At 37.8% G+C, this 288,358-nt stretch overlaps 4 protein-coding genes across 13 annotated transcripts; 2 read left to right on the forward strand and 2 right to left on the reverse strand.

The window, feature by feature from the left end:
• Positions 1-66,840: 66,840 nt before the first annotated feature.
• TMTC3 (transmembrane O-mannosyltransferase targeting cadherins 3) lies at positions 66,841-101,933 on the reverse strand. Of its 3 annotated transcripts, none has more exons than XM_032221192.1 (15): positions 101,756-101,933; positions 91,310-91,432; positions 89,253-89,466; positions 88,246-88,464; positions 87,088-87,187; positions 86,358-86,473; positions 84,957-85,129; positions 82,287-82,539; positions 75,785-75,933; positions 73,636-73,756; positions 71,719-71,830; positions 70,221-70,324; positions 69,642-69,811; positions 69,278-69,504; positions 66,841-68,049 (listed from the first exon to the last, which is right to left on the reverse strand). In XM_032221192.1, the coding sequence occupies exons 3-15, from the start codon at positions 89,439-89,441 to the stop codon at positions 67,232-67,234; spliced, it is 2,751 nt and encodes a 916-aa protein (XP_032077083.1). In that variant the 5' UTR covers positions 89,442-89,466; positions 91,310-91,432; positions 101,756-101,933; the 3' UTR covers positions 66,841-67,231. The 3 variants fall into 3 exon arrangements, with proteins under 3 accessions (XP_032077083.1, XP_032077082.1, XP_032077084.1); XM_032221191.1 differs by having other exon boundaries at positions 91,310-91,437; XM_032221193.1 differs by lacking the exon at positions 91,310-91,432.
• Positions 101,934-102,023: 90 nt separating this feature from the next.
• Positions 102,024-170,204, forward strand: CEP290 (centrosomal protein 290). 4 transcript variants are annotated; one of them, XM_032220590.1, is made up of 54 exons: positions 102,024-102,129; positions 107,338-107,458; positions 107,545-107,622; positions 109,635-109,704; positions 110,370-110,416; positions 111,087-111,230; positions 112,370-112,423; positions 113,188-113,340; positions 116,197-116,379; positions 116,614-116,703; positions 116,794-116,916; positions 117,682-117,702; positions 117,795-117,918; positions 119,825-119,997; positions 120,579-120,741; positions 123,165-123,265; positions 123,344-123,431; positions 124,047-124,159; positions 129,276-129,360; positions 130,500-130,642; positions 131,856-132,020; positions 132,413-132,562; positions 132,979-133,094; positions 133,989-134,091; positions 134,476-134,706; positions 135,678-135,851; positions 136,118-136,229; positions 136,764-136,966; positions 138,039-138,190; positions 138,678-138,789; positions 138,883-139,338; positions 141,309-141,473; positions 141,651-141,758; positions 141,849-141,983; positions 142,852-143,115; positions 143,649-143,756; positions 145,827-146,026; positions 146,371-146,584; positions 147,572-147,709; positions 150,304-150,525; positions 151,395-151,520; positions 151,749-151,894; positions 153,459-153,614; positions 155,486-155,609; positions 156,364-156,498; positions 157,347-157,433; positions 159,349-159,513; positions 159,954-160,076; positions 160,526-160,698; positions 161,602-161,746; positions 168,168-168,241; positions 168,338-168,438; positions 169,176-169,264; positions 169,737-170,204. In XM_032220590.1, the coding sequence occupies exons 2-54, from the start codon at positions 107,357-107,359 to the stop codon at positions 169,923-169,925; spliced, it is 7,416 nt and encodes a 2,471-aa protein (XP_032076481.1). In that variant the 5' UTR covers positions 102,024-102,129; positions 107,338-107,356; the 3' UTR covers positions 169,926-170,204. The 4 variants fall into 4 exon arrangements, with proteins under 4 accessions (XP_032076481.1, XP_032076484.1, XP_032076483.1 ...); XM_032220591.1 differs by lacking the exon at positions 102,024-102,129 and adding an exon at positions 102,158-102,606; XM_032220593.1 differs by lacking the exon at positions 157,347-157,433.
• A 523-nt stretch (positions 170,205-170,727) lies between these two features.
• On the reverse strand, positions 170,728-183,198 carry C7H12orf29 (chromosome 7 C12orf29 homolog). Of its 2 annotated transcripts, XM_032220599.1 has the most exons (7): positions 183,014-183,198; positions 182,066-182,183; positions 179,792-179,887; positions 179,208-179,324; positions 177,067-177,264; positions 173,039-173,208; positions 170,728-171,456 (listed from the first exon to the last, which is right to left on the reverse strand). In XM_032220599.1, exons 1-7 carry the CDS (start codon positions 183,101-183,103, stop codon positions 171,274-171,276), a joined length of 972 nt encoding a protein of 323 aa, XP_032076490.1. In that variant the 5' UTR covers positions 183,104-183,198; the 3' UTR covers positions 170,728-171,273. The 2 variants fall into 2 exon arrangements, with proteins under 2 accessions (XP_032076490.1, XP_032076491.1); XM_032220600.1 differs by lacking the exon at positions 179,792-179,887.
• Positions 183,135-222,176, forward strand: C7H12orf50 (chromosome 7 C12orf50 homolog). Of its 4 annotated transcripts, XM_032220596.1 has the most exons (13): positions 183,135-183,222; positions 187,143-187,226; positions 191,859-191,978; positions 193,366-193,489; positions 200,017-200,175; positions 209,460-209,537; positions 209,647-209,757; positions 211,647-211,757; positions 213,360-213,467; positions 216,559-216,666; positions 217,504-217,707; positions 220,836-220,925; positions 221,340-222,176. In XM_032220596.1, exons 2-13 carry the CDS (start codon positions 187,155-187,157, stop codon positions 221,363-221,365), a joined length of 1,311 nt encoding a protein of 436 aa, XP_032076487.1. In that variant the 5' UTR covers positions 183,135-183,222; positions 187,143-187,154; the 3' UTR covers positions 221,366-222,176. The 4 variants fall into 4 exon arrangements, with proteins under 4 accessions (XP_032076487.1, XP_032076486.1, XP_032076488.1 ...); XM_032220595.1 differs by having other exon boundaries at positions 220,836-222,176; XM_032220597.1 differs by lacking the exons at positions 220,836-220,925; positions 221,340-222,176 and adding an exon at positions 217,806-218,272.
• The last annotated feature ends 66,182 nt before the right edge of the window (positions 222,177-288,358 follow it).

The raw sequence follows: 288,358 nt of genomic DNA on the forward strand, positions 1-288,358 counted from the left end.
AATCTACAATGGAGACACAAGTTTCCATCCAGGTCAATTTCCTATCTTTCATGTTATCCAATGAAAGAAAAAATAATGATTACATTATCCAATTAATTACAGCAATTACTTAATATGATTATTTCTGGCTCATCTAAATGTATGTGGGAGATAAAGAGTTAATTTGTGAATCTGCAAATCCTCAGCTGTCCCTTTTATAAACAAACATATTTCATGTTTTTGAAACTACTTCATTACCAGTGGAGCACATTTGGAACCAAACCATTTACCACCTTCTCACAGGAGCCAACTTAATCTTTCAGGAAACCAAACAATATCAGAGTAATATATTTGCATACTTGTGCTCTCCAGCGGCTCATATTTAGAGAACTAGCAGTAAAGAAGTTAGCCAGTGATTATACATTGTTCTAACCCACCCACCCCCCAAATCCCCATTCTGACTTTTTTAGTGGATCAGAAGCTGAGCATAAAACAATAGTCCAAAAACAACCAATGGACTCCTAGGCTACATCAACAAAAAGGTAATATCAAGATCAAGAGAAATAACTGCTCTTCTGTGTTGAACAACCGCACCTAGACCATTACAACCAGTTCTGACTATATTTTAAGAAAGATATTGATAATAAGAGCATGTCTAGGGAAAGTAACCATATGGTAAATGGTCTGGAAGGGAGAAAAAACTTAGGAAGAATGATTGAGATGGTGAGTACATTTGGTTTGGCAAAGAGAAAACTGTCCAAGTGCCAGAAAATCTATCATATGGACAAATGGATCAAATTTGTTCAGAATTGTCCCAGAAGACAAGGAAAGAATGGTTTAAGTAACAAAAAAGTTAATTTTGGTTGAACATCAGGAAAATAACTCTAATGGTAAAACCTTTATGGAACAGACTGTTTTGAGAAAAGTTGCCTTGGGCAAGGGATTGAAATAAATAAGGTATCTTCCAACACATACATTTTATGAGATTTTTTTCCCCACTTTAATGAGATGCTACTTTTATTGTTTTTAAAAAGAAGTTTTTGAAACTTTTAGCTTTATTCAAAATAAATGTAACAGTAACAAATACCAAAAATAATAAACCAAAGCAAGAAGAAAGGATGGGAAATGGCTCCATTCCACTTCATCATTTAATTCAATTATCCTTATTATTTCAAAACGGTCTTCAAGTAGATCCTATAGCTATTTAAGACAATTTAATGAAATAAAGTAATAAAGAGATTATTACATGTTTGTATTCCTTGAGGAACACCGTTCATTAAAAATAAATATTTATATTGTTTGTTTTTATATTTGTTGTTTGATTGTGATACGTAACTGAGAGTTACATTTTGTAACATAGGTGGCTATACAAATATAATAAATAAATAAGTTGAAAGTAGCCTTAGTCCCTGCCCCATCTATGCTCTATTTCTGCTCAAACATCAGATTCTGCTTTCTATCAGATCATGATAATGTTATGCAATTATTTGATAACTGCACACATCTGGACACAAGAATCTAAATAACTACATAGGGATAAGAAAGGGATTCCTGTATCTCTTTGCTATCATCTAATGGTCATCCAGAATATTGCAGATCAATTATAATATGTTAGTTCAACTATTTGAATGTAGTTAGATGGATGGATTTATATATGCATTCCAAATTTATTTTTTTGTATACGAACACACCCATATTGCACAATTACATGCTTACATATGTAAGCAAGCAGTAATGTCTTCCAATTTATCCATAAATTATAATATCTTCCCATTACAACTTTACATAATCAAATTCATAACAATGATCCAATATAGGACAGGAATATTTGTATTACTACTCGCCTCTCTGTCCTCCAAAAATTAGTCAATGAATGGTGAAATTCCAAAATAGATTTTTTTTCTTTTATTATTATCTGTAACCTATGGACTAAAATTCTCCTCTTTCATTACTGTGGGTGTTCTCCTAACTCATTCAAGAATCGGACTTTTTTAAAAAAAACTTGAAATATAAAAAAGATACAAAAAGAAACAAGGAAAATTGCAACAATAACACTGCTACTTGGAGGCTGGAAGGTTTGTGTATTGGAAATAAAACACTCTTATTTTTCTCACTGATTATTCTGGCTTAGCACTCCAAGGTCTTACTGCTTGTTTATAGAGAATGATAAGAAGGAAAGCATACAGATGTCCCTTTGAAGTATATTTTTAATAAGAGAAAAGTGAAAATAAAACGTTATTGTGAATCTATGCTTAATCTTATTAACCTTCCAAGTTAGAGCAGCTGTGTTTGTTAGCTGGAGATAATGACACAATTTCAACTGCAGAAAGAAACCTTAAGTCTGCAAAAGATATTCTCAGAAATACAGAAATTATCAAATAAATATGAGAGGATAGAGAAGAAGCTAGAAGACTTAGAGCATCTAACAGCAAAATATGATAAAGAAATTGAGGATGTTTATTAAGTGGAAATGTGGTGGTTAAAACCCTAAAAAATTGAAGTGGAAAATGAATACAAAGAAATTAAATTTGCTGATATTTATGGTGATTGGTTTGTCTCTGAAAATGGAAAGAGGGGAATACTGAAAGAGGAACTAATGGAGGGGAAATCTACCCCAGATGGCAAAATACAGAAGAAGAAAAAAACAACAAAAGAATTTATGGATTTAAAGAGAGAAATTTTATTAGCAATATCATTGATAACATTACTGACAATTAAAGATAAGCTGATTAAGGAAACAGAAGAAGGGCATTGAAATTACATGAGAGATCTTATAAGCAAGGAGTTGCTAAAAGGAGTCCATACAAAGTTTATCAAGAAGATGATTAGAGGACTGACACCACAAATGGCAGAAGATATGAGACTGTTTTGCTACTGGAAAGATACAGGTTGATATATGGAAGAGTATAACTTAAAACTAGTTAAACTTAGTGGAATTTAGTGACAATAGATATAGTTAAATAAATAATTGATAATGTTACTAATGTATACAATGTGTAGTGTCATGATGATAATAATTGGATATGAATATTGAATGGTACCCATGAAAGGAAGATTAGAAATCCCTTTGGTTTACATATTAAATGTTAATAAAAAAAGAACTAAGTTGATACCGTTAAAGTCTTGATTATTAGGGGAAAATGTTATGATACAGGATATAGTTAAATAAAGGAGGGATAAGGATAACAACATATATATATATAGATATGGGTAAAACATAAGGAAAGTGGCTGTAAATTGTAAACAGTGATCTGGAAAGGAGGATTAGAAAATTTTGTTATTAAATATTATGGATGCTTAACTAGAATAGGACATAAAGATTCAATGTTAATGGAGGATTTTAGAAATAGTAAATGAAAGGCCAGTATGTGGTTATGTATTAAATCTTGGTATATTTTATGATGAAGGATGTTTAAACAATTTTAGTCAAATGAAAATGGAGATATGATGATGGTAACATTTGAGTTAAAATACTTGAGTTAATATGAATTATGTTTGTTTACTGTGGAAGAGATGCACAAAGGTTTTTTGTAACCAACTGATACACTTTCTACAGCATGTAAAAAAAGGATGTATTGTGTTTGTTTTGAAAATTAAAAATAAAAAAAATATTTAAAAAAATGTTTCTTTATCTGCTGTTTAGATGGTCTGCAGTACTTTGCATATGCCAAAGAAGGTGAAGCAGTACACCAGGTCAGTTTTAAATTCAGCCTTAGTAATACAGAATTCATAATGTAAATAAACTTCAGTGGAATGAGGATGAATACTTCCACTTGAGAAGAAACAGAGAGCAAAACTGCTAAGGGAGAAAAGCCAAAACAGCCCCTATATATTAAGGGATACCTTTGACTAGCTTTGTTGACTGAGCCCTTGCTCAGATTTATAATGTCAGACCCACTAAACATGCCTCTGCCAAGGAAGTGTCATAGCGCCTGAGAACTAAGGACATTTTACAGTAGAACTAAAGGGGCAGTGAAAGCATACTTGTGAAAGGAATGATTATTCATCAATTATAAAAAAAAACATGTCCATGGAGATCAGATGAACTTTGCCTCTTTGGAAGAAGTTTGCAAGCATTGGTCACTTTTTGAAGAAACAAAGAGTGTAGGAAATGTATTATCTTGATTAGTTGAATTCTGGCACACTATTCTCAACCCAATTAAAAGACAGCTTCAGAAACAATGAATTGTGAGAAACAATTATTGTGTAATACTGCCAGCAACAAACAGGCCAGATTGTTTATTCCCATTGTGATCTACCCGTCTACTCAGTGGATTGAAGACAAGTATAATAAAATATGGGACTCATTTATGCAAAATGTAGTATGTTAAAAAAAAGTGTGAGAGTTATATAAATATATTAGAAATAATGTACATACAATCTTGTATGTTTGCATTAATTGTATATAGAATTGTAAATATTTACTTTTGTAATGACATATTAGACTCTACATTTTAATTTTTATGGCATTTTTGCACTTATATTAAGCACTTGCTATGCATTTTTCATTATGTGTCTTTGCACTTTGTTCCTTTTGTTTTTTATTTTTTCTGTAATTATTTTAAAAGGAACATTTATATTTTTAAAAAATCCTATTTTACCTTCCCTGATCTAAATACATTTTGATTCACCATTGTAGAAAATGTTTGACATTAGCAATAAAACAAATACATTGAAAATATATGAGAGACATGGGTATAGTAAAAGCTTTTTCCCCTATGTATAAATACTTTCTCATTATTTTCTACTCAAATAGTATTTATTCTGAAGTAATTCACATGGCAGTCTATTTTAACCCTATTAAAATCTTGGACATAAAGTCTGTCCCCACCATTTTTGTGGCTATAGTATTACTAGACTCACTGGCTATAGTATTACTAGACTCACGACAGATATGACCAGACTCAAACTATCCTACCTCTGGTAATTATATGAAGACCCAACTGAGTCTGGGACAATGACGTGCGGTGAGCTTTATGGCTGGTGAGACAGCATTTTTTTTAGACATGTGGACTTCAACTCCCAGAATTCAACATCCAGGCATGCTCAGTTCTGATTTAAAGGGACAGCATTTTTCCCCCTTGCAAAATCAGTTTTACTTCATCCTTTTTCTTCTCCCTCCCCCTCCTTCCCCCCTCCCTCCCTCCCTCCCCCCTCTCTCAAAGAGACACGCACACAGAGAAGTTGGATCCCTCTCTCACTCACTCACTCTCAAACAAACACAAACACAGAAGTTGGATCTGCTCTTGCCTGCCCTCATAAAAAGAAAAAAAATGTGAAAGGAGAAAGGCAAGAACTCTGAGGTCAGACTGAGCTAGTTGCTCCCAGAGAACTCTTAAAAATGCCCTCTACAGGAGGCGAGAGAACCACGTGCCTCCTTTGCATAAGGAATGTTTCGCCTTTTAACCCTTGCTTAACTCTGTTCAAGTGATCATAAAGTTATAGTAAAGGAGGCATGTGATTCTCTCGCCTCCTCCTGCGGTTAAGCACTACGCAGAGTCATCCACTGTGACTCTGTCAGCAACTACCTTAGCCTTTTTCCTTTTACATTTGTTTTTCTTTTCATGATGACAGTGGTGAGGCCCTGCCTCCCCTGACTGCACGTCCCTGATCTGGGAAAAGGCTCTAATGCTGGGAAAGGTGGAAGTAAAGAGAAGACAAGTATGCCTAACATCAAGATGAATGAAGTCCATGATAATAGCAATGGGTATACAATTGGAAGATCTAAAGGGCAGAATTAGAACAGATTGTCATGCAAAAAAAAAATATCTATGTGATTGCTAAGAGTCAACAATGACATGGCACATTAGCCATTGTTCTACCAATATTAGGGAGAAAAAAGCCAAATCTAAAGTAGCAGGCACATTGTTATGCCAGTTTCAGATGGAAAAGGTAGTACTTTGTAGTTTGAAAGGTAAATCCAAAATCTTTTATGTTGTCAGTGAGTATAGGAACATTACCCAGAAGACCATTCCACTCATATGTTCTTGATATCATACCAGTATGTGTTTATTGGTTTTTATGGAGAAATATCCTAAAGTATGCTGGAATAACAATCCCTAAACATCCCAAACCACTGTGTTTAGAATTTAGTCTTGAACTCTTATATAATCTTCCTATTTTAATGTACTGTTTGTGTTTTATAATTCAAATGCAGTTCTCTTGCTTACAATGCTCTGAAATCCTGGGTAGCAGACTTCATGGTGAAAGAGAAAACTAACTGGATCCCAATAGATATGTCAATGAGCTGGTCTTTTCTGAGAAAAAGGTGGTGCATTTGAGCTCTAGACTCCAAGACAGATGTGAATTTGAGTTAAGCAACAATGTTTTTATATGATATACAGATCAATATATGATCTATCTAGGAAGACAGAGTACATGATGTTCAGTAAAAGCAGCTAAGCATAAATCAGATGATCAATTATACCTCTGATCTTTAGAAACAGGACCTATTAACTGTACTTAAATACTTCCAGATTCAGTTAGACTTCATTTAAAACTACTCTACAGCAGTTTACTCTGGGGACCATTAGCTATAAAATGGCTTTCTAATTCATATTATTCTGACTTCCAAGCATCTTAAAGATATAACCTTCAATCTTTTTTGCCTTAAAACATATCAGAATATAATAACTATATAGAAAGGAAGGGAGGAGATGATTTAAGGGTAAAATTATACTAGATGAAGAAATACAGGGGGTAGGGATAGACAGTTCAATCTTATTCTGAAATAAAATTCCAAAACTTAATTAAGATTGAATATATTATTATTGCCTTAATATTATTTGCCTCTCAGAAAATAATATTTTAAGGAATACAAAGTCCCACTTTTTCCTGTGCATGTACTTCATTTGTTTTCAGTTTTATACTATATTTAAAAATATTTTTTAAACCAAATAAAACAATTAAATGAGTGCTATAAATCTAGATGTACTTGTAACAGATAACCTTAATAATGAATATTAAATAACAAACATTTCCAGAATAATTTAGCATGTGCCACAGCCAGAAAATATAGAATTTTTAAAAGGTATAACATTAGTACATTAAAAACTGCTTCTGGTCTATTTTACCACATACAACCATACACAGATAGCTACATTTGAATAGACGCTACTGAGAGTACCATTGTGTTTTCCCTATCCAGACTATAAGTACCATTTCACCTCACTTTACACCACTTACTGGTGGCCAGGATTCTGCATTGAATATATTTTCTAATTCTCTCATTGACTAGAATTATTAGGACAAAAGATGCTACATGACTCATACCAGGGGTGGGTTTCAACCGGTTCGCGGCGGTCCCTGCGAACTGGTTGGTCGGCGAACCCGGAAGTAAGTAACTTCCGGGAACAGCGAAGGGCCCACCCGCGCGCCCACACTCCTTACCCGGTTTTGACGAGTTGTGCGCTTCCACACATGCGCAGGACGCATACAGCGCCTGCGCGATCCTCCAGGAGCAGCTGGAGCATCGCACAGACGCTAGTATGCATGCATGCGCTGCACGCATGCACGATGACGCCGCACGCGTGCACGAGGACGCCGCCGGCCCCGTTCCAACCGAACTGGTTGGAATGGGGCGAGAAACCCACCCTGACTCATACCAACTATTAAATTCATGCTTTCATATTGTATACCATCTTGCCTTTTTGATGCCAGAAACAAGTACTCTTCCTTATCTGTCAGCTTACCTCAATAGATATGTCATCAGGCTGGTAAAGTCTGCCAGATGGTAGGCCCCACATTACTGCAAAAAGTTAGGAAAATGACCATGAAGGAGATATATGTGCTCTGTTATCTAAAGAAAAGGGAATAAAGTATTTTTTTAAATCCAGAATAAACAGATAAAATTTAGAAGACCATCCCAGATTCATCGAAGTATAAGAAGAAGGTGGAAGTATACCACAATCAGACCTGTAAGAGTCTGTATTATAGCCAATCTAAAAAATAGATCTATGGAGTCCTATGGAGTTAATTTCATAATTTAGTCTATTAGTGGGGCTGACAGTCACAGTCCAAGCACTGTCCCTTTGAGACTACATTTAACATCAAATACGCATAGAACAAGGAGGATTGTATCATATTCCTATTTACACCATCTTGCTGATTTGGCCCCATCTTCCCAAGGGGCTCATGCAAGTACATTATTTTTTTCTTAACTGAAACACCTCTTTTAAAAGATTGATTGCCATGAAATATTTTCTGTCTATTCATGAAGCAACTGAAGTTTTATTTTAAAATTTATATTTATCTTTCCTTAACAATAATAAAAGAAAAAAATTAAAACCAGTAATATTGATCAAATTCATTATACAATAAAACTAATACATCTAAAGAACAAATTTAGTAACAATAATATTTACAAACTTCATAACATTTTTGAAATGAAAATCTGGTCATTGGTGTAGAGTAAACATTCCAAAGTTTGGCTAGAGAAGTTTATAAAACTTGAATTTTAAATGAATGAACATTTGGTGAATGAAGGCAAATATACATGTCCCAGGATAATGATGCAGGAGCCAGTCCAAGTGTAGAATAACTTCTCAGAGAAGTTCCCTGAGGATGGGCTCCAGCATGAGTCCAAAAGCTCAGAAGACTAAACACCTCTGGTCCCAGTGACTGACCCAGATTGGATCCAGAATATTTGAAGTTCTATTAATTCTTTTCAATGCACATTCATTTCTTTTCCTTTTTGTTTTTAAAAAAAATATTTTTCATGGTATTTCATTCCTTGGTATCTAAAATTATAACATGTGATAGACATTTCAAATAATGTACTAGTGAAGTCTATAGCCCATCTGAAAATAATTTACATAATTTACATCCTTTTTTCAGATACTATCTGAATCAGTGGTGAGTTTCAAAAAAATGTAGAACCTCTTTTGTAGGTGTGGCCTGCTTTGTGGGAGCGGCTTGCTGGCCATGTGACCGGGTGGGAATGGCTTGATGGCCATGTGACCGAGTGGGAGTGGCTTGGCAGTCATGTGACTGGGTCCACGTGGCCAACTTGTAAAATATGGTGAAACTCACTTAACAACGCTCTTGCTTAGCAACCAAGATGTTGGCTCAGAAACTCTGGCATTTGAAGCACGCAAGTCTTAAAGCGGTCAAGTTACAAGACCCTTGCACCCCTAACCCTTTAGAAAAAAAACCTAGGGGTGTTCAAACTTGACAGCTTTAAGACTTGTGGACTTCAACTCCCAGAATTCCTCCTCCAGTCATGTTGGTTCAGGAACTCTGGCATTGAAACACACAAGTCTTAAAGCTGTCAAGTTACAAGACCCTTGCACCCCTAACCCTTTAGAAAAAAAAACCCACGGTGTTCAAACTTAACAGCTTTAAGACTTGTGGACTTCAACTCCCAGAATTCCTCCCCTCTCTCTTCATCTTGATGATGTGCAGACGGGCGGGGGGGGAGGGAGCTGAAACCAGTTCTAAACAGTTCTGTAGATTTGTGGAACCTCTTCTATAGAAGAAGTTAGAACTGGCAGGAACCCACCCCTGATCTGAATGTATATTTCTTAAATACTAATGATTTTATTAAGTAGCTGAAACAGATATTTTTAGATCAAAAGCTACACCATTTTATCACTGTCTTTGTAAAAGAATACTGCTAAAGCAGTTGTTTTATTACTGCATATGCAAAATAAATGACACAATATTAGTTAAAATTACAAGAGAAACTTGATATATTATGCATATCTTAAACAATAAGCACTGTTAAATATAAGCTTAACAAATTACTGCATACAGTATATATTACATTTTACAAAACCGTGATATTTGGAAAACAGAGAAAAATCTAGTGGCATTTACTCTTAGATAAATTAAGCAACATATTCTTGTGATTGTGATGTACAGTGCATAGAATAGTGCGTACAGATTAAGGTTGTGTATATCTTCAAAGGAGTGCTTTGCTTCAATAATTATGCATCGAGCCAAGCTTTCTTCCAAGCTGTTACAGGAAGCAAAGTGGTTTCTTGCTTTTAAAAGCAAAGCAAAACGGACACATGGCTTGGCTTTACCTCAATCCTGAAACCTTACCAAGAGCTCTGATTTCTGGAAGAGACAGTCAGAAGTGTCTTCTAATGATTGGAACTACTACTTAAAGCTTTATATGGTTTCCAAGACATCTGAATAATTGTGTGAAAGAAAGAGATGGAAGATTTTGCATAAGAAAAGAAGGCACACATTTTTTTCTAGCAAGGAAACAGTTCATATTTGTTTATTTATTTGTTTATTTGTTTATTTGTTTATTTGTTTATTTGTTTATTTGTTTATTTGTTTATTTGTTTATTTGTTTATTTGTTTATTTGTTTATTTGTTTATTTGTTTATTTGTTTATTTGTTTATTTGTTTATTTGTTTATTTGTTTATTTATTTATGCACATTCATTTGACTGCCTATTTAACCAGTGAAATTCTGGATGGTGAAGAATGATAAAAAATATAGTATCAATTGAATTGTATCAATTGAAAAAAAAACATAACCAACATGCTACTCGACGTGTAGTCCTCACTGGAACTGCATCTACATGGAGGGAAGTATGCAGTGGAGTACCCCAAGGCTCTGTTTTAGGCCCAGTACTCTTCAATATCTTCTTCAATGATTTGATGAGGGAATAAATGGGGAACTCATCAAATTTGCAGATGACACCAAGCTGGCAGGAATACCCAACACTTTAGAAGACAGGCTTAAGATACAGAAGGATCGTGACAAACGTGAACATTGGGCACTATCTAATAAAATGAAATTCAATGGTGAAAAGAGTAAGGTTCTCCATTTAGGCAAGAAAAACGAAATGCACAGGTACAGTATAGGTGGTACCTTGCTCAATAGTAGTAACTGTGAGAGGGATCTTGGGGTCCTAGTGGACAACCATTTAAATATGAGCCAGCAGTGTGTAGCATTTACCAAAATGCCAACACAGTTTTAGGCTACACAAACAGAGGGATAGAATCAAGATCACGTGAAGTGTTAATACCACTTTATAAGGCCTTGGTAAGGCCACACCTGGAATATTGCATTCAGTTTTAGTCGCTATGGTATAGAAAAGATGTGGAGACTCTAGAAAGAATGCAAAGAAAAGCAACAAAGATGATTAGGGGACTGGAGACTAAAACATAGGAAGTTGCAGGAACTGGGTATGTCTAGGTTAATGAAAAGAAGGACTAGGGGACACATACAGTGTTCCAATATGTCAGGGGTTGCCACAAAGAAGAGGGAGTCAAACTATTTTTCAAGGCATCTGAGGGTAGAACAAAAAGCAATGGGTGGAAACTAATCAAGGAGAGAAGCAACTTAGAACTGAGGAGAAATTTCCTGACAGTTAGAACAATTAATCAGTGGAACAGCTTGCCTCCAGAAATTGTGAATGCCCCAACACTGGAAGTCTTTAAGAAAATGTTAGATAGCCATTTGTCTGAAATGGTATAGGGTTTCCTGCCTAGGCAGGGGTTGGAGTAGAAGACCTCCAAGGTCCCTTCCAACTCTGCTATTGTATTGTATTGTATTGTATTGTATTGCATTGCATTGCATTGCATTGCATTGCATGCTACATGTAAATATTCAGAAATGCCAGCGCTTCATTCTTCCCAACCTTGGGGGGGGGAGGGAATGGGTCTTCACAACCTTCTGGAAGGTCAACAGGCTTGTGGTCACCCATATTTATGCGGCATCATGGTTGTCCCAACTGTGCTTTTTCAGGAGGCAACTAGACTTTCCTCTTTTTCTTTGAAGACATTTCGCTTCTCATCTAAGAAGCTTCTTCAGCTCTGATAAGATAGTGGGAAATGGAAGGATATGTACTCCTTGCATACAGCTGGCCATTTGCATTCTTTTAGAGAGTCTTTGAAGCACTTGGAGGTTTATCTGTTTTTATCTTGCACTATGCCTTCACTACAGCGGAACCTAGAGGGAAATCACTCCCTTAGATTCTATAAATGGGTCTCTATACATGTAGGAAAGGATTGCCCAACCTGGGGCAGCAGATTGTTATTAGAGAAGGCCAGCTTTCTCCCCTCCCCTCCGGTTATTAGATCTCTCCGCTTATCTATGTAGAAGAAAAGTCAGCTTCTTTCTTCATGAACAGAGAAAAGAACTGTTTGATAAAAGAAGAAATTGAATCTTCTCTTTGAAGGTCTGATCTATTAATGATGGAATGAGAGGTCTTCAGATGATTCAGAACTTCCTTCCAGGTATAATATATACTGCTGCCCATGGGAAGTATCTCAGAGGCACTCCAGCTGATAGTAAAAGTAGTTCCCGGTAGTTCCCAGCCTGCTATGAAGAATCAGAGCTGCCTTGATGTTGTAATAATGGTTCCTCAAGGATCACAGCAGAATTCATTTCCGGAATCAAAGTTGAGTTTTGGCATAACTTTGAATATGTTATTTTTGGAGCAAGAAACGAAGAATGAGCAAGAAAACTCTTCAACCCCTGTCCTCCTATTGCTGTAATTTACAATACTAAAAGAATTATGATGAACCAGGGAATCATTAGCAGACAGGGTGGGGGGAGAATTCACCTGAACTAACACTGATGAAAGCATGACATTAATTGCTTCCTCTGGGATTGCAATAATATAGTACACCTAATAATCTAGAGGCATCTTGACAGCTTTCCTCTCCATTATCTCACTTCAGATTATTGCCAAGGAAATGCATAGCATCATCCTTGCTTCCTAAGCAATATTTTATTACCTCCTACATTCTTGCAAACAATGAAACTGTGAAAGATAGTTGTAGGATTTATGCAAGTTCATTTTGCTAATGGTTTGTGAATGGTGAAATGTAATTATTCACTCAAAAGAGATGTTATTGGCCATGAGCATTAAGCATGGGAGGAAAAACCTGCAAAAAATTACTGATACACAGTGTGATAACTTGGCATAATATAAAGGCTGACAGCAAGGAGCTTGAAGTAGAAGCTAGTCTTTATTCAGTGGCAGCCATCTTAGAAAACTATCTTCTGCCCTAGATGACGTTATTTAAAAAGTTAACTGTTTCCTAACCTTCTTAAAGAGCTAGGCATAACAATTGAACTTGAAATATAACATAAAACATACACATCATTACACACAGAAGGGAGTGTACAGTATTATTGGGTTGCCCCCCCCCCTCACCTTGGAACCACAACAGGTATGGCCAATTACAACACAATCAGTGGAGTGGACAAAGTCAACATTTTTCACCCTTTTAAATGTAAACCATAACCTTAATCACATGTCTTTGACATAAGCACTCAAAAAAACAAGAGAAATATTAAAAAATTACTTAAGTGCATGTGGTGATGGTAGGTAAGGTATTCATGTTTCAAAAATGAAATGACTCACTGGCACAGGTGGGAACTTTTAATTTTAAGTAGCAATTATCCAACTCCTTTATTCAGTAGGTCACACAAAAAGTCTAAACTAACATAGAGCATGACCCCTTCAAACAAATTGTAAAAGGTTATCACAAATAGTTAAGAAGTGTTACTTGCTGTTATCTAACAAAATAACTTTCGCTCCCCTGCCCTGTGTGAGTCAATATTGTTACTTATCTAGCACTACCAAGTCCTTTTGGGAGAAGTTGATGGTTGTGCACCATTTTGCTCCATGTTGCCTATGAACAGGGATGGGATTCTACCAGTTTGGGCTGGTTCAGGCAAACCGGTAGCTCCGAAGATCAGTTGAGAGTGAACCAGTTCACTCCGATCTTCAGGTGGGCCCACCCACCTGCCCGCTCGCCCGTCCCTGGGATATACCTATATTTCCTTGTGTTTTAGCCCAGCTGATAGGTGCAGCAGAGCACCTCAGCTGTTTTGCTGCACCTCAGCTGCAGTAGAAGGTAAGTTTTTTAGCTTTGTTTTAACCCACTGGTTGTTAGACCAATTGAATCACACCATGCCTATGAATTGGAACAACCTCTCTCTAGAAATTAGAATGATCTTTTTGGCAATAGTCTCTGGAACCTAGAGAAGCCTATATTCTTCTGAAGGGCTTTAAAGATGTGATTGTGTGACATTATTATTGCTGAAAGAACCTGTGCTATGAAGCCTCAGTTGAAGACAGATGTCAATACAATCTGAAAGAAGACCATGAACAGTGCCATAGAATAACACCCACAGTTATTACAACAATGGACTTCCAGTGGTCCCATTGTGCTAGACACTACACTCCCAGTTTGGGACTGCATAACAGCATGTCTTCGTTGAACCTGACAGACTACTATATATTATGGTTTTTACCCCTTAATGTTATTGTTACTGTGGGGTTTTGATTGTGGGTTTTGATTCAATGATTCATTTTGGGATATTTATATTATTAGGGTTATTGATTACATTTATTTATTTTTCTTGGCATGACTGTTTCATTGTAATCATAATTTTATCAGTGAAATAATAGAAATAATAGAAAACAAGAAGAATGATCATCAGGAATCACCAGAAATTGTAAGCCTATGTGACTCAGTCATGTCTGGATTTCAACTGAAGTGTCAAAGAGGGCTTGATTTGAGTCCTGATTCAAAATTCAAATCCTCAGTTTCAACTATTTTGAGATTTGATTTAAAAATGATTTGTCTGTGAACTATGATGATTTATCTGTGAGCATATAATGGAAAACCTAGCTTCAGTTGCTTTATTTTAGGTCTGTATGACATGAGAATAGCAAGATGGTAGACCTTTAGAGGAGATTAAACCTATTCCTACAAAAGACTATCATTGTGTGCTGGGAGACTCAACTAACTCTGTAGTTAATTACTTAGTAGAATATTGGTTATTTATCAGAGGCAGCAAAAGAAGCCTGGCACAGGAATATGGAATACAGAAGAGCAAGTGACAGAGAAAAAAGACTGACACAGAGGAAACAGAATTTACAGACATAACAGTATCCCATGTAGTTAGGTGGTCATGATATTGAACTATGCCCGATGCTACAAAGTACAAACCCAATATCGGCCACAGAAATTGCCTGGGCATGTTTGAGCTAGCTATATTTTCTTAGAAAACATATAGTGCAGGAAGTATGTACTATCCTGAACTCACACTCTCTACCTCCCTCTCCCCCACTCTCTCTCTGTGCTGTATACACACACATACAAAAATACTGTTCAAGGTTTCTTACTCGAAGATTTTCTCCTCCAAGATTTTTATTTCTAGAACAGTGTTTCTCAACCTTGGCAACTTGAAGCGAATGCTGGCTGGGGAATTCTGGGAGTTGAAGTCCGGACATCTTCAAGTTGCCAAGGTTGAGAAACACTGTTCTAGAACATGCCATCTCAGAAGCAAGCTCTTCTGAATGTAATGCTACAGTATATGTATGGAATGATGGAATGAGCCAAGGTGGAATGAGCCAAGGTGGCGCAGTGGTTAAATGCAGCACTGCAGACTACTGCTAGATCAGCAGTTCAGCGGTTCAAATCTCACCGGCTCAGGGTTGACTCAGCCTTCCATCCTTCCGAGGTGGGTAAAATGAGGACCCAGATTGTTGGGGGCAATATGCTGACTCTCTGTAAACCGCTTAGAGAGGGCTGAAAGCCCTATGAAGCGGTATATAAGTCTACTGCTATTGCTATTGCTATTGATACAGGTGGAGAGCCTCAAACCCCTCTATTTACGATTCTGTTCCCTGTTTATTTATTTTGAGATAACTATTCTGGGAAGCAGGACAGAAAAGTTCACCTTAAAATTGTACTGAGGAAGGAGACCATATGCCTAAAGCCTATTAGTCACTGACATAGTGGAGGAATAGGCATAGTGGAACAGCAATAAATCATTTCATTTTCTATTATTCATAACTAAAGTATCCCTCTTGTCTCTGCATAAATAGGCAAGATCATTTCAGCTTAAGACTGTCCAACAGTAAGCCAGAAGTCTGGGAGAACCTCTTTATATTCTGAGCCTCCAAGCAGGCCCTGTCTTAATTGCAACATACATTCTTATTTGTATTAGAAAAATGGAAACAGCTTTAGTATGCTCAAAATTTTAGCATCTATAACCTTTCCATTATGCCACAGACAACAAAAATAAGATGCGCCAACTTAAATGTCATCTATTTCATTTCAATAAAAGCATGCTAAGATCAGGAATATAAAGAGTCCATATGTGAGTATCGTTATTATAGCTTCTGTTCTAGATAGCTGGTATTCCACTATTGTTAGTTTATACACTGCAGTGGTGGGATTCACCTATTCGGGAGAACTGGTTGTTAACTTTCTAAGCAGTTCGGAGAACCGATTGTGGGAAGAAATCTCATTTTGTTTTTTTCCATTTCACAGGGCTAATCCTGTAAGGAAGGCAGGAAGGGAACATTCTGGTGTTGTTTCTAGCCTAATCTTGATTGCCCTGCTTACAGAAACTGCCTCTCTGGTTAACCCTTAGTACATTGTAACAGCTAAGGTGAAACACCCATCGACACGAGTGATGTTGAGTTGGCCATGCCCACCCAATCACATGATCACCGAGCCCCACCTACCCAGCTGGTCATTAGGGCAGAGAACCGGTTGTTAAATTATTTGAATCCCACCACTGATATACTGCCAACTTCTAAGAAAGAATATTACAGTGGCTACAAAAGTAATACAGTGTGAGATTCCAAGAGAAGAAACTGTTGAAGGGAGAGTTCAGTGAGAGCAAGAAGAAGTAGCCTGGGTCCAGATTAAGGCTGGGAGTTCACTGGGAGTCTATAATACCTAGGAATTTAGTCTTATAATTTTCAAAATTATGTTTTCATTACTGATATACATTAAGCTTTCCAGGTATCTATGTGGTGTCTTGCTTCTTTATTTTACCAATTACATAGGGCTTGACGTATATATCATCAGTATAATCTGATAATTCTTAACCAAAGTGGACAATAGCAAGGCTTTACAATATATATGGCCTAAGCCAATTCTTTTTCTCTTTCGCAGAAATCAGAAAATGAAGGCTCCAGGGTCAAATATTTAACTTTAACCTTTTATTATGAACTTTTTGATGATCCTCAGAAAATCAAAATCTTCTATCCTAATTTAGTTCACCAGTCAAAATAATTAAATCAGTTTGTAAACCAGTTTTCTTGAACAGCTCATACAGTATCAATGCTAAATAAATAAGTACTGATCAGTCCAGTGATTGAAACGACCATAGACAACTATATGATTAAAATTTTACAGAAGTATTTTGCTGCCCACTAAGCAGTGAATGGCTCATAGAGAGGCACAAAATTCAACAATTTACTGATGGGAACAACTATACCTGCCAAAAAATTGTGAAGTTTGGTTTGGAAGAGGATTGCACACTTATCACATAAACTAAAACGAACAGCTAAAATATCATCTTCTTGTGTCACTTATCTAAATAAGCTATCTATTTTGAATATTATTAAGTTCATTATCCAAATAAGGAAATCAGCATGAATCCAATTTGATAGTCAAAACTCTTGATTTTAATTCCTTTGTTTCAATGTAACAACTGTTACTGATACATTTTTAAGAAGCAGAATTTGTGCTAAAAGAAGTTTTATTTAGAAATTAAATGTATTTCATTTTATTGTGCTAATGAAAATTTGAACTTAGTTCACATATTGTTGCATTCATTAAAATGTACTAAAAGTGTTGAAATTAATATTTTAATATTTTGCTCTTGTTGCATAAAGTTGAGATTTTTTTAAAAAAAACAAAAGAACCCTGGAAATCTATCAAAGAAACTATAAAGATGTGTTTGCAGTGTTCTTCAAAAAGAGCAGCAAGAACCAAATATCCTTTTTTGTGGTCTAGTCTGGATTCATGTTCGGAGCGCAAATGTGTTGTCAATTTCTACTGTCCTAGATCTCAGGCCAATGCCAGCCTACAACAAGTGCTGCTTGAAGCTAACAAAGGATTAATTCTCTCCCACACTACCAATAAATTCCATATGCAAAAGCTGACCAGAGAGACAAATACAGAGATTTTATCTGAACACTGTCAGTGTTTAGATTGAAGCATGTGGCACACTTTATCTTTCAATGCCTCATCCTAACTTTGGTCATCCTTGAACCTACCAGCCACAGATTTTGAAATTTATTCATTATATTCTTATAACTAGTCTTCAGTGGTATGGTTGGAATGGATCTGGCAGCGTCCTCATGGATGTGTGCAGCATGCGCGCACACAGGTGCACCGCATGCATGCACACAGCACACGCATGCATCTTAGCGTCTCTGTGATGCTCCAGCTGCTCTGCAGAGTGTCGCACATGCATTGTACACGCCATGCGCCTGCATAGGAGCACAAGCCTTTAAACACTGTTAAGGAGCTTGGGTGGGAGGGCCCTCCAGAGCACTGTACCGGAACAGCATCTGGTGCTCTGGGCTAGCTCCGGTACATGCATACCGGGGAGTACCGCATGCAACCCACCACTGCTAGTCTTCATTTATAAGAGAATTACATGAGCAACATTTATGAGAAAAGTCAACTATTATTATTTTATCCATTCTGTCAGAAAATGTATCAATATGCAATTAAATATTTAACATTTTCCATGTCCATCATGCATGGTTCTACCAATACTTTAACATCAAAAGTTCAGTCAAGAGATATGCTCTCAATGTTCTCAAAATTTATCACATAAGGTCATTAATTCTGAAATAAAGCATAGATAAGTACCAGAGATCATCCTAAATAGCCTAAGACACAATTCAGTATGAATCCTGAGCTTCTGTTAAGTTCTTAGTAGTACATTTACATATTATGTTAGTGATTTTGGGTTTCCTGTATTTTTGGATTCTCTGAGAACATTGTTCTTAATGTATTAATCCAGCATGTTAATCCATCTTTCAAAGGGTTAACAACAGATGTTAAATGTTTTTCACTGGAAACATTCAAGAAGTGGGAGGGTGATCAACTAACAGACAAAAATAGCGCTAATAAAACTCATCACTTATTTCTGGAACAAAAGAAATGCAAAATATTGTTTATTTATGCTTCCCAAAGATTTGATAGTTTTAACAACAGGAATATCTGTTTGCAATTAACTACAGTTTTAAAGTGTTGTTTGTACAACTTTGTAAAATTTAATTCAAATTTGTCATCAGCTAAAACAATTGCTAAATCCCAGAATATAGCCATATTGTCTGCTAGCACCAACTGTTTTACAGTGAGGGCAAGAACATCCTGCACAAATCTGAAGTTTGTTATTCCCAGGATGGTCCAAATTTTCCAAGATTCTTGGAGTTCATCAACATCACAAGATAATTGTCTCCAGCTGGCTGAGTGCCTTCCTGTCCATGGCTGCTCTTCTTTGACCAGCTGCAAAATGTCACAAATTCTCCCCTCAAACTCTGGCAGAAAACAGTGTATGTATGAACTCTTCCAAGGATATGATTCAGTAGTCACTTCATCTGGTCAAGTAATGACTATCACTGTCACTTGAGAATGCCACAATTGCTTCTAATATGCAACCATCCATCTACCATCGAAGTAAATCAGATTTGGACACCAAAGTTATGAATACTAAACCTACTTTTATTATAGGGTTGCTATAACAGAATTTTATGTCTGAAAGCAACTCCCTGCACCCTCTATTTATCCTAGAGAGCAATAGGAAATTTTTTCCTATCCTTATAATTACTCTCTCTAGGGTTAAACAGGTGGGGAGAGAAGGTTGGCAGACAAATTTTTAAAGTATAATATGATGTTCAGGTCTGCTTATTTAAAGCAGTACTTTATAATGAAAAACAATGCCATCTCACTACATAACTCTGGTCTTTGCATGTCTGTTTATTTAGGAAATAAAGATGGTAAATCGCCCAAACAAGAAATAAATGATCCCATTGTCATTGCCCAAGGAGAAGAAAGGTGAAATTTAGAGGGGACAGCAGGGATTAATGGTATTAGGAGAATGAAGAATTGAAGATAATAAAGTGGTATGGTTTGTGACATGAATAATAGGTGATAAAAGGAAATAGAAGGCTTCAAAACAGATGAAAACAACATGGAGAGAAAATGGGGATATGCACTAGACAAGTATATGTCTTGGGTATTAAGTGATAGAAAGGAAAAGGAAAAATGAAAAAAATAACATTACAAGCTTGTTATTGTGGGGAAGAAAGTGTTTTATGATTATGTCGACTATGGCAAACATTTTGTGAATGGACATTAGCTATATAATATCTTTTGAGTATTTGAGAAGTTTGAGAAATTCCAGATATGTCCACTAGAATGTAAACATTGTAATAACATTGCAAAAGCTAGCTTGAAATGTCTGTTTGACTTTATCCAGTGTATCCAAAAGCATACATGTTGTTATGATACTTCAATAGAATAAGAAGCAAACATATTCTTGGTTCTACTTACGTTTTCTAAACAATTTCTAGGCTTGTTTGTGATGTTATAATTTAATTAAACTGTCCAAGGCAATTTATACAGAATAAACTATTAAACTCGCTTGCCTGTCTATGCAGGGGTGTCAATAAACAAAGGAAAAAATTGATGGAAATTTTTTTTTAAATGTTCAGAGAAAAATCCAAGTAAATTAATAGTTAAAGTATGAATAACATAATCAAGAAAAAAAATTAACAGAGGCAGGTGAAAAAGTTTTAAAAAATGAAAATATAATGAAAATACAAATTGGGTTCTCAAATAACAAAAATATTTCTAGAGACAGAATATGGTGAGGAACATAATTTATTAATACATGAAAATGTGTCTGAAAATAATGACCAAGTTTGTATGGTTAGAGACGAGAAAGAAATTGGTGTTTATTTGTATGCTAAAGGAAAATACAAGAGAGTATGCAAAACTTTGAAGCCCTGCATTAATTCTTTATGCAAGCTGTTATCTTTTTTTAATCTTACAAAGAAAAATAAAGCCAAAGTTGGAGAGAGAAATAGAAAATTAACAGAGTCAAAGAGGCAAAGGACTTGAGGTTAGGTAATTCACATTACATAGATAACAGAGACAGCAAGATAATATAAAACGGAAGCTTGTTTTATTGATTACAGCAATATTTCTGTAAATCATTCCAAATTGTGGAATGTATCTAGACTAGAGGGTGGAATATTGGTTTATTCTTCTGAGGAACTTTTCGATGAACAAAAAGCTAGTGTAAAAACTGAACTTGGAGATACATAGTAGTTCAAAGTAGGAATGCGGGTGATACACAATTTAGCTTGTATGCATACTTATTTAATTTATACATTTATATTACATCAAGGTTGGAAAGGATTAAGGGATCAAAACTGGAGGTAATAGTCATATATTAACTTATAATTTATATTATACCAAGATTGGAACAGATGAAGGTCGGGATCAAAATTGGAGGTCACAACACTATCAAATTATGTTATGTTTACTAACAGTTATTTGTTATTAAAAGTAAAGGAGACTTAGAAAAGGTTATATTAAATGAAATTAATTAATTGTGGTTATCTTTGTGTGTGTGTGTGTGTGCATAAAGAGAGAGTCAGGGAAATATTGGTCTTGGACGATCAGAAGCTAGGTTTCTTCAGGGTAAAAGTCTCTATTGTTATTAGTAAATATGTTCCCTTTCCTTACTTCAGTTTCCTTAGCTGCATTGGCCATTGTGCCCAGGTTTGCTGAAGAGTACTTCTGCTACCTTCATCAGAAACAACAATGCCCCCCCCCCCGCACCCACCCCCTGTGTGAAGCAATAACTCTGCCAATCCCATTCTGGAGACATTGTAAGAGGAATACTGAAGGCAACAAATGTTTAGTGTAGCCTATTTCCACTGTTAAAGCTATTTGCATGAATGTTAAAAATCAGATTCATTTAAATATTATACTAGATAAAAAAAGAAATATGTTGTTTTCATATGTCCTTTGATTGAAACCATTTCCAGCTAAATGCAAAAACAAATTAGAATCTGAAAGAAACAAGTGCAATAGAGTTTAAATAATCAGATATTATTGACATTGAAGGAGGCTGAATCTATAAAGAAAAAGAGAAAATTATAAAAACATTATATACAGAAACTGATCAGATAATCAGCAGATGTTGCTTGTCTTTAAGAAGCTGACAGATTCTGGAAAGACAGCAAAATGGGATGTCTGTGTTTTCTGGTCCCTGACCAGAAAGATGACTTCAAACAGAAGCTTTCCAACCTTTGTCTCAAAAAACAACACCAGAATAATATTTTTTAGGAATTATCCATGGGAACCTGTCAAGGCATTCTAGTCAAACTTATTCATACCGTGCTTGAGAATAGTGGTGGTTCCAACAATATATAAGAACAGAAGTAATGGTCTCATGGAATACAAGATTCTTCTGGTCTTACCGTAATATGCAGCTGGGGAGTTTCAGTACTATCTGTGGGAATGGATTGATTAAAAAAACACCTTATACCAGGTATATAATAACAGACTTAAATATAGTCAGCTCCTATGACTCTTTCTTTTAAAGATTTTTTTTTAAATTACTCAGCCTTATTTAGCCTTAGCACATGATCTAAAATATAAGAATACACCATGGAATAAATTGCCTTGATCTCATCTATTTAACACCATAACTCTATAATCCTTGCATTAGAGGTGCGGTATACTAATTAAGCTCATTAACAGGGGTATGCTTCATAGAGATATTTTTTTCTGTCTGTATTGATGTGCAATCATATAGTAATGCTCTATTTTATTTTTTAAAAATGGAGACCTGTTTTTAGAAACTCCTAATATACAGTCCCTTCATTTATTTGAGCCCCAGAGAATACAGTTTATCCAGCCAACTTTTTACTTCCTGCAAGTCCCTTTAATGGTATTGTGGACATATGTTCTTACTTCTGAATATATAGCAATAGCAATAGCAGTAGACTTATATACCGCTTCATAGGCCTTTCAGGCCTCTCTAAGCGGTTTACAGAGAGTCAGCATATTGCCCCCAACAATCTGGGTCCTCATTTTACCCACCTCGGAAGGATGGAAGGCTGAGTCAACCCTGAGCCGGTGAGATTTGAACCGCTGACCTGCTGATCTAGCAGTAGCCTGCAGTGCTGCATTTTAACCACTGCGCCACCTTGGCTCTTATGTAGTATGTTCTGAGGCTCAGCTTCAGTGTTCCTTTTCAGCTCCCTTTTGAAGATAGTCCAAAACCTCAGATGGCACAGCATGTATTAGCAGAAAGTTTAAATAGGACCAGACATCTAGAACACATTATATTCTTTTCCATCTTCTTCTTCAGCATCCTCTGATTCAAATCCAAGACTAATCCAAATTGTTTGCAACTGCAAAGTCCACTTAGGGCTCATGTTATTTTTAATGGTAAACATTTTTTTTATGTTCTAAAATAATAAGACACAAAATGTTTGTACCATAGTTTCATTTTTTTTGCCTAATGTTAGGCAGCATATATGTTTTACCTTACTGATGTTTTTAATCATATAAAGAAAGAGCTGAAACTAATGCTGATTTGAACTAGTTTTAATTTTGGGAAGTAGCATTAGATTTTTAACAAGTATTCTTATTGTATTATTTCAATGTTTAATAATATCATTGCATATCACCTTCCTTTTCTTAAAAAAATCAGTAGCAGCACCAGAATGACCCTCTCTGGGTTTCAAAGCTAAAGTAGAGACAACCTATGTAATATCTGAATGTAAACTGTCATATAATTCGAGATCTATAAACTGGACAGGAAGGGAAATGGAAAGGGGAAAGGGAATGGAAGGGAAAAGGGGAAGGGGGAGGAAATACATCCTTGAAGAAAGCAATGACAAACTATTTCATTTTTCCCAAGAAAATTGCATGGATGTATCCATATAATCAATGGGAGTTTGACCCTCAATAATTATATTTTTAGATTTATTTTCTTCTGGGTGGGGGAAGATTTACATAAATAGAATAGAATAGAATAACAGAGTTGGAAGAGACCTTGGAGGTCTTCTAGTCCAACCCCCTGCTAAAGCAGGAAACCCTACACTACTTCAGACAGATAGTTACTTAATCCCTTCTTAAAAACTTCCAGTGTTGGAGTATTTACAACTTCTAGAGACAAGTTGTTTCACTGATTAATTGTTCTAATTAATTGTTGTCAGCAAATTTCTCCTTAGTTCTAAGTTGCTTCTATCCTTTATTAGTTTCTACCCTATCTCAGGTACTTTGGAGAATAGTTTGATTTCCTCTTCTTTGTGGCAACCCCTGAGATATCGGAACACTGCTATCATGTCACCCCTCCTTCTTTTCATAAGACTAGACATATCCAGTTCCAATAACTGTTCTTTATATGTTTTATCCTCAAATCCCCTAATCATCTTTGTTGCTCTTCTCTGCACTCTTTTTAGAGTCTCAATATTTTTACATCATGGTGACCAAATTCAGATGCAGTATTCCAAGTGTGGCCTTACCAAGGCATTATAAAGTGGTATTAATACTTCACACGATCTTGATTCTATTCCTCTGTTTATGCAACATAGAATTGTGTTGACTTTTTTGGCAGCTGCAGCACACTGCTGGCTCATATTTAAGTAATTGTCCACTAGGACTTCAATATCTCTCTCACAGTCACCACTCTTGAGCAAAGTACCACATAAACTGTACCTGTGCATTTGTCTTTTTTGCCTAAATGTAGAACCTCACTTTTTTCACCATTGAATTTCATTTTGTTAGATAGTGCCCAATGTTCAAGTCTATCAAGATCTTTCTGTATCTTAAGTCTATCTTCTGGAGTGTTAGCTTGGTCTGCAAATTTGATGAGATTCCCCATCTATCCACTGATCCAAATCATTGATGAAGATGTTAAAAAGTACTGGGCCTAAAACAGAGCCTTGGGGTATCCCACTACATACTTCCCTCCATGTAGATGCAGTTCCATTGAGGACTACACATTGAGTGCAGTTGGTCAGCCAGTTACAAATCCATCTGGTAGTGATGCTGTCTAACCCACATTTTTCCATTTTATCAAGTACTAGGTTATGGTCTACTTTGTCAAATGCCTTACTGTCCAAGTAAATTATATTGACAGCATTCCTCTGGTCCACTAGTTTTCTCACTTTGTCAAAGAATGCAATAAGATTAGCCTGGCATGATCTGTTTTTGACAAACCCATGTTGGCTTTTGGTTATTACTTTGTTTGCTTCTACGTGTTCACTGATTCATTGCTTCATTATCTTTTCCAGAATCTTCCCTGGTATTGAGGTCAGACTGATGGGTCTGTAGTTTCCTGGATCTATTTTTTCCCTTTTGAAGATATCTATCTATCTATCTATCTATCTATCTATCTATCTATCTATCTATCTATCTATCTATCTATCTATCATCTATCTATCTATCTACACACACAGACACACACACAAACACATTCATGAATAGATATTTATAAGATATTGTATATTCTGCTCTTTATTTTCATTCATAACTTAGAACTTCACTTTTCTGCATGTTTATCTATTTCATAAGATCCTACTCTTCACATCTATTACTTCATTCATTTTTCTCTTAGTTTCACAGACACATTAACTTGTTTATTTTTCTTTCTTTCATTTCTTAGTTCATACTATTTATCATTCCTCTTTGTTGCATTTCAAGTTATACATTTTATGTACAAGTATAATTTCTAAACTGACATTAATGAAAAAATATGTGATGGAATCAGTGTTTCTTCCCTTTGAATGTTTCCATTTGTCTGAACTATCACAACTCTACTTCTACACTTTTACTACAAGACTACAAACCTGATATCTGATGTTCATCTTTGTTCATCTTTAAGAGATGTTGGCATCCTAAGGTGTCATTCTATGTATACTTCTCAATCTTGTAATGCTTGAGACCAAGTATGAATACATTCTTGGAATTATTTCCAGTATGTGAAAATCTATGCACAAGACTTTGTTTGAATTGGAACAATTACTACCGGAAGAGCTCATTTAATACATATTATTTTGGAAACACGGTTTATAAAATATAAAAACTCATTGAAGTTCAGTGCTCCTTAAATAATCCTTTATTTCCTAAACTTTGACTTTTGAGCTGTGGTGATGGGATGGAAATAGATAGAAATAGCTGGGAACTTCACAAAAATGAACTCTCTGGAGATTTCATTTAGTTTTTGTTCATGATTGAATAAGCAGTGTTGTAAGTACAGACTAAGAACATTGCACTGTCATAATTTTTTCCAGTTCTTACCAAATAATATGGGGAGAGGGGTAGGGAAGAAAGAAATAGTATTATACAAAAATAACCTATTTAGTTAGCAGTATATATTGATTCCAATGTAAGGAAACAGGTATTAATTCTAAATACAAGGTATAATTCTTACATTTTGCATATGAAACCAACCTTGTTGCATTATTCCTCTTCACTGCCTCAGCAGTGATACCATTTGAGCTTGGCCACCTATCTGGGATCTCATGGACAAGGGACAACTAAATATTTAGATGAATCATGCTAGAAGGATGTTCTCTTCTTTATCTATCAGGAAGGGAATCAAATGTGTCACAATTGCCAGCATGCACTCAAAAGATGAACAGATTGGTTTTTAAAAGCCCCATTTATACAGCTGAGGTTTCAACTGTCTGGTCAGCAACATATGTCTTTTGATGGCTGAAGCAATGATGGAGACATATTTTTGCAATGAGATTTGCAATAGTAGAAAAACAGTGATGAAAAGGGAGAACAGGAAGGAAAGAATAAAAAGGAAGCAGTAACTGGAAGAGGACAATGAGACTGCAGAAAGAAACGTGATGGGAGAAGAGAGTAAAGGCAGCAGCAATGACAAGGGGAAGAAAGTGATGGGGGGAAAGCACAGAAAGAAAAGAGGAGAATGATAGGAGGAAAATGAAATCTTTGCAGAGTGGACAGTGCATTCCCTTTCACCATAACCCTATATTAGTTTATTACTTGGACTTTATATACCACTGACTACTGAAAAGTTGTGTTTTCAAGTGAAAAAGAAGGCTAAGTCTTTCAGTTTATCAGGGAGCACTTTCTGAAAGTTCAGATGGTCAATGCCCAAGCCTAGAAGAGAAACAGCAAAATCTGATCATCTTCAATCCTTCATTTGTTTATAGTTGATAGACAGAATCTTGCCAAAGTAAAGCTATAACTTTCTAATCAGCTAGATCAGGGGTGTCAAATCCAAAGTGTCACATTGCTGTCATGTGACATCATAACTCCCCCCCTTCACTAAACTGGGGGTGGATGTGGGCACAGGTTTGACATTATTGAGCTAAACATATCCTGAAAGATTATAGAATGTTATTATCCTGTCCCATTTCCCCTTCCCTCTCTGGCTTGGGATTGTCCAGCCTCCTATTCCAGGTCTATCTCTGGGAAAGATCCATGTTCCCAAAACTCTTTCCCTCTGCTCTTGCAGGTGCACATTCCATTACAATTTGACAGTTGATTATGAAATGAACTTGCCTTAGTGGGGAGAGGTGGCGGGTATGTTTGAAGATGATATTCCTTCAGATGACCAAAATCCAAATTCATTAATGAGTTCATGATGTATCTTTTCTGGAAACAGTCACCCCTTTTAATGAAATTGAAATTGAAACAACATTATTTACTTATTTAAAACATGTATATAGTTGCCCAACTTACAACCATCTTTGGGTGGATCTCAATCAGAAGTTAAAATAACCTACATAACCATATTAAAATTATAAAAGTTAACACAGTCAAACATTAAACAGAACAAAAATCTGGCACCAAATAAAACTTCTAAAATATGTCTCTATATGAAACAAAAAGTGTTGACAATATTATCAATCTGGCTTTTGAATTCTCTAGTTCGGGGGTCTCCAAACTTGGCAACTTTAAGACTTGTGGGCTTCAAATCCCAGAATACTCCAGCCAGCATGGATTTTCAATTCCTGGATGTCAGAAATTGAAACTGATCCTGTCAAACCATACAAGGGAATTTACTGGAAATCTTTTTACAATACAATACAATACAAAAGTTGGAAGGGACCTTGGAGGTCTTCTAGTCCAACTCCCTGCCCTATACCATTTCAGACAAATGGCTATCCAACATCTTCTTAAAGTCTTCCAGTGTTGGGGCATTCACAACTTCTGGAGGCAAGCTGTTCCACTGATTAATTGTTCTAACTGTCAGGAAAAATTCTCCTCAGTTCTAAGTTGCTTCTTTCCTTGATTAGTTTCCATCCATTGCTTCTTGTTCTACTCTCAGGTGCCTTGGAAAATAGTTTGACTCCCTCTTCTTTGTGGCAACCCCTAAGATATTGGAACACTGCTATCATGTCTCCCTAGTCCTTCTTTCTATTAAACTAGACATACCCAGTTCCTGCAACCGTTCTTCATATGTTTTAGTCTCCAGTCCCCTAATCATCTTTGTTGCTCTTCTCTGCACTCTTTCTAGAATCTCCACATCTTTTCTACATCACGGTGACCAAAACTGAATGCAGTATTCCAAGTGTGGCCTTACCACACTTATAAAGTGATATTAACACTTCACATGATCTTGATTCTATCCTTCTGTTTATGCAGCCTAGAACTGTGATGGCTTTTTTTGCTGACTCATATTTAAATGGTTGTCCATAGGATTCCAAGATCCCTTTCACAGTTACCACTGTTGAGCAAGGTCTATACTATACCTGTGCATTTCGTTTTTGTTGCCTAAATGTAGAACCTTACTCTTTTCACCATTGAATTTCATTTTATTAGATAGTGCCCAATGTTCAAGTTTGTCAAGATCCTTCTGTATCTTTAGCCTATCTTCTGGAGTGTTGGCTATTCCTGCCAGCTTGGTGTCATCTGCAAATATGATGAGTTCCCCATTTATTCCCTCATCCAAATCATCGATGAAGATGTTGAAGAGTACTGGGCCCAAAACAGAGCCTTGGGGTACTCCACTGCATACTTCCCTCCATGAAGATGCAGTTCCATTGAGGACTACACATTGAGTGTGGTTGGTCAGCCAGTTACAAATCCATCTGGTGGTGATGGTGTCTAACCCACATTCTTCTTCTTTATCTAATAGTAGGTTATGGCCTACCTTATCAAATGCCTTACTGAAGTCCAAGTAAACTATATCGACAGCATTCCTCTGGTCCACTAATTTTGTCACATTATCAAAGAATGCAATAAGATTAGTCTGGCATGATCTGTTTTTGATAAACCCATGTTGGCTTTTGGCTATTACTTTGTTTGCTTCTAGGTAATCGCTAATTCGTTGCTTGATTATCTTTTCCAGAATCTTTCCTGGTATTGAGGTCAGGCTGATAGGTCTGTAGTTGTAGTTTTAATTGTCTTTGCATCAGTGCAATCAATGAATTTAGCTTTGCTCATCTGTTGTTACCTAGTATAGCTCCAATTAAATCTACCTTTGTTAATATAAAAACTGCTATATAAATCAACTATAAAAAGTTGATTTCTCTTTTGATTTCCACTAGCCAGGTAATTTGTGGATCTTACACAAATGGAAAAAATTCAATTATAACAGCTGGAATATAAACTCATACACATACAATATGAGTTTTGAAAAGCATATGTTTTCTTGCTTTGTGTCAGCAAGTTTTGGGAGAGACCTCATGTGTTTAATCCTACTTTGTACCTGGTAAACCAAATTTAATATCTGAAGACTCCTCATTATGCCATTCAACAATTTAACTTGTACAGTTATGGTTGTAAAATGAACTACATGTTTCTTTCCTCCCTCTTATCTTCTAACTAAATTGCCAGGTGAAGAATTTTCAACACCTGAAAGTGTGGACTTTTCTTTGCTAATACTGTATTGCCTCTGTAGATGTAACAAACGTCTTTCTTGTAACCATAACAGAAAATTAAGGCTAGAGTGAAATTTTTAATAATATTTGTACAATTGTCATTATTGATAGATCTGCTAAATTTGAAGTTATGGGCTCATTAAAAAAAACAGTTCCATAGCTATGTCTCAAAAAATCGGCCTATTGTTCAACATTTTCAGAGATATTGTTTCATCATGGAATTTGATTTTCCCCCCTTCATTATGGTAAAGTCATGTACTAATGTCAATCCTAAAGGAAATCAACCCTGATTGTCCTTTGTGAGGACAGATGCTGAAGCTGAAGCTCAAATACTTCGGGTATCAAATGAGAAGAGATGAGTCATTGGAAAAGATTCGAAAGTTGGGAAAGATTGAAGACAAAAGAAGAAGGGGACAGCAGAGGATAAGATGGTTAGATAGTGTCATCATTGCCATGGGCATGAGTTTGGGGAGACTCAGGGAAACAGTGAAAGATGGGCGGGGGGACTGATGTGCTGTGATCCAGGGGCTTGCACAGTGTTGGATAAGACTTAGTGACTGAACAACAAAATGTAATAAGGACTAGTTGATTATTGCTTTCCCGCTAAACAAAAGCTTAGCACGATGTAGAAGAAAATCCTACAGAATAAGAATGATACAATAAAAGTAGCAAAAGCAATAATAACACCAGACATTTATCAGTACAATGGTTGAAACTGAAAGCTGTAATTGAATAGCAAAGTTTCCATAGCCTTCCTCAAAAAAAAAAAAAAAATCAAGAACCAAGACTCAAGGAACCATTCAGATTTTTAGTGGAATGATTTTCACAAAAAGTATACGTGTTATACACATATGTATACCACTATATATAATGAAGCTTGAACTAGCAGTGACATCTTATCACCTTGGTATCATATTGTCTTCTATTTACTTTTAAAGCCTTCACTCTGTCTGCTGATTCTTCTGTTGGTTTTAATCCTTTTGTTTTAATATGGTTATTATATTAATTCTGAATTGAGAGGCATAGAATCCATAGAAAGAAATTAAATGCCTATATGAAATATTATATATATATATATATATATATATATATATATATATATATATATATATATATATATGTTATATTTATGCTGATAAATAAATAAAGGGAGACTAGTATAGATCTATTTCAAGCTATTTAGCTCTCATCAGCTAGCCATACCCAAGTTTGGGAATCGAAATTATATTATATATATAATTTTTATATTTAAAACAATGCAGTACCTCAGAGTCGAAGTGACCATACATTCACATTATACACAATTAGTCTCAACCATTAACTATTAGCCTACTAAGTGCATTATCTATCCTTCTGTCCAATCACAATATATACAGTTTGTTCCAGTCTTGTCATCTTGTCTTATACTAATCTCTATATTCTGAGCTTGTATAAAGGGCTATAATTTTTTTATGACAGCTAGGCTGTAGTATTTTATGCAAGGATTTCCTAGGAAACAGAAATAAACATATCAGTGATTCTGAGTGTGATATGAGACATCTGCAACAAGGGCTTGGGTTTTTTTTTTGTTTTTTTTAGTTTCCTTCATGTGCCAGGCATTTTCATTGCTCTCCAACTTCCAGTTTTGCAGAACTCAAAAGCAACAAGAAAATGAATCATTTCTTAAATGTGTGCTTTTCATAAAATTCCTGAGAAGTAGAGAAACCTGGATTCCTTTTGAGTTTACAATAAATGGGAACAACCTTTACCTTTCTCACTCTGCACTATCCTTTGGAATATGTGTCTTTCACTATTTTACGTAAATGCTTAATTGAGGCACAATTATGAATGCTTCAGTTTTCATTAATCATAATGAACTTGACACTCGACAAGCCTGATGAAATAAACTTGCCTTGTTGGCACAATGAGGAACTACATCTCAAATACTTCCTGAAGAGACCTCCTGAGTCTTTGTTGAAACAGTGTCAAAAAATATAGCATGCCACTGATCCATTAAATATTTTCTTGGATTTAAGTTTCATTTCAGTCAATGTCAGTTTAGTCTTGCAGTCTTACAACATAGTATTATCAATGACTAGATTCATAGCAGGTACAAGCCCATTGTTTATCATGATTTGTTAAATAAATCTTAGGTAACACTGAGCTCATAAATAAAACCTAGACTCCTATATCACACTAAGCTAAAAGCATACATTGGAACTTAGCATATTTAATTAACCCATCCTGTCACACAAAATCTGAAATTAATCTCATACTAAAGTAGGTATAGGACTCAACTGTTTGTTAGGACAATTTTTTTTAAAAAAAAAACTTTAAATATAGCCCTCACAATTTTATTCCCTTCTGCCCATTAATAACATAGCATAAAGAAGACTGAGTTCAAAAAAATCATATTACTATGTCTTTCAATTAAGTGAATCCAATTTGCTACAATAAAAAAAACAATGTTTAGTTCTCCTAAAAAGAAAAGAAAAATGCAAATTCTAAAATAATTGAGAAAACAAATCCAATAGAGCCACCCCATCACTGCCAAACTATTTTAGGATATCAAGGATCCCCATTCCCTGTGTGCTCTTTAGATACAAAAAAAATTACCTGGTCTGGCCGTAATCAGGCTAGGGTTGGTTGCAGGATTTTTCCATTGATTGTATATGCTGAACCCGGAACATATTCTTGGCACACCTTAGTTTACATTGCAACTTGGTATATGAACTTCAACAATTAAATTACTGTATGCCTTTTTAAGAAGTATAAAATTCAAATGGCTTTTTGGTTCTCTCACTTATTGTTTATTAGGTCATTTTGGATTGTTTCATCTCAGTATGTATGAAAAAAGTTGCTGCTGATTCCAGGCCAAGAAATCTACCATTTATTTCTAGTGTCTTTTCTACAATTTCATAATGCATCAAATTCTATCCAAGCAAATGCTTAACCAACATATTTTTCCCTTATTATGTTATCTATTATTGTTGTAGGTGGCTCAGTGGCTAAGATGCTGAGCTTGTTGATCAGAAAAGTTGGCAGTTCAAATCTCTAGCACTGCGTAATGGAGTTATCTCACTTACTTGTCACAGCTTCTGCCAACCTAGCAGTTCAAAAGCATGTAAAAATGCAAGTAGAAAAATATGAACCACCTTTGGTGGGAAGGTAACAACGTTCTATGCAGCTTGGGCATTTGGTCATGACTAGGCAGACATCTTCGGACAGCGCTGGCTCTCCAGCTTTAAAACGGAGATGAGCACTGCCCCAGACTTGGGAATGACTAGCACATATGTGCAAGCGAAACCTTTACCTTTTTTACTATTGTTGTTATTTTTATTAATTTATATATTGCCCTTTCTCCTTAAAAAAATACACAGTAGCATACAAAAACTATACATTAAAATAGTAAACATAGAAGCAAATCAATATCTAATTGCACAAACAAGTTTATCAATGCTAAAACATACATGTGCAGTACCTTCTTTTTTAAAAGTATGAAATGCATTTTTGAAAGATTTGAAAAACTCAACTTCATTATTTTTATATGAAGACAGAATCCATACAAGACAAATAAATAAATAAATAAATTAATATGAAAATGACAAAAAGTTTTAAATGTCACTTGTTAAAAATCAAGCTAAGTAGCAACATTTATTTCTGTAAATGAGGCAACTGTATTGATGCCAGTATTGTATATTCAGAGTGTCCAAAAAGAACATAGGGGTTCTCCTGATTCTCCTGAATCCTATCATATCTAAATTGCTGCTGTAAATGTTGTGGAGGCCATTGCTAAATATTCTAAGATAGAGAAGCACTTTATTGATTTTTTAAAAAATTTATAATAGAACACACTTTTGCATATCCAAAGGGAATCTCTAGTTTGCAGTGATTCTCCTTTACAATAAAAAACATTTTCCTCATCAGGATACTTATATTATACAATTATAGATAATTATAATCATCTATGTAATGATTTTAAAAGATGGAACCCAGATCATCAACTTAGCCTTAAATTGCTGTGTCAGAGGTAGGTCTGCAACTGATATTCTGTCCTACAAAGAGCCCTGCAAGGTCAGGGTTAGGGTTTGGGTTAGATTTCCAAAGGTGTGATAAAAACAGAACTGTCACGAAATCCAATTGCATTCTATGGACTCAGTAACCAAAAGAAAGTACCGTATTTTCACGACCATAAGACGCACCGGATTATAAGCCGCAGTATCAGTTAACGTTAATTTTTCAAACTTTTTCCATATATAAAGCGCACCGGGTTATAAGCCGCACGTTTTTTTTTGCAATTACTAACGAAATTGCAACCTGCCACTCCTCGCACTCCGCACTACATGATACACCCCCCCCCGCACCGTTCGTCCAGTAAGGTCGGGGAGGCGTTGGGCAGAATTGGGAGGGAGATTTTCAAAGAAGCGCACCAAATATCTCCCGCGAACTGAATCGGCTTTAATAAAGCAATTACCTGCTCAGCTTTAGTTCCCTTTGTGAAAGTTAGAATCCGCAGCTTGAACCTGAGAAACTATTAATCCTTCTCCCATTAAGCGCTATTCCATCGGACCTCCCCATTAAAACCAATCGGAGGAGAAAGCCTGTGCGCTGGGGAGGGAAACTGCTCAGATGGTAGAAGGGACGGGAGGCAGGAACGGAGGAGAAAGCCTGTGCGCTGGGGAGGGAAACTGCTCAGATGGTAGAAGGGACGGGAGGCAGGAACGGAGGAGAAAGCCTGTGCGCTGGGGAGGGAAACTGCTCAGATGGTAGAAGGGACGGGAGGCAGGAATGGAGGAGAAAGCCTGTGCGCTGGGGAGGGAAACTGCTCCATATATAAAGCGCACCGGGTTATAAGCCACACTGCCGGTTTTTGATCAAATTTTAGGATTTTCAATGTGGCTTATAGTCGTGAAAATACGGTAATCATTTTCACTAGTTGACTGTAACAAAAGTTTAAGCAGTCCTTGATATATAAGATATATTAACTCTAAATTCCCATTGTTATGTAACAATAGGATTTATGTTTGAAATGTACAGTCTGCTATCATTTCATTAAGCAGAATGACTAGGTGTATACTTCATCCAGTGATATCAAGCTGTAGCTCTTGTGATTTAGAAACCATAGTTTTATGGCTCAAGTTATGCCAAAGCAACCCATTTTGGTTTTCTTCAACAAATTCTGATTAAACAAATATAATGTGGCTAAATGTGATATGTTAACTCAGCCCATTTCTCTTATCCTTTTGTTATTCAGCTTTTTGCTGATATCTAAGGAGCTGTTTTCAAAAGCTCCTAAATGCTGTAAGGTTAATCAGGAAACCTGCAGTTAACCCAGAGACTTTTTTTTTATCATGATAACAATAAAATGGCTTCATTCTCAACATGCTTTGGATGAAACTAATATGATTTAAATAATTACTATTGAAGTAACTCCATCTTAATTACTCTAGGTATAAGTTTATTTGGAAGCCTTCTTTGGCAGGCTTCTGCTCCATTGCCCCACAAGCAATAAAGATCTTTTGAGATATCAGAATGGTTCTTATTTCCTGTCTTTGCCAGTGTCCAAGGATATAATACTAATCTTGAAATTCTGCCAAAACAATACTCCAACTTATACCTAGCATAATTAAGGCAGAATCCTTCTGAAGCTCTTGCATTGCAAGATTGTTGAATTAATGGAAGGAATGGGAAGGGAGGGACATTTAAATATGCTCCCCACCAGCTTTCCACAAGAAAACCCATAGCAAGAAGTTGAAAGTCAAAAGAGAAAATCAAAGAACAAAAATGGGAACAAAAAGGCATTCCCCCCCCCCCACCAGCAAGCAGCACCCAGATGAGGATAGATTAACTCCATGATTAATATCAGGCCAACAACCAAATAAATAATACCCAATCAAGGAACTGCTTTGTTGCTTTGATGCCTACTAGTGCTCACTCTTTTTCTCTGTTTAAGGAAATATCTTTGAAGTTATGACTCAAATGGACACAGTTGTCTAGTTCCACCATAAAACAAAGATCCATCTACTATGATATTAAGATATGGGAACCTTCCAAAATTTCACTGAAATAAAGCTGTTGCAGCTCCATTAGCTGGCATAGCCAATAATGTGACATGACAGTAATAGTAATTCAGAAACAACTGCAGGCCGATAAATCTTTGATTTTCATTGGCTGAAGCTAAACATCTATTCAGATTTCAGAGACTTTAACACCCATACAAGAGATATCAAGAATGTTAGCTTGAACGGCTTGCATTCAACCATTAAATAAATATATAATTGTTAGAGGCCCAACTGTCCCTTGAATTCAAGATAAAGCTTGAATCACGCTCTACAAAAACGTTAGAGCTAATCAAGGAAAATCTTTTAATCTGCAAATTTAGCACTATGATACAAAGTGATTACAGAGGAGAAACACTACATCCAAGTAATGCTAAGTTGTATTTTGTTGTATGGAACCCAGCAGAATGTAGCCAAAGTAATTTCAAAATGAACGTTATATTAAAATGCTAAAATAAAACTCAATATAAATTAATATCTGTCTCTCTGAAACTTAATGGTCAATAAAATTGTTGGCAAATTTCAGTAAAATGCTCTTTATTTAATGAATCAAGTCCACCAAAAAAGATATGGATATTTAAGAATTCTTTGTTTATGGATGTGAAAGGAGACTAGCAGAAGAAAATGAAGGCATATTTACCTTTCAAAGTGAGACTGAATAATATCTATTCTAGGAAGCACAATGATTTATGAAAATCTTCAACTGGATCCCTCCCTCACCTAATAACAATAGATGATTGTGCTACAACATTTTAAGACAAATGTAAAATCTGTAAGTTTGGAAGATTTACAGAGTCCCTAAAAAATGAAATTATATCACAACTTGAAAGAGAAATTGTTAGGAAATCAAAGCTTCATTTTAATGAAGAGTACAGAAAGAACACAGTCTCAGTGCCAACAAAAGGATTAGATGACATAACAAAAGATCACAAGAGCCCTGGTGGATCAGTCAGGGATCCATCTTGTTTTGTATCTGGCTTCCCTCATCAACTAAGCAGCTACATCCAAGAGAAATCAACAAAAAGGCATCTCAGCAATTCACCCTATTGCATTATAGTTGCCAAAAAGAGAAATTCAGCAACCTTCTGCTTCTGAGTGGGAGATTCCATATCAATGTTAGGACTATTAGCCATTGATAGATCTATGAAATATTAGCCTGATCCACTTTTGCAATCACATAAACCAGATTAGGCAAATTTAAGCACAGTGGGAATTCTGGGTGGACGAAGTTGTCAGGAATCAAGATTTGTAATAAAATATTACAAATAGGATGCAAATGATGCCATTTTCCTGAACTTTGTAAAAAGGTCAAGCTTCTTTAATATATACAGTAGTAGAATGTCAAGATGTTTGCATTTGTACAGTCAAGAGTATTACTTGCAAATTCTTTTCAAAGGATGCATGCCCTGTTAACAAGCTGATTCAGCTATCTTATTTTATAAATATCCAGATGAACTAACAAACTTTTGACAATCTCCTTACTAAATAATTAGTTACACATTTCTAAAACTTAAGAGAATATAATAATATAGATGTTTTTGATGTGTTTGCCCAGAATGAACACTGCTTTAGAAAATGCTTGATATCATTACTATTTTTTTACATTTCTATTACTATATACATTACTGTCATTACATCTATCTGCTTGTCATTACTATTGTAATATTGTAACAAGAGAAATGCATGAGTTCAAAAGATGGTGTGAAAAGAAAGCCAGAGGATCTCATTTGTGCATTTCTAAAGTAGGCTGGATTGCAAGATTTCTCATATAACAATTAGTAATGAAAGCATGCAAATACGTCTATCTGTTGGCACAAAATATTTTAATTGGCTCAAGGAATGAAAAGAAAATTGATGAGAAAGGGAGAGATTACGGTGGGGAACAAGAAGTGATAGAAAAAAAACTTGAGGGAAAGTGGAGGAGCCAAAATTGGAATTGCGATGATTGTACAGGTTTGCCTGAGGCCCAGGTCAAGGAGTTTATGTATGCTAAGAGTCAAATGAAAATGTGTCAAAGAAACCAGGAAGTTCTTTAGTTACCTCCTTGACAAGGAAATTTCCAACACACTTGGGTACTTTACACAATAAAGTTTTTATTGGCAATTCTGAAATATTGTGAAGCAATAAAAATAAATACTATTGTTATCAGCAAGCATGTTGGTCCTTTTTGTTCTTGCTGGTTGGAAGGTGAGATGTCTCCCAAATAGGGATCAATTAAGAGTTTAAGAAAAAAGATTTTTAAAAAACAAATACATACAATTCTAAACCAGACAATATTTTCTGAATACTGTATTGAGTACACCGTCATTAATATCTAGCTTTTATGATGGACACTTAAGATGGAAAAATGCTGCCTCAGACTAATGATACAAAACCCAAAAGTGTGGAAATTGATGGATAACTTTCACAAGGTTCCATGTGATTATCATCATCCCTTTTATTGTAAGCTGCCCTGAGTCTCTTTGAGAGTGGGCGGCATACAAAATTTAATAAATAAATAAATAAATAAACAAACAAATCTTGATTTTTTTAAAAAAACCAAGGAAGCCAACTCTATCTAAGTTAGAATATTTCCTTGTTACTAAGTTCCAGGGTAAAGTAATTCCATCTGATGCAGAGGTGGTATTCAGCAGGTTCTGACCAGTTCTGGAGAACCGGTAGCGGATATTTTGAGCAGTTTGAAGAACCAGTAAATATCATCTCTGACTGGCCCCACCCCCATCTATTCTCTGCCTCCCGAATCCCAGCTCATCAGGAGGGAATGGGGATTTTGCAGTAACCTTCCCCTGGAGTGTGGTAGGAATTGAGATTTTACAGTATCCTTCCCGTGCCATACCCACCAAGCCACACCCACAGAACCAGTGTTAAAATTTTTTGAATCCCGCCACTGATCTGTTGTATAGATCATGAGATTTTACCAGTTACCTCTGCCTTTATCTTTGCAGCAGAGAGTGTGTTGCTTCCTTTCCAAGAACATCCACAATATTCATCCCATTTTGAGGGCAGAGGTTATGTAGAGCAGATAATTAAGTAACTCAAGATTCCACAGAAACATAGCTTCTGCTTTAAGTATCTTTTCCACTTTTGGCAATGTTTAAGCAGAGAGTAGATGGCTATCTTTCAAGAAAGTGTTATAAATCTACACTGTTATTTAATCACCAAACTCCTGCCAGTTCTGAAAACCTATAGCATGAAGTTTCTGAATGGAAAATTCAACAATTAACACCAGTCTTAACTTATATTGCATGGATTATGCGAAAGGCATAAAATATTTAAAAATGTCAAAAGGGAAATAATTTTGCCATTAAAGCTTGGATTATTTGAAATGAAATGTTAAATCTTTCAAATCCAGGTTTTATTTAATATATATTTCCAAATGTAGAACAACAGAATTATAAAATTTACAAATCTTATCAAAACTTCATATGCAGTCTAATAAAAAGTGACATTAATTTGAAAGTTATTATGATAGTGCCAGGTAGGGAACAACATCTTAGAAAATATATGGATTTTGGAACTTCTACTAACTTACTGGAGTAATAATGAGTATTAACTTAAAACTAGGATTTAGGATTTAGGATTTTATTGGAAATTTATATGCCGCCCTTTTCCCTGAGGGGACTCAGGGCGGCTTACAACAGTGAAGGGAAGGGAGTGCAAGACAAGACTTAAAAAGAAAAGAATCGTGATTAAAAGAAAATTGATCATAAAAACACAACATTCACTCAACATTCGGGCGGGGTGAGAGTAACCTATCCCCAGGCCTGACGGGATAGCCAGTTCTTAAGGGCTGTGCGGAAGGCCTGGACTGTGGTGAGGGTACGGATCTCCACGGGGAGGTTGTTCCATAATGTCGGAGCAGCAACTGAGAAGGCTCTCCTCCGCGTAGTCGCCAGTCGGCACTGACTGGCGGATGGAATTCGGAGGAGGCCTACTCTGTGCGATCTGATGGGACGCAGGGAGGTAATTGGCAGGAGGCGGTCTCTCAAATAGTCAGATCCACTACCATGGAGCGCTTTATAGGTGGTAAGTAAGACCTTGAAGTGCACCCGACGATCAACAGGTAGCCAGCGCAGCTCACGGAGGATTGGTGTTATATGGGCGAACCGTGGTGCGCCCATGATCACTCGCGCGGCCGCGTTCTGGACTAACTGAAGTCGCCGGATGCTCTTCAAGGGCAGCCCCATGTAGAGCACATTGCAGTATTCCAGCCTAGAGATCACAAGGGCTCGAGTGACTGTTGTGAGAGCCTCCCGGTTCAGGTAGGGCCGCAACTGGCGCACCAGGCGAACCTGGGCAAATGCCCCCCTGGTCACAGCCGACAAGTGGTGGTCAAAACTCAGCTGTGGATCCAGGAGGACTCCCAAGTTGCGGACCCTATCTGAGGGGAATAAATTTTGCCCCCCCAGCCTGATAGGTGGAACGTTAGCCAAATTTTTGGGAGGAAAACACAACAGCCACTCGGTCTTGTCTGGGTTGAGTACCAGTTTGTTAGCTCTCATCCAGTCTTTAACAGCCTCAAGGCCCCGGTTCATCACGTCCACCGCTTCATTGAGTTGGCACGGGGCGGACAGATACAACTGAGTATCGTCCGCATACTGGTGGTATTTTATCCCGTGCCTTCGAATGATCTCGCCCAGCGGTTTCATGTATATGTTAAATAGCAGGGGGGACAGAACCGAACCCTGCGGCACCCCATAGGTTAGGGGCCTCGGGGACGATCTCTCCCTCCCCACCAACACCGACTGCGACCTGTCCGAGAGGTAGGAGGAGAACCACTGTAAAACAGTGCCGCCCACCCCCACCTCCCGCAGTCGTCGCAGAAGGATACCATGGTCGATGGTATCGAAAGCCGCTGAGAGGTCGAGGAGAACCAGGATGGACGCATAGCCTCCATCTCTGGCTCTCCAGAGATCATCGGTCAATGCGACCAAAGCGGTTTCAGTGCTGTAACCGGGCCTGAAGCCAGACTGGAAGGGGTCAAGGTAGTTAGCTTCCTCCAAGGTACGCTGAAGCTGTAAGGCCACCACCTTCTCAACAACCTTCCCCAGAAAGGGGAGGTTGGAGACTGGACGATAGTTGTTAAGAACTGCTGGATCCAAGGACGGTTTCTTCAGGAGGGGCCTCACCACCGCCGCCTTAAGCGCGGTGGGGAGGTGTCCCTCCCGAAGAGAGGCGGTAACAACCGCCTGGATCCAGCCTCGTGTCACCTCTCTGCTGTTGGCAGTCAGCCAAGAGGGACACGGGTCCAGTATGCAGGTGGAGGAACTCACAGCTCGCATAGCCTTGTCCACATCCCCGGAGGCAACATCCTGAAACTCAACCCAGAGATGGTCTACCAAGTTATTCCCCTGTGTCCCGGCTGGATCTGCAGGGGTGGAGTCCAGTTCCGATCGAAACCGAGCAATTTTGTCCGCCAAGAACTGACTATATTCCTCAGCCTTACCCTGCAGGGGGTTCCCCGTCTCCCTCCTATTTAGGAGGGAGCGGGTTATCCTGAACAGGGCGGCTGGGCGAGACTCGGCGGACGCTACCAAGGAGGCAATGTGTGATCTTTTGGCGGTTCTCAATGCCCAAATATACTCCTTGGTGCAAGCTGTCAACAGTGCTCGGTTCGATACGGACCTGTCGGATCTCCACCGGTGCTCTAGGCGTCTCCTCCGGCGCTTTATCTCGCGGAGCTCCTCGGTGAACCAAGGGGGTCTCCGCGAGCCGCTGACCCGGAGGGGCCGTAGTGGCGCAATTCGGTCTAGAGACTCTGATGCCGCCGAGTGCCAGGCCGCAGCAATAGTCTCCGCCGAACTGTGGGCGAGAGCATCTGGAATAACCCCAAGCTCCGTCTGGAACCTAACAGGGTCCATCAGTCGCCTGGGGCGGAACCACCTGGTCGGTTCCTCCTCCCTACGGTGGGGGTTTGGCCTCCGGAAGTCTAACCTCAGTAGGTAGTGGTCTGACCACGACAGGGGAATGATCTCATTTCCCCTCAGACCAAGATCATAACTCCACTGCTCCGAGAGGAATACGAGGTCGAGTGTATGTCCTGCCAAGTGGGTAGGGCCTCGAATTACCTGGGTCAGGCCCATGGCTGTCATGGAGGCCATGAACTCCTGCGCTCCATCAGAGTGTTCACCGAGCGAAGGCAAATTGAAGTCCCCCAGAACCATTAGTCTAGGGAACTCAACTGCTAGCTCGGCTATTGACTCGAGGAGCGCAGGGAGGGCCGCTGCAACGCAGTTGGGAGGCAGGTACGTTAGCAGCAGACCCGCTTGACCCTTGAGGTCCAACTTCACTAGCAGGGACTCACACCCGACAAGCTCCGGAGCAGGGATCCTACGAGGAGCTAAAGACTCCCGGGCTACAATAGCCACACCGCCACCCCTTCCCTGGGCTCTCGGCTGATGAAGCACCTGAAACCCGTCTGGGCACAGCTCTACGAGGGGGACTCCTCCCTCCGTGCCCAGCCATGTTTCAGTAATACATGCCAGGTCTGCCCCCTCGTCTACAATCAAGTCCCGGACGAGGGGAGCCTTATGGATAACAGACCTGGCATTTAGCGACAGCAGCCTGAGACCAGGGTCCTGATCGCTCACGCCATCTGACCTTGGAGTGGGACTCGTAGGGCCGGAAGGAGGGATCTCTGCAATATAGCGAACCCTCCTTCCCCTATGATGGCCAGCCCTAAAGTCCCCGCCATATCTGCCCCTCCCTGTTATGACCGCAATGCTCCGACTCTCTCCCGTGGGCATAATTCCCCCAACCACCCCAATGGCCCCCGCTTGCCCCGCCAGGTCCTCCGAATCATTCATACTCAAACTCTCACACAAGCAGGCCTCACTGATAGAATTAAAACACAAATACAGCTAAATAAAAATAAAAGTGAGATCATTCATACAACCAGACAATCCCATGCACTCAACATACCAGTTAAAATTAGAAAATGATAAGGTTGCGCAGGTTCAAGATAGTATTAAGTTCGTAATAGTCCAACGTAATAATCCACCCTCTCCTGAGGGGGGGGGTCACACCCTAATGGGGGGCTCCACTCTTCTCCTTCTGCTATGCCCCAAAGAAAAGTCCACAGCCGGAAGGTCAAAGTTCGATAATATACAAGGCAGTCGTGTGTAATAAAGGGGAGGCAAAAATGCCTGATGTTTATAAGCAAGAATTGTTCAGTCTTATTCCCCTTAAAGTCCCAGAGAGAATCAGCGGACCACATAGGAGAAAGTCTCTTTCCTAGGGTTATATAATGTCCATAGTCTGGTGGGCCAAGATCTAAAGCTGGCCCCAGCTGCTCAAGGCAAAGGCAAAGGGGGGGAAAGCGATGGTTTTCTTGATACCCAAACCTTGTACCTACTGCTGCCATCATCTGTTGTTCCCAATTATACTATTTTATATTGTATGCATGTTTTGCCATAAATAAAAAACAGAAACTGGAATTTTGTAATTAAAAATAAACTGGATTCTATAAATTCAGAAGTCTCATCATTCCTTATCATTATGAAGATTATCTTAAATTAGGAAGATATATTTATTTATTATCGGATCAGTTTACATGGCCACTCAACCCATGTTCAACTCAGGATGGAGTAAAAAAAATAAAAGTAGTAAACAATAAAAAGACACTGACACAGTAAACCAGATTGCATTAGAGGTAATTTTAAACAACTAAAACAACCAAAAATAATTTTAAAAAACCAATCAAGAAGGGCATAACATCTCCTGACTCAGGGGAAAAAAGAGGTTTTTAAAACTTCCAAAGGCAGGTGGGCTCAGGACTTGGCATTCTGGTCCATAGGCCAGCCCAATATGTTCTGTTATTATCATAGGGATATATTTCAAAAGGCAACTGGACATTCTTGTTCAGTTATCAAGAAAGTCCATGTCCTTTTGAAAACCATCTTTGGGGCTATCATGACCTGTTTGACAGAGAATTTCCATAGACTCTAGGATACATATAAAAATTCAGAAAATCCTTTTGTCTAGCTATTAGAAGTTTTGTTATCATAAAATTCTCTTTAATGTCATTTTAGCCAACATTTATTGACACACAACTTATCACAGCTATTTTTGGATGTTGTTGATTTGAATGTTTAGTGAAATCATTGAAAGTTGACTTGCCCAATGAAGAAAAAAAATATGCCTAGAATAAACCATCTTCTTGCTTTTTTCCTCTTTGTTTTTTTCTAAGCCTAGTATTTTGTAACTACTCTCTGAAATGTGAGGTGTTAGAAATGCTTCACTTCGTTCAGTCCAATCTTTGTTAAACTAGATTTGATCAAAATGCCTTTTATCTCCAGTTGGTATGTAACTTGATCATAGATATACACTTGTTATGGGACATAGTGGCTCAGTGGCTAAGACACTGAGCTTGTCGATCAGAAATGTTGGCAGTTCGAATCCTTAGTGCTACATAATGGAGTGAACTCCCATTATGTGTCCCAGCTTTTGCCAACCTAGCAATCTGAAAGCATGTAAAAATGCAAATAGAAAAATAGGGAAGGATCACTTTGGTGGGAAGGTAACAGTGTTCTGTGCACCTTCCTTATTTAGTCATACCGGCCACATGACCACGGAGACGTCTTCAGACAGCGCTGGTTCTTCGACTTTGAAATGGAGATGAGCATCGCTCCCTAGAGTCGGGAACGACTAGCACATATGTGTGAGGAGAACCTTTACCTTTATCTTTATACGTTTGTTAAAGAGAGATGAGACAAATTCCAGATAATTATTTTAAATATTTTTCCACTGGGGAAGAAAACTGCTGTATTTTGTACAGTTGTGTGTATATAATTAATAATGGTTTTTCTCAGCATAAACTGGCATGCAGTAGGAAGTGATTTGTGTGAGAATCCTTCCACATATGGAATAGGGATTTTTATGAAGAAGGGGGGGAAAGTGGAATCAGGGAACTACAGACCAATCAATTCCACATCAATATTTGGAAAAATTCTGAAAAAGATAAACAGCAGATTTGTGACCACCTAGAAATGAACAAAACAATTAATAGAAGTCAGCCTGAGCTTGTTAAGGTTGTTTGCCAAGCAAACTTATTACCTTCTTTGATAATATGACTAAATTAGTGGAGAAAGGAAATGCTGTGGATATAGCATAGTTAGACTTCCATAAGCATGGCCTATTATTTTGTAAGATAGAACAATGTGCAATACTGTAGGTCAGGGGTGTCAAACTCAAGGCCCATGGGCTGGCTGCTTAGATTTGGCCCATGGGGCTGGCTTGGAAATATTAAAAGACTGGCCTGTGTTGCCTCTGCTGGTGAAAATGGGCCATAGTGGAGGGGGTGCAAAACACGACCCATTTTTGGCCTTCATGATCTCCTGCAGCACTCTCCCAGCCAAAAATGAGTTGTGAGAAGGCAGGCATACACTCAAAACCCTCAAGAAAGGCTGAGTTAGAAGGATTAAGTGAAGCCATAAGGAGGTTTAAAAAAAATTAATTTACTAAAGTAATGCTTTACCACTCTCACCCATGAAGTTTTATTACTTCTCCTAAGAAAAGCTATTTGAGGGTAGTTTACAGTTGAACAATATTTGAGCATGAAATACAGCAGTTACTTTCTCAAACACAAAATACTCTTTGGAATTTTTAAAAAATTAGTTAGAAAATCCAGGTAAGCATTTCCTTCATTTTCACCTGAAAATATATCCAAACAGCTCTGTGAGTCAAAGAGTACGAGTGTATGCTACAATTCCAAAATAATGGGAGTCCCTGGCTTACAACCATTCATTTAGTGTCTGTTCACGCCCACATGGCCACGCCTACCCACAGCCATGACCCACCATTACCCCTGGGCTTCTGAGGTCAAAAACAACCCTTCTTGCAGCCCTCAAGGAAATCAAGTTTGACACCCCTGTTGTAGATGGCATCACCACCAGATGGGTTTGCAATTGGCTGACTAACCATACTTAGCATGTAGTCCTCAATTGATCTATATCTACATGGAGGAAAGCATGCAGTGGGGTACCTCAAGGTTCCGTCTTGGCCTCAGTGCTTTTCAACAGCTTCATAAATGATCTAGACAAGGGGATAAAAGAAGAGTTAATTTAATTTTAAGATTTTAAAGATTTTTTTATGCTTTATTTTTTAAAACTTTGCTTCAGTATTTCATTTTTCTATATCTATACTACTTTTTATTATCATCTTGAATGTAACAATGTGAAGTTGTTTTTGTGTAACATGAAATTTAACTATATGTTTATAGTAAGCATAGTAAAGTTTTGTTTTAAAACAAAAACAATAAAGGAAAACTAGTTCAATTTCATCAGCTATTGTGGTTTTCTCCAATTGCTGCTTGAATTGGGAGAAAAGTATTCTGGGAATATTTAATCTGACAAAAATGAACAGAGATTACAATATTTTACAATAGATTAGAAAACTGGTTTTTATGGGCTTCCATTGTCTTGTTACAATGTTTACTCACTGAAACTTTTGCCAAGCCTTAAACTTCAAAATAAAAGCCTCTTTACTTAAAGCTGCATATTTTGGCAATAGAGTTTTATTAACTGCAGGCAGACAAATTTTGAAATGGCCTCAAAACCAAATATTAACTTGAAGTCGTCACCCTCTACTTCCAGGGGCACATCCTCAGTGCCTGGTACAAAGCTGCAGCCTCCGCTTCCTACGCCCCCTGCTGGGGATGTGTTAACGAAAGAATTTTTTCTGAGTAATCTAAGCGAGGCTCTTAATGCACAGACAATTAAAATGGAAGATAAATTTAGAGATAATAGAGAGGAGAGAAAAGAGGAAATAAAAGAAATGAAAGAAGAAATTAAAAGTGAAATTAAAAGTGAAATAAAAGGACTTAAACAGGAGTTGTATGAGAAATTTGAGGCTAAGGTTGATAAAATTAGAGACGACATGCTGAGTCTTGTAACTGTATTAACAGAACATATTTCTGGAGTGGAAGATACTCTAGAGGTTCTTAATGATGCCAATGCTAACTTGACATTGAAAACAGAGGTGGTGGAACAAAAAGTGGAAAATGCTGAAAAAGAAATTATTATGATACAGTACCGACAAATGGAGTTCGCATTAAGAGTAAGGGGGCTGCGTGAGGAGAAACAGGAGAACCTGAAACAGATCCTATCGGAAGCTTTTGACCGCCTGATGGGAAGACCAGGGACCAACCAAGGCTGGCAAATTGACAAAGCTTACCGCGTTAACTCCTGGCTGGCAAAGCAGAAGCAGCTTCCTCGAGACATCGTTATATATTTTACTACAAGAGAGTTCAGAAATATGGTACTGCAAGCGTCTTATAACACTAAGCTTCAAATTGGCGGTCAAGACCTGGCTGTTTTGAAAGAGATACCACCTCAAATGTTAAGAGCCAGAAGAGACTACGCTTTTTTGGTTGAAGAACTCAGAAATCGTCAGATACAGTATAGATGGGATGCACCATTTGGCATCATATTTACATTTGATAAGCAAAGGTACCGCCTCAACTCTGTATGGAAAGCCCGAGATTTTTATTATAATATATTGAAGGCCGGACACCCTGCACCATCTGGACCTAGAGAAAGACCACAAGAAGGACAGGATAGACAGCAAACTACACAACCACCAGACAAGATGGAGCATCTCTCTTCTCTAGAAGTGCAAGGTGCTATGGAACCAAGACCTAGCCGCATGACTACTAGACGTATGGAGAAACAAGCTAAGAGGCAACAGCATCAACAATCATCGGCCATCGATCAAGGAACTACAACAACAAATCTGGAAGCAGTGGGAGGAGCTAGACCTAAGGTTAAACAGGCCATGCAGGAAGCTCTAAAAATGCTTCAACCAACCAAAGATGACAACTAAGATTTTAACATGGAATGTCAACGGACTGAACTCTCCACAGAAGAGGAAGAAAATATTTCATTATCTTAAACAGTTTAAGAACGATGTAATTTGTTTGCAAGAAACTCATATCAAGTCAACTGATCAAAAATATTTGATCAACTCAAAACTTGGTCAACATTTTGCAGCTTCTGCTATGGAAAAGAAGAATGGTATAGTTGTATACTTAAGAAAAGATATGAAAGCTGAATTAATAGAAGCAGATCCCTTCGGAAGATATATTGCTTTAGACTTAATCTTAGAAGGGAAAAAGACATTACTTTTGGGAATTTATGCTCCCAATCAACAGCAAGATAGATTCTATAGAAATCTTCATGCTAAATTAGTACAGTGGGACCATAGTTCCTGTATACTATTGGGTGACTGGAATGGAGTGATAGACACTAAGAGAGATAAGAAGATTTCCCGCCTAAATACCAAGATGCGAGCAAAGTTACCCAAATCTTTCTTTGACATTATGGATGATTTTGAATTGAGAGATATCTGGCGAGAAAGAAATGCAGAGGAATATGACTTCACTTTCTTCTCGGACAGGCATCAATCCCTTTCAAGGATTGATTTTATTCTAACCACTAATGATTTGCTTTCTAGGGTCAAGAAAACAAAGATTGCAGCTAGAGTCCTTTCGGACCATAACCCAGTTTGGATGGAGTTGGGAAGGGTAGTGCAGGCAAGAAGGTTTTGGAGACTGAATGAAAATTTATTTAGATATGAAAACTATATTAATGACTGTAAAAAATTACTATCTGAATATTTTGTTTTGAATATGAATAAGGGTACATCTATGGAATTTGTATGGGATGCAAGCAAAGCGTATATGAGAGGAGTTTTGATGAATATAAATAAAACACATAGAAATAAGCAAGGGCTAAAACGAACAGAACTGGAAGAGGAAATTAAGAGAAAAGAGCTGGAGTTAACAAGGAAACCAGACGATACAAAGGTTAAGGAAGCTATTAACATATTAAAATCTCAATTTGACATGTTGATCTCTGACCAGGTAGCTACTAATTTATTATATGCAAAACACAATACTTTTTGTAATGCAAACAAACCTGGCAGATGGTTAGCTTATCAGATTAGGAAAAAAAGGAAAACTCGAAATATATCTAAACTGATTTACAGAGGGAAGGAGGTGTTCCAACAGGAAGAGATTCAAAAGGCTTTCTGGGAATTTTTTACAGAACTGTATAAAGGGGATAAAATTAATGGTTTAGACATAGACAAATATTTAGACAAGGAGAAAATACCTTCAGTTAGAGAAGAACACAGGCAAAAATTGAATCAACCAATAACCTCGGGGGAAATCCTGCAGGTAATTAAGCAATTAAAGCCAGGGAAAGCACCAGGTACAGATGGCTTGACAGCGGTTTACTACAAAAACTTACAGTTAGAAATGGTAGAACCTCTTAGAGAATTATTTAATATGATTCAAACGGAAGGTAAAGTCCCTCCATCTTGGAAGACAGCGTTTATATCTTTGATACCCAAAGAAGATCAAGATACTACTCAACTCAAAAATTATAGACCCATTTCATTACTGAATGTAGATTATAAAATTTTTACTAAAATATTAGCAAATAGGTTAATGTTGGTCATTCAACAATTGATACATACGGACCAAACAGGTTTTATACAAGGGAGACAGATGAAAAGTAATGTCAGATTAATTATTAATGCATTAGAATATTTGGGAAAGAACAACCAGATCCCTGCTGCGTTTATATTTTTGGATGCTGAGAAGGCCTTTGATCGAGTTAACTGGCAATTTCTGCTGAAGATATTGCAAAAAATGCAGATAGGAGATAATTTTTTACAGTCAATTAAAGCAATATACCAACAGCAAACAGCACAAATCATAGTCAATGGAAGTTTGACAGACTCTTTTCAAATTGGAAAAGGTACAAGACAGGGTTGTCCTTTGTCCCCATTATTGTTTATTATAACTTTGGAAGTATTGTTGAATAAAATACGGGGCTTGGATGGTTTAAAAGGGATCAAGATTAGGCAGCAAGAATATAGAGTCCGCGCTTTTGCGGATGATTTGGTCATAATATTGGAACAACCGCAGGAATCCAGTATGGTTTTAATGAATACGATTAATCAATATGGTCAAGTGTCTGGCTTTAAAATAAACTTAGGAAAAACCAAAATATTAGCTATAAATATGAATATTAAACAAAAGGAAGAATTAGGAGTGATGCTAGGATGTGAGGTAGTTAAAAAAGTCAAATATCTTGGAGTTAACATTTTAACTTCAAATGGGAAATTATATAAGCATAATTATGAACCACTTTGGCATAGCATACAGACAGAGATGAAAAAATGGGAGAAATTGCACTTATCTTTGCTGGGCAGGATAGCGGCAGTGAAAATGAACATTTTACCAAAATTTTTATTTCTTTTCCAAATGTTACCTATACTTAAAAAAGATGCGAACCTTTTAGAATGGCAGAAGGGTATCAATAAATTTGTGTGGGCAGGAAAGAAGCCGAGGGTAAAGATGAAAATAATGCAAGATGTACGCGAGAGAGGAGGATTGAAACTACCTAATTTAAAACTATATTATGATGCAGTGGCATTATCTGTAATTAGTGATTGGATTCATTTAACCAATGATAGAATATTGAACATTGAGGGACACGATCTGGTATTTGGTTGGCATGCTTACCTGTTATTCAACAAAAAATTGGATAAGAACTTTAAAAGTCATATTTTGAGAAATGCTTTATTGCGGGTTTGGAAGAAATACCAATATAAATTAAATGACAAGATACCCATGTGGGCAATTCCTAGACATGCAATTGAAAATATGAATACAGCACAAAAACAGGACAGATTTACTTACAGACAGCTTCTTACCTCGGAAAGGGGGGTATTACAATTAAAATCTTTAGAGGTATTAAAAGAGGAGAAGGTAGTTCAAACATGGTTCCAGTATGGGCAATTACAGGCTAGGTGGAAAATAGATCAAAAATTGGCTTTATTCAAGTTGAGGATAATCTGTTTAAACAAATAAGAGATCAAAGCTTAATGCATATAAAGAGGATATATAATGTATTAATACAGATGGATTCGGAAACAGAATTAGTTAAAGATTGTATGATAAAATGGGCTCAAAATATTGAGGAACCAATAATGTTGGATACATGGGAAAGAATTTGGGTAAGAAATGTGAAATTTACACAAGCTCAAAATCTGAGAGAAAATTTTTACAAGATGTTTTATAGATGGCATTTAGATCCTAAAAAGTTGGCTTCTATGTATCCGAATGTACAGCCTAAATGTTGGAGGTGTGGTTCTCTCGATGCTACATATTATCATATATGGTGGACCTGCCAAAAGGTTAAGGCATTTTGGATAAAAATATGGTGGGTCATGCAAAATGTTTTTAAAAAAAGGATAAAGTTTATTCCTCAGTTATTTTTACTAGGTATATGTACTGATTTTACAGTGGTAGAGACCAATTTGATTCTGCACCTGATAACTGCAGCAAGACTGTTGGTGGCGCAATATTGGAAGAAGGAAGACTTGCCTACAATCCAAGAATGGACATTGAAAGTAACAAACTTAGCTGAAATGGCTAAAATATCGGCATATCTCAAAGATCATTCAAATGAGAGATATAAACGAGACTGGAAAAAATGGATTGACTATATACAAAATAAATACGGGACTAAGAAATTCCAGTTAGCCTATGCTTAAGATCAGAAATGATTTAAACTGTTAAAAGTTAGTTCAGTAAGAAGAAGCTAAGTTCAATCTAGAATGTCATTAATTTCTTTATTTCTTTTTTTCTCAATAGATTTTAGACTGTGTTAGTTAAAAATCCATACCGTGTACGGGTTCTGGGAAGTCGGGGGGGGGAAGGAGGAGGGGGGATGGGGGGGTGGAGGGAGGGAGGGGTACACACAACAAAAAAAATTGTATTTCAATGTCTTAATGATTGACAAATGATGACATATTTGTGTTTGTTTTTTTTTAAAGAAAAAAATAAAAAGTTCTCTGCAAAGAAAACTGGTTTTTATTTTTTTTAGATTTGTCTATTGACAAGAAGGCCACTAACTTAGGAGTCAAGCTTTGGACATTACTGTATAAATAATTGTCGAGAAACAAATTGCCTCTTGAATTGAAGCAGCTCCCACAGGCAAAAATTTGAATCAATGATAGCCAAACAATAGATTTGATTCTCCAGCACTGGGACATCTTATCTAACAGAGCTTTAGTAAATAATAAAGAATACATCAAAGTATACTAATGAATTATGGATCCCAAGAGACATATATAAACAGATACTCAGGTCAAAAGGTATAGCAGTATTCTTGTTCAGCTGAATTAAATAAATCTGAATCAACATCACCTGAAACTGTATGCATTCTGTATATTGTATAGTGGAGATTTCAAGCCTTCTAGATAGCTTTTTATAAATCAACATGATTTAGAAATCCACTTTTGGGTATCTTAAAATTGGAAGTGAGTTGTTTCTTCTAGATTAAAGGATACCATAATTTATACCTTGCAAAAATTACTTCTTTTCTGATATACTGTAAATAAGTATAGGCAGGACTATGATTAGATCCCTTTCAACCTGCATAACTGAATGTGAAATTTAGAATAACTTCAACTTCTTTTGGAGAAGAAAGATTTCTGGAATTCATACAAATTTGATTCAATCAGATCAAGGAGTTTATATAACATTCTGATTTTAATCCCTTTACAATCTTGTTCTTATTTATTTTTCAATTATTTAATTATTTTAAATAATTGGTTTTATAATGTTTTAATTGCTTGTTTTATTATATACTGTCAAAAGTCATCTCATGTAAAGGAGAGAACATGAACTCTTGGTAAATCTTGTAAGCAGTTTTACTTTATATGATATCATAACATTAACTACTTTTAGCTGATTATTTAGACTTTGGTTTCCTTATTCTTTTTTCTGATTTTATTTTAGCATTCCAATTTGTAGCTGTTCACACTTCAAATATTCATAGTAGCACAGAACAAAATCAGTTACTTCTAAAGTACAGAACATTTGAAATGTATGTTTAGTTTTGCTAAACTGCAAAAATTTAGCAGTATTTGCTAAATTAAAAAATATAGGGAGAAAAGATAGTCAAAGTATTAAACTAGAATCAAACCATTTGTTTAAGAAGCCCATAGCTATAAGATATTGCTCTACCTCAAAAAATCAGTAAAAAGTAGAAGTGAAGGAACATGTAATTAACCCTGAAGTATTATGAAGTAGAATGAAATAGCAAATAACTATTTGTTTAATGAACTAGAGAAAAAAATCATCAGGCATGTAATTATTTTCAACTTTATTTCCTCCCTGTACAACAATTGTAGACCTTCTCTGTATGAAAATATTGTTCTTCAGCTTTTTCCTGATGAAATGTCATGAAATTAGAGTATAGTAAATAAATGATTTCCACACACTTCTTAAACAGAAGCGTCCTTCACTACTCTTTTGTTCTTTTTTAGAAAAGGAATGAATTGCTGACTATGTTTACTTATTTTAATATGACATGCAATAAGAGCCTGCCAAAAATGTGACCTTTAAGAATGCGTCATGGTCTGTTAAAAACTATAGAACTGTCTCTATAGTTTTTCCTCAGAACAGAGTTCTATTCTAATGAGGTTTTAATGTCTTCATTAAAGACCAGAATGAGTATAAATGCTCACATTAAGATTATTTAATTTAGCACAACCCATATTGCTTCTGTGGCTCTTACTTTCTTCAATGTCTTGCTATTCTAATATATAGTACATTATATCACATTGTAGAATTGCCAGGTAAAAGAAAAAGTAGGCGCACCTTTTATTAAGTATCTGAGGGTGCTGATAACTAGTAATCTGGTCTCTCTACACATCATCCTTAATGAAGTGTGCAAACCAGCATCTAAATTTCCTGCAGATGAGGAGACCACATCTTCTCCTTCTGTCCTGGCCACTTTTTACAGAGGCACAATTGAGAGCGTTTTAACAAACTGCATCAATGTTTGGTTTGGTGGTAGGCAGTACCTCAGATAGAAAGTCCATACAGAGAGTGGTAAGGACGGCCGAGAAGATTATAGAAAGCTTGTTTCCTGTTATTCAGGATACTTCTTATAAGTGCTATGTGCTTAGAGCTCAAAGAATTGTTAGAGACCCCACACAGCCAGTTTATGGTCTGTTTCTGTTGCTCTCCTCTGGGAGGAGGTTTCAAAGTATTTGTAGCAGGACTATTAGAATCTGTAACAGCTTTGTTCCCTATGCCATCAATCTGGTAAACTGACAAGATTTGTTTTTCTTGCCATGTACATGTATACATCCGAACTAGACTGTTGTTTCTCTGTGTCATATATGTGGGTATATGCATAATTTTGTATTGATTGATTGATTGAGTCATGTTTATGTAGTGTATATTGGAGCTGGTGACCCTTTGAAAGCTATATGCAATGAAATTTCATTTTAATGTATGCCGATTATTGTACATTCAAAGTCACAATAAAGTTATTCTATGTTCTAAGTCTAAGTTTGAATCTTACTAAGCCAATTGAGGAAATTAGTATATTACAGTATATTTTGGAACCGTGTTATCCCACTGCCAGAATCTGGCAAAAAAATAATTTTATCAATAAGATGGTTTTCACATATAAACGTATATGTTTAAGGGTAGGACTAGAAGTGCAAAGTTCCCATTACAACTTTTAATAAAGTCCAAAGCTCTAATAACTATGGGGGGGGGGGAATTGGGCTTTCCCCCCCCCCCATTCTCACGTTTGTTTTCTTGTTTATTCATGTCTGGAGCATCACAATTTAAAGAAGATATACCATATGACATAAAATTTAAGATACTGTAAGGTTTGAGAATATGTTGAGACCCATAGAAGTTTGAGAATACATCCAAGTCACAACAAGCCAAATATGAGACTTAAAGGGAGGCTTGAATAACAATCAGCATTTAATCTTTGATCAAAGTTTAAAGACATGATAGTCAGTTGTTCCCAACATACCCCAAGGACATGCAGGGAAGAACTACCCTTCAGAGAAGGTGTAGCTCCTTTTTATACAGTTAGAGACATCATAGAATAACATCCTGGCTTTACAATACTCCTCACTAGCCTTATCAGCATTATCTCTTTCCTCTGTTCCCATTGGCCATTTGGCCCCTTGTTGTGATTGGCCATTTGGCCCCTTGTTGTGAAGGGCACAGATCAAAGGTGAGATACGTTCTCAGGCAGAAGGGGGACATATCAAAGGTATCAGTTTTACAGCTCTTTACAGCTCCATTCCGGGAGTTGTAAAGTGATATTTTAGAAGTTCTTATCCAAAGAGATATCCGTTCCTCTAAAAGTAATTATTATTCTTAGGCATATGCATTCTAATGGGAAAGAGCATCTTTTGATTCATATATTTTGTAAAATGTTTCCAGAAAATATTTTGTTGTTTATTTGGGATGAAGAGTATTCTGGTGATGAACAATTCTGAGTGACATATGTTCCAACCTCTGTGAACTGGGTTAAAAGCAATAAAATACAAAGAAATAGTTCAGTAATATCCAGAATTGAAATCTGTCAAACCTTAGTTTTTGATTGTATTTGAAGTATTGAACTGGAACACTTTTAAAATTGCCCTTCTTTAAAATGTAGAAGCCAATGTTTTTTAAAAAAAATTAATGGTGAAAATACCATATCTCATAGGATAACTACCAATTCCAATAGTGATATGATCCAGACACTGTATAAAATACTTTTTCTATTATGAAGGAAGGGCATGTATATAAATACTTTTTTTGAAACTACAATCCAGAAAAAGTTTGACCCAAAACTGCTTCCCAAAAATTGTTTTACCCAAAATAAAGTTCAGAGGATGACATCCAATGGTATCCAGTGCTCTGGGCAGGCGTACCACCTGCAACCCATCACTGCACACCTGTCAGGATTCCAAATAGCATCCAAAAGTAAATCAGAGTCCAAAGCAAAGTATTGCTCAAAGTTTCAATTTATTAAGAGAGCCATGTTGGCACATTTGGGAAAACCTGACTCTGAAAGCTTCCCGGTTTTCTCTACCTAGTTGAAAGTTCAAGATCTTGCCCCCACACCCACAAGTTCATCACATGGTCCAATATTCCATGCTAGCAGTTCCACCCATCCAGTTCCAGTCAGGTGCAGAGGTGCAAAAACAAAGGACGACCTTGGGTTTCTAGAAAGAATTTTGATATGGCTACATCTCATCTCACTCCTATAATCCCCTCTCCAATTTTCTCACAATAGAAAATGCATAGTAGAATAATAGAAAGTGTGGCAGGCCAAAGATCCAAAAGAAAAGATGGCTGCAGGCCTGACAATGCCATGCCCACCAAGCCACGCCCACAGAACCGGTGGTAAATTTTTTTTTGAATCCCACCACTGAAGTATATGGATAGAAGCAAAGGATGCACCTATGTGTATTTTCCTATAAATACTTTGGTATCGGGACAGAAATTTGGTAGGAGGAAAAGACAATTATATTTCACAAATAATTGCAAGATTAGTTCCAACATAAAACAACACTGGGTTCTGCTACTGAATATTTGAGTTCTCTTCCAAATAATCTCTCAGAATGCCTCTGAAGATTGTAGTCATACTGTATGATAATTTTGAAAATTTAGGTTTTTAAAATATATAAGAATATGCAAATATGTTGAATAAATTTGAAATATAAAAACAGATAATGGTCACGAGATGTCACAGCCAACTTTTTAATAATATGTTAAGTTTCAGAAATACTAAGCTAAGAAAAGAGTAAGAGTTGAAAATATTTGCATTTTTACAAAAAAGTATTTTTAAGCCACACTGGAAAATAATTGAAGCTTACAGTTCAAACGCAGATACCATAAACCCTAATTTGTTATGCTTTAGTCTAGCCAGTTTGGTCTGGAGGCTAAGACGCTGAGCTAGAAAGCTGGACACTGTGAGTTCTAGTCCCATTTTAGCCATGAAAGCCAGCTGGATGATGTTGGGCCAATCACTGCTAATACTGTAAAGCTCACAGAAACATGAGTGGATTTATAAATGGAAGACCAATTCACTTGATCCGCCTGTAAAATGTCATAAACAAGGCAGAGTACAAAATGCAAAATAGTAGACATGTCCAGAAGCACTCCTGAAGATGTTAACATGCCTTCTGCCTGGTCTGTCTACCACTGTCTCCTGTCATCAGTTGAGATCTATTTTGAGTATATTATAGATCAGGATATCAAAGAGAAAAATAACTAGAGGTTTTTAAGAAGTGATTGAACAACAATTTTTCTGAAATGATACAGGGTTTCCTGCTTGAGACAGGCAGTTGGACTAGAACACCTCCAAGGTCCCTTCCAACTGTCATTGTGTTGTAGTATCTCTTCATTATGCTTCAGTTGGAATGCTTCTCATGTAGAACATTTCACTACATATCTGCTTTGATGTTTTTATTTGGAGGGCATTCAAGTAATAGATTCCCTTTTTTAATGCTTTCCTTAATTTGGAGTCTTATATACGGGTTGCAGTATTTTTCCTAGAAATGATGCACCCAGTTTTTGGGAATGTAGTTTGTATATCTGGAAAGCCCCAAGCTGAGATGGGTTGCCGTAATTTCCTTATCAGTCAGTTATATTTTTATAACGTCATGCCTGGTTTGGGAGTTTCTTCCTCACAGATTTTATAAATAACATGGACCAGTCTTTATTTTAGGATAAGCAATTCAGTTTTTGTTAATATTTCTATTGTAGAGTTTTGGAAAGCAAAAATTTATTTTATTTTGTTTATTTATTTCATCAAGCATGTATTAGATAACATATATAAGTATAAACATGATTTTGGATACACAAAATGGATATGAATTTTAAAAATCCTTAGGACAGGAACTGTAGGCATGTTGGTGCACTTATGTACGCCCTTTACAGACCTTTTAGGAATGGGATGAGGTCAATAGTAGACAGTCTAAGGTTGAAGTTTTGGGGATTTGGTAAAGAAACCATAGTGTCAGGTAGTCCACTCCAGACATCAATAACTTTGTTGCTGAAATCATATTTTCTGCAGTCGAGTTTGGAACAGTTTACCTTAAGTTTGTATCTATTGTGTGCTCATGTATTGTTGTGGTTGAAGCTGAAGTAGCCACTGACCGGTAGGATGTTGTGGCATATAATTTTATGTACTATGCTTAGGTCAGACTGAAGGCGGCGTAGTTCTAAGTTGTCTGAGCCCAAAATTTCATGTCTGGTGGCATAAGGTATTTTCTTGTGAGCAGAGGAGAGGACTCTTCTCGTGAAGTATCTCTGAACTTATAATCAGTTCTTTTGTTGTTGTTTCTGAAGTCACACTATACTTTTCACTTTAAAATGGAAAATACTAAATTTATTAACTCTCTTGACTTCATTTGACCATTGCTATCCCATATAATAGACAACTGAATTACATCATGTCTATGTCTGCTAGGGTAATAAATCGAGAAACAATTGGCTCTTAAACCAAGGAGCTCAATTTCCATTAAAATATGCTACAAGTATTTAATAAAAATTGTCTTTTCCTTAAAAAATGCATTTTACATTAATATTGCTTAGTATAGTATTCCATATATACCTGTTTCCATAATTTTATGGTGGCCTAGAATAATTCATATAACAAATCTGCAGCTCCTTGAACAAATGGATGAAATCTTAATTGTCCCATAAATAAAACTGTGATATCTATTACTCATTGAATGTTTTCAGACACTCAATTCCTATCTGAAATTTTATGAACTCAGGATGATTTCACAATGTTCCCTTGTGTTTGGATGGATAATGTTTGTCTGAAATCATCCTTACAGGGTTAATATCCTGGTAATATAACAACTGTATGATCTGCTGGTTTTAAAAGATAATTACTCATAACAAAGGTAGTACCCATATATTTTCCTAGATTAATTGGCTTATACTGAGCATTAGGTTTGCAGTAATTGTACTTTAGGAACAAAAATTAATCCCAAATTGGTTTATGACAATATTTATGGCCTATAAATAATATGCTTTATTATCATTGCTATTTTCTCTCATAACAAGAATAAATGTTTGGAAAAGCTTACCCTCTCGTATGTTAGAGGCAAGAATCTCATCTAGAAAAATCATGCAACTATCTTTCATGACTAAGCTTCCAAATATCTATAATTTAGATAATTTGTTCAATAAAAATATAGTTTATTGAAAAAATGTCATTTACAATTTAAAAAAGGAATAATTAGGAATAATGTTTTATCTATAGCTCCAAAAAGGCAGGGAAAGAGAGGTTTATTTCCTTTATAAGTTATAAAATTGAAGCACCTGAATGCTATTTTTGAACCCAGATATTGCTAAGTGAAAACTATATCTGCAATTTTAGCCACTTCCCCCAGACCCCAGAAAAGAAGGAATATTATAAGGTGGTCAAAGGCATTTCTGCAGACTTTCAAGAAACTCTAAATCAGGATTAATTCTCATATAACAACAAATGGTGGAAATAATGCCCAAGTAGGCACTGGGAAATGTTTTTATGGTCAACAATGGACTACAGTCATTAAAAATAAGTTTCAACATGTCTACCTATTCAGTTTTTCTTTTAAAATAACTGATTTTCTCCATTACCTCAGTGGAAATGCATAGATCCTTCTTTCTTTGATGTGATGTTGATCCTGATGTTGTATGATCTCAATATATAGAACATTCTGTTTAAAATGTAGAAATAATAATTGGAGTTGAACTATTGATTCAAAATGATGTTGTATGTATGAATTCAATACATAGAATAACTCATTTAAAATTAAGGGATAATTATAGTTGAATAATTGATATATAATGATAATAATGTACATGTTTACTTAATGAATAATTTGTGATTCGATACATAATTGTAAGTGGTGACCATTGAAAGGACCCACAAAATCTTGTAACCAAATGACACATTATATGAAATGGAAGATGGTTGTATGTGTTTTATGTCGTTCTTTGTTTTTGTTTGTTAGTGCTTCTCCAGTATCATGAAAATGGCCAGTTGAATCACACTTTATTCATTATTTACATGTATATCCTATCTTGTAGATACAAGCTCAAGGTAATGAGCTTGTATCTACAAGCTCATTACCTTGTATCTACCTCATTACCTCCTATTTTTCCCCACAACCACCAAATGAGGTAGATTAGGCTGAAATAAATTAACTGACCCCAAATCAGTTTTCCCAGCTGAAGCTGGACTAGCCATTGCATCAAACTAACTCTGTCTTACTGTTCCTGAGAGAAGCACACTAGAGATAAGTAATAGATCATACGACACACATAATTTCCCCCCAGCATATCATCGCCATTCTTGCATATTCCAACTAAGACCTCCTTGTTCTATGTAATAAAATGTAGTTTCTTTGAATGAAGATATTAAACCATTTAATGTATTTGATGTTTTATACCCGTGATGGCAAACCTACAGCACACATGCCACAGGTGATACGTGGAGACCTCTCTGATGGCACGTGAGCTGTTGCCACAGCTGAGCTTCACTGTGTATGTGCATGTGGCCAGCTGATTTTTGTGCATGTGGCTAGCTGATTTTTGGGTCTCTGCAGCCCGTGTTGTTTAATCAAAATGCAGTTAAAACACTATACAAGCCATTGAGAATATAGCTATATACATCCAACAGGAAGTGAGGAGCAGATAAAGGTAAATCCTAGAGAGGCAGGAAATGTATCACTGAACAATGGAGATGAATGCTAGAATGGAATAAAACTGCATACTTTTGAAGATCGAGGGCTGGAGAAAAGACGCGAGAGCCAGGACTTCCAAACAGCAAGGTTTATTCTACAACAGAACAGATGACAGCGATTCGAAGAGGCGAAATCCGCGCCAAGGTATTTATATGACATTTGTATAGCAGGGAACCAATGGGAGGCCGGGTACCGTCCAGCAACTGCTGACGCAGTACCTCGGCCAATCAGAATGCGTTGGCTGGCTAGCAACAGGCTATGCTGCGCCCTAGCCAATCAGGGCTCAGCATAGGCTGTTGCTGGCCTCCTAGAAGATTTATTAATACATAACACATACAATGCAGACATAACACCTGTAACAGCGCACAAATGAATGGGGGCATGGGCGGGCATGGGGCGCCACCTTGTGCCCCCTCCAGTGCCCTGTTTTTGGTCCCAGGAGGCATCAGGGAGACCTGCTAAGCCCAAAATGGTGTGTGTGTGTGTGTGTGTGTGTGTGTCACACAAATGCACAGGGGCAGCACAAGCATGGGGCGCACACGGAGGGGACATGGCACGCAGGTGGTGTTGTGCACGCAATGTATTATAGGTGTGGGCACATGCATGCGCTGTGCACTGCATCCACTTTCAGCACACGAGAACAAAAAGGTTAGCCATCACTGTTTTATATCCTTGAATGGCCTCCACAAGCACTGTGCTGCTGACTTGATGTGATCCTCAAAAATTTTCGATATTTTATAATCATTATATAATTCTTGTTGTTATTGTTTACTCAATTACTTGAAAAATACGAGATGATACAGAGAATTTATTAGTCTCATCTTGGACACTGAACTGATTAAAAACCTCTTTTATTTTCAAAGAAATTGAGTGGTATTTCATAAAATATAGTTCATCACACTTACTGTTGAAATGTATTTTACTAACCCGCTATGGATATAATAAATAAATGAAATCTTGCTAAGGCAAGATTGGAAACATAGACTTATAAACTTAACCCTAAATAATTTTATTATTTTTGTCTTGAGTTTAAATGGTACTAGTGTACGCTGATAATGCAAGCTTTTGCACCTTTCTTTCCCCGACTCCCACTTGCCCACCCAGATTTCTGTTAATTCTGTGCATCTTAGTATGGAGTATTACCTAGCGGTTGAGTTTGTCTGTGGCTGCTTCCTCTAGTCACTCTCACCCCTGCAGTTATGCACATATTATATCCAAGACCTCTGCTGACTACTAATGAAAGGGTGCACACTTTTAACAATAGTGGAGAAGTCATTAAATGCTTCTAGATTTGGCAGAATTGGTATTTTTTAGCTGATTCACAGCAATACACCCACACACCAGAAGCTGCTACGCAGCAGTTGGCAAAGAGAAATTAGCTTCAAAGATTCTGAATTAAATAATTTTTAGAAATAAGAACATGCAAAAAAAGAAACCGCTAGGTTTTCAGTTTTGCTGTCTTCTCTTCTATCTAGACTTTAGGGGACATTAATTTCCAGCTTGACAAAAATTTGTTTGTACATGCTAAGTTTCAAAATTACAAAATAGATACTAACAATTCTAATCAAACAAAGGTGAGAATACTTTTAAAATATTTGGAACCCCAAAGTTCCATACACAATATGCTGCTTCCTAGAATTGTGATCCTTTCCTGATCTCCCCTATTGTGCGCATGAATAAGCACAAAAATAGCTGTACTTTGCTAAATACAGCTTAAAATACTTCATCTCACAAGACGCCAATGAACATAAAAACAGCATGCTGGGTAGATGCAAAGTACAATGTGTATTATTATGACTCAATTCTCCCAGCTCCCTTTTATCCGTCAGTGAAGCATCTACTTTGGGAAGAAAGTAGAGGCACACAGCTGCCTGGGAAGATATGTCCCTTAATCCTCTACAAGTCTGCAAAATGTATGGCTAGTAAAAGGTATTCACTTAACACTGTCCAGTTGGACTAGTGTTATAATGAAGCTATTTTGTCAGGGAGACAAAGTGCCTGGACTTAAAAATTGCATTAGCAGGGATAATAGCACCATCTACTATCCTGCTCAGCCTTCCCTATTTCTTAAACTTGGCTGCATTCCTCACGGTAGCTGGAAATGAAATAGACAGTACTTATGTGTAAATACTTACAACAGTTATTCTTGCTGCAATTCACAGGATGGGGCATAGTTTTATATTGAATAGGAATAAAAGTTACTAGAAATTAAATGAAATAAAAAATAATTTATTTAAAAACCCATTTTTTGCAATGTCTCAAATGTGTTTTTATCCTAAGGAAAGTGCCTTATTTTTTTTTCTTAGTGTTTCCTTTTTCTCATGGTGACTAATAATTTCTTTCAAAGTTCTCTAAGTGGTGTTATTGAGTTTATCTTGTTGATGGAAGAGATTGAAGATGTTAGAACTGGCATTGTTTTTTTTAAAGATCTCTCCATCATTCTTCCCAGCCAGGAAAAAAAATGTGACAAGAATTTCCTTGAATATCTTTCTTTAGATATAACTAAAGCACAGAAGCCAGGAAGGAGACAAGACTGTTAGAAAGAAAACTGGATAATAAAAACCAGGACATTCACACATACAGTTATCCACTATGAACTTAACACATATGAAGGACCATATTGTCACAAGAGAATTGCACACATATTTATTTCACTGAAATAAAATAACTTTATTGCAGTCATTAAATAGCACAAGGTCACTGAAATAAATTTTGAAACCAAAACTGCTGTCATTAATTTACTATCAGGAAGCTGGTAAAAAAGTGCAGGAAAGAATGGTATTTAACAACTCCAATTAAATCAATTAAACCTACACAATTGGTGGGAGTCAGGTGGCATATAAATTTAATAAATTATAAATTACTATTATTAAAATACTGGGAACTTACAGTGGTCAATCTAAGATTAATGCATGGGAAAATTCTGCAGCAGATTATAAAGAGGTGGATTAAAAAATATTTTGAAAAAAAAAACTTTTAAATTAGAATTCACAATGGGTTTATCAGGAACAAGACTTGCCAGACTAATTTTATCTTTTTTTTTAAAATAGTAACTTCTATGATATATTGTGAGCATTCTGTGATAAAGGTGGACGGTTAATACATTAGAAGATAGCTATAAAATTTTCATACTTAGGAAACAAAGATCACATACAAGGTATTGTGGGAGAATCTTGTGACCAAGACTTCTGAACAGTTGATTCCATACTGATGAGTATTTTGAAGTGGCTGGGGGGGGGGGGAAGCAAATGTATTCATAGAAATGTAAATTTTCAGACCCAAGGTAAGTATTCACCTCATTTTATTCTAAATTGGTAGATCCCATCACACATTTTATGTCCAATTTTGGGCATCACATTTTAAAGAAAATTCAAACTTCTAAAGATTGCATTGGTAAAGAGGACCTTACAAGCCTATGAAAACTTTAATGATTTTCAACTAGAAGGACACGTGGCAGTCACAAATTCAATTGCAGTGTTTCTAGAAGCACAGGGATGTGCACTAACTCCAGCATAACATTTCAACAGCAACACATTTTTTTCATATTAATTTACTGCCAACTGAAATAATGTAATGAACTGTGATCCAAAATACCTTTTATGTTATAATAAATGGGTTACCTATGAAGTAATTTTTTTAAATCTACTGTTCATTTTAAATTGACATTAAAATTTTGTCATCTATTAAGATCAACTTGCAAGATGAATTTGCTACTAATTTGCAGGATACAAATATTGGAAAGCCATTGCATGTTTTGATAGTTTGGAGGATTTTGCAGGATTTCTGTGAAATACATCTGTTTTCAAACTGTTAATGTACCTTTCATTTTGAATAAAGCTTAGATGACTATTATTATTTCACTAGCAACAAACTGAGAAGTGTGATAGCAAAGCTTTCGTGTTACATAATTTGTTAACTGACAAATATGAAATACTGACAAAAGTTTCTGATAGACCAATGCCTCACACAGCTCTTTCATTAGGTAATTTACCTACATTTCCTAGTATTTCCTTTTACTTGAGGGTACTGCTTAATTTTACTATCATTCATCATGTCATTATTTTATATCCCCCCCTTTAAAAAAAAAGTCTGTGCTAGTAAGTTGTCAACTAGAAAACAGCATCCCCACACAGAAATTATGCACATACCAAGCCACTGTTTATTATTTCACAGACATTCAATTTATGTTTAAACATATACAATTATCTCAAGACTGGGTAGCAATCCACATGCACAGTAAGATTTTCCTTCCCCACTATGGTCTCTTCTGCACATCCCTCCCCCCAGAACAAAATCTGTGGAATAACATGGGATGAAGCCAACCGGCGGCAATCAGGCAGAGAAACTGGACGATGTTCAGTGTTGCTTATGGGTAATGTCAGGTTTTCTATGGATGAAACCAAGACAACAGTTAAGATGACAGTGCTATATATGTCAACATCTGACTGGCATATATTTCACAATTCACCTCAGTGAGATGCTTTGCCATCAGAGTAACTGCTGATACTCTCGCTTTGTATTTAAGCACCTACCAGTATGTGCATAAAAGTGCTTTACTGTACTAGAACACAAAGGCGTATTTTGGTTAGCCTGTGTGGCTCCTTTCATTCAATATTTTAATAAAAAACTGAAAACTTTGTCTTGTAGAAACTACTAGGATTTCCTGAGCTTGTGACACATTTTTTATTTTAAAGTAACAATTCTGATTGTTTTGGAGTTCATACTAACCACAACCTATGCTAAGACATGTTATGAAGTAAGGGACAAAATAATAAAGAATTCAGTAAGTTTGCTCATGTAAACATTTCTTCAACATCCATGGAGTTAACATATTTGAAAAAAAAGATTAAAAAAACTAAAAACTAATACTGTCTTGGATAATCCAGAGACAAACTGAGGAAGAATATATAACCACAGATATAAAAATGATGAGTTCAAGTTTCACATAAGAGATTTAGTTATCTTATCCTAACAAAGCTGTTAATGAAAATCATAGGAAATTTAGCAAAGCAAGCATTTAATTGTAATGCCCAAATTTCCTCAATAAAAACAGAAAATCATTTTTGGAATTATACCAGAAACGTTCAAGCTGAAAACAAATTCTGAACGAAGGTTTAATGCAATAAGTAATCTTTGTGTAAGTTACAAGTATGATTGTCACATGACAATCTATCATGTATAACATGATGATGGGGGAGGGGAAGTACACCTCCAGCTAGTAGCTTGCTGAGACATCTAAAGACTTATTTACCTCAAGGCTTTCTTTGGAGTTGCCATATGTTATTGACTCAGTCCCTACAATTCTAATTGTAAGAAATTCCTTATTAGCCAAGAGACATTTTTTTCACCCTATCTTATTTTCATTTTGTTTGTATACCTGTTTTGTTTCTCCAAGCAGGAACATAAGAAGTTGTCTTATACCATGTCAGATCAGTTCTTTAGCTTTCTCATACCATGAATAAAACTTTTTCCCCAGGAGTCTTTTGCAGGTGTACCTTAAGATCCTGGGACTTTTAAAATGTCAAACATGGTTTTTTGTTGCAAAGGATTTTATTAATTTAAGATACATCCTGAATTTTGCCAAGGAGCTGAAACATTCTGTTCTTTCTTTTCAACCTCAGTCTCCATAGAAGTCACCTAAGCAGTTGGTGATTGATATTATGTAGTACAGGTCTACATTTTCCATATTAAACATAATTACTGTGTTTCCCCGAAAATAAAACAGCGTCTTATTTTCTTTTGACCCCCGAAATAAGCCCTTGGTCTTATTTTCAGGGAGGTCTTATTATTTTTGAGGTGCAGGAGGCCCCTTAACCTCATCCCACAGACCAGCTGATCAAGAGAGGGGCGGAAGTTCGCATGCACTCAAAGCCTGATTGGGTTATTATCTGGGGAGGTCTTATTTTCAGGGAAACACGATACTATGATTGCAAATAAAACTCAATGGTTTGCCATTCCTTATAATGCATTATCACAGGAAGGTAATTTAATCATTGAAGAGCTTAAAAAGTTACCTGGTTTATATTGTGAGATGTTGTATTCAACCTTAAAAGAGGTAAAAAAAAAATCCACCGCCTTAGAAATGATTCCATAAGTTTTGCATTGATTTCTTAAAAACTAGATGACAGTTCAGAAACAGTTACATTTTCCCTATATTAGAAGCATCACAGGATGGTGATGATAACAAAAACAAAACAAAACAAAACACCAAAAAACCCAACAACAACAGGAGAAAGCTTTTTGATAGGGATATCTTTTGAGTATGACTATTCCTGCTTGTCCCCATGATAGAGAAAATCACTGTACTTATAGAGTGATTTATTAAAGTTTTTAAAAAAAACATCAAATGCATGCATGCACATACAAAAACACAAGTGGTATTTGCTAATTAATTCCCAATGCATTCTGGAACATTAATACTTATAGGAAAGCAGGAAGACAAAATGGGAATGCGCCACATACATTTACATAGAAAAAAAATTGACGTGTGAAGTAAAATCATAGTCATACAAATTAATTTGTAATGCTTAAATACTCAGATCAATGGATTTCTCTAGTAAAATTAGTCTGGTGACCAACATACCTGAGGCTCTCTTTAATATTTATCTATCTATCTATCAGTATTTTAACCGTTCTTTGAGAACAGAAAGAACTGAGCATAGTTGGTTGCAAGTATTTTGCAGCCAAGCTCTAACATGCTTGCTTTCAAATAAGGAGTTTAGTGAGATTTGTTTCTGGAGTAATAAGCTATTCTTCTAATCAGCAATATTAGAACATAGCTTCCATTGCTGGAAAAGTCCTTGTATGTTAGTTATGTGCAACTCCTTAACCAAGCATCCTTGATTAAAAGTCATGGCTTTTCCTATTCATTTTGCAGCTTCTTCAATTTTAGTTAACATTTCAATATACTTTCCAAATTCAAAAGCACCCTGTGATCACTTTGAAAACACATGCAACGCACATGTAAAATCTGCAAAATAGATGCCAGTTTCCCTTACAGTGGTGCTCCAAGTAATTAGTCACCATTTAATATACGTTCAATCTCTTCCAGTCTTTTCAGTGCAGCAACTCTTTTTTTCTCTATCTCTTTTATTTCCTTTGTCGATTTCTTTTTTGTCTCTTTGTCTGTAGAGTTCTTATTTCCATGTTTTTTGGATTTCCTCTGCTCCTTGCTGCCATTAGAGTTTGTAGTCTGAGGGTTTTTTTGCTCATTTTTTACCTCTTTCAAGTGTTCAGACGGAGTTTTTTTTTCTTCCATAGATGCTACTTTTTCAGTATGAGTCACACTTGCCTCCCCTGGTCTGAGGGAACCAATTTTACTTCGAACAATGCTTAAATGGCGTTGAATGTATTCCTCATGTGGGGCTAAGGCCAGTGTTTCCACTAAGCATTTTTCTGCCTTTAGTAAGTCTCGTTCTTCAAAGTAAACCACACAGAGGTTGTGTTTTCCTTGTACATTGTTTGGGTCCATTTTCAGAATTTTCTCAAAACATTGTTTTGCTCCCTGTATATCTTTCTTCTGGTTCATCAAAATGTCTCCCTTCAAAATCAAACCTTTGGTATGATCTGGGTAGTACCTCAGCAATTCCTCCAGCACAGGTAAAGCTTTCAGCTCTTTTGCAGTCTGAGAGTAAAGCAAGGCCAAGTTGAACAAAGCACTGCGGAAGCCTGGAAGTAGTTTTATGGCTTTTTTCATCCACATCTCAGCTTCATCATCTTTTTTATCATCCATTGCAAGCATGCCTAAGTTAAAATAACCATTAGCATCTTGCGATTCTTCTTTTATATAACTTAGAAGTCTCTTTTTAGCTTCAGGCCTAAGGCTGGCCTCACCTAAAGCAACAAATGAACATTAATATGGACTATCCAAGGCTGTATAAATAGGACAATATCGACAGTCTTTATTACTTATGCTTGTTGATTTAGATTCATGATACTATAATTTTACAATTTGATATTTCTTATAGTCTGAAGGATCCATGGGAAGCGTATTATATACCCACTTTTTTCTCCCAACATTACATGTAAAAAATTACAGTAATTTTTTTGTCCAACTGAGGTAAAGGATTTGGAATGCCTATATAATTTTTGGGATTTCAATTGATTAATTTCATTGATTTGAATGGAAAAGAACAACTGATCCTTTCAAATATTGAAAAATAATTGGGTGGGGCCCAGGGAAATTACTACACTGATTCCATCCCAAGGCTTTTAAAATTATTACAATTTCTTGCTTCAAATCTTGTTTGTATTCCCCTGTTGGAATGTAACATTAAAAAAAAACCTATTAGGGTTAAATCTCACCTTTCCTCCAGAACTCAAAGTGAAATATATACTACTTCCTCCTTCCTACTTTTTCCTGTAACAGCAACCCTATAGGGTAAATTGAGCTGGAAGACAGTGATTTTCCATGACAAGATGTGGCCTTGAAGCTGCATCTCGTAGGTATCTATTCAGTACCTTAACCACTGCACCAAAAATCATATTCAATCATTGTAGAAAAAGCACTGAAGACACAATTCACAATGCAAGGACACAGTCTTTTGTTTAATTGTAAGAACTACTTATAAGCTAGAATCTGACTTAAGAGGGAAAATTGTAAATAAAATTGAACTCAGTTCTGCAAATCTATTCTTCAAAGCTAAAACTTTAGACAATCCATCCTGAAAGGGAAATATTTAACTTGCTTATGGTTTGTACTCTGAGAGAGGATTGTATTCTAGAATTATGTAACTTACCCTTTTTTTTTTTTGAAAAAGCAATCCTGACAATTCATTAAAAAATAACTGTTTTTCTATGGCATAGATTTATTGATATTTCATGTCATTTTGTGATTTGATCATGCTAGAGAGTCATTGATTATTACTAACTTTGGTTTGAAATTTTGTTATTATGTGACATATATCATTCATGTTGTTTTGTTTTTGGAGTTCGTCATGCATTTTTTTTCCTGGTCCCCCCCCCCCCCCCGGTATTTCTTCCCCATAGAGCATGTTAATAAACGATAATAAAACATAATACAATTTTTAAAATGTTGCTTTAAAGTTCTAGGTATACATACCAGATTCTTGCATCAATAGTGCAGAATTGAACAAGGCTAGTTTGTGATTAGGATTCAGTTCTAATGCTTGATTGAAGTTTTTCAGAGCTTCAGAGGGATCTTTCAGTTCAATATAAACAATTGCCAAGTTGTACCATAGGTCTGCATTGCTTCGATCCAATTCAAGAGCCCTTAGGTAAGCTTCTTTAGCTTGCAGGGGTTTATTCATCTTCAGAAGTAGTTCACCCCTGTTGAGAATCAGAACTTTAAATTATGTGATTTCCACTCATTCCATTATCTTGCTACTAAAACAGCAGTTGTTTCAGACAGTAAAGCTGCCTACTCACATTTGGCATTTCGTTATGAATATAAGGTTATAAAGTACCTGCTAATGTAGGCCTGTTTGAAATCTGGCCTCATGCTAATGGCTTGACGATACAATTGGTCTGCTTCTTCAAGACGAGACTCATTTGTCCGAATCAGGTTTGCAAGGTTTATGTAAACATTCAGATGGTTAGGAGCGACACGTGCAGCATATTTTTTACCTGGAATAATCTGACAGCAGAAGAAATTATATTAGGCTTGGAGGAGCATTAACCATAAATTTATCAGAACTATAACACAATGAAAGTTGTAACAGTGTCAAAGACTGTAGTTTTAAAATGAAAGGCCTAAATTGTAATTACTTTAAACTAAGTACAATTTTTATTTGAATTGAGAATACACTGTTCTACTACAGAGGCAGGCTGAGATACAACTGCAGACAATTAATAACCTACAATATTTTTATTTAAAAAAATATTAAATATTATAATTATTACAAAAATACAGACAAGAAAAAGGCTGAACTAGACTGATTGCTAAAATTTCCAGCAAAGTAAAAAAGAAGACTCCCTGTGTCCCAACACCTTTTGCTAAAAAAACATTAATGAAACTTCTCAAATAAACAGTGTACTCCACTTACCTGTGGCATCAATGATTTTGCAACTAAATAGGATTCTTCTGCTTCTCTGGTTCTGTTTAAATTTTTGTAAGTTCTTCCTACATTCATATGGGCGCCAATATCATCTTCAAAATTGCAAGATAAAGAAGACCTTCAGTACTTCCTTTCCCTCTAAAATTCCAGCCTCAGTCACAACAATTTTAAACTAGAAATCAAATAAATATTGAATCCTCCCTGCCTCCACTTCTTTCTATCTAAAGCGTGACTGATATGACATATGTTGTACGATTTTGTTAAGCTAGTCTCAAGAAATTCATTTGATAATTAATTCAAAACCAGAAGCATTTTGTAATGTTCCAAGCGGAGAACACACACACATTGTACCCATTTAAAAATATATATATGATTGCTCTATCTTTGCTTAGGCCACTTGGCTGTTTAATTCAGAGGCGGGGAAAGGATGCTTTTAAGATACCTCTGGATTCTGTCAGGCTAGGCCAGTATCGCAATGTTGAGGGATTACAATCTGGCATAAATTGGAGGGATGTACATTGCCTCCTAAGCACAGGCTACTTTGATAAATACAATGTTCCTAGAATCTCATGCAGAGGTCTTTTCTGTAAAGCCTTGTTAAGGACTGAGCATGAAACTTTTTGCACGTAAAACATGTGCTCTGTCCCTGAATTACAGAGCTTTCCTTTAGGAAATTCAGCCATGGAAGATTAATATGCAACTTAACAATAGCTAGATGGAGCAGGAAATTTATTTAAACAGTTTTTTAAAACATTACACTTAAGGAATCAGGACACCAGCAAATTTTCCATACTTATATAAATTATAAAATTATATACATTTTTAAGATTTCACACTAACGGTTATTTCACTTACACAATTTATGTATTACTCCAATAAATCACCCTGAGTAGTTGAAAAACATAAACTAACATTTCATGGTAAAATTCAATATTTTCAGACCAAAATAACCTTCCTAAGAGGAGCCAATTGTCATATTAGCTCAGAACAAATTCCTGCTTAAAAAGAGGAATTTCCAGGACTTTCTGGAGTGCCAAGAATGGGAACAGCTTTATCTCTGCAGGCAACAAGTTCTACAATGCTGGAGCAACCAAAGAGATTGCTTGTCCTTTCACCTCTTGCATTGGCAAGAAGAAGAAAAAACCCCTCTCCCAATGGTCTTGCAGATAGGACAGAACACATGGTTAAAGTGATCCCCAATGCAGCCTAGTGTATGAAACATAAAATAATTATCCTGTAAAGATATCCTGTAAACCTCCTATATCTGTGTTGATTACGGAGTTGTCTTCAAAGGCAGAACCTCAGAGGGAGCACTGCAATAGTAAAATGCATGGGGCATGAGCCATTAAAGCTTTCTGGTCCAAGATGCAGTAGCTAATTATGCCAACTCATGCTAGGCAAAGACTTTCCTGGTCATGGGGAAAATATTATGCAAAGAGTTTTCTCATATTATTGCCTTTCATGCTAGCTCTTTTTTACAACTCACCTGGCTGCACTTGGGTGGCCTGTATGAAGAAATTCAATGCTCTTTCAAAGTTCTTTTCATTTTCTAAAGCATGACCCACATTATTCCAGAGTTTGGCATTGTTCTTATTTACCTGATCACAGAAAACATGTACATGACATATCAGAAACAAACAAGTACTCTGCAAATTGAATAATTCATTTGTGAAAGCATAATCTATTGATGTGGAATGTTTAAGAGAGTGTGTATAAAGACCTTGCCTATGCATAGACTAAGGGAATGTATAAAAGCTTTATGAGCATACCAGTAAGGTTAGGGACATTGGGAGCTGAACTCATTTATTTAAAATCTAAAATACAAAAGACTTATGATAGATGATAGTAAATTGCCTAATTGTTCGGGACAGATTCCCCCAGCTTTGGTGCCTTCCAGGTGCATGAATGTCAACTCTCAGAATTCTCTACCTGTCATGGCCATACTGAGAATTCTGGCAGTTACAGTTTGCATCTCCCGGGACATGTGATTTGGAGACGGCTGTAAAAGATTGAAATGGTAAAACAGTGGATACAGTAAGAAAAGTTGTGGGAGGAAACAGGACAAAAAGTAAATGTGATTTTCAGTACGTTGATACTAGTGGCACATTAAACAATGCCTCACTTCTAGCACGCTATAAATTAGTATAAGTATAATCTTTATTGCCATTGTACTTAAATACAACGAAATTGGTTAACGAAATGACCAGCCATCAGAAATTTCTCAGTATTACATGCACTGTTTTAGCTAGACACGTCTTAGGACTTCTATTTCAATAGTAGAGTGTTGTGGCCCGGCAGGAGCCATTGGAGCTGCCGCCAGACTCTGACAGCGAGGGGTCTTATGAGTCGGCCTTGGAGGACCCTGGACAAGGTGTCGACTCCGAGCAGGGCGAGGAGAGACTGGTGGGCCACCAGGCGGCAGCAGAGCATTGGATCAAAGGGAATGTTCAGAAAAACATTTGGGAGTTGTTTCAGGATGCATGCAGGCGAAGGGCTACTCGATGGAAGGAACAACTGCGTAATTGTAGGAGATGATTGTGCTTAGCTGATGCTGATTAAGATCCTCTCCTGAATATAAGACTGTTTGTGCCACGCCCTGGTTGCAGGAGTCAACGTTCTCATTCACATTCATGATTCAGAGAAACCAACTTGGATAAGTGGTTTGCTGTGAGAAGCTTGTTTGATTGCTGCCAGAGAGCTTATCTCTTTGTTTATTTTGGGCTTGCAGCCAACAAGAGTCTGGACTGATTAAAACATTCTTTCGTACGTCTATTCTGGCTTTTGTTCCTGGACGGAGAAGAGGGGTGGGTCAGAACAGTAGAGTAACCCTGACTTTTCATCTACAGACAGTCCTCACTTAATGACCACAACTAGGACTGATAATTTTGTTGTTAAACAATCTGGTTATTAAGTGACAGCACCCAACCTATATCAGTTTGGCTGCAGTTGTTTAGCAGATAATCTGAAGTCATTAATCATGATGTCATGACCATGAGTGGCTTTTTCCAGGTTCCCCCACTGAATTTACTTGTCAGAAGCCAACGAAGAAGGTAATAAATGACCACAGGTTGTGGGATGCAGCTGTCAGAAATGCATGCTGGTTGCAAGGTGACTAAATAGTCCTCACATGACCACAGAAGCACTGTGACAGTAATAGATTCAGGGACAGGGTTTTAAATCTACTTTTTCAGCACTGTTGTGAATTCAGTGTCTGCTGAATGAAGCAGTTGTTAACCAAGGACAAGCTACATTTATCAATTCCAGTATCCTTCCTAGAGAGGAGGGGAAAGCTCTGAAAACTAAGGAATCAGAGGCTGTGAATCCAGGAGTACTTTTTTCTGACATAAATTCTTCAAGAATGCATTATTATCAGAAATAAGAGTTTAGAATAATAATACTATACCTTTAAAGCAGACATAAATAATGTATATTCCGATTCCCAATCCCAGTTCCTCTGCAATGTTTTTAAAGCATGACTGAACAAAACCAAAGACAAACAAATCCATGATAGCTTTCTCAGAGTACTAGAAAGTAAAAATGAAGAAAGATGTGGTTAATGTAATTCTTGATTTCCCAGGCTAACAACACATTTCCCCCAATAAGGGCATTTAACTCATAGAAGCTCAGTTTACAATTCTGGATCCAATTTAACATTAACCATATTTTCACAATTAGCTGCTACAGGAAGCAGAACAGATGCTGACAGGAGAAAAAGTGCTAAGGCAGTTTTGCTAAATGCAATGACAGTTTGCATTTAGCATTTTATTATAAACAAACAGCAATAAGATACAAAGAGATAATGAAACCTATTTAGACAGAAGTTGCAACTGACTATATTTGTCATTCAATCCATTGAGCTGTTCTTAGCATGTTTGAACCACTAGGAGCTTGTTGAATCCCACGAGTAACTAAATATCGCTACTTTGCAAAATGAGATTATTTGGAATAATTGGAATCTAGACGTCATTGCCAAAATGAAAAAATACAACTGCCTATATGGGGTCATTTGAAACTGTGGAACAGTCAGTCAGTCAGTCTGTCAGTCTGTCTGTCTGTCTGTCTGTCTATCATCCATCCATCCATCCATCCATCCATCCATCCATCCATCCATCCATCCATCTATCTATCTATCTATCTATCTATCTATCTACCATCCATCCATCCATCCATCCATCTATCTATCTATATCTGAAAGCAATTATAGTTTCAACATTCATTTCTGGTTTGTTACTATGATGGCATAAAAGGTAATGGAGAACAAAACTATCTATCTATCTATCTATCTATCTATCTATCTATCTATCTATCTATCTATCTACCTACCTACCTACCTACCTACCTACCTACCTACCTACCTACCTACCTACCTACCTACCTACCAACCAACCAACCAACCAAAAAAAAAAAAACAATTCTACTTTCAACATTCATTTCTGGTTTGCTGCTGATGGCATAAAAGGTAATGGAGAACAAAACAATGAAAGCAACCTAAATTATTTTATTGTATGAAACAATATTTATTCTCATTCTTAAGAGGAAAGCAATGCAAAATAAAATATTCATTTCTTTGACAAAAAAAAGTCAAACAACTGAAAGTCACTTCCCCTACCAAAGAAGAATCAAGACTCTACTTTAAGCTTCGTCTGTGAATTTAGTTTTGATGTTTAATATAACAACAATTGGCCCAGCCACAACTATGGTTTATATTATACAGGAAACTGAGGGGACAGAAAGAGCCAATATTTTATTTTAGAAACACATCTGAGTTGACAGAGCTTATGTGTTAACAAGAAAAAACAGTAAAAATGATTAGAAAGGAAGGGATCTACATTTTTAAAGAAGAAGCTAAAGCAAACCATTTCTAAAAACCCTTCATTTCTTTCTCAGGTGCTATGAATCTTCGAAACAAGCAGAGAGAGTAATAACAGGAACTACAGAAAAGAGAAAATAATGCAAGGACATTTAGAAAATCCTTTTCACTTACTCTCAAGTTAAGAGTTGCCCACAGGTTATTTTAAAATATTTACAGCATTACATAAAGGCACTGATACCATGACTGAATTGATGAAACATAAAATAAGAGGATAACCATTTGAAAAGTCTTGCAAATTACTGTTTTCAAGAAACGTTTACCGTAAAAGAGTACTGTAGAGTGTTCCGTTTAAGATCCTGAATACTTGGAAAAATTTCAATTCTAATTTGATTAGTTGTTTTATTTTATCTAATTCAGCGTTTCTCAACCTTGGCGATTTTCAGTCCTTTGGACTTCAACTCCCAGAATCTCCCAGCCAGCATAGCATAAATTAGTTTATTTAATTGTTAAAACATTAATGACAACTTTAAAAAATGTAGTGGTTTTTGAGATATATTTTCCTCCCTTCCCCCAGAATGAAGTTCCTACATTTTGATGATTATGATGTGGAAAAGATGGTAAAAGCAAGTAAAGATATTAAGCCACTCAGACAACTATTCCATGCAAGTTATTTCATCTTTAGTTCCCATTCATGCCCCCACCCTCACTCGTTTCCCCCAAACAATACTTTTCAACCTACCTGTTACTTGACAGCTTTTTCCACCCATGAGCAACTAGCATGCAGAATCCCATGCTGGGAACATATAACACTCGTTCTGCTACTACGAAGCCAACAGGGAAAAAAAGGTTTGACGCTGGGATGAATGGCAGAACTATTAAACAAAGTGCCTAAAACAGCAAAAGAAAAACACACACAAACACTAGCTAGTAACCCAAAACAGAAAAGTACTTAAGCATTATACAGACCTACAGCATACATGTCTGTGAAAGAGGCATTGATTTAATTTTACATTTAGAATCCCTATTTTTTCCCTCTAGAGTTCTGATGGAATCAGAAACTTGCTATTCTATGCTGTTAGCAAATCTAGATTTATCTTGTGTCCCTTCAAAGTATGTCTACAAAGCTTGTCTTCAAAGCTACTTCTTAAAAAGGGACTTATGACCATTTTTCACACTTTATGACCATTGCAGCATCTCCATGGTTGCATAATCAAAATTCAGGTGCTTGGCAACTAGTTCGTATTTATGATGGTTGAAGTGTCCTGAGATCACATGATCCAGCTCTTGCACTCTTCTGAGGAACAAAGTCAATGGAAAATACAGATTCACATAACAGCCATGTTATTAACTTAATAAATGCAATAATTCATTTAACAACTGTGGCAAGCGAAGTTGTAAAATGGGGCAAAACTCACTTAACAAATGTTTAATTTAACAACAGAAAGTTTGGGCTCAATTGTGGTCGAGGATTACCTGTATTCATCTATGTGTATAATCAATTTGTTATGTACAATCACCAAATCTAATGAAACAGAGCAAACCTTTAGTGAACTGGATAACTGTAGTTAAAGAGCAATAGCACTTAAGACTTATATATTACTTCATAGTGCTTTACAGCTCTCTCTAAGCAGTTTATAGAGTCAGCATATTGACTACAACAATCTGGGCCCTCATTTTACTGACCTTGGAAAGATAGAAGTCTGAGCCAGTCAGGATCAAACTGCTGGCAATTGGCAGAATTAGCCTGCAATATTGCATTCTAACCATTGCGCCACCACAGCTCTGTTCAAAGATTTAAATTGGCTTATTTAAAGGTTTTAAACAAGCCAATCAAAAACATTGATTTAACTGCAAGTTATGAAAGGAGCAATGGATTGAATAGATTTGTTAATAACAGACTCATAGAAATCAGAGGGGCTTATATCAGTTCAGACTTATCCATTGTCTTCACTGGATATGATCTTAAGTCTAGAGAAGACCTACATGTTTAGGGGAAAGATGCATGGGCCTATATCAGAATCGTGTTATAAACAAGCATATTATAGTTACTTCAAAAAGAGACAAGAGTCCAAATGAAGCAGTGTAATGTTCGTATATATCTAACTCTACAGAACAGCTTTTGCCAGCATACACATCATCCAGACTGATGTATTTCAAATCCCAGAATTCTTCAATTGGCATAGAGAGAATTCTATGAGTTGAATTTTTTTTTTATTTTTTTTTTTTATTTTATTAAGCATTTATAGGCTGCCCTTTTCCCTGAGGGGACTCAGGGCGGCTTACAATAATAGGGGAGGGGAGTGCAGGACAAAACACAAAAAGAAAATGTGAATAAAAATAATTAGCAATAAAAAACCCAACATTCATTCAACATTCGGGAGGGGCGAGAGTAAGTCTTATCCCCAGGCCTGACGGGATAGCCAGATCTTGAGGGCTGTGCGGAAGGCCTGGACGGTGGTGAGGGTGCGGATCTCCACGGGGAGATTGTTCCATAGCGTCGGAGCTGCAACTGAGAAGGCTCTCCTCCGCGTAGTCGCCAGTCGGCACTGACTGGCGGATGGAATTCGGAGGAGGCCTACTCTATGAGATCTGATGGGACGGAGGGAGGTAATCGGCAGAAGGCGGTCTCTCAAATAGCCAGATCCACTACCATGGAGCGCTTTATAGATGGTAAGAAGGACCTTGAAGTGCACCCGGAGACCAACAGGTAGCCAGCGCAGCTCACGGAGGATCGGTGTTATGTGGGCGAACCGTGGTGCGCCCACAATCACTCGCGCGGCTGCATTTTGGACTAGCTGAAGTCGCCGGATGCTCTTCAAGGGCAGCCCCATGTAGAGCACATTGCAGTATTCCAGCCTAGAGATCACAAGGGCTCGAGTGACTGTTGTGAGGGCCTCCCGGTTCAGGTAGGGCCGCAACTGGCGCACCAGGCGAACCTGGGCAAATGCCCCCCTGGTCACAGCTGATAAGTGGTGGTCAAAACTCAGCTGTGGGTCCAGGAGGACTCCCAAGTTGCGGACCCTGTCTGAGGGGTATAAATTTTGACCCCCCAGCCTGAGCGATGGAACGTCAGCCAAATTGTTGGGAGGAAAACACAACAGCCACTCGGTCTTGTCCGGGTTGAGTACCAGTTTGTTAGCTCTCATCCAGTCTTTAACAGCCTCAAGACCCCGGTTCATCACGTCCACCGCTTCATTGAGTTGGCACGGGGCGGACAGATACAACTGTGTATCGTCCGCGTATTGATGGTATTTTATCCCGTGCCTCCAAATGATCTCGCCCAGCGGTTTCATGTATATGTTAAACAGCAGGGGGGATAAGACCGAACCCTGCGGCACCCCACAAGTTAGGGGCCTCAGGGACGATCTCTGCCCCCCCACCGACACCGACTGCGACCTGTCCGAGAGGTAGGAGGAGAACCACTGCAGAACAGTGCCGCCCACCCCCACCTCCCGCAGTCGTCGCAGAAGGATACCATGGTCGATGGTATCGAAAGCCGCTGAGAGGTCAAGGAGAACCAGGATGGACGCGTGGCCTCCATCTCTGGCTCTCCAGAGATCATCGGTCAATGCGACCAAAGCGGTTTCTGTGCTGTAACCGGGCCTGAAGCCTGACTGGAAGGGGTCAAGATAGTTAGCTTCCTCCAAGGTACGCTGAAGCTGGAAGGCCACCACCTTCTCAACAACCTTCCCCACAAAGGGGAGGTTGGAGACTGGACGGTAGTTATTAAGAACAGCTGGATCCAAGGACGGTTTCTTCAGGAATTCCTCATATTTGGAAGCCACTCAGGTTGGAGTTAAACTGCTGTAGGAGATCCAAACCAAAGGCCAATATTGGAACAGTTTATTCACAACCTTTCTAATTCCTTGAAGTTTACACTGCTAGATCTGCTTAGCTTTAGCAAAACCTTACCAAAGATTTAATTGCAAACAATAGATCTGCATTTGTCACTGCACATGCAAGCAATTGGGTTAGTTACCTCTGATGCACTCCTAGTTCTTTGTAAGGTTATCTGCCTAAATCTGCTTAAAGGCAGGGCAGCCATCCTTTTGCTTCCACCACTGAACATTTTACATAAGTTATATACTGCTCTGAGAAAGCTATGTTATAGCAGCATAGAGTATATGCAAGTTTAATAGACTCTGATGCCCAGATATGACATACACAGTATGTCCAGTACATTACATACATACATTACACTGGGTAATATGGAGTGGTGAGGTGATCTAGAGATGGAGCTTTACCTCACAATCAGGAGGCTGTGAGTTTGAACCTAGGTAGAGGCAATATTTATCTCTGGGCACAATGAGAATATATCTGTTGAACAAAACTCTGCATTGGCAACAGGATGGACAGTGCCAATTAAAACATTCTGCTAGCTCCATTCAGTTTCCCAGACTTCACCCTGCAAGGGATTATGGGGTTGTTAATTGAAGGTGATGATTACACTGGGTAATATCTCCCAATGATCATCAGTTGTGATGTCCAAGGCACTATAACCTATGACTCAGACTGATTTTAAATTCTGCCTCCTGAAGTATCTCAGGTTCTCAGATGATGTATTTAATTTAGATCAATAAGAATTCATAAGCTTCTTCCTGGACCACAAACTACAAAAGCAAGCTTTCCTGGAAAAGGAATGAACTACTTGTTTTTTCTTCATAGTAAAAATACACAGCCAAATGTCTTTGGAAGCATCTCTGCCATTTTTTTTTTCTTTTTTTGGTTCTGCTTTTTTTTTTTGCTGCTGAGCCACATCTAAATCACTCCCTCAGCAGAGAGTGAAGGCAATTTATTCATAATCCTACTGAGTCATTATTAATTCAACAATCAACATAGAATGCTGATAAGCATTTAGGAAATGAAATTAAAAAGTATGCAAGTGTCTAGATTTCATAATCATAAGGACACAACAGAAACATTGGCTAAACTTATAATTTATTTATTTAAAAGATTTATGTGGCCGCTCTCATCCTAAGCAACTCTGAATAACTCACACAACAAGCGGAAGGCTTACAGAAATCCATTCTTAATGCAGGGAATACTAAATGTCTAACTTTTGGTGGTATATTCCAAATCAAAATGCTACTTTTGGTGCAGTTTCTAAAAAAATCCTTAAAGCATTCATATGAAATGAAATGAAATCTGCTGAAAAACCCGATGGAAAAATAGGATTTTCTAATGACATCCTAATATTTTTGTGATGCCGACTGTATGTAGCCCATAACATCTTTTTACATAACAAATAACATTACTTGGGCTCCACTACAACCGTGATCAACATAAAGCACAAAATTACCCCATGGACTCCCCTTTTTACTTAATTGTGTTTGTTTTCCTAGATTATTGCTAGAACAGCAATGGTTATTAGGAAGTACTCAAGTGACTTCCAGCATTTTTGCTCAGGGCAGATTTCATTTCATTCATAGATCAAGCATTGGATGGGGGTGGGGGGAGGGGAGAGTCATTTAATCCAGAATCTATCTATGGTGCTGTTACTGTGTTGTTTTAACATGGCAAAAAAAAAACCTGCTGTCAATAAAGCTCACATTGTATGTGTATATTACAAGAACCTCATAAGCACAGAAGAGCAAAATCTGCAGATACAAAGTTACACTGTGAAATAGATGCTCCAAGAAATACTTTTTAAAAAATTCAGCAAAGAAATAGAATATGCATTATGCATCCCATTCTTGATACATCCAACATTCCTCACAATTTTGATTACAGATAATATACAATGTACCAGCTTGGTAAAATCTGACCTTTCCCTGAGTGCCGAACTAACGCAACTCAAAGTGTAACAACATTCAAGGACAAAAGGCAATGTAGAGATACAATGAGAACAATAATTAACTCCATACCTACAAAAAACAATCACTGAAATGTATTGATGTAAGTATAGCACAATAGACCATGCAACAGAAATTAGCTAATTCAATAAAATGTGGTGATAAATAGGATCTCTATTTTCATATATGCAGCAAAATCGACTTGGGAATATTTCCATCACTTACACTGAATTGGGACTGAATTGTAGCGGCTGAAAGAAAAAAAATCAAATCTAAAGAAAATGTGCTGAATATAGAATAATCTAATTCAGTATACATTTAAATCTCTCTGCACAGTTGCAAGTAATACAAGAGGGGCTCCCCTTGTGATGAAAGTGAGAATCAGTGCTGAAGGTACTACAGGTCTCACTATTACCACTATTCACTGTATCTGGGTTGTGTGTTTGGGATGGGGGATCCCCCAGGTAAGGGAACTGAGAGGCCAGGGTTAGGGAATGCTGCCTCTCTTGGCCCATTTTTCCTGCTGCTCCCTGTGATTTACAGAGGAATTCAGGGAGTTGAAAGAGGATCAGGAGACACCGAAAGGAACACTGGAAGAAAACAAAGAATGAGCTTGACCAAACATAAGTTAAGGCCACTATTAAGGTTTATCTCATGATGGCATGAACAGAGAAGTGCCAATACTTATCTGCTCTGCCACCCAGCACCCTGTTTAGGGTTACCTGGATTCTCCTCAGAAAAGGAAACCTGAAGGCCCATTTACAAAGCCGTGCAGAGGAATTTGTGCACCTATAGGATAAAATCGCTTGGATTCATTCCCAATTGCATACCAAGCATGATGTAAATCCTGTGGAGAGGCCCAGAGAATGGACTTACCCAGTTATTTGGGAATGATTTGATTCTATTGGACTTGAGGAAATGGACAGGATCCTCTGGAATGTAAATGCCATCACCTGTGCATTAGATCCATGCCCTTCCTGGCTGGTTAAAGACTGCCCAGGAGATAGGTGGTGAATTTATCCTTGTTGGCGGGCGTGTCCTGGGTCTTTTTAAAGAGGCACCGGTGTGCCCCTCCTTAAGAAGTCATGGTAACATACCATTCTGGACAACTTTTGTCCCCTTTTGAGGGAAGATGGTTGAGAAAGCGGTGGTGTTACAGAGGAAATGGATTATCTGGATTCTCTTCAGTTAAATATCAGGCCCAGTTTTGGGACTAAAATAGTAGTGGTCACACTCGTAGATGATCTCGGGTGATAGCAGAATGGAGGCGATGCATCCATCCTTGCTCCTTTTGACCTCTTGGTGACTTTTGATACCATTTGAGCATTCTATCTTTTTGAGCTGACTTAGTGAGTTGGGGGTGGGTGGCGTAGTTACATGCTGGCTCACCTCCATCCTCCAAGGTCAGTCTCAATCAGTCTTGATAAGTAGCCCTATAATGTCACTTACCATTAATACAGTCTTGGAGGAATCCCCAGGATACCGGAGACTGAAGACCACCAAAGTGCCCAAAAAGCAGAAGAAGGTGACAGTGGCAACATTTCTTACATCTAGCACGGATTCTATCAATGGGATGGTGCCCATTGTCCAGTCACAACACAATTCAGAAGGATTTAGAAGCAGCCAAGCATTTACTGGAAGAAGGTAATTGAAAGTCAACTGCCTCACAGGAGATGGACTCACAGCAGCTGGGTTATCAAACCTAGAAAGAAAAAGTTGAGTTGAGGTGCAACCATATGACATGCAATATAACAGGAGACTTACGTTAAATCTTTGGATTAGATCCAGGATTGAATGAAAAAGTATTTTGTGAAATGGATGACCTAAAGAGAAAGGTTGAAGGGAAAATGATGATTCCCTCCCTCAAAAAAACCGCTTCCTCTTCCTACAACAATGCTGAAGGCGGAAGGCTTATTCAAAACAGTGTGAAAAATGGGACAGTAGCAATGGTGAAAATTATGGCCCAATCTAGCTGGATTCTTGTGCTCTTTACTAAGGGAAGGAGTTCTTCCATTCATGAAGGGTCAAACCCTAGTTAGAATTCTTGCAAAGCTGCCTTGACCTTTTATTGAACCAAGGAAAACAACAATTTATGCATTTCTATAGTTTAGCAGATACAAGCTGAGATCCAAAGCAAGCAAATCAAGTGACCGGTTAATCTGTTTAAACTGAGTTAGGCAACTTCTTAAAAGTCTGGTGTAAGCAGAACCTTACTGGGTCCATGATTCATGTATCATGTACAAGGTCAGGATGCCCAGCAGGTTGCTTTGCTAATGCAGACATGATTAACTGCTGAGATCACCAAGGGACTTCTATTGCATGTGCCTAGGACTGCAAAGTGCTATGCTGTAGTCATCATGCCTGTAATATTTTACGAGAAATATGTTAAAATGCTCTCTCTTCTGCCAAGCCTTCTTTACATAAATGTTGGACAAATGCTTTTTGTTTCTGCTTTTTCTCCCGCTCCTTCTTACTATAATTGGTTTTTACATTTATTGTTTTACTCTACAGTTTATATGTTGTAAACTGCTTTGAGATGCTTTTATGTAGCAAACAGTATATATATATGGTAAGCCCCAATTATGGGAGGAAGCTAACTGCTTCCATCATCTGTCCTTCGGCTCGTCACAAGAGTCCATCACGACAGAAACCCAATATTTTTTACTGTTGCCTTTGTTATATTTGTGTTTTTTTATTTGTGCTGATAAATACATAAAGGGAGACTAGTATAGATCTATTTCAAGCTATTTAGCTCTCATCAGCTAGCCATACCCTTACTGGGATTTGAACCTGGGCTATATGGCATACTAGGCACACTAGGCAAAGATCTTAGCCATTAGGCCACAGGCTCTTATCCGTTTATCAACGAAGCCAGGGTGAAAGGTATCTATTAGATTTTTACAACCCCTGGTAAGCCCCAATTATGGGAGGAAGCTAACTGCTTCCATCATCTGTCCTTCGGCTCATCACAAGAGTCCATCACGACAGAAACCCAATATTTTTTACTGTTGCCTTTGTTATATTTGTGTTTTTTTATTTGTGCTGATAAATAAATAAAGGGAGACTAGTATAGATCTATTTCAAGCTATTTAGCTCTCATCAGCTAGCCATACCCTTACTGGGATTTGAACCTGGGCTATATGGCATACTAGGCACACTAGGCAGAGATCTTAGCCATTAGGCCACAGGCTCTTATCCGTTTATCAGCGTAAAAATCTAATAGATACCTTTCACCCTGGCTTCGCTGATAAACGGAGTGTGCCTAGTATGCCATATAGCCCAGGTTCAAATCCCAGTAAGGGTATGGCTAGCTGATGAGAGCTAAATAGCTTGAAATAGATCTATACTAGTCTCCCTTTATTTATTTATCAGCACAAATAAAAAAACACACACACACACACACACACACACACACACACACACACACACACATATATATATATATATATATATATATATATATATAATGCAAATACTCAGGACAGGGATAGCAATTAACTCAAAAGCCAGCAATTGCTTGGCTTCGAGCCAGCAAGTGCAGAGAGAAGACTCCACTGAAATATGGAAAAGGGACCAAGGTATAAACTGTTATGAGTATAAGAAAGAAGAATAGTTATGTTGACAGAGAAGTCCCAATTGTTTAACACAGTTTCAGCCTATTCACAGTAGACATTCTTATCTAACTATAGCATGTCAAGGGTCGGAGAACTCCTGCTAAGTTCAAACCTGCCATCTAAATTAAGCTGTGAATAGTTGACTACTGGAGATCTACGACTGAATCCTGGATAAGGAAACATGACAGAAGAGGGTTGCATGCATGCAGCTTTTTTTTTTTTTTTTTGCTTTCTGCAGATGAGCACACCTGAGACCAGCAATACATCCTTTATCTTTATCCAATTTCAATCCCTATATTTACAGGGGAGACCCTGAATAGGCTTATGAGTTTGTTGAAACAGTAAACATAACAAAAGATCACAAAATATTTAATGCATAAGTGAGATATTATAATAAATATATTATATATTATATAAAAGCCAAGTAGCAGAAATACTTCTTCAAACAGAAATATTTATCCACTTTTCCCCAAGTTCCTTCACTATTACAAATAGTGGAATTTACCTTGTAAACACCGGTAACTGGGATTGAATAACTTGAACTCTGATCACAACAAGTAGTAGGGTACTGAACATCAGAACAATTAGTTTCAATAACATTTGAAGCATACAGTAGGGAATGCTGCCTTTGCCTCGAAGAATGTGTAACGCTGTATACCAAAGAATTGGCACAGTATACTGGACAAGGAAATAAAAACATAAACAAAATTCAAATGAATTTTCTGACACCATGTATCACACAAGCAAACTTCTTCAACATAATTCAATCCAAGTGTGCAGGTCTACAACTCCCCAAATTCCCAAACAAGGTAGCAGTAATTCTGGGGATTTCATTCAACTGAAATCCACCCCCCCAAAAAAAAAATTTTTTTGGGGGGGGGGGGAGAAGAGCCTTCAAACAGGATTCAAAACCCTTTCTGCCCCCTTTATTTGAAGCTTGTCTCATGATTAATGTAACCAAACACTTTTAAGTTTTATTCACCAATCATACTGAGTTCTGTCATACATCAAAATCTTTTTCAATTCAATAAGCTATTCATGTTATATTCACTGACAATACATTTAACACAAATCCAATGTTTAGTGCATTTAAAGTACCCATTAACACAACAATGCCAGTATTCTATGCATGCTAGGATGCTTAGGTCCTCAAGCCATACACTTCACACATCTGTCTTGTACAAAATAGTTCATGTTATCTCCTAGATTTAGAACAGTCTTAAAAAGCGAGTTGTTGTCTTATGGCAATTTAATTGTACTATCGTCCATTCTGAAGTTTGCTTGTTCGCTACTGACACATTTCTTTTTCACTGGCTTTGTTATCATGGAAAAAAAAATATTTTTAGGGTTGATGTAGTTGTACCAGAAGTAACGGGGTACAGGGGAAATAACTTTAAGAGATAAGAAATGGGAGGTCTGTGGATTCATTTGCCAGTAATTCAATAATAGGAGCAAAGTTTTCATTTGGTATTTTTAGCTTTGGACAACACCTATTGCACGTGAGATGTCATTGGTATCTTGCATTTGCATGGGCCTTGGAACTCAAGTGAGATATGATCTAGTTCAGTGTTTCAAATGTGGCAACTTTAAGCTGTGTAGACTTCAACTCCCAGAATTCCCCACTCAGCATGTGACTCGGAACTCTGGGAGTTGAAGTCCACACATCTTGAAGATGACAAGTTTGAAAACATTGATCTAGTCAGTCTGGAATTCATTTGAGTGTCCTCCTTTAGCACAAAGAGATCCCAAATAATCTTTATGGTACTTTCAGTCCTATTCTGCAATAAAACTTGTGGGGACTAAATTATTCATCTAGATATATTCATTAAATCTAATACATGCTCCTGTGAATAGAAGTGACATATTTTAATTTCAGATCTGAAATTGAATCAGATAAATTCCTTACCCCTTGAGCAATAAATACTTCATAGACACAACATATCCCCACCACCGTTACTCCTTGTTCCTTACATAATGTAGCAATAGCCACTAAAAAAACTGTTGCTGCAATAGGAGTCCACACTGCAATGTAAGATACAAAAACAGTTAGTCTTCGTGAATTTGGGAAAAGTAACATTGCATTTCAAATGTCAGCCTGGAAATATTTCCTTACGCTCTGAACACTGAATGTACATTGTCTTGCCAGATGGTTTTATTGAAAGTGACATTTTATAGCTATTTAAGAATAGAAGTACCATCTTATGCCATTTGTAGATGCCATGCCAAGGCATAGTCCTCCAATCTGGTATTATCCAGAGGCCATGCCACAACTTCCAAAATCATAGGGCCTTTGCTCTTGTTTCCTTAAATTAGGATTGGGTGACCTTATATAGATGTGGTCTTTTCTTAAAAATATTTTTTGTGGTGAGACACATGGTGGCAGAATTGCAGCAAAGAATGATTGATTCAAGTGCTAAGAGTATGATTGGGATGTATCTCTCTCTGGCACCTCATATGCTTTCATTTTAAAATATACTTCACTTTTAGCCATAGAACAGGAGAAAATGAACTGACTTGTTACACAGTGATTTGAAATCACACAAACCACTGCAGATTCCTTATCTGGGCTTTAAATAACTACATTGAAGGTATTGGGGGTGGGGGATGAATTATTGACCACTCATTGTTTGCTTTACCTATAGTGTTTTCAGGCCCTCTGGATCTGGTATAGGACAGAAAAGCAGCTAGAAAAAAAATTGAGGAGAGAAGTTCTGCTCTGCCCACCACACCAGTTACCTAAATAAAAGATACAGCAATATAAATCATTTAAGCAAAATGAGATAAAATATTAAAGTAAGGGACAAAAAAATCTTACATATTTATATTCAAGTTCTGATTTTCCATTGTGGAAGTATGCAAGGATAGAACTAGACTGCCATCATGTGGATAAACAAGGAAATGCCCTTATTGTAAATTAATATTATAAGTAAACTGAAGATGCTCTGAGCTCAAGCCCAACTGCTATAACACATCCATGGACTTTTCCTGAGGATAGGACAGTATATATAGTATATGTAGTCTAGCCCTTGCCTTTTTCAAGGGTGCTTTTCAAACTCCCAGCCTACATCCCCAGATCAATCATTGCTGAGTTGCTCGGCTATAACTTGCAGAACATAGGAAGAAAGCAAGTTGCCACATCAGAGATGTTTTATTTTTACTCGGGAATGAATTTTGGAGAAAAATGTGCATTATCCCAAACAAATATGACCTAGAATAAACTTTCCTTACTTTTTTGGTTGCGTGTTATAAATGGACGGGAGGGAAAGAAAAAATAGAGTAAGAAGTGACTGACTCATTCAGAGACCAAGAATGAAGGAACATGTTGATTGCTCTGTGAATATGTGCTTAGAAAAAGCTCTTTGGATTCAAAAGACATGATGTAATCTGAGTACTGTGTATGTACATAAACAGTCATTTTGCCAAGCAGAAGCACTGCCAAACACATGACTTTGGAACGTTCTTGACACAATTGCATAGAGCCTTCAAGAGGACAAGCTGCCTCACAGCTTTAACAAGGGAGCACATTCACGGAGCACAATAACTGCTTATGCCAGTTCACTTCCTAAAGCACACTTCAAATGCATTAACACAATCATGCGGTAGCTGGAAAGGTGATGTCTGTAAGTAAATGATAGGTTTAAATGTAGATGCATTTGAGAATAGCCCCCTTATTTTAATATCCCACCCCCAATTTCCCTAAATTGTTTTCTTACTATCATCACCCTGCATTGTTTCCCTATGCTGTTTAAGAACTCCCCACAGTTCGAACTAGCAAAAAATTTAAATTTACTTACTGCTTCAGTATGTATGGGATGCACTGCAAATAGTAAAGATGCAACCAAACTGCTTTTATTGTCTAAGAAAAGCTTACAGACTTTGAGGAAGATAATACAAACAATTGCATGGAAGATGACGTTCAGGAAGTGGTAAGAAATAGCATTTAATTCACTGAAAAGATAGTTCAAACGAAATGTGAAGACAGTGAAGGGTCGATATGACTTATGACTTCTCTCCTAAAAAGACAAAACAAAGAAGTAAACAATATCACATAGAAAGGAATAAAAGAAAGGAGTAAAAGCTATTGCTAAAATGGAAAATTCTAAAAAAAAGTTTTAGAAGCCTAAACAAATAGTATATGTGTCTTCCCCCTTAAAGATCATGCTAAACAAACAGCCAGATAGCCAAACTAGGCAAATCTGTTCAAATCAATCTCTTCCTCTCATCATATACACACTGCACAAATTCAGTCCTTTGTGCATTGCTAAGAATGCAAGATTACATTATATTTTCTCTTCAAACATTCAAAATAACACAAGTAGGAGTTTTGGAAAATTGCCAATGTCCCTCTGAGCCTTGGGGGCATTCATGACAATTTTGTTTGCTTTGTTTGCTCAAAAACATATCAAATCTTCTCCCTTAGGTTCTCTGTATATGACAGTCTATTTGCTCATTCCAATTTTTTTACAATGAGAGTTTATAAGAGGAGTATGAATTTCAGATAATCTAGTTTGAATAATATTGATTTTTCCTATAGTCTTTATTTATTTATTTATTTGTTTGTTTATTTATTTATTTAATTTGTATGCCGCCCACTCTCAAAGAGACTCTTTAATATCTTGATGATCAAGATTTCTATCCTGGTTATCATATGTTATAAATTAAAAATGAATGGAAAATAAAATATCAGTATTTTGTAAAATATCATTGAAGGCTGCAGTGACATTTTTGAAGTGCAAGGTAGGTCTTGCACATTGGTTCAATGCTTTATAAAAATGCTTTAAGTGTCCTGTAGAGGTATTACCTCAGACATGGGTGTTCCCCAGAAGTCATTCAAAAAAAGATTCTTAATTGGAGTTGAAGGATGCAAATCTTTATTGTCCAAAATGGCGGAAACATCATCAAAAACAAAGCCACAAAATAGACTGTTCCAGTAGCAAGCAGCCACTACTCCACATATTAGTACAAATTCCTTTGAGCTAACATAAGCCATCTTCTCCGGAACTCATACAAACTATCTGTAAAACAAATTTCAGCTTGTTTTAAACATCTGCTTTCATCAACATAAATATACACAGTGAAGATCAACTGAAAGCTAAAAGATTGCTGCTTATCTCCATAAGTAAACAACACTTTTCACAAAAAATGGACCCATTTTAGCATAAAGGCTGCAGCTTTATATCCTAGCAATACTGCTTTGCTGGTTTCACTCATTTGCTTCCACATAGACTTCAAACAGTGATAACATCTGGTATTTTGCTAATTACGGTTTTGAAAAAAAAAACAGTTCAAAAAGATGGACTGCTTCATAAATGCTTAGAAGAGAATCATCTATTCCAACAATACTTTCAGTAATGCTTTGGGGTGGGTGGGGAGTGCGGTGAGAGGAAAGCTACTACCTTATACACTGAGCTTCACTTCTAAAGAGATATTCCTGGGTTTGTATTGTTAGTCTCAGGAATTGTAATATCCCAATTCCTTTTCTTTCAATGACAAGAAAAGCTAGCTTTGAATTCAAAAGAAATAGCATGTCATCCTTAGGGACCAAATCACAGATTCCAAACTGTGTTACCTTTCTTTTAAATGAGATATGTTTCCTTCAAATATTATTTTCTGCTTTAAGAGTTAATCTTCTTAAAATTAACTGTCTCCTTACCAGGCTGCTGGCCATAGGGATGCATTAAAAACTGATCAGGAAATTAAGCCATGTTCTCTAGTTTAAAATAGCACACAAATACATACAACATATTTCCTATATATTGGAATAAATAGGTAGGAGGAAAAGAGTAACAGGTGATTATAGATAAATTAAAATCATATATATTACTTATTGATCAGAAAGTAATATATAATTTGCAATGAAAATGTATCTCCTTTAAAATACATTTTATTCTGAACGATACTGTATTAATCTACCAATATAATGATAACACTTTAGCTTCTTAGATTGCTATAAGTCTTTCAGTACTTTTCAGCTAAGTACCATGCCATACGTTATTTTATAAAGTTTACAGGTCCTATTAAACAGATTAAAAACTTTAAATTGCCTAACTAAAACATAGGATTGTATACTATGGATGGACCTTTTCAGACCATATAAATCTTAACCTGCTACCAAGTGCTGATATCTTGCTATCCACTGAATTGTAGCAACTATTGATGTAATATTGCATTGTAATATTATTGAATATTACAATATTGAATATGTAATAATATTGAATTGTAGCAACTGTTGATGAAATATTGATGTAATATTTCTGGATGTAATATTGCAATCAAAATCCATAGACTCTTCAGTTAATCAGCAATTGCTGAAAATATATGGGCACTTGGAACTAGTGGTACTGAATAAAATAAAATAGCTCCTTGTGAAAAAGAAATTGGTAGGCAAATATATCCTGCCAGAGAATTCCTTACTTAAAAGTGGAAAATTATCACATTAGTCTGGATATGGTTCTTATGACAGAGCCTTACCTAGGAGGTAATGACTTACGTAAAATTATATAAATTCAGTCTCTGAAGAAAGGTGAGAATTATGGTCTCTTAAATTTATTACCAGATTATTCTATCTTGCAATAACAGTATATCAAAATGTACATAGAGAGAAAAAGGCATTTTCTTTTACTGAATGAAATCAACCACCATTATAAAAATAGTTTTCAAAGGAATTGTACAAACATTTGATTTCATCAGTAATCTTGAATTGACATATTCAATCAGCTCACCAAGATTTTTATGCCCAGATTAAAATAACAATGCACAATGCAAAAAAAAAATAGTCATGCATTTTATCTTACAATGAAGCAATGATTAAAGAATTTGGGATGAGTGTCCAAAAATCAACATTTTTAGAACATTTACCTTATCAATCAAGCATAAAATGTTTTTTCATTTATGCAAATTCTTCAAAGAGAAGCCATTTCTAAAATCTTTTTTCCAATCTGTATTACTTACTACTATCAGTAAGTGACCTGTTACATGGATCTTTACTAGGACAAAGGGAAAGAAAAATAAGACAGTCTTAGAAAACATATTTAGGTCAATTTCATTTAAGCCACCTTAGTTATCTTAAACTGTTGAAATTGCAGAATAGACACACTCAAACTGGACAAAATATTGCATGACAATATTAAGATTATCCAAAAATATAAACTGAGAAAACACTTGTAATTAAGCCAGTTCTAATATTAATATAGTATCATTTAATGACTTCAATTGATTCTGGCAAAATGGTCACAGAGCAACACCGTTACCAAGTAAACCATGTGACATTGTGTGTAGAGATAAGATAGTAGAGATGCTGAGAAAGCCGCTGGTTGCTACAATTTCATTCAGATAAAGTTCTCCCACACAGTATCCTATGCCTGACACCCCCCCCTTTCCCATTTTTTTGCCTCGCACAGCACAGAGACTTCTCTTCTCGTGTTGTCTTCCCAGCTTAGCCCTTCCTAACCATAAGTTAACAAGCTCAACTGTGACCTTAATTAGTTGATTAGAACCCTCCTTCTGGATGGCTCCCTGAAACTGATTAGACCTTAAGCCAATTGCTAACTGGAAGAGACTGGTCCAGTTCAAATATAAGAGTATCAGATTTTCATTAGAAGTTCAGTATGAAGCAATCTTGGACATATGCTAAGAATGGCTTCCTTACTGTTTCTGCTATCTACAAAGCTTATTGTTAAGTCTAGGAGATGATTTTCTGCCTAACTCTGCATAAAGTGATGGCATAATCTTCCTTGCAATTTCCTGCTACTTTGATAGGGAAAACTGGAGATAGCAGTATTGTATTTCACCATGAAAAAAAAATCTTACATGCACACCCAAATATCACATTTATCACCATCAACTAATACTTTACTACCTCGGTTCCTCATATTCCTCTCCTTTGCTGCACCCATTGTTTAAAAATGACAAAATAATGACATGATTTCGAAGAGTGTTGCTTATAAAGAAAGAATGCTTAGTGAAAGGGTTGTGGTTCATGACAGAGTATAAGCTTTGTATGCGAAAGTCTCTCAAACTTTTCAGTGTCTGCTTTTTCCAAGTAGTAGATGATGTGGAAAAACTCTCTTGGAGCCATAAGAACATTGCCAGGTATAGTAGACAATAATGGATTAGCAGAAGTCATGTACCTTTATAACCAGTGAACTATCAGATATATTCTAAGTGATTCAGTGATGACCAGCTGAAAAAAGTTAGCATATAATATGAACAAATCTAAATGTCTTTTCTAAAGGCTCCAAATCGCCTTACATAACACAAAAACACAAAAAATAAAGTTAAAAATACAGTTGCTTTCATTTTGAGTGGGAAAAGTAAGAATTTTGTAAGAGTCAACAGAAGTAACTTGGTTCAATTTACACATATACTTTGACTTAAAACAATGAGCTTTTCTTGGTGCACACTTTTTCCCCAAATAATTATGTAAGACTCTTCACTATTATCTTTGCATAGTTCGTCACTGAAAGTAACTCTGCAGGTGAATAAGGGATCTCTGGGCAATGGAAAGGCAAAATGTAGGCAGATATACCTGGAAGGTATCTCTGTCTGTCTATCCTTATCTTCTACCTTTCCAGGTGTGTGTATGTGTGTGTGTGTGTGTAAATACTAGAAGTTAATAAATTACTAAAGTGTCAAAAATTTCAAGGAAAACAGAAAAAAATTCCTCAGCTCAATTTCTTTTCTTTATTTAATTGTTCAAGAAAGAAGCAGAAAAGATCCATTTTCCATTATGCATGCAGAACTTTTTTTCAAGAAACAAAGCAGTTTTTAGAATTCAGAAAATACAAAATGAAATCATGCATTATTATTGCAGAGTAACATGAATATTCAAAAGTCAAAATCTAATGTTTATTAAATGGGACAGGATACAAGCCCATAACAAATACAACCCTCTTCTATTTTTATATAGTTTTTTATTCATTTATAAGATGACATACAAAGAGAATACAAAAGTAAATATTAGGGAAATTAGGGAAGGAAAAAGGGAAGTGGATAGTGGGGGGAAACAAGGGAAAAAGAAAAAAAAAGGCATTGACTTCCGACTCCTTTGGTGCAGTAAAATATGGCATTAACATCTACCCTAAACTTTTTTTATTTTTTCATAGTAATATAAACTAGTCATTTTTATAACAACAAATCTATCTAATCAGTAAAACCCAAAATCAAAGCTTCATTTTTCCCCATCTCAAGGACAAAGTCCAGAAGTGGTTTCCAAGTAGAAATAAAGGTATTTAAAAACCCTCTTCTAAATCAGGGGGTTCAAACTCAATTTCATTGAGGGCCGCATCAGGGCTGTGGTTGACTCCAAGGGCCGGGCGTGATTAGTTGACTGGGCAGGTGTGGCCGACTGGGTGGATGTGGCCAGCTCGACGCCAGTCCCAAAATTGCTGGCATGTTTCCTCTTTGCATTGGACAGGGATGAAGCCACACTGGTCTGATCTTTCCTCTTTGCACTGAGTAGAGCAGGACGGCCCCACAGGCTGGATCCAACCACATTGTAGTCCGGATCCGGCAGAAGGGCCTTGAGTTTGACACCCCTAATCTAAATCATCTTCCTTACAGTGAGTGTAGGGTAATATGATTATTCTTACCCTATTTTATATATTTTTCAAAAGGTTTTATCTTTCCTCCTGCCAACAAATCTTATCAATACAGTAACATGGAAGAATACACATTAATTTCATCCCATGTAATGGGACTGTGTTGTGGCCCAGCAGGAGCCGTTGGAGCTGCCACCAGACTCCGACAGCGAGGGGCTCTATGAGTCGGCTCTGGAGGATGTGTAGGACCCTGGACAGGATTCCAACTCCGAGCAGGGCACAGAGAGGCTGGTTAGCCACCAGGAGGCGCCTGAGCCTTGGACCAGTGGGGAGGAGATAAGGGAGAGTGATCCGGATGCCAACAGTGAGTTGTTCCTGGATGCCCGGCACCGAAGAGCTAATAGGCGTCAGGAACAGTTGCGCAGTTACAGGAGGTAACTGCACTCAGCTGGTGGTCATTAGGCTCCTCTCCAGACTATAAAAGGACGGCTTGTGCACACGCCCTTTTTGCAGAAGTCAATGCATTAACTAATGTTTGATGAACAGTATTGTGAGCTTGGCAGGCTGGATTGCTGCCAGGGTTTGTCTGTGCTGGATTGCTGCCCCGGCTTATCTGTGTTGGTTTGCTGCCAAGGACCTGTCTGTCTGTGAATAAATTCCGTAAAGTATCTTTGGCTTAGAGTGTTTTGGTGTGGGACGAGGGGGGTCAGAACAGGACTGTAATACCCCATTTGGGTACATAGGGCTATCACACTGCAAATATCTAGATATTCATAATATGACATCAAAGAGAAAGGGAAAACACTAGTGCTCAACTGAATTTCCCATTCCCGGGTAGTCAGAGCTCAGGAATTGAATAGGCTAGTCAACTTCTCACTGCTTCATAATGAACCAGAAAGACAATCATATATACAGTACAAGATTAAATAAACATACTTATATTTTTTCTGTATATTACTATAACTTGTTTGATTGCCTGAATATTAAACTATCCATGAATTTCCTCCCAAAAATAACATTTATGTATAAATGTTCTAACTTATCTGAATTAATCATGTTTTTTTTCTTTAGATTAATTCTGAAATACACAAGTAGAGACAGTCCAGTCCAGCTCAGATGACTGTTGTGGTGGGGGAAACAGGAGGAAGATGGCGTCTTTCCTGCGAGCAGCAGAAACTGCACTTGGTTTCGGGGACTGAGGTTTACTTTCCCTTTCTGCCTTTGCCTGCCTCCTAGCCAAGGAATGCTGCTTCTTCTGCTGCCTCCCCCTCAAAAAAAATCTTCACTGTCTCTGGCATGACTTCCATCCTTCCCTGCCTCTCTTTCTCATTCCCATATCGTTCCTTCCTCCGCACTCAGGAAGCGACAAGGGGAAGGGAAGAGATTGGCAGTGTTGCTGATAGCTGTGGTTACCGCGGCTGTGGCTTTCCCAAATGGGGAGGCACTGTGCCAGTGAAAGGGAAGCCATGTGGGCTGCAAGACCGGGCTGGTGAGCAGGCCATGGAGGCACTGGTAGTGTGTGTGTGTTGCTGATCTATAACTGAATGGTGGCCCTCTGTCCAGGAACATAGTAAGCCTTAGATCTGTGGGGCTGCCCTGGAGTCAGCTAGGGATCAGCCTGCCATCTCAACCCTGGTCCCTGGGTGTGCACACAGGATGCAGTGAGTGTCCAGGCAGCAGGGCGGTTCTCCACTGGCTCCAGGGTGATCCCGTGGATCTAAGGCTGTCCATGTTCCTAGCCAGATGGCTGCCATCCAGTAATAGATCAGTGCCAGCCCGGCCTGGGCCAGGGCTGAGGTACTGGGGGCTGGTCCTTCGCTGTCTGCCCTGGAAGCTCCATGGGCTGGATCTAGCCACATCACAGGCTACGTCTAGCCCACAGGCCACGGGTTTGCATCCCTATTCTACATGATCCTGTCCATTTTTCAGGCATTCCTGGTCTGAATCTCTCTACGGAAATGTAACTTTAATTTATGAAATGAGTGACATATAAATTTAATAATAAAATAATAAAATTTGTGATGAGAAGAAAAGGGGTCAGGAAGATCTGTTTTTATAAGCCCAGTTGCAAACTAAATATTCAGTGGCAGAGATCTTAAATTGCAGCTTAACTGGTATATTAAGCCAACCATGCCTTTCTATTTCTCTTAAGTAATCCAATATTTCTGAATGCTCAAATAGGATATTAGACCTAAGTGGGCATATGGTACCATCACCTAGCAGATAGTGTCACTAAAATCCAGATGAGCATACTATAATTGCTGGCAGATACACAAGGGATGAATGAAGATTGACTCCAAATTTATAAATCACCCATAGATCATAGCACTGACAAAATAGAAACTCTAATGTGCTTTTCAGCTTCATTTTTTTTTCCTTTACAGTTATGAGAAAAAATTGTGCTGTCATTGAAACTAAACCTGCAGTGAGTACTGGTCAGTGTGCTTTAGGCAATGCATTGTGATTGAATTTTTGACAGCTAATTAAAATTTACTGCATAATGCAGAGTTATGACAATGACTGTTAATGTGAGTACTGTGCATAGCTGGGCCCCCAAAAGTGTAAAGATGGTGAACTATGAAGAGCTGATATGCGTGATCAAGAACAAATGGGCAACCTGTAACAGCAACACACAGGTTTTATATGAGCAATGTTGATGAACTGATTTGCGGACAATCAATAGATCATGGGAAGGAAAATTTCTGTCAAGTTTGGCATTTCACAGAATATGTGTTGCTTCATATTAGAAAGTTTACAAACTTTTACAAGTTTTACACAACTGCTAGATGGGTTCCTTGTATGCTGATGACAAAGATGAACACTTCCAGAAATGAAATTTGTCAAGAATTGCGTTCAAACTACAAGACTGAAAGTGAGGAATATTTACAACACATTGTGACAGCCAACAAAACATGGGCACTTTGTTATGACACAGACATGAAGCATCAGTCCATGGAACACTGTCATAATGAGTAAAGTATGCAGTTCTTTGTGATGACTATTCCACCATTGCCAGAAGTATGTAGCAAATGGAGCTATGCAGAAAAGTGAATCAAGTAATGAAAGAGCTCAGGAAAATAGTAATTTTAAAATATCCCCAATTTAAATTAAAGTTACGGAAGGACACATTGCTTCCAATTAAATTTTTATATTTTTAAAAAATAGTGCTCTTACAATATGACTCTTTTGGTGAGACCCAAAAGAATGATCTTTCTGAAAGCAAACTGGAAGGTAATAATCTTCTAAAGTAGTATCTCACTATCCTCTGGCCTCTCCCTGATGCTTATCATACTAGTTTTAACTCTATTTTTCTGGGTAGCTGTACAGATTTCTGAGTAAAACATTGGCCAACTATCATCTATATTATTATTTTTAGAATTTCTATGGGTCAAGAATAATTTGGTCAGGAGAGGAGGAGCCAACATTGCGACGATACGGACATGCGGTCTCGATGCTCCGATACAGCAGCTGATACTTTTGCCGCTGGGTGGTCTAATCGGACCTAAACCATCCCGCAGAGACAGGGAACAGGAAGAATATGCCTTGCTGATCTCAGGGACATTGCAAAGTCCCTGATCGTTGCAAGAGAAGTTCTTCAAGCCGGTAACAAAAAATCTAGCCAAGGCTGACGAAGTTGGGGCGGCTCCAAAACAGAAGGATACAGAAAGAGAAAGTATTTCCAGCTGGTGAGGAATTTTTACCGTTTTAAAAAGAGACTGCCTATAAAATATTTAAAATTAATTTAAATTGGAGAACAGAAGAAATAAGCAGCGTAATTACATTTGGAATGGTTTTGGACAGTGGGTTATCTTACTTTTTAAATGCTATCTTCATGGATGAATTTATGCAAGCCTTTTAAAATGAATGGATTAAGTTTTCTTCTATTTTTTATTTTATTATTCTCTGTAACCTATGGACTAAAAATCTCCTCTTTCATTACTGTGGGTGTTCTCCTAACTCATTCAAGAATCAGACTTTTTTAAAAACTTGAAATACAAAAAAGATACAAGAAGAAACAAAGAAAATTGCAACAATAACACTGATACTTGGAGGCTGGAAGGTTTGGAAACAAAACACTCTTATTTTTCTCACTGATTATTCTGGCTTGGCACTCCAAGGTCTCACTGCTTGTTTATAGAGAGTGATAAGAAGAAAAACATACAGATGTCCCTTTGAAGTATATCTTTAACCAGAGAAAAGTGAAAATAAAACGTTATTGTGAATCTATATTTAATCTTATTAACCTTCCAAGCTAGAGCAGATGTGTTTGTTAGCTGGAGATAATGGCACAATTTCAACAGCAGAAAGAAACTTTAAGTCTGCCAAAGATATTCTCAGAAATACAGAAATTATCAAATACATATGAGAGGATAGAGAAGAAGCTAGAAGACTTAAGAGCATCTAACAGCAAAATATGAGGAAGAAGTTGAGGATGTTTATCAAGTGGAAAAAGTGGTGGTTAAAACCCTAAAAATTGAAGAGGAAAATGAATATAAAGAAATTAAATTTGGTGATATTTATGGTGATTGGTTTTTCTCTGAAAATGGAAAGAGTGGAATACTGAAAGAGGAACTAAATGGAGGGGAAATCTACCCCAGATGGCAAGATACAGAAGAAGAAAAAACAAAAGAATTTATGGATTTAAAGAGAGAAATTTTATTAGCAACATCATTGATAACACTACTGACAATCAAAGATAAGCTGATTAAGGAAACAGAAGAAGGGCATCAAAATTACATGAGAGATTTTATAAGCAAGGAGTTGCTAAGAGGAGTCCATGCAAAGTTGATCAAGGAGATGATTAGAGGACTGACACCACAAATGGCAGAAGATATGAGACTGTTTTGCTACTGGAAAGATACAGGTTGATATATGGAAGAGTATAACTTAAAACTAGTTAAACTTAGTGGAATTTAGTGACAATAGATATAGTTAAATAAATAATTGATAATGTCACTAATGTATACAATGTGTAGTGTCATGATGAGTAATAATTGGATATGAATATTGAATGGTACCCATGAAAGGAAGATTAGAAATCCCTTTGGATTATATATAAAGGTTAATAAAAAGAACTAAGTTAGGTACAGTTGAAGTCTTGTTTATTAGGGGGAAAATGTTATGATAAAGAATATAGTTAAATAAAGGAGGGATAAGGATAACGTATATAAAGGTATGGATACAACATAAGGAAATTGGATGTAAATTGTAAACAGTGATTTGAAAAGGAGGATTAGAAAATTTTGTTATTAAATATTATGGATGTTTAGCTAGAATAGGACATAAGGATTCAGTGTTAATGGAGGATTTTAGAAATAGTAAATGAGAGGCCAGTATGTGGTTATGTATTAAATCTTGATATATTTTATGATGGACGTTTAAACAATTATAGTCAAATGAAAATGGAGGTATGATGATGGTAACATGTATAAATATCTGAGTTAAAATATTTGAGTTAATATGAATTATGTTTGTTGACTGTGGAAGAGATGCACAAAAGTCTTTTTGTAACCAACTGATACACTTTCTACAATATGTAAAGAAGGATGTGTTGTGTTTGTTTTAAAAATTAAAAATAAAATATATAAAAAAAGAATAATTTGGTCAGATTATGCTGATAAGCTTTTGGACTGCAAACAGCTTTTGGATTTACAAATTCTGTTTAGAGTAAAGAATAAAATCAGACAGGGCAGGGAGTCTGGCAGAATGAAATAAGTTATCCACAAGGACAGTGATGTGTATTCATGCCAGATTACAGTAATTGTTCCAAGAAGATACCCATATATCTGAGCCGCCTTTTCAAATGGCATTTCTCCTTTAAAAAATTCTGATAAACTTCAAAACAATCTTTAATGTGGCATGTAAAGCTACCCCCACCCCCCAATATTCCACTGGGGATATGAAAGCCTTTGGGTATATGTAGAAGAGACCAAAAGTAATTGAACCGTATTCTGAATATTCTACACAGCTATAAAGTACCCCTGCCCCCAAGGCAACCAACTCCATATAACTGGAATTGAGAAATACTGTGTGCTATTTTTGTACTGACTGCTAGGTATTCTAAATTGCATTAATTGCTTCAACATTTACATATGCACACAATTAGCTATGTAACCATCTGCCTGATTGTTAGGAAAAAATGTACTGATGGGGCAGCTGTAATTTGTTTATTGGCATTTAGGACAGAAAATGAATGGCTGATATATCCAGAATATTTATATAAAGCACTGATACTGTTCTATATGAAATCAAGTGTTTGGTTCAATTAATATTGTTGACAATGGCAGCAATACAATTTCATAGGCAACCTATGTCTTACCCTGACTATATAATGAATCATTTTTTGGTTTTCTGCCTTCAAATCAGTGTTGACTCCTGGTGATTGCCTGTACAAGTCCCTACAATTTTCTGGGCAATATTTTTAGAAGAGGTTTACCTTCTTCCTGGAGCTGAGAGAGAATGACTGGTTGAAAGTCACCCAATTGGCTTCATACCTAAAGTGGCATTGGAGTCGATAATGGTTTCTAGCCTGGTACCTTAACCATTACACCAAACTGGCTCTCTACCAAATTCTTCTTTCTGCTGAACTTTATCTCTGATTATTTCCCAGTAGCTCACTGGGCATCAATTAAAAAATTGGTTAGTCATTAATTTCTTTGAGGGTTTCCCCCTCCAATTTCCCAGTTTAGCCTACATTCCTGAATCTCTCACTTAGATATAAATCAGACCTTAACCTCTTTATATAAGAGGTTCTTTGAGTTAAGAGCAAAATCAGCCAGGTGCAATAATTTTCTGAGGCCTTAATAACTACAGCTTTGATATTTTCCAGGCTTATAAAGAAGCAAAGAACTGAATAAATATGAATAGAGAACGTTACAAAAATGTTAAACACTGTTTAAAATGTAGCAAGATAGAACAATGAAGTCCAATATATTCAGAATGAAATAAGGAGCCCAATGTAGACAAAATATGGGGAGCGGGAGGAGAAGAAACCCAGTGGCCAGAATAACTTTCATGTAAACATATCAGATTCATGCCAATATGAATACTGTAAAATATATATGCCATTGAAATCTAAATTGTATCCAAGAGTTAAATTTTGCTTATAAACTACTTCAGGATACTCAACTACCTGTCATTAAGAAATTAATGCATGTAGAACTATTTCCCCCATTTCCAAATTACCCAGAAGGTGAAATTAATAACTATGCATCTCACTAGCAAACTTCATACTCTTTTAAACTGGGTAAATAATTCTGATTAATATTCAATGACAAATGCACACAATATAAAATATAAGCGATACACAAAGTTTGCAAAGACAGCATGCTCCAAACCTAACAAGTCATACTTTTGCCAAAGAGGTAAGCTATAAATGAAGCAGACAGGTCCATTTTCAGAAGAGTTTTAATTAACAGTATCCAGCGTTGGCCCTTCAAAGTGAACACTAACAGCATTGCATTATACAGTATATGATGTTGGGCCCATATGAATTATGCAGCTTGGTAACAACACTTAACTAGGATGCATTTATAGATTCTGCCAAGATACCATTACAGTACCTAATTCAAGGCTTTATAAACGTCACGTGTGAAGCCTACTAGCCTTTTTGGAAATTAATAACAGGCAAGCGAGGGGACATGTCCACCTTAAAGAGAACCCGAACGCAAAAGATCAAATAAAATCGTCCCTTGGGCTTAAACTTCACATTTGACGGATAAGTTTTCCTCCTCCGCCCTCCCCGTCTTTTTTCTTTTCCCATTACCTTTGCACGGAAAATCGCCACGCGCGTTAAGTTACCCAGCTTCCCCAAAGATCCTGATAAGATTCTGTCCCCGCGTGTTTTCACTTCGCAGGTTCCTCTGCTTGGGAGTGCCGTGGATGAAGCCCTTTCCCCGCCATGACTTACTCGGCAGCAGCTCTCGACTTAACTCGACATAAGACACCCCCCCCCCCACCGCCCCTCCCCACAAATCAGAACGAATGAACCAGCCGGAGACTCCCACCCCGATTACGCATGCGCAGACACTCATCCTCCTTTCCCAGTAGAGCGCTCGCCGAGGCGATTTTCGGCCGCTCCCCCCACCTCCCTCTTCCCAGCATTCCAAGCGGCGGATATCGAAAAGAGATTGTCTCCAGGTCGGTGTTGGGCTGACTGGGGCGTGTAGTTTTTTTTTCTTTCCTACGACGCTTTCCCTAGGAAGGGAAATACTTCGCTCTTTAATGTCGAGCTGTCCGTGCTTTTTTCCTGCCCAGTCTGCGCGAGGGTCCCGTCAGCTCCGTTCCGCTCTCTTTGTTGCCGGAAATTCGTTTTTCACCCGCGCTATAGGTAGCGCTTTGACCAACTCGGGGCGTTTGTCAACGGTTCGTCGAGCAAAGCATTTCGGGACTCGGAGTTTTCTCCGCCGAACTGCTCTCTAGGCATTGTAGTCCCGCGGGAGTTTTTGAGCGGGCGCTCGGTGCAAGTCCGGAAGCATATCCGGGCTCTTCTGAATGTGGGCGAGGGTTGTTGAATCGCGTTGCTTAGCAGCGGCCGTCCCCACCTTAAACGACTGCGGAAGTCAGCGAGGGAAGACAAAGGAAAGAGGCTGAAGGTGGGAGGAGAGGCGGTGGAAAGTAAGCGAGCCAGCGAGGGACGGCGCGGGCACCGGGGAGAGACGGGGACCGGTTCCCGCTTCTAATCGGGGTTAAGGGAAGGAGGACTGAGTGGATGCTGGGGTTATGCCTGGCATCCTCCGCTTTCTGACTGAACCTTTGGGATACTAAACCTTTGGGAAACAGTCCTTCGCAGTCGAGATTAGGATGGTTCTTTATGCGCCTAACCTGCGGTTTAGGTCGTCCACCGATAAAATAAAGCTTTGCAGGATTACAGACAGGCCTGTATCCCCCCACCACTCCAGGAGAAGGGGGTGCAGCCGGTACATTGTTCCGGGGTCCATGAAGGGGAAAATGTTGTAAAATTTTTTAAAAGAAAAACAATATTGGATATGTTAAAACTTCACAGGCAGCAGGGATGGCATCTGGATCTTACCATCCCAAATAGACAGTAAACAAAGAAGAATAAAAGAGGGGAGGAAAATTCAGCATATTAGTTGAGTGTAATTAAGGTTTGAAGGAAGAGTTTAAAGTCAACGGCACTGTGGAATAGGTAGATCTTTAGGAAGGATGTCAAACAAAAATGGAGAAAAAAAGAGTGCTATTGATGTTTAGGGCAGGGCTTCCCTTCACTGACAAAGCAGGGGGATATATTTAAACATATTTTTAAATATATATTTAATATATTTGCAAGTATGTTTGTAATTAATAAATGCACAGTTATGACATTATTGATTTATGTGTCCATGTGTAGGTGAGGGGACCCATATTAGTCTTGTTACAGCACTTAATTTCTCAGCGACCCTGACTACAGATACACGAAATGTTCCCTGTGGTCCAAATGCAGGTGGTCCTCCACTTACCACAGTTTATTTAGTGACCATTCAAAGTTACAATGGCACTGGGGAAAATGACATTTTTCACACTTAATCTTTGCAGCATCCCCGTGATCGTGTGGGATCAAAATTCAGATGCTTGGTTGGCAAATGGTTCATACTTATTATGACCATTGCTGTGTCCCAAGATCATGTGATTCCCCCTTTGCAACCTTGTAACAAGCAAAACCAATGGGGAAGCCAGATTCATTTAACCATCATGTTAGCAAATTATCAACTTCAGTGATTCACTTAACAACTCTGGCAAGAAAGTTAGAAAAATGGTGAAATGGTCACTAATGCACACTGTTTTTGGCATAATCGGCTCTCTTTCCTAGCATAGATTATCCTAAAGCAGCAAAAGGTTTTCCCCCCCTCCCCTTTTAATGCCCAGCGAGGTTCTTGGGCGAGAGAGAAGCATTGGATGCACAGCATCTCCAAAAGAAGAATACCAGATCTTGCTAATATGATCTCATGTTTTCCTGCTTGTCGTCTTGCACATGTGTTGGGGTTACATGATTTGATGAAAAAGAAGGGGAAAATTGTGTTTTGAAGAAAGTGGACCATTCACTTAAAGATTTCAATTTGTGAAGAAAAGGTGTGATGGAAGCCATATGGAGCAACAGCAAATAAAATAATATGGAAAAATATTCTTTTAGCTTCTCCATTGTTTATAAAAATACCTGAAAAGAAACAGGTTTTGAAATTTTGAAACTCATAATCCTATGGAAGTGGAAAATATTGATCCATTTTATTTATTTATTTATTAGACTTATATACTGCTTCATAGGGCTTTCAGCCCTCTCTAAGCGATTTACAAATTTTTTAGCAAATTGAGTCAGCAACTTGCCCCCACAGTCCAGGTCCTCATTTCACCCACCTTGGAAGGACGGAAGGTTGAGTCGACCTTGAGCCGGTGAGATTTGAACCGCTGAACTGCAGATCACAGTCAGCTAAAGTGGCCTGCAGTACTGCACCCTAATCACTGCGCCACCTCAGCTCACGTCTTTGCTGTCATCTCAAATAATGGTCTTAAAACTTTTATAGAAAGGTAGTTTTTTAAAAAAATGTTAGGAAACATCTTTCATTGAATATGCTAAGGTAGAGACTGGAGGACAGATCTCTTGTTGGAAATGCTTTAAACTAGATCCCTATACTAAATGGTAGATTGGATTCAGTAACTGAAATGATCTATGATTGAGCATAAAAGTATGAAATTGCTTTGGTACTTGTTATTCATAATATGAGAACCCAGATGCTGTGATTCAGAGACCAATTTACATTATTAGCATGTTAATTGTGATTTATTCAGTAAACCATGGTTAAAATGATACTTGGCATAATCTATTGGATATTTACAAAATATGTTTTTTTTTAAAAATAAACAGTCTATGCCATGTAGATAGAAAAGAATGAATGTTATATGGCAGAAGATTGCACTATTTAAATTTAGTTTTTTCATTTTTTACATTTTAATTGCCATGAAGGCAACACGGTATGAGTGCTGTATCTTTCTCACATATCAGCATTGTCAAGTGAGATGCCCCTTGGTAGCTAGTTATATCAGCAAGTACAATCAAACTTATACCTCACAGCAGGAGAGAGGATCACAATGTGAATGCTTACAGAGCCTCTGGGATAGGGGTTTGAGATCTTCAGCTTTCCACTCAATGTACTTGGCTACCTGCTACACTAACCATGTTTTAGTTCAGTGTATGAACCCTATCTCCAATCTTTAACTCGGAATGAAGAATTATAAGATAAGGTGAAGAAAAAAAAGAAAAAAATTCCCTTCAACAAAAACTTGGATCTTACTTCCCAGGATCAAAAAACTGATATTTGAATCCCAGAGAATAGTATTTGAAAAGGCCAAAGTATTTTTTCTTATATAGTATATAGCCTTGATGGCGAACCTATGGCATGCGTGCTGGAAGTGGCACACAGAGTCATCTCTCAGGGCATGCCAGCCATCGCTCGTTGCTCTTCTTGGTTCCAGCGTGTGCATGTGCGCCGGCCAGCTGGTGTTTGTGTGTGCATTTACACCAGAAATGAAATACCTGTTGACAGGCGCTACTGAACCTGCGTACCAGAAAGATACTCTTCTGGTTTCTGGTGTTTCCCCGCCTGCGTGCACACCATTTTCGGCACTCGGTTCTGAAAAGGTTTGCCAACACTGGTATATAGTATTAAAACAATGCTATTGGTTTTATTCCATAAATTATATGGAATTGAAATTTATCTTACACCTTATGTAATCTATGTGAAATTAACCGTGTAGTGGTTTTCCGTTAAGACACAATATATACCAGGAATAATGAGCTCATACTGACATATCACTTCTGGGATCTAGGAGGTATGCATTTTCCATAGTGGTCCTGCTCTCTCTCTTCCCCTTGAGATCTGGCAGACTTCCATCCTCTTAACCTTCTGAAAAACCATTAAAACCTGTTTTTCTTCCAAGTGTTGTGATACCCAGTTGGAGCTAAATGAAACAAAAAAGAGCACTACTAGTGTGTTAATTTTAGCCATGGTGAAAAAGAAAAAACAGTAAACCAAAATAAAATACCATTTTTATCATTGATATGCTTGAGAAATCTATCAACAGATTCCACACATTGTAAAACTTTGTAGAAAATCAAAGCTGCTTAGTAAGAGGAGTCTATTTATTCACTGATTCACTCATTTATTCAGACATGCATTCAATTATGGAATGCTTACCGATATGAAGAAAAAATAAATAAAAACCGAAGAAAGTGCAGGGGGGAAGTTGAGTGGAATATTCCAACAGAAATTATAGTTCGATGATTTAGAGCTATAGAACATTTCCTGTACCGACGGTTACAATTGTTTGTTGATCAGTGCACTGTTGCCTATACCCCAAAAAGTAGTAGAGCACTTAAGATGTGAACTAAAAAATTGATTTATATTTAAATTTAACATGTTACGTAACACATATTTGTCTCGAAATGACACTAACTTCAGAGCCTTATTGTGCAAGGTTAACAGGTTTAAGCGTGTACAAAACTCTGTGTAAATAATTATATAGTTATAATTTTATGCACAGTTTCTTAGAAATTAAATTGATTTTAATAATATTAGTTTACATAGAAACAAGATTGGCATCTGTTTTCATAGGTACAGACATAGAACCAATTTGTGCAATGAAATTGTGCAATGAATTCCAAAATATTAAGGACATTTGTTCTGAAATGGTTTTTCAGACATTGTAGTTATCACTTGCATTCCTTTACAATCTGCTCCAAACTTATGGTAATCAAATATTTTATTAATATAAACATTAAAAACAGAATTAAAAAAGGAAATGGTAAAGGAACCCCTTAACATAATATCAAATTTAAGGAGTAGTATGCATACAAAACCTGAAATTGGATTATTTTCAAATGTAAAAGCTGTTTTACAGGTTTTCTTATTGATTTTTACAGTAGCTCCCATATCATCTTATGGAATTCCTAAGTGAGTACATTGAGGAACCTACATGGAAATAAAGAGAAATGTTTTGGGGGCATAAATAAAAAAAGGCTTTTAGTCTTAAAACATTTGTTTGACTCCTTGTATCTAGTAACATTTCATTTGAGATCCAGTGTGGTAGTTAAGGGTTTGGATTAGGAAGGGCGAGGTGCGGTTCTATTCCACCCTTGATTAATACAAGCTTAGTGAATGCCTGTGGACCAATAACCACTCAGTCTAAACTTGCCTCGCATAATTTCTGTTAATGGGGAAAGTAAGTCATCCACTGTTCTTAGATATAATAGCTTACTAAATAAAAATACTACAAATGCTATACTAAATATTTCAAGAGGAACACTGGTATTTCTGGTAAATGTAACCTTTTCAATGTGACTACTTTTTTTTCCAGAAGTAAATGAATATTCAGGATGGCACCTATTTTGGAGTGGAAGAAAATTATGAGAGTAGATCCTGATGCTTTGCCTCGTCAGGAGGACCTAGCAGATAGTTTGCTTGAGACTGTGGCCAAGGTATTTTGCATGATGTTTTCAATATGTCTGTAATTAAAGGTATTTTAACACATATTTTTCAAATATTTATATTTTATATATTTTAGGTTGATGGTAATGCTTTGAAAGATGAGACTTCTGCACATTTAATTCAACTTTTTAAAATTTCTCAATCACTAATGAAGGTCAGTACTGATATATGGTTAAGATTTGTAAAAAGCATCTTTATAAACATTTATTATACTTTAATTATTTATATACAATATAGTCCTAAGTGTATAGCAATCATCAAACCACTATGAATAGAGGGAAAATGCTAACCTCCCCCAAAAATACATCACATGCCACCAAGATATCACAGTAATCCTGTACTAAAGTACACATATTCTGGGCTCAACTCCTATCCTGATCCAGCTTTTGAGGGAAGAGCTAGATCTTCACGGCCCTCCAGAAAGTTAATAGTGTAGGGGCCTTCCAGACCTCAGGGGAAAGGCTGTTCTATAAGATAGATGGTTGTTGTAGAGAAGGCACACCAGATGATATTGTTTAGTAAAGAGGAATGGAATGCACCCACCTTATCTGATCTGGTGGTATGGACATATCCACAGGAAGAAATAGTCCTATAGATAATTTGGCTCTGTGCCATTCAGGGCTTTAAATATGATAACTATGCTTTGAATTGCACCCAGAAAGAGACTGGCCATCAATATAAACTCATTTCCCAGTAATCTAACACCAACAGTCCTCAGAGTGCCCAGAACTATATGTACCACTGTATCTTGGAGTAATTGAAGTTTACAAGTGGAGGTCAACACTATGTCTATATTATAACCTCGTCTACATCCAGACTGAAAAGGGTCCTGATGATCTGCTTTTCTTCAAGAATCCTTTGAAGCTGAGTGCCTAGCCTTTCCACAACTTTCCCTAATAATTTTAAAGTTGGAGACTGAATGAAATTTGGTCAACCCTGTCAGATCCAAGGATGACTTTTTGAGAAATGGGTAACCTATTGCTTTAAGACAGGCAAACTCCATCCCCTCTTATAAACAGGTGTTAACCTCTGTTTATATCCAACTATACACCATCTCCCGAAAACCTTAACTAGCCAGGAGGAACATGATTCATAGCTTACAACTGCAAGGACCTTGTGCATTTCTTCAGGACCTGAAAGTCATCCCACATAATGAAGCAAGATTTGCCTCACTTTCTTCCATAGGACCTGCCTAACAGGAGTCCAACTTAGAACAAATCCAAATAACGTTATCCAACAGATTCTTTGAATAGCCCTCAGTGGCCATTCAGGGGCACTCCAGACTCTTATTAACCCTGAAAATACTGGTTATCTGAAACAAGACCACTGGTGGGCTCTTAGAGCTTCTCTATAAATTGGGGTGTGGAGATTGTGGAATCCATAGTCCACATTGGCATGATCCAGTCTGAGTCCTTCAAAATACATTCATTCCAAGCTGTGACTAAGGGCTCAGTTGAATTATGTACCAGAACTTTGGGAATAACTCATGGTTCCCTCTGAAAGCTTAAGGAATCCATCTGTTGCCTGGACAGGCTAATTGAATAGGCTCTTCTTCCCTTGCATTATAATCCCATAAGAAAGATTGGAACAGGTTATGTTTGTGTTTAGAATATTCCTGGAACCTCTAAAATATTTACAGATGTATATCAATAGTTTTGCAGCACTTTAAAAAGTTAATCCACAGATATTAATAAAAATGAGCATGGTTTGTTAAATATTTAAATACTCTAATATAAAAACATTTATGAGGCTAGAAGTAGTGAAGAAGATAAGTGACCTAAGATTTCCTGAGAAGGGAGGAGATGAGAATTTTTTTTTGCTTTTTGCCCATTCATGTATAGTCATTTTCAATGGTAAATGTAGTACTTGGATGAAAATGGGACAAACACACTTTTCCATAATAAACATAGAGTTGTAGTTGTTTTGGATTAATAAAAACAGCTCTGAAGGTTTTGGTTTTTTTACTTGTATACCCTTGTTATGGAAGGAAGAGTATAATTACATAAAGTTTATTCTTGGATTTTTGGCATGTTTATAACTTATATTGTAAATAACTTAATATTAGGGATTTATCTATAATAAACTGTATCTTATTTTAAACATGTTTTAATCCTTATGATTTTATTTTGTTGGCAGCAGTTACAAAATTTGCATTTTTTCTAATAGATGAAAAACCAAGAAGTAGAACTGGCTCTGGAAGAGGTTGAGAAAGCTGGAGAAGAGCAAGCTAAATTTGGTAACATTTCTGTAGATACATAACTTGTAAACGTCTGGACACTTTTGGGGGAAAATACAGAAGTATCAGTAAAATTGAATTTTCAGTTCCATAGAGAAAAACCCTATTTAGAGTTCAGAATTCAATATTATAGGCTTCATTGTTTTGCTTTTACTTTGCTGCTGGTTTTGAACTGTTACCTTTTACTCAGTTGGAATAGTGAGATTCTTCATTATAGTTAGTTTTAGTAGAAATATGTTTCATTTATTCTGTTATTCTAAGTTAAATATGGAAATATTGAAAACATACATACGATGATGACTAATGAGGTCCAACTTCTAAAACTGGGCCCAAAGCGTCACACAATTTCAACTTAAAATGAAGAAAAAAGTTTCTTTAAAATAAATTGAAAGATGTTAATGATCAATTGAGTTCACTCATTTTTAATTCTCTGAAAGAATAGGTAAGTATTAAAAATGGGAAATGCAAGGTTCAATTATGAAACATGGTATTCCTCTATATAATATAATTTATACTATAAACAGATATAATTTACAATTAATTTTTTTTCAAAGAAGGAGCTGTTTTTGATACTAGTAAAGAATGTGATCAGTTTTATTCTAGGTCTCATTTCAGTGTTTTGGTCATTATAATTTGATAACTTTGTCCTTTTTTTATGAAAACAGAAAATCAATTAAAAACTAAGGTGATGAAACTAGAAAAAGAATTAGAGGTATGTTTAAATTTCACCTAAAGTAAATATTGAACATTATTATTTTTGAGATAAAATATTTAAATAGCTTTATGAATCTTAATAATCTGTCTAATTTGTATGGCACTGAATCTTCTAAGCTTCAGCATGTTGTGAGGCTTGGTTTTCACATTTTACGATTGGTAATTTTAAATCCTGCAATTGTTCAATTTGCCTAATATTTTAAATATGGGCAATATAAAAAAGTAGGATCCTACTACATGTTTTAGAAAACTTCCTTGCATTAATTATTAATTGAGAAATCAGATTTTGGAGCATTTTTAAATATAATAAAAAGTATAATTGCAGATAATATGTTGACTCATAAAGTATAACCCTATTTTAAAAGTTGGGAATTTGATTTGTGCTGCTATACTGGTGGAAATAATGAATTAATTCAATATTTGTTAATTTAGTAGTTATTTTTCATTGCAGAGTCTAAATTTAATTTAGATTCCAAGACATTTAATCCAAGACAGATGGTCCCCTAGAGTAAATAGCTAAATCTGATTTTACATTGTTTAGTTGCATATTTACTATATTTCAAAACCTTTCCATGAGTTTTATATTGTTTAGAATATGCACCTTTAATTTACCCTAATATAATTATATATATATATATATAACTAGTTTTATTATAATATTTGTTAAGATAGCACAGCGATCCACTGGAAGCCGTGATACTCGATTTCTGCGTGATGAAATTCGCCAATTGGAAAAACAGTTGTCACAAAAAGACAGAGAATTAGCAGACATGGAAAAGGACCTAGACAAAGAGAAGAAAGTTAATGAACAGGTAAATTACATTAATCTCTATAAAGAGTAAAAGCTTGTTCTGAACAAACTAATGTTAGAATAATAATAGAAATTGAAAAAGAAGACCTAACTATGGAAGACTTTTAAAAAGAAAATAATGTAAATTTATATCAACATAATAGTGGTGATAGATACTATAAACTTAGGAAAACTAAAATTGTGTAATGAAATTGTAAACATATCTACACAGAAGAAGAGCCAATTGAATCAAAAAAATTTACTCAGAGATAAATGAATGTAAGTTTTCTATCTGAAATTCTTAGTGTTATTGGTAATATTGAATATTATCTATAAATTTGATTTGAAAAATACATCTGATCATAAATAATGTGTGTTTTTTAAATGAAGCACTAGAACTGTTTCAAAATTGTAAAATTATAAGAAACAATCTAATATGTATAGTGAACTGAAAGAGATGCTTTCAGATTTACTGATTTCAATAGTTCCTATGTCTAGTTTAACAAATTAATCTTGTTTTTAGTGCATTATGTATATATAAAAAGCAGTAATTTATATGTATGTATGTATATGTATATGTATATGTATATGTATATGTATATGTATATGTATATGTATATGTATATGTATATGTATATGTATATGTATATGTATATGTATATGTATATGTATATGTATATGTATATGTATATGTATATATGGAACCAAATGGAGTTTATTCCCTACATTGCAGATTGACTGAACTAAATTTGGAATTGGTAAATTATGAAGACATAATCCCTTCTGCTACTGGGTACTTGTGAGAAAATGTAGCATTATATACTTTTAGTAGAAAACTCTTTAAACAAACTTTTGGATTGAATAGAGGTGTTTTTTTATTTTCAGTTAATTTTCAGTTAATGATTTATATATATATAAATCATTCCCAGTAAGGGTATGGCTAGCTGATGAGAGCTAAATAGCTTGAAATAGATCTATACTAGTCTCCCTTTATTTATTTATCAGCACAAATAAAACACACACACACACACACAAACATATATATATATATATATATATATGTTTTGCAAATATGAATAATGACGATATTTCTAGAAAGAGACTTATGTCTTATATTAGGATCATACTATATAGTTTCAGCTAACCAATTTGTCATTCTAGCTTACTCTTCAAAATGAAGAAACAGAAAATGAAAACAGCAAATTAAGAAGAGAGGTTGGTATGCCAATATAACAATTTGACACACAATAATTGTTTGCACCCGGTGCCTACTTATTTGTTACACCTTGTGTATTTTGGATTTACCATTGTTATTGTGCTTCCTTATTTCCATCTTTCCTCATCTGTACCATGTACACTAGAACTAAGGATTTCCAATTTCTTAGAAGAAAGGCCATTTAATTTAGTTTAATTCAGTCATAACAAATGTTTAAAATCTTCTGCGATGACAGGATTATTCTTTCAATCTAGGTAATTTCTGCTTCAGTTTATGTATTTTCTTCATCATAAAGATATATAATGTTAAATTCTTAATGTGCTTGCTTGGTACGATAATGCTGTATTACTTCTTTATGTTTTTCTCTTTTCTGTTTTGCTTCCTAAGTTTGGTCTCTTAAATTTTCCTCTTTTTTCTTCTGCTCTTATTTTTTTTAAGAAAACAAGAATGAAGAAAAAGGTGAGGATTAGTGTTAGTTTCTGTGTTCAGTGTATTAGTTTGTTTAATAACTTAATTAAAATTAGATTCTTTAAAGGTGAATGGGCCAATTATGAGATCAAGTCCCTGGCCATACTTGATGCATGAATAAAAATTAAAGTATTTTGGGTGACAATCTAGCCTCCACTTGAATATATCCAATGAAATGAAGTCTCTCTGGTTTATTACTTCTAATTCCTTAGATCTACTAGCATATTTCTCAGTTTCAGAAAGCATTAATATCTTTTCTTCAGCAGTTTCATATTTTAATTATCTTTTTCTGCAGAATGAGCAGCTTCATCAGGATGTTATTGACTATCAGAGACAATTAGAAACACAAAAGGAAACACTTCTATCAAGAAGAGGAGAAGACTCAGATTACAGATCACAGTTATCAAAAAAGAATTTTGAGCTTGTTCAATACCTAGACGAAATTCAGGTAAATTTCAAAGAGTTACACAGTAGAACAAAATACGGCATATATGAATTATTAATATATTTTTTAAATAAAGAGTAGTGAAATATCTGTAAGGGGAATAAAGGGGTGTAAATATCTTCAGGGAAGTCAGTAGCATAAATCATGACCAAATCTAGTAACAAAAGTCCTGCCAATTTAGTACAATCAAAATTAAACTAGTGATTGGGCAACTAAGAAGAAAGTTTAATATAAAATAAAAGGCTTGGTTGTTAGAGCATAGAGCATAAGTCCATCATGCTAATGAAAATATATGTTTTCAGGTACCCCCACTGTAGGGAGGAGGAACCGACCAGGTGGTTCCGCCCCAGGCGACTTATGGAACCGCTAAGGTTCCAGACGGAGCTTGGGGTCATTTCTGATACTTTCGCCCACAGTCCGGTAGAGACTCTGGTTGCTGCTTGGCATTCGGCAGCATCAGAGGCCCTCGACCGGATTGCGACACTACGGCCCCTCCGAGGCGGCGGATCCCGGAGACCCCCTTGGTTCACCGAGGAACTCCGGGAGATGAAGCGCCGGAGGAGATGCCTAGAGCACCGATGGAGGTCCGATAAGTCCGAATCGAACCGAGCAATGGTAACCACCTGCACCAAGGAATACACCAGGGCACTTAGGGCAGCGAAAAGATCTCATATAGCCACCTTGGTTGCGTCCGCTGAGTCCCGCCCAGCCGCCCTGTTTAAGATAACCCGCTCCCTATTAAATAAAAGGGAAGCGGGGGAACCCTTGCAGGGCAGAGCTGAGGATTATGCCCAATTCTTAGCGGACAAAATTGCTCGGTTTCGGTCGGACTTGGACTCCATCCCCGCAGTTCCAGCCGAGGCACAAGAAGATCAGGTGGAACATCTCTGGGTTGAGTTTCAGGATGTTACCCCCGGGGATGTGGACAAGGCCATGAGGGCTGTAAGTGCCTCCACCTGCGTACTGGACCCGTGTCCCTCATGGCTGGTTACTAACAGCAGTGAGGTGACACGAGGCTGGATCCAGGCGGTTGTGACCGCCTCTCTTCGGGAGGGGAACTTCCCCGCCGCACTGAAAGCGGCGGTGGTGAGACCCCTCCTAAAGAAGCCATCTTTGGATCCAGCTGTTCTTAGTAACTATCGCCCAGTCTCCAACCTTCCCTTCCTTGGGAAGGTTGTTGAGAAGGTGGTGGCCTTTCAGCTCCAACGGTCCTTGGAGGAAGCAAACTATCTCGACCCCTTCCAGTCAGGCTTCAGACCCGGTTACAGCACAGAAACCGCTTTGGTCGCATTGACCGATGATCTCTGGAGAGCCAGAGATGGAGGACATTCCTCCATCCTGGTCCTCCTTGACCTCTCAGCGGCTTTCGATACCATCGACCATGGTATCCTTTTGCGACGACTGCGGGAGGTGGGAGTGGGAGGCACCGTGTTGCGGTGGTTCTCTTCCTACCTCTCGGACAGGTCGCAGTCGGTGTTAGTGGGGGGGCAGAGATCGTCCCCTAGGCCCCTAACATATGGGGTGCCTCAGGGCTCGGTCTTATCCCCCCTACTATTCAACATCTACATGAAACCGCTGGGAGAGATCATCCGTAGGCACGGGATCAGATACCATCAATATGCGGACGATACCCAGTTGTATCTGTCCGCCCCGTGCCAACTCAATGAAGCGGCAGACGTGATGAACCGAGGCCTTGAGGCCGTTATGGACTGGATGAGGGTTAACAAGCTTGTGCTCAACCCAGAAAAGACCGAGTGGCTGTTGTGTTTTCCTCCCAAAGATTCGACCAATATTCCATCACTCAGGTTGGGGGGTCAAATTTTATACCCCTCAGAGAGGGTTCGCAACTTGGGAGTCCTCCTGGATCCACAGCTATCGTTTGACCACCACCTGACGGCTGTGACCAGGGGGGCATTCGCCCAGGTTCGCCTGGTGCGCCAGTTGCGACCCTACCTGAATCGGGAGGCACTCACAACAGTCACTCGGGCCCTTGTGACCTCTAGGCTGGAATACTGCAATGTGCTCTACATGGGGCTGCCCTTGAAGAGCATCCGGCGACTTCAGCTGGTACAGAACGCGGCCGCGTGAGTGATTGTGGGTGCACCGCGGTTCACCCACATAACACCTATCCTCCGCGAGCTGCGCTGGCTACCTGTCGATCTCCGGATGCGCTTCAAGGTGCTATTAGTCACTCATAAAGCCCTGCATGGTAGTGGATCTGGATACTTGAGAGACCGCCTCCTGCCAATCACCTCCCTGCGACCAATTAGATCTCACAGATTGGGCCTCCTCCGTATTCCATCGGCCAGCCAGTGCCGGCTGGCAACCACAAGGAGGAGGGCCTTCTCAGTAGTAGCCCCGACCCTTTGGAACGAACTCCCCGTGGAGATTCGTACCCTCACCACCGTCCAGGCCTTCCGCACAGCCCTCAAGAACTGGCTAGCCCGTCAGGCCTGGGGACATGGATAATTGCCCCTCCCGAATGATGAATGTATGTTGCTTATTACTTTTATTATATGTGTCTATGTCACTGTTTGTACTTCCCCTCCCTGATTTTATGTGAGCCGCCCTGAGTCCCCTCAGGGAAAAGGGCGGCCTACAAATGTTAATAAAATCTCTAAAAATCTCACCCTCAAACATGCCAAAACCCATATGTTGTTCCATGAACTAATTGTAACAACTTGTTTTATTGTTGGATGTCCCTGCATTTAAGAACTTTGCTGATTATCAAACTTATTATAGTATTGTTATCTTCTAGACTTTCTTAGGGGTCAATTTAATGTAGCTTGATCAATTTAAGAATTGCTTCTTACATCAAAACATACATTTCATGGAAATATGTCTGTTTTACATTTGTAGAATTTGACAGAAGCTAATGAAAAGTTAGAAGGACAAAACAAGGAAATGAGGAAGAATTTAGAAGAATCTGTGCAAGAAATGGAGAATATGACTGATGAATACAATAAAATGAAATTTATGGTGCAACAGTCTGATATTGCCATGGACCAGCTAAGAAAGGAAAAAGAGCAATATAGACTACAGGTATGAGGCACCTCGCATACGAGGAAGCAGATACACAAATTTGATTTTAGGAGTGCTAAATAGTACCAAATTTGAAGTTCATTTGCAATACATGTGCCATGGCCTTATCCATTGATATCCGTATCTTTTACATGTAAATCTTAAGAAAGCAACTAGTTTTCAATTATGTATACTGCAAAATTCCCATTGGTAATTAGTCTGTCAATAGCTTATATTATGAATTATATTATGCAGGTGCATGAGCTGACAGACCAACTTAAAGCAAAGAATGAAGAGGATGATCCACTTATGATAGCTGTAAATGAAAAAGTGGAGGAGTGGAAGGTATTTCACAACAAACATTAATGGCGTTTTAGCTATTTGTTTTCTGTTTTGTTATAATTAAGATTCTTTTTGTCTCCTTTTATTTTACAGAGAATTTTGGCTTCCAAAGATGATGAAATAATTGAATATCAGGAAATGTTGTTGACTCTGAAAGAGAAGCTGAAAATGGCCCAGTTGGATTCTGACAAGAGCAATGTTCTTGCCCTCCAGCAGGTATCCACACGTTTGTATCCACACATTTGTGAAATAAATATGTACATTACTGGAAAATATAATGCAGTAATTATCTTCACAACCCACTTTTGTATGGCCATATCTAGAAACCTATTTTAGAGAGCTGTATTTATCTATGCAACATTTTGAATATTTTACCATTAAATTCATTATTTTTAATCATTTTCTCCCATAAAATGTAATATATGAATTTTAAAATCTCTTAACATAGTTGATTTGAAGGTGAAGCTGAAGGAACAGAAATGTTTGATGAGGAGGTTATTATATGTTTGGGAAGTTAATTGCTTCCTTAATGCAGTATATTTTAAAATTTTGAGATGGAGTGGGGTGGGAGAATGGAGAATTGCATAATTCCTTTTTGAGTAAGGAGGAGCAGTTTAATTGCATGACCTCAACAAAGATTATTTGGTTGTTCCCCTTTGACTCTTCTAATGATATGTTTCTAATTCTTGCCCACTCCAAGCTCGTGCCAGGTCTTCTTCCTGTAGCAATCTACTTGCCTATAGGGGAGCTCATGGTAGACATCATGTACAAATAATTAATGCATTAGTTTATCCTGAATTTATGATAATCTGAAATATCGGTATATGTACCTCATGTCTATTTAGAAGAAAATGAAATCATTTGAGAGATAGCATTTAGCTGTGATTAATTTAGCTGACGTCGTAAACTTATAAGCTGTTTATTTTATTTTTATTTCTCTGTTTTATTTTTATTTTTTGCTCCCTATGCTTATCCTTCTAGATAATATCTGAACTCTGTGTTGTAAGTACTTTTTTTTCTTTCTGTTGATCATTTTGGTGTACTTTAAGAGCATGTTCCAAGTATTATTTATTAAGTAAAAAAACTCTTTTTAGGGTGTGCAAGAAAGAGACAGTCAGATCAAATTGCTCACTGAACAGATTGAACAATATACAAAGGAGATGGAGAAAAATGTATTGATCATTGAGGATATGAAAAGAGAACTCCAGAAAGATAAAAGTAAATATTTGAAAGTGTTTCTGTACTAATGTCAATAGGTAAACAATAAAGTATTGCTTGAATTTACAATGTCTGATTATAGCCATAAATGTAAGTTAAAAAGGAAAGCAGCACATTGATAATCAGTTCATATGCTGACACTTAACAATGAGTAATATTAGGTGGGGTTTGAAATTATTTGTTCAGAAGAAAGGATGATTTCTTTCAGAGTATATACCCTAATAATGCATTTAGGGACGTATTTCAAGATAATTTACTCATTCTCTTGTTTCACAAGCAAATATATATACCGTGTTTCCCTGAAAATAAGACAGGGTCTTATTTTTCAACCACAAAATATGGCTTGGGCCTTATTATCGGGGAGGGCTTATTCTTTTGGGATTGCCAGGTGGCTGCTCTCTTGCGAGCGGGCTCCCAAAGAGCCGGGCACAACCTCAGAGGCGAACGGCTGTGTTGCGCTGTCTCAGCAGCACAGCACAGCAGCCATGAAGCGACCACGCTCACAAGCAGCCACCTGGCAATCTCCCTTTCAAGCCGGGCACAGTGCCATTCACTGGCCTAGGGGTATCACCAAGCAGTGTGAGCACCTGTTCGCCACCGCCCAACCCTCGCGGCTTGGCACCTTTGAAATGCCAGTGAATGGCGCTCTGCACAGCTGGAGAGGGGGGTTGCGTGAGCAGCTGTTCTGCTCCCGCTCGCGCGCCTTCCAGCCTCATGGTGCTCTGGCCCAGCTCTCCCTGCAGAACCAGGGCGCCTCCACTGCTGCCGCCACCGCAGCCACCATCCCAGCATGGCTTTTTTGGCGGCTTCCAAACCAAGTCTTCTGGCATTGGCCGCTCTTGGCATACACTCTATGGTTGTACGCTTTGGGAGTACGCTCTGCCAGCAGTTGGCCCCCAACCATAGAGCATACATTCAGAGTGGCCACTGCCAGAAAACTCAGTTTGGAAGCTGCCGAAAAGAGCCATGCTGGGATGGCAGTGGCAGTGGCAGCAGCGGAGGTGCTCTGGCTCTGCAGGGAGAGCTGGGCTAGGGCATCATGAGGCTGGGAGGCGTGGGAGTGGAAGAGCTGCTCACGCAACCCCCCTGTCCAGCTGCACAGAGCGCCATTCACTGGCATTTTGAAGGCACCAAGCCGCAAGAGTCAGGCAGTGGCGAACAGGCGGTCATGCAGCTTGATGATACCCCTAGGTCAGTGAATGGCACTGTGCCCAGCTTGAAAGGGGGTTTGCCGGGTGGCTGCTCATAAGCGTGGTTGCTTCAAGGCTGCTGTGCTGCGCTGTTGCGACAGGGCAACACAGCTGTTCGCCCCTGAGGCTGTGCCCGGCTCTTTGGGAGCCGGCTCGCAAGAGAGCAGCCGCCCGGAACCCCCCCCTCTTCAGCTGGGTAGAGCCATTCACCAACCTAGGGTATCCCAAAGGCTCCAAGCAACGCGATCACCTTCACTCCCCTTCGGCTTGGCACCTTCGGGATACCGCTAGGTTGGTGAGCGGCGCTCTGACTGGACAGAGGTAGGGGGTTGTCCAGGGGGCTTATTTGTGGGGGAGGACTTATATTTTTCCCACCAGAAAAATGTGGCAAGGCCTTAGTTTCAGGACAGGTCGTATTTTCGAGGAAACACGATAATAAGATATTTTCAACTTTCCATTGAAATACTTTACTGGCCACTTATCAAAGTTTTTCAGGAGTTGTTGCTACTTTATTTAATTTGTAAGCCTGGATTTTATGTCTCTGACTCCCTTGGATTAAATTTTTATAGTGAAAGGGAAGCTGATTTTTTTTTAAAAAGAATTTAGTGGTTGTTCATTTTCCTCTATATTTTTACTTTTAATATCACATATTGAATATAGGTTTCCTTTCCTTTCTATAGGAATATTAACTAATTAAACATTTATTTTTATTTCAGGCGGGCTATCGATTAGTCAACAGGATCGTTTTGGGGAAATGCAAGGAAAGTTACAGATGCTGGAAGAGAAAGTCAAGGATAGTGAAAGGACAGCAGAACTTGCAGAAGCAGATGCAAGAGAAAAAGACAAAGAACTTATTGAAACTCTGAAGCGAGTGAAAGATTATGAAACTGTATGTCTATTGATTGGAGAAAACATCTTCCAGGCAGAAACAGTCAATTTTCTTAAAGCTGAGAGAGGGGTTCCCTCACCAGTATGGGGAAATGTATACCAGCATCTGATGGGACAGGAGCTGGGGAAGTATTGGGCCAGAATCAAAAGTTGAGGAACATAATTTTCTTATGCTATTCTCTCTCTTTGTTTTCTGTACCCATTGTTTATCTATTATTCTTGCACATGCTAATTAATTCACTAATTTCATTTTACTATTCATGCAGTTACAACTTGCAAACCATCACTTCTCTTACAGTCATGCACATACACAATCTACATTCATCTATTTTTAGTTTGTTACTTTTGCATTTAATGAATGTGCAAATAAGCAGGCAAAGGAAGACTCTTTGTCCTGGAAGTTTTCTCTTTATATCTCCTTCCATATTTTAGTTGCTGGCTGAAAAATATACTAAAACTGAGTTTGAAAGATAATTAATGGATTTAAGGTCATAATTCCAGTTTCCCACTTATTTTATTATATGTTTTATATGTATTTTTGATATTAGATTGATAATATTTTCTAATCTTTTCTTTTCCAAGGGAATATATGGCCTGGAAGATGCTGTTGCTGAAATAAAAGGTTTAAAAAAGCAACTCAAAATAAGAAATAGTGAAATTGAAACATTAATTAAAGAAGTTAATAAACTTGCATTTAAAATCAATGATCTTCTTGATGAAAATGAAGATCTTCGGGAACAACTAGGTATGATCATATCAGATTTTTTAGATAATGTATTTAAATAATATATTTAGCATGTCTTCATTACTTTGTTTTTTCAGGGACTTTTTTAGTTGTTTTGTGGATTAGAGGTGATAGTTTCTTTGTATATAAATTTGAGAAAGAAGTCTTACGTAGAGAGAATGGCTGATTAAAACAATTTTAAATTTTGGTCTAAATCTTAAGGGATTGAGAAGGTGCTTAGCAGAATGACACTTTTACTAACATTGGCAGTGTTATTGTATAAAACATTGTGGATACATATGCATCATAGAATTGTGAGTAGAATGAAAAGTGAGGAATTCTTTAACCATATAGACGGATGTTTTTTTAGATTTTGGTCTTTATTTTCATTTTATTAAGTTTACATATTAAGTTGTTAATATTAAGGAGGTCAGTTGGATTTGTCCAAATCTACTCCACTGATCTCCCACTGATTTTTTGCCATCCATGGTCACATTGTTTCTTTGTTAGGGGTAAGGAAATATTTCTGAAAAATACCCAACCAGTCATGGATGCTTTAGTTTATGACTGTCTGAATATGTGACACTCAAAACCAAGAAAAACAGTATGGAGTTACTTCTAAGCAGTTTCCTTTATTGTTCCTCACCTATGGATAGAAATCTTGCCAAACTAAACAATTACATGCATCATTAAAGATATATTCAGAATCCTCCTTTTATGGAGAAGCTATCCTGATTCTTTTTCTCTCAACCAAACTGTCTAAACCTTGCTGTCACTTGCTATTTTGGGAATCCAGGTTATATTCCACCGCAGTATATGTTTGTCTGTGTGAGAATATACATGTATACATACACATACTTATTTATGTACACACATATAAACATACATATTAAGAATTGAAATGGTTTTCCTTTTTAGCATAGAGAACAAATACACAGAAATACTGAGAGAATATTTATAGCTCAAGGTTTAACTGCAGGGTCTTTGGTGCTATCCGAGTTTGGTGATTTTCTTGCAGACGTTTTGTTACCAAACTACAGTAAGTAACATGTTCTGACCCCATCCTCCATCCAGTAACGAAAGCCGAGACAAGCGTAAAATGGAATGCCCTTTAATAACAAGACCAGAATCAAGTAAACAAACAGATAAGGACCTTGGCAGCAAGGCCGACAAACCTTGGCAGCAATTCAGACTAACTGGCAGCAGTCCAGCCTGCCAAGTTAGTTTCTCTTTAGTCAAAGCGTTGACTTCTGCAAGAAGGGTGTGGCACCAGCAGTCTTTTTTATAGTCTGGAGAGGAGCCTAATGACCATCAGCTGAGCGTAATTACCTCCTGTAATTACGTAGTTGTTCTTGACGCCGAGTAGCCCTTCGATGGCGTGCATCCCGGAACAACTCACTGTTGGTTTCTGAATCACTCCTCTTGTCTCCTCCCCACTGATCTAAGGCTCAGGAGCCACCTGGTGGCCAACCAGTCTCTCTGCACCCTGCTTAGTCAGAACCCTGTCCAGGGTTCTCCACATCCTCCAGGGCCGACTCATAGGGCTCCTCGCTGTCGGAGTCTGGTGGCAGCTCCAACGGCTCCTGCCGGGCCACAACACTACATTATTAGTATACTACCAAGCTCTGACAAAACCAAGAACCTAATAGTAAATACCCTGTTTCCCCGAAAATAAGACCTGCCTAGGCAATAAGCCCAGTCAGCGCGCGTGCTAAAATAAGCCGTTCCCCAAAAATAAGCCCTCCCTGAAAATATTTAAACACGCAGCTGGTCCCCACCATTTCCTCTGGTTGCTTGCCGTACAAACCACACGAGATAAGGAGATGAGACTGGAGTGGGGGGAAGGAGGGGGAACATGCCCCATGCACCCCACACACCCCTATCTAATGGCTGCTCCTATAACCCTAGCCACTGCACCTCTTCTGTCACGCTAATGGCCACTTCAAAAAGAGCAGCAGGCCCAGCAACGTGCCTCGCTGCCACAGCAGTGCAACACAGCAGCAGCCATGTGGTGACCATACTTGCCGCCTCCTGCACCTCAAAAATGATAAGATCTCCCTGAAAATAAGGCCATTCGTTTATTACAGGGGTCAAAAGAAAATAAGACCCTGTCTTATTTTCAGGAAAACACGGTAGTTAAGTCTAAAAAAATTAGTTCAATGCAGCTACTATTATAAAAACGTGGTCTGTTTTTGCTAGGTTTAGTAAGAAACTGCATTTTTAAAAAAACTGAATTTAGAAATGAATATTGGAGGACAAAGAAAATGAATACAATGGCTGAGGTTTATGCTGAGTATAGACTTTAACTAAGAAATATGAAAAGTGTCAACAAGTTTCTATGAGGGAACAGATACTCTCTCTCAATGCACCTTTCTATATCATCCAGTCCAGCAATTACATAATCAAATCTACAGATATCTCATGTATGATCTGTTTCATTTTAGGGCTTGATCCAAAAACAATGATTGATTTAACTGAGCTGAAAAATAGCAAAGCATTAAAGCAACAACAATACAAGGCTGAAAATCAAGTCCTGCTGAAAGAGGCAAGTAATAATTTTCACTTAACATTTTTTTCTAAAAATTAAGGCACAAAGTAATAATGCCGTTTAAATTCAATGCAGATTGAAACATTAGAAGAAGAAAGAGTTACTCTGAAACAACAGATCCGTAAATTAGCTCAGGAGAAAGGAAGAAAAGCTGCAACTTTAGGTAAGCTGGTACTTATTTTTTTAAAAAATAATTTAGCAATGAGATAAACAATTAATTGGTTATTCTATCATTCCTGGATCAATCTAAAAATATTTTCCAATATTTTAGAATCAGACTGAATAATTCTATTATTTAATAATAATAAAGTCGCCCAGAATCACTTTGAATAGTGAGATAAGCATCGTACAAATTTAATGGAAAAAAAATAATTACTTAGTTTTATTACACACATTACAAATATGATGTAGTATTTCATTGTGAACACAGTATTTTCCATTAAACTACATGGAAAAGAATTTGCTAAATCTTAGTACTGTGTCTGATCTGTTGCTATATGTCTTTTTATTCAAGTAGTTTTAGTTCTATAATCTACATCAGGTTAATCAGTGTTAATAGTTCCCGCCTCTACTTTATGTGACTCTTCACTTACTTTGCACAATGGGATAAAAGTTTGAGCTGTTATTTTTTTATATGATGTTGACATCTCCTGTCAATCTAAGAGAGCCAAACATTGAGGATTTTTTTATATTTTCTTTGGTAAACTTTGTATTTCTTAACTTTTACTTCTCAGATCCGCCCGAAGTTAATTTTGTCTGAAAATTTTGTTCCAAATAGGACTGGATACAGATGATCTACAGCTGATTGATAATTTCACTGAAGATTTAAAGATGAAAAGAGAGAGATCTGAATTAATGAGTACATCTAACTTTGATAAACTTAAAACCAAGGTAGCCATTCTTTTGAATTTCCAATTTGACTGAATTTATGAAAGCATACAGTTTAACACTGTTAAACACTGTTTCATAATGTGTAATACTTTGTTATTTCCTTAGGTGGATGAGTAGAATATTAAGCATTGTTCATTTTGAGAATTACAGTATATATAAAAGAGAAAAGAAAGCATACTTTAGGGTAAAATAATTTCTTTTTCTTTTTTTATTAAAGTTTTTTTTATTTTTTATTTTCAAAACAAACACAACACATAAAATCTTCCTTTTTTACATACTGTAGAAAGTGTAGCAGTTGGTTACAAAAGACTTTCATGCATCGCTTCCTCAGTCATCAAGCATAAGTCATATTAACTCAAGAATTTTAACTCAGATATTTATACATGTTACCGTCATCATACCTCCATTTTCATTTGACTATAATTGTTTAAACGTCCTTCATCATAGAATATACCAATATTTAATACATAACTACATACTGGCATTTCATTTACTATTTCTAAAATCCTCCAATGACACTAAATCCTTATATCCTATTCTAGCTAAACATCCATAATATTTAATAACAAAGTTTTCTATCCTTCTTTCCAAATCATTGTTTGCATCTCATTTCCTTATATTGTACCCATACATACAGTTGCAAGAAAAAGTATGTGAACCCCTTGGGATTACGTGGAGTTTTGCATGAATTGGTCATAAAATGTCCTCTGAACTTCATTTAAGTCACAACAATAGAAAAACACAGTCTGCTGAAAATAATACTACACAAACATTAGATGTTGCCATGGTTTAATTGAACATAACATATAAACATTCACAGTGCAGGGAGGAAAAAGTATGTGAACTGTAATAACTGGTTGACCCTCCTTTGGCAGCAATAACCTCAACCAAACGTTTCCTGTAATTGCACATCAGACCTGCACAACGATCTGGAGTAATTATGGACCACTCCTCTTCACAAAACTGTTTCAGTGTAGCAATATTCTTGGGATGTCTGGTGTGAATCGCTCTCTTAAGATCATGCCACAGCATTTCAATCAGGTTTAAGTCAGGACTCTGACTGGGTCACTCCAGAAGGTGTATTCTGTGCTGTTGAAGCCATTTTTTTTATTGAATTACTTGTACGCTTTGGGTGCATCACCCATCTTCTGCGGAGCTTCAGTTGGTGGACAGATGGTCGTATGTTTTCCTTCAAAATGTCTTGATAAACCCTGGAATTCATTGTCCCATCAATGACAACAATCCGTCCAGGCCCTGAGGCAGCAAAGCAGCCCCAAACCATGATGCTCCCTCCGCCATGTTTTACGGTGGGGATGAGGTTTTGATATTGGTGTGCTGTGCCTTTTTTCTCCACACATAGTGTTGTGTGTTTTTCCCAAACAACTCAATTTTGGTTTCATCTGTCCACAGTATCCAGGTGTTCTTTTGCAAACTTCAAACGTGCTGCAATATTTTTTTGGGGGGACAGCAATGGCTTCCTCCATGGTGTCCTCCCATGTACTCCATTCTTGTTTAATGTTTTCCTTACTGTAGGTGTGTCAACAAAAATGTTAGCATGTGCCAGAGATTTCTGTAGGTCTTTAGCTCACATGGATTCTTCTTTACCTCATGAAGCATTCTGCGCTGTGCTCTTGCAGTCATTTTTACAGGACAACCACGCCTAGGGAGAGTAGCATTTGTAGACAGTCTGTCTTACCGTGGACACATGCACATCAAGGCTTTTGGAGATACTTTTGTAACCCTTTCCAGCTTCATGCAAGTCAACAATTCTTGATGGTAGGTCTTCTGAGAGGTCTTTTCTGCGAGGCATGGTTCACATCAGACAGTGCTTCTTGAAACCAGTAAACCCAAAACAGGTGTGTGTTTTTAAAGGGCAGGACAACTGTCAGCAACACATCCAATATCATCACACTGATTGGAGTCAAGGTTGGCTCATTCCTGGCTCCAATTAGCTTTTGGAGAAGTCATTAGGCTAGGGGTTCACATACTTTTTCCTCCCTGCACTGTGAATGTTTACATGTTATATTCAATTAAACCATGGCAACATCTAATGTTTGTGTAGTATTATGTTCAGCAGACTGTGTTTTTCTATTGTTGTGACTTAGATGAAGTTCAGAGCACATTTTATAACCAATTCATGCAAAACTCCACATAATCCCAAGGGGTTTACATACTTTTTGTTGCAACTGTATATATACGTTATCATTATCCCTCCTTTATTTGACTATATCCTGCATCATATCATTTTCCCCCTAGTAATCAAGATTTAACTGAATCTAACTTAATTCTTTTTATATTATTATTATTATTATTATTATTATTATTATTAACCTTTATATATAATCCAAAAGGGTTTCTAATCTTCCTTTCATGGGTGCCGTTCAATATGAATATTACTTCAGTTATTACTTATCATAACACTACACATTGTATACATTATTATCATTATCAATTATTTATTTAACTATATCTATTATCACTAAATTTAGCTAAGGTTAGCTAGTTTTAAATTATACTCTTTCATCTATCAACCAGTATCTTTCCAATAACAAAACCGTGTCATATCTTTTGCCATTTGTGGCATCAGTCCTCTAATCATCTCCTTAATCAGCTGTGTATGGACTCTTCTTAGCAACTCTTTGCTTATAAGATCTCATGTAATTTCGATGCCCTTCTTCTGTTTCCTTAACCTGCTTATCTTTGATTGTCGGTGGTGTTATCAAAACTATTGCTAATAAGGTTTCTCTCTTTAAGTTCATAAATTCTTTTATTTTTTCCTCTTCTGTATCTTCCCATCTGGGGTAAGTTTCCCCTCCATTTAATTCCTCTTTCAGTATTCCATTCTTTCCATTTTCAGAGACAAACCAATCACCATAAGTATCAGCAATTTTAATTTCTTTATATTTATTTTCCTCTTTGATTTTTTGGATTTTAATCGCCACTTTTTCCATTTGATGAACATCTTCAACTTCTCTGTCATATTTTACTATTAGATGCACTAAGTAATCCAACTTCTTCTCTATCCTCTCATATGTATTTTATAATTTCTGTATTTCTGAGAATATCTTTTGCAGATTTAAAACGTCTTTCTGGTGTTGAAATTGTTCCATGATTTCCAGCTGACAAACACTGCTACTCTAGCTTAGAAGGTTTTACCAAAATTAAGCATCACAGTAACATTTCACCTTTCTCTGGTTAAGAATCTACTTCAAAGGAACAGTCTGTGTGTTTTCCTTCTTCTTATCACTCTATATAAACAAGCTGTGAGTCCTTGAAGTGCCAAGCCAGGATAATCAGTCAAAGAAGTATTTCGTTTCCAATATACAAACACCTAGCTTCCAAGTAGCAGCATTACAATGTTACCACTTCTTTGTTTCTTTTTGTATCTTTTTGTATTTCAAATTTTAAAAAATGGTCCGATTCTTAAATGAGTTAAAAAAACACCCACAGTAATGAAAGAGGAAAGTTTTAGTCCATAGATTACGGAAAATACTCAAAGAAACAAAAATAGAAGAAGGAAATTTAATTTGTTTTTCTAAAAGATTTGTGGAATTAAATTGAGTTTTTCTAAGTTTGTCTGAAAAAGTGAAAAAGGTTTCTTTCTTGTTCTCAACTTGCTCCACAGGTACAAGTGGAAGATAACAGTGATAGTTCTAAGGCTTTTACAGTAGATGAGTTTTACAGTTCACTAGAGCAAACATCCACAGAAATTCTAGGGACAGCTTTATGTTCAGTCAGCAATAAGAATCCGAACAGCGCAGATTGTCCAGTTTCATTTTCTGTGCTGGAAAGAACTGAAAGGGCTGATAAAAAGCATATACGAAGAGAGGAAAGGGAGATGAAGAAAACAGAAGCTTCTTGTCACGCCCAAATGCCATTGTGCTCTGTACAGAAACAACCTTTGGATTTTCAGGAAGGGCTGCCATCTTCTCTGCTCAGGAAGCCTATATCATCCTATATAGTGCAGGAAATCCTATTAAAAAATGAGGAAGATAATTCTGAAATAAAATTGATGGATTTGAGAACAGATTTGCAAGACACCGGCAAAGACCTGTATTTTTCAGAATCATGGCCAGTAGAGCTCTTGGAAGGAGAATATGGTCAGTCATTGAAGGCATATCAGGTAGATCGAGTTGAAAATCTCATAAGACAGCTGAGGAGTGAAATAATGTTCCTTAGGTCAGAGGTGAGACACCCTCCACATATATTTTTAGATTACTATCTACAGTTACTATTTGTCATAATAATGGCTAGATCATAATATGTATTTGAATGAATTGTCATTGCCTGACTGGTCTTAACTGGACAAATGGGCATTTCCCTATTTTCACAGCAGAATTTTAATGCTGCTGTATAAGAATCTGCTGAAACTAAGAAAGAAAGGGGAATACACAACAATCCATCTATAGATGGGAGAATCTGTGTTAGACTTATCCAGCAAACGTTATCTTAGACTATCGTGTAAATGTTTTGAGAAAAAGAGACTCAAATAGGCCCTGCCTTCATAACCTCATTAATAAAGAAAGGCTAAGGAGTTTCTATCTGGATTTTTAATAGTTTGTAGCCAAATCTCTAATCTTTGTTCTTTGCATGTGCCTTACAATTAAGGAGCTTGACAAATGTTGATCATCTAGAAATTCTTTAGTAATCACTTGATAGTAAACACATGTTAACAAGACATAGGTAATATTAAAGCTTATTGATGTTAAGACATAGATAAATTATGCACTAATTATTACTTATTCTTCAGAATGAGCAGATATTAAGAGACTTGTTCGCCAAGAACACACTGAATAAAAATGCAGAGCTAGAGCTTGAAAGATGCAGGAGCCAGAAATTTGAGGTAGTTCAAGGTTCCAAATATAATATTAAAAAACTTGGTGTTTGTAGCATGATAAGAATTAAATTATTTCATATTTTGTGACTGTAATTACTTCCTGGCCTATAGCATTTGACTATCCATATATTCAAATATACTGTATCATATACATGGTTAAAAATGTATGACATGTAGGTTTTAATTGATTCTTCGAACTCTTAGTTAATGATTTATTAACTAATTCCATTTTTAAAACTGAAATTCTGTTTTTTATGCTCATGTCATTTTTGTTAACAGAATGATTACCTTGCCAAAGAATTAAATGAACGAGAAAAAGATTTGGAACAAAACAGGACTGTAATAATGAAATTGAAATCCAATTGTAAGCTGAATTTTTATTTTTTAAAAATTGCTTTAGTCTAAAGTAGAAAAAGAAAATGGTATTAACATAATAAATGAAAAAATACATATAAAAATGCTCAATTTTCTGAATAATATTGATATTCATTATATCAATAAAGTCACCACAAGCAAAAAGTGAATATTAGCAATCCAGAAGTGTTAATTTATAACCCATTTTCCTTTTTTCAATAATAGTATGCTGGGTTATCCCAAAATGTAAGTTTATTGAATGAATAAGGGTCAGAATTCTATTTCCTTCTCAATGTTTTCAAAATATGTCTTGCAACTTTTAATGTTGAAAGTATAATGGAATTATGACTAAAGAGGAGTCAAGCTTCTGCCTTGATATTAGATGAATATAGCTTTCTAATTCTATCTGAATCTAAATCTTTCTAATTGTAGGTCAGGTTCAATCACTTAAAGTCAATAGATAATTAAACATCAAAATAATTATTGATTGATAAAACTGAAAGCTAGGAAAATTGAAGAGGTAAATTGATAATAAATATCTTATGGGTTTATAGTTCCCATAAGAAATGTAACTATATCTAAACTCTGCAATAATTAGTGGATCAACCAAAATGAAACTTGGTCTCTGTTTTAAATCTTGCAAACCTTTGAATGAACTACTAGAGGATGGCAAGCTCTGCCATGAGGGACTTGTTGCCATGAGGAATATCCACAATACATAACAATAAGTAGTAAACAACCCTAAAATTAAATCACAGATAAAATCAGAAAACAACCAACCAAAATAGAATTAAATTCTGTCATCTGTAAGCCAACTGTGTTTTTAGCAATTTTCTAAAGCCTTATTAAAACTAATCAGATTTCAGGAGGCAGGGAGTTCCATTGCATTTGCATCACCACAGAGAAACATTTGTGAGCCTCCAGACTCTTGTTGCAACAAAATTGCCCTCACAACTGCCAACTATCTGTTGTTTTCTGGATTAAGTGAAGCTTCTCTATTTATTTCAAATCTCAATATCGAATAGTACAACTAAGTGGCGATAAAGAGTCAAGCTGATTTTGCAAGCCTGTCTATTAAAAATACATATGAATGTGAACTTATTCTATTCCATGGTGTCCAGATGTGAGCAATATGCATTGTAATTGTAGTGAAAGAGTTGGTACAAGAAAACAAGCACCTTCAACAAGGCATGAAAGAAATTTTACAAGCAATAAAAGATTTGCAAAAGGATCCAGGTGTGAAAGATGGAGAAAGTGCTCTTATGATTCCTAGTCTGGAGCGGTTAGTAAATGTGAGTCTCTTGTTTTTTTATTATTATTATTTAGCTTAGTCTAATATCTCTCATTCAATGGATTTCATGTTGATGAGTTTTTTAAAAATAGCTCACAAAATAGAAAAATATATCAGTTATGCCTCTAGCTAAATATAGCTGAAAATTTTACAGAATTTGAAACAAACTATAGCAACAATAATCCCTGTGTTTACAACCTCCTGATAGAATTCCTAAGAATGGAATTCTCCTATAATGTCACCTAGAAGGCATATACCATCTTTTTCTGTCTACAATGAATGGTTTGTGATTAGAATCTATCTGGAGGAGCCAAGCATTTTTACCCTTATCAGAAGAGACTTAAATAAGAGATAATAGGCAATTGCTGAGACTGTTGCAGTCCATTCTGCAACATTATATACTGATCATACTTTGCATTGTAATTTACCTATTATAATGGTTTTGGAAGTGAGCTGTGCAGTCTTTCATGAATGTTTCCATAACCCTAATCAGCACTATTAATATCATAGTGCTCTCTACCTCTGTATTCATAGAACTATACAAAATGTTTCATATGCTCTAAAGGCAGAGATGGCTGGAAGGAATCTTACTAAACTGTTTGTAGCTGTTTTGTTAGTGAAAATAAGTACAAAATAATGGCTTGGGGTGAGATAGTGACAAAGACGAATCAAAAAGGCTCACATAAGGGACCAAAATCAATTACCTGCCAGATCCCCATATCTTATCTTGGAGAAAGAAGAAACATCTCTAGTGAATATTTTTCCCTTTTAATTTTCTTGGTAATATTTTGGAAATGGTAATGCCTGGTATTGCAGCTTGCACACAAATTGATTCCTTTTGTTTTCCTCATTCTTTAGAATTTTTTCCAAGAGAATTATAGAATAAAGTTGGTGTCTGATTTCATTTGTGATGTGTTTTTTATTCATTGCAATTCAGTGATATGTTTAATTTCATCATATAAATCATTCTTTATGATTTTAAATTAAGCTGTATTAAGCTATAGAACATCAAATGAACTTATTTTCATCTATAAATCCAGTAAGATCACTTGTTATAGTTACAGATACTAGGAAGCACGGTTCCAAACTTTTGGAGAGCACTATCTTGTGGAGTACTTGGACTACTAATAGAGTTCTGTTATTTGGAAGGAACTGAAAATTTTCCATAATTTAATTGAAAATACTTACTTTTGTGATGAATTAATTGTTGACAGGCAATTGAATTAAAGAATGCAGAAGGAGCTTTTGATGCCAGCTTGCATTTTAAGGCCCAAGTGGACCAACTGACAGGCCGAAATGAAGAATTGCGCAAAGAATTGAGAGAATCTCGGAAAGAAGCAGTAAACTTTTCTAACCAGCTAGCTAAAGCAAGTACAAAAGTATGTAGATTACCTTGGCTTTCAAAATTATCTCTGCTACTACTGGAAAAAAAGTTAAGAGGAGTCCCATTCAGAGCTATTTGTGTTGCAAATTGTTTTTAATGGAATTTCTTGTTTGTCTCTGGACTGGATTAGTGAATTATATCTGTTGTGAGTGACAGAGTGATGTTCCAAGTGCTCTTCTGCTGTACTTGTTTTAAAGCTGTTAAAATATATGAAGCTTTACATACAGTATAGTATGATTTGGTACTATGGACTTCCAGAGAAGGTTTTCTAATTTATAACCGTGGAATTTTCCAGTCATTTTTAGTGAGATGGGCTAGATAAAACTTCAGAGATTTTAGAGATTTTTTTCTTCCCTCCATTGTTATTTTCTAATGTTTATTTTTCAGATTGCAAATCTAGAAAATGAAATTGAGATGCTGAAAAAATCAGAAAGTGGCAACATAATATTTAAATCACCAAGTCTTCCAGAAGGGATGTCTCCTTCTAGTGTGAACATCATTAATTCCCAGAATGAATATTTAATACATCTTTTGCAGGTAAATAACATTAAACTAAATAGTATATGTATTTCTATATGTCCAATCTGTCAGATTTTTTTCCATATACAGAAACAGAACAAAGGTTCAGGGAGAACATGCACATATAGTTTCTTCATTCATGAGTTAAACTTAAGCTGTTCAATTAATATTTTTTCCTAAAAACTAGTTTTTAGGAAGTATGAATGCTTATTATATAAGTATGAATGCTTATTATATATTATACACACATATAATAGCATGCCTACATAAAATGAGCATAGGATTTTTTGTTAACATATGCTTATAGAATTAAATCCATTGCTGTTAAGTATTAATTCACTAACTTCATTAACTTCAAGACGACAGTGTTCCAAGCAGTAACATTGGAATTGAAGTAGAGAGGTATCATATTTTCAATTTATGTGCATTATTAGGAATTTGAAAACAAAGAACTGCTCTTTAAAAAATTAGAAGAGGCAATAGAAGAATATAAGAGAAAATTTGCAGTTATCCGCCATCAACAAGGCTTGTTGTATAAAGAATATCAAAGGTATAGTGATTTTTCCTTCTGATTCTTTTGATTAGAAAGTCAAAATATCTTTGTTAATCGAAGAAATGAGAATTTTATCATAGTTTTTTTGAGCTGCCCTATCACCATAATAAATTCAATTCAGCTTATTAGTAATTTTTACTCCTTTATGGGTTCATATTACCAAATTACAGATTTTTAAATTGATACTCGTGTCAAAAATTAACATTTTCAAATCATGATAATATTAGCTTTTTCTGCCTAAGACTTGAAGTAGTTATTCTGGTTGAATATGAAAGAAGAGGCAAATGAGCAGGACAATAGATATCTTTCTATATTTAGCATCAGATAAAATACCAAATTCTGTCTAGATTAAGTAGTTTCTGAACACATCTGTTACAATTATTACGGTACATAATAAGAATTCCTGTCTCTTCTTTTCAGATCCAAGATCTAACCCTGAACATTAAAAAATTAATTAAACAATGTATTAACATTCCTTAATGAAATAAAACATTGTTTTTCATGTGATTTATGACATTTGGATTTTTTTTGCTAAATTTACACAATCTGTTGAGTTATGGATCTCTAAAATTAGACCATCTGCATTGTATGGTGTTCTGATATTCTAATTTTGATTATTTAGAAAATAACAGTTTAAACTTATTTGGACTAAACATGAGAGGCAAAACAAAACAATTTGTAATACCAAAACATTCAATTAATACTATAATGTTCTTTCTTACAAGTTCTGTTTTGTTAATCAGTTCTTTTTGAGAAATTGTTTACAACTTTTTAATCTAAACTTTCAAACCTAGGCATCCACCTAACTTGTTAAAACTATATTTTACAGGCTGATAAAAAGGAATGGCCTTAAGTATGTATGCATTTATTGAAAACTTCTCTCTTTTTTAGTGAAAGGGAACACTGGAAAGTTGTTAATGAGAAAATACTACAGGAAAAGAAAAGATTGGAGTATCAAAAGGAGGAAGATGATACAAAAATAAAGGAATATACTGTAAGGAGATTATTTTCATTTGAATGTAGTAAATTTTAATTTACATGAAAACAGAAAATGTTCATTAACCATAATCCTAAGAATATCATTTAATATTTTCCCCTACAGTATTAGCAAGTGGTCTTTGATTTGCTAAGGTTTTCACTTTCCCCATATTTATCACTACATACAAAGAGGAATAGGGAGGAAAAGCCGTTTTCCTAGCTGTTAATATACTTATTCTCTGAATAGATTTTTTGGGGGGAAACACTTGGGTCTGCAGAAAGGTGGAGTAGATTAATGATATGAATGAAGCTTTATAATCCAGAATCTGTTAATTATGCATGAGTAAAATGCTTACCAAATGTTGACTACACTGTCTATAATACTGGAAACTTTCCACAGGATTTATTGGATGCGCTTGAAAAGGATACTGATGATACTAAACAACTATTTGCAGATTATAGTAGAAAAATAACTGTTCTGAAAGTAAAAGAAAGATCAATAACAAGACAATACACAACATTACTTGAAATGGAAAGGCATCTTCGCAAAGAAAATGATAAAATGAAGACTGACATGATATCAATGGAAGTGACAGTTCGAGAAAAGATTGGATCTTTGCAAAGATTCAAAGTATGTGTTATTTTATCCAAGTTTGTTCATCATACTGTATCGTTCAGTTGTACATAATTTGATTATGTGTTATCAAGTTCATGAATCCTGTATATTGCTGTAATCTCTCTTATCAGATTCCTGAACTGGTCCCTGAAGTTTTCCATGTAGTTCTGATAGTTATCAATAATAGGGTCATTGTGTTCAATGAAGGGCAGGGCCCTTTGAGATGCTGAGGCTATGAGGAAAGTCTGTACAAAGGAAACTTGCAACCAGTCAGTTGAAAATTCCACTGCCCGAGTGTCCATAACTCATATTGTGCTATGAAAGCTCTCATCTTTTCTGACTTCCAAACTGGAATTTCTAAAGAAGATACTGGATAACCATTTGTCTGAAGTGGTGTAGGGCAGTGGTTCCCAAACTTGGCAACTTTAAGACTTGTGGACTTCAACTCCCAGAATTCTCCAGCCAGCGGAGCAGAAGTCCACAAGTCTTAAAGTTGCCAAGTTTGGGAACCACTGGTGTAGGGTGTAGAGTTTCCTGCCTAAGCAGGGGATTGGACTAGAATATCTCCAAGGTCTCTTCCAACTCTGTTGTTCTGTTCTGCTCTGCTCTGCCGTGCCCTGTCCTATTTATATCCCACCTTTATTATTTTTACAAATAGTTCAGGGTGGTAAATATATCCAGCACACCTTGCTCCTTCTATGTTCCCCACAATAATAACCCTGTAAGGTGAGTTGGACTGAGAGAGTTTCTGGCCCAAAGTCACCCAGCTGGTTTTCATGAAGGTTTGGGCTTAGTCTGCTTGTGGCAACATAGAAACTCTAGGCTGATTCTTCTTTTGACTCCACCCCCAAGCTGTACCACTCCTACAGATATATTTCTAGTAACTCTTGGAATAATAATTTCCTTGGGACCATTGACAACATTTTCCTGAAATCAGTATTTAAGCTTTTATATTCTAAAAAAACATTTCCTCTTTTTCAATTTAGGAAATGGCAACTTTCAAGATAGCAGCATTGCAAAAAGCATTGGATGATAGTGTACCTCTAAATGACCTTGAAATGGCTAATAAACAATATAATGACTTAACTGCTAAATACAGGGATATGCTTCAAAAAGATAACTTGCTTATTCAAAGAACAAACAATATGGAGCACCTAGAGGTGATATTATTTATATTATATTACTTTGAACAAACGCTATTGTTCCCTTCATCCCTTCATTTACTTTTTGAGCTATTAGAAAATTCAATTGGATGCTTCATTATCATCAAAAATTAGAAAGGGAACTTTATGGAGTAGCCCCATGAAACTGCTGTTAAAGTCAAAGTATATTTCATTCAGACCAACTTTTAAAAATCAGTACTGTTATTCCATTCAAATTATATGTACAGTAGAAAAATAATTTACCTTTACATGTTCCTTCATAGCATGAGAACACATCTCTGAAAAATCAGATAGAATCTTTAAATAAGGAATTAGAAATTACAAAAGAGAAACTTCATACAATTGAACAAGCCTGGGAACAAACAGTGAAACTTGGTAAGCACATAGTTATGGTAAAAAAAACCCTTTTTTTCTGTAAAACTAGCAAGTTGACAAGTTTGTATATTTTTTCTTTTTACTTGGGAAGTGATGGAATACCAATTTCACATTCTAAGTTTGGGAAGAGTAAGATTCTTAATTACACCCATGTATTGAGTTGAACAAAGAACATAATATTTAGATATATCTCTGTTTCTTTTCTCGTATTAGAACGTTAACATACGTTAAATCCTTTGTTCTAGTTGGAAAAGTTTTTTTTTCCTGCCTTCAGTGAAAAAGTGAGGTATTTCAGACTCACAAATGGGATTAGATCATCAACAAATTATAAATCTGCTATAATTAAACAATGGTTAGATTTCTGGGTCATATTCCTGCTTTCTTTTATATTAAAATAATAAACATTTTGGAAAATTTAACATATTGTTCCTCTGTAACACTAGTATTATATTTTATTTCTTTTTAAAAGGTATCTAGTGCATCTGAATTACATTTTATTGTACATGATGATGATGATGTTGTTGTTGTTATTAGGAGACAATGCTACAGACAAAGCTACAAAAGCAATAACCAACAGTGAGATTGTTTCTATTTCTAAGAAAATTACTATGCTTGAAATGAAGGAATTAAATGAACGACAGAGAGCGGAGCATTGTCAGAGAATGTATGAACACCTACGAAATACATTAAAACAAGCAGAAGAACGTAACATTGAACTGGAAGCAAAATTTGCTGAGGTGGTTAAACTTTATTTACATAGCTTGCATAAAGTGTTTGATACAATTATAGATTGCTGTTGTATTTGTAATTGTCTGTCATTGAGTTAACGTTGGTTTTTTAAAAAATCATGGTGATAGAGGCTTTTAGGGGCTATTGATTAAAACAGGGAGCATGTACATGCTCAAGATCTATACTCACATCAAAGGTACAATAATATACATATTTATCTCTGAGTAGCTTCCATTGATTCAGCCAGCTGTATTTCAGGTAAATAGGCAAAGGATTGTACTGTAAGTGAGTTTTGGTTTTGGAATCTAAGTGGATCTCATTGCTGCTTCAGGTTTCTGCCGTTCATTCCTGCCTTTTGGATAATGGATTGGATGGAAAGAATTACAAACTTTGTATCAGCAGCTGTGATTGCAATGGCTTATAACTCTTGTAAAACAAACACCAACATCAAACATTATATTTAGTATATTATACATTATTTTTATGATGCTGCTTGCTACATTTGACATAAAAAAATCAAACTCATGCATGTATTTCAAAGAGAAATGTCTTTTGCTGCAATGTTACATCCCACGCTATAACAGTATACAACTATCAGATTAAATACATAAAATACATGTCTTTTCACCTCTTGTCAGAAGCATTAGATTTAGCCTAGGTACTATACACGTTACTAGATCTTTATTTCAGTATTTGTAGAGAGTATTTGATGATTTCATACATAACTCATTAATTAGATAGGCAGTTGTAAAAGAGTATGCTTTGAAATCTGATGTAATTGTATGAAAACACATTACCTAGACTTTTTGGCAAGAATGTCATACACATGCAATAGATATAGAGTGATTGTGTTTTGAAGTGAGTTTCCTTCTAGTTTAGTAAGTCAAAGTTACAGATGCAACTGGAAAACAAAGCTATTTGTTTAAATCCTAAGCCCTAGCCAGATGTCTGCATTTTAAATCTTATTCTTCATGTTTAAGAATATCATAAAAATGTACATGATATAAATTATCCAGCTGTATGTGTAAGCATTGTTACATATTATCTCAGTATAATTCATTTCAATTTGATCTTTCTTAGCTTACAAAAATCAACCTTGAAGCACAGAAGGTAGAACAATCTTTGCGAGATGAACTGTCAAACAGTGTGAGTAAAGGAATAAGTGAGGTGGATAAACGTCGAATAATGGAGCTAGAGAAAAGTGAAACTGAACTCAAGATTGAGATATCAAAGTAAGTATGAAAATTCTATCCCTTTGCTGAAAAAAGAGGAAGTGTATTGATATTTACCCAGCAGTTCATCTTTTTTCTATATATGTATGTTACAAGATCTTTTTAATGGAAAAATATTGTCAGGGATTGTTGGTTTTTTTTGTTAAATTAACTTCCTTTTATTCCAAAATTGTTTTACAAATTTATGAAGCTGGGGATTATTATAAAGGAAGCTTTCATGTGACTTTAGAAAGCATTCTCATTTTATTAAGTTTTCATTTAATATAAAAGAAAATCAGTTACTTCAATTTGAAAGAATCAAACCATTTACATAATACATTCAAGATTGAACTCTTACAACTTTTTCCATTCTTTATGTTACAGTGGAATGAGAGCCATTTGTTTATGAGTAGGTTGATACTGGTATATTGTTATTTTAATAATCCAATTTTAGGCCTGCCTTTCTGATCTTGCCAACTCTTACAGTATCTTTTACTTCTGCTTTAAGGTTAAAGGAGCTTTCTGATATTGCTAAGACACAAGTTACTGCACTAGAGAATCGGCAACAATCCAGAGATAAAGAAGTGGAATCACTCAGAATGCAGATTTTGGACTATCAGGTGTGATTTCTGATACACAGGTAGTTTTTAGTGTTCTTTGTAGTATTATTCTTTTAAACACATTTAATTTATTTTTATTTTATTGGATTTTAGGTACAATCAGATGAAAAAACACTTATTGCAAAATTACATCAGCATATTGTGGCTCTTCAGGTTAGTGAGGCTACAGCTATAACTAAGTTGGCAGCTGCAACATCAAAACTTCAGAACACAGAGATCACTAACATGCGCTTAGAGCAAAAATTGGATGACAAAGAGCAAGCATTATATTATGCAAGACTTGAAGGGAAGAATAGAGTCAAACATTTACGCCAAACCATTCAGTCATTACGGAGGCAATTTAGTGGTGCTTTGCCCCTAGCTCAACAGGAGAAGTTCTCCAAGACTATGATTCAACTGCAGAATGACAAACTTAAAACTATGGAAGATATCCAGCAAGCTCAGCAGGAACGTCGAAATGCAGAGAACAGGGCAGTGGAGTTGGAGATGAAATTAAAAGGAATAGAAGAACTAGTAGCCACTTTAAAAGACGCAAGAGGAGCACAAAAGGTTTGAGACATTCTGTCTTAAATTGAAAGATTTTATATGTAATCCTGAATGTGCCAAATCAGGCTTTGACTATTATTCCCATCACCTTATCTATTTAAGCATCTTTCTAGCCTTCTTAGTGGTGCACAGTGATTTATATTTTTTAAATAAAGTCATCTTGTTAGTTTGGACCAAAATTTAAAGAGATTATTAGATGTGCACTAAACTTTGTATACAGGTGAAACTCGAAAAATTAGAATATCGTACAAAAGTTCATTTATTTCAGTAATGCAACTTAAATAGATGAAGCTAATATATGAGATAGACTCATTACATGCAAAGCAAGATAGTTCAAGCTGTGATTTGTCATAATTATGATGATTATGGCTTACAGCTCATGAAAACCCCAAATCCACAATCTCAGAAAATTAGAATATTACATGCAATCAATAAAAAAGGATTGTACATAGAACAATATCAGACCTCTGAAAAGTATAAGCATGCATATGTACTCAATACTTGGTTTGGGCCCCTTTTGCAGCAATTACTGCCTCAATGTGGCGTGGCATGGAAGCTATCAGCCTGTGGTACTGCTGAGGTGTTATGGAAGACTAGGATGCTTCAATAGCGGCCTTCAGCTCTTCTGTATTGTTCGGTGTCATGTCTCTCATCTTTCTCTTGGCAATGCCTCATAGATTCTCTATGGGGTTCAGGTCAGGCGAGTTTGCTGGCCAATCAAGCACAGTAATCCCACGGTCATTGAACCAGGTTTTGGTGCTTTTGGCAATGTGGGCAGGTGCCAAGTCTTGCTGGAAAATGAAGTCAGCATCCCCATAAAGCTCGTCTGCGGAAGGAAGCATGAAGTGCTACAAAATCTCCTGGTAGATGGCTGCATTGACCCTGGACTTAATGAAGCACAGTGGACCAACACCAGCAGATGACATGGCTCCCCAAATCAACACAGACTATGGAAACCTCACACTGGACCTCAAGCATCTTGCAGTGTGGGCCTCTCCATTCTTCCTCCATACTCTGGGTCCTTGGTTTCCAAATGAGATGCAAAAGTTGCTCTCATCAAAAAAAGAGAACTTTGGACCACTGAGCATCAGACCAGGTCTGTTTTTCTTTAGCCCAGGTAAGACGCTTCTGATGTTGTTTGTTGTTTAGGAGCGGCTTGACAAGAGGAATACAACATTTGAAGCCCATGCCAAGGATCCGTTTGTGTGTGGTGGCTCTTGATGCACTGACTCCAGCCTCAGTCCACTCCTTGTGAAAGTCCCCAACACTTTTGAATGGCCTTTTCCTGACAATCCTCTCCAAGCTGTGGTCATCCCTGCTGCTTGTGCACCTTTTTCTTCCACACTTTTCCCTTCCACATAACTTTCTATTAATGTGATTTGATACAGAACTTTGGGAACATCCAACTTCCTACCTTTTGAGGCTTTCACTCCTTATGGAGGGTGTCAATGATGATTTTCTGCACAACTGTCAGGTCAGCAGTCTTTCCCATGATTGTGATTCCTACTGAACCAGACTGAGAGACCATTTAAAGGCTCAGGAACCCTTTGCAGGTGTTATGGCTTAATTCACTGATTAGAGTGGGACACTTTTGAGCCTAGAATATTGCACCTTTTCACAATATTCTAATTTTCTGAGATTGTGGGTTTGGGGTTTTCATGAGCTGTAAGCCATAATCATCACAATTATGACAAATCACGGCTTGAACTATCTTGCTTTGCATGTAATGAGTCTATCTCATATATTAGTTTCACCTTTTAAGTTGCATTATTGAAATAAATGAACTTTTGCACGATATTCTAATTTTTCGAGTTTCACCTATTTGGTAGATCAAGAATTGCTTGTTTCAAAGCTTTTTATTCCTTTCTAAAAAGCTATAACGTTTGTTCTATTCCTAACTATTATGCTACTTTACTGGAATTAATTGTGTTGTTTAAATTACTGTTGAGATTTGACTTGTTATAAATTATTAGGTAATTGAGTGGCATGTAAAAATTGAAGAACTTCGCCTCCAAGAACTTAAACTAAATCGTGAATTATCCAGGAAAAATGAGGAGATTAAATATTTAAAAAATATCCTCTCTGAATATGAACAGACAATCAATCATTTGGAAGAAGAAATTGTTCAGCAGGGCCAGGTACAGAAAAAATACCACCATCATTTTTTTTCTTCAAAAAATTTATGTACTCTTAAGAATATTACTGTTGTTAATCTTTCATAAAAACATTTTTTTGCATTTAAGTTTATATCAGTGTGCTATAGTGCTGTCATTCCTAGATACCATTCTTCATATAAAATTCTTATCTAATTGTAGTTCCATGAGGAGCGACAGATGGCCTGGGATAAAAGAGAAGTAGAATTAGAACGTCAGCTGGATATATATGACAGTCAGAAACAGGACATATTAAGTACAGCTCAGAAGGTAATTACATTGATTTAAGGCTATATAACAGAGCCATATTTTTTGGTGGAGAGCTGCTCTTTATCTTCCATCTATTTCTCTCTTTTACAGTTTAATGAAGCTGCAGGTACAGTTCCAGATCCTACCTTGTCTCTTCCACATCAACTTGAGCAAGCTCTTAAAACAGTTAGAGAACAAAGTCGAACAATTCTGGAAATGCAAGCCACCTGCAAATCTGTAGAAGAGGTAATAGAACTATTCACCTAATTGAATCCTCTGTTTTTAATGATGTTATCAGACCAGGAGAGGGAGAAAATTATCACAATTCAAGAGACCTTAGGAGAGTTTTTTAGTTACTTTTCACAAATAATTAACAATAATTATCATTTAAATAGTATATAAGCTGGAAACCTAGGAGTGTTAGCTGAGACCAAAATTTCTTAGGTTTACCTAAGTAAAAATGGAAAAATAGAAAATATTGTTAATGAAATGTCAACAAAACAAATATCAATTTAATGTGTGTGATTAGCTTTAACTAGTAGGATGATCAAATTCTGACCATTTAAATCTTAATCTATGGGTTTAAACTATTTTGTGATAGTTTAACTTGTCAACTTACTAGTTGATAAATTAAAGTTCCTTTTTAGCTATGATGACAAAAAAAGAAATGTACTACTATAGGCATTTTAAATGTTGTAACTGGCTCTGACTGTATAGTATCTAAGCTGGGAAAGATAAAACTAAGTGTCCTTAGCAAAAACTTTACCAGCTAGCTCTCCCCAAATTATGTCCTGTAATTATTTTTTAATATTTTCTCTTTCCAGAGCGACTAGCTAGAAAATCCTGAGTTCATTTTTTTGCCGTTGCCTCCACTATCATTATCAACCCACTTTTACTCGCACCACCCCAAATCTTCCTCTCTGATCTTCTAGTATTTTTAATTTGGAGAAAGTTACAAAGCTGTAGGTTTTTTTTTTAATCTGCACATGTTTTATATTTAGGGATGATCATATCACAATAGAAGCATAATTGATTGAAATGTCATATACAATATATGTATTGCTGAAACTGATTCTAATTAATTTTTCAATAATATGGATTTCCTTGGTTTCAGAAGCTAAAAGAAAAAGAAGCCACTTTGTGGAAAGCAGAGCAAAACATCCTGTTACGAGATAAAGTCATAAATGAACTAAGATTGCAATTGCCAGCATCATCCGAGAGAGAGAAATTGGTAGCGCAGCTAGATCAAATTGATGATAATACAAACCCCCATGCTCTGAAAATTGCACACCAGACCATTGCAAATATGCAAGCAAGATTAAATCAGAAAGAAGAAATTCTGAAAAAGTACCAAAATCTTTTGGCCAAAGCACGAGAGGTATTATAATTTAGAACACTTAAATAAAAATGAAGGTGGAATATTTAGGTTTCATAATGGGATTTGTGGTTAGGCTTAGGGAAAAAACTTGTATACCAATACTTTCTGTTACCATCTTCCTATTATTTCAGTTATTTTTCTTGAATATTTTTGTGCATCATTCATGAAAAACTCCTAGATAGGCATACAAAAGAATGAAAGTAACAGGTTAATAGTGATGAAGAAAAAAAAAGATGTAAGTAGGTCACATATTAAAGTTATAAGTAGTCTTATTTTGAAAATGGAAAATGTGGAGAGTTAGTTTGGGTTTCTTTGTATTTCATAATAAATCTGATTTAGTATTTGAATAGATTTGGGAGGAATAAGCCTGCAGGAAAAAATGAGCTTAAATCAATTAATGAATTAATTAATTAACAAATTAACAAATATATGTATATGTGTGTATATTCCCATTATCTGTTTTTATTAATTAGATGAAATAGCGCAAATTATCAATTAAGTATTGTAACAAGAAATATAAATGTATTATTTAGGAACAAGAAGAAATTGCAAAGAAGCATGAAGAGGACCTCAGAGTTCTGCATCAGAAATTAGATGTACATGTTGACAGTTCCTTTAATAAATTCAAGCAAACAGCTTTAGTAAGTATAATATGCTTTATTTGTTTCCAAACTAAATGCTTATAACAGAAAGATAAAATGGAAAAATTGTTATGATTAATTGTGCAGTAAACCAGAGGTTTAGACTGGATTTGCATTTTTGTCGATCTATGGAGCCCTTGCCACTACCTGGGATAAGATGGTATTGTTTTATGGTGTTAAAGATATCGGTGCAGGACATCAGGTACTCAAATGAAACTGCCCTTTGCAATTGACTGATAGTAATTTTATCAATGCCAGTGGTGTTCAAGTGGTGCTCCAAATGTATTGGAATTGCGTCCAAGACACCTATCACTATTGATACTATCTGCTTTTTTTTGTCATACTTGTTCATTGTTATTGTTATTATTATTAGGCTGTTGATGGACCTAACAGTTTGAATGGACACTATTAACTTTTGATTTGGAGCAATTTATGTGAGGAAATACAAAGAAATGGATAATATTTGCTATTTCATTCTGCAGATAAACAATAGCTTGTACATCTAATCCTCCACTAACAACAGTTCACTTAGTGAACAAAGTTACAAAGGCACTGAAAAAAGTTATTATGACCATTTTTCACACTTATGACCATTGCAACATCCACATGGTCACATGTTTTAAATTCAGATGCTTGACAACTGACGTTTATGATAGTAGCAGTCTCCTGGGGTCATGTTGCAACCTTCTGACAAGCAAACTCAATTAGGAAACCAGAGTCACTTAACTGTGTACTAATTTAACAACTACTCACTCAACAAATATGGCAAGAAAAGTCATAAAATGGGGTAAAACTCACTTTACAAATTTCTCACTTAATTTCTCACATAAATATTGGGTCCAATTGCGGTCATAAGTTGTGGACTACCGTGTTTCCCCGAAAATACAACATGTCCTGAAACTAAAGCCTTGCCACATTTTATGGGTGGGCAAAAATATAAGCCCCCCCTGAAAATAAGCCCCTGGACAACCCCCCCCCCTCTGGCCAGGCAGAGCACCGCTCACCGACCTAGTGGTATCCCAAAGGTGCCAAGCCGTGGGAGCCGGAGGGGTGGAAGAAAGGCACTCACGTTGCTTGGCACCTTCGGGATATCACTAGGTTGGGGAGTGGCGTTCTGCCTGGCTGGAGAGTGGAGTTGCCGGGCGGCTGCTCCCTTGCAAACGGGCTCCCGAAGAGCCGGGCACAGCCTCAGGGACGAAGCAGTCATGACGTGACCATGATCACAAGCAGCCACATGGCAAACCCCCTCTCCAGCCGGGCAGAGCACCATTCACTGATGTAGGGAGTATCCCTAAGACGCCAAGCCATGTGGTGCTCTGCCCACCACCCAGCTGCTGCGGCTTGGCACATTCAGGATACCCCCTAGGTCAGTGCATGGAGCACTGCCTGGCTGCAGAGGGGGGTTGCGCGAGCGCCTGCTCCACCCCCAGCTCGCATGCCTCCCAGCCCCACCATGCTCTGGGCTCTTGCAGCTGCTGCCGAGCTCCGAGCAAAATTTCTTCTGCAGCTTCCAAACTCCGGAACTTGGCTTCCAATTCTTCCAGCAGCGGCCGCTCTAGGAGTGTTTTCTATGGTTATGGGCAGGCTGCCAGACAAAGTCTTCTGGCAGCCTGCCCATAACCATAGAGCAACACCAAAACAATAAGCCCGCCCCCTCTAATAAGCCCAAGGCCATATTTTGTGGGTCAAAAAAATATAAGACCCTGTCGTATTTTCGGGGAAACATGGTACCAGTATTTTTCCTTAATGTCTCTTACCTAGCAAAAAGCTTAAAAATACAATTTCTTTGCGTTTTGCGTTTGTTTCTTTAGCATAGGAGTAAAATCTGTGATCTGGGGAAAAATATATCATCCTACTGATGACTACAAGGAGAATATTTAAATCAAATATTGAAATTCTTGTGACTTTGAAAATTCCTAATTTTGACAGATGTATATGTTCTGAATTGAGAATCATACAGGCTAAATTAACCTTTTTTTACAAATGTATTGGCAAGAAACTTTGATTTTTGATGTTAAAGTGTAATAAATGAGTACAGAAAGATTTATTTCAATCTTCGTTGTTCTACAGGAGTTGATTCAAAAGCCTTCTTTAGCTGTTCCGGCAAGTAAACATTTAATTCGGGTGGCAGAACTGGAACAAACTATAGCAGAACAGGACAGCTCCCTTAATTCTCTTCTCAGCAAATTAAAGAAAACATCATCTGATTTGCAGAAGCAAAAGCAGATAACTGCAGTAAAAATCAATGAATTTGATAACATCAGGGCCCAGTAAGTTTAGAATGAAGTTGTGATATTAGAAATTCTTGATCTGTTTTCTTGACTTATAACTGAGTCTTGTGTTGCATAAATAATTAAATTTTGAATTATCACTGTATAAATTTAAAATTAGTTGAACATTATTTTTAGAGCTATTATCATTGTCTCACTACTCACCTTTTAATAACATGACTGAGTTTAGTTACCAGTAAATTAGTTTAGTTTACTAAATTCTGATATAAATTTAGGACAGTGTGAGAAATATTTATGAATAATATTTGAATATTTCTTAGTCTACCTGGCTGTGCTCAGTTTAATAGTGGAATTCAGTTTTATATATTATTTTGTTGCGCTAGGCTTGAGGAGAAGCATCAGTGTAGAGTTAAAAAACTGCAAGATGAAATAGAAGACTTAAGGAGTTTATTGTCAAAAATGGGAAAAGAACTACTGAATATAAAAAGTGAATTGGAGATACAAAGACAAGCAAATAACAGGTCTCCAACAACTACAATGAAGAATCTAGTGGAACGACTAAAGAATCAGCTAGCTTTAAAAGAGAAGCAACAAAAAGTAAGTATGATTATTTCACAATTTTTTGAGACTAGATCTAGGGAGGAGATAGGTGCAATCATTGACAAGCTTCTTGGTGATGTATATTATGCAAAGACAGCCAAAGTCATTTTATAAGCCATATTAAACGCTCCCTATCTGCCAACATTTTTACGGAGCTGGCAGACTTTCAATACTGCGTTTTTTTCTTTTGTTCTCTTACTTAGTTTGCATGGTGCATGATGGTTGCAAAATAGAGATAGTCCTTTCATTTCTTTCTATCCCAAACTGTCCAGTACCTGAGATGCTTTACTGACTGTCTCACACACACACACACAGACAGACACACACACACACACACACCTCAATTTACAATAGTTCATTTAAGTGACCGTTCAAAGTTACAACAGCATTGAAAAAAGTGACTTATGACCGTTTTTCACAGTTATGACCTTTGCAGCAGTCCCATAATCATGTGATCAAAATTCAGATGCATGGCAACTGATTCATATTAATGACCATTGCTATATACCAAGGTCATGTGACCTTCTGTGACCATATGACTAAGGTTTTGCAAACTTCTGACAAGCAAAATCAATGGAGAAGCCAGATTCACTTAACAACTGAGTTACTAACTTATTAACTGCAGTGATTCACTTAACAACTGAAGCAGGAAAGGGCATAATATGGGACAAAACTCAGTTAACGTTTCACTTAACAGCAAATTTTGAGTTCAATTATAGTTGTAAGTTGAGGACACACACACACAGAAAGTTATACATAGACTTATATAAATAATGTTACTTATAAATTAAATAAAATTTTCTGTAGCCTTATTTATTGATTTTTGCAGTTTATTCCAAAAATACCACTCAAAAACCTCAGCCAGAAACTGCAACTTCAGTTCTACAGAAAGTTAAATTCTGGGTTTATTTACATATAAAAATAATGATAGTTATTTTTTTTAATTTACAGAGCTTATTTGTATCTTTTTAATGATATTTTTAGGCTTTGAGCAAGGCACTTCTGGAACTTCGAGCAGAAATGACAGCAGCTGCAGAACAACAGATCATTTCTGTAGCATCACAAAAGGAGGCACATATGAATGTTCAGCAAATTGTTGACAAGCACACAAAGGAATTGAGGGTAAAAAGGAACCAGCATTTTGGTTTGGTTTGGTTTCATACCAAAACAGTGTCTAGCAGCAATTTATCTCACTTTGAAAATTGCATTTTTTTGTCCAAAAAAAGTTCACAATTGGAATGGATGCAAATGCTCTTCATTTAGCAACTACATCAGTTAGCGACCATTCACAAATATGGTAATTAAAAATTTATTTTCTGACCAATGCATACATTTACATCCAAATTTTGTTCATCTGTCAACAATACATGCCAAGGTGAAAACAATATTGGTATACCTATATGAGACCTTTCTCTGAATGACATAGCAGCAACCAGCAATTTTCACAGTGGCTTTCAGTTACATGTTTTAAATTTATTGTTAACTTTTCTGTACTGCCCATCTCCCTCAAAGAGAGACTCTACATGGTATACAATAATTAGCAACTATTTTGCTTTACAACCAAGTCACTGGAACATAACTTTTTCATTAAATGAGGAGTGGATATATTTTCTTTATAAGGTGGGATCTGTCTGTCTGTCTGTCTGTCTGTCTGTCTGTCTGTCTGTCTATCTATCTATCTATCTATCTATCTATCTATCTATCTATCTATCTATCTATCTATATTAAACCAAATAATGGGAAATAGAAATGCTATTCATTTCTCCCTTCTGTCCTGGTGGCCAAGGACGTCAGTCAGTTTTGGACTTTCCAACATCTTTGATATTGGATATTCCAATCTGCTGAGACACAATTGTTCTGTTTTGTTTTGTTTTTTAAATAATTGAGGGAAAGCTAGGAAAATTATTTGTCTCCCAAAAGTATTTCTAGCCAAAAATTACAAACTTAATGGCAGTTATTAATAAAAGGCAATCAATAATAGAAGAGGCAAAATAAAAGAATGGGCAATTATTTGGATAATTTCTGAAACTTTGAATTGCAAAAGCAAGATATGAGTGATTACTATTTATTCAAAAGTTTCAGCTTAAGTTATTAACAGTTATCTGATAGAGTTTTTGAAGGACATCTCGTCAAGTTTTCCAGAGGGCATTCATCTTTCTGGGTTTTAGATGAACAGTATTTATTGTGAAATGGTTATTTGAGGCATATGTATAATTTTCTTTTATCAAAGCATATCTATAACAGATTAAACAGGAAAAACAGTATCAAAAGATTATATGTCAGTATGATATAACAATCACAGGCACACACATTTCTACTATATCAGGACATCTGAAATAACTGCTTAAATAAGTCTACCTGGATTATACAAAAATAGGAAGATGTATGTATGATGCTTTCTATAACAAAAAACACTTTCCCAGAATGGAGCTGGATATAGAATAATAAATTATTTTTATAGTCAGAAAGAAATATAACAGCTGAAATACTACCAGTATTTCTATTAGTTTGCTGCCGCATAGTCAAAAGAATACCATTTCAAGTGCAATACAAGTATTACAAATTGAGATTTCACAAGAAGATATTTATTAACACAATGTATCAGAAAAGAATATGGTTCTGAATATTTTCCTAGAAAAATAATAATAAATTAGAACCTCGTAATATTTTGCAATAATTAATAATATCTAGAGTATTACAATTCTTCCAATGGGCTAGCAGTTCAATTCAATTGCATTACAACTTTAGCCCAAAAAATAAAACAAAATGGGAAAAAAGTAAATTTAAAAAATTCAAATACAGTGGTTCTTAAAAGTTTGTGAACATTTTGAATTTTTCAGTATAATATTTTTAACTGGTTTGTTTAGATGGGGTCTCTTTATTTAGTTTTAGGATTTAGGAAAAAAATCATGTTTTAAATCATATTTACACAGAAATATTGAAAATTCAAAAGGTTTCAAAAACTTTTAAGCACCACTGTAAGAATTCTTCACCTCAGTCACTGATCTTGGATGGCCTACAATATGGGTGTCAAACTCGATCGCGTCACGTGATGTTGTGACGTATTGTGATATTTTTTGCCTTTGCAGAGCCGGGGTGGGTGTGGCCTGTGCATGATGTATCTGGCTCGCAGGGTGCTAGTTTGACACCCCTGGCCTGCAACAATAAAATATAAAGCCATAAGAAAAACATATAACCAAAACAGAAACTCATAAAATCAATATTAGTCCATAAAATATTATTATCAGACACTTGTATATCGTAGCCTTGACTGCCCTCAATGTTGTTCTCTAGGCCTTGTGGCAGATGTTTTTACTGTTTCTTCCTGCTGTAGGAATGGCTGCATTTGATACACAAACAAAATCTGAGCAGAGGCTTTCCTGGCCATGGTGTCCCATTTTCTATTCAAGCAGGAACCATGAAACTAGGAAACCCTCTTAGAGATCCTCCTCTTCTCAGATAAAGCGAATTGTAAAGTCACAGTCAGCAAAAGTAGATAATATTGAGAAAATGGATGCAGTGGTAAAAAACAATTTGTGGCTTTGAATTGGGAGCCATTAAATACAACTGATTTTTCCTGTGTTTTGCAACTAAGATAAGACCCTATCTTCTATTGCCAGAAATTAATGCTTTCAACCTTTTCCCTCCTATGAATTTAATGCTATCATTCATTCTTTGGTTGTCCTAAATAATATTAATATATATTAATTTCTTAGAGTCAGATTGAAGATTTGAATGACCAATTGTTGAAACTTAAAGATGCTCTTAAATTAAGCAAAAATAAAGAGAATTCTCTATTAGATGATATGGATGATTTAAATCAAGAACTTCAGAAAAAAACGAAAGCCTACACTAAAGTTCTAAGGGAGAAAGATGATATGGAAAAAGATAATGAAGAACTGAAAAATCAGAATAAAAGATTAACCAGTTCAATTCAGGTAAATAGTCCTTTTTGTCATAGGACATTTTTTGTTGGTTTGTTGGCTGTTTTATTTTTTTAGCACTGCAATTGATCATCCAGTCATGAAACAAATCACACTGCATTCATGCAGAACTCTGCTTAGAGCACATTTGTTCCATCATCTAGGTTTCTTTTTTAAGCTTGAAGAATTATGTCAGGGTTCCAAGTAATACATCCCATTCAATAAGAACTTCGAGGCAGGCAATTTCCTCGAACGTTTAATTGGGACATATCAAATTGGCATGTTCCTGGTAAAAAAAAACAGCTGTAAGTTCCCATCGGTTTTTCACTCAAAGTAAAACTTTGTCACTTCTCAGAGTCTCCAATCACATGGTTGAATCAGCATACTCTCCAGTTGCTAGGTGACCCCAGTCTCTACCTTTTGAACATCTGCACCATCCTGGATTCCTAGGGGAAAGAATTTTATTTAGGCTACAATACTCTTAACTATCTCGACACCCCACTCCATGGCCCCTTCGCTCCAGGCTGTGTCAGCCCTGAAGCAATGAAAAGAGAAACCTCCCTAGAGAAAATGGCCAAAGTTTGGCCAATTTCAGGGTTGACAAATGCTTTCACATGTTTCTTGCATCTTGTTCTATGTCATTTCAGCAAGTGAAATTCCAGTTACATATATAACAACATTTATAATCACAAACTATTATCTATGCGGTATCCACTTTTTTCAAATGAACCTGTGAAATTGCTAATTTTGAAATACTCATACTTGTCAGTCTTTATGCCATTATAAAGTATTATATTAATATTAATGCCTTTATACTAATGTTGTAGTACTTTGTCACTTGTGATGTACAGGAACTATGATTTAAGCAATTCTTTATTTTTCAGGGCAAGGCTGATGAGCAAAGTCTAATAGATGAACTTCAAAGAAAAATAAAAAGAATGGAAACGGAGCTTGGAAAGAAGAGTGATGAATCAGAAAAAAAGAATCCAAGAGAAGACAGGATGTTGAAAGTATGATATAAAATGTCCTTAGCCAATATGACTTATTTCTGACTTGCTATGCCCCTCCCATATTTTGTAATTATATATGGTATTTTTATTAAATGGTATGTTACATATAGTATTTGTTTATACATGCAAAGGCACATATTTTCAAGAAACATATGCTTCATTAGAGACTGATAAATTGCAAACCTTTAAAGGGGAAGATTGTTCATTTTGTTTTTCTTCACTTTATAGAGCCCAAGGGAAGAATTAATTAAATGGGAGGAATGTAAAAAATGGCAGACCAAAGCTGATGGGATGAGAAACAAGCTGAAAGAAAAAGAAAAGGAGATAGAATCCCTAAGCAAACAGCTTAACACAATGAAGGAACTTTTTTCCAAGTTAGTTTGATTTTTTCCATTTTTTATTACCTATGATATCAAAACTTATTGCTGTTTAAATGTATTTGATAAGAATTGATCTCCTCTGAAAAAATATATTCTGAGCCATAATACGTTTTTCACATTAATAAATGCATTTTACAATCTTACTACTTCATCAGAAATCACCACAAGCAACTACTAAAAGTAATCATTAGCAAAAATGGAAATCAAATATGGTACAGAACATTTATATATATCATTCAACAGTAATATATTAACTTAAATAGCAATATATCTTTTTTAGAAATTGCTTCTAGAGCACACATTTCAAAATGCTTTTGTAAAAGGTGTTTTTCACTGAAAAAAATTGAAAATGAATAAAGCTGCAAGAGGAAGTAAAAGGTTTGTTTTAATGAATATATCGTATTTTTCAGAGTAAAAGACACACCGGAGTATAAGACGCACCAAGATTTTGAAGAGGCAAATTTTTTTAAAAAAAGGTTTTGCACTTTGCAAACCTCCCAAAAACAGTCCATTTTTTGCAAAAACGGGCCTGGTTTTTTTTTTAAAGGGCATGAATAGCCCTTAGGAGGCTTGTAGAGTGTTCATGGAGAGCGGCGGGGGGGGGGGAATAACGAGCAAAATAAAGGCCCGTTTTTGTCAAAAAAAGGACATTAGGAAGCTTATAGAGCAGCGATAGCGAACCTTTTTTGGCTCGCGTGCCATAAGTGGGGGGGGGGGGCGTAGGAGGCGCATGCGTGGGCGTTCTGCATCCATAATACAATGCGCGACCCCCCAGTGCGCATAGGCACATGACAGACATGACCCCCCATTTTTTGCATGCTTTTTGTGCCCTCCCCAGGCTCCAGAGGCTTTATAGAAACCCGGAAGGGCGAAAACAGCCTCCCCCCCCCAAGGCCCTCTGGAGGCTTCAGGGACCTTCAGGGGTGGGGTGACTTCTGGTTTGCTCGTAGGGTTATTTTTAGTCCTCCAGAGCCTTCAGGGAAGCCTGAAGGTCCCTGAAGAGAGGACTTAAACTGACCCTATGAGCAAATCGGAAGTGTGTTCCCAAACTTCTAGTTTGCCCATAGGGCTACTTTTTTTGCGCTCTGGAGGCTTCAGGGAGGCTCCTGAAGCCTCCGGAGGGCCTCTGGGGGATGTGGGGGAGGCTCTTTTCGCCCTCCCAGGCTCCTATAAAGCCATGTGCCATAGGTTCACCATCCCAGTTATAGAGTGTTCCTGGGGGCTGTGGGGGGCAAAATTTAGCAAAAAATGATCCATTTTTTGCTCATTTCTTTCCTCCTCAGCCTCCAAGAGCTCTCTGAAAACCTTCTACAAGCTATGCACGGCTATTTTGGTAAAGGAGTGGGGTTTCAGGAGGCAAAAAAATGCTGTATTCAGTGTATAAGATGCACCCAGATTTTCAGCCTCTTTTTTGTGGGAAAAAGGTGTGTCTTATACTCTGAAAAATACGGTATATCATATTATATATATTATTTTAATAAATATTTAGCACACATTTAATTTTGCATACTTCATCCACATGAAAACAAGTTGCATTCATAAAAATTACATATTTCAGGGCTGAAAAAGAAAAAAATACTTTGCAGAAGAAACTCAAAAGCTGCAGTGTCACTGTTGATCATGTTATGGGAGTCAGAGCATCCGAATCAGAGCGAGAATTAGAAGAGCTTCGTAAACAAAATATGGATCTGGAGAATGAAGTTGTTCACCTGAAGTAAGAAAAAAATCAATTTTATTATCTTAGGCATTGAATGAAGTTGTTGTTAAGCAAGATGTCATGTGACTGCTCATGTAATTGCTTTGCTCAATGACCACAATCCTGGCACTTCTGTTGCCGATGTTAAGTGATCATGCATGTTGTTAAGCAGATAAAGTCCCTGGTAAGGAGTGTGGGATGCCTCAGGAATGTGGGGTAGAGGTTCTGTTTAATAGCTGAAAATCTTCCCTGCCCAAATCCAAATAGGATTTTCAGCCTCTGAGAAACACTCATGCACAGTCTGCATCAAGCCAGCTAAAGGTACCCTACCTGAGGTACCTCATGTGCCTTACTTACTGTATGGTGCTGGCTCTCTGCTTTCTGCTTGTCTCTAGGGGCTGGCTGAAAGAAGTGGCTGTCAAAGGATATCAGCCTCTTTCCCTGGGTGGAAGGGATCAGCTTTAGCAGGATGCAGGAACCAAGCTCAGATCTTCAGGATCTGAGTCCTGTTTCTCTACCCCACTGAAGGAGTTAAGACCCTCTCAATGCATAGAAGGGAACTCGTTTGGTAGGGTGCAGAAATGGAGCTTAAATGATCAGGATCTGAATTCATTTCACCACCTGCCCACAAAAAAGGAAGCTGACATTCTTTGGCAGGCAGCTCTTTCAGACAATCTCAGCTCATGAAAATTGAGTTTTCATTTAGCAACCAATATTGGGACAGATGACTTGGTCATTAAGCAAAGCAATTAGTGTGAAAATCATGTGACTGCAACTATGCTTACTATTTTACATGAGTTTTCCTTTGACTTACAGTGTCAGGATATGATCCCAAACAGCAGAGAAATTTTCCAGAACTTGCGTCAAATCATATACTCTTTTTTCTTCACTCCTCTGTTCTTTGGAATGCTCAGCCTGATGCTGGGATAATTAGAATGAAGGAAATTAATCTTTTTATATTCATTGGAGAAAAAGGGATTACTAGAGAGTAAGCAGGCAAACAGTGGAGAATGCACAACCCTAAGTTTAACTCCTACTGTTTGCCTAGTGAAGTCTTAGGAGGCAAACAAAAGTCTTTAATGTAAAATTTAATTTTTAGGCAACTGAAGGGCTCTAATCAACTAAGTCCACAAAACTGAGCATGTTAAGTTGCAGTTAATACTTTTAGAGAAGCACTGCAGAGACAAGCAGTATAGGAAGAGATAACTTGTTTACAAAAACTCTTCTGTAAGGAGAGGGGAAAACATGGATCAGGTACAGAACAATGTGTACTGACTGAGTGTAATGGTGAACAAGAGAGACAGACAGACAGACAGACAGACACTGTGAAGGTTATAAATATGGGCACTGGTCTCAAAGTTACTTTTTCATCACTGAGTGATCGCTGTCCGATGCAGTCACTGAGATTTACCTGTACACATTTCTGTACTAACTTTCGCTCCTTCATTTAGGGAGGTCAGTATAAGGAGAACAGTTCTGAAATTCATTTTATATACTGACATATTTCTTTCTTCCAAAGAATTCATTGATTTTTAAGCTAGCTTACAATGCAATGTGATAATACTCCTGTCGATGATTGATGTTTAAAAATTGAATAAGTCTCTTTTTAATATCTGGGTGGAGAACTTTTTATGAAATCTCAGGATTATGGATTAGTGACAGTTGAAAGGAATGGCAATTTTGTATTTTTGCCAATAATTATTCATTAAAATATATGTAAATCAGAAGTCCAATTCAACCCAAAGAAGACTTTTTTCTTTTAACTAATGTTTATGATTAAACCAACCTTATCACATAGTCACACAAATATAAGCCATTTCTTTATATGAAATATGAATCACGTGTCAAATTGTGCAGTTATTAAGTAATCTTTTCATTTGTATATCAAGAACACAATATGCTGTCCCTCGGGATGCTGTTGTAGAAGATTTGCACTTAAAAAACAGATATCTACAAGAAAAACTACTAGTACTAGAGAAACAGCTTCCCCGAGACACATGTTCAAGGCCATCAGTAAGTTAAGCTTATAAATACTTTTTCAAGATAAAATTCATTGCTATAGTAGATTATAAGTTCCAGTGATTTTGTCAATATTTTTATGATTATTTTAGTACAATGTTTTTGACCATAGCACCAACAATTATAATAGTATATTTTATGCTATTTATTATTTATAGAGGTAGCTTGTGGATCAGATCAGATCAGGCATTAGGCTGGAAACCAGGAGTTCTAACCCAGTTTAGGCACAAAGCATCTGGGTGAGCTTGGGCTATTCACTTCTCCTAGAAAAAAGGCAACGGCCATCCACTTTTGAAAAGCTTTGTCAAGAAAAGTGCAGGAAATTGTTCTGCAATTGGATATGATTGAATGGAAGGAAAATATTATTATATTTATGTTGTTTCTGTAAACTATTCAGGTTGCTGAAGTCTTTTAAAATAATAGACTGTAGATTTACTTTTTAGACATCTTGGGTTTTATATGCTGCGTTGGCAAGATCATGTTTTGAATAAAAAGTGCAAATAAGTTTGAAGGGATTGTATACACATTTTCTTTATAGTAGCAGTTGCTTTTTTGCTTCCTGTCATCAGAATTATGGGAAATATAATTAAGGTTCCATTAAGTATTCTTTAATACTTAATTAAAGTATTAATTTAATTAATAATTAAAGATTTAAGTATTCTTAAATAGCATTGCTATTTGTTAAATATCTTAAAATGCCAACTATTAAGCTTTTAAACATTGATTATAACTTAACTTTCTTCTGAAGACATCAGGGATAGGATCAGATGATCAACATCAAAAAGAACAAGAGCTTCAAAAGGAGAATCTAATATTGTCATCTGAAAATATGGAGTTACGATTCCAGTTAGAACAAGCCAATAAGGACTTGCCAAGATTAAAGGTATATTTTTATTTTATGAATCTGATGGTCTGCAGAAAATTACTGTTTCTTTTTAAAAAAATGAATTTGTAACAACTGCTCAGATATATCAGTGGATCAATTTCTGTATATACCCCTGTACCTTAGATTATTGGAAATAAATTATTTCACAATGAAATTGTTTATGAGATATGACTATGATTGTAGATTATACAATAGCCTTTGTTTTAAAGACATTCATATGTGCATCTCATTAAAATTAATTTTGATCAGGCAATACATTTTAATATCAAATATTTATGCAATTTTTGTTTAGATTCTGAATTTACATATCAAAATCTGCTGAGTACATGGTTCCTTTTCTCCCATTTATCTTTATACTATTTTACTGTGGTTATAATAAACTGATTTTATCACTGATTCCTCCTTTTTTCAAAAGCTTTGGAATATTGAAATTTCTAGTGATTAGTTAGAACACAATCATCCTTATGCATTATTACCCTGAATAACATTGTATTCACATTCTTCTTTTCTAATGTAAATTGTCTGATTTAAAAATTAACAGATTCTTGTGACAGTGATACAGTGATACAGTGGTTTGGTATTATAAATGTAAATAATCACAGTAGTTAAATACATACTGTAAATCATTAGAATTATTATTAGTATGTATTTATTAGATAACTAGAAAGAAGTTCGTTGTAAACATATAATCCTTTCTTGCATGTATCCAGGTATCTTTGTAATAGGATGAATATTGCAGAGAAGCCTAACTTCTTTATGCATATTTTGAATTTTCCATTTTACTGTACATTTTTATTTTTAGAAGTGTTCCGTAGAATGAGTTTAGCATTTTATTTTTTCAATAGAATCAAGTAGCTGATTTAAAAGAAATGTGTGAGCTCCTGAAACGAGAAAAGGGAGAAGCTGAGCGGAAATTAGGCAATGTCAGAGGGGTAAGATAACATGATAGAATTTGTAAAAGGGTACAGGAATGAATCTTATAAATGCTAAGAATTTGTATTAACTGCATTAAAAAATAGAAAATCTTTGGCTTTCAGCAATGAAGAGTTTCTTATCCCAAAGTAGAGATATATGATTTGTTTTACCTATAATAATAAGCATAAGATTTACTAAAAACTGAGACAAAAATTAAATAGGAATAAAAATAATGTATTAATTACTATATCAATTGTATTTGGTGATATGTTACAAAAAATATTTTTTTACAATTCTATCTTAGTACATAAGAAGAACTGTATCATGTCAAAAAATCCAGAAGATTCCATTCACACCAAATTCACCAGTATTCATTTAGCTAAATGTAACAATCCAGATCTAAAAACCCTTGGATTCTATGTAGTGGATCACTATCTCACACCAAGCAGAGTTGGTGTAGTAGCAATAGCAATAGCATTTAGACTTATATACCGCTTCACATTGCTTTACAGCCCTCTCTAAACAGTTAATCTAGGATCTCATTTTACCGACCTTGGAAGGATAGAAGGTTGAGTCAACCTTGAGCCAGTGAGAATCAAATTGCTGGCACTCAGCAGAATTAGCTTGCAATACTGCATTCTAAGCACTGTGCCACCATGGTTCTTAGTAACTAGTCCCATCCAGGTTTTTAGAGGAAATAAACCTGTAAGATTTAGACAAGTTTTCATTATTACAATATAATGTGTCCACAAAATGTACAAAATGAGTTATAGAACATGGAATCTGATTATAACCACAGTTAATTGTAACCTTTAGCTTCTGTTTGTTCAAGCAAACAGAATTTAATCCACTTCTGATTCCAGAATAAGCATCTATTATCACATGAGGAGATAAATTGTCTTCCCACAGATATCCAGGCTGAAATATCTCCTAGCTGTAATCATGAAAAATATTTTTCCCATAGTTGCATTTAACTGTAAATTTTAATAAGAACACCGAATTCTTATTAAACTATATTAGAAATATGGGAATGAAGCAAAATCTGCACATTCAATTTTCTCTGATGATTAGTATGGACATTAATGCACAAGTAGGTGTAAATGACTTCTCATAAGTTATGCTTTATAGATTTTCTTTGACACAATATGAACCCAAAATAGGTTTGCTTCATCTGTGTATTTCACTGCAAAAGAATTTGTTTACGTTGCTTCTATAAGTACTTCACATCTTGCAATATTACAAAAAACAAAATAGAAAAAAATGCTGCTAAATAATTGGTTTGCATTTATTATTTTACCTCATATTTTTCTATTATGTAACTGTAGATTTAGATTTAGATTTTATTTGGTTTGTATGCCGCCCTATTCCCGAGAGACTCAGGGCGGCTCACAATAAAAAGGGAAGGGGATACAAAAAATAAAATAAAAACAACAATTTAAAATTCACAACAGTCGTAACCTCGAATGGGGCTGGATAGTTCAACAGCCCCAGGCCTGCTGGAACAGCCAGGTCTTAGTTGCTTTGCGGAAGGCCGGAAGGGTAGTAAGGGTCCGGATCTCAACGGGGAGATCGACCCTCACCCGAGGAGTCACCAGCCGACATTGGCTGGCAAATGGAATTCGGAGGAGGCCTAGTCTGTGGGATCTAATAGGTCTTTGTGAGGTGACTGGCAGGAGGTGGTCTCTCAAGTAGAGTGATAGAACTATGTATTCTAAACAATACTATCTAATATTGAACTAAATATCTATAGCAAGCAGATATCACAAATAAGAAAATTAATATAGTTAGAAATAATTTATTGGAGACTTTTAATATAATGAAAATGGTATTTCTAGATTAATAGATATGATATAACCACATAGATATCAGCCTTACATATAAGTCTATGAATGTATGTGTATGTATATATTCATCTCTTATTTCTTCATGTAGGCTGGAAGGAGTGGGAAAACAATTCCAGAATTAGAAAAAACAATTGGCTTGATGAAAAAAGTTGTAGAGAGAGTCCAAAGAGAAAATGAAGAGCTAAAAAGGGCCCCTGGAGTAGTCTCTAATGAAAAAGTTGCCAGACTTGAGCAAGAAAATGAGGACTTAAGGGTAACTAACATATGCTATTTTAAAGGCTTTTTTGTTTTAATATTTAATCTGAAAAATATATAGTGATTTATGAAGGTGGTCTCATTACTCCTGAGTTTACAAAGGTCCCTTGAGGTCCTTGGGATCCCAGAACTCATGAAGTAGCTGTCTTATTAATAACCCTTCATCTATTGTTTTCCTGTTTTAGTTCTACTTTTAGAACTTCTAATTATAAATTATATAAATTTAGATCATCCTAATTGTTCTAGAACTTGGATAATACAGTGTATGTGAAAACATTTTTTTTTAAAAAACTATATTTTAAGTGAATACAATACGGCTCTGTAAAAATTGATAAAGCTCTACGATATACAAATAGATACTATGCTTTTTCAGATTTTAATAATATGAACAATTTGTGACATAATCCTCCTTTTTTCATTTGTTTACAAAATACTAAGTCTGAAATGGAAAAACTGAAACTTCACTTTGGAAGTGAACTAAGTGCACGATATGAATTGAAGACTAAAGGCACAGAAAAAATCATTGCTGAAAATGACAGAATACGTAAAGAGCTGAAAAAGGTAAATATATTATAAATATTGTATGACAAATTTTCAATATAGTTTGATTCTATCTAGGGTTGGGTGACAACATTGGTTGAATTTTTGAGGAAGCTCATTTATTTTTTAAAAAATATTGCAATAGATTATTAACTATATTATTTATTAATCTGTATATTATTATTTATAATGAAATTATAGATAAACAGGGCTCAGTCTTTCCCATTTTGGAAACAGAATCCTTAATCTTGATATACAAGCAAATCATAGCTTCCTGATTAATAAAGATTAGTAAATTAGAATAATTAAACCACATTCTTTCAGATTTAATAGAAATTTGGTTTCAAGAAATATGATTTGCTGTGGCACATGCATCAGTGGTAAGAAAGGAACTCACAGGCATAGTGTTTATTCGAAGCTTAATTTGGAAACATGTTTCAATATGATTAATATATTTTTTGTGACAATAGGAAGTAGAAAATGCAGAAAAACTGCGAATGGCAAAGAATAACCTTGAAATAATAAATGAGAAACTGAATGTGGAATTGGAAGAGACAACAAAGAAATTAAACTTCGCAGAAAGCAGAATCCCAAAACTTGAAGATGCTGACACCAAGAATTGGAAATCCATAGTTATAACAAGGTACAGGTTGTTGTCTGTTAACAACCGCTCATTCAACAACCTAAACTGTGACAGCGTTAAATGAGTGGTACTTAATAACTAATCCTTGGAGTTTCAGTTTTTACAGTACCTCCGTAGTCATGTGGATGTGATCTGGGTACTTGACAACCAGCTCACATAATAGTTGTGGCATCCCACAGTCACATGTTCACCATTTCTCTGCTGGATTGCAAATTCTGCTGCTGTTTTTTCTCCTCAGGAAGCTGGCAGGAAGTCACAAGATTCTCACTGAATGGCCCGTGATTTTCACTTAGCAATGGCAGTTTTATCAGTATTGCTATCGCTGAATGACATTGTCATATGATGTCTTGCTTTATGATCACAAGCTAGCAATAGAAATTCTCATCCCAATTATCATTATAAAGTAAAGGATAACTCTAGAAATAAATAATGGAAAATAAATATATATCTATTTCCCCCTATATTTCAAAAACTGTTAATTTATTTCTCAAGTTTATTGGCACTTTTGAATAAGTTTCAAAATTTAGAAACTTATCGTTAATGAAAAACATACCAATTAATAGCAGCTTTATGCATCTTTGGAACACATATTTCTAGGGGACAAGGTCCTTTTTGTTATTTTGTATATTTAAAAAGTTGAAAGCTATACAAAATGTTCTTCAGAATAATCATGTTGAACTGTTAATTTGTGTTATTTATTATAGATGTATGTATTTCTGTCCACACTGCATCTTTTCAATATGAACAATTCAGTATGTATTGTGTATCATATATGATTTTAAAAATTGTAAACCAATTGATAAACCAATGCATCATATACAATCTTATTCTCTTGAATAATATTATTTTCTTTTAATGAGATCAGTTGGAATCAGTACTGTCCATTTTTATTTTTACTTTCAGGATGTTTGAAAATAAACTCAAAGAAATGGAATCTGAAATTGCAAGAAAAAACCAAATTATTAGGGATCTTAAACAGAAATTACAAAAGCCAACTGATAGTGCAGATAAAAATGAAAACTGTATTGAAGACTATCTTACAGAACAAGTAAGATTTTATTTTTATTTATTTGGTGCCTTTAGGTCAGCTCCTGGCAGCTGCTTGGCAAGTCCCTGCTGTTTTCTTGGCATATTTTTTTCAGAAGTGGTTTGCCCGAGGTCACCCAGCTAACTTTGTGGCTGAGGTAGGACTGGCACTCACTGCTTAACTACTATGCCAAACTAAAGTAAAATTTAGTGTGTGCATAATGGGAAAATGTGGTGTTTATATTTTACTGGTAAGAAGTTTTAATGCAGTTTCTTCCTTTGTAAGTGCATTCTTTTTTTATTTTCTGATTAATCTCTAGAGAACAGGTTATTCTCCAAAGTTGGTAGAGACAGCAGTCATGAATGGGTTAACTCAGTCAGTAACCAATAGAACTGAGTCTACCAAAGTGATGTCATCGCCTCTGAGGAGTGTCCTCCCACTTTTTTTTAGACTCAGTTCTATTTGAACTGATAGTGCTAATTGCTCTCTCCTCAACTTTCTACTTAAAAACTTCAATTGGCTTCTCTAATCAAAATTAATTGTCTTGAATTCATCTCCAAATTGCAAGGAAGAAAAAAGGGTTTTCTGGGATTGCTCCCTTTGGAGCCAGGACTTTCAGTTAGCCCTTGGGCTTACTGAGGAGAATTGCCAGGGATTCTTTGAGGCTTTTGCCTCCCAAACTTGCCAGCAGCCTCAGAAGTTTCTTCGGGCGCAGCGCTCCTCAGCACTGGCCATTGGAGGCCCCACTCAATGCTGCTGCTGCCGCTGGATCTCCCTGGCTCTCCCTCGCTTGCCACCAAGCTGCCAACCGGGCCAGAAGCCGCCGCCACTGCACGCCGCCACCAGTCCTCAGCGCTCCCGCCGCTGGACTATCGCTGCTGCCTCCTCAGCCTCCGCAGCCACTCCACAGGGCTTTCGAAGCCTTCCCTCGTTCCACAGCCTCGACTACCTCGTGGCGCCCAACCCATAGGCTTTTTTGTTTTGGCGTGAAGAGCTCTGGTGGCCATTTTGTCTACTCAGCGAGCCGTGAGTACAGGCCATGGCCTCTCCTGGCCCTGAGTGGCCTCCACCCACCAACTTTCATCTGGGGCACACAAGCACAGATTTGCCCTGGAGGCCTCCCCTACTGAGCCTGCTTCCAAGACCCCAAGGTCTAGTCACATGGGTACAGCCGATCCACCCCTCCAGGAAAGGGACACTGCCACTCAGGCCCCTCTCAGCAATGCCAGAACCAAGACCAAAAACACAGAATCCAGTCTATTTCAGGCCCAGAGCCTGTTCAGCCTAGTCCTCCTGACCTTTCTTCCGATTCAAAGGATGATCTCTCCCCTGCTGCATCCATGATCCAACCTGAGGATGCCCGGGGCACCGGCGATCTGGTCAAAAGTGGGGATGAATCTGAGGGCAGCAGGAGCATCACTCCTGATGAGGATGCCCTCTACCAGGAGGACATTTCTTCCCCCACCCCTCTTCCATCGTTCTTACTCACCTGGCATGGCTGATATCATATCTGAGACTATTGAACGAGGCATAGCAGCAGGAATTAAACACAGGTCTTCTAACCATTGTCCTCCACGCAGGTCTGTTTCTTCTTCTGGTTCCAGACGCAGGAATGGTGATCTCTCAGCTTCTTCATCGCATGAGTTACCTGGCACATCCAGTCAGCCATCAGTTTTCAGAGAGGAGGAACGTCCGGCAAGAGATTCAGATCTCTCGGAAGATGAAGGTCTCCCTCCCAACCCACCTACCGTTGTCAGTTTATTATTCAATGTCTTTTTTTTAAGGCCAAGAAGATTGCGGGCGAATATTCCTTCTCCCAAGGCACAGCAGGGAACGGAAGCGGACAGAGTTAACACTACTGACCCCCTCTTCATCCAGCCTAAGGTAGAAAAGGAGATGATTCCGTCACCCAGACTCTTCATAGATGTGGTCCAGAACGAATGGGCATCACCAGGTACATGTCCCCTCCCCAATACCTTGGACAAGCGCCTGTATAATGTGGGACCAGAACTCACCAAGGCTCTAGAGGTACTTTCTATTGACTTGCCTATAATTGGCCTTTCTTCTCCTAATGCAGCCTCAGCAGCTCCTGAGGAGGCTCTTCGCCCTGAAGACGAGAGGATAAAACAAACTCTGGTCAAAGGACACCAGGCCTCGGTTTGGGCTGTCAGGGCGGGTACCTCTGCTTCTTTCTTCAGTCGCTCAGCTCTCTTATGGCTAAGGCAACTTCACGCGAGGCTTCTGGCCCGGGATTCTAGGGCTTGCAGGGACATTAACAAATTAAAGATGGCCCTAGAATAAACTGCAGATGCCTCCTTGGACGCGGCCCGTTTTGCGTCCAAGGCTATTGCATCCTCCATCTCCACCCAATGCCTGCTTTAGCTAAAGCAGTGGCTAGCCTCCTCTCCCTATTCTTCCTCTCTTCTCTTTGGTCCCCCATTAGACCCTCTGTTGGTAGAGTCCAAGGATAAGCGAAAGGTCTTGCAGCCGGCCACTAAGAAACAAGAGGGCCGCAATCAATCCTTTTATCGTAGGCAGCCCTTTCGTGGTCAGAACGGGGGTGTCTCCATCTCCCATCCACAACGTCCCACCTCTCGTCTCATGCACTTGGGAGCCCTTATCGACTCTTCTCAGGGGAAGGTCTTCCTGTCTCGGGAACGCCAGATCCGCCTCAGGGACTTAACCTATGAGGTACGGAGGAGACAGCGGGTCCCTCTTCTCCAGCTGTCTCAACTGCTGGGGAAGATGGTCTCCTGCTTCTCCATCGTCCCTTGGGTGCGGCTTCATAGCCGCTGCCTCCAGTGATTGCTACTGCCATTCCAGAAAACCAACAGCAGCTGTTCCCTAGTGAAGGTCAGGTTGACTCCAGAGGTCCTCCACTCTCTGGTAGGTCTCCCCAACCATCTCTCAGGGGTTCCTCTTTAGGGAACCTCCTCGTCTGGTAGCGCTCACCTGGAAGACCAAGTAGCTCAGGGTGTCTGGTCCGATTCCGACTTTTCCCACAATATGAATTGGCTGGAGTTGAAGGCCATCCATCTGGCCCTCCTTCACTTCCAATCCTCACTCCACAGCACCCATGTGCTGATTCGGACAGATAACACGACGGCCAAGGCGCATGTCAACCACCATGGGGGGATGAGAGGGGTATCTCTCATGGAGTCTGCCTTTCGCCTAGGGATCTGGGCGGAAGCCAACCTTCTCTGTCTCCACGCCAAACACATCTCGGGCTCCGACAACACCAGGGCAGACTGATTAAGCCACACGACACTCAACCCTGCAGAGTGGAGCCTGAATCATCACATCTTCAACCAGCTGTCCTCCAGGTACGGGACTCCGGTGCTACACCTCTTTGCAACGGCATCCAACAAGCAGCTGCCCAGATACCTGTCTCGTTACACGAAGTAAGGAGGTTACTTCCCTTGAGGCTTCGGTCCCCCAGGTTTTGGAGTTCCTGCAACAAGGGCTTGATAAAGGACTCTCACCGAACACTTTATGGAGGCAAGTGTCGGCTCTCTTTGGTTCTCTCCCTGCACCAGGAGGAGCCCCTCTCCTTGCATCCTCATGTACACCGCTTCATTAAGGGCGTGTCTAATCTGCCCTCCTGTCATACACCGCTTCCCCTCATGGATTCTAACCAAGGTCCTTGACTTTCTCACTGGACCACCCTTCAAGCCTCTCAGGTTGGCCTCATTGCATCACCTTACCCTGAAAACAGCCTTTCAGGTGGCTATCACGTCTGCACGGCGGGCCTCAGAATTGGCAGCCCTTTCCATCTGTTCTGACTTGTGTGTATTTCATTCACACCGTATGGTCCTTTGCCTTGATCCCACCTTTGTTCCAAAGGTAAATTTGGTCTTTCATCAGTCTCTAGACCTCACCATCCAAATTTCTGCTCTAATCCTTCTCACAGTCTTGAACGCAAATGGCACAGGTTAGACGTCAGATGTGCTCTTAATATCTATGTTGCCAAGACAGCAATCTTCAGGCGCACTGAAGCGCTCTTCATGTCTTTTCATCCCACAAATAAGGGGCTAAAAGCTTCTCCATCTATGGTCGGGTGCTGGATCCGGTCAGCCATCTCTAGAGCTTACCTGGCACATCATCTCATGCCTCCATCCAACATCACGGCACATTCCACATGCAGCGTGGCCATGTCAGCAGCATGGACAAGACAGGCCTCGGTGGAAGAGAACTGCAAAGCAGCCACCTGGGCTACTCCTACTTTCTTTATCCGCCATTATAAGGTGGATAGATACGTGTCAGCAGATGCGGCATTTGGACAGCAGGTCTTTCAACAGGTTCTTCCTTCTTCAAGCTCTTAGCCCAGTCTCATTCCCACCCGGGGACAAATTCAGCTTTGGTACGTCCCATACATGACCGCTGTCTCCACCAACTTTGGAGAATGGGGTGTTGGTTCTTACCTAATACGCCCCTTCTCGAGGCAGGTGGAGACGGGGGTTATCCCCACCCTTCAGGTTCTGGCCTAGTTTGCAGAGGGAGACCTGGGACCAATCGCAGTGGGAGATCTGGGAGAAACACTGGAACATCAGAGGATGGAGAGCAATTTCATAATGCACAGCAGTCTACTTATCTCCGTCATCAAAGCGGGAGGACACTTCTCAGAGGCGATGACATCACTTTGGTAGACTCAGTTCTATTGGTTACTGAGTTAACCCATGCATGACCGCTGTCTTCACCTGCCTCAAGAAGGGGTGTATCAGGTAAGAACCAACGCCTCATTCCATTCCACTCCTGGTTCTTTGATTATGGGGGAAAAACTTTCTAGAATGGGCATTTCTGCTCAGGAGATTAAAGCTTTATAAATCTTTTTAGAATCATATCAGTGGTGAGTTGCCAATTTTTTTACTACCGGTTTGGGCTCACTCACTCGCACATGTGCAGAAGCTTCTGCAAATGGGCAAAAGCGTCCGGGCGAGTGGGAGGAGTGTTCCACCACTGCTAGTATCGATTTGCCCAATCTGGGCCGAACTGGGAGCAACCCACCTCTGAATCATATCCTTTTAATTGTTCCTGATTGACATGGACTATTAGTTTTAAACTCTTAGTATTGTTTAATATGGAATTAGGATCAGGCACACTTATAAAAGTCAGAGGACATCTGAAAGGCTCATTCCTTCACAATTGCTCATTTGCTTCACTTTGCAAAGCAATTGTCACTGAGTTCTTTTATATACTTTTTAAATCAGTTTGACAATGAGATTAAAAGTAAGGATCTCTATCTCATAACAGGACAAGCTCCTCTTCTGCAGTAAGCGTTTCTTTTTATCAATTTACAAGTTAAAGAATGGCAGAAAAGAGAAATGACACATTCTCCAGTGCACTGCTCGGAGAGTCCAATGCTGGGTTAACACAGCCTATCTGCCCTTGGACTGAGTGATGTTTTTCTGTTGACCATGCCTCCCTTTGCCTCTGCATGCTCAGTTTGAAAACTCAGTCCGCCCGTTGGGACTGTTTTGGGAGAGCTCCAGTCTAAGGTCAGATAGGCTGGAAAGTTCCCACTTTGGACCACATTTGACTTCTTAATTCAGAAAATTACCTATCCCTTACAAAGAACTGTCAGATTGCTTCAATAGAGGTTTGTGTCGCTTTAAGAGGGCACCTGGGCTTCCCCTGCAGCTGCTGGTCGCAAGGGCTTCAGGGGATGGTAAGCCCTCGTCCAGCGGCTGCTGGCGAGTGGCAGGGGTGGTGGGAGATCTTCCCAACTTGAGCCCAGAGACCTTCAAAGGAAGAAAAACCCCAAACGGAGGTTTGGGAGCCTGCAGGCTTCCTAGATGCTGGCTATTCAGCCGCTCAATTCTGCCCGGCAACAGCAGCGACGGTTGGAGCCTTCGCGCGCTTTTCAGAGCTGTGAGGCAAAAAGACCGGGAGGCGGCTGCGCGTGCACCCGCCGCCATTTTGGATCATCCCAGAGCGAGGCGAAGAGAGAGACCGCGCTGCTCATGTGGAGAGCGAGATTCTTCCAGCCTTGACTTTGGAGCAAGCAGGAAAAGCAGAGAGCCCAGGCAGCCCAAGCAGGAACCATAGCCAGCCCTCAGCGACTGCAGAATGCCGCAGCAAGACTGGAGATTAGTCTGGGGAGCCAGCTAAGCGTTTCTTTTTATCAATTTACAAGTTAAAGAATGGCAGAAAAGAGAAATGACACATTTCTTCTGCAAAAGATACCTTGTAGCTTATTTACATTATTTTACTTTTGTAAGCTGAAAGTGGCACACATGAAAATTGAATTGACTTGTGTTAAATTGACAGAGTATCAAAATCATCTTGTAAATTTCATTATCAATATGGACATTAGATGTACTTTTCTCCACCTCAGTTCAATACCTGAATTATTGCACTGAAGTCTATTCCATTGTTTAACTTAGAATTTTGTTATACGGAGAAATTCCTAATATTAAAATGAAGCTTTTCTTTTCATGTAAAGGCTGATGTCCTCAAGAGTGTTCCTGGGGGTACCAAAACAGAGCAAGAATATGTCAGAGAAAATCAACTTCTCCGGTAAAGCACACAAAATGTTTCTTTTGTAAAACAGAACAAAAACATTGGTAAAAGCTGCATCGATCGACTTCTGCTCTTTATTTTGTTTTCTTATAGATTACCTAATGATCATTTGGAAAAGGAAAACGGAGAACTAATTTACTTGATGGAATCTTCTCAAAATCAAAGAAAACTTAAAGGAGATGACCTTGCAGCTGGTAATATATTCTTACTTATATATTTTAACTAAATAAACCTTTCAAAGAACCATTAGCAGAATTTCATCCATAGAGAAAGGCTGCCAGCATACTCACCAATCACAGTTCCCAATAAATTACTCCTGATAATCAAGAAACTTTGCTGCATGTGATAAGATCTGCTACTTACATTTGGAGGTGGGAGACAAAATCTTTATGTATTATGAGACTATTAAGTAAAATGTCTTTCATGAGAATAAAATGGAATAAATAACATGAACAGAATTTTTACTCTTTGGAACATAAAAGTTAAATTTGATGATTTTGCAAATCTATTCTACCAGATTGCTTTAAAACCTATCTGTGTGGGCATTTAGATCTAATGTACTCAAATCTCTTACTGCTGGGATCGAGAGACATGGGGTTGTGTGATTCTCCCATAACATGTAAAAAGCCCCTCACCTCCTGTGCAAACATTAAGTAGAACCAATGTTAACTGATTAAATATTACCTATATGATCAGTGTTGCCATGAGTTGTTAATTATGATTAACATAGTCATGGGAGTTCATGTAAGGTTATGCCAATAACTCTTTTGCATAACTATTTCTAATCGATTATCAATTACAGAGGTAGTACAGATTATACTGAATACAAAAATTAATACCACACATCTGTTCTCAAACATACTTCTTAGATATATGAAAATATGTGTATTCATTTGCATTTATATCTGTAAACTTCTATTTGAATACTTAGAGAAGACTGTAAACTACAAACTAGTGGCAGAAGTAACAGACCTCAAGACACAGCTTAAATCTTCAGATTTGGAACAGCAGCGACTTCATGTTAGTATGGTAATTTTTCATTTCATTGGTCATTTGCAAAATATCCTTATGGTTTATAGGCTTAGAAAATATTGTTGCATTGAAATCAATCATTATACAGCATTTCATTGCTAACAGTCACTTTTCAAGTTAAGCAAAATAAAATTTTCAAGACAATTTTCCCTTATATTGTAACTGTAAAAAGTAGAGGCACAATGAAGTTGATGTGAGGAATGTATTAAATACAAACTGTTTAATTCTTGGTTAAATTGATCTTTTGTACTAAACCATTTTTCAAAATATCAGATTGGAACTGTATGCATGTTTTTATTCATAGGGCATGAAGAAACCAAGAATACATTTTGAATATAGGAAAAATGTTAACATGATATAATAGATTGTTATATCTGTTGAAATTAATGGATTGTGCTGAACATAGTTATGTTTCTGTGTGTATTAGGATTAATCTATAAAGTTTTTTTTTTCTTATTAGGAAGAAATCAGAAAACTTAAAAACGAATTGGACCACTTTGATCCAGCCTTTTTTGAGGAAATCGAAGATTTAAAATATAACTATAATGAAGAAGTTAAAAAGAACATTGTTTTAGAAGAGAAATTGAAAACACTTTCTGAAAAATTTGGAGTTCAAATAGACATTCCAGGTAGAATTTCTATTGATTAAATAATACTTGAAGAAACATTTCCAAGAAACTTGCCAATACTGTGTATTTAGATATAAATGAAATATTTGACATGGAAAATGAAGACAAGCATGCTGAGTGAGGTATTTTCCCCACTTATTTTAAAGTCAATAAAATGCAAGTTATTTCTGCTGTATGTAACTCTTACACAGTTTCTTTCAAGTCTTAACAAAGTGCCTGCCTCATTAATCTGGTTTATTACTTCCACTAGTTTAAAGACAAAAGTAAAAAAAGATTAAAGGAATTATAATAATGTAAAATTGCTAGTTTTTAAATTATGCTAATTTATTAAAATATTTATTTTTCTATGTTTGAATATATGAATTGTGACTAAAGCAATATACAACATTCCTAATTTAAAATGTTTAAGACAAGTTATATTAAATAAAAGTGTTACAAACTTCAAGATCATTTTTCATTAGTTAGATGATCTTGAATAAGATAAAATGCTACTTTGTTTTGACAGGATTGGAGTTGTGCTTCATTATATGTGTTCCAGAAAATTAGATGTTCTACGTCAGATTTTAGGAGCCCCAAAGGGGCCATAGCAGAATAAGTCACTGCATTAGCAGATATCCGTTCATGATCCTAATGTAAATAAAGTTCTACTACAAATATTAGTTATTTAAGATAATTAAAATCTCTTTATAAATGAAGAATCTTATCTAAACATTTTAAAAGAGATGCCAGAATGGGGAGTTGTTCCTTAACTGTTCATAATTACTGCAGGTGTTCCTTTCTAAAAAAAAATGCATGGAAGCAGAGAATCAGACTGATTCTATATATTTTAAGTAAAATGTTCTACTTACACTATTCATGACTGATTAATATTGAAATATTATGTTCTCCAATGATGCTAGCAGCATGTAAAAACTACCACAATATCTTACTATAAGGTTGTATAGTTTCTAATAGTTTCCTACTTTTTTATGCCTTCACTGCATAAAATTTACTAAAGTAAAATATTACAGTGCCAGCAAAAATGGATACACTATTAGGTTTTTTTTAATGAGGTATCTGTACGTTTAAAATTAAAAGAACCTGTGAGACTAATACTTAACTTTCACTGCTTGAATAAAAAATTGTTGCATATTTCATCTTTAGAGATTAAAACAGTAAGTGCTGAAAAATTAAGGTTTTCTTCATAGCTTTTCTACTAGAGTTTGTTCAGCTACGTACATACATGTGTGTATAATTTTATAGTCAAGGATATGTAGACATAATACAATTTATATTACAGTTCAACAAAAAAATTAAATCTCTTTAGATTATTATAAATGAAGAAGCAGACATACAAGATGATTCAATGTATTTTCTGAAGAGACCCGGTCATAAGTCACTTATTATATCTCTAAGACTACTAAATCTTTGTCCATCCAACTTTGAAAAATAATGAAAGAGAGTCTTTGGTTCAAAGTTGTACTTGGCTCTACTGAAAGTGACAGTAACTGGTTTTGATGCCAAAGAAGGATCCGCAATTGGCCAGGACAAGCCAAGATGATGTCTATGAAGCTATTTGAAAAAGGAAAGAAAAGCAGTTAAAATACTGTTTTTAACAGAGTATAATCTATTAATGACAATATTTGCAGAAAGGTATATGAAAAAACAAGCAAAAAATAAGACTATGAAAAGTATTTGAAAGAGATAACTTTACAAACCATGTTACCACAAGCATTAAAGCAGCTATGTCCTTTGAAAGATTGATATATACTGTCTATTTTGAAGGCTTTTCTCAGCACTTTCTTTTGTAATCTTTGTACATGTGCACAGAAATTTTCCTTTCCTGGCAGTCTTGACAAATATCTGTATTTGGAGGTAAGAGTAACCCAAGCTCCAGGACATTAGGCTTTCTGAACATTAAAAAGGGGGGGGGGATCACAATTTTTTTTAGCCATTTTTTTTTTATTTTTTCCCTTCTACACCTTACAGTCATTATATCAACACTGTTATGTCATCATACCTGTACATGTATATAATATTTTGTTTCTATATTTACACACCTTTATACACAGTTCTATATATATTTATATATATTGTTTTACGGCTTAATTAATTTTATTCTTGTTTTGTAGCCATTTGTACCAATTGTTCCAAATTTTATAATATTCCGACTCTTCTTTATCTTTTAATTTCAGTGTTAATTTGTCCATCTCTGCACAATTCAAAGTTTTTTTTTATCTCTGATTCGTCCGAGGGGGTATTATTTTGTTTCCAGCATTGGGCAAATGCTATTCTAGCTGTAGTTAGCAGATGTGTTAATATGTACTTAATTTTCTTTGTATATTTCCCTTTGATTATTCCCAGCAGAAAGATTTTGGGTTTATATTTTATCTGTTCTCCTGTAATTTCTTGCACTCATTTCCAAAATTTTGTCCAATATTTTTGTGTTTCCGGGCAAGTCCACCATATGTGATAAAAAGTCCCTTATACTTTTAGCCAATCTTGTTGGTGGTAAATGCCAACGATAAAGCATTTTGTACATATTTTCTTTAAGTGCTTCTGATGGGGTTAGTTTATAATTTGTGTTCCAAATTCTTTCCCAATCCACTAGATCTATGTTGTAACCACGCTATCGTGCAACCTTTAACGTTTTCTTCTTCTAATGTTACTTCTAATAAATATTTGTAAATTTTCATTATGAATTTATTTTCTGGGCCAATTAAAATTTTATCTATTTGTTGTAATTCTGTGTATATTCCATATTCTTTTACATCTTTTTTGTATCTCGATTGTAGTTGGAGATATGGCCACCAATCTATATTTATATTTTGCTCCTTTAATTCTTGATTTGTTTTCAAATTCCCTTGGCTGTCTAAAATTTCACTATATCTAACCATTTTCGATAGATCTAGTGTATTGGGATGTGTCATGGCTTTCATGGAAAGTGGAAAGCCATGTCGGTATTTTCATGTAATGTTTTTCTCTAATTTTATTCCAGACCTGTATCAGTGCATCTCTAATATAGTCTCTGTGAAAGTATTTTTGTTTCTTTTTACCCTCTTCCCATAGGAAAAAATGCCATCCCGTTTGCAAATCGTGGCCCTCTAATGTTTGGATAAAAATCACAATTTCTTAAAGAAACTTGCAGGATTACCTTGATTAAATTTCCATCAGGACAATGCCACACAATTCCTTCAATCTTCCCTTCTTTGCATCCATCAAGCCAAGCCAATATGTCATTGTGATTTATTGATGGTGCATTTTTAATCTTAAATGTTCCATGTGGCACAAGAAGGTGTATAGGATGTTTCTTATTTCCTAAGCCTGTTAAAACATTCAGAAATTATTATTAGCATATTTTATTTTATTTTGGAAACTCCTCACAATCTGAATTGTTCCTTTTCTAAAATCCCATTGTATTATGATACTTGCTTCCATAATATATTTACTTCCACCACTATATTTATCTAAGTTTTTCATTTATTTTGTCTAAGAGGTCACTTGGATTGAATTGTATAATAGTTTATTACAATCCTTTACTTCATCAAAGTTATAGGGCAACATATGTTATTTCTACAATTGACCATTGACTTACCTGAACGGTCCTTCTATGTGTGCTGCGAGGGGAATCCAAGCATGGGTTAACTTTGTCCATTAGCCTAGGGACTGAGTATGTAAATGTTGACCACGCCTCCTCTGACTGGATGGGCCAGTTTTGTATGAAGTCAGCCGTTAAAAGATGCATGTCAGTGTCACATATGGCCGTAGCCAAAGCAGGTATTAAGAGTCACGTCCAGAGTAGTCCAGTCAGGAAAATAGCAAGGTTAGTCATTGAGTCAGAGCCAAGGTATAGCCCTGGCCAGCCGAAACTGCGGGCGGGTTTGGATTCCCCTTGCAGCACACATAGAAGGACCGTTCAGGTAAGTCAACGGTCGTTCTCCTGTGTGCTGCTTGGGACATGTCGCCTTGGCAGATGGAGGCCAATATGCTTTGAGAGATTGCATTTTGAATTTTTGGTACTTGATGTGCCGATTGAGCCTTTTCAAATCTAGGATGGCCCGCCATCCCCCCCGAGTTCTTGGGCACAAGGAACAAGATGGAGTAAAATCCTAGCCCCTCTATAGCCTTTTTGTCAGGCAACTGGGTATGGGACATGTGATGAACCGCCTCGGGGGAATGGAGAGAAATTTTAGAGTGAGGCCCAGCCTCACGACCTGAAGGGCCCAGGCGTCGGATGTGGTCTCCGCCCACTGATGAGCAAAGGCCAGGAGATGCCCTCTAATGGGTTCCTCCCCCTGTGAGTCACCGGTACCTCCAAAAGGACCGGTTGCCAGCTCCAAGAAATGGCCTTCTAGCCTGGGATTGCGCCTGGGTCTGCTGGCGACCCCTATACCTGGCCCCCTTGCGATCCTGGCCGCGGTCCTGTGACTGGGAAAAACCCGTTATAGTGGGGAACATAGGGAGCAATAGCGAATCCCAAATCCCCGGCCCGAAAGGGCTGTCACCTATTATAAGGCTGTTGTCTCCTATTGATGCAACCACTGGTGGAAGGGAGAACCTTACGCTTATCTCTTGTCTCAATGAGGATGGGATCTAGGACAGATCCGAAGAAGGTCCCACCCTTGAAGGGCATGGACTCAAGGCGCCACTTGGACTTGACGTCAGCCTGCCAATGGCAAAGCCACAGCAAACGCCGGGATGCCACATTAGAGACCACAGCTTGAGAGGCAACTTTTGCTGCACTAAGAGTGGCATCCACAGAAAATTCCAAGGCTGCCATCAATTTGGTGATATCTTGGTGAAGGCGCATGTCCTCTGGGGCAAGCCTAACCTGCAACTGTTTAAGCTAGACCAAGGATGTCCTATTAAAGAAGGACGCCGCAGCAGCTGCGCGTAGGGCCCAGGCCGCAACCTGATGGGTCTTACGAATGACTGTCTCGGCCTTTTGGTCCTCAGCCTTCAAACCCTCAGAGATCTCTGATGGAATTAAAGCTGGAGAAGCAAGGGCAGCAATAGGAATGTCTACGGTGGGGAACTGTAGAATACCTTCCAATTCTGGAGTAGAAGTGTACAATTTCCTATCTCCATTGCTGGGTGGGGTAACCACAGTCGGTTGATCCCACTGCTTTTGAATCAGAACTAGAAATAGCTTGGGCGAGGGAATAACCTCCTGCAAGGCCACCTGTTCAGCAAAGAGGCGTTCAGTTGCATCCAGGCCCGCTGCTGTGCTATCCTTAGAGGCTGCCTCCCCCATGTGGGTGGTGGTTTTAGCCTTATACAATAAGGACTTAAATTGAGAATGTCGAAACAATCCAGGGGCAGTAGGCTGATCCAGGGGCAAACCCTCATCATCAGAAAAATCCCTGTCTATAACCTCACCTTCCTCCACCAAGGCTGACTCTTCACTATAGACTGAGGGCAGAGGTGAAGGTGGGTCTGTCTGAGGAATATATGAATCCCCCTGCACTGCCTGGGGACCAGGCCCAGTCTGGGCCCCAGTGGCTCTAGGAACCTGGGCTCTATGATGCAGCTCCGCATCCACACCCCTAGAAATAGCTGCAGAGATCATCTGGTAAAGATCAGGAGGAAGGCCCAACTCTTGGCCTTCCACCGGCCTGAGGCTTGCAGCAGTAAAAGTGAAAGTAGCAGAAAGCCCTACACGTGGGGGCGAGCGGGCTGAAGCCACACTAGCTTCCGATATGATTGGGGGGGATTGGGGCCCCAATACCCCCTCCGCAAAAAGGGTGCCCAGGGCAATTGTATATCAGGAGACCAACCCTGTTCTGTAGGGCATACTGGTGAAACTCGTTGCGGAATCAGGACCAGGGGTGAGCAGCAAGGTGCCCCAGAGGCTTTAGACACTGCCTTGGTCTTATCCTTGTGTTTATGGGATTTATCCCGAACGGCGGATGAGGCCCTAGTAGCGGCCCTGCCGGGCCTTGGGCTAGCTCCTCCCTCACCGGGGGAATGGGGCTCACACACGGGCTCTACAGTACCTCCGCAAGCGGACTGGTCAGCCATTGCAAACAGGGAGATTTGAAAGGGCTCAATCTCACTTAATATTGCAAGCGCCACGAATTCGCACCACCACACAAGGCACCACGTGAGACAGTAGCTGTGCTGAGACGACCTCCTCACTAAGCCAGCAAGCTGCAAGTGAGGGAAAGAGGAGGGCCGTCGGAACAGTGCTGATGCCTGGGCGCGAAATTACACCTCCTCCGGCTGTTTCCGGTGCGCAAACAGAGCCTCAATCCAAAATGGCGACCGCCACAGAAGGCGCGAAATTCAAACTGGCAAGCCTCTGAATAAGTGCCAGGGAGTTGTGCAAGCTCGCAAGCACTGTGGCAAGACCGCTGCAGCTCCATTCAAAGGTAACTACCACGGTGGCACGGAACACCTGGAAATTAACTACGCCACACAGGTGGGTCGCTCCCGGCGCAGGGTGGCGAACCAGCCCAGGATGTGCGTAAACAGTAAACGAGGGAAACGGCACCCCAAGTCCACTCTTGGAAGCGTTGCCGCTGCATCCACGCACAATGAGCCTGTGGACCTCGCAGCCCCCAATCCCAGGCGATAAATCCGACGACAAAAGGTTTTGGGCTGGCAGTGAACTGCCGCATCCACCTCCGATAGCAATAAATCAGTTTAACACCTCATTAGCGATCGTTGAATCCAAGAAAAGATGAGAATTTTGTCAATTAATCTAGAGAAAATTGAGATACGTCTCTTTAGGCTGGACTGAGTAAAAAAACTGACCCATCCAGTCAGAGGAAGCGTGGTCAACATTTACATACTCAGTCTCTATGCTAATGGACAAAGTTAACCCATGCTTGGATTCCCCAAGCAGCACACAGGAGAATGAACACTTTCACAAAATAACCTAAATACTAGAATTGGAAAAATAATTCCTGTTGCTTAATTCATTAGTGCATGTACACAGCAACTGTCTGTGACTCTTTAAATTTTGTCATATATGGCTCACCCTTACAAACAGAGTCCATGCTGTTTTAAACAATTCCAGACAAATGCTATGTTCACTATTTGAAACACTGGATTACCTTTCTAATTAACTTCATTACACTTTTACTGTGCATTTTCATTTCTACATTATTTGTAATTTTAGTATAATGGTTTTGCTATATTACCTGATTTTTTAAAAAAAAAATGAGTTGAAGCGCTTACCATATGGATTTGCATTAATATTTGTTCCAATAAGTTCTAGTGTCTGCTCTGTAAATTCACTTAAAGGTACTGAACAGATTTCTAGAAGATCAGGTTCCTCAGCATGATGCTTCAGAATGAGACCAAGTTCATATTCATAATCAACAGCAGAAGAATGCCAACAATATAGTTTGCTGTTTTTTTCTACTGGCACCCAACCTGATTATTATGAAACACAATGTTAGTATCATTTGATTTGATATATGAATAAAAATATTAATGAGGTAAATATAAGTTTTATTGTACAGAAAATGAGTGATTTAAAAATAAGCACTAATCAACAGTGGGATTCTACTAAGATCCAACTTTATTTCAATTCAAAAAGGAAAAACTCCATAGCTTATTCTTGTGTTTTCAAATAACAAAAAAAAATCGGGAAACGTGTTTTTTTTAACTTGGAGCACAGAGGTATTCAAGATTAAATACTCCTACTAACTCAGAAGTCAAGGAACTACATGACTCACAAAAACTTTCAACATTTAAAAACCACCGTCATCAATAATTTAAGAACAAACAGCAACCTGTCTACTATAATGCACTTTTTAGGAACCAACCCTCTGACTATCAGAGTGACTCTGGCTAGTGTACAGTTAAAAACATTTTGAATAATGAATGTGAGTATAAAAACAAGATTTTCATGGTAAGGATTAATATTCTACTCTCAATTTAACTAGGAAATATTTAAAGCATGATTTGTTAACCTGCAATTTTCTTTCAAACAGTATCACAACAGAATATCAAACTTGTAAGAATTAGTGCAATTGTTGAAACTTGAATGATTTACAGATATGTGAATTTCATTTTTCAGAATGCTCAACCAGCAGAGTCAGTGCTGGGAATTCTGGGACTTGAAGAGTGCCCAGACTGGGAAAGGTTAATCTTATGGTTATGGTAAATAACCATAGCATTGCCTCTTACCAATTTTTGGTAATTGGTATATTTGTTGACAGCATTAGTAAGTTAGTTGGAAAGAATTCTATTTTTAGTATAGTGCAGACCTCAGTCCATTAACAATTTTCGCTCTGAAATTGTGGTGAGCAATTCTCAGGAAGGGAATGTATATTTTCCAGGTAGCTGCTTACATATTAATGTTTCTTTTGCTTGTATTATTTCCAAATGGAAAGATGTTAAATGAAAATCTTCCGTGACACGTCAAAAGTGCGTTCCACAAAAGCGCGGTCGACGAAATCGCGTATGTGACATCATCACAACGCGACGAAAAAGATCGAAAAATTGAAATAAAAATTAAATTACAGCAAGCCGATTCACATAAAGGTAAGGGTTAGGTTAAGGGTTTGGGTTAGGTTAAGGGTTAGGGTTAGAGCGTTAGCGTTACGTTTAGCATTAGGTTAAGGGTTAGCGTTAGGTTTTTCGTTACGTTAAGGGTTAGGTTTAGGGTTAGGTTAAGGGTTAGGTTTAGGGTTAGGTTTGGGGGGGTTAGGGGAAGGTTTTACCTTTATTTTTACATTTTTCGATCTTTTTCGTCGCGCTGTGATGACGTCACATACGCGCTTTCGTCGACCGCAATTTTGTCGTCCGCGGTTTTGTGGTAGAACCAAATCTTCAGGATAAGATGTTTTCCTCAATTCACCTGAATTCATCTAGTTTCTCCTCCCCACAACATAATTTATCTTTAAAATAGAAGGGAGGACTTAAGATCATTGATAAAATGATAAAGGAAACAAAAGGTTTGTTTACCTAAGATTTTCTTTTTGGAGAGGGAAAAATAAACTTGAAAGTTCATGAAAGAAAAGTTCAAAATGAGAGAAAGGAGTATTTTTCATGACATATTTTGAAGATCAGGAAGAAATAGGATTTTCCTAAGAAAGATAAAAAGAAGAGCACACAGTTCCTTTTCTTCTGATCAAGTAGGCAGAATTAATTTTGTACTTTCCAATCTGATGTTGTACAAATCACCACATATAGATATCCTTTACGTGATACAGTACCATTATATCTCTAACTTCATCTAATGTATAGATTTTTCTAAAATGTTTCTCAGAGTAATTTCTAACTAACACTAAAAATGAAATCTTTTTTAAATGAAAGAGGACTTTAGATGTTTAGAATAGAATTTCTCATATTAAATGATATTTTTATACCTGGAATGTGTCCATTTTCATCAGGAAAAGGCTTTCCATTGTAGTACTCTATTTCCTTGGCTGGAATCCAGCATTCAGGGACAGACCTGAAATCATCTTCAATATTCCATGTAAATCCTGTAGGCAAAAAGTATGAACACTTTTGTAAAAGTTACCATCTAACTATCCCCTGCCTTTCAACAGGTTTACAATTGAAGGTAAGTAACAAGTAGCAATTTGGCAATGGCAAGTCTTTCTTTTGTGTCAATTTTTCATTGCTATTAGGTTGCAAATATGACAAATACTGATCTGCATCTACTTTTGCTGTCCCATTTAAAGTTTCTGAGGTTATTTTCATTACTGTCACTGACAAAATAACAATCAAAGGATATTCAAACTACTTTATTTATTTAGCATATAGCATATTATACAAACTACTAATTCATTGTAGCTATAATCAGAACTTGATCAAAACATTTCAACTTACTGCTAATCAAGAATTGACATTCTCTACATAATTCTTCAAGGACAGAGGGAAACCTAAGATGAAATGCCTTCATGATCACTTTTTTCTGTTACAATGTATATCAGAAAAATGCCCCTACCTTTTGAGCGTTCTGCTGAGTACATAAACTGCTTAAACTTCTTCTCAGCTTGCTTGTTTGGTTTTCTATCAAGTCGGGCCCAAAGGTATGGATGACCTACAATGAGATTGAAAGTTTGATTTTTTTTTCAATTATTCCATAAACAAGATAATGTGAGAAGTTGTTGAAGCAGCATGTATCTCCAGAAATAAGTCAATGTGATATGGGCGTATAAAAATAATTCATACTTGGATTCTATAAGTGGATGCACCATTTTGAATTGAAATAATATTAAGATTAATCAAGCATAATCCAGATTTTTCACTCTACATATTTGCTTTCCTGAGTCTTCTAAGTGTGCTTCAGTTCTGTATTGTAATCTACACATTTCCAATTGTTAGTGTTTTGACTTATAACTATCATGCCTTCCAGTCGTCTCATCTCTATATTTAGTGACAAGATAAAGAAAATGGAAACAAGAATCATCCTTATCGCATATCCTCTTATTCTCAACCACTATAATTCCAAATTCAGTAATTTATAGTAGCTCATTTGTTCACTGTAAAGTGTCCTAAGAATGATCACATGTTCTGTTGGTTTTAATATATTCCATATTCAATCATGATTCACAAAATCAAAGGTCTTGCTATATCCAGTGAAACAAAGGCAAACCTATTTCATGTACTCCTGTTGCTTTCTACATTATTTTAAGTTAGCTATATTCTATGCAGGATTATTTTTCTTAGTAATGCCTTGACAAAGTTTGCTTACATCAGTGCAATGGATGAGCATCTGTACATTTTCTTCTGTCAGTATTCCTTCCTTCTTATTTTTCTGTCTTTCATCAGAATCACTTAATGCTGATGTTCACTGAACATCCAATGTTCACTGAACAGCCACACCATCACTAATGGGTTTTTTCAGTTTTGATCTTGTTATATATCTTCACATAATTATCTCCAGATCTATTATTGAAGTTTGACACTTTCAGATCTTTTTCTTAAAATCACTGGAGCTACTGAACCCTTCTATTACATCAAAGCAACAGTTTCCCAAAAAAGGACAATATGTTTTACAAGACAATCCTGCTGAAATGAAACGTTTCTTCATAAACATTGTTTATTAATTTCATATTAATATTAATTTATTAATATTAGAGTCTGTCCTCAAAATCCTTATAATAGATCAGAATAGTATTATAATTATCACTAAATGAAATTTTACACAGAAGTGAACATGCATATTAGAAATCTAGAGTTAATGTCTAAAAAGATGACTGGCCTACACATGCTTGGATATTTCTGTCCTTGTTTACGATTAGTTGTCATATTCTAACCTAAGAAATTATCCAATAATACAGTCTCATACTGGTGTTTAGCAACAAATTGCATCTAGTTGATCTAAAAAAACCAGATCCTGCAGTTGTGGGAAAATGCCAGGAAGAAAAAACAATGGTTGTAAGATGTGCTGTTTGAGTATAATGGTCTTCCGCTAAAAGGCTGCAAGATAAAAATTCTCAGATATGGCTACATTTGGAATTTCTTGGGACAAGGTAACCATCTAATACTAACATTCAGGACCTTCATAGACACACTTCTATGCCTTAGACAGCAGATACTTCCACATGACTAGATTGACAACTACGTTATATATACTATTCAAATTGAAGTGTACTAGGAAACTACCGTATTTTCCATAATATAAGACGTACTGGAGTATAAAACCAAGGTTTTGAAAAGGCAAATTAAAAAAAAAAGTTTTTGCTCTGCAAACTTCCCTTTTTTGTTTTCAAAAAAAGGGCATGAATAGCCCTTAGGAGGCTTGTAGAATGTTCACGGGGGGGGGGGGGGGGGGGCACTAACAAGCAAAAAATGGATGGATGAAGCAATGGGTGGAAACTAATCAAGAAAGGAAGCAATGGATAGCCTTTAGAGTGCTGCGGCGGGGGGGGGGATTTCTGCTCACCCCAGCCCCCAGGAGCTCTCTGAAAGCCTCCTAAAAGCTATGCAGGGCTATTTTGGTGAAGGGGACAGGGTTTCGGGAGGCAAAAAATGTTGTATTCAGTATATAAGACGCACCCAGATTTTCAGCCTCTTTTTTGAGGGAAAAAAATACATCTTATACTCCCAAAAAATACAGTAACCCGGGCATTTGTTTGGCATTTTTCTGTACATGTAAGAGGAACATCCTAACATTCTGAATTAATCATTAACAAAATTGTGTGGGCTACCTGTACGCACATGCATACATAATACCAAGTACAATAACATTTTTAATTTGATTTTTCTATATTACCTTTGTATGCAGTTATATAACAGCAAGTTCCATCCACCTTTTCTGTTGGGATTGCACTGTATATATCTGCAGCTAAAGCCTTTTTATTAATTGAGTTGGTGGCCAACACTTTAAAAGTCTGAAAAGAAAATGATCATTGTCAACTTTTTGGCAAATGTAGTCTTCTTTTAATATTTTAAAAAATTAATATCAAAGTTTTTTTTAAAGGATGACCGCAGTAAATAATAAAGTAACTGAGTCTACATTTGAAATTAGAAACATAACCAGCAGAAAATTAAAAACTGATGGAGGTGGAATGTTTGTAATAATCTAATGGGATAAAGTTGTTTAAATCTTCTGAAAAATCTACTTGTCCAAATAGCTTTCATGAAGTAAATGTATTCAATTAACTGATGGTAGCTGCAAAGTTTTGTACCAGCAGAAATGTTTGGTGGAGCAATATTTTGCCAGCTACATTATTCTCCCTGAAAAACCTAATCCCACAAGGAAGTAAAAATCTGAGGAGGCGAGTTCCAATTTGCCAGCTTCCTTTTGAAGGCATTTCGCTATTTGTAAAGTATTTGCACCTTTAAAAAAAAGGCCTATCAGTACCTAGGTATTTCCCAAGGACGCCGTCTTGCGTATAAAGCAGCTTCTGATACCTCCGCGAAGCAAACGTGGCAGAGATTTTGGAAGAGGTGAAGCGACTCTACCTCTCAATCCAAAGTCCTTTCTTGCCGCACATCCACGGCAGTTTCACGTGGGCGTGCTGCAAAACTGGGCGAGAGAAACCGGCGCGAATAAATTCTCCCTGCAGACGCTGCAGGTTGTTTTTCGCGGATCCAGCCTCGTGTCTGGTTCTACTTAGACCCGCGACTGGTCCGGAAAAGTCAATATCCGCTTGAGGTTTTTTTTTCTGACAGGCCCGCGGTTCCCCTTCACCCCGGCGGGTCACTCCGACCCCAGTACCTGGCGCTCCCGCTTGGCCGAGGGCTCCTCCTTCACTTGAGTCACGAAGAGGCAGGGCACCTTCTGCTGCACCGAGCCCAGGCGGCTCATGGCCCCAGGGACGCGGCCCTTCGCCACCCTGCAAGCGGGAAGCCTCCAATTTTCAAGCGCTGCGAGCCGCTTCCGAGCCCGGAGGTCGCCCTCCTTGAGCGACAACAGACGCGGCGGGGGTAAGTCTCACTGAAAAGATTTCTGGGAAATGTAGTCCAAGGCCGGGTCGAGATAGGCTCCTCCACACCTTCGCGGGTGATTTACTCGCTGAAATAGAGGAGGCGAGTTCTTTTGATCGCAGTTTTCATCAATTTTTCTTCCATCAGCCTTTACCAAACAGGTGCCCAATCAGATGTATTAAACTACAACTCCCAGTCAGCATGACTAGGATGTTAATCTGAAAGGGGAAAATATTACGTAATACAAATAACCACTTCTTTGTTACAGCTTTAAATTTTAGAAGTTGAGTTAGCGTTAAGAACTGACCTCGATCTTAGTGGTTTAACCCTTAAAACATTTCACAGATTTTTTTTTAAAAAATGGTTCATATGAAGAATTCATAAAGATGCATTTCGCGCAATCTAGATTAATATTTAATAAGAGGATTTTTTTAAAAAAAAAGTCATGTACCTTGCAATAAACTCAAGAACGTTTATTGGTTTGTATCCTAAAAAAAAGTACGATAACTTTTAATGCTTCAACAAGACATTGTGCCATTTAGAATCATTTTCCATTTGCCTTAAATATTTGGAAATAGTTATTATTTATCAGTGAAGAATATACATTATTTTTTTAGAATTCACCTGCTTGCATTTACATTGTGTCGTTCTTTGATACAATAAAATTTAGGGTGGAAACTTGTATAGGACTAAATAAAAAATCCAAATCCAAGGGTAAATGGTGGTCCTTAAAATGTTTTCAGGCCAAAGGTGGCATGTCTACAGTGATTCACGAACAGCAGTGTGAATTTTTGCACTTCTTCCTTACATTGTCAGAATGGCCAATATTGATTTTGCAATACCACCCAATGTCAGGTTTTATTGCTTTATACAAATGACTGAGTTACATACAAGGGTTAAAACAGAAAAAAAAATCACATATAATCCCAGGTACCCAAAGATAAATAGCTCCATGCACAGAAAAATGGCACATTGAGTTTATTTGTTTACCTGATCCAAATGCCTGGGGAAATAGCCAAGTCTTCAAAGCCTTACAAAAGTGTAAATGTAACAGAATTGGGGCCATCCACATCTTCAGGGTGACACTGTTCCACAGAATCTTTATCTGAAGAGCCATTCAGAAATGCTGCATTCATTATACAGAGGCCACCCTTGATAAATTCTGCATGGCTTCTATAAGATATAAAAACAGTCTTTTGATTCATAAACATTCCTTGTAAAGTTTTTGCCTGTGCAACTAATACCATGCTTCCAAAACTGCTTTGAAATAATGTAAATAATTATATTCAATTAAATCATTATTTTTTACCACTCCCATACAGTAGAAAGATATTTACACTATTTTACCTTTGTTACCATTTCTAACATTTATTTCTGGCATAGCTCTTGTACACTTAGCTACTTAGCTACATTTAGATCAGCAATTGTTATTATTTATTTATTTTTATCATGAGTTATTTTTATAAATAGCTCAAGGAACAAAGATACCTAATCCTCTTTCTATTTTCCCTACAACCTTCTGAAGTGGGTTGAGCTCAGAAAGTGACTGGCCCAAGATTACCTATCCACCTTTCGTGGTTAAGGCAGGTCTAGAACTCACATTCTCCTGGTTTTTGGCCTGGTGCCTTAAGCTAGTGGACAAACTGGCTCTCACATTCATGATTATTTTCAGGTTCCTTGAAAAAATATATGCTTTTTTTAAAAAAAATAATTTAATTTTTTTATTATTTTTTTCCTTCTTGGAAAAAAGCCAGTTCTTGAACTCTAAATATAAAATTTCTAAAGAAATATGAATTTACAAATTAATAACATAAATATTGTGATGGGACCTGCACCTACTCAGCAGAAATAATGTACTGCTATGTTATTCTATTCATGTCTCATATATTGTAACCAATCTTTTCTTTATGGTATCTAAAACCTTATGGTTAATTCTTGATTGTTACCACTGAGAACTGATTGATTCCACTGGTTTATAAACAAATGCAAGAATTTTTAAGTAAATAGATGCTTTGTTATTAGACATAGGTAGAACTAATGCAAACTGCAAATATTAATGTATTATAAAATGAAACCAATTGGTTTACTATCACATGGTATCTTTATGGTCTTTTTATGACATCTCATACATTGCATTGCATGAATCCTTAGGGTGAATCTACTTTATGAGTTCCAGTAACTATTGCAAATGTTTTTGCCATTGTTCAGTAAGTCCTTCTTTCTCCCACAAGAAAACTCAAAGCTAACATTTTTGATTGGTCTTCTTAGGATATTTTTTCCAATATTTCTGTGCTTTTCTTTCTAACAGAATATTTTTCTCAGCCAACCCAAACAATGATCCAGACAATGAGCTTTTCAGGACCTGCATTTAAACTATGCCAAAGAAACAACAAGCAAAGAACTATTATTTTCATGCAATTAAGCATCTATGCCAGTGATGGGCAACCTTTTTGGCGTGGTGTGTCAAAAATCGGCAAAAAATCGAGCATAACTCGCGTTGTGTGTCACTTTGACAAAAACATAATTTTGCGCAATTTATAGTTTAAACTACAAAAATGTATAATTGCAATATATAATTGTATTTAATAAACCAAAAACAAATTATTTAACATACCTGCTTAGTAACTTCTTTGTTCATCAGTCGATTTCGTATGTTGCCCTTGATATTATTGAACTTGTTTGGGGTGCCGTGAACCAGGGCTGTGGAGTCGGCTGCTTCCAGCTCCACGTCCTCATCAACATGCTGCTCCAGCCCGCCCCTGCTATGAATATTCCTAGTGATGCGAGGGCAAAGAATATGAATATTCATAGCGGGGGCGGGCCGGAGCGGCATGTTGATGAGGACGTGGAGCTGGAAGCAGCAGACTCCACAGCCCTGCCATGAACTGAGATAAGTGAGGGGGAGGGCGAATTCTTTAACTAACCTGCCTATTAGTGACTACCACTCCCTTTACTTAACCTTTGTTTTTTATTTTTTGGGTGCTCCATCAGTGGGCCAGTGACAGCAGATAGAATTATAGATAGCCAATTAGGGGTTAACTAGCCTAACAAGCTAACACAACCTCCCCCTCACTTATCTCAGTTATTGTGGGCAATTACAAGTCCATGGCACCCCAATAGTTGCTGCTAATGGCGCTCACAGTTCCTGTTGGCACTCCGCTGTTCCCTGCTGTGGTGCGGTCGTAACCGACACTCCCAGGAGTAGACTCTCTGTGCCGGCCTGACTGGAGAGAGGCGCGCACTATTCCCGCACTCCTCTCCTGCGGGTCCGCGGGTCTCGCCGCGCTGATGACGTGTGTGCGCACGGCACGCACGCCTTACCAGCAGCCCCTGCGCTCAGAAAGGGGCGGCGGCAATACAGTAAGTGAGTGTGGGCGGGGGAGATCACACATCCCGCCCCCCCGTTCCTCCAGCACAGATTCTTTCATCCTCGGCGGCCGTGCAGGAGCCGAGGATGAATCACATGAAATCCTGTGCGTGTCACCCCAAATGGCTACGCGTGTCAGCACTGACACGCGTGTCATAGGTTCGCCATCACTGATCTATGCCATAGCCCAACACTCTCTGGCAATACTAGTAATTATTCAAAGACTTACTGTAGTCTCTGTCCTACATACGTGTGTATTATTTTATGACCATTATAAAGATTTGATATACTGATATATGTGATAGTATGATGGTAGATAAGCTTAAGAACCAAATCATTTAAATAATTAAAATCCTGGTAAATTGGGAGTTACTGATATAGAAAGGATGAGGATCTTTACTCTCCTTCTTGACTCATTCTCAGTTCTGTCCATTAATTATGAGTTTTAGAAATTCTCTTAACTGAGTTCTATTACTTTCATACATTTATGTTATGTTGGAATAATCAGATGAGTAGACAATGTGGAAATTGCTGTCTTCTTCCTGTTTTCCAGCACCTTGGAACAATGAAAATAAGTGAGCTTCCCCAGTTTGAGGGGTCATATGATGTCCTTTGTGATGATGTCATAAGAACTAAGGTAACAATGAAAGAAATTCTGGAAGTTTGAATTTGTGCACTGTCTAGCAACCACTTTCAATTTGTGAGCTCTTCAACAAACCTTAAGAAGGTACCGTCTGTTTTACAATTAATATAAGAAGCTTTTTGGTTAAAACTATCAACTGGAGGTTTCCCTTTAAGAGGAAATAGAACTTAGATCCTGAATTCAGCTGTACTCAGAACAAAAGGGAATATTCTTCCCATACATCTTGATAATTCCAACATTTATGCTGAGACCTTTCTAAAGGCAGTGGAGTAGAAGCACAAGAGGTGAAATGACAGAAGTTGGGGATGACTGTTTTTTCTATGTTCATTCAACCTGTGCGAAGGTAAATACTGCATAATTTATAATGGATTGCATCTATTATATTGTCCTGTACCTCCGAGTTTTCCAAATTGTAAGAAATGCCAGGAATACTGTCACAGACACAATCAAATTCTTTTTTTTAAATTGAAAGTAATTTGCAATTACTTTCACTATATATATTTTCATTGTCTACATAGAAAAGTAGCAATAAAGGTTATCTTATCTTATTTTATAAAACTGCAGCCTGAATTATCTTGGAATGAATGGTCATTGGAGATTTTTCAATACTAATTCTATGGCACATCAAAAGGAAACTGAAATTCTTTCAATAAGTAATATTTCAGATTGAGTCATGGCTGTAGCAACTTTCCTTTCTTCTTCCAAAATTACATCTGCATTCCACAGATTTCTCTTGACTTCTAAGTGCTGTCTATTTTCCTCTATCTCATATATCTAAAACTGCCAATAATTTCCATATTTTTCATCTCCCCCCATTTTTAAGCCTGAAAATTCTTTTATATTTAATCTTCATGAATGACATATTGATATTTAGGATTCTAAAAATTTACTTTCCAAGGAAATTAGTAAATTTTAGCATACATTTATACTTTCCCCCTTCACTCCAAATAGAAAAAAATAGATAACATTTCTATGACCTTTTATTAGGTTTATAACTACCATTCCTTTCTTGCAATTGCTCAGAGACACTAAGGAAGCACACACAGTATTATCTAGCATATTATGGGTGTCAAACTCACCCTGTCACATTGCCATCACATGATGTATTGTGGCCTATGTGTGACGTATCCAGCCCGTGGGCTGCCACTTTGACACTCCCTGGTCTAGCACAACCGATATGGTTAGAAAGGCAGGAATATGAAGATGGCAAGCCCTATGAAAGATGAAAGAAAAAAGAAAATGAATGAATAGAAGGAAGGGTAGGGTAGGTAAAAAAAAGTAACAATATAACAAAGACAAGAATAAACAAAGAAGTAATTTCCAACCTTCATCACAACAAGCATAAACAAATTTAGTAACCTTTAAGGTTACAAATAATTATCTCTTCACCCCATTTAAGCCATCACTTGTTTTGGACAAATCCATAAAGCATCATCTTTTCAGTCCTAATATCAGCAGAAAGTCCATAAAAGGATGCCAAAAGCATATCTTGTTTTAATCTTGATCAAATAACCAAGTTTTATATTCCTTTTGTCTAATAGTCTTAATCTTTAGTTCATTCAAATGTTGTCATAGGATCTCACCACCCTTCATTTCTTCTGGGGTTTCTTTATTACTGATTGCCCATAGGTTGGAATCTTGTTAAATTAAAGCACACTATGCATAACTAATAGATACACCTTGAAAAAAGTTAGGGAGGGTACACCCCAAGCCTCTTTCTGTATATCAAAGTTTCCTGTATTATTTTCCTCTTTGTTCCTTGGGAAAGAACATGTCCTCCTGCGATTTTGCATCACATTCCGCCACAGGTTTTAACAAACTGCTTTTGTAAATATGGGTTATTATTTGTATTTCCCCTTTGAATTTTAATAGCCAATTTCTTTGGTAAATCTAGTGAAACAATCTTTACCAAGTCTTTTCTTGGTCCGTCAGTTGTAAATCTATTTTCAATACCATATCTACATCAATTTGTTCTACATCTATTATTTCTTCAATGACATCTTTTGAATTAAGTCTGTTCATGGAAGCGGACATTATTACTGATATTGGTGAGATTGTGGCTATTAATTTTTGACTCCATTTTTCAAAAATCTCCTTTGGTATTTTCATTGTTATAGCATTGTGGATTTTATAGATTTGAATATTTTTTCCTCTACCTGAAATCTTTAGTCCCCTCTATTTCCAGTTTTTAAATATGAAATTGCTTATCTTTGTATAGAACTGTATAAAATAGATAAATAAAATATGTATATAAGGCAGATATACAGTATTCCTATGACACACTATTTATTTGTAAAAGTTTCAATATTCCAAGTTTATCTGGACCCTTTAGTTCATTTATAACCTTCTAAGTTATATTTGCCAAATCTTATTTAGCTTTTTGCTGTTTATTTAATATTCTTTAGGTTCTTAAGTTTATAGTTTTTATTTTGTTTTTGTTTTCTTTTGTTCAGCACTAAGGATAAACTCCCTGATAAAGACTTTTCAAACTGGTCCTTTCAAAGATTTCTGATAGTTTTAAAATAGTTAACTGGCAGTTTCCAAAAATGGGTGGTATTTTGTTCCAATTGTATTTTATCCAATTCCATTTTAAATTGTTTTTATTAGTTTTTAGTAATAATTTGTCTCTGGAACTCTGCACTTTGATATGGCCCAAGGGCTAATCAATAAAATAAACTAACAAAGTAAACTCCAAAAATAATTAGAAAGTGAGATTTGCAATCTTGGTGTACTTTATTTTTTTTTGCTGTGGTTTGAGCAAGATGGTCAATTCCTTTGTATATCCATGCTCAAACTCACAAAAGGCCATTGTCCTTATGAGTAGCAGCCGCACAGAGCACATATTCTCTTCATATCTGAAAAGGTTGCAAGGAACCTTATAGATTCCTTGGCCTTTACCATAGTTGTCAGTCCTTGTATTACTATCTTCAGTTTGCCATACCTTCCTTGGAAGTCCCAACTCTCTCTCTTTCTCCCTCTCCCCCTCCTTCCTTCCCTCCCCCTCTCTCTCCATTTGTTTTTAAACTTTTTTACCCATGTCTCTTTTATATGGTTGTATAATTTTTATTTGTAAACTATTCAGTTGCCTAGGTGAGTTGCATGGTGCATAAATAATAAATAATAAAATATATTGTTGGAGTCAATTCCTATGACTTAATATATAATCCTAGATTTACCAACTGAGATAAAGATGTTTATAAATAGTTGTTCTAAGACCATAGATTACATATTAATTATTTCCAGTATAGATGGGCTCTCTTGATTGTTTTGAACATAGGATAATTTCCTGGTTTATATAAGTAAGATTACAAAGGTAAAGACTAGGGTATGATACAGCAGTAAAAAAGAAATAAAGTAGAAAAATACTGATAAATGCTTCAGGAATATAAAATTGATTATCTTTTGGGGAGGGGTTTAGCAATCAGAAACAGATTTATCCCAGTACTTATGGAAGATGTGAAAATGCAGCATTCAGATTGGATTACAAGAAAGCAAAAATTGTTATCTGAAATGGGAAAAGAGTGCTGTCATTCTGGGACGCAGTGATAACATTATTTAAAGAATCAGAAGCCTGTGCTTTCGATTGCTATCCTTGGTTATCTTTTTGAACATCCACTTTAAACCATTCAAAAGAAATTCGCAATCACAGGGAAGACATTTTCCATCAGTAGTTTTCACTGTGAAAATTTAAAAGCCAGTACTCCCCCAGACAAGCACAATCCCAAGCACACTGTAGATGACTTCACAAATGGGAACGAGATGTTTGCAACCAAATTGCCAAGCAAGGAGCTCAAACCAACAACATAATGTTCAAGGTTTCTTGGTTGTGGTAGTTAATCAAAAAAAATCATACCCAATTCCTCAATTTTCCTCTGAAATCATATCATCATGTTGATAATTCTGTTATTCTCACCACTTCTAAATTTGGAGGATGAGGAGATGATTTTGTGCTTGGTCCTAGATGGCTAAATAAATTTTCTACTTATTTCCTTACTTTTAAATACAATATCTATGGCATGCTACTTTATAGCAATAAAGTATCTCATCTTGTTTTTAATGATGTTTAGTGTATCTTCTTCTTATTATCCACAATGGAACTTCTGGTTACTACTTAATTTTATTCATTTCCCTTGAGTGAAAATTGTATAGTAGCTGAGCTTACTTGACAATATATAAATTAATTTGTAGATTCTCTGGGCTTTCTGTTGATATTTTTGCAGAAGTAACAAAATCAGAATGCCAAACTATAATAAATTGATAGGCTAAGGTTTACTCAGACTTTACACCATTGTTCTCTTCCCTGCTTTCTAAAATTGGATGGATATGATTGGAGAAAGATCTTGCATAATGATGATATCTGATTATTGATTGCTTTGCTTGATTCAAATCCAGTATTTTCCTATACTAAATCAACTCTTTAGTTCTACAGGTATTAGAATGGATTTTGTGTTTTTTTTGAGAAGTATTAATTCTTCTGGCTTTTTTCTGTTTTTCTGATCTTCTGTTTGACTGTTATTTTAAAGAGTTGTTTCAGTAGTTTTATAACCTGAGAAATTATTTAAAATATTTAAGTAGAGGAAATGTTATGTAGCCAAATTTTCAAATCTCTCTTTTTTCTATATCCAGGGATCAAAGTGCAGGTTCCGTCACTGTGAAAAAGCCATTGGCAGTGATATTGTGTGCTCATTATGGAGAGAGGGAAAATGTTCCCATCAACTTTGCAAATTTAGACATATGGAAATACAGGTAGAAATAACAAGCTTTTAAAAGGTCTCTCTTGAACTAGAACTATTATAAGAATTCACCACTGGTTTCTAACCTCTGCTATCATTACTGAAAATATGTCATATTAGTTTCACATCTCTTCTATTTTCTTCCATTGAAATCTCTTCTATTGGGCTATGACATCTTAGTTTCACATTTAAGAAGTACGGTGTTCTTCTGACATCCAGTCACATTGAAGTTTCATCAGCTAAAGATTTGCACTGATTCACACTTTATGCTAAGTTTAGAAAACCAACCAAAAACATTGAATTTTAAGTAACTCTCCATCTGTACTTTAATTGAGTTTTCTGTTCCCATAATCTTTCTTCTCAAAATGATAGTAGAAGATAATTGAACTCACAATTATGATTGTAAGTTGTTATGGTGGTTAAGCAGGTCACCACATGTCCTCATCAAAATTGATTACCCTTTTTGCCTCAGCCATTAAGTGAATGTGATGGTGTCATGATCATTAAGTGAACTCATTGATGGCAATGGAAAAGTTTTTGATGGAAATTGGAAGTAAACTTCAGTTTCCAACAAAAATGTTGTGAATCATATGACCATGGGATGCTCCCCAGAGCCATAAATGCAGGCCATTTGCCAAATGCCCAAAATTCAGTCATGTGACTGCAGGGGGAAGCCATTGTAACTTTGAACTGAGATCATCAAGTAGCTTTGGGGTGTGTCACTGTGGCTTCAAATTGAAGCTGAGATTAAAGTGATGCCAAGAAACAAAATGAACTATCTTATATCAAATTTAATGTCAAATTGTTCTTTAACTTCTGTAGATTCTGGCTTATACTCACTGTGATTCCAAGGATATTAGGAAAAATAGTTTCTTTCCAAATGCTTTCTATAGTTGTGATGCAAATATATTATGGGAGAGGAATAGGCAGTAGTATTGTTTTCCTATTTTAAAATGTTCATCAATACGGCCAATGCTATAAAAAGAAGGTTCTATAGCAGTTGTCACTGTTTGGACGTAGACTGTGAAGTGAAACATTTTTGGATGAAATTTTAATATGCAATTTAGTGTGAAAGATAAAATAGGCCTTCCCCACAGGGAAGACTCTTTGTGCAGGACTATAGCACATATAATAAACAAGAATCCTATTTGGTGTTTGATATCAATTTGATGTCAATCAGATCTTTAATTTTAAAAGTAGCCCAAACAGTCTCAACAAGGTCACATAGTCAATAGCAGTGGGGTTTACTGCAAAGCCTTTACAGTAAAATGCAAAAGCCTTTTTTGAATGCTTTGTTCTATTGCTGTTCTTCATAGTTTAGATTATGAATTGCAGAATTTCATTCCTGACAATTTCTATTGGATCATTAAATATGGGACCACCCATGCTTTCTTCTATAGCAAAAATACAACAGCATCTCATGCTTCTGGGAAACACAGCCTTTAGGCTGTGTGAGGATCAGTTGTGTCTTCCATCACAGGAAACCTCGTAATATCAATGGACTTTTTCTGCCCCCTAGTAATGGTGAGTATCTTTTCCATATTCTAGTAACTGAAATAAAGTCAATTACATATGTTTCACTTCTGTTATCATTGATGAGCAACATCATACTATAAATTAGTTTTAGGTATTGAGTCAAAGTTCTTATTCCTAATCTGATTAGAATGGGGCCAATCTATGTTTTCAAGGCTGTGTTCACAGCAGATTATTATAATTAATAATTTATCAAGTGCAATTGTAAAATTAGTTTGATTTCTATTTCCCGTATATCTGTTAAGAATTTTGGAGATAACAATATTAAACCTGCCTGCTTGCCTGCCTGCGTCAATCTAATCTTGGTAGAGCAGTTCAGAATTGCTTTTGTGATCTGCCCCCTTCTGGTAGACAAGAAATAATATAATGGACTAACTAAATGACCAAAGCAAGATAGTTCTGATGTCCACCAGTACTGATTGGGTTCCTATCAGTTTTCTGCTTTGCTGCCTCTTTTGACATTGGCATTTTTGTTGTTCTGCACCGTGTTTTATAAGAAAAGTGATTTTGCTTGTACTGATGGAAATGGGTAGCAATGCTTTGATCAGTAGCTAATGGATATTTTAATGTTGTCCGGCAGTGAAATTGTTTCAAGGATCATTGCTACTTCCTCCCTCCAGGGGAACAAAGTTAACAATAATATGGTCTTCATTTGGTTCTTCTGATATGTTTTGGCATTGACATCTACCTCCACATATAGTGTTGAGCCCTGGACTGTGTTTCCATGGGATGCTTGTTTTCTGATCAGGAAGGGCATCAAGATAGTCTGTTTTTTGTTTGTTTTAACTCCAGACAGAAGCTCCTCCAAGAAAAATTCTCCTGGGTATCTTCTCAATTGCCACAGGTTTCTGCTGATTGATGAATGAAATTAGGTGAGGGCTACAGCTTGATAAACCCTTGAATTCAATAGTTAGAAGCAGGGATGGGATTCAGCCGGTTTGGGCAAACTAGATGCTAATTTTACATCTGTTTTGCTGAACCAGTAGTTGCAAGGACTGCCTGGCCCCGCTCACCTGCCACAGGAGTCTCCACGCAGCCTCTTTTAAATGCCAGGTAAGTGCAAGCCCTGTGGTGAAAAACAAGCCTCCTGGAAGTTCCGGAAGTCCGGAAACGGGCCTGAGGCTTGAGTAGGCCACACCCACCATGGCCACACCCACTGAGCAATCAGGCAGGAAACCGGTTTGCTAAAATTTTTGGATCCCACCCCTGGTTAAAATAGACTACATGATAAATGGTACAACTGCAGCTCACATTCATCAAGCAAAGTTGAGTTGCCTTGATTGAATGGGGATTTTGTGCGTCTTACTCTCTAAACTTGGACAACTTTATAAGGCTTCAAATTCCTCTGAAATCTCTGGAATTTCTACAAAGTTATGTTTAGTTCCAGGAGACACTTTACTTTCTTTTAACATTTGACACTCTCTGGTGAGTGTACTTGATGTAATTTACATAGTCCTTTTATACGAAGGAGTTATGTTTGGGAGTTTTGATATAGTTGCCTATTTATAATAAAGAGTGAATACTAATTGACTTCACTGTCATTTTGTTGCTTCTACTGATATTTTAAGATCAGTGCTTCTCAAATCTGAATAAATTACCCAAAGTGAGTAAAAGTGTTTTTTCTTTGGGTAACGACACCCACAAACCCCTTACCCATCACAACAGAGACATATAATTGATGTAAAAATAGTAATGCATGTTAAAATATATTTGAAAATCTTTAAAGTATTCCTATCAAGAGGGAAATCAATGAAATTACCAGTTGCAATTTCTTCAAATGACATAAATATTGTTCAATGGGCACTGTTTGTATAAAGAAGGTAGTTTAAAGTAGTTAGTTTATGATGATTTGTTCTGTGACTTTTTGAAGTTATAACAGTACTAAAGGAAGGAATTACGATAGGTCTTCAAAGTTCAATAAGACTTTCTGATAAGCGATTTTGAGTAATGAAGGAAAAAAGTTTGAGAAGCACTTCTTCGATTCATACCCATCATCCAGGATCCTAGGATGCTTCAACTAATTCTGCCAGCTCTGGTACAGTTCTCCAAACTTTTATGGAGAAAAACAGTTTTTGTATTCCAAGAAGAAGATATTCTTGTTGAATTAGGTTGTCTAGAACAGTACTTTTATATTCTGTAATGCCTGCCTAAAATAAGTATTGCAAATACATTAAGTATTCAGCACTCTTTCCTGGATAATATTCAGAGAAAGTGGAGATGAGAGGCAATATGAATAACTGATATACTGCATAATGCAGGAACCTCTTGTTTGCCTTTTTAAAAAATGGTTTAAATGTTTATAAAATGGTTAAAAGATAAATGGTGCATTTTACGGCAATACTAAAAGTATGGTTCCAATATAATGTTATTTTCTGTATGGAAAAATACATGTGGAAAATGTTGTGCAATTTAATATTACAAGAAAGATCTACATATGGAATATGGAATATGGAATATGGAATATGGAATATGGAATATGGAATATGGAATATGGAATATGGAATATGGAATATGGAATATGGAATATGGAATATGGAATATATATATATATATATATATATATATATATATATATATATATATATATATATATATACCTCTTCTGAAAATTGCATGAGAGGATTTTTTTTTACTGTTATTCTCAATGGAATCCATGTGAATTGTGTTTTAGAAAGAAAAGTTATTTCCTCCATACTAGCTTTAGCTAGATAAGAAAATGATGGAGAAGAAAATGCCTAAATAAAGCACATTAAGATTACAATAAAGGTAAAAAGATTTAGGATTTAGGTTGTAGGAGGTTAAGGAAAGGAAAACTTTGATGCATATATTAATTGTGTGCAAACATTTCAGGAAACTGATTGCAAAAAGTGCCATATTTACTTGATGAGAAGAGTCTCATGTTTTGATTAGGGAGATGGGGGTCACATGACCTTCCCTGGGAATAAGAGTTCCCTTCTAAGGATTTACTTGCAGGTTAATAAGAATATGGGACTTTACATCTGGTGTAATTCTTTCCCTTTGCTGTCCTTTTTTGCCTTCTTTCTGCCTCATTTCCACACAGTTTACTTCCCTCCTTTAGTTTACTTCCCATCTTTATTTCCCACTAGATCAGAAGTGTCAAACTCAATTTCATTGAGGGCTGCATCAGGGTTGTGTTTGACCTTGGGAGGGGGGGCAGAATGGGTGTGGTCAGGATGGGCGTGGCCAGCTGGACATCACTTGTGTGATCAAATGCCACTTTTGCCAGTAGTTTGTTTTGCTAGCAGTCTGCCAGCAAAAATGGAGCCCAGGAGGGCTGCGCACCTTTACTGTTTCCAGGGTGGCTCTGTGGATCAGATCTAAGGACCCCACTGGCCAGATCCGGCCCATGGGCCTTGAGTTTGACATCCTTGCACTAGATGTAGACCTTGACTTACAACCATTCATTTAGTGACTGTTTCATTCTACAATAGCACTGAAAAAATTGACTTATAAGTTTGTCACAGTTACAACCATTGCAGCATCTCCATGGTCATGTAATAAGAATGTGAAGCTTGGCAACAGGTTCATATTTATGATGGTTGCAGTGGCCGACATATGACCATGTGATCACCTTTTGCGACAAAATCAAAATCTATGAAGAAGTCAGATTCACTTAACAACTATGTACTAACTTAACAACTGCAGTGCATCGCTTAATAACTATGGCAAGAAAGGTTAGCAACAAAAATCTTGGGCTCAATTGTGATTATAAATCAAGGACAATCTGTACTCCTTTCTCTCATACCACCTACATCTTGGTTCTTTTGTCCTCATCATCTTCCATATGTTTCTTTCTTTGTTTTGCCTCTTCTCAAAAGAAGAAATTTAGGTTGTTGATTCTATGGGTGATCATGTTTAGTCTATGTAAAAAGAGGCTTACACGAAGGTGGGAAATCAATTAATTTTGAAGGAATACTTTATGCAATATCTTTTAATTATTGGTGGGGTTTTTTTGTTCTAGCTGTGCTCTTTTTTTTGCTACAGGATGGTTTTTTTACAGAGATCTTTTTCTGCTACTCTTGTTTTAACGAATTCTATGCTTTCCTTTTTTTCTTTTTGGCTCTGGTAGTTTACTTGTGAACCACCAAGTATCATTGGGAGTCCAGCTGCTTACAAATTTAATAAATAAATAATTGAGATGTTAAAGTTGTAAGATTTATGGAATGACCTATAATATTAGAGGACGTTAGGATGATGACGATAAAGTAACTTTGTGACCAATGTCTGCAGCATCTCTCTCTCTCTCTCTTTCTCTCAGTTACATGTAGGTTATTAAAGTCAGTTTATTTTATTTACTTAATTTGTATAGTTGCCCATCTCAACTCTGGGCAGGCATGCCTTGTCCTACACAATTAGTATATATTGTCCTTTGCCTGTCCTTCCTTTCTTTCTTTCTTTCTTTCTTTCTTTCTTTCTTTCTTTCTTTCTTTCTTTCCTTCCTTCCTTCCTTCCTTCCTTCCTTTCTTCCTTCCTTCCTTCCTTCCTTCCTTCCTTCCTTTTCCTTTTCGCTTCCCTCCTCACAGAGTGAATAGATTGCCTAAACAAGCAATCTCTTCTTCACATGCTTTTCTCCACACTACAGTGTATCCCTAAAAGTGCTAACCACAAGTTAACAAGCTTAGCTCTGTGGCCTTAATAAGTTGATTAGAACCCTCAGGCTGGCTGGCACTGTTGCCTGACAATGAAAAGACCTAAAGGCTGTTGTTTGCCTCCTAAGCAGCTCACAGCTTATATCCATAAGTGGGCTAAGCAAACAATGCATTCCTTTTCATATATATTCCACACTGTGTGCCTGTTTAGGTAAAGGTAAACGTTCCCCTCACACATATGTGCTAGTCATTCCTGACTCTAGGGGGCAGTCCTCACCTCCGTTTGAAAGCTGAAGAGCAGCGCTGTCCGAAGACATCTCCGTGGTCATGTGGCTGCCATGACTAAACATCCAAGGTGCACAGAACACTGTTACCTTCACACCAAAGGTGGTCCCTGTTTTTTCTACTTGCATTTTTTTAATGTGCTTTCTTTTGAACTGCTAGGTTGGCAGAAGCTGGGGCAAGTAATAGGAGCTCACTCCATTATGCAGCGCTAGGGATTCAAACTGCCGAACTGCTGACCTTTCTGATCAACAAGCTCAACCACTAAGCCTCTTACAATTCCTTCCTCTCCAATGAATGTATTTTTTTAACTGCTTCTTGCTAATTATCCCAGCATTGGGCTGAATGTCCCAATAGACGACGGATTGGGGAATAAAATTTTCCCTTCGTCTTGAGTCTTGGAAATCTTCTCTAATAATAACAACTCACTCAGTTGTTTGGGAGTATATTCTTCTGATACTGTAAAGCAAAGGAAAGTCAGTGTAAAATAATAAACACAATTACAGTCACATGATTTATACTTAGTGATTGCTTCTCTTAACAATTGAATTGCTGGAACCAATTGTGGTTGCTGAACAAGGACTACCCATACAATTCATGTAATTATATTTTATGCTACCACAATCATTTATTCTGAAGCAGTTAGAATAATATGTATTAACTGTCTGGAATACTTAATGAACCAAGGCTGAAATCCTACTTGTACTTAACAAAGTTATTCCAATTGAACATGTAAGAATGTTATCTTATGTCATTGTGAATAGTATTGCATACTATTACGTTAATTGATTGGTTTTTGGTTAATGGTTCAGGTGATACCGTATATACTCGAGTATAGGCCGACCCGAATATAAGCCGAGGCACCTAATTTTACCACAAAAAACTGGAAAAGTTATTGACTCGAGTATAAGCCTAGGGTGGGAAATGCAGCAGCTACCGGTAAATTTCAAAAATAAAAATAGATACCAATAATGTTTTTGAATATTTATTTCAAAGAAAAACAGTAAACTAGCGGTGTATTCAATGAAATACTTCACTCACCTCATGATGCTGATGTCCCGCTGTGATGATGATGTCCCGTGCAGCCGCGGGAGCGATGTCCCGCCTCCTATGACACACGGCACAGTGATTCCTATCATTGGATCACTGTACCAGAGGAGGTGGGACATCGCTATGTGGCTGCTTGCCATAACAAGGAGGAGGTGGGACATCGTTGCAGAGCGGCAGGAGGGGGAGGAAGGGGAATCGTAAGACAGCCCTGCATTACATTAGAACGTGAGGAGGGGGGATGGTGCGGTGCGCGCTGCGCGGCAAACTGACACAGAGGGAGGGGAAACTCACGGGCACTGGGCCATTCACGAGTGTCACCCAGTGGCATGGCCCCGCCCCTTTTTCTCCTCCATTTCGGGCAATTTTTTCACTGACTCGAGTATAAGCCGAGGCGGCTTTTTTCAGCCCAAAAAGTGGGCTGAAAAACTAGGCTTATACTCGAGTATATACAGTAATATGCATTCTAAATATAATTATTAAACTTTGTTTTGGCTTTTATGAGTGAGTTAAGTCTGTTAAACTCTTCAAAGTCTCAATTCCAAAGTTTTATACTGAATTTAAAGTTATTTCCAATAGATTCCACATTGCAAGGGGAAGTTCAGGAAGGAATTTTGCATGCTGCTCAAAATCAAGATTCCACAAAAGGTCAGGAGAATACATTAAGGCCTATTCATCCCCCACTTATTATTACTATCAATCTTGAGGAGGAAGAAGAGGAAGAACAAGAAGAAAAATGTAAATATTTTTTTCAAACATTCATGTTTGTCTGCATACTGTCTTTTAGAAAGAGATGAAGATTACCGTAAATCCCAACATGAATATTCTTGCCTTTCTTCTTCTTACCTTACCTACTATATATGTCTAAAATATTGCCTACTGTTAAATTTGGAGACATACCTAGTTAAAAAAGGAGATGAATGTTCTTCTTTAGAAAGTCGATAAATGGGTTTAGAATGCCTGCTTCATCTGTAAATCCAGCCTTTGAGAAATAAAACCATATTTTATATGGTTTATACCATATGTATGTATGTATGTATGTATGTATGTATGTATGTATGTATGTATGTATGTATGTATTTCATGCAGAATACAATATGGTTTCGGAAATGCTTTCCAATCCTTTAAAAGGAGAAACAATATTAGAAAAGAAGAGGGAAGATAACTAAGAATGGAGCTTAGAATGAAACATTCTGAAAAGACTCCCCAAATGCTCTCCGAAGGCTTGCGAACTCCGCATAGGCGTCAGGAGGGACATCCAGCCAGTAAATGCTCAGTTCCATTCAGTCACCTTGACTCCAATGCAAAGGACCACAGGGTCATTAAAAGAAAAAAAATGCTTTATATTTTGTCCATAGTCCCAGGAAAATTTATCCTTTTTTTATTTTGAACTTTCTTTTGTCATCTTGTCCCATTAATCCAAATTTGGCTCCGTTTTACTAGCTTTCATAGACTTATTCAATTGATGGACAGAGTCTGAAGACCTTTTACATATTTTCTCTCCAACACTGTTGAGCTGGAAAGACTAAGAAGGAAGGGAAAGCATATAAAGTATAGATTCTGGCTTTCTAAGTTCTTCTCAGCAATAGCCATTAAAAAGATCTCGATGTTTTCCCATGTAACAAAATAACATGGTGCATGCATGTGCTTCAGTGGTGGGTTGCAAGCGATACGCCCCAGTACGGGCGTACCAGAGCCTGCCTGGAGCACCAGGTACCGCTTTGGTACAGTGCTCCAGAGGGCCCACCCACCTGCGCTCCTTACCTGTCTTTAAAGTCTTCAGCGCTTCCGCGCATGGCGTAGACAGCGCCTGCATGATGCTCTGCTGAGCAGCTGGAGCATTGTGGAGGCTAGTGGAGGCGTCGCTGGACGATAAGTTGGAGTTTGGAGTTTATTCGATTTGTAGGCCGCCCTATTCCCCGAAGGGACTCAGGGCGGCTGAACAAAAGCCAAGGGAGGGGAAATTACAAACAGTAAGACAAAAACAATCAGACAATATGAACAATTTAAAAGCACAACAGACACAGCAAATTCGAGTGGTGGGGGAAACTCAACCCCAGGCTTTCTGGGACAGCCAGGTCTTCACGGCCGTCCGGAACGCCCGAAGGGTGGTGGAGAGGATCCGAATCTCCATGGGGAGCTCGTTCCAAAGGGCCGGGGCAGCCACAGAGAAGGCCCTCCTCCGAGTAGTCGCCAGCCGACATTGGCCGGCAGATGGAATACGGAGGAGGCCTAATCTGTGGGATCGAATGGGTCTGTGGGAGGTAATCGGCAGAAGGCGGTCTCTCAAGTACCCAGGTCCAATACCATGTAGGGCTTTATAAGTAATAACTAGCACCCTGAAGCGTATCCGGAGACCAATAGGTAGCCAGTGCAGCTCGCGGAGGATAGGTGTAACGTGGGTGTACCGGGGTGCACCCACAATCGCTCGCGCGGCTGCATTCTGGACCAGCTGAAGTCTCCGAACACTCTTTTTTTTAAAAGTAATCTTTATTAGTTATACATTTTTTAAGAGTAAAACATACAAATACAAATACAATTTTAAACATACAACCCCCCCTCCCCTCCCCCGCGGTGACAGCATTCACAGCCCAACTTTTTTTTCCTTTCTCATTGTTAGGTCTCTAAGCCACATCTTCTCATTACAAAATTCAGGGATCTATTACAATACCCATGTTCACTATTAACTTTCCCTGTTTTAAGTCCCTGCTGTTCTCCTTGTCGCCCACATATACCATAAGTTCCAGCTAAGGTAATGTTCTGTTTCTCCTTTGTCCCTCAGCCAACCCATCATTCTGTCCATTTCTGCACATTCATAGATCTTTGATCTTCCGACGGTATGGTAGTGTATTTCCAAAATTGTGCATGTTATTCTTGCGGCCACAATTATATGTAGGCTCAAATGCCATATTGAATTGCTCATGTTTTCTGGTTTAATGCTTAGTCGAAGGTTCTCGGGTCTCCATTCCATGCTTGCCCCGGTAACCTCTTTTAGCCATTTTTTAATCCTTCTCCAGTATTTCGTGGCCTCAGTACAGGACCACCAAATATGGTAGAATGTGCCATCCTTTCTTCCACATTTCCAACACAGTGGAGATAACCCAGGAAACATTTTGGCTAACCTCGTTGGGGGGAAGTGCCACCTATAAACCATCTTGTATATGTTTTCTTTGAATGCTGTAGATATTGTAAGTTTAATGGTCTTACTCCATAGATCCCACCATTTGCCCATTTCAATCTCATAGCCAAAGTTTCTCTCCCATGCTATTAGAAGGCTTTTATCCATCTCTTCATTAGCATCTTGGCAGGTCAAAAATTGATAAATCTTCGATAACATTTTCTTGTCTCCGCCAAACAAAATCTTATCTAGCCCCTGAGGGTTTGGGTAGATCCCAAACCGTACCTTATCGCTTTTAAACCTGTTTCTAACCTGTAAATATTCCCACCATTCCAGATTCCTGCCCTGCTGCTCTAATTCCATCTTTGTTTTCATGTTGCCATCTTCTGTCATGATGTCTTTATATGTTATGTTTCTTGTCCAATTAAATACACTGGGATGCGTTAAGGCCTCTAACGGTGCCAACCAGCACGGAACCCTAAGATAGTATTTTTTCCTCATCTTTTCCCAGACCCCCATCAAAATCTTCAGAATATAATGTCCCATGAAGTACCTATGAAGTACCTATGGGGGGTGTCTCTTTCTTGTCAGAGGGAGGCATGCCATCCCTGAGGGAGGTCATGTCCCTCTATAGCCAATAGGCGCCTTCTACTCAACATCACCCAATCCTTCACCCATGTCATAATTGCTGCATTATAATATGCTTCCCAGTTGGGTACTCCGAAGCCTCCCAGTTCTCTATGTTTTTGCAATATTTGGGCTTTAATTCATGCTTTCTTGCCTTGCCATATAAATCGAGCCACTATTGTCTCCAAAGATTTAAAAAAATTTTTGTCCAATTTAGTTGGTGCCGTTTGAAACAGAAACAAAAATTTTGGTAATACATATGTCTTAACTGTCGCAATCCTGCCCATCAAAGACAGTTGTTTACCACTCCAATTAGTCATATCTTTAGATACCTGCTGTAGCAATTTCATATAGTTATCTACCTTGATAGAGGAACATCTCTCCGTGAGCCAAATTTCCAAGTATTGTATTTTATGGGCCATGTTAATCCCTAACAGGCTTTGTACTTCCCTTTTCTGGTTCAGAGTCATATTCTTAATTAACAGTTTTGTCTTCTCTTTGTTTATACGTAGCCCCGCTATCCTACCGTACTCCTCTATTTTACGTAAAAGTTGTATTCCAGAAGCCATAGGATCCTCCAGGATAAAAACAAGGTCATCGGCGAAAGCCTGGACCTTAAATTCCTGAGCTTTAGCTCTTAACCCTTTAATTTGTGTATCCCTCCTCACTATTCTAAGAAGGGGTTCTAATGTGAGGATAAACAGTAGGGGGGGATAATGGGCATCGTTGTCTTGTGCCTTTACCAATCTCAATATCACCCGCCTCTTCTCCATTTACCAATAATGTCGCGGTTTGTCGTACATAAATTGCCCGAATTGCATTTAAGAAGTTTTCTCCAAACTTCATATTTTCTAATTGTGACAACATAAACTTCCAATTTACCCGATCAAAAGCCTTTTGTGCGTCAAGAAACATAAAGGCCACTTGTTTATCCGGCCGAGCTTCATAATATTCTAAGGCATCCAAAATAATTCTAACATTATCTTTCAAATGCCTTGACGGCAGAAAGCCGTTCTGATCAGGGTGTATAAATTTATTAAGGAAGAATTTAAGTCTATCTGCCAGTATAGCTGCAAAGATTTTATAATCCACATTCAAAAGTGAAATGGGCCTATAGTTTTTAATTTGGGTACGGTCAGCTCCAGCTTTAGGCAAAAGGGTTATATAGGCCTCAGCCCATGATTTTGGTGCGATAGAATCATCTCTTTTCCTAAGATTTCCAAAAAAGATTTGTAGATTTCAACTGGCAAACCATCCATGCCAGGAGTTTTGTTGTTTTCCATTTTTTTGACTGCCTTTTCTAATTCATCTATTGTTATCTTTTGGTTCAGTACCCCTTTTGCTTCATTTGAGATCTTGGGTAGATTTGCATTATCTAAAAATTCCTTAATTTGGTCCTCAGAAATTTCTTCCCTAATATATAGTTGCTGAAAAAAACCTTGGATAATTTCCTGTTTCTCCCCCTTGGTTTCTACTAATTCCCCTTTACTATTCTGCAGTTGAGCTATACGTCTGCTCTCTCTTTCTTTCCGAAGTCTATAAGAGAGCCAACGACCCGGTTTGTTAGCATGCTCAAAAAAGTTTTGCTTAATCCCCCTAAGTTTCTGAGCAACATACTCCTGGTCTAGAAGAGAGATCCCGTGCTTAATTCTAGCCATTTCTTCTTTGCCCCATGTAGAGCGCATTGCAGTAGTCCAGTCTTGAGGTCACGAGGGCATGAGTGACTGTTGTAAGATCCTCCTGGTTCAGGTAGGGACGCAATTGGTGCACCAGGCGAACCTGGGCAAACGCCCCCTGGTCACAGCTGACAACTGATGATCTAAAGTCAGCTATGGGTCCAGGAGGACTCCCAAATTGCGCACCCTGTCTGAGAGATGGAATACTGAGCCAATTTGTGGGAGGAAAAAACACAAGCCACTCGGTCTTGTCAGGATTGAGAGCCAGTCTGTTCACCCCCATCCAGACCCTCACATCCTCCAGGCACTGGTACATCACGTCAACTTCTTCACTGAGTTGGCACGGGGTGGACAGATACAATTGAGTATCGTCCGCATATTGGTGGTATCCTATCCCGTGCCGTCGGATGATCTCTCCCAGCAGCTTCATGTAAATGTTGAACAGGAGGGGGAACAGGACCGACCCCTGAGGCACCCCATAATTAAGGGGCCTAGGGGTTGACCTCTGTCCTCCAACCAACACCAACTGCGACCTGCCCAAGAGGTAGGAGGAGAACCACCGAAAAACGGTGCCTCCCACCCCCACCTCTCGCAATCACCGCAGCAGGATACCATGGTCGATGGTATCGAAGGCCGCTGAGAGGTCCAGGAGAACCAGAACAGAGGCACGGCCCCCGTCTCTGGCTCTCCAGAGATCATCGGTCAGTGCAACCAAAGCAGTTTCCGTGCTGTAGCCAGGCCTGAAACCAGATTGGAAGGCGTCTAGATAATCGGTTTCCTCCAAGGACCAACGGAGCTGAGAGGCCACCACTTTCTCAACAACCTTCCCAACAAAGGGGAGGTTGGAGACTGGATGATAGTTATTTAAAATGGCTGGATCCAAGGACGGTCTCTTCAGTAGGGGTCTCACCATCGCCTCCTTTAAAGGGGGGAAAAGACCCTTCCCGGAGAGACGCGGTCACAATCGCCTGGATCCAGCCCCGTGTCACCTCCCTGCTGTTCGCGACCAGCCAGGAGGGACACGGGTCCAGTACACAAGTGGAGGCACTCACTGCTCCGATGGCCTTGTCCACTTCCTCAGGGTTAACAGACTGAAAATCAATCCAAAGATGGTGCTCAAGACCCTCCCTCAGTACCTCGGCTGCCTCTGCGCAATTGGAATCCAGGTTTGCCCGAAGCCGAGCCACTTTATCCACGAGGAATTGACCGAACTCCTCAGCCTTACCTTGCAAGGGAGTGCCCGTGTCCCTCCCTTTAAGGAGGGAATGGGCTATCCCAAACAAGGCGGCTGGGCGTGACTCAGCGGAAGCTATCAGAGCAGCAATATGAGTTCTTTTTGATGTCCAGATAGCCCAGAGGTAGGCTCTGATGCAAGATTTTAATGAGGCTCGGTCTGACACAGACTTACTGGCTCTCCAGCGGCACTCTAGGCGTCTCTTTTGGCGCTTCATCTCCTGGGGTTCCTCAGTAAACCAAGGAGCCCTCCTGGATCCACTGCTGCGGATCGGCCGTAGAGGCGCAATCCAGTTAAGGGCCCCTGCCGCCGCCAAGTTCCAAGCAGCGACAAGAGTCCCAACCGAATCACGGGCGAGAGTATCAGGTATAACACCAAGCGCCATCTGAAAGCCCATAGGGTCCATAAGGCACCTGGGGTGGAACCACCTAATCGGTTCCTCCTCCTTACAGTGGGGGATTGGCTTCCGAAAGTCGAGCCTCAGTAGGCAGTGGTCCGACAGGGGCAGGATCTCAATGCCCCTCAGACCAAGATTACAACTCCACTGCTCCGAGAGGAATATGAGGTCAAGTGTGTGACCCGCTGAGTGGGTCGGGTCCCGAATTACTTGGGTCAAGCCCATGGCTGTCATGGAAGCCATGAACTCTTGCGCCCCATCAGAATGCTCACCGAGCGAAGGCAAGTTGAAATCCCCCAGCACCATAAACCTGGGAAACTCAACTGCCAGCTCAGCTACTGACTCGAGGAGCTAGGGGAGGGCTGCTGCAACGCTGTTGGGAGGCAGATACGTTAGCAGCATACCCACTTGACCCCCAGGATCCAACCTCACCAGCAAGAACTCATACCCAACAAGCTCCGGAGCAGGGGTCCTACAAGGAACTAACGACTCTCGGATAACAACGGCCACTCCCCCACCCCTTCTCTGGGGTCGCGGATGGTGAAGCACCTGAAAGCCCTCTGGGAACATTTCGGTGAGGGGGACTCCTCCCTCTGGGCCCAGCCAGGTTTCAGTAATACATGCCAGGTCTGCCCCCTCGTCTAAAATTAAGAACCGGATGAGGGGAGCCTTGTGAACCACAGACCTGGCATTTAGCAACAGCAGCCTGAGACCAGGGCCCTGACTACTCGCGCCATCTGGCCTTGGAGTGGGACTAATAGGGCCGGAAGGAAGGATCTCTGTAACATAGCGAACCCTCCTTCCCTGGTAATGGCTTGCCCTAAAGTCCCTGCCATATTTGCCCCTCCCAGTTAGGACCATAATGCTCCGGCCCACTCCCGCGTCCATAGGGCCCCCACCCTCCCCTTCAGCGATCGACATCCCTGGCAAGCCCTTCGAACCATACATTCTAAGGCTGGGGGTTGAACCAGGCCCCCCTAACACTTCTGCAGAGCACTCAGTGTAGGAGGTACCTGGTTATGGTCCCAGCCCTCTCAGGCGTACACAATCATACAACAGACACTCCCCCACAAGAAGTTAAAAACACAAATACAACTATATAATAAAAAGTGGGCACATACATACAACACAGTCATACCCACAGTCATGCCCCAAGCACTCACCATACATTAAAAATGTACGGAGCATTGCGCAGGTGCGTTAGCAAGCAATAATATAAAAAAGGAGAGAGAGCTGCTCCATTCCTCTCTCTCCTCTATGTCCCGGAGAGACGTCCTCGGCCACCAGATGAAAAGTCAGTGGTGTATAAGTCGGCCGTACGTAGGCAAGGATAAAATGTAAAAGTCTAGTGTTCATAAGCGGCAACCGTTCAGTCTCACCCTTCCAAAGAAGGTCAGCGGGCCATGTGCCTAAGAGTCTCCTTCCTGAGGCTGAGTAAGGGCCCCAATCTGGGGGGCCAAAGTCTGAAACTGGCCTGAGCCACTCTAGTAGAGGAGGAGGAGAGTGCTGGTGTTTTCGAAACACAGTCCTCGCCTCTGCGGCCACCATCCTCTATCGCTCCCACTCCCACTCCCAACCCTACTCCTAACCTAATCACTAATCTAAACTAATCTAATGCTAACCTACACCCTACACCCTAATAACCCAACACCAACCTAATCTAATCCTACATTAGCCCAGCCCAGCCCTAACTCCACCTCAAGCCCCGACCCTGGCCCTACTTCCCACCACTATCAATCTCTTCCGCACCCCCGGGTGCAAACCAACCGCTGCCCTCGTAACTATTTCTAAATATCTAACTATAACTACTTATACCTATAACTAACTATATCTAACTATACCTATCTTACCTAAATCTATAACTAGCCAGAGCAACGGCAGGCAGCAGACGGGAGGGGAAGAGCAGATGTTACAGGCAGGACATCAGGCCCAGGCCAAGGCAGAGGGGAGTCAAAGCAGCTAGGGAGATGGCAAAGGCTTCCTAATGGCTGGGGTGGGAGGCAAGGAGCAATGTCTGGAGGAGGCTACGATGACATGGGCCTCGGAATCTGGGACGCAGGCTTATACTGCTCAGGGCGCCATCCTCTTCCTCACCCGGGCAACCACACCAGTCAGCTAAAAACGGCCAGGTCTTTTCCCAGGGGCCAGGAGCAAGGCAAGGCAACAGATAGCAAGGCGAGTAGAAATAGAACCGGGGGGGGGGGGCGTCTGGGGCGGCTATGGTGGTGGCAAACACAGCCAGCCGTCCGATCCGCCGCTCCACGATCTCAGTACTGCTGCCGACGACCCCCTTCTTCAAAGTTGAAATTAAATCCCTCAGGGCTCACTAGTCATTTGGTTCAATCAGGCTGATTGCATGCTTGTGCACTGTGTGCATCCATGTGGACGATGCCGGGCCCATTCCAACCGTACCGGTTGGAAAGGGATCCGGAACCCACCACGGATATCCTTTTGCTTCTGTTGTGCCTTTGTGTCAATGTGTGCCCTGGAAATCTTAGGGCCAGTTGCATACACTCTGTCTTGGGACTCAGAGAGAATAGGGCCGAGAATGATACAGTTAGTAACATTCCAGCAAATGTACATCTCCTCCTCCATAGGAGAAGATTTTTCTCACTTGAGAGATTTTTTTTTCTGGAATATTTTCCTTGTGGCTCTTTTTTTGAACTCATAAACTCAGTACTTGCCACACAGCAAAATGTCCTCTTTACATATTTTTTGATAAGGATATTTTGAGCCTCTTTATTTATTTTTTCTTATGCCCAATTGGCAATGAAAGAATGAAAGTGAGAAATAGGAGTTCTTTAGAAAAAAAATAATCTAGCTTTTCCTTTTAAACCTATTCAGTCAGTAAAAGAAAGATTTCCTTTCGTATTATAAATGTAAATGCAATTCAGATTTGCGTTATATGGCACAGGAAAAAGCCTGGAAAGAATTTTATTAGAAATAACTTTTTAAAATTGTTCCATACAGATGCATCTTATTTATTGTCAAAGACACCAGAAGATATAGAAGAAGAAAAGGCAATAAAGGAAATGTGCTATAAATCTGGTAAGAATCTTATTGTTATATCAACTAAGAACATTGGTGCATTTTTTAAGCTGATATAACAATAGCAATTTTTTTTTCTTTTTCTTTTGTCTTTTTGTGGATGAAACAGGAGAATATTATAGAATTCAGACTTCTCAGGAAAATAATTTAACAAAAAATTCTTCAGTGCTGGAGAATGAGCTCATTAAACCTATGGAAACATGCAGAGAATTACAAGAAGGCAAGGAATAGAACAGTTGAAGTTTTTAATTTTGGATCTTAAATGTTGTTTTATCTTTTTAAATATAAGAAATATGCACTGTTAAAAATCCACATTGACATATTGTTTAGAGGTAGATTCCAGGAAGAAGCCCAAGTTTAATCTCTGTACTTGCCAACTAAAAGTACCAATTAACAGATACCACAATGGGGAATTTGCCAGTTACCTGAGTAGAAACCTATCTTAAATATAAAACCTGCTGCTAGTCAGAGTTGAAGATATTAGGTTGTGCCAAGAGTGTAACTTATTTCAGCTTAAGGGCTGTAACAGGCTTTGCATACTATGTTATTTCAAAATAAGTGGATAATGCCCAACATGGGATGGTTTTCTTTAGAGGAGTGGGGGGAAGATTGGGGATTTGAAAGATGATTCAGAGCCTCCTGTCTATTAGGGTTGGGACCTTCTGATTATTGGGTTCTAGAACTCAGGAAAGGGCAGAGGTGGTATTCATCCAGTTCTGACCAGTTCTAGTGAACCGGTAGCGGAAAATTTGAGTAGTTCAGAGAACCGGCAAATACCACCTCTGACTGGCTCCATCCCCATCTATTCACTGCCTTCCGAGTTCCAGTTGATCAGGTGGGTCTTCTTCTGTTGCCCTGCACAGGAGAACGGAGCTGGAAAGCAGGTTAGTGGGGTGGGGAGGGAATGGAGATTTTACAGCATTCTTGCCCTAGAGTGGGGTGGAAATGGAGATTTTATAGTATCCTTGCCCTGGAGTGGGGTGTAAATGGAGATTTTGCAGTATTTCTGTCCCCTGGAGTAGGGAGGGAATGGGGATTTTGCAGTATCCTTCCCCTGCCATGCCTACCAAGCCATGCCCACCAAGCTACATATAACCAATAATATTTTTTTTTAATCCCACCACTGTGAAAGGGGATTTAATAATCAATGTTTTATTTTTCCAACTCTGAATTACATGAATAAATAATATCTGTATCTTTGTATGTAAAAAAGAAATACGGTATAGCCTTTTGGTTCTCCAGTTAAAGTATATTGAATACTTAGATGGATTGGTGGAAAGTTATACCGTGTTTCCCCGAAAATACAACCTGTCCCGAAACTAACGCCTTGCCATATTTATCGTGTGGGCAAAAATATAAGGCCACCCTCGAAACTAAACCCCCTGGACAACCCCCCCCCCTCCCGCCAGGCAGAGCACTACTCACCGACCTAGTGGTATCCCAAAGGTGTCAAGCCACGGAAGCCGGGGGGAAAGGCGCTAATGTTGCTTGGTGCCTTTGGGATACCGCTAGGTTGGGGAGTGGCATTCTGCCTGGCCGGAGGGGGGAGTTGCTATGTGGCTGCTCCCTAGTGAGCAGGCTCCTGAAGAGCAAGGCGAAGCCTCAGGAGAAAAGCAGCCATGAGGTAACCATGCTCACGAGCAGCCGTCTGGCAAATCCCCTCTCCAGCTGGGCAGAGCACCATTCACTGACGTAGGGGGTATCACTAGGGCACCAAGCCACATGGCGTTCTGCCTGCCCCCCAGCTCCCGCAGCCTGGCACATTCGGAATACCCCCTAGGTCAGTGTATGGAACTCTGCCCGGCTGGACAGGGGGGCTGTGCGAGCTCCTGTTCCACCCCCAGCCTCACCAAGTCCTTGCGCAGCTCTCCCAGGGCACTGCCGCTGGCTGCCCACCGCCGCCAGGCTTCGAGCATAACTTCCAAACTCCAAAACTCAGGGCAGAGTCTTCCAGCATCAGCTGCTCTAGGAGTGCTCTCTATGGTGGATCAGCTGCCGGACAGAGAGTCTTCCAGACAGAGAGTCTTCCAGCAGCCGGCCCACCATAGAGAGCCATTCCTAATACATGCAGTTTAATAACTTCACAGTTTTTCTCTCTTACCATTCTAGGTGATGGTGTTGCAGTTCCATCAAAGATTAACATTATAGAAAGGCAAACAAAAATAATAGCCTCAGTGGACAGTTGCTCTAAATCTGAACTTAGTGCCTTTGAAAATGGAGGTAATTATTTAAAATACATCTTCTACATTTAAATTCTTATAACTGGCAATAAAATAAGTGTGTACCAACCTGCATTCACACACACACACACACACACACACACACACACACACACACACTACTTAGTTTGCAGAAACCTTGCTCATTTTCCAATTTAATGAAGCAATGCCATCTGTCTTTATTTAATTTTATTTAAAGAAGCTTTGGGATTGTTTGCAAGCTACATTTACCTTCTCTTCTCAGACTGCAATTTTTGCATCCTTTCTCTATTGAAACCACCCACAATAGAGACAAAGAGGGAGTATGAGAGGGAGAGAGACTTGGGATTTGAATCAACATATTACAAAATCACCTGCATTGTTGTTCTTGAATAGAGATGCCGCAGGTTTCAGAACAAAAGAAAAGGATTCTCCATCAGAACAAGCAAGATAATATTGGGTGGCAGGTTGTGGGAAGCTGCTGAATAAGAGTGCTGGGGACTCTTGGTGTAACCATCTGTAAGAAAAAAAGGAATATGGAGGTGAACATTCAATTATTTCCAAGCAACTGAGTTCTCATGTGCTTTGTATAGAATCAGTAACTACAATACCGCAGCGTTATTTCCCAGACAAACAATACCATTCTTAAAGAAACTCTAGCCCCTTTGAGATGCAATGCCCCAAATTTCTTAATATGTGAGCATTCCTGATAAGCTTCGTATCACTTCTTGTTCTTGCTTTCGGCTGTCAACTCTTTGTAAACATTCACTGTAGTTATTTGTAAAGAGAAAGCTGCATAAAGTATACAGCTATATGTACATAGGCTTCCTTATAAGCCAAGTTCCTGCTTTAGTAGGGCAACTTTATGTTGTTATTCTTATTGTGATGATTAGATTTACATCATCCCTTTATTTCTGTATAACTCAAGTCAGTGTACATCATGGGAACATGTTCCCATGTATTACTTTACCTCTCCCTCAAAAAAACCTTGTGAGGTGGGTTATATCTTCTGTACAGGCCAGGGCTGTCAAATTTATGGCCTGCAGGCCAGATGTGACACCTGCTGGCCATACTCATGCCAGGTTTAGTGAAGGGGAAAAAAGTAATGTCACATGACATCGTCGTGACGCTGTGAATTTGACACCCCTGCTGTAGGCAATTCTTCTGAATATACAATTGCAGGAAAGAAGTAGCATGATTTGAGTTAGCATTTTAGGTGTGATATCAACTGACTACGGCTATTGATTGCAATATTTTCCAACCTCTTCCTTTCATGTTAGATGTGGCATGTGTTTATAGTTTGTTTGAAATAAGCAGAAGGTCTTTGAACAGAAACAATAAAACATCTCCTTACAGGTTTGCAATATCACTACAATGATTCAGGCACATGAAAGTGTTATTGTCATTGGCTTTACATAGGATCCATTGATGCTCATACCATGGATTTCATTTTGCTAGTTTAAACAACTTGTTTCATGTGCATATTTTACCATTCATTGCTTTTCCATTTAAAGGGAAAAAAGCAGACATCTAGAATACTATTTTTTAATTTCTTCCTTTTGTATGTTTCTTGTTATTGTTTCATTTTCTCTGATAATTCTGTGATATATCTGTTTCTCCGTAGGAGGTGATTGTTACTTGTCACAAAGAAATATATTTGTTGAAGGGATACAAAACAAAATGTTCAATGGAGAGAAACAATTTACCATGCTAAAGTGTTTAAATGTTAAAGGTATTCAGAACTCATGTCTCACCTTTCTTTTTCTCAATGGAAAAATAAATATATGTACTGTCTTAAAACATTCAGGCAAGGGATTTGGCTAGAATATACCCCAGAGAAATTGTTAATGTTAGGCGTCTTGCGCAAAAGGTTAGATCTCACTCAAAAGGGTGATTTGAGCCATGTATTTCTTATATGATGCCCTAATTGGGGAATTATCTTGATATATTCTTGTGTTAGTGGCATTGTACCACTGGATGAGGATATGATACTTCAGGGGAAGAAATACCTTTTCAGAATGGCAATCATTGCTATATTGTTTTTGAAAAACAGCTCTACACTAATATTGGTTGTAATTTTTGGTATAGTTCCTGGTAGTACTAGTATTAATATGCTTAGTACTGTAGTAGTATGATTAGGTTTAACTACTTATGTGCCATCAACTCAACCACTTAGACCTTCTCGGCGATGATCTGTTGCCAACCAGGTCTTCCAATTGTGCCTCATCTTAGGAACATCGTAGAATAAGCCCCAAATAAGGCTAACTTAGCTGCGATACAAATATAAATTCTGTCTTATTTAATTTGCACCATCGTTAGTTCACTGTAACCCCTGGCCACTTGTGTGCTAATATTAAGGGAAATGGAAACTGCTGCTGCTTTTGTTTGCTCCAGCCAGTGCTCATATACTTGGATGAAATATCTAAAATGCTAAAAGAAAGTATCAATTGAACTACTATTATAATGGCAATAGAAAGAGAGAGCGATGGACGTGATGTGCCAGGGCCTCGAGGCTGTTAGGGACTGGATGGGGGTTAACAAGCTTGTACTCAATCCAGATAAGACCGAGTGGCTGCTGTGCTTCCCTCCTACTAATTGGCCAAGTGTTCCACCTCTCAGGCTGGGGGGTCAAACAGTACGCCCCTCAGATAGGGTCTGCAACTTGGGAGTCCTCCTGGACCCACAGCTGACTTTTGAACATCATTTGTCAGCTGTGACCAGGGGGGCATTTGCCCAGGTTCGCCTGGTGCACCAGTTGCGCCCCTACCTGAACCGGGAGGCTCTCACAACAGTCACTCGTGCCCTTGTGACCTCTAGACTGGAGTACTGCAACGTGCTCTACATGGGGCTGCCCTTGAAGAGTATTCGGCGACTTCAGCTTGTCCAGAATGCAGCCGCGCGAGCGATCGTGGGTGCGCCTCAGTTCACCCACGTAACACCTATCCACCGCGAGCTGCACTGGCTGCCTGTTGATCTCCGGGTACGCTTCAAGGTGCTAGTCGTCACCTACAAAGCCCTTCATGGTATTGGATCTGGGTACTTGAGAGACCGCCTACTGCCAATTACCTCCACTAGACCAATTAGATCCCACAGACTAGGCCTCCTCCGAATTCCATCTGCCGGCCAATGTCGACTGGTGACTACCCGGAGGAGGGCCTTCTCTGTGGCTGCTCCGACCCTCTGGAACGAACTCCCCATGGAGATTCGTACCCTCACCACCCTCCAGGCCTTCCGCATAGCCCTTAAAACCTGGCTGTTCCGACAGGCCTGGGGCTAAAGACTCGCTGCCCCACTTCGAATGGTATGACTGTTGTGTTTTTTAACTATGTATAGTTTCTTATGTTTTTGTAACTTTGTTTGTTTTTCCCCTCCCTTGAGTTGTGAGCCGCCCTGAGTCCCTTCAGGGAAAAGGGCGGCATACAAATAAATTAAAATGAAGAAAATGAAATGAAGCTCTGAAGATTGACAGTAGGTCCTCTGTTGAATATTGATTTGAACAAATGTTCAGTAATACTGACTTCTGATACCTTTGCTTTTTCTAGAAGAAAGCATGTACCGTATTTTCACCCATATAACCCGCCCACGCAGATAACCCGCACACGCATATAACCCGCGGGTTTTCTGGATCGTGTAAAATGTTTCCCGTATACCCCGCCCACGCATATAACCCGCCCACGCAGATAACCCGCACACGCATATAACCCGCGGCGAGTAAAAGAGAAGGGAAACAGCTGAGATGGGGGGGGAAGAAACGGAGAAAGAAAGAAGCCTGCGCACGCTGGGGAAGAGGAAAGGAACGAAGGAGAAGGAAACAGCTGAGATCGGGGTGGGGGAAGAAACGGAGAAAGAAGCCTGCGCACGCTGGGGAAGAGGAAAGGAACGAAGGAGAAGGAAACAGCTGAGATCGGGGTGGGGGAAGAAACGGAGAAAGAAGCCTGCGCACGCTGGGGAAGAGGAAAGGAACGAAGGAGAAGGAAACAGCTGAGATCGGGGTGGGGGAAGAAACGGAGAAAGAACCCTGCGCACGCTGGGGAAGAGGAAAGGAACGGAGGAGAAGGAAACAGCTGAGATCGGGGTGGGGGAAGAAACGGAGAAAGAAGCAAGCCTCCGATCGTGTAAGCCTCCGATCGTGTAAAATATTTTCTGTATACCCCGCCCACGCATATAACCCGCAGGGGGGCGCTGTGCATGTAAAAACCGCATATAACCCGCGGGTTATATGGGTGAAAATACGGTATCTTTATTAGCCATTGAGTAGAACAATTAGTGGATAAATACACTGTAGATCACCCTGGATATCCTGTTTCTTTTTTATACTTTTGCAGCTATTAGCAATGGTTTGATCTCGCTCCAGAGAGAACTGTTTTGTCAGTTTAAAAATACTTCAGACCCTGTTAGGGAATTTCTGTATTTGTAGGTCATTTCATTTGCCAGTTTGGCAACTAGAACTGAATAGCAATAGCCAAGGAGACAACCACTAGACAATACCTGTAAATAAAGTAACAAGCAGTAATATTGATGATATAAATATCAGGCCATTATATTTCTGGGATGAGTGTTAAAAGATTGTCAAAACTATGAATAGAATTCTTGGATCATGTATCATGGATTACATGGGAACAGAGGCCACAGATAATCCTGATTCAGAGTGCTAAGCCAAACTATGATTCCTTTGAGATTTAATAAATTGCATAATCCTACTAGAAAGATTATTCATGAAATCATGTAAAACAATGACAGTGGAGTAGATAGGTCTGTCTGTTGGCTTCCTTACTAATTGTTACTCTAGAACTGAATGACACAATCCTAACATTTTTTTTCAGCTACAAGCCATACAGAAAGCATCAAGAAGCATCATTTTAAGGGAGTAAAGAAAAAGAAATGGCTATCTGAGGAGTCCAAAAATTTTCCTGCCCCTTTGACAACAAAAGGTATTTCAAAGAAACTTTTTGAATAATTCCAAATAGCACAGTCTGCCCTATTTTACCATTTTCCATCATCATCAGTGGTGGGATACGACCAGTATGCCCCGGTACGGGCATACCAGTGCCTGCTGGGAGCAATAGCAATAGCAATAGCAGTAGACTTATATACCGCTTCATAGGGCTTTCAGCCCTCTCTAAGCGGTTTACAGAGAGTCAGCATATTGCCCCCAACAATCCGGGTCCTCATTTTACCCACCTCGGAAGGATGGAAGGCTGAGTCAACCCTGAGCCGGTGAGATTTGAACCGCTGAACTGCTGATCTAGCAGTAGCCTGCAGTGCTGCATTTAACCACTGCGCCACCTCGGCTCTACTCTTCCGGTATGGTGCTCTGGAGGGCCCACCTGCTCTCCTTACCTCTATTTGAGCTGTCTGGGGCATTTGCACATGCGTATAGGGCATATGGCACCTGTGTGATGCTCTACCAAGCAGCTAGAGCATTGTGGGTGGTGGGTACGCATGAATGCGCTGCACACATGGTGTACGCCCAGCCCCATTGCAGCATACCAGTTACAACGGGAGCTGAAACCCACCACTGATCATCAGACACACTCTACTAAGATGGATCTCTCTATTAGGACCCAGTATTTAATTCATTTTTCAATATGAGTGATTGATAACTTAATCCTCCACAAAGTGCTGGTCTACTTCCAGCTGGGATGCTCTGGATTCATGGATGACTAAATTGGGATGGATTTTCCATCCTAGCAGTATACTGTATGTTGAGCCCTGAGTACTTTCTTACATGTTGGGGAAAATATTGATTGTTTTATTATCTCTTGCAGCAATGCATACTTCAAACTCTAAAAGTAAAGGGAATTGCCAACAAAATGATCAAATCAAGAATGCTGAGAATGCCTCTTATGTTCCTTCTCAGAGAGCCAATGGGAGAAGTATTTCCTTGAGTGCTCCAATGGCTGGAAGGTCACAAAATCTCACCTATGCTAAAATTGGGGTAGCCAAAGAATCCAAAATGAATTTATCTACAGGTGAGCATTTAGCTTCATAAGATTTCTTTCTGATATGGGCATCAGTTTGTATCCTAATGAGATGCTACGCTAATTAAATAATACTATTGCTTCATCAGTAAAGGTTTTTCAGCCGTGATGCTGTAAAGCTTTCAACGTTGCCACTTGGTCTTTACAAGGAAGAGACAGCTACCTTCTGTTCACTGAAGTATATTTACTGTAACAGACATTACTATTTTTTAATATTGTTTGTGATTATTTTGAAATCTCACTTTACATTAATGATATGTCATTAATTCTGTTTCTTGCTCTAGTCTAGTATTTATGATTTGTATATAACTCTTAGTATATGAAATATTTGCCCCAATTCGTAGTGTGTTATGAAAATGCAACAATTGTGGTTTGCAAACTATGGCCTATGGCTTAGTCCACAAACCAGGATTAAACAAATCACAGGTAATTTAAATAAACACAGCTGCAAAATTCTTACCTCTTCTTTAGCTCATGTAGGGATGTTGAGTATTACTTTTCATTTATGTTAATCATCTTTTTTCTAGAAATAAAAAAAATACAGGGAAAGTTTCAATTCAGGTTTATCCCCTGTAGCCTTGTTATTGAATATTTATTCACATAATAGATTTTACTCTTAATTTTATCATGCTTCTAATCTCCCTGTTCATTTAGTTACTTTATTCACTAGTTTTTTTAATCTTTTTTTCAAAAATGATAAATAACATTTAAAAGGAAATATAAATAGATAGATAGCACAAAGGATTAGTAATAGGAGACTGGGATAATCCAGACTAATTATAACACACTATACTGTTGTCACTTTCAGGGGGAAAAAATAAAATTTTACATTTCCTCTGTGTCAGTCCATTACACCAAAATTGAATTTTACTATGAGCTTTTAGAGGTTTATATTCTGTAACTCTCAGCAATATCGCCTCTTCTGAAAAGTATCTTCCCAAAATATAATGGAGAAGCTGGTAGTTTTACCTTGTACAAAGTAGAAAAATCATGTTTAAGAAATTTTGATCTCTCTAGAAATCATTATTTTACTTTATTAAATTAGTTGTTCCAAATATTAATAAAGTTAAAACCAAACTTTTCAGAGGAAGATATTGATTGTTTAAAGAATATTTTCAAATAGTTTTGTTGCATTCAAACTTTATATCACAATTCTGTTTTAATGTTATAATGCCATTTATATTAAATTTAATACTTGTTATTTTGTATATTGAAATGTAGCAATTTTTAATAAACATTTTCAATGCAGCATATTGCACCCTAATATTTTGTCCCCCGTCTGATTTATTTGTTGTACTTTTTTGTTCAGCCTTAGTGCAGTAGCACAAAATGCTTTACAATTATTTTTCACACCTAATCAATTTTATTTATATACCATATTTTAAATGTACCTTCCTAAATATTTTTCAAGAATGCTAACACTGAAGACCCTATTAGAGAATTATTACTTGTCAACCTTGAAATCATGGCAAATGCTTGTTCCAGTTAGAATAAAATAAAATAAATAAAATAAAAATTATGTGATATTTTGAACACTATGGTTAGTTTGGGTCACTACTGGGAAAGAAATTTTGATTTGATTTGAACTCTCATGAACAATTGCTGATAAAAAAACCTTATTTAAAAAGGAAGAAAAATATTTTTTTTAAAAATAAAATTGACAAAACGTATGTTACTCTTAATTATTAATGAAACTTTCATGATTAAAAAATAAATGAAATTGACAAAAAGTATGTTATTCTTAATTACTAAAGAAACTTTCACAATTTCTGAAAGACTACAAAAAGAATATGAATTGCATAAAACTGCTAGTTAGCAATATGTTCATAAAGCTTTTATGTTCTTTGTTTCATCTGGATGTGTAGCAGCCTCTCATCTTAAGTAGATTTGAATAGTATTTTTTTAACAGAAGCTAATTCAGCCAACCTATACAATCACCAATTTAAACATTTCATAAAATAGCTTTGAATAATGTAAGGAAATCTGGAATACTTGCATTTCCTTGTAAGGGTTTTTTTTTTTGCGCATATGTACTTTGTTATTAGTTTGTATTATGTAGGCTTTTTAATTTACACTCTTGTCTGAATTGTTTAAATTGTATTCACATGTTTTCTTTAAAAAAAAAACTTTTCATTTATAGCTTTGAAAAATTAAGAAAAAGTGTTTTAAAAATGATTTGTGCTACAAATCAAAATTCAAATTACTACTAGGGCTTTAAATCTTAAAATGTTCAACATGTTTTTGCTGCTATCTAGAGATCATCCTGATGTTTCCAATTCAGATTTGTAACCCTGAGACAGAAACCAATTAATGTAGATTTGGAGTCTGGACTAGTCGTTCTCTTTCAAGTCAATCTATGTCATATACAGTATACTGTATTTTTCAGAATATAAGATGCTCCAAAGTATAAGATGCACCTAGCTTTTGGGGAGGAAAACAAGAAAAAAAATATCCCAATGGGATGCATGGAGGCTGAAAACAGAATTCTGGAGGCCAAAAATAGGGCGCATGAAGGCGACGATAGGTGGCAGTAGCGATGGGCAGCAGCGATCCCCACAGCCTGGAACAGCTGATAGGAGGTATTCCGGGAGTTAGATCCAACTGCCAATCAGCTGCTTGTGCTAAATCAGGCTGTGCTGAAGCTGACCATGCTGTTTGCTGCAAGGAGGCAAATTGCTGGGAGGCAGAGACCGAAAGGTGGGGCCGGCGGGTGGGTGGAGCTTCAGCAACATTCGCCATATAGGATGCACAGACATTTCCACCCACTTTTTTTTTGGGGGGGGAAGGCATCTTACACTCTGAAAAATACGGTAATTCTTGTAGAGATAAAAGGAAAGGAGACACCCATCTATTCCTGAAGAATCAACAAAATATATATATCTAACCAAAAATGCATTAAAATAAATGAATTAAGTACACAAGAAAATTTCTTCAAAAATCTTATTCACAATTTCAGGTTAAATATAGAATGAATGTTCGTATAGAATTAAAGCTATTTTTCAATAGGATTTTTTGTTATGCGATATCAGAAAATGTTATGGTAACAATTCAGGTGCTTAAGGAGAATGTCAAAGTCAAGAGAAAAATTAAAACTTACTTTCTTTTCTTTTTCTTTAAAGAGAGGTGTGCTTCAGCGTATAATATTCCAGCCTGGAGAAAAAGAAGCCCGCATTCTAAAATATATACTAAACCTGAAAAAATACATTCAGGTATTTATAAGGTGATAGTAATATACTGCAAATATTGAAAATGAAGCAATCAAGAATATGGAGAGAGATTTTTAAGAGATCAAAATATTTTTTCTATTGCTAATGGAAAAAGGATAAATTCATGAAATAAAATGCTACCTAAAGTCAATTAAAACTTGACTAAGGAAAATGCTACTTACTTTACAAGTAAGTGTGGATAATGCAAGTAATGCATAAAGTTGTGGTCCATTAAGATATGGCAACTTCAAATAATTGCTTTCTTCATGTTTGTGAAGCCCCATTTTTAAATATATAGTAACATCTAGGAATCCAGATTAAATTATTAATGTCACAATCTATGGTTTGTTGTAGACCGCCTTGACTTTCAGATTTTATGTCATTGTATTTTAAAACTTTCATATGCTTTCATTTCAGAGCCCAGAAGAAATGGAAGTAGATAAAATGGAGGTTAATTTTAAAGAGAGGAAAGAGGGAATAAAGAAATGGTATATTGCTCTTTTAGGGTTCGCCATCAAAAGAGGACAAAATATTCAAATTCAAATGATTTGGTTATCAGGAAATCCAACTGGAGATCTAAGGTGACAAAAACGTTCTAAAATTCAGGAAGTATATGTGCTAAAACATTTACATTAAAATATGTAAACAAGCCATTTATTTCTGAATCAATTATTTTAATATGAACTTGGACTGAAAGTTTTACTGTTTGGGAGTAAGTATAGGCATGCTTCATAAGTGCTTTGGATCCCATATGAGAGCAAGCACATCTCTATTATTCAATAAAGCCATTTGTTTTCCATACTTTTGTCAAAATCTGAACAAAGTTGAGCAGCAGAGAGTACTAGGCTGTTTCTTAATCACTTTTGAAAGCATGGACAAATGTCCTGCTTAACAATGGTGGAATGTGTTCTCACAAGAAAAGATGTTTAGAATATTTTGCTTTTTTCAACAGCGATTAGCATTATTTTAATGACAATGGTACTAATGAGAGAAACACCAGTCTTCTTCCATAATGTGGAGCTACTGAAAACACTGTGATGCAAAGATAACTGACTATAGGTCCTACTAATATTTTCTGTTCTTCCAGAGAATAATCAGCATATATACATCAGCATATTTAATTCCGACCATGTTTACATAAAGATTTTCTGAATATTGTAATTAAGTGACAATCTATAGGCTGGAAGCAGTGGTGAGATTTAGCCAGTTTGCACCACTTCGGGAGAACTGGTTGTTAAGTTTCTGAGCAGTTTGGTGAACTGGTTGTTGGAATAAATCATTAGGGCAGAGAACCAATTGTTAAATTATTTGAATCCCACCACTGGCTGTAAGGGATGGCTACTGAAAGAAAACTTTATAAGGATTAAATAAAGATATGTTTACATAAAGTGATTCAATCATCAAAGTCCCCATATATGTGCTCACAACAATATAGACTAACTTTCCTCCACTGGTACTTGGAACCTGTTCTTTCATTCTAAAACAATCTGGTGCCGTGCAGTGATATTTTGTTCAGTTTTGTTAATTTAAAAACATGATATTGGGAAACTTACCTCCATAGGCTTATAGGAACATGCCTCTTCCTATAAGCCTTCCTTTATCATCTCCAATTTTCTAGGTAATTTTGAATAATTTGTCTTGTATTTCAAAATGAAAAAAAATAATTTATACTTCTGTAACTATTTCTATTGCACAGATCCTTGTCCTTTGTCTCAGTTGTGAAATCAATAGAAAGATGTGAAAAATGGAAGGGAGCATCTTTTAACTCTCAGGCATGGCAACACATTGTTAAAATTGTTTTTACTTTCCTAATTGTATAATGTGTATAATTCAGTTTCTAGACTATACAACTTTGCAGACATATTTTATATCTTGAAAGTCAAAAGCAGTGTAAATCTTATAGGTCTGTGCAACCAGGCTGGGCTTTAATATTAAAAAAAACTTTGATCATTAAAGGGAAATTAAGTTATAAAGTGTCTGTCTGTCTGTCTGTCTCCTGGCAACTGCCTGAACAAGTCTCTGTGGTTTTCTGGGTAAGCAATAAAAAATATCACAGTAGTCTAGTTTATTCTTATGTCCATCTGCAGCACATATTGCAAGAAACAACATTAAAACAAGATTAAAACTTTATATAGAATGGAAGTAAGTATTGGATCAAATCAAAACCAGTAGGTTAAACAAGTTGAAGTGAATGTAATATTTACTTCCTTCCTTTACCAGCCTTGCATGCTTAATTATAGTATACATTCAGTGGTGGGTTGCCAATTGTTTTACCACTGGTTTGGGTGCGCTCATACACAACACTTCTGTGCATGTCCGGGCGGGCTGGTGGAGCCTCCCATTGCCGCTATTACCAGTTCGCCCGATCCGGGCTGAACCGGGAGCAACCCACCTCTGTATATATTACTTCCTCATCCAGGGACTAATCAGATCTACATTTAGCAAGATGATTGTGTCATGTATTTTTTTAAAGTACAGGAGCCATCAATTTAATTACATTATAGAGAACTTAGATTTTACATAAAACATACATTTTTCAAGTATAACATCAAGTATTTAATCAAATCTCTCTTATACATTGTGACACTGTTTTATTCAGGACTAGATCTCTGCCAGCTTCTATCATATTTCCTGCATCTGATTTACCACTCTTATTGTCAAAAGGTAATCCTTAATACAGCCTCATACTCATGTTCGATCAGATACATTTCTTTGCTTTCCTCCAGAAACATCTCTTCACCTTGATGTCCTCAGTTAGGTTGGAAACAGAAAGGAACTCTAGCCTGCCTTCCTTTCTCCATAGTAACTAAATTGCAGATTCCAATCATATATTTTACAGCTGATTATCAATACTTTGCCCATGCCATTTTAAGATACCTTTGCACTTTCCCCTACAGGAGCCATTACAGGCATTACTTATCTATCTAGATAACATTTCTCTAAAGAAAAAAATGATATGATGCTTTGTCTTTTGAAATTAATTATGAATATTACAATTTGGGCCATTTTGGAAATATAAGCCTACTAAAAATCTGGAGCAACCTCTGGTAAATGCCACTAAAGTGAAGAAATGTATATTTAAATAATGAATAAATATTTTTTTTTACTTTAACAATCAATAACCATTAGAGGACAATAATACCACATATAAAGACACTAATAGCCTGAGAAATAGTAAAAGAATAGTAAGTCTGATTGCCATCTACAGTGAAGCTTGTGTGCAGATGTTGTTTTATACAATAGATAGTTAACTTTTTACAAAATTTTAAAGATGTGCTAACATTGGAATAAAACTCAAAACCTGACAATAAATCTCTAGAAGCATAGCCAGCACTCAGTAACTAACAATAGAAAATTTTTAAAAAAACTATAATCATACAGGTAAACTGCATTTATTGAAGCTACAAAAAAAGTAACAACAAAAATCACCAGCTACCACAAAGTATGACTACCCAGCTCATGGCCTTAAGCTACATTTCCTGTTCTCTTCTTATATAGTATTGGACTTACGCTTGTTCCTCAGCCTTAGCTGTAACATGTCTACCATAATTTGATAATGGCTCTGTTTGATCTTGACCTCTTTGCTTCTATCCTTGGTAGCTCCAGCAATCATAATATATATTATTTGATAATTTGCCCAAGAAGTTACAAATATTTTCTCCCATATCATCTTTAGTAGATTAATTGCATGATCTGATTCCTTCCTTCACTTCAAAATCTGAAATAATATGTTAATGCAATAAGTTGTAGCCAGTGGTGGGATTCAAATAATTTAACAAGTGGTTCTCTGCCTCAATCCTGAATGCTGGTCTGCAATGGAGAAATGGGAAACAGAGCAACTAGGAAGGAAGGAGATCACTTTTCCTCTTTCTTTTCCCTACTCCTCCGTCCCTCCTGCTGGCTGCTCCATTTCCTGTTTCTCCATTGCAGTGCAGCGCCATGCTGTGGAGCTTGCCCCACCCACCATTGTCCAGATTCTCTTGCTTCCCCACGTATTTCTTTGCTAACCTGATTTCCATCTCTGTTGCATTTCTCCATCATGTTTCTTGCTGTTGTATGCAGGGGGAAAAAGTTTGTGGGACCAAAAAAAAAAGTTCGATCAACCAATTCCAACTTTGTGAGATTTTTTTTTACAAGAAATTGGAATTGATTGATTGAACTTTTTTTTAAGTCCCAAAATTTTTATTTCTCTGCACATAACAGCAAGAAATGGGATGGAGAAATGGGATGGAGCTGGAAACCAAGTTAGCAAAGAAATGTTTGGGGGAAGTGAGGGCATCTGGGCATCAGGTGCTGAGACTGGGCCATCTCTCTACAGCAGCTGCCCAGGCCTGCCACAGGGAAGGCCAGCATCTACTGGCACTTAAACACGATGGCATTCCAGCTCTGGCCAGAAAGGGGCAGCTGGCATGAGCACTGCAGGCCAGACACCTGCTCATTTCAGCACCCTCCTGGCCCTCTGGTGTTCCACTGGTACTTTGGCCTTGGGTTGCCACCTTATGCACAAGCCCCTCCCCCCACCTGCTGCAAAGTAAGACATACCCTGAAAATAAGACCTAATGGATCTTTTCAAAGGACCTGGGCTTATTTTCAAGAAAACATAGTAGTTTTTGCCTGAGTAATGTGATAGAAGGCGCTGTATCTCCATTTGATTTCTGTTGTTCCTCTCTTTGGCTTTTGAAGAGGGTTTTCTTTTTTCCCCCCAACCTGGAAGGAAGTTGAATGAAAACCATACGCATTCTGAAAAACACAGATTTAGCATAACCGGTTCACCAAACTAAAAAAAAAAAAAAGGTATCAGTTTTGCTGAACTGGTGTGAACCGACTGAATCCCACCACTGGTTGTAGCCAAAGGAAGCAAAGCATTACACTGAGGTAGATGTGAAAAATCTTACTGTGATATGCTGGAAAGGCCAATTGCTAAAAATCGATTTATCCACAAAGTTATATCAATGTTTCAAGGTGGTGACCCTTTGAGAGCTGTATGCAATGAAATTTCATTTTAATGTATGTCGATTAGTGTACATTCAAAGAGACAATAAAGTAGTTATTCTATTCTAAGTCTGAAACCTAAAAAACCTATCTTAGAATTTATAAGAAGTGTATGAGACAAGTTACAATTATCCAGGTACCATATTTTTTGGACTATAAGATGCACTGGAGTATAAGACGCACCATGATTTTGAAGAGGTAAATTAAAAAAAAACGTTTTTGCATTCTGCATGCTGCCCAAACCCCCTATATGCCTCATTTTTTTTGCAAACAAAAAAAAAGCATGCAGAGCTTTGGGAGGTTTGTAGAGTGCTCCTGGGAGCTTGGGGGGGGGGGGAAATGACCAAAAACAGCCTGGGTTTTTTTTTTGTTGCAAAAACTGCCTATTTTTCGCAAAAATGTGCCGGTTTTTGCAAATAAAGGGGGAGCATGCAGAGGGTTTGGGAGACTTGTAGACTGCTCCTGGGGGCTGTGGGGGGCAAAATGGCCCATTTTGTGCTTATATTTGCCCTCCCCAACCCCGAGGAGCACTTCGCAAACCTCCCAAACCCTCTGCATGGCCATGTTTGCAAAGGAGTGGTGCTTCAGTAGGCCAAAAATGCTGTATTCTGTCTATAAGACACACCCAGATTTTCACCCTCTTTTTTGAAAAATACAGTAATCTGACAGTTGATCGGACTAATATAATCTATATATCATCTTTGATATAGAACATTCATAATAATCAAAGAAACAATATAATTTAGCATATAATAATCAGCTGCATTCAGCTGCAACACCTTTTATACCCAGAATAAGCTTTGATTGTCTGATGAGAAAAAAATAACTAAAAAAATAATTCTTTGGTCAATTGTCTGTGAGAAATTATATTCCCACATCATCACTCAACAGATTTTGACTTTTTCTTTTCATTTTGCCTGCCAAAGAAATGTGCTGTTCTTTGCTAATGTTTATGCTTATACATACTGTGAGGGTGCTGCTGGCTTCTGAAAACAAAACAAACAAATCAACCAAGGTTGCTAATGCTTTTTAATTGCATGAATAACATTAACATTCAGCAAAAATACAGTATTCCAAAGCGAACAAAACTAGCTAAAATCAACACTGAATCTATATTTTAAATGTATCCTGAGCAAAAAAAAATAAAAATGAATAGTGCATGCATAGAGGACACATGTGCCGCCAAGGAACTGCCTGCTTGATCAGGCCAGGACGCATCTTAGTCCACCATTTTGGTGTTCACAGTAGCCAACCAAATGTCTTCCAAAAATGGAAGATGAAGAGATGCAATTGTTCCCTTTCAACTGTATTCAATACCATGTTGTCATCAATATGGAAGTAAAACTGACTCAGCTGGAATGATAGCTTTTGGAAAGAAAGAAATATATCATATTACCTTCTAGAGCAGGGCCGTCAAACTCTCAGACTGCGGGCCAGATGTGTCATGCACCGGACACACTTAATGCCAAGTTTAGAGGAAGGGAAAAAAGTCCAATCATATGAAGCTGCCATGATGACATGAGTTTGGCCCCTCTGTTCTAGAGGAAGAGAAAAAATATTTTTAGGCGATCCCTTTAGAAAAAGTAAAATTTATCAGGTTTCAGGCTAAAATTCTTCTGGTGCTATTATAGAAAGGCTACACAAGAAATTCTTCCAGCAATAAAATTAGGTATTGGAATATGCCACAAGTTCCCTTTGGAATAATAGCACAAAGATACACCTGGGATAGACAATTTTATTTCTTTTAGTTCTCAACTTGGATTTTCATCACCCTTGTCGATTGGTCCAAAACAGGAGATAGAGAGTATGGCTTATGAGAAGAGACTGAAGGTAACTGTAATATTAGATAGATACTACATTTCCAACTTCTGATATACATATTTTTTCACAGCAACTCAAGAAACAGTTTTTCTCAGACAGTATCCTCAAATAGTAGCCCAGTAACCCACCCATGATCAGTTTATACTTGCAGTTGTTTCCATAGCTTCAGAAAGGAATTGTGTCAGGGCTGCTTCACTCAGTAACCAAGAAAGAAACCACTCAACACCATTTTGCAGAATTAAAGAGTACTTTTACTGGTTATGAGTAGATAGTAGCTAAGCAAAGCAGGATCTGAGGCAAAAGGGCACGTAATCATAGATATCAATATGTCACCCATTCTCCCCTTGGTAACCCCATCCCATAGTTCAATCCAAACACTCCACAGGTGTCATGTGGGAGACATCTTCAAAATTCATCATCAGGCTGATATGCCGGACAGTTGGCCTTGGCGGGAAACTTCTCTCCCTGCCACATGCGCAGTAGATGGTGAGAACAACTCCCTTCACTCCTGCACAGAATATTTCCCACACCCAAATACCATGCCCCCCTCCCCATTTCAATGGCAGCTGAAAAGCAAGCAGCAAAACAGAGGCTGACATCCAGCCCTCCGTCAGGAAAGGACATCACCCCTGCAAAAAACAACAACAGACAAACAACACAAGAAAAGGGGGAAAATGGGGAAAGGTCAAAATCAATGGAGGTCATGGCTTGTTGGGGTAGGTAGAGTACAATTTACATAAAAGTCGAGTGGCCCGCACATGGGACTTATCAACCCATTCAGCTTGGGAGGGGGGAAATGTTTTCAGGAGACAAGATACTGAATGTGATTCCTCTGTTTCCTAGAGTCCAAAATTTCTTTAATCTCAAAATGTTGTTCTCCCTCAAGGAGTAGAGGAGCAGGCAAAGGAACACGCAAAGAAGAAGTGTGCTCTGGCTTCAGAAGGTTGACATGAAACACCAGGTAGACATGGTTAAGGTACTTAGGCAACTCCAGGCGTACCGACACAGGGTTAATGACCTTTACAATCGGAAATGGACCGACATATTTAGGACCCAGTTTCTTAGACTTTTGGGTGATTTGAAAAAATTTGGTAGACAAATACACTCGATCCCCAACCTTGTATTCTCTTTGTTTCGTTCTCTTTTTATCCACCTGTTTCTTATGCACCTGATGAGCCGCATCCAGTGCTTGGTATGTCAAAGGCCAGATTTTGCGGAGTTGGTCACTCCATTCGGATAGGGACAGAACTTGTGGCTTTTCTCATGGTACCTCTGGGATTGGTACAAAATCATGGCCAAACACTATTTTAAATGAGGTAAAACCTGTGCTGCTGTGCACTGAGTTGTTGTAGCATGAGGCAATAACTCCACCTAATTATCTTGCTGATAATTGATGAAACATCAAAGGTACTGTTCCAAAACTGAATTAGTCCTTTCACAAGCTCCGTTAGTTTGAGGATGGTGGGCGGAGCTTAGCCCCTGGGCAGAGCCAATCAACTTCCAAATTCCTTCCAAAATAAGGAGGTAAATTGGACCCCTATATCAGAGATGATGTGGTTCGGTACACCATGTAGACGATACACATGTGTAATGAACAATTTAGCCAAGGATTTAGCCGACAGGATTTTGGAACAAGGAACAAAATAAACCTGTTTGGAAAACAAGTCTATAACGACCCAAATCACAGTGTTACATTGACTTTCTGGTAATTCCACAATGAAGTCCATAGATATTTCTTTCCAAGATGCCTCAGGACGGGCCATGTCTTGGAGCAGACCCTGGGGTTTTCCCAGTGGTCATTTTGCAGCAGCACATGTGGAGCAACTGGCCATATATGACTCAATGTCCTTCTTTAATGACGGCCACCAAAATTGCCTTTTAATGAGGTGTAGGGTTTTCACGAAACCAAAATGGCCAGCCATGCATGAATCATGGGCGCATTGTAGAACCAGAGTTCTAATGGTAGCAGGAACATACAGTTTAGCTCCTTTCCAAGCTAGACCATCCTTCATGGTGCACTCATTTGAATGTTGGTTACATCATTCATCGAATTCAAGGCCCTCCTTGAGTTTGAAAATGAGGTCCTTTGTGACCTCCAAATTGGAGCTGCTCTGGCTTCTGGTAACCACAGGAGCAGCGAGACTCTTCGCTGGGATGGCTGAGTGAACCACGCTAAGCTTTGAGCTGTTGTATTGTGGGAGTCGAGATAAAGCATCAGCCATAAAGTTCTTTCCTCCTGGGATATACTTTAAAGTGAAATTGAACCTATTGAAATGTTGTGCCCATCTCATCTGTTTGGGGGATAACTTTCAAGGAGTTTTTAACACCTCCAAATTCTTATGATCAGTCCACACCTGGAGGGGGTGTTTAGCCCCCTCCAGGAAATGTCGCCAGGTCATTAAAGCCCACCTGACTGCAAAAGCCTTCTTTTCCCATATAGCCCATCGTCTCTCTGTCTCAGTCAGTTTTCGAGAGGTGTAAGCGCAAGGTTGTAATTTTCCATCAGCATTTGCTTGTAGTAATACTGCCCCCACTGCAACATCACTTGCATCTGCCTGGACCACAAATGGTGAATCCATGTCTGGGTGTTTTAAAACCAGTTCAGCTGCAAACAGCCATTTTAGTTTTTTGAATGCATAGTCCAATTCAATGGTTTGCCTGGTCTAAGTTTGGCCTCTCCCTTTGACTTTAGAAGGTTCATAATTGGGAGGGCAATTCTGGCGAATGCAGGAATAAACTGACGATAAAAATTAGCAAATCCCAAAAAACTTTGCAATTGTTTGCAGGTACGGGGGGGGGGGGCGCCCATTCAGTGACAGCTTGGACCTTTGCTGGGTCCATCTCTATGCCATCATGGGAGATATGATACCCAAGGTAGTCAATCTTCTCCTGATGAAACTCACATTTAGACAATTTTGCATATAGTTCTGCTGCCCAGAGTTTTTTAGCACTGAGTGGACTAATTTCACGTATTCTTCATGTGTTTCCGTGTAAATAAGGATGTCATTAAGATAGACCATCACGCCTTTGTAGAGGTGCTCATGCAAAACCTCATTAATTAATTGCATGAAAACAGCTGGCGCCCCTTGTACACCAAATGGCAATACACAGAATTGAAAACAACCAAGAGTGCACCCTCCTTAACTCTGACTCTGTAATAGGTCTCTCGCAGGTCCAATTTCATGAAAAATTTTCCTTTACCCAACTGGGCCAGCATGTCCTTCATTAAAGGTAATGGGTAGAGATTCTGAATATAGATAGCATTCAAGTTTTTATAGTTGACCACCAGGTGAAAGGAGCCATCTTTCTTTTCTCTGAACAAAACTGGGGCAGCCACCCAGGCCTAACAGGCTCAATGAATCCCCTCTGAAAATTTTTCTCAATAAATTTCCTTAATTCGTTCATTTCCCCGGGGGTCATTGAATAAATCTGAGGCTTTGGGAGTTTTACCCCGGGGAGAATATCAATGCTGCAGTCAGTGGCACAGTATGAGGGTAATTTATCAGAAGATTTTTCACTGAACACATCTTTCTTTTGGGATTTTCTCCTCCCCTTCAATTTTTTCTTGCTCCCCTGGCTGCCAGGTTGGGATTTGTGTTACTCTGTTTGGGAGCCCCCCCTTCTCCCTCAGGGGGTGTAGCAGACTGGATGCGTAACCATCTCTTCCTCCAATTGATGTGTGGATTCCATTTATGCAGCCAGGGCAAACATAATATAAGAGGCCGGTCCATTCCTGGAGCCATAATAAAACTTATTGTCTCTTGGTGGGTTCCCATCCACATGTCAATTGGCTCAGTTACAAAATGAGCAGGGCTCCCCCCAGCAATTGAGCCATCCAGCTGGCAAAAAGCAATCGGGACGTTTAGAATTTTTAGTTTTAAACCCATTTTTTCCACTACTTCGGGGCTAACAATGCAACGTGTGCATCCCGAATCTAAAAGGGCCAGCATTTTTTCTTGTGTGCCAGTAGAGGGCACCCTTAGCTCAACTGGGATAGTCATGGGGCCCGATCTGGAACTTACCAGGCGTTCGTCATCAGCTGCTCCCATGTCCTCTTCTTGATCGCTGCCTTGGTGGGACATCTTTTGGGTTTTGGGTGCACCCCCCTCAGAAGGATTCAGCTCCAGGATGGGTGCAAGAAGATTCTGCTTAATGTCAGGGCTGCTTCACTCAGTAACCAAGAAAGAAACCACTCAACTCCATTTTGCAGAATTAAGAGTACTTTTACTAGTTATGAGTAGATAGTAGCTAAGCAAAGCAGGATCTGAGGCAAAAGCGCTTGTAATCATAGATATCAATATGTGATCCATTCCCCTCCCCTTGGTAACCCCATCCCATAGTCCAATCCAAACACTCCACAGGTGTCATGTGGGAGGCATCTTCAAAATTCATCATCAGGCTGGTATGCCGGACAGTTGGCCTTGGCGGGAAACTCCTCTCCCTGCCACATGCAAGTAGGTGGTGAGAACAACTCCCTTCACTCCTGCACAGAATATTTCCCACACCCAAATACCATGCCCTCCTCCTTTTCAGCAGTCAAAAAGCAAGTAGCAAAACAGAGGCTGACAAATTGTTTCCATCCCTCTCTGAAAAAGCCAGGAATCATTCCTATTTTTCCTCCCGCAAGATCTTTGCCCTATCACTCAACTGCAGTTCTTCCTTTACTAGAAAAAGCGTAACTGAGGTGCTAGGATCATAATACCACTTCAATTTTCTTGTTTTGTAATTTTTAATGTGGCAGGTGAGGAAAAATATTAAATAAGGTTCCATAAATCTTAGAAACTTTATAGAAGTAAGGGTAAGAAGTAAGAAGTAAGCTTGCTCTAGTAGTTCTTTCTATGAATATAACAATTATTAAAAATTATTTGAAATGCTTGCTTTTTTGTCCAATTTTTTGTTGCTGCTATTAAAGAATTATTTTAAAATTATTAGTCCTTGTTTGAGCAAAACTGAGACAGGGAATTCTGTTGCTAAGTATCAAGTGAGACATAACTATGGCAGACTTATAGCCTCACTTCCACTGCAGTCACTAAGGGAATCACCTCCAGTCATTAAGTGAGACGATGATGATGATGTGCAATTTTATTGCTGTTTGTCAGAAGTCAGTTGTGAAGTAATCATGTGACCACAGACTCCTATGATGATTGAAAATGCGAAGGACCTAAATCTTGACTATGTGATCATGGGGATACTGTGATAGTCATAAGTGTGAGGACCAGTTGTAAAATTACTTTCAGTGTTATTGCAACTTTGAATGTTCACTAAACAAGGCAGTCATTAAGCAAGGTCTACCTACAATATATAGTTTATCCAAAAACATCAGGGAGGTGTATAGTTGAGACAAATTACTAGACGTAAGATTATACAAATAGACTTTACTTACATACTTTGGATTTTCAGTCCTTTTCCATTTCATATATATATCACATTGTCTTATACCAATAATAGAATATGTTCCAGACTTCAAAATATTCCGATTCCCCTTTATTTTTTAGTTCAAGGGTGAGCCTATCTGCTTCTGCACAGGCCAATTTTTTTCTAAGTATATTTAAACCTGGTGGTGCATTTTCTTTTTCCCAATACTGCGCATAAGTTATACGTGCCACAGTTAATACATGTATAATTAGATAAAGTGCAGCTTTCTTATACCCCCTCTGGTATTATGCCTAGGAGAAAAATGGTGGGAGATTGAATTTTTTTTGAACAACCATGATTGTATCATTTTCCAGTATCTTTTTGTCTCATTGCATGTCCACCACATATGATAAAAAGTGCCTGGTGTTTTTTTTGCCCTTCCAACAATTTGGGGCCAAACTTTTAAACATTTTGGAGAGCCGTGCCGGGGGAAGATGCCATCTGTAGAACATCTTATACAGATTTTCTTTATAAGCTGTGGCTATATTGTTAGTTTCCGATTAAGTATCCAAAGTTTTTCCCATTTCCATATTATAATCATATTTTTTTGCCCAGGCGACCATAGTTTCTTTGACATGCTCTTCCTCAAGTTTATATTCCAGCAAAAATCTATACAACACTTTGATCAACCTATCTTCTGACTCTATCAGAAGTTTATCTAATATTGTGTAATCTTTGGCAATACCTTCCTTTATCCTATCCTGTGCAAACCTTGATTGTATCTGTAAATAAGACCACCATTCTAGTTGTACCTCGTGTGATGCCAATTCTAGTCTAGTTTTTATCTCCCCCTGTCTGTTCAATAACCTGTTGCTCAGTGGTCCAAAGTCCTCTTTTCTGATGAGAGCAACTTTTGCATCTTATTTGGAAACCAAGGACCCAGAGTATGGAGGAAGAATGGAGAGGCCAATCAAGCAAAGTAATCCCACAGTAATTGAACCAGTTTTTGGTGCTTTTGGCAAAAGTTGCTCTCATCAGAAAAGAGGACTTTGGATCAAGGAGCAACAGGACTTTGGACTTCATTAAGACCAGGGTCAACACAGCAGTCTACCAGGAGTTTTTGGAGCACTTCATGCTTCCTTCCGCAAATGAGCTTTATGGGGCTGCTGACTTCATTTTCCAGCTGCCCACACTGCCAAAAGCACCAAAATCTGGTTCAATGACTGTGGGATTACTGTGCTTGATTGGCCAGCAAACTCACCAGACCTGAACCCCATAGAGAATCTATGGGGCATTGCCAAGAGAAAGATGAGAGACATGAGACCGAACAATGCAGAAGAACTGAAGGCCACTATTGAAGCATCCTGGTTTTCCATAACACCTCAGCAGTGCCACAGGCTGATAGCTTCCATGCCACGCTGCATTGAGGCAGTAATTGCTGCAAAAGGGGCCCAAACCAAGCACTGAGTAAATATGCATGCTTATACTTTTCAGAGGTCAGGTATTGTTCTATGTACAATCCTTGTTTTATTGATTGCATGTAATATTCTAATTTTCTGAGATGGTGGATTTGGGGTTTTCATGAACTGTAAGCCATAATCATCACAATTATGACAAATCACGGCTTGAACTATCTTGCTTTGCATGTAATGAGTCTTAACACATATATTAGTTTCACCTTTTAAATTGCATTACTGAAATAAATGAACTTTTGCACGATATTCTAATTTTTCCAGTTTCCAGTTTCACCTGTATTAAATTCATTCCTTCAATAAGATTGCAGTTAACTTCAGTGTCAGATCAGGCACAAGATGTGATTGTGCTCTAAAACCACTTGAAATGACTCAAATGTGGAATCCTAGTTTCTTGACAGTGAAGTGATACACATTTTTTTGGAGTGAAGTCTGCATTATGTTTGCATATTATTATAAATGCTGTTATATTAATACAACTCATAATACATAAAGATTCGGATTCTATAAATAGTGTTTCTGTTGTGCTTTTCTCAAAATAGTTCTTTCATGTTATGTGTGTGTGTGTATATGATTGTGTGTCTATATATATATATATATATATATGTATGTGTGTGTGTGTATTTGTATGTATATGTATATGTGTGCGTGTGTATATATATATATATGTGTGTGTGTGTGTGTGTGTGTTATATTTGTGCAGATATATATATATATATATATATATATATATATATATATATATATATATATATATATATATATATATATATATATATATATATATATTTGTTTTCTGAGGTTTTTGCGGGTGTTAGTATGTAGGTCTCTAGTTGTTCGGGTTTTCTCCCGCGTAGAATTGGAGATGTCTTGGCGACGTTTCGACGAAGTCACATTCGTCATCTTCAGGCTGCTGCTGACTACTTCAGGTTTGGTGTTTCCAGGAGTAGACTACTCTACTAACATATATATAATAACATATATATATATATATATATATATATATGCATAAAATCATGTTAGTCAACATTTAATACATAGTGGAATAATTCAGATGGAATGAAATGTCAAAACTACTGTAGAAACTATAAAGGATCTCCATGAAGCCAGATATGTTTTATTTACTGCTTCAACATTGTAACGTCCTTATGATGAAACAGTAGCATATATAGTAAAATTTGAACTCCCCCTCCCGAGTTATAATTCCCTTACTTATTTCCTCTTCCCATCCATGACAGGAAAGCAAGCACCAATTTCTTTTCTTTCTGTGGACATACTTTTTGAGGACTGATGGGGGGGGGGAACCCAAACCACAATCACAACAGTTTGACAGTCCTTTCTATCATTAGAGGGAAACAGCAGCTCTGATGTCAATTGTACCCAGTAAAAGAACAATAAACATCTGCAAAACACCTTTTGGCGGGAGGGAAGGAAGGAGGGAAGGAAAGGCATTTAATTATTCCGTGGCACGACAAAACCGCGGTCCACTAAAGCGCACCCGATTAAAGCGCATACCTGACATCAGCAGCAGCACGACAAATACGACCGTGGAGAAAAAAGGGCGCTTTAAAAAGCGCTTTTAAAGCAAGCCGATTCACGTAAAGGTAAGGGTTAGGTTTAGGATTAGGTTAAGGGTTAGGGTTAGGTTTAGGGTTACGTTAAGCGTTAGGGTTAGGTTTAGGGTTAGGTTAAGGGTTAGGTTTAGGGTTAGGTTTAGGGTTAGGTTAAGGGTTAGGTTTAGGGTTATATTTGGGGGGGTTAGGGTAAGGTTTTCGCGTTAATTTTAACTTTACCGCTCACAGCGTGATGTTTTCATCGCGCTGTGATGACATCAGGCACGCGCTTTCGTCGAGCGCGCTTTAGTCTACCACGGTTTTGTGGTGGAACCAATTATTCTGCTAATGAACTGAAGAAAGAAATAACAGCTACAAAAGCTCAATCTTTCAGAGCAGAGCAGGCAGTCTATGAGGAAGTTGAAAAAAAGAAATAAAGCATAGCAGGTGGACTAGATTGCCTATCCAGCTAGCATCATCAGAAAGGGGGAAACAATACTTGAAGAGAGGCAGAAAACTCAGATGGAGGTCACTTCCTCAACAGACTAGGGGTAGTTCAATTGCATTATCTATTCTCACCCTTCCAAAATATCAGTGGCCCAGCCTCATGATAGGGCAAGCAGGAAATGTAGGTCAGACACCCAGATTAAAGTTATAAAAAGGAATAATTAAATATTTAATAAAAAATACATGATGTTTTCTTGTAAAAGCAGAACATCTGACAAAAGTTTGAGTAAAAAGCAACAAGCAAAGGCACAGATAAAGGAGCCATATTTTTTTTCCAATGAAATGTCTAGGACATAAGGAATATAATTAAAAGGCGGAGACATAGTTTTAACATCAAAGAAGAATTCATCCCTAAATTCCTTTAGAAAATTAAGAATGAACATAAACCTCTTTCAGCAGTACAAATTAATTAAGAATGCACTTTACCTACCTCGTGAAATTCTAGAATTCTATTGCTTAGAGGGATAAGGAAAAAAAAAACCTTTAAAAAATAAAAATAAAATCCTGACTATATTTTTGAGAGAAGTCTACATGTTGAAGTCCATGAATTCCAATAGCTTGTGAATAACATCTCAAATAACACCTCTGCCACATTAGTGACCTTAATTCCCTTTGAGATGCATCAGTGAATGCAGTGAAACACAAGATGAAGACAGGATTTCTGAATAGCAAGCTACCTTCAGTCTTATTCATCTCTCAATGTCATGTTGGGAAGAAAAAAACCCCAAACATCAGCTCACCTGTTGGGCATATACTTTAATTGCTTTTGCCTGACTGAAATGAAACATGAATGTTTAATCAGTTCAAAAGAAAAAAAAATATGAGAAATGAAATTTCAGCAGTGTTTCAGAAGTGTTTGATCCATTGACACAAAGCATTTTTTCTTCGAACTCCTCTTACAAATAGGGCAACTTCAAGGAATTGAAGGATTACTAAAGTATAGGATTTTAATTGGCATGCAAAAACCAGATTATCCAAATTAGAAAACATTTTCTTATTCATATTCGTATTGTATTTTATCAGGGTGAGGAATATTTAATTATATACTCTCCCATAAAATCTGAAATAGCATAATAGAAAGATACAAATGTAATTTTGATTCAGATTTATTTGCTGTCACGATTGGGGTATTTCTGTTCCCAAAGGATATTAAAGTGATGCAAAAGCTAGCATTAAACAGAGCCTCGCAATCAATATTCAACCAATGAAAAAAAGAGAATATGATATATGGCTGATGCATAATCAAATCATAGTTATTTATTATGCTTTAGTCCTTGGCCAAGTCAGTCCTTTTACACCAACTTATGAACAACAGCAGCTTTAGTTGCAATTGTTTTTACTAAAAAAAAAGGAGGAGGTGTGTTGAAGAATCTTGTACGATTTAGGAAATTGAATCGAAATATTACTCAATATAGCTATAGCATCCACCTTCTGGAAGCTTCTTACAGTAGCTGCCTTTTTAGGTACACAAGATGTTATGTATGTGGAACTGTAATAGAATTCAAAAAATTGACAGATATTATTAGGATACTGAATTTAGTATCTGCTACAGAAAGGTGTACAATAGGCCACAATACACAGTTGTAGGTGAGTAATTAGATGGAGAATGATGCAGACTCATGTATGATGCAAACTACATGATGGTTGGTTGCTGTAAGTATAAAAGGGGAGTTTCCCTTCTTGTTTCTTCTTCCATGTGTTCCGTATACTGCTTAGCTTACGTTCCGTGTAAGCTTATTCCTGTGTTCCTGACAATCTTGTGTCTTGTTTTTATTCTTCTGGATGATGACAAAGACTGCTATAAGTTTGAATGCTAAATATATTATATACAGTATAAGAGACTATGGATTTTTGTTAGAATCCTCTGACTTCATGTGGATAGCTGCAAAAGTCATTAACAGTTATAATTATATATTTATTTATAACCAAAAGACCTGATTAACAAAATACAAATATAATTTTAAATTTTAACATAAAACAAGTTACCACATAAAATAAATTGGTATATATTATTTATCACATAAAACATTTAAAAACTCAAACTCAATTTATTTAGACCCTGTTTTGATAGCAATCGGTTTTTTTTAAATGTAACCATTGCAATTTTAGGATTTTTATTATAATAATTTTAACAACAAGAAATAACTCTTCCTGCCCTGGTTTTAATTAGGGTAGATAATAACCTGCATGAAACTCTTGTAAAACTCACTATGCAATAAAATATAGTTTGTAGTTTCAAGGTCAGTTCCATTGCAGGGACAAAATGCTGAAATATGGAAAACTTTTGACACTTTTAGCATCAATATTTGATGGCAACATATTTCATCTGATTTTTTGAATGTTTTTCAGAAACCAAGACTTAATTTTATCATAGTTAATTTGTTTATAGTTTATTAACTTGCAATATCTGGCTAATAGCTCAAGTTGGTGTTTCAAGACCAATCTAAAAGAATAACATAAATTAAATATAATAAAACACAAATTTTCCTTTTGGTTAATAATAAGCAATAACCATCAACCTGAAATCATGTAGTCTCTAAATTTAAATGTTTATTGAATAGCATTAGAGCCAAAATACAACCTTGACTCACACCTTATTCCCTGTAAATAAGCCATTGTGTTGCATCTCACTTGCATCATACTGTCTTGATATAACATCTATATTAAATATGGAAGATGCCTGTCAGGAGTCTTTAACTTAAACTGAAGTTTGGTTCTATTCTCAGAATCAAAGGCAACCTTAAAAACCTATGAAAGCAGCAAGTAATTTGCCTTCAGGAAAATATAATATTTTCAAACCAGGTAGGTTAATATAAAATACTGGGTAATTGTTGATCTGAAAGCTGCTTGAACATTTGTTAAAACAGTGTGTGTTCCTCGAGGTTGGAGGCTAATTTTTCATTTAAATATGTAGCATAGAGTTTTTCCAAGATTGATAGCAAAGTAGTGGGGTTGTAATTATCAAGATGTTTCATCTTTCCCTTCCTATAAAGAGTACTGTAGCCCCAAACCAGATCTATTTGTCGTAATAAACCAGGTAAAGCCTCCCCCCACTTCCAATCTAGGTTATTTTTCAGACGTTTGATGGGTATATTATCCTGACCCGGAGCCTTAACAGATTATATATTTGAAATAAATTCAACAATCCCTTCTTCAGACACTGGTTCCGATAGTGGATCAGATGTTATATGCTATGTTCACAATAAGATGCTCCTGGTCCATAAAAAATTATTTTAACATTTAACATTTTAGCATTTCCTCCAGATCTTAGAACAGGGGTTCCTAAACACTGATTAGGGAAGGGAGCAATTTGAACCTTGTTTAAAACAAGTTAATGGCCTTTTAGGCTTCCTCCACGTGAGTAGAGTTTGCTTTTTGAGTAAAGTAAGAATTATATGTCACCAGAGGGGGGGGGAGGCATCAGGATTTTAGAGATCTTAAGGTGGGGCATGGCCAAAAAAAGGTTGGGAACCACTGTCTTTGATTTTATAAAACAATCTGGGACAAAACTCTGAAAAGTAAACATTTTAGAGTCTTTTTAATGAATAAAGAAGCTTTAATCAATTTTTATTTGATCATAGACCAGCAAAAAATAAATAAATAAGGAAGCATTTATTAATAATGACCACAATCCCTCTCTGCCTTTTGTTTCTTCAAGTGCATTACTAGTTTATCATATTTCTTCAATTTTTATTAATTTGGGGCTCAGAGAGCCATGTGCCGTATATTAAACTTTCTGTATTGTGTGAATGTCAACTCCTGGTGATTTCCTATAATAAACTATAAAGTTTGGATCATTTTTATTAAAGTTTATTATAAGATAAAATACAAATAGAAACAAAAATTGAGAAAGTTAAAAAAGAAGTGTAGAAAGAAGTGAAAAAGGAAAAAAATGTAGTGACCCAGTTATACCCTCAGCCTTTTGCTTTACCTTTCTAAATATTTCAAGTCATTTCTATAACATTTTAAAGTGAAAGAGAAAAGGCATCTTTACCCATTCATCACTAATCAGGAATATAATAGCTTGCAAATGATTCCAGGATCATTGTCTAGAGCTGCTCTTGTTCCACAATTGCTGAAAGTGGGCTGGAAAATATGCACAAAAAAAACCCTTTAGAGGAAATATCTCAGGGAAATGCAATATGTCCATTGCGTAAACAGATGGCTGGAAAATTCAATACTTGTGGTCGGCATGGGTAGAAAATCATGCCACAAATAATTCAAATTGCTTCATAATAGGAAAGAATGGGAAGAGGAAAGATAATAAAATTGGATAGAAGCATTAAGAAGAAAGAGAAGAGAAGCATGGCTAAATTCCTCCTTCATGCAGTCATAATCCGGGTGGTTCATACAATGAGGTATCTCAAAATTAAACAAATCACAATAGCCCTTATCCCTTAGACTTATATACCGCTTTACAGTACTTTATAACCCTCTCTAAGCCAGCGGTCACCAACTGGTGGTCTGTGGACCACTGGTGGTCCATGAGAAAATTTTAGTGGTCCGCAGAAAAATGATTTGCATCTTTTATATTGCACTAAATCAGAGGTCCCTTAAACTACGGCCCCTGGGCCAGATATGTGCAATAAAAGCTAGTGTTGCTGCAGAGAGTCTCCCCCTTCAGGGTCTTTTTGTGCGGGTCGGAGGGGGGCAGGAATTCCGATGGGATCTGCTTAAGCCTTCTGGTGCAGGGCTTTTGCCAAAGGCTAAAAGAAAGCACCACTGGTGGCAAAGAGCCAGAGGCCCTTGTTCCAGTGGGATTGTATCATGGCTTGGAACTGGCTGACCATCTCAGCCCACTGGGCCTCCAGGTGCTGGCTGGTACCTGGCCTTGCACTCCCACAGGTCTTCCCTCTGCTTGGAAAGCCTATGCTTGTAGTCCTCAGTGAGGTGTTTCTTCTGAGCTTCCTTCTCGGTCAGATCCAATTTGAACTGAGCCAGCTGTTTTGCAAACTCTTTCTCGTGGTGGCTGCTTAGCTCCAACAACTGCTTCCTGTTGGGGCCCTAAGGAGCCCACGTGGCCAGGTGAGGAGTGGCTGGGAGGGGAAGGGCAAGTAGAGGTTAGCGAGGTGCCCCTTGACATGAGTAATACCAAGTTGGCCACATCCATCCACTCACATGACCACCTAGCCACACTCACCAATCCAGTCCAGATCATATTAGTGGTCCATGGGATTTAAAATTATGAATTTAGTGGTCCCTGAGGTCCAAAAGGTTGGGAACCCCTGCTCTAAGCGGTTTACAGAGTCAACCAACAATTTGGATCCTCAATTTACCCACCTCAGAAGGATGTAAGGCTGAGTCCACCTTCCAACTAAGGTAGCTTAGTATAATTTATGAACCAGGGTTTTATGTTTCACAACAGAAAATGTTCAGAATTTCAGAACTTGGTTCATAAAGCAAGAATAATTCTATTATTACATAAATTAAGAATAAATATTACAGGTGTTCAAAAATAATGTTACTTTTTACCCCGTTTTCCCAAAAATAAGACCTCCCCAGATAATAAGCCCAATTGGGCTTTTGAACGCATGTACTAAAATAAGCCCTCCCCCCCAGATAAACCTCCCATAAAATATTTGAGCACATGCACAGCTGGTCCTGCCACTTCCTGGGGGGGGGGAAGGGGGCAATATGTCCCACATGCACTTGCCACATGCAGAACAGCTTCGTGGAGGCCACTCCTACAAACCCTAGCTATCATGTCCCTTCTCTTGGTGGTGGCCGCAGAAAGAGCAGCAGGCCCAGCAATGCTAGGACTGGCAATAGTGTGCCAAAAACAGAGACAGAACTTCCAGCCCTCTCTGGATCAGCAGGTTGTCAGGCCGAGGTTAAGGGGCCTCCTGCACCTCAAAAATAATAAGACCTCCTTGAAAATAAGGCCAAGCACTTTTTTCAGGGGTCAAAAGAAAATAACACCCTGTCTTATTTTCGGGAAAACATGGTATATAAGAATAAAAAAAATGAAAAAGACTTGCTTTGACTTAAATGATTTTTATACAAAAAGGAGATAAATTATTTACTTGAATTCTACATGGAAAAAGTCTATTTATGCAGTTGCTAAGAAATGACATTGACCTGATGTTACATAAATCAATCTAACCAGCTGAGAACATGAATAGGCAATTTAAAATTTAAAAAGTTACAGAAAATCATTCCTCTCTTGGTTCCAAATAATAAAAAGCTTGCAGTAGAGTTTCATTTTACTAGATAAATCTTTTTTTTATTAAAAACTGGAAATTGAGAGCTGCTAGTTATATAAGTATTAAAATGCTATTAGCAATACTTTTGAAGAAATCACTATGAGGTTCAAATCCACAAAAGCCTTTCAGAGTGGGTCCATGTTGTCATGACAAACTGGCTGTGCTGAAAAACTGACTCTACACTGAAGCAAACCCTGTGACCTCTGAGGCGAACTCATATCTCCTCAACCCACATTCCAGACTGCTTTTGAATCTGCATGAATGGCTCTTTGGAGATAATTCAAAAGTGGATTGCATTATTTTGGACTGCAAATGAGGGAAATCAAATTTAAATGCTGTGAATGAAAACGACTTTTCACAGAGAAGGATAGCCATGAAAACATTTCCAAAACACTGCACATTTCACCACTAGATGTCGCCACAACCATTGGCATGCTAATGTCAGAATAAGACAAGATTCTGAAGACAATCTGAGAACCAATTAATTGAAAACAAGCCCCATTGTAAACAATGAAAACGATCTTGAAACTAGACATTTAGAAGATTTTTTTAAAATTGTGGTTGTAAAAACAATCTCATTCATTTTGTGATGATGTTTTTTCTCAAAGGCAAGCATACTTTAAATTTAGTTTAAAAAATGTTTCTGGAAAAAACAAGAACAGCTAACAAAGAACTACTAAAGTAAAATGGATAAGATAAATTCATATGAGTGAGTATGTTACTTGAATAAGTCATGCGTATATGTATTGATACACTCATGCATAGACAACAACAACCAGTGTGTAGTAACTAAGGTGTTACATTAGAACTTGGGAAACCTTTCTTCTAGTCTTCCCTTAGATATGGAAGCCAGCTGGCTAACTTTGCACAGTAGGAAAAATATGCTATTCAGTCTCTGAAAACCAAATTCTTGAATCAGAGAGACAATAAGCTGAACACAGAGATGTGGGGATTGACTTATCCTCCAAAGTACCTGAAGGCAGGACAAGAAGCTTGTTAAAGAGACATCCAAACTGGAATTAAGGAGAAATTAATTGCTCTCACTGTCAGGATTTCATTACCCAAGGGAACGCATAGAGTCGTGGGTGCTCCATCACTGGAGGTTTTAAAGAAAAGATTGGACATTCATTTGTACAGGAGGGTATAAGGACTCCTCTGTTGGGCAGGGGGATGAACTAGAAGACCTTCAGTCCTATGATTGTATAATTCTAAGGATTGTAAACAGAGTACAGCAAACAATTAGGACATTTAAAAGAAGTTGACAGAATCTTTCATTTTTCCAGCATTTATTAATTTGGTTCTATATTTGTTCTTGAACAAATTGAAATTTGGATTACATCAAAAAATGAATTTGACAATATGAAAGTAGGTGACTACAATTAAACTTTAAGTCTTTAAATAAACACATACATGCACATAAACACTTTTTAAATGAGTCAGTTCAATCTACTGAACCAAAGTCCACTTTCTCCTTTCTCTCTATGACAATACTAAAATTATTCACAATGAGTGGTTGGAAAGATCATTATCACCAGCATGCATTTCAAAGCAACTTGGAAAATAATAGGCAGAAATATTTGTCAGCAAGAATCAAATCACTGGTAAAGCATTCTTCCCTGCTGCTTCTTCTTTTAAAAAAAAAATGACAGTTTTTTTTTTCAGGTCAGTAATTCTCTCTTAGCCTAGACAGTGAAATTGAAAACATTTATTCGCTAACCAGCAGTGAAACAATATAATAGGTTATGGTCCATAACCTTCAGATATACTTCACCTTATAGTGGCGTGAGTCAGGAACATCCTCATCAGTATCATTATCATCATCATCCACATGTACATTTTATTCTTATGATTATTAGTATATTCTTGTGATATGGATATTGTATTCTAGTCAAAAGAACACAAGTTCAAGAATGGAACTACTCTACATGGATAACATCAAGATGTATGCTAAAAGTGATTGAGATTTTGATTTGCTGATCCACCTGTACCGATCTGCAGTGAAGATAGAAGAAAGTTGAGTGTCAGACTAGAGAAGTGTGGCCTGATAGTAGTAATGACAGGGAAAGTTGTTAAGACTGAACCACCAGTGGGGCAGATAGCTGACATACAGACCACTTACAAGTATATTGGTATCCCACATTCACATGGAGAAATGAGGAGGAAGCATGGAAGACAGCAACATCTAAATATCACCAAAAGATAAGACAGGCCTTAAAGAGCCAACTCAATGAGAAGAACAAGAGCCATGCCACCATATTCCTTGTCATCAGATATCCACTGGTATAGTGAGCTGGCCAAAGAACAACATGGAAACTGCTGATATGAAGATCCAAAAGCTTCTCACAATGTATGATAACTTCCACCCCAAGTCCAAAACCCAGAGATTGTATACCAGCCAGAAAGAGAGTGGGCTGAGTTTGGTGAGTGTCAAAGCCACTGTCCTAGACAAAACCCAGAGCATCCAGGACTACATCAATAAGATGACATTCAAAGAATAACTGCTGAGGAAATCCCTCAGGCAGCAATAGACATGGGAGAAAGATCAAGAAGAGCAAGTGCCATGGCAAGACGAATCCCTGCACAGGATGTTCCATTAAAAGATAGCAGATGTAGCTGATATTTTACCACTGGTTGAAAAAGGCTGGACTAAAAGACAGCTCTCCATAGATGCAGGGGTCTACTACACTAGATACTGTAGGTCTTGAGGTGCAGTATGTGCAGAGAGGCCTCGGACACAGTCCAACATATAGTGGCAGAGTGTAAGATACAAACAGAGATACCATACATTGCCAACATGTAACTGGCATTGTGCACAGAAGCATATGTACAGTGTATGAACTAGATGCTCTCAAGTCTAGATGGGAGATTCCACAGATGATTGTGGAGAATAACAGAGCTAAGATCCCATGAAATTTCCAGATCCAGATAGACACAGAGATATTGGCCAAACAACCAGACTTTGTGGTAGTGGAATGGACAAAGTACTAAAAGACATTGGTAGTGATAGATAAAGTGGTACAGCAACATCGAGTATCCTGGTCTGAAGGAGGAACTAGAAAGGATATGGCAAGTAAAACCCAGCATGGTTCCAGCTGTGATAGGAGCATTAGGAATTGGTAGAGTGGCTCCAAGAGAGCCCAAGAACTACAGAGCTCTCTATCTAGAAGAGTGCAGTACTCAAAACAGCTAAGATACTCTGCTGCGCTCTCAGATTTCCAGGTCTCTGCTAAAGGACCCAAGTTTGAGGAAGACATATATACATGCATGCGTACATACATACACACACACACACACACATGCATACATACATGCTATGTATATGTACACATACATATTTGTGATTAAAAGTGAGAAGAGGAATATGATCTGTTCTATTCAGTGGGACAGAATGGTGAATCAAAAATTGGATGGATGGATGGTTATGTTAAAAACTATTAATAATATATTTCTGGCTGAGTAAAACATGTATAACTGAATGAATAAACACATTAAGAGTTTTCTAAATGAAAGAAATATAGCTTGCACATTTGCAATATTGAAGCATAGGTACTTGTCATTTGTATAAACAATAAATCAAGTGCCAAGCCCTAAATTCCATCTTTATAGAGATACTAAGGGTCCATGTTTATGGGGGGGGGGTACCTTTTTTGTATATTTTACTTTCTTTTTGTTGAAGTAATATCCTCTCTTAAGTCTGCTATTTATTTTCAAAGAATTTTCACATGTTAGTATTTCGTAAATTGCAAGACTATATTTATTTATTTAAAAGATTTATATAGTCATTCCTTTTATACTAAACTCTGGATGGCTGCTAATCAGGAATTAAACAACATCAATAAAAATACAGCATAATATATAAATATATAAAACTGTAAACATTAAAAATCTAGAACCAAAGTTATATTTCTGACTTATAGCCCCTCATAAAATCTCTTCATCAACCCCATCCTATATCAGCTCTTGGAGGAAAAGTCAGGTCTTCAGTGCATATTGTACATTGCACAAAATAAAACAAGGAAAATTGTTGATATCTTCAATCCACAAACTTGCCCCAAATCTGTGAACCAAAGCAGTGAGGCTAAAACCAATGTCATTGTATTTATTTTGTACAATGACAATAAAGGCTGTACTGTATTGTACTGTACTATATTATCAATCTTCTTAAGATCCTAGATACTTTATATCAGTAAAGCAAATAAGATCAAAGATCACAGTCTTCTGGATTCTAGTTTGATGCCTTAGCCACTACACTAAATTTGCTCCCAATTTTCAGACATTGATAGTCACATTTAAACACTTCAGTCTGGAATGGGGGAACTCCAAGCCCTACAAGAATGGGGTCTAGAAATTCATGCCATTTGGAATTTGTTCAGTCCTGAACATGTAAGAGATCAAGCATTGCACATCAATTCAAAGGAATAACTAATATATCACTTTGAAACAAAGTGAAATCATGCCCTATTTTCCTCATTTCCTAAACTGGAAATCCCGTCTTTAGTATTAGGTAAGAGTTACACCATATTTTAGTCTAATATAAGACCTGCAGCCTTTTCAATAATATGAATTGTTACATTATCAAGGAAAACTTTCTCGAGGACCATCCTAAAACCCAGGGGTCAGATAATTATGCTTTAGGATTAATAGCTCATCTATTCTACTAAATGACAAATTCAGTGAAAAAAATACATTATGAAAATGACTATAATTTTATGATATTTTGCGACAGGTAGTGACCCGAGATGTAGGGTATTTAGGGTTTTTTTATTTTTATTATGAGACCTGAATGGGGAATTGTGTATGGTTCTCTTTCAGACCACAGACTTCATGAGCAGCATGAAAAAAGATGAGAGGGAATACACTTTATTCACTGAGGTATGAGAGAGAAGCATAGCAGAGTTAAAGACCATCACAATTACCTGCCACAAATTGAAGGCTCTTTCCTCTTGCCAAAAGATAGATTAAACCTTAATATATTTATATATTACCAACACAAGCTATTTAGGATACTTAGTTAAAGAAAATGAAAATAAACATTTGAATAATGAATGAATAAAAACATAGTTTTAATTATTTATTGATCTGAAAATCCTTAATTATTTTAAAGCACTAGGAGTTATTTTTAAATGTGCATGTGATATGGAAAAGAAAAGGCACATTTAGCACAGCTAAATGGGTCTTTGTCCCACCACTGGGAATTGCACATTTATTTGACCCAGAAGATCCCCAAATGCTGAACATTTTGATATTATGGAATAAAATAACATTTGAATTAAGTCAGATAAAATTAATTTGCAAAATGTCAGTAAGCAAAACAATTAGGTTTATTCTGCTTAATGGCTTTTTAACTTTGTCTTTGCTGAAATATAATCAGTGGTTGGAATGACATACTCTTATCTAGCAGTGCTAAAAAAGCAAACACAAGGTTATCTGGAGCATTTAATAATAGAGATAATAATTCACTCTCCTTGTCAAGTTTAATATATTATATGTTGCTTCCCAGAATTCTCCTAGATTTTCTAGGCCAGTATGAAATCATGGGTAAATTTAACAGAATACAGTTCCTTTGCACTCCTCGATGTATAACCCTAAGCCTAACCTACATATGCAGATAGGAATGCAGTAAACATATAGACAGGAAATTGGTGCATATACCAGTGTGTGTGTGTGTGTGTGTGTGTGTAATTTTGGAGATTCTAGATAAATTATATATTAGCCACCTTAAGCTTGTATGAGGGTGACTCATGTACTTTTGAATATATGTTTAGACACACTAGGACATTCTACACAGGGCTTCTTTGAAGTCAATCTAGAAATTGCAACTAGTTCAGAATGCAGTGGCCAGAGTGCTGGTGAGAATAAGTTCCTTTAGAAGTATAAGATCTGTGATATAGTCATTGTGTTGATTGTTAATAGGTTTCCAGATCCAATTCAAAGTGCTGGTACCCATAAAGGCCTACTTTTGCCTTCTGCTTTCTTCCAGTACTGTATCACTCAGCAAAAATGCATCTGATTTGGAGAGTTTTCCAAGGAGGATTTCTTTAGTTAGTTAGGTAGGTAGCAGTGGTGGATTGCAGGCAGTACGCCCTGATACGCGCATCCCGGAGCCTGCCTGGAGCATCAGGTACAGCTCCGCTCCAGTGCTCCGGAGGGCCCACCTCCTTACCTGTCTTTAAAGTCTTCGGCGCTTCCACGCACTTGCACGATGTGTACATGTGTACAGCACCTGCGCAACACTCCACCAAGCAGCTGGAGCATCATGAAGGTTTGTGGAGGCATCGCTGGACTGCGCGCATCCATGTGGATGATGCCGGGCCCATTCCAACTGTACTGACTGGAACGGGATCTGGAACCCACCACTGGGTAGGTAGGTGGAGAGAGAGGGGGAAGGGAGGAGGGATGGAGGGAGAGACACAGAGAGGAAAAAGAACAGAAAGGAAAAAAAGAGGAGAGGAGAAGAGGAGAAGGGAACCCCTGACATAGGTTTCTCTTGACATCTTAGCATACTCTCCCCCCCCCCCCGGAGATTTATTTGGCTCCAATTTTGTTGGTATTTCAGAAAAAAAAATAAAAACAGTTCCTGTTTCAATAGGCATTTGAGTGCTAGTAATGGGCTGCCTTTTTCTTTTAGCTAGATTTTAATTTTTGTTATTGATTTTTGGAGAGACTGAAGGATATTTGGTTTTTGCTATGTATTTGAAGGAAAGATTTATTAATTCGTTCAATTCTATCCACACGTATTGAGTGTTCATCTCAAACAGGATGTTTTTCCTAGTTCATCCTCTGTTCATCAGCCCATAATTTAAGAAAAGTTTTGTACCTTCAGCGTAATAGCTTCCACAAATGGAGCTGAAAAAGATTCCTTATTATAGCAGAGTTCTATAGTTAGTCCAATATATCTGGGTTTTTTTTCCATTAGGTGATGTGCACACATCACCTACATATATTCTGTAAACAAGTTATTTGATGCATTAATATGGATATTATTTCTTATACCTTTATGTTTTGGACACATTATCATCACAGCCTTGGAAACTTGGCTATGTACCTAGGCTTAGGGTTTGGAATGTGCTAAGAACCCTGTTACTTGGCTTTGCTATTGGTTGATTAAACTAAGATGATTAAAGGCCTGGAGACTAAAAGATACGAAAAACGGTTGCAGGATTTGGCTTGGCTAGTCTAGAGAAAAGAAGGACTAGGAGGGACATGATAGCAGTAATCCAGTATTTGAGAGGCTGCCACAAAGAGGAGAGGGTCAACTTATTTTCCAAAGCACCAGAGGGCAGGATATGAAACAATGGGTGGAAACTAATCAAGAAGAGAAGCAACCTGGAATTGAGGAGAAACTTTCTAACAGTGAGGACAATTAACCAGTGGAACAGCTTTCCTTCAGACATTGGGGGTGCTTCATCAATGGAGGTTCTTAAGAAGAGACTGGACAGTCACTTGTATGAAATTGTATAGGATCTACTGCTTGAGCAGAGGGCTGGACAAGAAGACCTCCAAGGTCTCTTCCAGCTCTATTCTGATTATGATTAACCATCAAGCTGTTGTTTGTACTCATTTATTTTGTGCTTGTTTCAAAGCCATCGTGTAAGGAATTAGAATGGCATGATGAGGTGGTCTTTCTTTATTCATATATGTTGGAATGAATGTGGTACGTGGTATAGATAGATAGATAGATAGATAGATAGATAGATAGATAGATAGATAGATAGATAGATAGATAGATAGAAGATAGATAGAAGATAGATAGATAGATAGATAGATAGATAGATAGATAGATAGATAGATAGATAGACAGACAGACATATATATAGAGAGAGATACGTTAACTGATTAATTAAAAAGGAAAGAGATAGTTTATATTGAAACTTAAATCTCTGGATAGAATGGGTCAACCTAGAATGGTGCTGCACCAATAGCCCAGCTAGAACCCCACTTTCACCACTAAGTTTTCTCAAAACTGAAGGGATATAAGTAGAACTTTATTTTATCTGTCTGTCTTCGATGTTGTTCATACCTCTTATAACTGACAATAAAGTCTTTAAGAAATTTCACAGTTGCATGTTTATTGAATCTGATTTTCTTACTTGTTGCCTGAGGGTGAAAAGGTTCCATCATAGATTTACTAAAGTTGATTGCATCGCAGCAGATATATACATGACAAAAGTGTACACCCACACATACAGACAGAATCTTGGAAGGCATTCAACAGCTTCTGTTATATTTATGCCAGAATGGGGACATATATGTCAAGATGAGTATTTAATGCTACACTGCGAACTACTTTTTTCCTTTGCATATGTTAAGGCATAATTGTGCAGAAAAAGTTACTTAACAGCTGAGGGTGAGCAAGTTTTGCTCTAAATTCTCGTATGTCTGTCTAGAAAAAAATTACTTAACAAGCTTTGTGTATTGTATCATTGTACTGTAAATCACTGTCATCTTTCAGCCTTTTATCAGTATTCCTACTTGTAATAATGAAGATAGACGATAATGCGAATTGTCTAACACCTGTTAAGGAGAGGGCAAAGACAGCTGCTACACAATAGAAAGAAATTTTCCCTTAAAAATATTTTTAGCAAAGGGTCAGTTGTCGGGCTGGCAGTTTTTGACAAGCTATGTCCTCAGACTATCTCCAGGTGTTGCTTGCTAAGAACCTGCCTTATTAAAAATGTCTCTGTCAATTGTCAAATGTTGTGACCAAGTCACTGCTAAGAGGTGTTATCAAGTCATCTTCAGGTGTTATAGTTTACAGTTTATGTCCTTTAAGAAAAGTGTATCAAAGTGGCAAAAGCCTTGGATGTTTTCAAACTCAACATAGACCCAAAGTTCTAGGACTGTGCTGCACAACTACTGATTCCAAGTGATCTATCTACTACCATTTCTGGGATACCCGGAAAGCTAAAGGGACATGGACTGGTATGTCTTTTTCTCTGCAATTCTCCTAATAGTTATCCAATAAAATCCTTCTAGCTTTTTCACCCAGGTTTAGGTGTCCTTGAATCTTAAACAGCTTATTGGCTCCTGTCTGACAAATCCTGGGTGTTACGCAGAAAAAAAAGCCAAGATTTTTTTCTTTAACATCCTAGATTGCAGGATGAGAAATAATGGATTTAAGCTACAAAAAGGTAGCTTCCAGTTTTTAAAAAAAACCACTTTCTGATGTTAAGGCCAGTCTGACAGTGGAATCAAATACTTAGGTGATGAGAGAGGCTAAATAGCCATCTGCTAGGGATGTTCTAATTTTATTTCTAGCACATAAGTGGGACAAAATTGGACTCAGCAGTCTAAATTGCCTTTTCCAAGTATATATTTCTACATAACTCTATTTCTTTTCTATTTGATACTGTATCTGGCATAAAGGTTCTAGTAAGCATAACAAGCATAACATTAGGACTTTACTGTATCTGTGTTGCAAATTAAATAACTGGTTAGACAGATTCACACAATTAATGAAAAATTTACTCCTAACTGTTCAGTTAGCATATCAATGAATTACAGCTAGTCCTTGACTTACAACCATTCATTTAGCATTTGTTTAAAGTTACAGTGGCACTGAAAAAAAGTTACTTACAATTGGTATTCACACTTACAACCATTACAGGATTTCCAGGGTCATGTGATCCAAATTCAACTTGCCAATTGGGATATATTTATGATGGTTCCAGCACAGTGGTAGGTTTCAATTTTTTTTAGAACCTCTTCTGTAGGTGTGACCTGCTTTGTGGGAGTGGCTTGCTGGCCATGTGACTGGGTGGGCATGGCCAACTTGTAAAATGTGGTGAAACTCACTTAACAATGCTCTTGCTTAGCAACCAAAATGTTGGCTCAGAAACTCTGGCATTTGAAGCACACAAGTCTTAAAACCATCAAGTTACAAGACCCTTGCACCCCTAACCCTTTAGAAAGAAAAAAAAACAGGGGTGTTCAAACTTGACAGATTTAAGACTTGTGGACTTCAACTCCCAGAATTCCCCCTCTCGCTCTTCATCTTGATGATGTGTGGACGGGTGGGGGGAGTGAGCTGGAACCGGTTCTAAACAGCACTGGAGATTTGTGGAACCTCTTCTATAGAAGAGGTTAGAACTGGCAGGAACCCACCCCTGTTCCAGCATCCTTGAATCATGTGTTTGCCATTCATGATCTTCCCAGTCAACTTCTGACAAGTCAATGAGGAAAGCTGGATTTGCTTAACGGCCACATTATTTATTTAACTGAGTGATTTGCTTAATAACCATGGTAAAAAAGGTTATAAAATCCAACACGACTCACTTAACAACCTCTCTGCTTAACAGTGAACTTTCTGGTCCCAATTGTGGTCACAAATCAAGGACTACCTGTAGTAAATAACAAATGAGTGTGTTTAGGATCATTAATTCCTAAATTTAGATCAGTAGATCGGTTTGGACACCTCAATCTCAAACAAAAAATAAAGCTGGGTGATTAGAATTGTTATTTAGGAAGTTTGGGAAACCAACACTTGGGAAATTGGATTAAGTCCACCAGAAGGCACAGATATCACATTTTCTGTCTAGATGATGTGGATAAGCTGTGCTTATAAGAGGAATTCATTGACTCACAAAAATGTGGGAACTTATATACATACTTTAAAAATATAAAAATTCTCTCCAATAGACAACATGCTCCATTTTGCAAGGCAATCCATCATTATTCCCTCATGACAAAATATGTGCTGTTTCTATTACAAATTTAGAAAGAAAAATAAGATACAAGATTTAGGGATAATAATCTGAGCTGCCTGATAACAACTTTGTTTTCAGGTCTATCATTTGCAGGTTTCCTTGCTACGTTTCATTCTGCATTTTTGACATTAAGTCAAAAGGTCCTAACCTGCAGAACCTGAAGGAACTATGGATCACAAATTCATACTGTTGAAAGTGAGTAGAAGAAGTCTGTTCTTGTAACTTCTTACCGACAGATCAGGGGAGGACCGAGATCTCCTTGTTTATAGAACATATGGATGACTAAAAACTGAGAACTTGGAGTTGCAAAGAGAGTGTACTCTCACTAGTAAGTGGCTATTAATAAGTCCAATAGCTCGGTCTGAATTCTATGTAGCAGTGCATTTTTCAGTTCTTAGTGGTGAATTTAAAATGCATAAAGTGATAAAGGCAGTGTATAAATTTTGAAGGGAGGGAAAAGAGAGCAGGGATCAGTGACTTACAGTTTGCAGGATTGAGATGTATTTATTATTCATGTTGTTTTCCCATAAATTTATATGTATATATGCCAAGAAATCTAATATGCTGACACTGACAGTAATGAATCTGAAATATGGCAAACAATAAAAGCATGCTTCAAAAATGATTGCATTTACAGGCAGAAATAAAATATTAAGGAGGAAGAATTTGATACAGCAAAAAGTATAAAACACAATGGTAGTCTTTGGTTTTATTGTGTATGTTGTACATTACAGAGCCCCAATGGAAAGTGTCCTGACCTACTTTCATATGGTAATTACAGCTATTCAGATCTTTAAAAAAACAATCTTTGTCCCAAGGTAAAGACAAGATACAGTACATGAAAATACTGAGGTTCTGCTGTGGAAAAAGGCCAGAACAATTCTGGAAGAAGGAGTACAAAGTATGGATTTTATTGGAATTGTTGCAGGAACAGATGGGCTTGAAATGATAGCAACTGATGCTACTCAGGTATCAATGCCTGCACATTTTTGTTGATACCCCAGATAAAGAATTGGAAGGGATGGGTACCATAGTTGTAGATACTAATATTGTAGAAGACATTTTAAAATAATCTCAATGTAATGAAAATTACAGGATGAAATTAAAGACAAATCTTAGTATGATACATTCAGAAAACAGAAATCAGACACACTTTTATAAAATGGATGTTTCAGGCTTAATAACCATATGAGAAAAAGATCTCAGAAAACTATTCAGATTACATATAAATCAGCAATATAATATAACTGGGGAAAAATAGATATAATTTTAAGGTGCATCAACAGCAGAAAATCTTAGTTTTGCGACAGGAGAAAGGATAGGACAGCACACTTCAAGTATGTGAATGAACTGTCCAAGGCATGTTCAACATCACTTCTTAGTATGCAGGATTGTTGATTTAAATCCCTGGAAAATTCCAACCGAAAGTTTAAAGAAATCTTTCAACAACAAAGAACAGACTGACAATGGAACCTATCATCCAGAGAGATAGTGGGCTTCCTTTCAATGGATATATTTAACTTACAATTTTACATTGGGGGGGGGGTTTGGACCCAGTAGGTTAGGTTAAATAGCCTCATATTAATATATTGTATTAATAATATATATAAGAGCAAGGGTGGTGCAGTGGTTAGAATGCAGCACTGCAGGCTACTTCAGCTGACTGCTAGCTGCAGTTTGGCAGTTCAAGTCTCATGGCTCAAGGTTGACTCAGTCTTCCATCCTTCCAAGGTCGGTAAAATGAGGACCTGGATTGTTGGGGGCGATATGCTGACTTTATAAACCACTTAGAGAGGACTGTAAAAGCATTATGAAGTGGTATATAAGTCAAAGCGCTATTGCTATTGCTATATTAACATTACTAAATACATCTAAATTGTACTGGAGCAAATCCCAAGAGCTGAACACGTTAATATTTTGGATTAAACTTTAATTTCAGCACACTTCATGTAAAATTCTGTACCTCCTTTTATAATGCTGGTATGGTTCCCATACTAATAAAGATCCAGGAGAAATAATTTAGTTGCAGGAATACTCAAAATTTCTATAAAGATTTAATGCTTAGAAAACTGTGATAATCATGCATCAAAAAGCATTGAGAAGCAACAGTATGTCCAGTAGGCAGCAGTTTGAGTAGCTATGAGTGTGCTTAAGCATACTGTTCTAACACATCTACTTCAAGATATGTACAGGTTTCTATTGGCTTTTGGGTTCAATTCAAGGTTCTGTTGTTTAACTTTAACATCCTTATCACTTAGAATCTGGATATCTGTGGGACTGCCTTCTTCCATCAGTTTGGGTCTTTCTCTCAGTGGCTGTCATCTATAGAATCCTCCAGAGCATGTCTTTTCATTTGCAGCAATCCTGCTTTGGAATAGCTTGATCTAGTGTTTCAGGCTTAGTAAGCTGAAGATGTGTGGACTTCAACTCCCAGAATTCTCCAGGCAGCCATCTGGAGAATTCTGGGAGTTGAAGTTCACACATCTTTAACTTGCCAAAGTTGAGAAACCCTGGCTTAACCAAAATAATCACTTCACTCCAGGCTTTTAGCATGTCAGTTAAAACAAGGCTCTTCCATCTGGCCTCAGATATGGAGTGTTATGATTGACTGCTCCATCTGGTGAGGAATAGTGTTTAATTTTTAGTCTACTGACTGTAGTGTTTTTTTTTACATTTTTCCTTTTATTCCTGTTCATTTGTTATAATATTTCCATTGCCTTGTTAAACTATTTGCATTTAATGTAAGTATATGGATATGGTAAATGAATCAGCTTCTATTAAAGCAGTTTATAAGTCTGGAAAATAAATAAAAATAAAGAATTTCCTTCAGTTTAGGCAGCTGCCAAAACACCTGACAGGATCATATATTCACACTGAGAACAAATCCTCTGTGCCAAAGTCTGCCTGGATTCAGTCACCATTTTATAGATGTTCTTCCCATAATAATGACAGTAGAAAAATGTAGCACTGCAATTGTAGACATTTCAACAATGAAGCAGCAGTTGTGTCTGGCAAATTTCATGCCTGAGATAATCTTCATGTGATTGTCTCTGGGAAAATGGTCTCTGTGAATTGGTACTTCAACAAATTGCCTAGGAGAGACCATTCTAGGTGCTATAGAGAGGCATAGCAATTAGAGAATGCAATGGTGGCTACACATCTCTTTAAGCTTTTTTTGTTTTTTCACAAGCTGAAACTAGTATCCTGGTTTGCATTGAGATGCTATATGATGGTGGTAGATGGTGACAGTCAGTTTGGTGCATTGGTTAGGACATTAGCTGGAGACTACAAGATTGTGGATTCTAATTCTGCCTTTGGCACAAAGCCAATTGTGTGACCTTGGGTCAGTCACTCCCTCTCAGCCCTAGGAAGAAAGCAATGACAGATCACTTTTGAAATCTTGCCAAAAAAAATGGCAGTGATTTCCCCTGGCTGTCACCAGAAAACAACAATGGCTCAAAAGCACAACAATATAATATGATCTTGACATCTGGTATCTACCTACCCACTTAGCGGGGCACACACTCGACCTCGTATTCCTCTCGGAGCAGTGGAGTTATGATCTTGGTCTGAGGGGAAATGAGATCATTCCCCTGTCGTGGTCAGACCACTACCTACTGAGGCTAGACTTCCGGAGGCCAAACCCCCACCGTGGGGAGGAGGAACCGACCAGGTGGTTCCGCCCCAGGCGACTGATGGACCCTGTTAGGTTCCAGACGGAGCTTGGGGTTATTCCAGATGCTCTCGCCCACAGTTCGGCGGAGACTCTTGCTGCGGCCTGGCACTCGGCAGCATCAGGGTCTCTGGACCGGATTGCACCACTACGGCCCCTCCGGGTCAGCGGATCCCGGAGGCCTCCTTGGTTCACCGAGGAGCTCCGCGAGATAAAGCGCCGGAGGAGACGCCTAGAGCACCTGTGGAGGTCCGATAGGTCCGTGTCGAACCGAGCACTGTTGACAGCTTGCACCAAGGAGTATATTCGGGCATTGAGAACTGCCAAAAGATCACACATTGCCTCCTTGGTAGCGTCCGCCGAGTCCCGCCCAGCCGCCCTGTTTAGGATAACCCGCTCCCTCCTAAATAGGAGGGAGACGGGGAACCCCCTGCAGGGTAAGGCTGAGGAGTATGTTCAGTTCTTGGCGGACAAAGTTGCTCGGTTTCGATCGGAACTGGACTCCACCCCTGCAGATCCAGCCGAGACACAAGGGAATGACTTGGCAGACCATCCCTGGGTTGAGTTTCAGGATGTTGCCTCCGGGGATGTGGACAAGGCTATGCGAGCTGTGAGCGCCTCCACCTGTATACTGGACCCGTGTCCCTCTTGGCTGGTTGCCAACAGCAGAGAGGTGACACGAGGCTGGATCCAGGCGGTTGTTACCGCCTCTCTTCGGGAGGGGCACCTCCCCACCGCGCTTAAGGCGGCGGTGGTGAGGCCCCTCCTGAAGAAACCGTCCTTGGATCCAGCAGTTCTTAATAACTACCGTCCAGTCTCCAACCTCCCCTTTGTGGGGAAGGTTGTTGAGAAGGTGGTGGCCTTGCAGCTTCAGCGTACCTTGGAGGAAGCTAACTATCTTGACCCCTTCCAGTCTGGCTTCAGGCCCGGTTACAGCACAGAAACTGCTTTGGTCGCATTGACCGATGATCTCTGGAGAGCCAGAGATGGAGGCCATGCATCCATCCTGGTTCTCCTTGACCTCTCAGCGGCTTTCGATACCATCGACCATGGTATCCTTCTGCGACGACTGCGGGAGGTGGGGGTGGGCGGCACTGTTCTACAGTGGTTCTCCTCCTACCTCTCGGACAGGTCGCAGTCGGTGTTGGTGGGGAGGGAGAGATCGTCCCCGAGGCCCCTAACCTATGGGGTGCCGCAGGGCTCGGTCTTGTCCCCCCTGCTATTCAACATATACATGAAACCGCTGGGCGAGATCATTCGGAGGCACGGGATTAAGTACCACCAATATGCGGACGATACACAGCTGTATCTGTCCGCCCCGTGCCAACTCAATGAAGCAGTGGACGTGATGAACCGGGGCCTTGAAGCTGTTAAAGACTGGATGAGAGCTAACAAACTGGTGCTCAACCCGGAAAAGACCAAGTGGCTGTTGTGTTTTCCTCCCAAAAATTCGGCTAACGTTCCATCAATCAGGCTGGGGGGGCAAAATTTATACCCCTCAGACAGGGTCCGCAACTTGGGAGTCCTCCTGGACCCACAGCTGAGTTTTGACCATCATTTGTCAGCTGTGACCAGGGGGGCATTTGCCCAGGTTCGCCTGGTGCGCCAGTTGCGGCCCTACCTGAACCGGGAGGCCCTCACAACAGTCACTCGAGCCCTTGTGATCTCCAGGCTGGAATACTGCAATGTGCTCTACATGGGGCTGCCCTTGAAGAGCATCCGGCAACTTCAGCTAGTCCAGAACGCGGCCGCGCGAGTGATCATGGGCGCACCACGGTTCGCCCACATAACACCGATCCTCCGTGAGCTGCGCTGGCTACCTGTTGATCGTCGGGTGCACTTCAAGGTCCTACTTACCACCTATAAAGCGCTCCATGGTAGTGGATCTGGCTATCTGAGAGACCGCCTTCTGCCAATTACCTCCCTGCATCCCATCAGATCGCACAGGGTAGGCCTCCTCCGAATTCCATCCGCCAGTCAGTGCCGACTGGCGACTACGCGGAGGAGAGCCTTCTCAGTTGCAGCTCCGACGCTATGGAACAACCTCCCCGTGGAGATCCGTACCCTCACCACAGTCCAGGCCTTCCGCACAGCCCTCAAGATCTGGCTATCCCGTCAGGCCTGGGGATAGGATTTACTCTCACCCCGCCCGAATGTTGAGTGAATGTTGTGTTTTATGGTTAATTTTTTTTACTCACGTTTTTCTTTTATGTCTTGTCTTGCACTCCCTTCCCCCATTGTTGTAAGCCGCCCTGAGTCCCCTCAGGGAAAAGGGCGGCCTATAAATGTTCAATAAATCTAAATCTACAAATCTAAATCTAGTCAGGGTAAGAGTATCTGATTTCTGCAACAAGAAATATCTTCCTTTTTTTGTTTCCCTGCAGTTTTTATCACATAATCTGGAGTAAGGAAGAAGTAATGTTATTGCAAAATAGGTATCCAAAATAATTGTGCTAAAGGGATAGTTTGTCTCCAAAAATGCCAAATCTTAGGAAATAGAAATTCAATGGACGGAGCTATAAAAATCAGAAACAGAGGGCAAGGATATAAACTATTCACTGCAACTCCACTCATGGGCATTTTCTTTATATTTGTTTATTAGTTTTGATCTTTCTAGTGTGTCAATCTTGATAATTGCTACCCATGATTAGTCCTGAAGTTGCAACAGTTGATGATGCATAAAAAAGACTACATACCAACTAGAAATTTTCTTTGTTGAAAACTAGTTTTTAAATATATGAGGTTTAAGGTTAAACTTAACATTAAATTGATTCTTCTGTCCAGTCTAGTTTTAATTTGCTGAAGTCATTCCTAATTATGTAGACATAATCATATTTAAATTGAATATATGAATACCTAGATAAAAAAAATATTCTAGCAAAAACATTAAAAATGGTTGTGTTTTTTCCCTTCTGGGTTCTACTTTTTGAAATTACAAATTTCAGTAAGTCAGCATTTTCAAACTTTTTAATGTAGCAGTATGAAACAGTTAAAGCACACCTCTTTTGTTGTAAATAGAAAGATTTCCAGTGGTATAATTGTCATTTTGTAACAAGAGCCTTGAGTCATATGGAAAATGGTTTTACAGTTTAGCATGGACCAATGATAGCAGAATCTTAATTTGCTATTTTCCTTTGTGCTTCCGCACTACTCTCAGAATGAGTAAAATGTAATGAACAAAAAAGTAATATAAGTAAGTCAGACACCCATCCATACAGTATAAGGTTGCATTAGTTTCCTAAAACACTAGTCTTGTACAAAAAAAACCCCCCAGTATAGGCAATTATTGCTTGTTCAAAATACGATTGTATTCTAATTTTGAAGGAAACTATTTGGAATGAATAAAAATCACCTTAACTATGTGCTTCAGATATGATGTTATGAAATATGATGTAAAGAAAAGCAGAGATGATCAATGATTGAACAGTTGCTTTCTTTTTGTCAACAGGATTGCTAGTATTTGTAGAAAACCTGGAGATTTAGCAGAAACTGAGAAGAGAGCAAAAGAGCCCAGACCATTTTTTACTTTATGAATACCTGAGCTTTTGAAATGCTACTTCAAATATTTATTAAATGAGCGTTTTTGTACTTCTCATACAAAGACTGTGGATCAACTTTTCCAATAATTTGAAGGAAATAATTTCTTTAAAATGAACAATAACATGTGTAAATACAGTATTTCCCAATTAATTATCTTCACACTATTATATTCCCTAACTGCTCGTTCCAATAAATTTCATCTTTAGTTTTGAAATACTCCCTGCTTTCTTCTGTTGGCTTAATGAGTACAAACCGTGAGACGGTTTTAGATCTGATTCTGCTCTGCTCTGCTGTGTTCTGAGGAGAAATAATAGCATAACTTTTCACATAGCTTTAGAGTCTCTTCAAAATTTAACAAGATTCCAGTACATACACCCACACACAGGCATTTTGCCCAATTCCTTAGTTCAAATATTTAATTATAGCACTATCAAAACATTGTCTGCTTGGTCATGGTCATCCACCTTTCTTCGTTCACCATATTTGGAGCAGGACCTCTAAATAGGTCCCTAAAGCGTGGATAAGTACAGATGGATGAAAGCAGAATTTTAGGTCACTTGTCCTCAAGATATATAGAACACTCACCTAAGAGTAAAAGCCAATGTAAGTTATTACAGCTTTTAAAGCATAGATGTACACTTTTCAGAATACAAAACCGTACTCTTGCATATATTTTTGGGTAAGCATATTGTGTCTGGGTGGCCAAAAATCTAAATCACCACTAAATGTTAGTATAAAAGTGAGATTCTCATTGTGGTCCCATTGTTCAGATTTTTTCTGACTGGATATTTTTGCTGCCCTAACTTAAGCCCAACATAATTAGCAAATTTACTTAGCCAGTGATGACCTTGGTTTTCTAAAGTTTGAACATTATTATCAATCAACCATTCAGATTTTCATACTGTTGGAGTGAGTCTCAATTTATTTACTCATATTAATTCCTCTACTGTACCTAGGCACTTATTCAGAATAACTACAGCCGTACATACATCTGATGAAAATAAATGCTACAGAGGAACATAAGTTGATTACTGATGTTGGATCAAATCTTTGCTAGTAGTTTCATGAAAATTATAATGTTTTCTAGATAGTAGCAACCATCTTTCTTTAATTTCTTAACTAAAAGAAGCCCAATAGCTCACTAGGATAGAATACTTGGCTGCCAATTGGCAGGTTTGTGTTTGAGACCCATTGCTGCCACTGGGCAGGGTGAGCTCCCATCATACGTTCCATCTTCTCCCAACCCAGCAGTTCAAAAGTGGATGACCGTGAATAGATGAATGAGTACCACTTCAGTGGACAACTTCACAGGGACATGAAAAAAGCCCCCAATAGGATGTGCCCCAGGCAACGTTGATATCACTGACAAATCTTCACCACAGAAGCACATCAGTGCTTCCAATATGGGAAAAGAACTTCTTCACTTGTGCTGATGTTACATTAAATAGTTATGTTGATATACAGTAGTTTTTGGAGCAAAGCATATTTGAAAACAATTATATTTTATTATGTTTTCAGGCAATAGCCAATTGCCCAGTTATTTCCTTATTTTGCATAATGAAAAATACTTGATATTTACTTTAAACATCCTACCACTTTGCAAAAGGCCAAGAACTTTATTTCTGTAGTGATTACTCTTCAACATTCTCAATTGGCCATAGAACTGGATTAACAGCAGGTATTCTTGCTGTTAAATTCAGTCATTCATGAATTTACTAGATGGATTACTCCTGGGCCAATGGCAGGCTGTTTTTAGTTTCCTATTAAGAGCAAACCACTAGTGTATGTTAAAAACAAAAACAAAATCCTTACCTATCTGTACAATCATGTTCTGTTCAGGAGTTATTAAACCATTTTGGAAAAGAAATGGAATAAATAACAACAAAGAGAAAAGGAAAACATAGTAGATAAAATAATAAAATATTAGTAAGTAAGCCATAAAATGTAAAGCTCTGTATTTAATTATTGATTCATCTGCTGCATAGACTTGACTATATTGTATATTTTTTTAAAAAAATAGAAATCTCTATAACACTCCAAACAAGATGTTAATATCACTGCCACTTATCATTATTCCAAGGGAAAATTCACATGATCACATAATAAAAGAAAAAAAAAAAGAAAAAAAAACAGGGGAAGAAAATCAATAAAAGAAGTATTAGAAAATGATTAATTCAATTTCCCTCCCATTATACCAGTAGTGGGTTACGGATCCTGTTGCAACCGGTATGGTGCAACATGGCCCGGCATCCACCACATGAACGTGTGCAGTGCATGCGCACATGCACACAGTGTGTGCATGCATCCTTACCTCCTGCTATGCTCCAGCTGCTCAGTGGAGCATTGCGCAGGCGCCATGCACTCTATGCATGTGCACAGAAGCACTGAAGAGCTCAAATACAGGTAAGGACGGCAGGCGGGTGGGTGGGTCCTCCGGAACACCATACCAGAACGGTACCCGGTGCTCCCAGCAGGCATGGTATGCCTGTACCAGGGCATAACACCTGCACCCACCACTGCATTGTACCATGAAAATTCATCATCAGCACCATTTTAGCCATTGTCTATCCACTGCAGGATGAAGGCCACTTCCACGTGTTTCCAACCAATAAGATCCTGAGCTTTCGTTTACCAATTGAGCCCGCAATACTTGCTGATGTCATTGATTCAACTTGTTTTAAGTCTCTTTCATGGATGCTTTTTATCAAGTTGGATCCATTTTATGACTGCATTAATCCATATGCCATCAGTTTTTCTTGCTATGTGACCAACCCATTTCCATTTTAATTCTTTTACTCTCTTGATGATATCATATATTTTTATTTGTTCTCTAATCCATGTGCGAGTCTTTCTATCTTGCCTTGTGATGTTGAGTATGTATCTTTCCCTGGCTCTTTGTGCCACTTGTAACTTTTGTGTTACAATCAACATTTATAAGCATTTCAAATTAATTCTGATTACAGTCCATATATCAACTTTCTCTTTAAAAATTACCTCTGTGTAAATATGCATTGTTATGTGATATATGTTATGTAGGGAAGCTGTTCTTATTTAAATTTAGTCAAGCTGTAGCATCTTTGAATAGCTTTTTAACATTGGTGATTTTGCAGGTCATCATTAGATGAGATGTACTACTAATTGGACAAAATATTTGAGTCCCTACTAGCAAATCCTGGCAACTGAAAGCAATTATTTCAATAATGAGAAAAATTAAATTACAGCAGTTAAAAACTAAATGGTTTTGAAAGATATTTTTGAAGTAAAAATATGACCAGTGTTTCTTGTGATTCCCCTCTGATTTTAGAAAACCACTTTCAATTTCACATTTACTAGGTGATCAATTTTTTCCTTCCTTTGGAGGGGAGGGATATTTTATTTTCTGGCTGCATTAGTCATAGTACATTATGTTGGTGCTTCCTCTACATTAACAACAACAACAAAATACTATGACAATGATGAGACAAACAAGAGGACTTTCAACTTGGAACTAAAAACGATGCATTTTTTTAAAAAAAATAGCTTACATGGATTTTTAATGCCATATTTATGCAAAAATTGAGATAGTTTTGCAAACTAAGCAGTCTTAGGGATAGTATCTGAGTCTATTAAGAAAATGTATGCAACATTCTTGTTGTGGCCCAGCAGGATCTGGGTGAGCTGCTGATGGACTCGGATAGCGAAGAACCATATGAGTTTGCCATTGAAGATGTGGAGGACCCTGGGCAGGGTTCAGACTCAGAGCAGGGACCAGGGAGGCTGGTTGGCCACCAGGAGGCGCCTGAGGCATGGAGCAGTGGGGAGGATCAAAGGCAGTTTGTCCCTGATGCTAGATTGAGAAGGGCTGAGAAACGAAAGCAGCAACTCCGTAGGCAGACTCACAGAAGATGATTAAACACAGGTGGTTGTTGATTGGCCCCTCCCCATAGAGATTATAGGTGAGGCGTTGGGAGGGGACATTTGCAGGAAACAACCATTCAAATTAGTAGTTAATAAAATGTATCCGTGTATTCTAGCCGTGTCTGTTCATTTGGACTATCTGCGTTGCTTCGTTTGAATTATCTGGGTTGCTGCAGAGCTACTGTATTGAACATGAGTTGCCTGGGCCCTCAGCCAAACGATTTGTTATCTCAGTAATTGAACAGTGGCAAACAGCCAAGCCTGTGTTCTGGTGTATTCACAGGCTGGGGGTGGGGTCAGAACAATTCTTATTTAAATTCCTGCATATCTGCTTATCCCTGTTTTTTCACTTGGCTTATAATTATGGGCACAACATAGACAAAGTTTTTGAAAGCATCTATGCAGTTTGTCTTTGAAGGAATACCTTTTGCTACATAATCTATCCCATGCATATTCCAGTTACTGAGGCTACTAAAGGGATGGTGTTTAGTAGACACTTAGCTATTTCACAAGGTTTTGAAATTGAGCCTTTTCTATAAAAGCTCAAGTCCTTGAAAATGTCTTCTCTACTGATCTCACAAGCCATCATAATCTTTGCTTTAATAAAATAACCAATTTACTATTTTTAATAGATTGGGCTTTAAATTTACTTTTACAGATAGTCCTCACTTAACAAGTGCCCTGCTTAACAACCATTCAAATTATGCTGGACCTAAAAAGTAACTTTTCAATCAGTCCTCACATTTATGACCATCACAGTGTCTCCATGATCACATGGTTAAAATTGGACCATTGTATCTGCTGGGCATTTGCAAGTGTCTCATGGTCACATGGCTTCTATTTGCATACTTAATGGCCAGCTACCAACAAGAAGAGTCAAGAGAATCCGGCAATAAAATTGTAAGTCTTGGTCATGTGATGACTTGTTAACAACCATGTTGTTTAGTGAATGAATTGTCAGTCTCATTTGTAGCTGAAGACTACCTGTATAATTTATAGAAAATCCTTAGTTTGGTAGTGACAGATTTAATGAAGTAAATACATAAATAAAAAGCCAGAATATAAGAGAACTTTATCTTCAGGGTTTTTTTTTAAGAAAAATCCTTATTTTATCTTTGTGGTACTGCAAAATTATTTATTGCAGGTCCCATGAATAATGCAAATGCAGGATTTATTGAACTGCAAACTATTTACAAGATCATTGGTTAAGAAGATGTAGGAGAAGCAGCTTTTCATCAAGCTCCTCTTGTCTGTTAGGATAAGAATTAGGATTCAGATCTATTGACTCACCTTTTAACCCACTCCTTTTATCTCTGCCCAGGAGTCATATCATTTGATTGTCTTAGTTTTAGCTTTTAAAGTTTTATGACTATTAGGAGTGAAGAACCAAGAATGCTAACATACCTGGCAGGCATAGCAATGTGACAAAGGCAGCAGTAAACAGCATCATAGAAAAACTTCAGAACATCTTGAAGAAGATAAGCAAAAAAAATACAGGACTATCTGAACAACAACAACAACAACAGCTCATAATTCTATTTACAATAGATGATAAGTATCATGCCATATTTGTCTGGGACTCTGACAAGCTCTTATTTTCTGATGAGGTTTTAAGTTTAATAGGAAAAGGAGAATAAGCCAGAATGGAATTTAAGACTGATAAAGTAGATTCAACTGGTAACTCATTACAGCAAGATTTTTTTCTCCTCAACCTTGGCAACTTTAAGCTCTAAACTTCAGACTTTGTCTTCAGTCATGATCCAGGAAGGATTCTTCTGTCTAGTTGGTTGCCAAGGTAGAGAAACAGGGCATTAGAGGTTAATGCAAATCTCTCCTTACTTGAAAAAAATGCTTATTGTCTACACAGCCATATCTATATATGATCAGTTGTTAGAGATCAACAACAAGGTAGAGGAAATAAAACGCCAGTACAAGAAAGATTCCTTAGTTTTTCAAACAAGGGAAAGACAGAAATATAGGGTGAGCACAACTGATTCCGAGCAAAGTTTAAAACTTAGCACTAAAGGACTATGTAAAACATATGTAGCTCAATTAAAGTCATGTTATAGATAGAAATTAAAGACTAAAAAATGAATGCAAAAAGTACTTTTGTGAAAGCTCACAAAATTATTAGGGTGTAAATTAATAGAAAATGAACTAATTGCCCACAGTCCCTAATGAATTACCCACACTGTCAAGATTTTAAGAAATTTGTGCCATCACTTCAACAACTGGTACTACCCCAAATACTTTTAATACTCAACATCATTTACAGTTCTTTGGGGTTGCTCCAATTAGAGTATTTCAAAGTATCTCTGTCCACTTTTTCCTAACTCCCAGAATGCTTAGTGGGAAATTGTCCCACATAACACTCTTCAGAAAAATTCCATCAGGCTGAAGGAGGGAAATAAATTTGACTCAAGGTAAGCCTCCTATTATACTTTCTCAAAAAGAGCAAATGAATATAATACATCAAATATAATATAATTGATGATATCATATCCAGTCTACAAATGTGATACTAATCACCAATTCTTTAAAAGACATTCAACCACTGCATGCAGGCGACATCATCTTCTGCCAAAATAGTTGTTCCTATATATCTGAATTATTCGCAAGCTTTGTAGATGAGACTGCTCCATTTAGCAAAAATAGGAGATGCTTCAGTATAAATTAAGTGAAAGTTGAATGAAGATCTCCCACAGGCTACTTAAGTACAAATCATGGGGCAATAAGAGAATCATCCACGCATGCCAGTCCAGACACCCATTGTGATGAAGAAAACCACATGTATAGCTCTAAAAAGCATTTTCATATCACACCATAAGAGACTCATATGGAAGTTTACCAATGTGCACCTCAAAGTCTACAAACGCTCTTCTTTTAGCAAATTACCATAATTGACTAACTCATTGCTCAACAACACCAAATGAAGCTGGCAAAATGCAGGAACTATTGGACAATGCCAATTCTGCCAACAGAGAGTTAGATTATCAGAGGTAGCTACAGGATGTATTTGAGGTGAAGGTACTGCACATTACAATCAGCTTACCAGTTATACAATCCTGTTGTAGGATACTTCGAAGGGAATTAAAACAGCCTGAAGAGACCTTTAAACTATCCCATATCAAATTCGAAACAAATGGACTGGATGTTCCTCCTTGGCTTGAAGATCAGTAATTGAATCAAACACAGAGATCCATTGTTCAGCCTAGGATCATCTATATCCCATGAGAATCAAGAAGCTTTTCTCTAAGGTCTATTTGCAGTGATACCTGCAGAAGTATTTTAGTCCCTTGCTCCTGATAATGAATAGTATAGAAATCTGGTAGGGTGGATGTATGTAAGCAAATTAATCTACCATTTAAGAAACATTTTTTAAATACTGGACAATATTCTGTAGAAGGAAAATATAAATTTGCATGGACAATTTTTTTTGTCATCTAAAACCATTTCTGTTAAGATCAACTAAACAACCATTGCACTTGAATTAAGCATCTAGCAAGCAGCATTTTGAATCGGTGTACAACTTTTTAACTTATCCCCTTTAAAAACTTTAGTAATAAATGAGCAATTACTGTATTTCCTTTCCAAAGTGTTAGGAAGCTTCCTAGTGCTACAAACCAATCAAAGAATACTGATTTTAATTTCTTTTGGGGTAAGGAGAAAAACCAAAGTTAATTAGAAATATTAGGAAGGAAAATAATTATGTCAGAAAGTCCCAAATCCTATGAAATTTGATGAATAAGGCAGAAGGTTTGTGGAATAAGAATGCAAATGCAATTTGGAAGCATTGTAATCTCATATTCATCTGGAGCCTTACATTGTTCTACATATTTTCAACAACACCCTTAGCCAAACAACAGGGATTTATAATTTTTAATAGCTTCTGCAAGTTAGACATTTATGGTAGTAGAGTTCAGGTGGTCATGATTACAACAAACTTGGTAACTATTTTAAAGTAGGTAGTTTTCTTACTGAAGCTGTGACAAATGAAGTAAAAAAATATGTTCAATTTAGATATACTTAACCCTAACCCCAACCCCTAACCATTCCTGTTAAATTTCAGATTTTTTATCCTATGTTTTGTATTTTATCCCTGTTTTCCTTTTAATTGGTATTGGTATTTGGTATTTATTCGATTTGTAAGCCGCCCTATTCCCCGAAGGGACTCAGGGCGGCTGAACAAAAACCAGGGGAAGGGGAAAACAAATACAGAAAGTAAGACAAACAGGACAGTAATACAACAATTTAAAAAACACAGCAAGCACAGCAAATTCGAGTAGCAGGGGGGACTCAACCCCAGGCTTGCTGGGACAGCCAGGCTTTAACGGCTGTCCGGAAAGCCTGAAGGGTGGCGAGGGTCCGAATCTCCATGGGGAGCTCATTCCAAAGGGCCGGAGCAGCCACAGAGAAGGCCCTCCTCCGGGTGGTCGACAGCTGGCATTGGCCGGCAGATGGAATTTGGAGGAGGCCTAATCTGTGGGATCTAATGGGTCTATGGGAGGTAATTGGCAGGAGGCGGTCTCTCAAGTACCCAGGTCCAATACCATGTAGGGCAATTGTTTATGTGATGTGACTATGCCACACAATAAATAAATCAGATGTTAAAGGTTTTTTTTCTTTTATCCCTGAACATATTTAGCTTTTATAGTCATTGTTTTTCTTGTTACATACTTTTTGTAGGGGTTGTCTTCTGAATATCGGTCAGTTTTACACTTCCAGAAATCAACCATAATTAGGTTGTCATATGTTGCAATTAAAGGAATAAATTAATGGTAGTAAATATGATATGCCAAGTGCTCCTGCCTTTTGGAACAGCATTGGCCACTGCAAAAATCATTTAATCTGTCTGCCTTTAAAGATCCCTCCCCTCCCCAGTAATGAGTGTAGGAGGAAGTGACCTATTATGGGATATTTTCTTTTCCTTCTTTTCTTCCAGCACTTATGTGTATTGTTGTATTATTTTGCATTGTGGTTTTTTGCATTTTCACTATAAGATCCTTTTTTCCCTGTTTTTGAATCTAATAATATTTTTTTAAAAAATAATTTATTGCAGCCAAAGTTGACTTCCTAATCAAAACATATTGGTATTGTCCCATGAAACACTAAGAAAAAAATAAATTTCAAATAAACTTTAATGAGAATAATTTGTTTCATATTGGTCAAAAGGCTCAATTGATAATGGAAACAAGTTGAGGACTGCAGACAGTGTATACAGTGAGGTTATTTACATTTCAATGATCTTCATAGGCTTTAAAGAATGTAAAAGGCCCCAAATTTTTGGCATAATCTCATCTTACTTCCTGTGGATATCCTGCTTCCTGTGGAAATCCTATCCTTACAATTTATGTAAGTAAATTGTGATATTTATTATTATTGTTTAAAATCTGTATTTTAATGTAACCAGTTTTGATCACCATCAGTAGTATTCAGTGGGACTAATAGTTGCTAAATTTAGGTGGCTTTAATTTTGGGGGGTATTTCTTGATTCCATATTATTTATTGGTTAAATTAAAGCCTAATTTTTATCTGGATCCTGAAAGTGATGTACTACCTAATACTGCTTCAAATTTTCAACAATAACTCTATGAGGCAAGTTGGATTGTGAGATAGTGACTAATTCACAGTCATTCAATGAGCATTCTTTGCCTTGGACTTGAATCTATGTTTTCTTGACAATAAACCATTTCCCTTACGACTAAATATATCAAGTTGCTTTATTGTTAATATATAAGCCTTTCATAATAAGATTGTTCTTAAAAACCTTCAAAATACAATGCACAAATTAATATAAGACAACCATATTTGTGTATTGAGTACTTTGTATTCCATATAACATCAGACATTATTCTATCTGATGTAAATAGCACTTTTAGATTGATGGGTTTAAAATTAATGAGCCATTTGTTCTCATACTGTGAGGAGAAAAATGAATCAAGAACAACTCCCCCAGTCACCAACATAAATTATGAATACAAATCAACTTTAGTTTTGGAGGACACTGCTGTTCTTTATTTTTTCTTGAAGACAGATCTTCATACTAATGATATCAAAAGTAAAAACTAAATAATTGATGTGCGGTAAATAGATAATATGCTTTCACAAAGAATATGGTGAAATTTAGGGCACTTGATGTTGCTAACAGATAGTCTACCAGCTTTCTTAACCCTCCAATAGCCCTGCTCAGTCATTGACAGACTTTTTATGTTCATAATATGAGTGCCACAGAAACTCCTTTCTTATTCACGTTAGCTAACAAGCTCATGGGGTAAAGGCTGCAGTTTTTACAACATATAAATGGGATTTCTGTCTTTCTATCCATTGAGGGAATTGGATTGATATGGCAATTTTTCTGCTGAAAAAGAGGAAATAAGTAACAAGAATTACTGGGAATATGCAGTGCTTCAGATCTTTTTTATTCTGTCTTTATTATTTTTTTTATAGCTAACTCAAGCAAGCATACATAATACTCATTCCCACTTCTATTTTCACTTTAAAAACAATCCAGTGAATTAGGTTGGACTGAGACAGAATGAGTCGCCAAAGGTTACCCAGCTGGATTTCATGTCAGAGACAGGACTAGAACTCATAGTTTCCTGGTTTCTAGATAGCACACCTTAACCACTACACCCAAATGGCTTGATTTGAATAAAAAATTTGGTTCCAGAAAGGTGTTTTGGAGCATGGTGGTACAGACTTTTATGTCATATCTGATCTGTAACTCTTTAAAACAGCCACAATTTTCATTGGGATTATTTTGTAATCCTTTTGAAGAACGACATGTTGCAAAGTCTCATATTCTTATGAAACTTTTAAAGAATTAATATACCACTTGTATTAACCTAAAGATTGGCTCTATATTATATCTGACTAAAGGGACCTATTTATATTGATGGGGATTTAGGTGTAGAAAAGATAGGCATCAGATTTCAAAAAAAATATTCTCGTCATACTTAAAATAAAATCATGTAACTGAATGAAAAACTGGTTTAAAATTATTAAAATCATTTAAATTAATTGACTTCTGATATTTACTAGAGTTTGCCTATCATGTCCCCACTTAAGTCCTAAACAGTAATTTAATGGGTCTAACATTGACAAATTGAACCATGTGGGTATAATTAATTAATATAATCTCCTATTTGTAATACTATCTTAAAACTTAATGAACTTTTGCAATTGGTAAATTATATTAATAGTCATTACTACTAATGAGTTTTAACTTAATGAATTGAATTGAACTCGAGGATTGGAGACATTTAGTTCCATTTCAGGGATCTGACCCATTTGCAGGTAAATTCTAGGGTTTCAAAATGCTTTTAGCATTTAGCCCCCATTGGATATAGTAGGAAGCCTGGGTCTGCTTCAAGATGTGAAGGGGGCAATCATTTTGCAATTGGACAATAAGCTGTTTTCACTGAAAATATTTGACTAAGGTTCATATGTTAATCACAGAAGATTTATAAAGCTGCTTTGAGCCAGTTACACCATTTGAAAAACACTTATGAAAATATAACATTGCTAATCATGTTGAGATGGTGCAGTTCTGCTGATATCTAATTCCTGAATAAGGGTTAAGTTTCTGAAGTTTGACACTATTGGTCAACATTGGTTAAATCTGAATAGGAGATGCACTCAGCAAAATTTATCACATTTGGAATGTCATAGCAAGTAGGTATATGACTAAGAGAGACTGAGTATAAATATTGATATGTCCAAGTACTAATCCAAATATTATTTTTAATTGATGATTCATAATAAAGGAAAACAAAGAAAGGGAACTGACATTTTAGAATAACAGAATAACATTTTCTAACCTGATTCATACACTTAAAATTTCAGTGTAATAGTAATAGGGTTTATTATCATTGTACATCATGTACACAACAAAAATGGTTGTATGTGTTGATTATAATCCTATGATCTACACGACATAGTAAACAACCTTCTTTATGCTATAACATGAAACTGTTTCATGCAGCTCCTTAGGCAAAGAAGATGACTCTTAAAAATAAGATGATTGAAAAACAAATGCTGTTTACCAATGATGAAATAACTTAAATTTAGGCAGCAGAGGTAGAGTAAGAAAAATTAAACCTATTAACTACTGAGGTTACAGGGGAATATAGTGAGATTTGTTCTGTTAGAAATCTTTATGAATTGACAATCTTTACAGTACATTTGGAGACAAATTATGCTTAAAATAATCTGGCCTGTGAGTTCCACTCCAAGGCCAGATGGCGCAAGTAGTCAGGACCCTGGTCTCAGGTTGCTGTTGCTAAATGCCAGGACTGTGGTTCACAAGGCTCCCCTCGTCCAGGACCTAATTATAGACGAGGGGGCAGACCTGGCATGTATTACTGAAACCTGGCTGGGCCCGGAGGAAGGAGTCCCCCTCACCGAAATGTGCCCAGAGGGTTTTCAGGTGCTTCATCAACCGCGACCCCAGAGAAGGGGCAGAGGAGTGGCCATTGTTATCCGACAGTCCTTAGCTCCTCGTAGGATCCCTGCTCCGGAGCTTGTCGGGTATGACTCCTTGCTGGTGAAGATGGGCCTTGCGGGTCAAGTGGGCTTGTTGTTAACGTACCTGCCTCCCAACAGCGTGACAACAGCCCTCCCCTTGCTCCTCGAGTCAGTAGCTGAGCTGGCAGTTGAGTTCCCTAGACTTATGATACTGGGGGACTTCAACCTGCCTTCACTCGGTGAACACTCTGATGGAGCACAGGAGTTCATGGCTTCCATGACAGCCATGGGCTTGACCCAAGTAACCCAGGGTCCGACTCACTTGGCGGGTCACACACTCGACCTCGTATTTCTCTCGGAACAGTGGAGTTGTGATCTTGGTCTGAGGGGTAGTGAGATCTTGCCCCTGTCATGGTCAGACCACTTCCTACTGAGGCTTGACTTTCGGAGACCAATCCCCCGCTGTAGGGAGGAGGAACCGATTAGGTGGTTCCACCCCAGGCGTCTTATGGATTCCCAGGGTTTCCAGACGGTGCTTGGAGTTATGCCTGATACTCTCGCCCGCAGCCGGGGGAGACCTTAGTCACTACTTGGAACTCGGTGGCAGCTGAGGCTCTCCACCAGATTGCGCCTTTATGGCCGATCCACGGCAGTGGATCCAGGAGGGCTCCTTGGTTTACCGAGGACCTCCGGGAGATGAAATGCCAAAAGAGATGCCTAGAGCACCGCTGGAGGTCCAGTAAATCTGAGTCAGACTGAGCACTATTAAAAGCTTGCATCGGAGCATACCTCTCGGCAATACGGACAACCAAGAACAACTATATTGCCGCTCTGATAGCGTCCGCTGAGTCACGCCCTGCCGCCCTGTTTAGGGTGACCCGCTCCCTCCTAAACACGAAGGTTGTGGATAACCCTTTACAGGGTAGAGCAGAGGAATATGTCCAGTTCCTCGCGGACAAAGTTGTTCGGCTTTGGATGGACCTGGACTCCAATTGCGCAGAGCCAGCCGGGGTACCGGGGGAAGGTCTTGAATGACATCTCTGGACTGACTTTCAACCTGTTGCCCCTGATGAAGTGAACAAGGCCATGGGAGCGGTGAGTGCTGCCACATGTATACTGGACCCGTGCCCCTCCTGGCTGGTCGCGAACAGCAAGGAGGTGACACGGAGCTGGATCCATGCGATGGTGAATGCCTCTCTTCGGGAGGGCTTCTTCCCACCGGCATTGAAGACTGTGGTGGTGAGACCTCTCCTGAAGAAGCCATCACTGGATCCAGCCATTTTGAACAACTATCATCCAGTCTCCAACCTTCCCTTTATTGGGAAGGTGGTTGAGAAAGTGGTGGCCTCTCAACTCTGACGGTCCTTGGATGAAGCTGATTATCTAGACTCCTTTCAGTCTGGATTCAGGCCTGGCTACAGTACGGAGACTGCTTTGGTCGCACTGACTGATGATCTCTGGAGAGCCAGGGATGGAGGTCATCCCTCCATCCTAGTGCTCCTTGACCTCTCAGCGGCCTTCGATACCATCGACCATGGTATCCTTCTGCAACAGTTGCGAGAGGTGGGGGTGGGAGGCACTGTTTTTCGGTGGTTCTCCTCCTACCTCTCGGATAGGTTGTAGTCGGTGTTGGTTGGGGGGCAGAGGTCGACCCCTAAGCCCCTGAGATATGGGGTTCCTCAGGGTTTGGTCCTGTCCCCCCTCCTGTTTAACATCTACATGAAGCCACTGGGTGAGATCATTCGACGGCACGGGATAAAATACCATCAATATGCGGATGACACTCAGTTGTATCTGTCCGCCCCGTGCCAACTCAGTGAAGCAGTCGACGTGATGTGCCAGTGCCTGGAGGCTGTCAGGGTCTGGATGGGGGTTAACAAGCTTGTGCTCAATCCAGACAAGACTGAGTGGCTGTTGTGTTTCCCTCCCAAAAATTTGGTTAGTATTCCATCACTCAGGCTGGGGGGTGAAATTTTATGCCCCTCAGATAGGGCTCGCAACTTGGGAGTCCTCCTGGACCCACAGCTGACTTTAGAACATCATTTGTTGGCTGTGACCAGGGGGACATTTGCCCAGGTTCGCCTGGTGCACCAGTTGCGTCCCTACCTGAACCGGGAGGCACTCGCAACAGTCACGCCCTCATGACCTCAAGACTGGACTACTGCAATGCACTCTACATGGGGCAGCCCTTGAAGAGCATTCGGAGACTTCAACTGGTCCAGAACACGGCCACGCGAGTGATTGTGGGTGTACCTTGATACACCCATGTTACACCTATCCTCCGCGAGCTGCACTGGCTTCCAATTGGTCTCCGGATACACTTCAAGGTGCTAGTTATTACTTATAAAGCCCTTCATGGTATTGGACCTGGGTACTTGAGAGATCACCTGCTGCCCATTACCTCCCAAAGACCCGTTAGATCGCACAGGGCCGGCCTTCTCCGGGTTCCATCCACCAGCCAATGCCATCTGGCTACGACCCGGGGGAGGGCCTTCTCTGTTGCAGTTCCGGCCCTTTGGAACGAACTCCCCACGGAGATTCGGACCCTCACCTCTCTCCCTGCTTTCCGAAAAGCTGTTAAAACCTGGCTGTGTCGGCAGGCCTGGGGTTGATGAGCTCCCCTCCCCTCTCGACAGGTGTGGTTGTTGGTCATTTTAATATGTGTATTTTGTACTTGTATGTTTTCCCTTCCCGTTTAAGTTGTTCGCCGCCCTGAGTCCCTTTTAGGGAATAGGGCGGCATATAAATAAAATAAAACTTAAACTTAAACTTAAAATATTTTTGTTGGCCCAATCATTTTAAATAAACCATGTTTTTGAGCAAGGTTCCATTAGAAAGCTCTTTTTCATGGATGGAAGACTGTATTCTATCAAATCTATGGGTGCTTTAGATTAAGACTCTGAAATAAGATATGTATTTTTAAAACAATATGACATTTATAATATATCTATTATGAAGCAGACTTTTTTATCCAAAGGCCAGACCAACATATACAAATAACTTTACTAATAACCCTAATAACATTTAAGTCACATTCATTAATCATTTGGTATTTGTACAGTGCTCTGCATTTCAAATAAACAGGGATTCTTCCTGTTCTAGCTTCCTTTTCCTATTTATGTATCATTCAACACAGGCCAGTATTAGTTTCAATCACCAGTTATTCTAAAAGCCAGCAGCAACAGTTTCCTTTTATAAAAAAAACCTGAACTCTGATGAAGAAGCATATCTTTAATTGTGATTTTCCAAAACTGACAGCCTCTACATATTTTGGGATTAGATTTTCAAAAATTTCCCATGATTGTGGCAAAACTGATTGGGATTTTTTTTGTAATTTTATTTTATAACCTTTATAAGTTTTAATTTCAATTGAACAGTGTGTTGTCTGGGTATATGTTATTTTAGAAAATAATAATCAAAATACTTACAACAGTAGTCATTACACTGATATTAACTCAACAACAACAACAGCAACAACAATACTACTACTACTACTACTACTAATAATAATAATAATAATGATAGTAGTAGTAATAGTAGTAGTAGTAGTAGTAGTAGTAGTAGTAGTAGTAGTAGTAGTAGTAGCAGCAGGGTCGCCGAGAAGGAACATGAAAAAATCACAAAATACCAGGACTTAAAAATCGAAATTCACGACTATGGCACAAACCAGCAGTGGTAATTCCAGTGGTAATTGGCACACTGGGTGCTATTCCAAAAGCACTGGAATTACATTTAAAACAGTTAAAAATCCTTTCACCCCTACTTTTTATTCAATGTTACCACTGACAACCATTTTGAAGAAGGTGAACTGTGGATACGAACTTGCAAAGAAAGGACTGAAAATTTTGCACTTGGTGTACATGGATGATTTGAAGCTGTTTGGTAAAACAAAAGCTGAACTGAATTTATTAATTGAAAGCACAAAAGAATTTAGCCAAGACATTGGTATACAGTTTGGAATTGACAAATGTGCAACAATGGCAACCAAAGCAGGCAAGGTCATAGAAGATGATGGAATAGAACTTGAGAATGAAGAAATGATAAAGGCAGTAAAACCAGAAGAAGGCTACAGGTACTTGGGGATTTTAGAGGCCTCTAACTTAATGCATAATAAAGTCAAGAAATTAACTTCAGCTAAGTACATTCGATGAATTCACAAGATATTAAAGTCCAAATTGAATGGAGGAAACATCATAAAAGCCATAAATACCTGGGCTATACCTGTGGTTCAATACTCCGCAGGAATAATTGACTGGACCCAGATGGAGTTGGACAATTTAGACAGAAAAACAAGGAACTGTATGACAATGAATCTGCTTTGCACCCTAAAAGTGATGTTGACCGATTATATCTACCAAGAGCAGAGGGTGGTCGAGGACGCCTACAAGTAAAACAGACTGTGGAAGAAGAAAAACACAGCTTGAATGATTACATCCAGAAAAGTGAAGAACCAATTATTAAGGAAGTAAATAAAGGAGGCATTTTGAAGACAACTAAGTTAAAAGCTGAATATAAGAAAGAAGTAATTGAGAAGCGAACTGAAAATTGGAAAAGCAAAGCTATGCATGGCCAATAATTGAAATGTATTGAAGGCAAAGCTGACCAAAAGCTAACTTGGAATTGGTTAGGATCAGGAGCACTGAAAAAGGAACAGAAGGCTTTATTTTGGCAGCTCAAGAACAAGCCTCAGCCACAAACTGCATGAAGGCAAAAATTCAACATGTTACCACCACCAGCAAATGTCGCCTCTGTAATGAGAAAGATGAGACAGTCGACCACTTGATCAGTGGGTGCAGCAAAATTTCACAAACTGACTACCTACAACGCCATGACTGCGTTGCTAAGATCATTCATTGGTAATTGTGCCAAAAGTTTGGATTGGAGAACAGCAAAAACCACTGGGAACATCAGGTTGAGAAGGTTTTGGAGAATGAGAAAGTCAAGATCTTGTGGGACTTCAGAAACCAGACTTACAGGCACTTTGCCCACAACACACCTGATGTAACAATAGTTGAAAAGAAAAAAGTATGGTTCATTGACATTGCAATACCTGGAGATGCACGAATAGAAGATAAACAGCAAAAAAATATCACAAAATACCGGAACCTGCAAATTGAAGTGGAGCGACTGTGGAAAAAGAAATCGTCTGTTGTCCCGATTGTAATTGGAGGCCTTGGAGCAATACCTAAAGGGCTACCTTGCTATTTGGAAATTTTAAATTTATCAGACTTGAACATTCTGATTCTACAAAAAACCACCCTACTTGGAACAGCTTATATTCTCCGACGTTACCTTAACAGTTTCTAGGTCCTTGGTTAGGACTCGAGCTGTTGAGCTACCAACCAGTCCCAAAGGCTGTGAATCTCACCAAAGATTAACATAATAATAATAATAATAATAATAATAATAATTATTATTATTATTATTATTATTATTATTATTATTATTATTATTATTATTATTATTATAAACAAACACAGTCCGAGTATTCAGCACCGATATTTCAATGCAGTTTGGCATGGAAAAATGCGCCACTGTATCCATAAAAAGGGGCAAAATCACTGCATGTGAGGGAATTGAAATGTCCAATGGCCAACTAATTAAATGCAACGAAAATGAAGCCTACAAATACTTAGGCATTCTGCAGTTGGATAACATCAAGCATGGAGAAGTAAAAACTATTGTCAGGCGAGAGTACATCAACAGAGTTAGAAAAATTTTGAAATCTAAATTGAATGGTGGAAATACAATCAAGGCCATAAATACCTGGGCAATACCAGTTATAAGATACACAGCTGGTATAGTTAACTGGACACAAGCTGATTTGGACATTTTGGACCGAAAAACCAGGAAAATAATGACAATGCACTACAGTTTACATCCACGTGGTGATACTGATAGACTATATCTGCCCCGAAAATCAGGTGGCAGAGGATTATTACAAGTGAAGCAAACAGTTGAAGAAGAAAAACATGCACTGGCTGATTATTTAAAAGAAAGTCAAGAACATCTATTAATCGAAGTAAAGAACAAAAATCTACTGAAGGCCCAACAGACGAAACAAGAATACAGAAAAGATGTGATAAAATCAAGAATGGAGAGTTGGCAGAACAAAGCACTGCATGGCCAATTTCTGAAAAAAATAAAAGATAAAGTGGACAGTGAACAAACTTGGTTATGGTTAACAACAGGTACATTAAAGAAAGAAACAGAGTCACTAATGCGCAAGAACAAGCTATCCGCACAAATGCCATTAAGGCCAAAATCGAAAAATCCTCTGATGATGCCAAATGCAGACTTTGCAAAGAAGCTGATGAAACTGTTGATCACATACTCAGCTGCTGTAAAAAAATCACGCAGACTGATTATAAATTGCGGCACAATTCAGTAGCACAAATGATCCATTGGAATTTGTGCAAAAATTATAATATTAAAACAGCAACAAACTGGTGGGAAAATCAGCCTGAAAAAGTCACCGAAAATCAGATGGTCAAGATCTTGTGGGATTTCCGTATACAAACGGACAAAATACTGGCGCATAATACACCAGACATCACACTGGTTGAGAAAAATAAGGTCACAATCATAGACATCGCAATACCAGGTGATAGCAGGGTCGCCGAGAAGGAACATGAAAAAAAATCACAAAATACCAGGACTTAAAAATTGAAATTCAACAATTATGGCACAAACCAGCAGTGGTAATTCCAGTGGTAATTGGCACACTGGGTGCTATTCCAAAAGCACTGGAATTACATTTAAAACAGTTAAAAATTGACAAAATCACCATCAGTCAAATGCAAAAAGCTGCACTGCTTGGATCTGCATGCATATTACGAAAATACGTTATGACGTCCTAGGCCCCTGGGTGGGGCCCGACTAGTAACCAATGCCAAATCCGTCGAAACAACTGGCCGCTGTGATACAATTGTATAATAATAATAATAATAACAACAACAACAACAACAATAACAACAACAACAACAACAACTTATCCATTTTAATAAATCTCCCTTATAAAATTAACCCTGTGTCAGCCTCTGCTTTTCTACTGCTTCAGCTGCCATTGAAACGGGGAGGGAGGGGCATGGTATTTGGGAGGGGAATCATTAACTGTAAAATATGATGGAGACCCTAAAAGCCTTGGGCTTTTTATAATTCAGGTCTGGAATTATATGGAAATCTATGGACCTGATTTAGAGACAGATGAAATGAAAGTGAGGATGGTGTTGATGTCTTTAGAGAAGAAGGCTGCCGAATGGATGGAAATGAGAAAATTCATCGATAAGAATTTTGGTCAGAGGTGTGCAATTCACCTCTGTTTTCTGGAAGGAATTTCTGAAGCGGATTGGCTCCGCCCGGGGATTAAGCTCCGCCCACCACCCTCAGACTAATGGGGCTTGTGAGAGGACTAATTCTGTACTAGAACAATATTTACGTTGTTTCATCAACTACCAGCAAGATGATTGGGTGGATTTGTTGCCGCATGTGGAGGTAGCTTATAATAATTCTGTGCATAGCAGCACTGGGTTCACTCCTTTCTGTGTAGTATTTGGCCAGGATTTTGTACCCATTCCTGAGGTTACTCATGAGCAGCCCCAAGTGTCATCACTGTCCGAGTGGAGTGACCGCCTTCGGCACGTTTGGCCTTTAGCTCTCCAAACTTTGGATGCTGCACATCGCGCTCATAAGAAACAGGCTGATAAGAAGCGGACTAAGCCGTGTGATTACAAAGTTGGTGATCAAGTTTATTTGTCCACCAGATTTCTTCAAACTCCCCAAAAGTCGAAGAAGTTGGGGCCTAAATATGTTGGCCCATTTCCCATTGTCAAGGTCATCAACCCTGTTTCTGTCTGGCTGCAGCTGCCTAAACACCTCAACCAGGTTTACTCTGTTTTTCATGTTAACCTCCTGAAACCTTTCTGCACTTCGTTGTTGCATCTGCTTATCCCTTCTCCACTCGCTCCGCTTTTGATTGAGGGTGAGCAACATTTCAAAGTTCGTGAGATTTTGGACTCTCGTAAACGCTGGAACTGTGTCCAGTACCTGGTGGCTTGGAAGCATTTCCCCCCCTCTCACACCGAATGGGTTGATGGGTCCCATGTTCGGGCCCCTCGTCTACTCTGCAAGTCTATTCTACTTATCCTGACAAGCCCTGATTTGGCCATTCTCCTAAAAATTTTCTCTCTCTTCTCTCTCTCTTCCTCTCCGCTTTTCCCCTTTCGTGTCTTGTTGTTTGTCTGTTTGTTTGTGTTTTCTCGTTTCTGCAGGTCTGACTACCCTTTTCTGGAGGAGGGCTGGATGTCAGCCTCTGCTTTGCTACTGCTTCGGCTACCATTGAAACAGGGAGCGGGGGCATGGTATTTGGGAGGGGAATCATTGATGTGCTGGAGGAAGTTTCTAGACGCTGAACTGACCACCTTACTGCGCATGTGGAGGAGGGGTGTTTCCCGCCAAGGCCAACGATCCAGCATACCATCCTGGTGATGCCTTTCGAAGTTATCTCACACCTGACATTTGGGGGAAATATGATTGGACTGTACACGGGGATGCCAAGGGGAGGGGAATGAATTATACATTATATTAGCTTTCATGCCTAATTAACCAGACTCAGCTTAGCTTTGCAACTGTTCATTTATAATTAGTAAAAGTACACTTGATTTCAATACAAATTCTAGTCTAGTGGTTTTCTTTCCTGATTACTGAATGAAGTGATGCTGACACCCTGTTTTTACATTTCCATGCTTCTAATTTCTGTTTTTATTAGCCAACCATTGATAAAACAGATCCCATGTTAAAAAAAATATTAATTCCTCTTTTTCCTTAATTGTCAATGTTAATCTATCCATTTCTGCATACTCTAATATTTTTTTAATTATGTTTTATTTGTAAGGATTTCTTCATTTACTTTTCCATTGTTGTACAAATACAATTCTAGCTGCAGTTAATACATGTAAAATCAAATATATTTTCCCTTTATCATATTTTTCTGGTAGGATGGCCAACAAAAATATTTCAGGTTTTAGATCTATGTGTTGTTTTATAATTTTTTTCCAACCACATATGTATTTTTGTCCAATATTTTTATGTTTTTGAACATGTCCCCCACATATGATAATACAAACCAGGTATCTGATTACATTTCTGACACTTCACAAATATGATTGGGAATTCTGAGAGCTATAGATAAAAGAAATACTTCTCCTTCCAAAAATACATTGTCTATCTGCAGTTGGCAGAAGCTATTGTAAATTGATTGTTAACCATATAAAGAATAAATAATACGTCTATAGTCAGTCAAAAAAGTCAGAAGAACTAAGGCTAAAAATATATGTCACAGAACATCCAAGAACACAGCTCTATGTAGGAGCTTATATTCAAGAGGAATCTCTGACATGGAAATCTGAATGGGACACCCTTTATGCATAAGAAATCTACAGAAAAGATGGGAAAGGACATATTCTTTTTTTAATATAAATTTTTATTTTTAAACAAACATAGACAGACAAGACATATAACATAAAAATATCTTCTACTACGTACAGTGTGTTGATTGGTTATAAGTTTTTTGTGCATCCTTTCCATAATCATCACTTAAACTTAAAGTCACATATTATCAATCGGCTATATTTATATGCATTATTATTATTATTATTATTATTATTATTATTATTATTTTAGTGCTTCTATAAAATTGTTTATCTTCTTGTATTCTAATTTCATATGTCAACTTACTCATTCAGCACATTTCATTATTCATATCATCAATCTAATATATATGTATACAATTATTATAATTATTGAACATTCATTTAATATAACTATTATTACATCCTTTTTATGTGAAACATGTTAAATTTAGAATAGATTTATATTATAGGATTTCTTTTTTTTTTTTTTTTTTTTTTTATAATTTAAGATTTTATTGGTAAAAAGAAAATACAACATCCATAACTTGTAACAAACAATACAACTACATTTCGAGATATTCCCATACTATCAAATCATTATAAACATCAAAGGTTAGGTATCTTTCCCTCCCTCTTTTCTTCCCTCCCCCCTTACTTCCTTCTCCCCTGCCTTCCCTCCTTTCTTTTCTCCTTTTCTCCTTTCCTTCCCCCTCCTTTCCCTCCCTCGCTCCCCCCCTCCTTCACACATACCTTCCCTCCTTCCCTGCCTCTTTCCCTCCTCCTTCCTTTTCTCTTAATCTCCCTCCTTTCCTCCCTCCTTCCCTCCTTCCTTTCAACTCTCCTTCTCTCTTTCTTTCCCTCCCTCTTTCCCTCTTTACTACCCTCTCTTCTTCCCTCCCTCCTTCCTCCCCCAGTTTCTTCTCTTTCTTCTCTCCTTCTTTCTTCCCACCTTCTTTCCCTTCTCTTCTTTCTCTTCCTCCTCTTTCTTCCCCCCTTCTTCTGCCTTTCCTATTCCTCCCCTTTCTCCTCTCCATCCTGACTTCCCTACTATCCTCCTTCCCTCCCTTCTAACCTTTGTTACATTTGCATATTTTCCTCTGCTGAGGACAATCTGGTTCTCTTTCCCTTTCCTTGCTTGAAGAGGCAAGGATTATACGTCTTCTCGTCTCATCTAAAATGAAGTTTGATCACTAATTTCGTGCAGGTAATTATAGCGAATTTCCTATCAGCTTTTTAAAGTTTTCCCAGCATTGTAGCGTGACAAAATTGCTCGACGGTGGGTTCTCGCCCCTGATACATTTCTCCTTTCGTTTATCTCTCAGTTGTTGTATATTGTTCATTTGAGTTATTGGTTTAATCGTGATAGGTTAGTTAGCTATCTCTTTTTATGTCTAGGTCTTCACTGACTCATCAAGCCATTTGTATAGCTTCTCCCAGACTGTATAAAAGTCTGTGTCTTCTTTGTCATTAATTCGCATCGTCAGTCTGTTCATTTCTGCTAGTTCTAAAATTTTATTCATCACCATAGTGTTGGTGGGGGCATTTTCACTCTTCCAGCATTGTGCGTAAACAATCCTTGACGCTGTCAGAATATGGACTAGGAGGTATTGGTCAGATTTGCAAATTTTTTGATCTATTATTCCTAATAAGAAAGTTTCCGGCTTAAAGCATAGTTTAATTGACAGGATTCCATTCAGCCATCCTAGTATTTGCTTCCAATATGCTTTGGCTACCGGACACGTCCACCACATATGGTAGTACGTGCCCAGCACCGTTTTACATTTCCAGCATATGGCTGAAACTTTTGAAGACATTTTCGCCAGTCTTGTCGGTGGAAGATGCCAGCGGTAGAACATTTTATATATATTTTCTTTATAGGCCGTCGACTTTGTCAATTTTAGATTCCATTCCCAGACTCTTTCCCAGTCGTCTAGATCTATTGAGTGGCCGATGTTTTGGGCCCAGGTTACCATGACTTCTTTTACTCTTTCTGCTTCCGTTTTTCGAATCAGTAAGCAATTGTATATTTTTGAAATTAATTTCTCATCTGGTCCAATTAAAATTTTATCTAATTCCTGGTTCTTGTTCTGGAAGCCAGGTTGTGCTAGATCGAATTTATGTTTGTTTTGAATTTGAAGATATGGCCACCAATCGATGTTTATTCCCTTATCAGCCAAATTTTCCCTGGGGTTTAGTTTGTTTTGGTCGTCTAGCAACTGTTGGTAGGTAACAATTTTATCCAAGTTTATCAAATTCGGGTATATCAGGGCTTCCGTCGGAGATATCCATTTAGGTAGTTGCGTATAGTATCTCCTTCTAATTTCGAGCCAGTCCTTAATCAGTACCCCCCTTAAATGGTGACTACTAAAATAATTGTGGATTTTATTTCCCTCGCACCATAAGTAGTTGTGCCACCCGTATTGCAGGTCGTGGCCCTCTATTGTTAAGATTCTTTTATTAGCTAGCATTACCCATTCTTTTATCCACATAGTTGTTGCTGCTTGATGATATGTTTTCCATTCCGGTAATCCCATTCCCCCTTGAGTTCTTTTATCCTGCAGGTGCATATATTTTATTCTGGGCTTTTTACCCTTCCATATAAAGTTTCGAATCATTTTGTCCAAATCATTATAAAATTTTTCCCCTAGCTTAACCGGTGCCGTTTGAAATAGGTAGAGGATTTTTGGGAGAACATTCATTTTAATTACTGCGACTCTTCCCATCAGTGATAGTTGTAGTTTTGACCAGGTTTTTAAGTCCTTTTGGGTATTCTGTAACAACTTATCATAGTTGTCTTCTTTTATGGAAGAGCATTTTGCAGACAGCCAGATCCCTAAATACTTAATTTTTTTAGTTACCTTTAATTCCATTGTTTCCTCTAGTTCTCCAATCTGGTTTTTGGGGAAATTTTTTATAATCATTTTTGTTTTTTCCTTGTTTATTTTTAAACCGGCCACACACCCAAAGTTCTCAATGTCCTTCATCAAATTCGGTCCTGAAAGTAAGGGGTCTTCCACGATAAAGACCATGTCATCCGCGAAGGCCTGTACTTTATATTGTTCTTTTTTTATGGTCAAGCCCCTAATTTCCTGATTTGATCTTATCCGATTTAAAAGGACCTCTAGAGACGTAATGAATAGTAGTGGGGAGAGCGGGCACCCTTGTCTAACACCCTTTCCAATTTGTATCCTCTCCGTTAGTTCCCCATTGACTATAATGTTTGCAGATTGCCGTGAATATATAGATTCTATAATCTTAATAAATTTATCGCCAAATTTCATCATTTTTAGTTGAGTGATTAGAAAGTTCCAATCTAGGTTATCAAAGGCTTTCTGAGCGTCGACAAAGATTAATGCGAGTTGTTTCTCGGATCTTGTTTGATAGAATTCCAGGGTGTCCATTATTATTCTTGTATTGTTTCTAATATGTCTTTTTGGGAGAAAGCCGTTTTGATCCGAATGGATACTTTGATTTAATATTATTTTTAGTCTTTCCGCCAATATTGATACAAAGATTTTGTAATCTGCATTTAACAGGGATATGGGTCTATAATTTTGGACCTTGCTACTGTCCGCCTCTTCCTTTGGTATTAGGGTAATGTAAGCTTCCCCCCATGATTTTGGGACCCTACCATTTTGCAATGTATCATTACATAGTTCTAATAGTTTGTCTTCTATAGTATTTTGAAGTTTTTTATATATTTCCGACGGAAGCCCATCCGGCCCAGGTGTTTTATTGTTTTTTTGTTTTTGAATGGCCTTTTTCAGTTCTTCTTGTGTGATTTCTTTATCGAGCATCTCTCTCATCTCCTCCGACAAGACTGGAAGCTTCTGCTTTATAAGGTATTTTCTAATCTCCTGTTCATTAATTTCGTCTTGTTTATATAGTTTCCTATAATAGTTCTGTACTACCTTTTTCTTTTCTCCTATTTCTTGTTTCAGATTCCCCTCCTCGTCATACAGTTGTTTAATAATTCTTTTGACCTTCTCCTTTCTTATTTTGTGGGCCAACCATCTCCCAGTTTTATTTGCATGTTCAAAATAATTCTGCTTCATTTTCTTAATGTTTTGTGCTATTTCCTCTTGGGAGATCAAATTTATTTGGTGTTTAATTAACTCTCCTTTTTCCCTGTGTCTACTATTTTCTGGCTCTTTCTGGGTCAGCAGTTCCGTCTCTCTTAGTTCTTTGTTCAGTGTATTAAGTTTTTCCCTGTGCATTTTGTTTCTTCTTATTATATAGGCTATGGAAATTCCCCTCACAACTGCCTTCATCGTGTCCCAAACATTTTGTATTGAGGTCTGCTCTTTACCGTTTTCTTTAAAGAAGTAGCCCAGTTCCTTTTCTATTTGTTGTACAAATTGTTTCTCTTGTAGTATGTTCTGGTTTAATGTCCACCTAGCTTTTATCCTTGCCTTCCCTTTCCATTGCCATAAGACTGGGTGATGATCGGCCCACTTGTTGGTTATTATTTCAATATTTACAGTATCCATGAGTAGCTCCGAGTTTGACCAAACCATGTCGATACGGGACCATGAATTATGTGGATGGGAGTAAAACGTGTACTGTTGCATCTTGTCATTCATTGCTCGCCAGACATCATAAAGATCTAAATCCTTCACCATATTTACATAGGCAGACGGTAGTTTCCTTCTTGTGCTTTTCTTGTGGGTACCCTTATAGTCCATCTTACCATCTGCTATAGCGTTGAAATCCCCTAGAATACATATATTTTGCCACTCTATTTCATTTATCCTCTTATATAGATTAATATAAAATCTCTCTTGTTTTTGATTTGGGGCATAGATTCCAACTAGTAAAATTTTTTTCCCACCATTAATTATCTCCACCATTAATACCCTACCATCTTTGTCTGCATATATTAATTTGGGGTTCAACCATTCTTTTATATACATCACAATTCCTCTTTTTCTGGTTTGTGCTGACGAGCAGAATGTTTTACCTAGTTTTGGACAGACCAACAGGTTATTGTATTTTTCTTTAATGTGGGTTTCCTGAAGACAGATTACATCTAACTTTTGTTTCACTAGATCCAACAGTACACGTTTTCTTTTGGAAGTTATGTTAAGACCATTTACATTAGCTGATAGTACATTCGTTTCCCATTCTTCAATTCCCTTACACGTTATTCGCTTTGAGGGCACCTTTGGATCGAGTCTCGATGGGTGACCTTGCTCTCGAATCTTCTCTGCCATATCTCTCTCGTTCTCTGGCCTCTCCTGGCCCCCGCCCCTCTGGTTGAGTTTCAATTATAGTGTCCCCCTGTCTTAAAAGTCCTTCTTTATTAAATCTCTCATCGTCTGCTAGTAAAAGTTCCTGGAATTCTTGAGCTTTCGCCAAGGTATCTATTCGGTATTTCTTTTCCCTCCATGTTATCAACATTCCTTCTGGAAGGAGCCATCTGAACTGAATTCTGTCTCTGTTTAAACGTGTGGAGAGGAAGTTGTATTTCCTTCTCTTCTCTCTGACTCTCCGTGGAGTCTGTTTTAAGATGAGAATTTCTTTACCTTTGTATGTTAGAGAGTCCCCTCTTATTGTACTTAGAATGTCCTCTCTCAGCTGTCTTCTCAACACCCTCACATGGATCTCCCTCGGAAGCCGGTGGCGTCTCGCGAAGCCTGTATTGACTCTATAGGCTTCGTCCAGATCATTAATAACCTCTTTTTTCGGCCTGCCGAGGACTAATCCCAGGATTTCTCCAATCAGCTCCCGGAGGTTTTCATCTTTTGCTTCCTCCACGTTTTGTAGTCTTAAGTAATATGCTGATCGCTCTAATTCTAGCTGGAGGATGGCCTCCTCCAGGCTTGAGTTTATAGATTCCAG

The sequence above is a fragment of the Thamnophis elegans genome, chromosome 7 (genome assembly GCF_009769535.1).
Source record: "Thamnophis elegans isolate rThaEle1 chromosome 7, rThaEle1.pri, whole genome shotgun sequence".
NCBI lineage: Eukaryota > Metazoa > Chordata > Lepidosauria > Squamata > Colubridae > Thamnophis > Thamnophis elegans.

Bases quoted from the DNA above. Each gene is read 5' to 3' on its own strand.
- TMTC3 (XM_032221193.1), bottom strand. From the start codon at position 89,441: ATGGCTTATGTTAGCTCAAAGGAATTTGTACTAATATGTGGAGTAGTG. The intron at 85,130-86,357 runs GTAAGGAATTTA...TTCCTTGTCCAG, and splicing joins AAGTATTTATTGCTCAAGGG to TATACTGTGCCAATTCTTTG. The intron at 82,540-84,956 runs GTAAATTCCACT...TTTTCTTTCTAG, and splicing joins CAGTTACCGGTGTTTACAAG to GTTTGATAACCCAGCTGCTG.
- CEP290 (XM_032220590.1), top strand. From the start codon at position 107,357: ATGGCACCTATTTTGGAGTGGAAGAAAATTATGAGAGTAGATCCTGAT. The intron at 130,643-131,855 runs GTGAGTCTCTTG...AATTGTTGACAG, and splicing joins GTCTGGAGCGGTTAGTAAAT to GCAATTGAATTAAAGAATGC. The intron at 150,526-151,394 runs GTAAATAGTCCT...TTTATTTTTCAG, and splicing joins GATTAACCAGTTCAATTCAG to GGCAAGGCTGATGAGCAAAG.
- C7H12orf29 (XM_032220599.1), bottom strand. From the start codon at position 183,103: ATGAGCCGCCTGGGCTCGGTGCAGCAGAAGGTGCCCTGCCTCTTCGTG. The intron at 182,184-183,013 runs GTACTGGGGTCG...TTTTCTTTTCAG, and splicing joins CGGCCAAGCGGGAGCGCCAG to ACTTTTAAAGTGTTGGCCAC. The intron at 179,888-182,065 runs GTAATATAGAAA...ATCTCATTGTAG, and splicing joins TTATATAACTGCATACAAAG to GTCATCCATACCTTTGGGCC.
- C7H12orf50 (XM_032220595.1), top strand. From the start codon at position 187,155: ATGAAAATAAGTGAGCTTCCCCAGTTTGAGGGGTCATATGATGTCCTT. The intron at 187,227-191,858 runs GTAACAATGAAA...TTCTATATCCAG, and splicing joins ATGATGTCATAAGAACTAAG to GGATCAAAGTGCAGGTTCCG. The intron at 211,758-213,359 runs GTAATTATTTAA...GTTTCTCCGTAG, and splicing joins TAGTGCCTTTGAAAATGGAG to GAGGTGATTGTTACTTGTCA.